This window comes from Oryctolagus cuniculus, chromosome 11, assembly GCF_964237555.1.
Source record: "Oryctolagus cuniculus chromosome 11, mOryCun1.1, whole genome shotgun sequence".
Classification (NCBI taxonomy): Eukaryota; Metazoa; Chordata; class Mammalia; order Lagomorpha; family Leporidae; genus Oryctolagus; species Oryctolagus cuniculus.
This window is the reverse complement of record NC_091442.1, coordinates 56044796-56271647: the sequence shown is the minus strand read 5'-3', so window position 1 is coordinate 56271647 and position 226852 is coordinate 56044796. Positions and strand designations below refer to the sequence as shown.

General features: G+C 56.5%; 11 protein-coding genes, 3 long non-coding RNA genes and 1 pseudogene across 32 annotated transcripts; 4 read left to right on the top strand and 11 right to left on the bottom strand.

Moving 5' to 3' along the window:
* Positions 1 to 6871: 6871 nt before the first annotated feature.
* On the bottom strand, positions 6872 to 7458 carry LOC127491183 (sperm mitochondrial-associated cysteine-rich protein). The gene has a single exon (XM_051846600.2). The coding sequence runs from the start codon at positions 7334 to 7336 to the stop codon at positions 6872 to 6874; it is 465 nt and encodes a 154-aa protein (XP_051702560.1). The 5' UTR covers positions 7337 to 7458.
* A 3728-nt stretch (positions 7459 to 11186) lies between these two features.
* Positions 11187 to 16551, bottom strand: LOC138844355 (uncharacterized). The gene is made up of 2 exons (XR_011380056.1): positions 13412 to 16551; positions 11187 to 11425 (listed from the first exon to the last, which is right to left on the bottom strand). It is a non-coding gene; the product is annotated as an uncharacterized lncRNA (long non-coding RNA).
* Positions 16552 to 16759: 208 nt separating this feature from the next.
* On the top strand, positions 16760 to 37667 carry RARG (retinoic acid receptor gamma). 5 transcript variants are annotated; one of them, XM_070052289.1, is made up of 10 exons: positions 16760 to 17012; positions 17687 to 17749; positions 20816 to 21141; positions 31245 to 31393; positions 31607 to 31748; positions 32308 to 32468; positions 32592 to 32768; positions 33116 to 33320; positions 33671 to 33829; positions 36396 to 37667. In XM_070052289.1, exons 3-10 carry the CDS (start codon positions 20958 to 20960, stop codon positions 36593 to 36595), a joined length of 1377 nt encoding a protein of 458 aa, XP_069908390.1. In that variant the 5' UTR covers positions 16760 to 17012; positions 17687 to 17749; positions 20816 to 20957; the 3' UTR covers positions 36596 to 37667. The 5 variants fall into 5 exon arrangements, with proteins under 5 accessions (XP_069908390.1, XP_069908387.1, XP_069908388.1 ...); XM_070052286.1 differs by having other exon boundaries at positions 17684 to 17749; XM_070052287.1 differs by having other exon boundaries at positions 16760 to 17069; positions 17684 to 17749.
* Positions 37668 to 37805: 138 nt separating this feature from the next.
* On the top strand, positions 37806 to 57321 carry ITGB7 (integrin subunit beta 7). Of its 4 annotated transcripts, none has more exons than XM_002711126.5 (15): positions 37808 to 39886; positions 46816 to 47019; positions 48295 to 48496; positions 48586 to 48756; positions 49978 to 50219; positions 50447 to 50605; positions 50888 to 50983; positions 51116 to 51205; positions 54180 to 54326; positions 54611 to 54804; positions 55074 to 55297; positions 55465 to 55684; positions 55798 to 56006; positions 56255 to 56415; positions 56583 to 57321. In XM_002711126.5, the coding sequence occupies exons 2-15, from the start codon at positions 46819 to 46821 to the stop codon at positions 56661 to 56663; spliced, it is 2397 nt and encodes a 798-aa protein (XP_002711172.2). In that variant the 5' UTR covers positions 37808 to 39886; positions 46816 to 46818; the 3' UTR covers positions 56664 to 57321. The 4 variants fall into 4 exon arrangements, with proteins under 4 accessions (XP_008254727.2, XP_002711172.2, XP_069908383.1 ...); XM_070052282.1 differs by lacking the exon at positions 37808 to 39886 and adding an exon at positions 47974 to 48087 and having other exon boundaries at positions 46897 to 47019; XM_008256505.4 differs by lacking the exon at positions 54180 to 54326 and having other exon boundaries at positions 37806 to 39886.
* A 179-nt stretch (positions 57322 to 57500) lies between these two features.
* Positions 57501 to 64858, bottom strand: ZNF740 (zinc finger protein 740). Its single transcript, XM_051845548.2, has 6 exons — positions 64720 to 64858; positions 62512 to 62661; positions 62162 to 62251; positions 61636 to 61759; positions 61242 to 61360; positions 57501 to 60406 (listed from the first exon to the last, which is right to left on the bottom strand). The coding sequence occupies exons 1-6, from the start codon at positions 64726 to 64728 to the stop codon at positions 60317 to 60319; spliced, it is 582 nt and encodes a 193-aa protein (XP_051701508.2). The 5' UTR covers positions 64729 to 64858; the 3' UTR covers positions 57501 to 60316.
* A 464-nt stretch (positions 64859 to 65322) lies between these two features.
* Positions 65323 to 92163, top strand: CSAD (cysteine sulfinic acid decarboxylase). 4 transcript variants are annotated; one of them, XM_051845546.2, is made up of 16 exons: positions 65341 to 65461; positions 65879 to 65932; positions 80807 to 80943; positions 81135 to 81261; positions 81353 to 81443; positions 81659 to 81765; positions 82145 to 82260; positions 82594 to 82673; positions 82839 to 82893; positions 89579 to 89695; positions 89785 to 89849; positions 90073 to 90154; positions 90568 to 90767; positions 90890 to 90941; positions 91062 to 91151; positions 91664 to 92163. In XM_051845546.2, exons 3-16 carry the CDS (start codon positions 80818 to 80820, stop codon positions 91835 to 91837), a joined length of 1482 nt encoding a protein of 493 aa, XP_051701506.2. In that variant the 5' UTR covers positions 65341 to 65461; positions 65879 to 65932; positions 80807 to 80817; the 3' UTR covers positions 91838 to 92163. The 4 variants fall into 4 exon arrangements, with proteins under 4 accessions (XP_051701505.2, XP_069908386.1, XP_051701506.2 ...); XM_051845545.2 differs by lacking the exon at positions 65879 to 65932 and having other exon boundaries at positions 65323 to 65461; XM_070052285.1 differs by lacking the exon at positions 65879 to 65932 and having other exon boundaries at positions 65334 to 65461; positions 80642 to 80943.
* LOC100349653 (multifunctional methyltransferase subunit TRM112-like protein) lies at positions 77864 to 78190 on the bottom strand. Its single transcript, XM_051845549.2, has one exon. It carries the CDS (start codon positions 78130 to 78132, stop codon positions 77887 to 77889), a length of 246 nt encoding a protein of 81 aa, XP_051701509.1. The 5' UTR covers positions 78133 to 78190; the 3' UTR covers positions 77864 to 77886.
* Positions 92164 to 97757: 5594 nt separating the features above from the next.
* Positions 97758 to 99008, bottom strand: LOC127491017 (small ribosomal subunit protein uS8-like; annotated as a pseudogene).
* Positions 99009 to 99885: 877 nt separating this feature from the next.
* SOAT2 (sterol O-acyltransferase 2) lies at positions 99886 to 111319 on the bottom strand. 2 transcript variants are annotated; one of them, XM_008256501.4, is made up of 15 exons: positions 111109 to 111319; positions 110305 to 110360; positions 108806 to 108942; positions 108538 to 108597; positions 108147 to 108254; positions 105171 to 105447; positions 104868 to 104937; positions 104055 to 104139; positions 103572 to 103617; positions 103259 to 103388; positions 102314 to 102411; positions 101870 to 101968; positions 101343 to 101478; positions 100803 to 100948; positions 99886 to 100693 (listed from the first exon to the last, which is right to left on the bottom strand). In XM_008256501.4, the coding sequence occupies exons 1-15, from the start codon at positions 111182 to 111184 to the stop codon at positions 100643 to 100645; spliced, it is 1575 nt and encodes a 524-aa protein (XP_008254723.1). In that variant the 5' UTR covers positions 111185 to 111319; the 3' UTR covers positions 99886 to 100642. The 2 variants fall into 2 exon arrangements, with proteins under 2 accessions (XP_008254723.1, XP_051701503.2); XM_051845543.2 differs by lacking the exons at positions 110305 to 110360; positions 111109 to 111319 and adding an exon at positions 109109 to 109282.
* An 831-nt stretch (positions 111320 to 112150) lies between these two features.
* Positions 112151 to 116029, bottom strand: IGFBP6 (insulin like growth factor binding protein 6). The gene is made up of 4 exons (XM_002711012.5): positions 115351 to 116029; positions 113224 to 113324; positions 112884 to 113003; positions 112151 to 112465 (listed from the first exon to the last, which is right to left on the bottom strand). The coding sequence occupies exons 1-4, from the start codon at positions 115676 to 115678 to the stop codon at positions 112343 to 112345; spliced, it is 672 nt and encodes a 223-aa protein (XP_002711058.1). The 5' UTR covers positions 115679 to 116029; the 3' UTR covers positions 112151 to 112342.
* A 2784-nt stretch (positions 116030 to 118813) lies between these two features.
* On the bottom strand, positions 118814 to 120632 carry LOC138844354 (uncharacterized). The gene is made up of 2 exons (XR_011380055.1): positions 120446 to 120632; positions 118814 to 120243 (listed from the first exon to the last, which is right to left on the bottom strand). It is a non-coding gene; the product is annotated as an uncharacterized lncRNA (long non-coding RNA).
* A 6431-nt stretch (positions 120633 to 127063) lies between these two features.
* LOC108176645 (uncharacterized) lies at positions 127064 to 130339 on the bottom strand. Its single transcript, XR_001793330.3, has 3 exons — positions 130206 to 130339; positions 127509 to 127573; positions 127064 to 127198 (listed from the first exon to the last, which is right to left on the bottom strand). It is a non-coding gene; the product is annotated as an uncharacterized lncRNA (long non-coding RNA).
* Positions 130340 to 130553: 214 nt separating this feature from the next.
* Positions 130554 to 145166, top strand: SPRYD3 (SPRY domain containing 3). Of its 3 annotated transcripts, none has more exons than XM_051845540.2 (12): positions 130554 to 130687; positions 132098 to 132244; positions 133400 to 133475; positions 133888 to 134012; positions 134311 to 134446; positions 136265 to 136450; positions 142259 to 142408; positions 142767 to 142824; positions 143306 to 143425; positions 143513 to 143685; positions 143942 to 144049; positions 144633 to 145166. In XM_051845540.2, the coding sequence occupies exons 1-12, from the start codon at positions 130665 to 130667 to the stop codon at positions 144831 to 144833; spliced, it is 1503 nt and encodes a 500-aa protein (XP_051701500.2). In that variant the 5' UTR covers positions 130554 to 130664; the 3' UTR covers positions 144834 to 145166. The 3 variants fall into 3 exon arrangements, with proteins under 3 accessions (XP_051701500.2, XP_002711055.1, XP_051701501.2); XM_051845541.2 differs by lacking the exon at positions 130554 to 130687 and adding an exon at positions 131781 to 131923; XM_002711009.5 differs by having other exon boundaries at positions 143942 to 145166.
* A 193-nt stretch (positions 145167 to 145359) lies between these two features.
* Positions 145360 to 161932, bottom strand: TNS2 (tensin 2). 3 transcript variants are annotated; one of them, XM_051845536.2, is made up of 29 exons: positions 161781 to 161932; positions 156015 to 156123; positions 155555 to 155592; positions 154646 to 154684; positions 154332 to 154370; positions 154170 to 154219; positions 153868 to 154039; positions 153388 to 153438; positions 153012 to 153134; positions 152850 to 152914; positions 152080 to 152163; positions 151627 to 151739; positions 151478 to 151538; positions 151153 to 151228; positions 150850 to 150979; positions 150698 to 150763; positions 150478 to 150591; positions 149112 to 150329; positions 148852 to 149002; positions 148193 to 148776; positions 148011 to 148100; positions 147556 to 147681; positions 147289 to 147381; positions 147118 to 147195; positions 146908 to 146985; positions 146385 to 146553; positions 146237 to 146305; positions 146104 to 146133; positions 145360 to 145958 (listed from the first exon to the last, which is right to left on the bottom strand). In XM_051845536.2, the coding sequence occupies exons 1-29, from the start codon at positions 161859 to 161861 to the stop codon at positions 145820 to 145822; spliced, it is 4236 nt and encodes a 1411-aa protein (XP_051701496.2). In that variant the 5' UTR covers positions 161862 to 161932; the 3' UTR covers positions 145360 to 145819. The 3 variants fall into 3 exon arrangements, with proteins under 3 accessions (XP_051701496.2, XP_069908380.1, XP_051701497.2); XM_070052279.1 differs by lacking the exon at positions 161781 to 161932 and adding an exon at positions 159962 to 160567; XM_051845537.2 differs by lacking the exon at positions 161781 to 161932 and adding an exon at positions 157527 to 157742.
* A 1173-nt stretch (positions 161933 to 163105) lies between these two features.
* Positions 163106 to 191154, bottom strand: EIF4B (eukaryotic translation initiation factor 4B). 4 transcript variants are annotated; one of them, XM_002711008.5, is made up of 15 exons: positions 190829 to 191154; positions 183296 to 183433; positions 181954 to 182162; positions 181479 to 181595; positions 179948 to 180002; positions 178359 to 178493; positions 175565 to 175702; positions 175299 to 175472; positions 171341 to 171569; positions 169062 to 169159; positions 167420 to 167633; positions 166847 to 166902; positions 166319 to 166406; positions 165322 to 165394; positions 163106 to 165047 (listed from the first exon to the last, which is right to left on the bottom strand). In XM_002711008.5, the coding sequence occupies exons 1-15, from the start codon at positions 190839 to 190841 to the stop codon at positions 164967 to 164969; spliced, it is 1818 nt and encodes a 605-aa protein (XP_002711054.2). In that variant the 5' UTR covers positions 190842 to 191154; the 3' UTR covers positions 163106 to 164966. The 4 variants fall into 4 exon arrangements, with proteins under 4 accessions (XP_002711054.2, XP_008254721.2, XP_051701498.2 ...); XM_008256499.4 differs by having other exon boundaries at positions 169047 to 169159; positions 190829 to 191131; XM_051845538.2 differs by lacking the exon at positions 166319 to 166406 and having other exon boundaries at positions 169047 to 169159; positions 190829 to 191124.
* Between the last annotated feature and the right edge of the window lie 35698 nt (positions 191155 to 226852).

The window sequence follows — 226852 nt, the reverse complement described above, 5'->3', positions numbered from 1 at the left end:
TCCAAGGGACAGCGCTGTCCCGGGTAGAGACGGAATCCTCGGCTTGCCTCCTCTCGCAATGTAGCGACCTCCAGGCAAGAAGTCAGTACTCTTCAGACACCTGAGGGAGGCGGTGCGCTGTAAAGAACTTGGCTGCTGACAGGCCTAAGGCTCCCTGTCCCACTGCTGCCACCGGCTGCGTGGCCTCGGGCAAGCCACCCAACTTCTCAGGGTCCCAGTTTCTTTGTCTGAAGACATAGGACGGCAGTGCCCAAATAAAGAAGGCTAAAGTTTAGTGGTGGCAGAGGGTCAGGAACTTGGGCTGAACGCCCACCTCGTCCCCTTAGGAGCCGTTCCGTGTGTCCAGCCTCAGGACCCTGCACTAGCCTCCCATCTCACTAAGAGTAAAAGCCAAAACCTGTGGGTGCATGCGTTGTGGCGCAGCGGGTTAAGCTGCCACCTGCGACGCCGGCATCCCACATGAGTCCCAGCTGCTCCGCTTCTGATCCCGCTCCCTACTGATGCTCCTGGGAAGGCAGCAGAAGATGGCCCGAGTCCTTTGGCCCCTGGTGCCCACGTGGGAGAGGAGACTAGGATGGTGTTCCAGGCTCTGGGCTGCTGGCTTCCACCTGACCCAGAACCTGGTCATTACAGCCACTTTGTGGAGTGAACCAGTGGTTGGACAGTCTCTCTGTGTGCCCCTCTCTAATTCTGCTTTTCAAATACATAAAAAAAAAATTTTTTTTTTCAAGCAGGCCAAAATCTGTATAGTGACCTACAAGCCGCTAATTCTGTGCCCCATCCCCTACTTCCCTCCTACAGGCTAACACCAGAGGCTTTGCACACAGTCCCCTGCAAGGTTCTTCTCCAAGATATTGCCACCATGCTCTCCCTCACCTCCTCCGGTTCTCTGTTCAAATGTCACCTTATCAGAGACTCACCTTATCGGAGATGCCTTCTTTGACCATGCTGTTTACAATAGCAACGGGACCCCCTCCACCACAACAATGCACCTGCTTTCCTTTCAACTCTGCCTTCTCCCTTGGTGCTTTTGTGGTGCAGCACTTGACACCATCTGAAACACTATATATTTTACTTGTGAGTTTATTTACTATCTCTTCTCCTTAACAGATTTTTATCTGTTTTGTTCACCTGTGTCCCCAATTTTTAAAACTGACTGTCATTGGTATGTAGCAAACATGCCATAAGTATTCTACATATAAATGAACAGTTCATGTAAATCGCTGTGAAAAAAAATACTGGCCCATATTATCGGTCAGCACTCATCATATCGCTATTTATCGAGGCTCTGTTTTGTTTTTAATCCAACAGGCAAAAAGAGAAGGGGAGAGAGAGAGAGAGAGAGAGAGATCTCCTATTGTCTGGTTTACTCCCCAGATGCCTGCAGTGGTTGGGGCTGGACTGGTTGGAAGCTGGGTGCTGGGAACTCAATCTAGCTCTCCCACAGAGAGAGTGGGGACTCAATTACTTGAGCCATCGCTTGTTGCCTCCAATGGTCTGCATTAGCAGAAAGTGTAATATGGTACCAGGAATTTAACCTGATGTGGGATGCGGATCCTAACCTGAACCTTTAAAAAAATACATATTTGGGGCAGGCGCCATGGTTCAGTAGGTTAATCCTCGGCCTGCAGCACCAGCATCCCATATGGGCACTGGTTCGAGACCCAGCTGCTCCACTTTTGATCCAGCTCTCTGCTGTGGCCTGGGAGAGCAGTGCAAGATGGCCCAAGTCCTTGGGCCCCTGCACCCACGTGGGAGACCAGGAAATTCCTGACTCCTGGCTTTGGATCAGCGCAGCTCTGGCCATTGCAGCCATTTGGGGAGTGAACCAATGGAAGGAAGACCTCTCTCTATATCTCTCCCTCTCACTGTCTGTAACTCTAGCTCTCAAATAAATAAATAAAATCATAAAATATATATATATATATATTCATTTGTTTGAAAGGCAGAGTGACAGAGAGAGGTATATCTTCCATCTGCTGGTTCACTCCTCAAATGGCCACCATAGCCAGGCCTGGGCTAGGCTGAATCCAGGAATTCCATTTGGGTCCTCACTTGGGTGTCAGGGGCCCAAGTACTTGAGGCATCATCTACTACCTTCCCAGGTACATTAGCAGGAAGCTGGATTGGAAGCAGAGTAGTGAGGACTCGAACTGGGACTCCAATATGGGATGCTGACATCACAGTGGTAGCTTAACCCACTGTGCAGCAACGCCAACCCTCCATTCAGAATCTTTTTAAAAAAGATTTATTTATTTAATTGAAAGGCAGAGGCAGAGAGAGAGAGAGAGAGGTTTTCCATCTGCTGGTTCACTCCCCAAATGACTGCAACAGCCGGAGCTGGGCTGATCCGAAGCCAGGAGCCAGGAGCTCCTACCAGGTCTCCCACACGGGTGCAAGGACCCAAGGACTTGGGCCATCTTCTGCTTTCCCAGGCCATAGCAGAGAGCTGGATTGGAAGTAGAGCAGCTGGGGCTCGAACAATATGGGATGCTGGCACTGCAGGCGTGAAAAAGATTTATTTATTTGTTTGAAAGGTAGAGTTACATGGCCGGCACCACGGCTCACTTGGTTAATCCTCCACCTGTGGCGCCGGCACCCGGGGGTCTAGTCCCAGTTGGGGCGCTGGATTCTGTCCCGGTTGCTCCTCTTCCACAGCTCTCTGCTGTGGCCTGAAAAGGCAGTGGAGGATGGCCCAAGTGCTTGGGCCCTGCACCCGCATGGGAGACCAGGAGGAAGCACCTGGCTCCTGGCTTCGGACCAGCACAGTGAGCCAGCCGTAGTGGCCATTTGTGGGGTGAACCAATGGAAGGAAGACCTTTCTCTCCGTCTCTGTCTCTCTCACTGTCTAACTCTGCCTGTCAAAAAAAAAAAAAAAAAGGTAGAGTTACAGAGAGAGGGAGGGACAGAGAGGTCTTCCATCCTCTGGTTTACTCCCCAAATGGCCACATCAGCCAGCACTGGGCCAGGCTGAAGCCAGGAACCAAGAGCTCCATCCAGATCTACTACATGGGTACAGGGCCCAAGTACTTGGGCCATCTTCTGCTCTGTTCCCAGGGGCATTAGCAGGGAGCTGAATCGGAAGTAGAGCAGCCAGGACTCCCATCGGTACCCATATGGGACGCCGGCAGGCAGGCAGTGGTTTAGCTTCCGTAATTGGAATCTTAACCCAAATGCCTGCCCCCCTAGGCTCATCTGCTGTAGATGAATTACCTCATTTAACCTCGTAGCCACCACCAAGCAGGTACTGTGACTCCTCGAGCTGGAGAGGCCAAGCACCATGTCCAGAGTCAATGGTAAGAGACAGAAGCAGATCTTTCCACTTTCATGCTCATGTGTTTGCTGAGATACGGGTGCACCTGCCTGCACAGATGACTAGTGAATGTGACTTCTGTATCCTACAGCTTGGAAAGTATAGGATAGGAATGTCTGGGGAGCCAGCGCTGTGGTATAGTGGGTTAAGCCACCGCCTGCAGTGCTGGCATTCCAAACCATTCAAGACCCGGCTGCCTCCACTTCCAATCCAGCTCTCTGCTGTGGCCTGGGAAAGCAGTGGAAGATGGCCCAAGTCCTTGGGCCCCAGCACCCATGTGGGAGACCCAGAAGAAGCTCCTGGCTCCTGCCTTTGGAATGGTGTCGCTCTGGCCATTGCAGCCATCTGGGGAGTGAACCAGCCGATGGAAGACCTCTCTCTCTCTCTCTCTCTCTCTCTCTGTATAACTCTGCCTTTCAAATAAATAAACATATCTTTTTTTTTTTTAAAGGAATGTCTGGGGTTACATTTTAGGATAAAGCCAACAGCTGATTTATATCCTATGAGTTCCAGAGCGCCTTCATCCCTACCTCACAAACTACTGGAGAGTAGGAAGCAGTAATGATTCCTATATTTTCATCCAGAAACACTGAGATTCAAAAACCACGATTTCCTCGAGGTCGCTTAGTGTGTGAGGGGCGTGGAGATCCTGAGTGCCCTCCACCCCAGGCCTGGACTTCAGCCCCTTGAACTCAGAACAGTGAGTCTGTGAGATCGTGAGAGTCTTATCTTTGGGCATGGAGATCTTCCTGGATGATGGCAGCGGGTGGGACTGGATGATCTAACATTGCTTGCCTTCTTTCTCAGAGGTGGAGACCAGCTGTCTGTCATCAGAGTGTTACACATTGCTAAGAATCACCTGACAGAAGCCAAAAGTAAGCTTACAAAAAAAAAGGTAGGCTTACAATATTTTGTATTGTCTTTGTTGATTGAGGGACCTCTTCAGAAATGGGTGCTTTTTCCCTGAAGGTGGGACATTAGCCAGCAGAGGATGGGAGGGGGATCAAGGGTGGTGGGGTCAGAAGCTGTCCCTAGGCCAGGCTGTTGCACGCGCATTTCTTGGAAATAAGGACTTTCTTATATATCATCTCAGAGCCCTCTGGACATCTAACAAAATTAGCACTGCTTGCTTGGCATTGTAAATATCCAACCCCAAATAAAATGTCCCCACTGTCTTGAGATGTCTTGTTACGGTTGGGTTGTGCGGAGGAGGAACCCAGCGCACTATGGGTTCCAGGCAGTGACTGTCTTTTTAAAGATCCCTTTCACTTTTACCTCCTAGCCATTGACTAGTTGAAGCAATGAGTCGGTTTCCTGTGCCCTGTCCCAGAGTCTGGATGTGTCTGCTTAGGGCCTTATTCTGTCATGTAGTGTGTTCCTCTGCCCGCTGTCTGTTCCTTTAAGTGGAAGCTAGCACTCGAAGTTTGATTAGATTCAGTCTTGTTTGGTTGTTTTTGGTTAGTTTCATTGGTGGAGCTGCTGCTCTGGGTTGCACCGGGAGGGAGAGTGTCTGGTTGTGTCACTCCTGGTGATGGCAGGATTTGTCAACCATCTTCCTTGCCTTCCACGCATTGGTGATTCTTGCTTTGATCACTTATTTCATCAGGAGTTGCAAAATGGTTATTTTTTGACTCCATAATCCTTCCACATATGTTGGTATTCTTTTGTAAATACGAACTAGTCTCCACCACTTAGAGCAACTTGGCTATCCTGAAACGCAGTCTATCTCTGAGATAGGAGGAGAGGTTAGCTTAAATGATTAATTATTTTTAACTACCAACTTTCAGAATATGAAGTTGGGAGAAGCATCATTTAAAAAAAAAAAAAGATTTGGGGGCCGGTGTCGTATGGCAGTTGGTTTAGTTGCTGCCAATGACACCAGCATCCCATATTAGAGATCTGAGCCCTGGCTGCTCCACTTCTGATCTAGCTCCCTGCTAATGTGCCTGGGAAGGCAGTGCAAGATGGCCCCAGTGCTTGTGGGAGACCAGGATGGAGTTACTGGCTCCTTGGCTGTGGCCTGCCCCAGCCCTGGTTGTTGCAGCCATTTGGGGAGTGAACCAGAGGATGGAAGACCTTTTTCTATATATGTTTCTCTCTCTCTCTGCCTTTCAAATAAATAGATATTTAAAAAAAAAAAGTTGAGGCTTAGAGCTGAACAAGAATGGATGGCCTGGAAAGGGGAGGCTGTTCCAGTAGCCATCTCTCCCCCTCATTGGTGCCAAGACTGTAGTCGTACAGACACTGGAGAGCTCAGTGTCCCAGCCCTTCACACCAGTGGGACAGGCCTGTGTATAGCTGTGGTGTGCAGACAGCTGCAGAACCCAGAGAACACACCAAGGGGAGATAGACATGGGGAGACAGGGGGCGGGGAGAGAGCCAGCCAGATACAGGGAGGCAGAGTGAGAGGTAGGAAGTCAAAAAGCACCTAGCTATAGAAGACAGGAAGAGAAACAGAAACAGAAAAGGAAATCGAAAAGGAAGGGAACAGAATGGGAAAGCCCAGAAGTAGAATGGGACAAAAGCAGAGGAATGTGGACTGGATGAGAAGGCGAGGGTTGAGACTAGGCAGGGGGAGACAGAAAGACATTTGTGCTAAGCTGGCTTTCAATTAGATGACGCGGAGGAAGAGAGGAGTTGAGGACTGGAGAGTGGGGACACAGATGTATTGTGACACAAGCAAGGTAAAGGCAGAAAGTCCCAGCGACAGAGGGAGGGAATGAGATAGAGAAACGAGGACAAGAAATAGGCATGGGAAGAAAACAAACAAAGGGTCTTAGAAAAGGAGGCTAAGGAAAAGATGGAAGCAGGTTAGCAGAAGAGCCGAAGAGAGAACCAGTGACAGGTGGAGGGGAGCATAGGGACTGAGCAGAGGAGCAGGTCCCGACAGACACCTGGGTGTCTGTCACTTCCCATCCTGATGGCTTTTCCTGTCTCCCAGTCCTACCCACAGGGGCGGGACACCTCCTCCTAGCTACGTAGGGAATGGGCTCATTGGGAACCCACACTAAGGGCTCCCAGCTTCCCTCATCCCCATGCCAGATAAGCATGAATGTCTCAGATGGGATTATTGCTGCGAGATTGAGGTCATGAGGCTGAGTGAGCTCTCGGAGATTTGCAAGGTACCTGGCTAGAGGGCTCCTGGCTAGGAGCAAAGGACCACGAAAGATGACCAGGATAGTCCAAGGTGGGAGGAGCCTCTGCCTCCCCTGGAGGAAGACCCCATCTTAACCCACTCAAACTGGGGTAGGGGGGAGGTGAGCAAAGCAGGGTCTCCCGCGGAGGCTTAGGGGGTGGGGGAAGGGATGGCCAGTTGCTCACCTTCAGCCACTGTCAAGGAGGCTCTGAGAAGAACACTTCCTGTTGCAGAAGTTGCAAAGAGGAGGTTCTGGAACCAGCAGGAGCATGCTCAGAAATGCACTTCAAAACAGATGCCAGGGTGGGGCCGCTCGGAGTGGTCTGCCCACCTCTACCTGCCTGCTGATTCCCGTCTCAGCTCCCCGGCTGCGGAAGTGCTCCCGGAGTCCGAGGGACAATCTCTCCAGGGTGGCCGTCTGTCTAGATTATGAGACAGCACCCCTGAGAAGTGCGCGGGCCCCTGCAGCAGCCGCTGGAGCCTGGAGGCCCCCAGGCAGGCACTTGGCCTCCACTGCAGCCCAAGCGGGGGTTCCGCCAGGCAGCTGGGCCCTGGGAACAAGGATAAAGGGGACATGGGGAGACGTGGCAGCAAGTCAGGGGTGGGCCCGAGCACGGGATGCAGGCGGTGTGGGGGCACGCGGGAGGACAGGCAGGGCAGGGAGGGCAAGAGCAGGTGCAGGGTGGGCCAGGGATGCCAGGACAGGGACAGGCGGTGCAGGAGCAGGTGGGAGGGGGGCAGCCGGGACAAGGGCCAGCATAGGCAGAAGGGGCACAGGGCAGACAAGGAGAGGCAGCCGGTGGGCCATGCCCAGGGGGTGTAGGGGGCTGTTGGTGTGCAGCCTTCTTGTTCCGAGGCCCCAAGCGCAGGCCCAGAGAGAAGTCCATTCAGCTGCAGGAGTGCCAGGCTGGGGGCTGGGTGAAGGGGAGGGCAGGGTGGAGTAGGACGCCACAGGCAGACAGCTTGGAGAGGGGGTGGGGGTGGGGGGGCAGGATTAAACCTAAGACTCGCTGAGCCTTGCTGAGCCTTTTGGAGCTCAGATCTCATCCAGCCCTCCCCTTGCAGGCCTGCCCAGCGACACTCCCCTGCGTCGACCCCTCCCCTGAAAACTCTCCGGCCAAGCCAGACCTGAGGGCTCTCTTCCGACAGGGCTGTGTGCACATGCCTTCTGCTCTTTGCTCCTGCTATTCCTTTACTTGGAGTGCCCTCCTCTCTTCTCTGCCTGTTCAGCATCCAGCATCTCTGAAGTCTTCCCATGATTCCTCCACAAAGCATTTCTTGCGCTGTAGGCCCTGGCACCTCCCCTAAATCCTTCCAACCTGGTCGCCAAAGCTGCAGCTCAGGCCCCTGAAGGGCTCCCGAAGGACTCAGAGGCAGAAGACACTGAGTGACGGGTGTAGCCGGGAGCTGGCAGGGGAATTAGGATCCTTGGGTGCTGCGAACTTTTCAGCAGTGGGGGTGGGGTACTTCAAAGAATTCGTGGAAAACAGAATTAAAAGGTAAGTCTATTCCGTGCAAAAATTTTTGAGATGCATATTTCCAAGGGGTCTTCAAAAAACTCATGGAAATGTGTATGACAAAGAAGTAAATTTTCAAAAAAATTTTTTTGCATCAAAATAAGACTTACCTTTTCATTTCATTTCCTGATAAGCCTTCTGAGGTACCCTCATGGTCTGTCCAGTCCTGGCGGAGGAGGCAGCACTGCCTGATACTGAATGGAATCCACACAACTGGGTTATGGAGACAGCAAGGCCAAGAAAAGGATAAGAAATGCTGGCAATTGAGATCTAAAATGTGGTGAACACAGCGCAGGTGTTTAGCTTAGCAGATAAGACACCAGTTAAGACACCCATGCCCCACATCAGCAGGTACCTGGGTTCAATGCCTGCCTCTGGGCTCCTGCTCATGCACACTCCAGGAGGCAGTGGCTTAAATGATTGGGTTCCTGTCACTCAGCGAGAGACATGGATTGAGCCCTGGCCCAGCCCTGGCTCCATCATGCATTTGGGAAGGGAACTGGCCAGTGGGAGTGCTCTCTCTGTGTCTCTCAAGGTGTTTTAAAAATGTGGTGAACAGAGAAGGAAGTAAGAAAGTGAGGGAGCAAGCTGTGGGAATGTTGTGTGGAAGAACATTCCAGAGAGCAGGAACAAAAAGTGTCATGAGCAGGAGAGTCACAGCATGAGAGCAGTTCAGCGAGCGAAGCAGAGTCGCACACACAGTGTCTCCTTTGCCGAGGGACTGGATCTTTTTTGTCGTGGTTTTTTTTTTTTTTTTTTTTTTTTGGAAAGGCAGAGTGACAGAGAGAGAGAGAGAGAGAGAGAGAGAGAGAGAGATCTTCCATACACTGGTTTATTCCCCAAATGGCCACAACAGCCAGGTCTGGACCAAGCTGAAGCCAAGAACCAGGAACTCTCTCTGGGTGGCAGGGATCCAAGCACTTGGGCTATCATCTTCTGCTGCTTTCCCAGGTGCATCAGCAGGTGCTGCATCCCAGGTGCTGTTTGGAAATGGAGCAGCTGGGACTTGAACCTGTGCTCCAATATGAAATGCCAGTGTCAGAAGCAACAGCTTAACCCACTGTACCACAATGTTGGTGGCCCCAGGGACTTGGATCTTATTCTGAGTTTAAAAAAAAAAAAAAAAGGGAAATCATTGAGGGATTCAGGCAAGAAAATATGAGTTTCTGTACCCACGCCTGTTCCTAGTTACCTGTGTAATTGGTACAACCATTTTGGAAAACAGTTTGACATTATCTGATAAAGCTAAGCCTGCATTTACAGTTTGACCCTTAGCTCTAGATCATACAAAAACTCTTGCTTGGGGGTAGGCGTTGTGGTGCAGTGGGTTAAGCTGCCACTTGGGACAGCCCTATCCCATATCAGAGTGCCACTTGGAGTCCTGGCTGCTCTGCTTCTAATCCAGCTTCCTACTAATGCACACCCAGTTCTTGGGCCCCTACCACCCACATGGGAGGCCAGGGTGGAAGATCTTTGTGTGTGTGTGTGTGTGTGTCTGTCTCGCCTTACCTTTTTTTTTTTTTTTAAAGATTTATTTATTTATTTATTTGACAGTAGTTACAGACAGTGAGAAAGAGACAGAGAAAAAGGTCTTCCTTCTGTTGGTTCACCCCCCAAATGACTGCCAGGGCCAGCATGCTGCGCTGATCCGAAGCCAGAAGCCAGGCACTTCCTCCTGGTCTCCCATGCCGGTGCAGGAGCCCAAGCACTTGGGCCATCCTCCACTGCACTCCTGGGCCACAGCAGAGAGCTGGACTGGAAGAAGAGCAACCGGGACTAGAACCCGGTGCTCATATGGGATGCTGGCGCCGCAGGCGGAGAATTAGCCAAGTGAGCAACGGCGCCAGGCCCTCGCCTTACCTTTTAATTAATTAAAACAGATGAAAATAAATAAATTTTTTTTATAAAGAAATAACTCTTTGGTGGTATGTGTTGGGAAACGTGTACGTTTGTAGCCACATCATTTATGTTAATTCAAAACAACTCAAATGTCTACCAAAAGTAGATATTAAAAACGTGATTTAATCATACAATGAAAACTATGTAACAAGAAAAAGATAGCTAGTATTGGAGTAGGTATTTGGCCTTAAGACGCTGGTTAAGACCCCTACATCATATACTGGAGTGCCCCGGGTTCAATTCCCGGCTCCAGCTCCTGACTCCTGCTAATGCAGACCCTGGGAGGCAGCAGTGATGGCCCAAGTGATGGGGTCCCTGCCACCCACATGGGGGGCCTGGGTTGAGTTCCTGGCTCCCAGCTTTGGCCTTCACCCAGCCCTGGCCACTGCAGGCATTTGGGAAGAGAGCCAGTGGATAGAAGCTCTCTCTCCTGCTCTAACTCTAAAACAAACAAACACACAACAGGTAGGTGCAGTAACAACTTGGATATGTCAGATTTGTCTCCCAAATAGGAAGCTGAGCAAAATCAATGAGACACAAACGAGTAATACAGAATCATTCCATTTATATAAACCTCAAAAACTGGCAAAATTGAGCAATATTGCTTAGGGGATACACACATAGATGCTAAAACTGTAAAGAAAAATATGGAGTGGCAGGCATTGGATGTAGCCCTTAAGATACCACTTGAAACATTCATATCCCATATCAGAGTACCTGGGTTCAAGTCCTGGCTCCACTTCTTTTTTTTTCTTAATGACTTATTTATTATTTGAAAGGCAGCGTTACAGACAGAAGGAGAGACAGAAATATCTTCCACCTGCTGGTTCATTCCCCAAATGGCTACAGTGACCAGGGCTGGGCCAGGCTGAAGCCAGGATCCAGGAGCTTCTTCTGGGTCTCCCACATGGGTGCAAGGGCTCAAGTACCTGAGCCAGTCTTCCACTTCTTTTCCCAGGAGCATTAGCAAGGAGCTGGATTGGAAATGGCACAGTGGGGACTGCACTGATGCCCTTTCGGGATGGTGACATTGCAGGCAGCGACTTAATGCGCTGTGCCACAACACCAGCCCCCTGGCTCCACTTCTGATTCCACCTTCCTATTAATGTGTGTCTTGGAAGACGGCAGGTGATAGGTCAAGTGGTTGGGTCCGTCCCACCCAGACCTGGATTGAATTCCAGACTCCTTGCTTGGCCAGGCCCAGCCCCAGCCATTGAAGGTATTTGGAAGCTCTCTCTCTCTCTTTCTGCCTCTCTACCTGTCAAATAAATGTAAATAAATAAACAAACAAAACCTACTAGAGAAAACCAAGGCGTTGCCTTGTTTTTTTATTTTTTATTTTTTATTTATTTGTTTGAGAGGTAGAGTTACAGACAGTGAGGGGGAGAGACAGAAAGAAAGGTCTTCCATCCACTGGTTCACTCCCCAAATGGCCGCAACAGCTAGAGCTGTGTCAATCTGAAGCCAGGAGCCAGGAGCTTCTTCCAGGTCTCCCACGTGGGTGCAGGTGCCCAAGGACTTGGGCCATCTTCTATTGCTTTCCCAGGCCATAGCAGAAAGCTGGATTGGAAGAGGAACAGCCAGGACTTGAACCAGTGCCCATATGGGATGCTGGCACTGCAGTCCAAAGCTTTAACCCACTGCGCCATAGAGCCAGTCCCTGTTTATAGTATCTTTTTTTTAAGATTTATTTATTTGTTTATTTGAAAGTCAGAGTTACACACAGAGAGAGAGAGAGAGAGAGAGAGAGAGAGAGGTCTTCCATCTGCTGATTCACTCCCCAGTTGGCCATCAGAACTGTGCCAATCTGAAGCCATGAGCCAGGAGCTTCTGGGTCTCCCATGCGAGTGCAGGGCCCAAGGACTTGGGCCATCTTCTACTGCTTTCCCAGGCCACAGCAGAGAGCTGGATTGGAAGTGGAGCAGCTGGGACACAAACCAGTGTCCATATGGGATGCCAGCACTGCAGGCGGCGGCTTTACCCACTACACCACAGTGCCGGCCCCTATAGTATCTTTATACACGCTGTAAAGAAGGAAGTCAAAGTACCTCTTCTTTCTCTGCTTCTTTCTCTGCTCCAGGCCCCCTGTTCAGACCCCTACGCTGATGTCCAAACACCCATGTTTCTCATCACACCTTGAAGACAGTGCCTGGCACCTGTCAGATGCCGAGTTCTGGGTTGGCTTGAGCTGAGTTTCCCAAGTCTCTCATCCCATGGAGAGGTGGGCAGCTACTGCAGAAGGGGAGGATGGCTGTTGTACTGAAGAAAGCTCAGGACCACCAAAACCTGAGTTCCCATCTGCTGCTTCCTAGCTGTGTGGTAGTGGGTGGGTCCCTCAACCTCTCTGGTTCCCAGCTCCCTCCTCTGTAAAGGGGGTTGGCGAGTGCCAGCTCTCTGGACTTCCCCATGGTGTGAGTTGAATGAGGTAAGGTGCATACCTAGCAGAATGCCTGCCATACGGTAGGTACTCAATAAAGCTCTCCCAGAACCCCCTACCCCGGCCCCTTATTTTATTTTTCAAAGGAGTCTACCAGAGGGGGCAGCCAGTCATCAAGGATGGCCTAAAAGGGTGGGCCCACATCCTTGGGGCCCCTCTGGGCCTGGGGCAGAGGTATACTTTGGTCAAAGTCTGGCAGATGGGAAGACCCAACTGAAACTGAACAGAACCTAGGCAGCTGGTGAGAGTTGGCAGTGGAGGCAGGACACCCGGGTTCTGGGAGTTTCCACCTGGGGGAAGTCCCAGGTGTGGGGGTGGGGGTGCCAGGCTGGCCCCAGGGGATGTGGGCACAGGGAGAAAAGTGGGTCAGAGCAGGGCTGGAACTTAACCCCACTGGTCCCATGACCTCCTTGGCAGCTCCAGGGAAGGTACAGCCACAAAGAAGCCTGCTTCCTTCTCCAAAGGGCCCTCAATTTCTTTTCTTCAGAAAGGAAAAATCTTGGAACTTTGTGTCTGGGCAGGAGGAAGGTCCCCCAGGGTGGGGAGAAAAAGTCCCCAGCCCATGGAAGGAGGTTCATGCAAAACAGACAGCTAACCCCACACCCCCACAGTGGCTGGCACACACCTGGAGCCGGCAGCCAGTGCACACTCCAGGTAACCGTGGAGGCAGGCGGGCTTGCTCCAGGGAGTGGGACAGGTCAGGGCTGGATCGGGGCAGGGGGAGGGGAGGGCATGAGGCAGAGCAGGCGCAGAGCAGAGGGCTTTTCTGTCTGGTGAGGCCCCAACTCTGGGCCAACTCAGAAATCCCTCGCTCCCGAGGATTTGCCGAGCCAGGCTTTGCTTTCTGGGAGTATAATCTCAAGCCTGAGCCTGTGACGCCTCTTTGCTCTCTGTCTGGAGGAGGTGACGACGAGGGAATGGGTGAAATCACTCCAAGGTAGCCAGCAGGGATCCCGGTGTCTGCTCTGGCCATTAGGAAGTGTGCACATCGCTCCCTCCCTGTGGCACACTGGAGTCCAGCTGGGGTGCAGCAATGGAGGCCCCTCTTCTTTCTGGAGGAGCAGGGCGGCTCAGAGCCAGGACCACAATCCCAGGGCCTTTGCACATACCTTTCTGGGCCTTCCCTTCTCTCCACTTTCCGCATCCACCAAGCTGGGGAAATTCCTTTTCACCTTCCGTCCTCACAGTACCTGGTGCTCCTCCGCACAGATAATCCTCCTTGCAGTGTTGTGAGTTGTCTGGTGCACATCTGACCGCTTCATCAGACCATGAGCCTGCAAGGACAGAGCATTTCCTGGGCATAGCAGACTGCTGGGCACACAGTGGGTGCTTTATAAAAAATGTGTTGAATTAATGGATCGCGCATCTATCCAAGGAAGAGATTCCTAGAGCTAGTTGGGGCTAGTCCTCAAATCCAGTGTCTCCAAAACCAAGGCCTTATTCTCTTTGGAGATCTGGGCAGCACTCGGGCGGGCTGGTGAAGACCTTCCACACACAAACTCACTTACCAGGGGCCAACAGGCTGGCAAGCAGCAGAGGAGGCCCTGTTCAAGGGGTGGCATTGAGCAAGCAGGGCTGGCACCAGCCTTGGCACACGGCGGGGCCGAGGGGGAGGAGGGGGGGAGCAGGAGAAGAGGGGAAGGGAGAGGACACGTGCTGAACAAAACATGTTTTCATCGCACTCTCCCTGGATGCCCCTGGTCTCCAAGCCCCGACAGCACTTCCATGCCTTAATGATGTCCTTGGGGGTTATACCATAGCTTCCCCCACCCCCCCACAGACATCTGCCAGCTACCTCCGAGCTCGCTCAGCACAGGACACCCTTGGCAGCAGGAGACTGGGCACGGGAAAATGATGATGAATTCGGTGCCCCGATGATGCCAGTGGGGAGGGGGCAAGGGTGCAAAATTAGGGGTGGAGCAACATAGTCAAGTCCAAGTTGGGGCAGGTGGGCTAGAAGTCTGTATGCATCGTTTCCCTCGCCTTCTCAGCTCTCTGTTTGCCCCTGCTCTGCAATGAGGGGAGCAAAGGAAGCCTGGTCTTAGGGCCCCCAAGATACAGTTTCTCTAAGTTGCCAGGGCGACAGAGTGGAGCAGCCACAAACAGTAAAGCCTGGAAACCAGGCTGACCCAAGGGAAAGAGAAAGCAGGAGGGTGCCCGCCACCAGTTTCCAGAGTAGGAAGCCCTCTTCCCAAACCCCCTCCTGGAATCCCGCCAGATAGCTGGCTCCACTGCAAGATGAGGCGTGGGGGTGGGAGGAGGGCCAAGTCCTGGGCCACCCCCACCCCCATCTGCTGCAGTGAGCTGATCTTAGGGTTTGGGTCCTGGGGAGAGGCAGAGGCAGTGCCCAGGAGTAAGGCCTGCGTCGGGTGAGTCTTCTTGGGCACTGCCCCGGCTTCAGTCCTTGGATGGGGACGTGGAGGCCTCCAGATGGGAGGAGCTCCAGCTAGTTCGACGGATGGATGGACAAATGCCTGCCAGAGACAAAGACAGAGGCAGACAGACAGAGCAACCAAGACAAAGCAGGGGGCAGAGACGGATGGGATTCTGCACCCTTGGAGGCCACCCTGAGTGTCTTGTCCCCTGTTCTAGCTTCCCAGTGCTCATCTGCTCCTCCAGCGGTCCCGGGACCAGTCCTTCCAAAGAAGGAGAGGGAAGAGCTGAGAGAGGTGAGCGTCACGGGGTGGTGGCTGGGTCTGTGTCAGAACGCTCTGCCAGGGAGGGAGCCGTGCCCTCCCTGGTTCAGGAGGACAGGAGACTCATTCAGTGTAAACCAACTACAGATGTGCCGGGAGGGAGGAGGAGGAGGGGAGAATTAGGGCCACATTCCCAAACCGCAGCTGGGCCCGCCCTCTTTCCGCCAGCAGCCACCAGGGCAGGGCAAGAGGGGTTAACTTCGAAGCTTCTTGGCAGGAGCCCTGCCACCCCAGCCCGGGACGCCTGGGTCCAGCTCCCCAACAGACACCCCTCCCACATGGCTGAGAGCTGCTCTCCTGGGAACCGGGCAGAGTCAACAGCAGCCAGGCCACCAGGGGACAGGACCCTGGGGGTAGCTTTCCCAGCTCTTCTCACCCCTGCAGTGAGAGGGAAGGCTTGTCTGCACCCCTGCTGACACCCCTTCTCCTCCTCTCCCCTTCTCCTTCATCTGACTCTGGTTACCCAAAGTGCCCTTTCTGGGGTGGGGGGGGGCACCTGGGCCCCAGTGTGGCAGCGAGGACAGTCATTCCAGTACGGAAAATGTGACGCCACCCGGGAGCCTGTGCTCCAGGTGCTGGCCACCCTGGGAGTGTTACTGGGTAAGGTCCTCCGGAGTGTGTGTCTCCAGGCTAGCAGCCTGGACATGCCTCTCTCTAAAGCTTCCCTTCTCCCCCTCCTCACTTCCAAGCCCAATCCCCCCCCCGGGGGGGGGCATGTTTGGAGGTCCCATTCACAGAGCTCGGACTAAAGACCCTCCTGTCTCTTGCTGTGTTTGCGACATCGCTGGGGGCTCGCACACTAGGGCTGAGGGTCTGTGTCAGTCGTGTTGCAGTCAGACAATGTCCCTAGCAGACACCACACACACACACACATACACACACGCGCACACACACGTCGACATTCGTGGCGTATCTAACAGCCGGGCAGGCAGCAGGCAGGCCAGTGCTGGCTAAGGCAGACACACACCCTCTGCCTGGGCTTTCTCCCTCACACCCAGCCCAAGGCTCCTCCCACTCCCAGCCACAGTTCCTCCCACCCTCCTCCCCGCCCTCACCCCCTCCACATCCAATCTTAAAGGTGGGGATGGCGCCGGTGGCCTGGGACCCAGCGTCCGAACTCCTGGAGCTTACTCTGGGGAGGGTGGGAGGGAGGTGCTCTGAGATCCTAGGCCTCAGCACCCCCTACAACCCCCGCTGCTTCAGCCAGTTTGCTCCTGGGGCTGCAGGGGGCTGTCTGGGGTAGGCTAGGGAAGGGCCAGGCTTCTCTGATCTCGGGGGAAGGCTAGGCTGAGGGTAAGGACAGTGACATCTGCCCTGGCACACTGCTGCCCCATCACCCCACCCGTGGGAGGACCTCATCCAACCTCATCTGGGAGGTACCAGACTCTGGCCTGGGACAACCACAGCCTGACGGGAGACAACTCCACCAGTTCCCCCAAAATGGCAGGAAAGGGGAAAGTGCCAGAGAGAAAGGGCTGGCATCACGGCTCCGGGACGCTGACCTCCTCTGCCAGCCTTGCCCGGCCTCCCCGGGGATGGAGCCACCGAAGCTGAGCAAATGGGAGGGGCAGAGACCCAGGCGTCCGGGCCGCCCCGCCCAGCCCTCCCTCCCCCCCAGCCTCCCGCCCCCCCAGCCCCAGGGCACCGAGGAGGGAGCCGGGCAGGGGCAGGCGGCAGGGGAGGGAGGAGCGAGGGCGGGAGGGGGAGGAGGGAGCTGGGCAGGGAGGGAGGTGGGGGGGTGGGGAGGGAGAAAAAGAAAGAAAATATTTTCCGTGTCCCCGCCTGCAGAGTCAGTGTGCGGTTTGGGAGAAAATGTGTCGGATATTTTGGGGCGGTCACGTGGGCGGGCGGGCTCTGAGAGGCCCCGAGACAGTCCCAGCCTAGAGCCGTGCCCCCCCACCCCGGAGCCCCCCATTGCCGCGAGCCCCTGACACTGCGACGCGCCATCCCCGAGACCGCCCGACGCCGGGACCTCGGGGCTCCGCGGCCTCCCTTCCCCTCCCTCCTCCTCCAGGTGAGTCAGGCGGGGAAGCAGGCTCACCGCCCGCGGACGCCCGGGTCCTCCGGCGAGGTACGCTGGGGAGGGTGCGCTGGGGAGCGGCGCGGGGCTGTTCCCTCCCCCCGGGGCCGGGCAGGCCGTCCGCGGGGCTTGTGGGGGTCAGCCCTGATGTGGGAAGATTCTAAACCGGCTGGGCACGGGCTGGGTGCCTGCGCTTGGTTGCAGTGCGTAGTGGGGAGAGCTTCGGGGGACTCTTTTGCTACGGGGCATCTGTTCTACTTTTGTGCCCGGAGCCCGAGGCAGAACGGCTCCCTTCTGCGGGGAGACATCTCCCACCCCAATCTCCCCTGCCGCCTGGGGGCTCTGAGGGGCTGAGGATTCGCTGGTCTCAGCAGGTCCAACTTTCTTCTGCTCAGTAGAAGGGCAAGAAAAGGGTCCCCAGGCCAGTGCCCGGGTCCAGCATCGCAGAGGGGCAGGGCAGGGATGTGAAGTCTTGCTCTGCCAGCTCAGGGTCCCTCTCTGAGATGCCCCACCCCTCACCATGTCTTCCTCCAGCCCAAGTGGGGGGCTCTCCGGGAGTGTTTTTGAGGGGAGCCCAGATGGAACAAAGGAAGAGCAGGAAGACCCGGTTGGGGACCCCAGAGTCCTAGTCTGGAGTCCCACTGACACTGCCTCTCTATCCTCAGCAGTTACAGCCTGGCCCCCTCAACCTGACCCAGTATGTAGCAGGGCATCTCTGCAGGTGGCCAGAGGTAAGACTCTACCCGGGATGGTGCTGGTGGAGGGGAGGGGAGGAGGGGTCCCTGGGGCTAGAAGGTTGGATGAGGACTGTCCTCCCCACCCCCACCCCTTTAAGGGCTCATGCCCTGGGCTGCTGGGGTCCAAGTCCTCAAGCCTGAGGTGTGAACCCTTTGAGGTCACTCCTCAGATGTGGGGTTGGGGACCACAGCCAGTGTCCCATATCCTCGAGGCAAGTGGAGGGGGAGATGGGGAGGGGAGTGCAGGCAGGGTGCCCGGCGCTCCAGAAACCCAAAGAGAGTCCCATGTAGAAGCACACACTGTGGCTTAGCACCGCGTAGGTAGCACAGGGCACGCCCCCCCACCCGGCACACCCCCACCCCTGGCTCAGAAAGCCACCTAACTGGCACCTCCAGTTCCCCCTCTGCCCCACCCTGCCCGTGCCCTCCGATGCCCACACACATTCCACTGGCATTGCCTGCCTGCCTCCTGGGCACTGCCCCTCCCTGGGGCCAGTGGGGTGGAGGGAGGGCACCTGGGGGATGAGAGGTGGAGACTGTGGGGTCTGGACTCCCCCAAGGGGGGGGGAGGGGGGGCACGAAGCCAGGGAGACCCAGCCCACTGCTGTTCCCTTCTGAGGAGCAGGCTGGGGGCCCAGGCAGGAGAGCAGGGGATGCCTGGGTTCCCCGCCCAGGCTGGCGCTGGGGTCATGGAAAAAGGTGGTCGTGTTTATACAGAGGGGAGGGGGGCAGCGGGCGGAGAGCGGCCGACAAGAGCAGCTTTGTTCCAGGCTGTGGAGCGGGCAGGGCAGCGGGGAGACGCCCCCTTCATCCGGCAGCCCCCTTCATCCGTGCCCTCTCCTCCACTCTACCTTGGCTCTAAGAGAGGCAGCTTTGTCAGAGCCCCTTCCCCACCTCCACCGCAGGCTCGGGCCGGCATCCCTGGGGTGGTGCTGGGAGGAGAGATGCCTTCCGGAGAACTTCTCTGAGGCATCTGGGGGTCTAGTTGGGGATTCCCTTGGATTCTGCTCTGTCTTCAGTTCTTGGTGCCTCCCTCTATCCTGGATTTAAGACCCTCCCCTTCTCTTCCCAGCCAAGGAAGAGAAACCGGGGCTCAGCACTGGGAAGAATCCCTGTTCTCTTTGTCCCAACAGTGGGGGAGGGCCAGGGGGGGCTTTGGCTGTCCCTTCTTCTGTCACAGCATCATTCCTTGTTGAGGACCAAGAATCTGGGCATCCCTCCCTGGGGCTGCCTCTCCCTTGAAGCCCTCCTGACTGCCCTCAGGTCTCCCAGCTGCAGGTGAGAAGCAAGACAAGGAGCCCAAGAGTCCAGTTCCCATCTGAGCAGAGTCTGAGAAGACCAGGGGGTCCTCTACTAGCTTCTCACCCTTGGCATTGGAGGGGTTAATCCACCTGGAATGTGGCCCAGCCTGTTGAGCTATGGCCCAGGGGCCCAAGGGGCCCAGGACTCCTGGCTCCACCTGGGCTTAACCAGGGATGAGGGCTTCATGGAATAGGGGAAGCAAAGGGAGAGGGCCTCTGGGGACTGAGAGCTGAGACTTTTAGGGCCTGGGCAGACACTGGGCTGGAGTTTGAGGGTGCTGGGGCCTGGGTGGTGCCTGGTGAGAGGCAGGGGCTGCTTCTTGCATCAGGCCTAAGGGAAGGGGGGTGGCACTGGGGTCTGAGTTCCTGTGCCCTCCACGACCACAATTTCTCATAACTGACCCTCAGGGGGCTTGAAGGCCAAGGTAGAAAGTTAGAGAGGCAGCAACACCAACACCACCACCACCACCACCAACAAAAGGCAGAGGCACACAGAGAGGACCGAGGCTGGGAGTATGTACTGCTGGAAAGAGGGGCAGGTGTAAACCCCTACCTACCGACCTCTGGGCCCCCCTGCCCAGGGAGCCCTCTGCCCTTCTTCCCGGCGGAGGTACCCAGGTCACAGACTCCCTACTCAGGTGGGTGGGTCTGGGGCTTGGCTTCATCAGAGCTCCAGGAGAGAAACCACCTGCCTGCCCTGCCGTGCCCGTCCCCTCTCCCTCCCTTTTCTCCCCTGGGCTCAGGCTAAACATGTCTGGGAGAAGCCTACTTTTGAGGGAGGAGAGGAAGCAAGAGAGAGCTTCCCATAAGCGGGGGATCCAGAGGTGAGGCACAAAGCAAGTGGAGGAGTAAAGGAGCTCCCTGATACCAGACCTGGGAGGGGAGCAGGGGGCCAGGGCGTCCTCAGATTCAAAGAGGCTGCCAGCGATGTTGGGACAGGGTGAGGAATAATTGCAGGCAGAAAGAACTGGGAGGGGAGACAGGAAGCCAGAGAACTGAGAAAGATAGTGAAGGAAATGCTAATTAAAAGAGAGGTGTGGAGGATGAGCAGGTACAGAGGCAAGGGAGACCTGCACATAGCATTAGGATGTGCTGTGTATCATCCTGAACACCTTACATATGTGAAACCAATACTCATGACAACCTTGTGAGCAGAGAGAGAGAGAGAGAGAGAGAGAGAGAGAGAGCTTAAGAGACACACCCGACACACCCAGGTCCCATCAGCAGCAAGTGGCAGGGGGGATATCGATTCAGGAGTTTGGCTCCAGGTCTGTGCCCATCATCACTGCACACTTGGGGCACTGCTCCACAGATCTGTTAACTTTCTCCAGGGTGGCAGAGAGTTCGAATCTTGGCTCTCCACCACCTAAGGCCATGTGACCTTAAGGCAGTTACTTAGCCTTAGTTTTCTCATCTGTGAAATGGGGTTATAACTCCTTCTTCATAGGACTAAAGGTTAAAGCAAACGTCTAGCCTGGCTATGGTGGTTTATAGTTACTTTTCAGTCTAAAAGACCTCTCATGAAGGAGGGAGAGGGGAGACAGAGAGATCCTTAGCACATCATTCAGCAGTTTAACTTTCCCTGGAGCCAGTCTGGAGTCTCTCAGAGCTTGTGTAAGCACCTGCCTTGCTCTGTCTTCCACACCACCAGCGCCCTGCACCTGGGGAGTGTTAACCCGCGCAGCACAGAGGGCCATGGGCTCGGGACCTCAGAGTGGTCATTCACTCAAATCTCCTTTCCCTCTCTCTCTCTCTCTAGGACCCTTGGAGACCCAGTGGGCAGGCCAGGCAGGGCGGGCACGGAGCCTCCCAGGCCGGGGCAGTGGGCATGGGCAGGGGCTGTGGCTGAAGACCTCCCCCGCCCACTGCAGACCCCAGGGGACTCCCACACCGCAGCTGCCATGGCCACCAATAAGGAGCGACTCTTTACAGCTGGTGCCCTGGGGCCTGGATCTGGCTACCCGGGGGCAGGCTTCCCCTTCGCCTTTCCAGGGGCACTCAGGGGGTCTCCGCCATTCGAGATGCTGAGCCCTAGCTACCGGGGCCTGGGCCAGCCTGACCTTCCCAAGGAGATGGCCTCTCTGTGTGAGTCTCAGGGACCTTGGGGGATAAGGGCAAATGGAAACAGGAGGGCATTTGGAGGGTGGACGAGTTGCAAGATTGGTCCTCCAGTGAGGCAGAGGGTTTGGGGGGCTTGGGGCAGGGGGAGGTTTGGAGGTGGGCTAACTGGAAGTGTTTGCAAAAGGAGCATCTTGCCCCTACAAGATGGAGAAGTAGCAGGCCCCTCACTGAGAAGGCTGCACCTGCCTCCCACATCAGCCAGCTAGCAGAGGGGGACCAGCCTTGGGTGTACAGCTCCGCAGTGGGAGGGTGGGGGGAGCCAGGCTGGACAGGAGAGGTGTCTGGGAGACCAGTCAGCTGCTCTGTGAGCAAGAGGTGAGATCGTTCTGAATTAGGGGGAATCTGTAAAAGAGGAAATAAATTGGGTACCAGGTACCCAAGGGATGCGTTGGGGTCAGGAGACTCTCGGCCTTGGTTCTGGGTCAGGCGGAAACAGACACAGAGAAGGTGGCTCTTGTACCATAAGTAATCGGGGGTGGGTGGGGTGTGTTTCCAGAAACATCCTCTCCTCCAGCCACGTGTGCGCTGGCCTCCTCCCCCACCTCCAGGCCTGGCATTGTGCCTATGTGCTGTGCAGATCCCTACTTGTCCCCCAGGCCTGCTGTCTTTGGGTTAAGCCTCTGGGTGCTGACAGCAGGCAAGGCTTGGGCCTCTCCTGCTCCCTCAGGACTCCCCTCATCCCATCTGGTAGTTTGTCCCTCCTGGCTGGGCTGTGACTGGTGGGCGTGCCTGGCACCCACAAGCTTCGGGGTGGGGTGGGGTGGGGTGGTGGGTGGGCAGGGCACCGGGCTCTGTGAGGTGAAGGCTCAGCAGTGTATGCTGGTGAAGAAATGGCCTCAAGTGGAGAGAAGGGAAAAATGGTTGAAAGGGAGAGAGATGGAGGTGGGAGAAAGGCGACAGGGCCATCAGGAGGGGGTACTTGGATGTGAAAGTGAAAGGAGTGACTAGACTGTGCTGGCAGTTCCCCTGAGCTCCTGTGGAGAAAGGGTGTGTGTGTGTGTGTGTGTGTGTGTGTGTACAGACCTTATGCACTGTGTCCCTGGGACTCCACTGGTCTCAGGATTCCAGTGTGTGCAGCAACAAAGAATCAGTGTGAGGAGGTACTTAAGGGGCTGCCGAAGGTGTGCCGGCGGCGCGGCTCGTCTGGACTCCAACCGGGGTTATTTGAGTGGCGTGCAGGTGAACGAGAGCACAAAGCCCCCTTTCTGGAAACTCCAGCTGGGCTGCCTCCCTACCTCATTTTCACCCCATGAATCTGTCCCAGGGCCCTGGAGACGTGGGAAGGAACCACCCCTCCCCGCATGAATGTCTTCTGTGCAGCCGTGCCCTTCAGTTCTTGGGACTTGATTTCCCCAGGAGCTGGAAGAGGGAGAGGTTGGGAGTAGGGAGAATGCTGAGAGCCAGGAGCCAGTCCCCAGTGCCCTGGCCGCACTTGAGATCAAGGTCAGGGTTCAAAGGGAGGTCAAGGTAGGGAAAGGGTCAGGCTGGGCTCCCAACCCCAAAGGCTGCCCTGGAGGAGGGCTGGACAGGGAGAAATCTGAGGGAGGGGCCAGACCCAGGGCTGGTAGCTGGGGAGGGTGTGGCTAACAGCAGGGGACAGGCCTGGGCAGGGAGGTGGCAGGCAGGTTGGGGGAGGAAGGGAAGGCTGGGTGCAGACAGCTTGCATGGGTGTGGGGCGTGCAGCACCTGGTGGTCCTTGAGGGGAGAGGAAGGGACCCTGGAGTGAAGGGAGAGAGGGTCTCCCATTTCTCTGGCCTGCTCTCGCTCTTTGGCCCATGTAACAGAGCAGGATTAGTGGCCTGCACGTGATGGCATAGCCACGGTCACCTTGAGTCTGTCGCTCTCCTCTCCCTCTCTCTCCTATACTGCACACCACCCCTCTCATAGAATAAGAGCGAGACAGTGGTCTGTATGGGACTCTGCAGCTTCTCCCTGGGGCGGGGCCCCCAGCACCTTGGGGACACCCTTGCTTCGGCTCTTGAGGCTCTCTCCAGGCCTCACTGGGCGAGGCAGGCACCTCAGAACCTCGCAGTGGAGGAGGGGCGGGGTGAGGGGAGCATTAGCTGCAGAGGCAAGCTCAGGCCTGTGTGTATGGAAATCAGAGGGGTGTATGTGTGAGGGTGTGCGCTCACACGCACCCTGCATGCGTGTGCTCGAACCCCCGGCGTCTGCGTCCCTGTGGAGCAAACGCTCGTACGTTTGGTTTATATTCGCTTGATCAAGTCTGCAGGGAACAGGGTGTTATGGGAAGGAAGGGAAGCCTTGCCCTCTTCCTCCTCTGGAAGAGAGATTGCTGTATCCCAACACCTGGCTCAGTTTGTCCTCTGAACCTGGCGACAGCTGCCCTGGCCCTGGGTAAGGCCTGTGTCCTCCAGGAGGAGGCAAGGAGCTCCAGCTCGACCACGCGAAGTCACTTGGAGAAACTGAGAGCAGGCTGGCATAGGGAGAAAGGGTCCCACTTGACAGACACGGAACAAGAGGGACGCAGGGCCCTGACACAGCATGAGTGCAGCTAGACAGGCTGAGAGGTGCAGACTGAGACGCTGGGAGTCGCAGGGGAGAAGGAGCGGGCGGGCAAGGTGTCGGGCAGGCGGGCGGCAAGGCCTCCTCCAGGAAAAAAAACCCAGTCGACTGCCTCCTTCCCCTCCCCTCCCCGGTCTCTCCTCCTCCGGCTCCGGCTCCAGCTCCAGGCCGACACAAATGGGGCTTTGATTGCAACAGGAAACCTCTCCGGCGGGGGGAGCCGGGCGAGCCGCCGCCGCTGGGGCCCAGCCTGCACCCCCCTCTCCTGGCCCCCTACCCGGTCCCAGCCCCCAACCTACCCAGTGCTCCTCACATCCCTGCTTTGGGCCCCTGTCCCGCCTTCACACCTCCTGGTCCCCCCTCCCACCCCCACAGCTCTTTGGCTGCCCCCTCCTCCGGAGACCCCTCCCCTGGCCCTTCAGGTGGGACCCTTCTGGGCGGGGCCTGCCCTGCTTTGAAATGCCCCCTCTTTGGGGGTTTTTGGAGGGAGGGTTTTGGAAGAAAAGGAGAATTTAGCATGAGGAATTCAGAGCTGGTTATCCCGCAGCCCTGTCCAGAAGGTGGCAGGAGGGGGAAAGAAAGGATGTATAAGGAGTTAGCTGCCCCCCACCCCCCCACCCAGTCCTGGCTGGCTGAAGTCACTCTTGCCAGGCTGGTAGGGGCCCTGAGGGGGGAACCATGCAAGAATTTGGGTGCCAGTAGCCTCCTTGCTAGGGGAAAGGGGACATTCCACCGCCTCTAGGACCCGGCCGTAGTGGGGCCGTAGTGGGGCTCTCGCTGGGAGGGGGTGCGCCCTGGTGGTGGGGATCACAGGCAGCAGCCCCTGTCCTGCTCCCACAAGGCTGGCTGGCGGGGGAACATCTGGTTCCCATGAAATGCTACAAGGCTAATGGGTCTAATTGTTGCAATAAGGGCTGGGGGGAATTTGGGGGAAAAAGAGGGGGCATTAGAGCCCCCCAATCCCGGACCCTCTCCCCAAAGGCTACTGTATCTGTCTAGAATCGGATGGGGTGTGGATGGAAAGGGTGGGTCTGACACCCTGAGGCCCAGTCCTAAGCCACCCTCTCCCTGCAGTGAGTAGATACAGAAGAGGCCATGAGGAGTGGGGTGCATCTGGCAGAGAGAAGGGGGGCTCTGGAGGACTCGTGGCTTCCTGGAGCCCTCCCCCCACTCCTCCTGTGCCCTCCTCCCAACCCCCCTCTCCGTGGCCTGGCCACTTCTGGTTCTAATTACCAACCAGGCAGGCCTGACTTAATTGGGACCTTTCAGATTTCGGAGGGGGAGGGGGAGGGGGAGGCCTGACAGCCTCAAGTTGACTAATCAGGGCTCTTCCTCCTCGTTTTGGGGGTACTCCTCATTTTGCACTTCACTCATTCCCCCTCCCAGATTCCTTTTTTGGGGGGTGGTTGGATTCAGAAGTGGGGTTTGGGGCACGCGGGGGGCGGCTCGCATGGGGAGGGAGAGTACAGTTTGCCATCTCTGCTTCAAGCCCCCTAGTCAGCCCTGCCACCCCGAGCCTCCCATTCGCAGTTCAGCCCCCACTTCCCCCAGCTCTGCGCCCTCGGCCCCTGGCAGCCACCCGGGCCCCTCCCCTGCGCTCGCCCCCCTCGCTTGCCCTGGCACCCCCTTCCTTGCTCTTGACTCTCCAGTCAGGCGCCCCACTCCTGCGGCACTCCAGTGTGCCCCCCGCCCGCGACAGCGGATTCTTAGAAAAGCGCACCCCACCCTGGCTCAGCCGCAGCCGCCAGGCGGGGGAAGGGGTCGGGCCGGGCGCCGCTCCCGCTCCCCCGGCGCTCCCCGTGTGAGCCGCGCTGACAGAGCCGGCTGGGCCGGCCCGCCGGGCGGCCGGGCGGCCCGCGGGCGGGGCGCGGGGGAGGGGGCGGTTTCCGGGAGTCGCCGCCGCTGGCGCTGTCCCGGGGCCAGGGTCCCCGATTCGGCCAGGCCCGGCACAGGCAAACTCCTGACGTGGCCAAGCCCCCGCCCACCCCACCCCCCTTCTCCGCCGAGCGAGGGCGCCCAGGCCCGGAAGGGGCAACTGAGGGAACCAAGAGTGAGGCAGCCCTTGGAGAGCTGGGGACACCCAGTGTGGCACGGCCGGGGAAGGGGGGGCAGGTCGTGTCTGTGGCGGGGGGCATGTCACGAGCCTGAGGCCAGCTTTGAGAGGGGAGCACTTGGCACGCCGGGGAGTTTGGGGGAGGGGAGCTGTTCCTCGGGGGCAGCTCCGTCTGAGGCGCGGGTGGCACCGCAGGGCGACTTGGGGTCAGTTCTGCGTTCCGCGCCCGCAGCGGGGCCCAAGGAAAGCGCGCCGGGAAGAGGCAGGCGAGGCAGCAGGGAGTGTCAGTCGCGGGATGGGGCTTCGGGGACCCGAGGGAGTCGGCCGGGACGCGGCGGAGGAGGGACCGCTCGAGGCTAGGAGGGGCAGCCTCTCCGTTCGCTGGAACGGGCGGGGGGACTCCGCCGCGGCGCTGGCGACGGCCTGGGCGGGGTGGGGCGGGGCCGGGTCAGGAGGAGGTGAGCGCGCCCGGCCACCCGCCCCGAGGGGGGTTCCCGGAGAGTTCATGGCGGGAGCGCGCTCTGGCCCTCGGACCGGGGGTGGGGAGAACGGGAAGGAAGGAGGAGGCAGCGCGCGCCGAGCCGCAGGAATGCACTGTTCGGCCCCCAAAGCGCGAGCGCGGGTGCGCGCGCGCAGAGCCGGGGCGGAGCCAGGCCTGGGAATGAGGGGGTGGAGGTGGCGCAGGTTCCCCGGCTCTGAAGCGCTGCCGCGCGCGGGGGACCTCCGCGTTCCCCTCTCCCCCAGTCATCCTTGACGCCCCTGCCTGTACCGACTTGCGTGAGAAAGGCAGAGTCGAAAGGGAGGGAGAAAACTCCGAAAGGAAATGCGTGTGCTTGGTTCCTCCACTCCTTCCCCCAACCCCGACTTGGGGACGCGCCTAAGTGCAAATGCGTGCCGAGCCTCCGGGGCTGCGGGGAGAGAGCGCTTGCTAGCATTCTCCAGAACCAGGTGTGTTTGCACCAGCGTGTGTGCACCCATGAATTTCTGCGCGTGCGGACACGCATGTGCACTGTTGCATATTTGCAATGCGTGGTGCCTGCCAAGATAAATGCATGCACGGATGTGTGTCTAAGCAAGCGCGCGCGCCGCGAAGCGAGTGTGTGTGTATTTGTGTGCGCTCCACTCCCAGCTCTGCTCATCTTGGTGCCCGGCCCCCTTTGCTCTCCAAGCCCCACCCCCCACCCCAGGCTTTGCTTTTACAAAAGGTCTCCCCAGTGCTAGCTGCCCAGGCGCCCAGAGTGAGCCGGACCGAGGCTGAAGCGGCAACCCCGGCTTCGCGCCCCGCCCAGTCCCTTTCCCCTGCTGGGGTTCCCCCTCTTCCCCGCCCACCCCTTACCCCCCATGCAGCCCAGCGCCCTATGCTAGCCCTCCCCCTCCCCCCCTCCAGGAGCGGGGCGCCGCCGGGGGAGGAGGGGGAATCGGCTGCGGGTCCTTGGTGTTCTGGCACCCAGCTGCCCTCCAAGCCGGGTCGCGATGTACGACTGCATGGAAGCGTTTGCCCCGGGTCCGCGACGGCTGTACGGGGCGGCCGGGCCCGGGGCCGGCTTGCTGCGCAGAGCCACCGGCAGCTCCTGTTTCGCCGGACTTGAGTCTTTTGCCTGGCCACAACCCGCCAGTCTGCAATGTAGGTACCCGAGCCCGGGGGTGGGGGTGGGGAGGAGGGTGGGGGCAGGGGAGTAGGAAGGCTTGGGGCTCAGTTTTTCGGTGTGTGGACGGTGGAAACGGGTTGCAAACGGAGATTCTGGCCCCCCCTCTATGTGAGGTTGCTGGCCCTTTAAACGTGGGGGCCTCCGCGTCTCCTTTGCGTGTGTGTGTGCGCGCGCGTGCAGTAGTGTTTGGAGCGTGTGTGGTTTTTATGGTGGGTGTTTAGGCGGAACGTGCAGTTGATACCACTGCAGGATATCTGGGGTGTGCCCCGAGGTCCCCAGCCTTGGAAGGATATGGCACCCGGGACCGTGGGTGGTGTTTGTGAAGTCCATGTGGGAAGCTGGGCGAGGGGGAAAAAATAGCATTTGCAGAACGGGTGACTCGGCGGAGTGTGCAGCGCCTTGCTTAGGTGGCGGGGCCGTGGGAGCAGGGGTCTGTCCAGGCAGCCTTGGCAGGTCCTCCTGGCTCCGTGTGGGGATGTTTGTGGCGTGTGAGTCTGGGAGGGCGTGTGCCCCTGCGTGGCTGCGGGGGCGGCTTTGGAAAGTGCTCTGTCCCACAGTGCATCCTGTGTATTCTCTTTCAGGGGTGCCAGGGGGGGTTGTGTGCCCAGAAGGGAGGAGGCTGGACTCTCCCTCCCTTCCCCCTACCCCATTTAAAGACTAATTTAGAAACGCGGCTAGGGTTGTACTGGGAAGTCAACTTTCTCTATGGCTCCAGCATACAACTTGAGCAGGAAGGGAAAAGTTTGACACAGTCTGTGTGTGTAGTGGGGGGGGGGGGGTAGCCTAGAGTTGACAGCGGCGGGGACAGGCAGAGTACTGGGTTCCCAAAGAGCCATCTTCCCCATCTGAAATGGGAGATGCCAGGCCTGGGGCCCGGGAACCCCTCTCCAGAGCGGTAATAAAAAACTGAGGACTGAGAGGCAGTAAAAATGAAGTCCAGATGAGAGGCGGCTTTGAAGCCTGGGCCGCGGAGCCTGGCGGGGGTGGGGTGTGCGCAGGGGCGGGGGTGGGATGTGGGGTGTGGGAGCCTGGAGCGCCCCTGAAACTTACCCGGGGCTGGGACTGCTCGCAACCCCGGGCACAGACGGTTGGAGTCCGGGGGCTCGGGAGCTCGCTGGGAAGGGGCGGGCGGCGGGCCCTGGGGGAGTGCGCGCCGCGGGTCACCGGGCCCCCGCCAACGCGCCTCGCTCCTTGGCACTCGGCAGAGCTGTTTACAAGTTGAGATTTTTTTTTTTCCTTTTCGGTCTTTTGGTTCTAGGGCAGAGCTGCTCAGATTTAACAACTGGGAAACTGGAAGGGGGAGGGGGCAGACTGGAGACGGCACTTTGGGGTGGGGTGAGGCGAGAATTAAAGTGTGCCATTTAAACGGCAGAGAAAGCAGGGAGGGATTGCTTTGAACCAAATTCCTGTGAATTCTTAGCCTTCCTCTTATTGCCCAAGAGGATGGGGAACTGGGCTATGTTGGGAGGGGTGTGTGCTGAGGTGGAATCTTCCAAGAAGACTTTTGGGGGGCGGGGCAGGGACCCTGAGCCTTCTCAGGTCCCATGGATCTGGGTGGCAGGATGTTTGGGCCTCCACAGTTCTGCTGAACGCCCCCAAGCCAGCCCAAGCCCGGCCCCGCACACTGCCCCCCGGGATGAGTGGGTAGGGAGGCGATCCAGGCCATGTCTGCATGCTGGCGGCCGTGGGTCCCGGTGCTGGGCTGTTTGGCAGGAGAGGTGTTCTGATGTAGACGCGTAGCCTGGTGCTGAGTGGTGCGTGCCGGCTTTGTGTCACCTCCATGGTGCGTCCCAGCCTGGCCCCGGGAGTTGTTGACTTGTGTGTGAGTGTGTGGGTTTCCAAGGAGGTGCGTGTGCTAGGTTGTGAGTCCAGGCTGCTGCGCTCTGGGCCTCGCAGCTGGGAGCGTTTACAGCCGGTTATAAAGAGTTTGTTTGAAGCTCCGCTCAGCCTGGCCAGGAATTTCCTCAATTTCAGCAATTTGGGCTTTAAAAGGAGAAAAACCCCGAGTCCACCCCCTCCTCCCCAGCAGGGGCCCTTGTCTGGCCCGGGAGCAGCACCTTGGTGGCGGGGATGGGCTGCCTTGTAGACCCGGCCTCCGAGCCGCTGGGCTGTGCGGGTTCAGGGGTGCGGGTGCGCCCGAGGGGTGTTGAGTGGGTGACGGGAAGAGCTGCCTTCGGGCCGGTCTCCCTGCAACCCCCAGTCTTATAATTGGCTGGCACTGCCCCGTGCCAGTCTGACCGCACCCAGGCGCTTGCGCAAGAGAGGAAATGAGGCGGCTCTCTGCGGGCAGGGAGGGCGTCGGCGCGGGAGCGAGCACCACCCCACGCACAGGCCCGCGGGCAGCGGCACGCCGGGGTGGACCTGAGGTGCCCTCAGAGGTCCTGGAAGGCATTCGGGCCCTCCCCACATGCCCCCTGCCCCCAGTCTTGAATAGACTTCAGGCATCCCTCTTTTCTCTCTCCCTGTTCCGTAGGGAGTCTCTCCAGCAGGATTCTTATGCTAATGGAGTGTGTGTGTGTATGTGGGTGTGTGTGTGTGTCAGTATTGGGGGCTGGGGAGGGCTTCCCTCCTGTGGGTGGGTGGAGCCAGCTTGGAACCCCAGCATCCTATCCCGGGCTCTCCTTCGAGCTCCCCAGGCACCAGGCGGGGGGGGGGGGGGGGGGGGCGCAGACTTCAGGTCACGTGGGCTGCGGAAGGTTATTAGGAAGAAGGTGTTGCTGAGGTTGGTTTGGGGGCTGCTGCCTAGCGAAGGGCTTGAGCTTGCCAGGTTTGAGGAGGTCCGGCAGATTGAATACTGGCAGATTTTTCTTGGCTCTGAGGACCGCCCCCCCACACCCACTCCCCCACAAGATTCAGTCAGCCACATCAGGGCAGCCGAGTGGGTGGACACCATGTCTGAGCTGCTGCAGGGTGGGCATTTTCCCAGAGAGTTCAGAAGCAAAGACAGAGGCTCTGAGAGGGTCCCGAGCCCCTCCCCCACCAGCCCTGTTTACCTAGTAACGCCTGACTTTTCCAGCTTGTACTACACCCCCAGCGGCTTCTAGACCTGGGAATTCGCGCAAACACCTCCGCCTCCCCTTCCTCAGCACCCTCAGTGGGCAGGGTGGCCCTGGGCCGGTCACACGGGGTGCTCACTAGGTCTCAGCATCCCTGGATGGGAAGTAAAACTGGTGCAAGTCCTCTGTCTGACCGTCCCAAGTCCCTGTGCCCCTTGGCTGTGCTGTCTAAGGGGATTTCTGGGGAGAGGACTTTGGTCATTAATGGGGGGAGCAGGTTTGGCATGAGAGGAAAAAGCTTGAAAAATGATCTACCGTGTGCTACTGGAGAGAAAGTGAGGTCCTGTTCTAGCTCCTGACTGTCCCAGCAGGTCATCCAGCCAGGCGCCAGCTACAGGTGGGTGACCTGTAATTGCCTGCCCGCCCCGCATCTGGGGGAAGGGTGGGTCAGGGACACTGCCTGACAGGGAGTGACTTCAAGAGGCCAGAGCTGCAGGGCCTGAACCCTTGCGCCCACCCACTTGGTAGTTAGGGGAAACTGAGGCCCAAGGGGAACTTGGCCTGGAATTTGGGGAACTGAGCAGAGCTGGCATTCTTGCGGATGAGCCGGCCTGAGTGGGGGGGTTGTGGGCCAGGGTCACAAGAAGCTGCGCTCTTGGTGGCTGCTTGGGGGGTTTCTGTAAGTGTTGATGGGGTGGGAGGGGGTCGTGCATGGTCCTTGGGACCAGCGTGCTGTGGTGGTAGCAGGTGGCTGTGAGCGTGAGCCAGAGGCGGGTCCGTGGGAGTCCTTCTGTCTGACACTCACATCGCTGCTCCCCCCCCCGCCCTGCCCCCCCCCCCCCGCAGCGGTGGAAACGCAAAGCACCAGCTCAGAGGAGATGGTGCCCAGCTCACCCTCGCCCCCTCCGCCCCCTCGGGTCTACAAGCCCTGCTTTGTGTGCAGCGACAAGTCCTCTGGCTACCACTACGGGGTCAGCTCTTGTGAGGGCTGCAAGGTACGTGCACTTGGTGGGGATGGGTGGGCTTTGAAGGGTGGGGGGGGCGGTCCAGAGCTACCACCTGGGGGGTGGGGGGATCAGAGACCAGGGACACAGATGCTGTGTGTGAATGGTTGCCAGGGCGGCGCTCTTGCACATGGGTGCTTGATAGGTGGTGTGGGGCCTGGGGCTTGCTGCCAGGGTGACACTCCCCACTTCCCCCAACTCCAGGGCTTCTTCCGCCGTAGCATCCAGAAAAACATGGTGTACACGTGTCACCGTGACAAGAACTGCATCATCAACAAGGTGACCCGGAACCGCTGCCAGTACTGCCGGCTGCAGAAGTGCTTCGAAGTGGGCATGTCCAAGGAAGGTGGGCGCAGCTCCCTGGCCTGCTCCTGCGCTGTGGTGACCACCCTCTCGCGCTGGTCTATTTCATTTAGTTGCATTTACCCAGGAGACACCGCCTGGCCCTTTCTCCCTTTCCTGTGAATGGGGATTAAGGTTCCCCATTCCCCCTGTTCCTTGTGTGGGGAAGGGGGCTTTCCTCTCCCTTCTCCTGCTCCCAGGACTGAGCCTAAGGATGGATCTAGGGTGGCCCCTCCTCTCCATCCCCCCACCCCCATTGTGCTGCCAAGGCTATAAGTGGATATCCTGCCGCCTGCATATCCTGCCCCCCCCTTTCCCAGCTCACACAGGGTGACAGGAAGGGCAGGATGGAGCCGAAATGCCTAGGGAGAGAGCAGGGGCTGTGGGCCCTGGGTGGGGCTGGGGACAGGCAGCCCGGGAGTAGGAGCTAAAGGAAGAGAGAGAGGGAAACTGAGGTACTCACGGGGGCCAGGGAATCGGATACTCACATGAGAGTGACAGGGAACAGCATCCCGAGGCAGGCACCGAGGGTCCTCACCCTTTCCTCTTCCTCCACCCCCAAGCTGTGCGCAATGACCGGAACAAGAAAAAGAAAGAGGTGAAGGAAGAAGGCTCACCCGACAGCTATGAGCTGAGCCCCCAGTTAGAGGAACTCATCAGCAAGGTCAGCAAAGCCCACCAGGAGACCTTCCCCTCGCTCTGCCAGCTGGGCAAGTACACCACGGTGAGGATGGGCACGCGCCTGGGGCCGGCCGCCGGATAAGGCCGCTGCTGTCAGAGACCCCACAGCCCCCAGGGGCGGGCCTTAGCTTGCATCCTAACCTCCCCCCGCCCCCCCGCCCCCCAGAACTCCAGCGCAGACCACCGGGTGCAGCTGGACCTGGGGCTGTGGGACAAGTTCAGTGAGTTGGCCACCAAGTGCATCATCAAGATCGTGGAGTTTGCCAAGCGGCTGCCCGGCTTCACTGGGCTCAGCATCGCCGACCAGATCACTCTGCTCAAGGCCGCCTGCCTGGACATCCTGGTAGGTCAGGCCCTGGGGGTCCTGTCCCCGCCTCGCTCTCCTAGGAGGCCTTCAGCAATTTTTGGTCCATGAAAAGGTTCCCTTACTCCCCTTCCAGGCCTCCCAGGCTTTCCCCGCATCTTTATCCAAGCTCTTTTTGTCCCAGCCCGTGCCCCTGTGACCTAGTCCTAGACTCCTGGGCGCCCCATGTCCTCCTGACTTGCCAGGATGGTCCTTACCCAGGCCTCTGCTCCTCCTGGCTTCCTGCCTGTGCCAACTTCGGGACGCTCTTTCCCTCTGTTCCTGACCCTTGTACCAGCCCCTTTCTGGAGCCGGCCATCACCCTGCCTCCCCACCAACCCCTGCAGATGCTGCGGATCTGCACGAGGTACACTCCGGAGCAGGACACCATGACCTTCTCCGACGGGCTCACCCTGAACCGCACCCAGATGCACAACGCAGGCTTCGGGCCCCTCACAGACCTCGTGTTTGCCTTTGCCGGGCAGCTCCTGCCGCTGGAGATGGACGACACGGAGACGGGGCTGCTCAGTGCCATCTGCCTCATCTGTGGAGGTGCGAGGGCGCCCCCTGGCGTCCACTCGGGCTGCTTTTTCTTTCCACTCCGCACGCCGGCATCCTCAGACCTGCGCTGCATGGGCTTCCTAGCGGGTTTAGAACCTAGGACAAAAACAGAGGAGCAGAGCCTGGGGAAGCTGAGAAGACCCTAGATAGATGCTGGTGCTGGGGTGGGTATCTGACTGCAGTGATTTTCCGCTTGCTGGTGGGGACTTACAGGGCTTAGAGCAGGGCAGATGGGTTCAGAGACAACAGGGCAGGATGAGCTGGGGGTCGGGCGGCTGTCACTGTGTCTTCCTTGCCTCTCGCCTCCTCCCCTCTTCACTCCCCGGTGCCTGTCCCCACAGATCGCATGGACCTGGAGGAGCCTGAAAAAGTGGACAAGCTGCAGGAGCCGCTGCTGGAGGCCCTGAGGCTGTACGCCCGGCGCCGGCGGCCCAGCCAGCCCTACATGTTCCCGAGGATGCTCATGAAAATCACCGACCTGCGGGGCATCAGCACCAAGGGTTAGTCACGAGGGAGCTTCCTCCTCCGTCTTCCCAGAGCCGCTGGCCTCCCAGGTCAGACCTGCAGGCAGGCAGCAGCAAGAACCTGGTGACTAAGAACCTGTGCTGGGATCCTGTCTCTGCTACATAAAACCAAGGAGACGTGGAGGGGGGGCCGATTCCTTGGCTTTTTCTGTCTGGTGGTTCTGTTTGTGAACTAGGCTGCGCTCACCCTATCTCACAGAGTTACTGTGAGGCTGAATCCACAGGGTGCGTACAACTGTGCTGAGTTTAGAGGCCGGCGCCGTGGCTCACTTGGTTAATCCTCCGTCTGAGGCGCCGGCATCCCATATGGGTGCCGGGTTCTAGTCCCGGTTGCTCCTCTTCCAGTCCAGCTCTCTGCTGTGACCCGGGAAGGCAGTGGAGGCAAGTGCTTGGGCCCCTGCACCCACATGGGAGACCAGGAAGAAGCACCTGGCTCCTGGCTTTGGATTGGTGTAGCTCCAGCCATAACGGCCATTTGGGGAATGAACCAACGGAAGGAAGACCTTTCTCTGTCTCTTTCCCTCACTGTCTAACTCTGCCTGTCAAATTAAAAAAAAAAAAAAACAAAAAACTGTGCTGAGTTTAACACCCAGTTCTGCAACTGGTAGCCACATTTTAAAAAACTATTTACTTACTTATCTGTTTGAAAGGCAGAGTTAGAGCTTCCATCCACTGCTTCACACCCCAAATGCCCACAGTAGCCAGGGCTGGGGGCCAGGAGCTGGGAACTCCTTTTTTTTTTTTTTAACATTTATTTATTTATTTGAAATTCAGAGTTACAGAGAGAGAGAGAGGCAGAGGCAGAGAGAGAGAGGTCTTCCATCCTATGGTTCACTCCCCAAATGGCCACAACGGCTGGAGCTGTGCTGATCCGAAGCCAAGAGCTTTCTCCCGGTCTCCTACGTGGGTGCAGGGGCCCAAGGACTTAGGCCATCTTCTACTGCTTTCCCAGGTCATAGCAGAGAGCTGGATCAGAAATGGAGCAGCCGGGACTCTAACTGTTGCCCATATAGGATGCCAGCGCCTCAGGCCAGGTGTTAACCTGCTGCGCCACAGCGCCAACCCCCCCCCCTTTTTTTTAAGATTTATTTGAGGCCGGCGCTGCGGCTCAATAGGCTAATCCTCTGCCTGCGGCACCAGCACACCGGGTTCTAGTCCCGGTTGGGGCGCCAGATTCTGTCCCGGTTGCCCCTCTTCCAGGCCAGCTCTCTGCTATGGCCTGGGAGTGCAGTGGAGGATGACCCAAGTCCTTGGGCTCTGCACCCGCAGGGGAGACCAGGAGAAGCACCTGGCTCCTGCCTTCGGATCAGCGCGGTGTGCCAGCCGCAGCAGCCATTGGAGGGTGAACCAATGGTAAAAGGAAGACCTTTCTCTCTGTCTCTTTCTCACTGTCCACTCTGCCTGTCAAAAAAAAAAAAAAAAAAAAGATTTATTTGAAAGATAGAATTACAGAGAAAGAGAGGCAGAGAGAGAGAGAGAGAGAGAGAGAGAGAGGTCTTCCATCCGCTGCTTCACTTCCCAAATGGCCACAATGGCTGGGGCTGAGCTGAGCCGAAGCCAGGAGCCAGGAGCTTCTTCAGGTCTCCCACGTGGGTTCAGGGGTCCAAGGACTTGGGCCATCTTCTACTGCTTTCCCAGGCCATAGCAGAGAGCTGGATGGGAAGTGGAGCAGCCGGTGCCCATGTAGGATGCCGGCACTGCAGACTGGGGCTTTAACCTACTGTGCCACAGTGCTGGCCCCAGGCACTGTGCGGGATAGAGCAGATGTCGCCACGTGTGCTGATCTAGAAGTCAGCCCCAGAACACAGGAAGTCTATCAGCTGCTGTTGGGAATGTTACTAAGAACAGGCCCAGAAGCGCTTGGCAGGCTGTGCACCCGAGAGTGGGGTGCCTGGGGAGCGGGAGGAAGGCACACACGGTAGCATCTTTGAGAGACCAGCCTGGGTCCACGGGATCAATGGACAGCAGGCTGGGCAGCAGGCCACGTGGGGGTTCCTGGCAGAGTAGTGGCATCCAAGAGCCCTCAAGCTGGGTCAGAGAGGTAGCCGGGCGGGAGCCGCACGGGGGATTCAGACAGTGGTTCAGAAAGGCTGGGGAGTTCGCTTCAGGGGCCAGAGGGCTTTGTCCCCCGAGCTGCTGCTGCTGCTGCTGCTGCTGCTTTTTTTTTTTTTTTTCTTAAGATTTATTTATTTAGTTGAAAGGCAGAGTTACAGAGAGAGAGAGAGGGAAGGAGAGAGAGAGAAAGAAGAGAGGTCTTCCATCTGCTGGTTCACTCCCCAGATGGCCACAATGGCTGGAGCTGGTCCGATCCAAAGCCAGGAGCCAGGAGCTTCTTCTGGGTCTCCCACATGGGTGCAGGGGCCCAAGGACTTGGGCCATCTTCTACTGCTTTCCCAGGCCATAGCAGAGAGCTGGATCGGAAGTGGAGCAGCCAGGACTCGAACCGGCGCCCATGTGGGATGCCGGCACTGCAGGTGGAGGCTTGGCTTTCTATGCCACAGCACCGGGCCCACCCCTGAGCCTCTTTGTCTCTCCATTGTAGGAGCAGAAAGGGCCATTACCCTGAAGATGGAGATTCCAGGCCCGATGCCCCCCCTGATCCGAGAGATGCTGGAGAACCCCGAAATGTTTGAGGACGACTCCTCGCAGCCTGACTCCCACCCGAAGGCCTCGAGCGAGGATGAGGCTCCTGGGGGCCAGGGCAAGCGGGGTCGAAGTCCCCAGCCGGACCAGGGCCCCTGACCTCCCCAACCATGGGGTTGGGCTCCAGGCAGCGGCCTGACCATCTCCCAGGCACCACCAGTGACCGGGGGAGGACCTGCTCTGCCCTTTTCCACCCCTTCCAAAGAGCTCCTTGTTTTTGCCAAAGTTTCCAGGGGTGCCTCTGTTCACCCCTTCCCGCTCGAAGCGGCTCCGTCTCCAGCCCTGGGGGGCCTGCCCTGCTCCCACCAGGAGAGAGGCCGGAGGGGTGAGCCTGGGTATGGACTCTAACGGTCTCAGCACTGCCCCTCTGATACCAGGGTCCCAGGCTATCCAGGCAGGAGGAGGATTCTCTCCTTCCACAACCCTTCTACTGCCAGGTGCTCGGGCCTCTGGGAGCAAACAGGAACACTAGAGACCAAAAGCGAAAGGGCTGAACCCGCCCTCTTGCTCCTACCCTTGGTGCCTCATGCTGGCTGACGCACCTGCCGGGTGCACGCCGCCCTCTGTGCCCAGGTCCAGGTGTGTGGAGGGGCAGGCTGGCCCTGCATTTCGGGGGCTGGGCCAGCAGGTGAAAGGGACAGATTCCGGTGCCTTCTGCACCTCTGCTGGGTGCAGCGTTGACCGGGTACCCTCCGTTACAAGCCCCTCTCGTGGCCCTGTCATGTGCCTTGGGCTCCTCCTGCCTGCCATCTCAGCTCTCAGGCAGGGACCCTCCTACACTACACAGGGGCCAGGGGATCCCTCTCCCCAGTGCCTTTTACCCTTGATCCCCAGGGCAGCTTGGCCCAGGGAGGGGGGATGCTGCTTAGCTGACCCCGCCCTGTCCCAGAGGAAGCCTCTATTTATTTATTAGCTTTTGTTTACACCCTGGAATCGACCCCTTCCTCCAGGGGTCTTGGGAGGGGGAGCCCAGGGCCTCTGAGATCCCTCCCTTCTTCCTCCAAGCCCCAGTTTGTATTTAGCTGCCAAGTAAGATTCCCACGGGCTCCCCCTTTTTCTCTGGGGGGTCAGGGTGCTGTCCCCTCCCTTCTGTTTACATCTCCCCTCCACCCTGCTCTACTGCATATCGCTGAGTTTTCTATTTTTGCAAAATAAAGTGATGGAAACTCAAGGATGTGGCTAACCTCGGAGGCAGGCGGAAGGCTGGAGCGACCTGGGGAGGCTGAGCTGCTCAGATGTTGGGCCCAGCAGAGAAAAGAGGATGAGACTGGGGGGCTGGGGGTAGGGTGGGGTGGGAGGACCTCCTGCGGCCACCAGGTGTGGGCTCTTCAGCTGCATCCTGGGGACCCCTGTCGAGGGCATGAATGGGCTTCCAGTCTGCCCACCTCCTGGATTTGTAAATGTGCATGTTGGCCCTTTAAGTTTCCTTTGGCTCTCTTGGGGGTCCCTGGCCCCTGAAGACCAGCCCAGCTTGCATCTGAGCTGCAGTGTTTCTGAGTTATTCCAACCTCCCTGACCCGCAGTGGCCCTTCTGCAAGGTGTTGGGCACCTGCCCCTTGTGCTTTGGGGTCCCCTCGGGGCCTGTGACTCCCTCGCAGCCCAACCTGCTGTCCCTGGCCTTCCTCACCTGTGCCTGTAAGGAAAGAGGTTGAGGATGTGGGATGTGGGAGGAGAGAAGAGGAGAAGCGGAAGAAGAAAGTGAAAGAAGACCTGGGGGAAACCACAGAGCCCCTGGGAGGGGAGGAGGTCACTGTCACGGCAACTGCAGGGTGGGGGAGGGGCCTCTCTGTCCCATGGCCAGGGGCCAGCTGAAGCCCCCTCACCCCACCCCGCCAGGGAGGGAGCTCCACCTGATGTTTGTGGAGCACCTGCTATGAAACACACACCTCGCTGGAATGGGGGCATCTTGGTAAGGAGAAAATGCAAACACAGACTGTCCCCATCCAGACCCCTCTCAAAACCGCTCGTGGTCAGTGTGGGCTGTCTGCAGGCCTCACCGTGCTTGGGCTCCTCCCCCTGTCCCCAGCCCCCGAGCCTGGCCCTGTGCCTCTCCAAGCCGTTAGCTGTCTGACCTGTGAGCTTCCCAAGGCCTCTCCAGTACTTATCCCTACTGATGTCTTGTTTCGAACTCATTTATTGGCAGGGTATGTATATAGGGATAGTGCTGCTATCTGCCTGCCCGATCTCCAAACATTCGAGGGCTGGGACTGGGCCAGGCCCAAGCCAAGAACCAGGAATTCAGGTCTCCCGTGTGGGTGGCAGAGACTTGGAGCCATCCCCGCTGCCCCCCGGGGTCTGCATTGGCAGGAGCCACCGTCAGGAATCCGGTATTGAACCCATATACTGATATGAGATGAGGGCATCTTACATCTTAAGCACTGGGCTGAACGCCCGTCCCCCACCCCCAGCCCAAGTCCTCAGTGTGTGAATGCCAGGTTCCCTTGTAAGTGATTGCCGTGAATTATCTCACTTAACTGTCTCGGCAGCCCTATGGGTCCTACCTGGCTGGTGTGAGAGCAGCCCAGGAAGGTTAAGGACCTAAGCTCACCTCCTTGTTACTTTGTTACTTCCTAGTAAGTAGAGCCAGCAAGTTGTTGTTGTTGTTGTTGTTGTTGTTTTTAATATTTATTTATTTGAAAGCCAGAGGGAGAGCACGTCCAGCAGCTGATTCACTCCCCAGATGGCCCGGGGACAGGAACTGCATGAGGGTGGGCAGGGACCCAAACAGTTGGGCCACAGGTGTATTGGCAGGGAGCTGGATCGGAAGCGGAGCAGTGGGGACTTGAAGCGGCCCCCCCCCACTGCACCACAACGTCAGCCCCTGGAGTCAGGACTGAAACGCTGGTTGGCTCCAGGGTCCGTGGAGCTAAGCGCACTGTGATATAGTGGGCCCTGGGACTTCACAACAAACAATAGGCTCCTGCTTCCCCTCTGGGAGGTACCTAACTGCTTCCCCGCTCCTCCTGTTCCTGTGTGAGCAAGTGTGGAGGGCAGCTTTGGAGGCAGGGGCTGACCACCACTTGCCTGCCAGCGGTGTGATCTTGGGTAGAGGTCTTCACTGCTTGCCTCTAAGCCTCCCTCTCTTGCATCAGAGTGCTGTCACCTCTCTCATGAGGTGGCCGGAAGGATTGGTTGCAGCCTGAGCTGTGGGCACACGACAGGTGCTCAGCAGATGAGCTTCCGACTGGGCCCCTTTGTCATCCACGCTCCAGCCCTCCCCCCATCTTCTCCACTTTGCAGATCTGTCACCCCCACCACCCCCAAGTTTCCCCCACCCCAGGGCGTGTCACTTCCTCCTCTGAAGCCTCCCTGCTCAGTACACAAAGGCTGTCACTGCGGCCAGAGGAAGCCCTGCTCTTGAACGCACTCCACCCCGTGAAGCAAGCACCTGTGAGTACCAGGGCACCCACCCGCCTGCCTCCTCTAAGGAGCCCAGGCCTGCCTGGGGGGAAGGCTTGGGCCTGGGTGCTCAGGATCCTGTCTAGACTTGAAACTGGCTCACGCCTCCTTTCTGCACTGCTAATGTTCCCTGTCCCTGTTCCCTGTCGTTTCGCAACCCTCCCGGCCAGTCTATCTTGCTTCAGTTTCCCTGGGCAGGGAGGGGGTGCTGGGGGGAGGGAAAGGAGGCGGTGATGTATGAGGCTTGCCCTTGACTGTGCCATGTTCCAAGGGTTCTGCCAGGTTAGGCCTTCCCAGCCTCAGCCTTTGCTGCCGCCTGGCTGCCTCATGCCATGTCCATGTCCTCCCGATCAGTCCGGTGGGGGGCGGGGCATGGAGTCCTTACTCCCAGGAGACAGTGGCCCAGGGTCTCAGCTCCATGCTGAGACCTGGAGTGGGCAGCAGAGCCTCCTGGTTTCTCAGCTGCTAGGCACAAATACGGTGCGTCTTGGGGTGGAATTGAATCCGCGAGAATGGGCCAACCGTTTGGTCCCAGGGATCAAGATTCCTAAGAAGAGAGAGAGATGAGATTTGGTAGAGCCCATTGGGGTCGCTGGGGAGGAGACAAAAAATTTTTTTTAATTATTTATTTGAGAGAGAGAGAGAGAGAGCGAGCTCCCATCTGCAGCTTCACTCCCCAAATGTCTGCAATGGCCAAGGCTGGTCTGGAGTGTAACTGAGGGCTGGGAGCTCCTTCTAGGTCTCCGCTGTGGGTGCCAGGAATCCAGTCACTCGAGTCATCACTGCTGCCTCCCAGAGGCTGCACTGGCAGGAAGCTGGAGTCCCCCATTTGGGACACAACATTTTCACTGGTGTCTTAGCCACCAGGCTAACAGCCCAGCCAGGAGGAGACACAACTTCTGTTGTCGACGGAGTCTGGAATGGAGCAGAGGAAAGCATCCATGAACCCGGAGGCCTCAGCCGTCTCCAACCCTTCTCTTGCCTCCAGTTCACTGTGTGTGACCTTGGGTTTACCGCTCTGGGATTTAGGGGTTCCATTTGTAAAAAGAGGGTCGGGGTAGATGACGCTGCCATTCTATAGTTAGGGTTCGGGGGAAAAGGGAAGTAAAACAAAGAACTGAACAAGTGGAGAGGAGAAAAAGAGCAGAGAGATACAAGGGAAGGGATGAGGGGGCTGAGAAGAAGCAGGTGGCGCGGGTGTGTCCCCAGGGCAGGGTGGGGGCAAGTTGGGAGGAGGGTGGGAAGGGGCTGACCAGGAAGTCCCAGGGCCCCCTTTACGGGATATATATGGGGCAGCAGGGAACCCACCGCAAGAGGTGAGTCAGAACCAGACTCTGAGCAGCAGCAACCGTATCTTCAGTCTCCCTGGCCACAAGCACGCAGAGCAGGGCTGTGGTTACGCTAAGGCTGAGCCCCGAGCCAGCCCCGAGCCCAGGGGCGGAGGCTCTGCTATATGCTGTGCCTGAGTCTCGCAGGTGGTGGGGAGACTCGGCGCCCCACCCGTTCCCGGTGCAGAGCATCTGGCGCTGAGGCTAGGCTCAGGCTGCGGAGGGTGCTGAGCGAGCCGGCCTTGCTTCTACCCTGTTGGCGGGAGTGGGTAGGGGTACATTCTGAAGGGGTGTGTGTTGGCCGTGCCCACCGCTCTCACACGTGGCTCCCACCTCTTGACCCTGCACATCCCCTTCCAGGGACTCACCCTACAGAGACACTTGTGCAGGTGTGAAAAGTCAGCACACTGACTTTTCCATGCAGGTGTATTCATAATAGCACATGGTTAGTTAGGAGCAATTACATGCTCAGGCTGCAGTGGCTGGAACTGGGCCAGGCTGAAACCAGGAACCTGGAATGGCATCTGGGTCTCCCACATCGGTGGCAGCAGCCAAAGCACCTGGGGCAGCATCTGCAGCTTCCCCAGGCGCCTTAGCAGGGACCTGGGTTGGAAGCGGAGCAGCTGGGACCCAGCTGGCGCTAGTGTAGGATGCCAGCACCATAGGCGGTAGCTCAACCTGCAACGCTGGCTCCTTATTTAACTCTCTGATTTTTTTTTTTTAAGATTTATTTATTTTACTTGAAAGTCACAGTTACACAGAGAGAAGGAGAGGGAGAGAGAGAGAGAGAGAGAGGTCATCCATCTGCTGGTTCACTCCCCAGATGGCCACAACAGCCAGAGCTGTGCCGATCTGGAGCCAGGAGCCAGGAGCTTCTTCCAGGTCTCCCACGTGGGTGCAGGGGCCCAAGGACTTGGACCATCTTCCACTGCTTTTCCAGGCCATAGCAGAGAGCTGGATCGGAAGTGGAGCAGCTGGGTCTCTAACTGGCGCCCACATGGGATGCCAGCACTGCAGGCGGCAGCTCTACCAGCTCGCCACAGCGCAGTCCTCGACTTCATTGCTTTTTATGGCCAAATAATGTTCCGTTGCTGGAGAGACCACCTTTTGTTTACTCACTGATCTGTTGACAGGCAATGGATTGTTTCCCACCTTTTAGCTAATATGAACAGTGTTGCCGTGAGCATTTGTGGATGACTTTGCATTTGAACACCTGTCTGAAATTCTTTATGGGATGCACCAGGTGTGGAATGGCCAGCATATAGCGGGGATTCTATGTCTAATTTAGGGAGGAGCCAAGCTGTTTTCTACAGTGGTTCTATCAGCCAGGGCTGGGCCAGTCCTGCATCCCCACCTGTAACGGAATGAGGATCCTAACTTCTCTCCATCTTCCTCCACGCTTGTTACTTTTCTTTCTTTTCTTTCTTTCTTTCTTTCTTTCTTTCTTTCTTTCTTTCTTTCTTTCTTTCTTTCTTTCTTTCTTTGATAGTCAATCTAGTGGGCGTGAACCCATGTCTCCTTGTGGTTTTGATTTGCATTTCCCCGATGACTATTGATGTAGAGCATCTTTCTGCCCTTTTTTTTTTTTTTTTTTGACAGGTAGAGTTATACACAGTGAAAGACAGAGAGAAAGGTCTTCCTTCCGTTGGTTTACTCCCCTAATGGCCGCTACGGCCGGCACTGCGCCGATCCAAAGCCAGGAGCCAGGTGCTTCCTCCCGGTCTCCCATGTGGGTGCAGGGACCCAAGCACCTGGACCATCCTCCACTGGGCCACAGCAGAGAGCTGGACTGGAAAAGGAGCAACCGGGACTAGTACCCGGTTCCCCAATTGGGACTAGAATCCGAGGTGCTGGCACCGCAGGCGGAGGATTAGCCAGGTGAGCCACGGCGCTGGCCATCTTTCTGCTTTTTAAAGCTTTATTTATTTATTTGAAAGGCAGAGTCACAGGGAGACAGGGAGAGACTGAGAGACACAGAGGGGGAGGTGTCTTCCATCCATTGGTTCACTCTCCTAATGGCTACAACAGCCAGGGCTGGGCCAGTCCAAAGACAGGAGCCAGGAGTTTCCTCTGGGTCTCCCATTTGGGTGGCAGGGACCTAATTACTTGAGCCATCACTGCTGCCTCCCAGAACCTGCGTGAGCAGGAAGCTGGAATCAGAAGCGGAGCTAGGACTCAAACACAGGCACTCATATAAGACACCAGTGTCCCAAGAGGCTTCACGGCCACTGCACCGAATGTCCACCCTTGAGCATTTTTTACCTGCTGCTTGGACATCTCTGCATCTTCTTCAAAGAAATGTCTACTTGGGTGTTTTGCTCATTTTTGGATTGGGTTGTCTTTTTTATATTTTTTTTTCTAAAGGCATTGATTTTCCATGAACTACTGTTTTCATTCACAGTCATTCATGTAAGTTGAGGATATAGAAATGTCCTTTTTTTTTTTTTAAGATTCATTTTGTTTATTTGAAAGACAGAGTTACAGAAAGAGGTAGAGACAGACAGAGAGAGAGGTCTTCCATCCGCTGGTTCACACCTCAATTGGCCGCAATGGCTGGAGCTGTGTCAATCCGAAGCCAGGAGCCAGGAGCTTCTTCCGGGTTTCCTAAGTGGGTGCTGAGGCCCAAGGACTTGGGCCATTTTCTACTGCTTTCCCAGGCCACAGCAGAGCGCTTTAGGCCAGGGCTTTAACCTGTTGCGCCACAGTGCCGGCCCCGTCTTTTGTATATTTTATGGGTACTTACCAGATAGATGATTCGCAAATATTTTCTCCCACTCTGCGGGCTGTTTCTTCACCATCTTGGTAGCATTCCTTGATTCACAAAAGTATCAACTTGTCTGGGCCGATGTTGTGACTCAGCAGGTTAAGCCGCCACCTGCAGTGCCGGCATCTCATATGGGCACTGGTTCGAGTCCCAGCTGCTCCACTTCCGATCCAGCTTCCTGCTAATGGACCTAGGAAAGCAGCAAAGGATGGCCCCCTGTTGCCCGCATGGGAGAGCTGGATAGAGCTCCTGGTTTTGACCTGGTCCAGCCTCAGTACCTGTAGTCATTTGGGGGAGTGAACTAGTGGATAGAAGATCTATCTTCCCCCATCTCCCTGTAACTCTGCCTTTCAAATAATATACACTAAATTTTTAAAAAGTATCACATTTTCATAAAGATCCAATTCACTTATTTTTGCTTTTGTTGCCCATGCCTTTGGCGTTATAACTAAGAATCCACTGCCAATTCCAACATCATCAAGATATACTTTAATTTTTTCGAAGAGTTTATAGTTTCAATGGTTATATTTGGCTCTTTGATGATCCCTATTCAGTTCATTTTTGTATGCAGTGGGATCTGCAGTGGGATCCAGCATTCTTGTTTTGCAAGTGGATAGCCAGTCATCCCAGCACCATTTGTTGAAGACTTTTCTTTTCACATTGATTAGTTCGGCACTTCTGTTGAAAATCAATTAACTGGGGCAGGTGCTATGGCTGCGCCACCTGCGCTGCCGGCATCCCATGTGGGCAATGGGTTCTAGTCCCGGTTGCTCCTCTTCTAGTCCAGCTCTCTGCTGTGGCTCAGGAGGGTGGTGGAGGATGGTCTGGGTGCTTGGGCCCCTGCACCCATATGGGAGACCAGGAGGAGGCACCTGGCTCCTGGCTTTGGATTGGCGCAGTGCCGGCCGCGGCAGCCATTTGGGGGGTGAACCAACGGAGGGAAGACCTCTCTCTCTCTGTCTGTAACTCTACCTGTCAAATAAAAAAAAATCAATTGACCATAGATAGATGGCCTCTGAATTCTGCTTCATTGATCTACATGTCCATTCTTATGCCAGTGTCACACTGTCTCAATTACTATAGCTCTGTCATAAGTTTCGAATCTGGAAAGTGTGAGTCCTCCAACTTTGTTCTTTTTCAAGATTTTTGGGCTATTTGGGGGCCCCGTGTAATTTTATAATTTTAAGATCACCTTGATTTCTGCAAAAAGCATCCATTAAGATTTAATTTCAGTGGGGTGGGTGTTTATCCTGGCAGTGAGACGCCTGCATCCGACATCGTGGTGCGTGAATTCTATGCCTGGGATTGGCTCCTGAGTCCAACTTCCTGCTAATGCAGACCCCAGGAAAGCAGCGGTGATGGCTCAAGTAATATGGGGACCTGGAGCGCTCCCAGATCCTGGCTCCTGGCTCCAGTTGTGTCCCAGCCCTGTCAGGTGTTGCAGGTATTTGGGGTGTGAAGCAGCAGGTGGGAGTGCGCTCTCTCTCTAGCTCCCTCTCTCTCTTGCTCTCTGTTGCTCACATAAATAAATAAAAATACCTAACTTTTGATTTTTGAAGCACGGTCATATATTACCTTTTCAATTTTAATTAATATGTTTTTTCTTTAAAGATTTATTTATTTGAAAGGTAGAGTTAGAGAGATAAAGGAGAGACTGAGACAGAGAGAGAGAGCTCTTCCATCCGCTGGTTCACTCAATGGCTGGGGCTGGCCTAGGCTGAAGCCAGGAGCCAGGAGTCTCTTCCAGGTCTCCCACATGGGTGTAGGGGCCCAAGGACTTGGGCCGTCCTCTACTGCTTTCCCAGGCCACAGCAGAGAGCTGGACTGGAAGTGCAGCAGCCAGGACTAGAACAGGGCATATGGGATGCTGGTGCTGCAGGTGGCGATTTAACTTGCTATGCCACAGCACCGACCCCAATTAATATGATTTTTTTTTTAAAAAAAAGGCTTTATTTTATTTTTATTTATTTGAAAGGCAGGGAGAGAGAGAGAGAGAGATCTTCCACCTGCTGGTTCCTGGCTGGGCCAGGACGAAGCCAGGAGCCAGGAACTCCCTCAGGGGTTCCCATGTCGGTGGCAGGGACCCAAGTAGTTGCCTCCTGGGGCGTGCCTCAGCAGGAATCTGGACTGGAAGCAGAGGTGGGCCTGGATCCCAGACACAGAAGCGTGGACATGGTTGCCCCCAGCAGCAGAGCCCGCCGCGAAGCTTTGAAAACCCAGGAATCTGCCTCGTTTTCCTCGAGCTCATTTCCTTCGTCCAAAGTACAGGGAAGAAAATCGATGCCAACCCTGGCCTACCTTCCTGCCCTTTCCTAGACTTTCAGGAAGTTCTTGGTGTGGTCTATTCTTCATGGTCACCCAAATGCAGTGGCGACTCGCACCCCTTGTCCACCCCGCCCACTGACCCTCCACCTTGATCCTGAACTTGGGACTATGAAAGCTGCAGGGGCTACCGGATTCCTTACTCAGCTCTTTCACTTGACTCGCCCCACTGTCAGTGAGTGACTGAGCTAGGACCAGAATCCCCTGAGCTTTGTCTATGGTTGTGCCCCCACTGCGGCGAGCAGATGTGGGTGCAGCCCTCCATGGCTCCAGGGCCCAGCTCCACTGTGCACACACAGGTCTCCTCTGGGGCCTCTGCCTTAGCCCGCCTGCCACTGTGAAGAAACTGCTGGATACATGGGGAAGCACGGGAAGTGAAACCATGAGAGGAGCTACAAATTTGGGGCAGCCTTTGGAGAGTTACAACCAGAAGCTAAGTTTAGAAGCCTGAGGGCTTGGGGTCCTCCCTGAGGTCCCACGCGTGCCCTTTTCCTATCCGATTGCAGGCCATGGTGGCTTTGCCAATGGTCCTTGTCTGCCTGCTGGCCCTGGGCAGGGGTGAGAGTGAGCTGGACGCCAAGATCCCATCCGCAGGGGAAGCCTCAGAATGGGGAGACCCTGACTCGGCCGCGCCGGGCTCCTGCCAGCCAGCCCCCTCCTGCCAGAAGTGCATCGTCTCCCACCCCAGCTGTGCGTGGTGCAAGCAACTGGTAAATATAGGCCGGCAGCCTTTGAAACCTGTGTGTGTGCTGTGTTCCCCACTGTGGGGATGCTGGGGCAGTTCTCCCCTGTCTCTTCTTCTTCTTCTTTTTTATTTATTTATTTGAGAGATAGAGTTACAGAGAGTGATAGGGAGACACAGATCTTCCATTTCTGGTTCCCTCCCCAAATGGCCACAACAGGTGATCCGAAGGAGCCAGGAGCTTCTTCCAGGTCTCCCAGGGCCCAAGCACTTGGGCCATCTTCCACTGTTTTCCCAGGTGCATTAGCATTGGAAGTGGAGCAGCCGGGACTCGAACTGGCACCCATATGGGATGCTGGCACTGCAGGCGGCAGCTTAACCCAGTGCTGATCTCATCACAAAGGCCACTCGTGATCTCATCTAAACCTAATGCTAATGCCCCTGACCCTTGGGCCCCATCTTAGACACCATCACAGGGAGGGGGGGAAAGGTTTCATTCATCGCGCCGGCGGCGGGGGGGGGGGGGGGGCTGGTGGGGCCCGGGTCAGGGCCAGAGTTCAGGGCAGAGGAGAAACTGCATGGAGGAGGAGGTCCTGCTGTCCCAGCACCTGTGGGGGGTGGGAAGGGGCTGCAGGCCCGGGGGGTGGGGGGGTGGGGGCTTGAGCTGCCCCTGGAGGATCACAGGAGGCTGCTCTTTGCCTTGAAGAGGCAGAGCTGGGAGACGGACTGGGGACGGGGGCAGAAATGGCTGTCTCCCAGAAAGATGGCGAGTTAGATCAGCTCAGTTCCTGACGGCAAAGCTCCAGCAGCGTTACTCCAGGCGGAATGGAAGAACAGACTCCAACCTGCGCCAGGCGGGAGGCAGAGGGTCCAGGCTCCTGGGACAGGCCGGCCTATTCCCGGGGAACAGGGGCTGGCGCCACATCGCCTGCCCTCAGCTGAAAAGCCACTTTAACCATTTCCTTCCCCTGCGGCCTCCCAGCCCGTCCCAAGGTAGCAGACGCAGTGGTGGGGAGAGGCGTCTCCTCTTCCGTCCCCATCCTCCCTGGACCCCCCATCTCAGCACACAGGGCCGGCTCCCCGCCCCCCACCCCTTGTAAGTGGTAGTGAGCTCACGTCCCGAGTTCGAACAGGAAGTGTGTGGCTCTAGCGGGTGGAGAAAGGGGGAGGGGAGATAAAGGCAGGGGCGGGCGGGCGGGGGGCTGCTATAGGAAGTGGGGTTCCGATAAGGAAGAAAGGACGGGAGTTCAAGGGTAGCTGTGGAGACCGGCAGGGGCCCCCACGCACCTCCCTTGCCGCGCAGAACTTCACCGCCTCGGGGGAAGCAGACGCACGGCGCTGCGCGCGGCGGGAGGAGCTGCTGGCGCGGGGCTGCCCGCCGCACGAGCTGGAGGAGCCCCGCGGCCGGCAGGAGGTGCTGCAGGACCGGCCGCTCAACCAGGGCGCCCGCGGCGAGGGGGCCACGCAGCTGGCGCCGCAACGGGTGCGGCTCACGCTGCGGCTGGGTGAGTGAGGGCCGGGCTCTGGGGCAGAGGCCTGCGCCGGGCCTCGGTGCGCTCCGCTGACCTGCGCACCGCCCTGTCCCTGTCCCCAGGGGAGCCCCAGAAGCTCCACGTCCGCTTCCTCCGTGCCAAGGGCTACCCGGTGGACCTGTACTACCTTATGGACCTGAGCTACTCCATGAAAGACGACCTGGAGCGCGTGCGCCAGCTTGGCCACCATCTGCTGGTCCAGCTGCAGAACGTCACTCAGTCGGTGCGCATTGGTAAGCGGAGCCTTGCACCTGCCAACATCCCTAGGCTCCCCAGGGCTCCATCCGACCCTCTCCCAAAGTTTATTTATTTTTTTTAAATTAAGATTTACTTATTTATTTGAGAGGGAGAGAGAGAGAGGGAGACAGAGAGAGTCTTCCTACCCGCTGTATCACTCCCCCAAATGCCCACAACAGCTGGGGCTAGGCCAGGTGGAAGCCAGGAGCCAGGCACTCCATCAAGGTCTCCAGCATCCAGAGACTCCTGCACTTGGTCGTTCCTCGCTGCCTCCCAGGGAGCTGGGCTGAAAGTGGGGCAGCAGGGATGCCATACCAGACACTCTGATAAGGGATGCCAGCTCCCAGGCAGCTGGCCTTAGTCCACTGCGCCAAAATGCCTGCCCCCTCCTAGTTTTTTTTTTTTTTTTTAAGTTTTATTAATTCATTTGAAAGGCAGAGTTACAAAGAGGTGGCGGGTGTGTGTGTGTGTGTGTGTGTGTGTGTGTGTGGTTTACTTCCCAAATGGCCCCAGTGGCCAGGTCTGAGCTGATCTGAAGTCAGGAGCCAGGAGCTTCTTCCTGGTCTCCCATGTGGGTGCAGGGGCCCAAGGACTCGGGCCATCTTCTACTGCTTTCCCAGGCTGTAGCAGAGAGCTGGATGAGAAGTGGGGCAGCTGGCGCCCCATATGGGATGCTGGCACTGCAGGCGGCGGCTTTACCCACTATGCCAGGCCACAGATTCTGAACATCTCTCCCCCAAAGACACCACACCTCTAGGCCCAGAGCTGGAAGGGCTGTAGGAGACTCCCCCATTGTACAGGAGGGCTAACTGAGGGCCAGAGCACGGAGCCACCGTGTGCAGACGGCTGCCGGGACCCCCAACTTGCGCACTGGGCTAGATGTCATTGTCCCTGGCTGAGTGGACCCAGCTCCTCTGTGTTCAACAGCCCGTCCTTTGCCTCGTGCTGCTACTGCACCCACATCCTGGCCCTCTCCCCCATGCCCCAGGAAGTCCCTGTCTGCTCCATGGGGTCCTTGCAATCCCCTTCATGCCCCCCCCAACTTTCTGGGCCCGTGGTGGCCTCATCCCTCTGCCCTCCCAGGTACTCCTCTGGGAGTACCTGTCACCCCACCATACAGCCCTTGCCCCAAGGGCCTCCGCAGTGGGCCCTCCGTCCCTCTGCTGCACAGGGGCTGTGGGCTCAGCCACCCACCCCCTCCCCGCCTCTCCTCCCAGGCTTTGGTTCCTTTGTGGACAAGACGGTGCTGCCCTTTGTGAGCACGGTGCCTGCCAAGCTGCGCCACCCCTGCCCCAGCCGGCTCGAGCGCTGCCAGCCGCCTTTCAGCTTTCACCACGTGCTGTCCCTGACCGGGGACGCTCAGGCCTTCGAGCGGGAGGTCGGGCGCCAGAGCGTGTCAGGCAACCTGGACTCGCCCGAAGGCGGCTTCGACGCCATTCTACAGGCTGCGCTCTGCCAGGTGAGGAGGCGGGGCCCAGCCTGCCTGCCGCTGTGGGTTGTGAGGCACTGCACTTTGCATGTTGATTTTAACAGTTACCTGGTGGGCGGGAGAGAAGGATTTCCGGGCAGCAGCGGCCCTGTGATGGGGGCTGGGGAGAGCAGGGAGGAGCAGGCAGCTGGAGGATAAACCCTGGGGTGGCCCAAGGACCACGCACAGGGCCCAGTGTCACCTCCGCCACACCCCAGGAGCAGATTGGCTGGAGAAATGTGTCCCGGCTGCTGGTGTTCACTTCTGACGACACATTCCACACAGCCGGGGACGGGAAGCTGGGCGGCATCTTCATGCCCAGTGACGGGCACTGCCACTTGGACAGCGATGGCCTGTACAGGCGCAGCCCGGAGTTTGTGAGTCCCTGCTGCCACCTCGCCTGTCCCATCAGAGCCATACCTCCTTGTCCTCCACCCCCACCCCGGGGTGGGGGGCAGGGCACTCACTGGTGACCTCCTGTCCCTGTGACCCCCGCTTCTTAGACAGCAGACTTGTGTGTCCCCACTCCCTCCCTGCCCCTTACTCTTTGCCAAGCTTCTGAGGCGCCCCCAGCAGATGGCCCCCTGGGTTGCTGGGTTCCCTGGGTGGAGGGCACCTTGCATGTGATGGTGCTCACCTTGCACCTGTCCCTGCCCCAGGACTACCCCTCAGTGGGTCAGGTGGCCCAAGCCCTGTCTGCAGCCAACATCCAGCCTATTTTTGCCGTCACCAGTGCCACACTGCCCGTCTACAAGGTGAGCGCTGTCTGGAGGCCAACCTGTTTTCTGCCTGATGGTGCCCTCCTTCCAGACCCCTCCCCCCCAGGAGCCTATTTTCCTATAGCAGTGACCCCTCTCCCCCGTTTCCTTCACCTTCTTGTAACCCAGGAGCTGAGTAAGCTGATCCCCAAGTCGGCGGTGGGGGAGCTGAGTGAGGATTCCAGCAATGTGGTGCAGCTCATCATGGATGCTTACAACGTGAGTGTGTGAAGCTTGAGGGTGGGCTCAGGGCACAGGGGTGCCCCCCGGGATGGGGGGCAGCGGCGCTAAGAGGGGACAGACACCTCATGGTCTGACATGCCGCAGCGCGTGCCTACAGTTTGCTGCCGATGGGTCACCCCCTTGATCTCACATTCGTGACCTTTCAGGGTCTGACTTGTAGGAGCATGGCGCCCTGCGCTGGCCAAGGCAGCAAAGCAACATTCATGGAGCTTTTATTTCGTGCTAACCACTGTCCCGGGTGCACTCACTGTTTGCTATCTCGTTGAAGCCATCCAAACTCCTGCTTTGTAACGGTCATCATCTCTGTGTTACGGACAAGGAAACAGGCTCAGTCCCTCACCCCCTCACCCCTCACAGAGAGATGAAATGGAAGGGCTGGCATTGGTCTCTAGTGTTTGTGCTTGAAAAAAATGTGACATCAAAAGCCTGATGTTGCTAAGTTTACAAACAATTCAAGTAGAAGGAACTGTGAACTTTTTTTTTTTTTTTTAGAGATTTATTTATTTATCCAAAAGGGAGAAAGGCAGAGCTACAGACAGAGCAAGAGAAAAATGGAGAGAGAGATCTGTCTTCCATCTGCTGGTTCACCCCCCACCCCAAACTGGCTACAATGGCCAGTGGTGAGCCAGGTTGAAGCCACGAGCCAGGAGCTTCTTCTGGGTCTCCCACGTGGGTGCAGGGGCCCAAGCCCTTGGGCCATCTTCTGCTGCTTTCCCAGGCACACTTGCAGGGAGCTGGATCGGAAATGGAGCAACTGGGACTCAAACTGGTGCCCGGATGGGATGCCAGCACCATAGATAGTGGCTTTACCCGCTGAGTCACAGTTCTGTCCCCCCCCCATAAAAACTCTTAAGTGTTTTATTGAGTTTAAGACTTGTGGCACAGCGGGTTAGAGCCCTGGCCTGCAGTGCTGGCACCCCATATGGGCACCGGTTCAAGTCCTGGCTGTTCCACTTCTGATCCAGCTCCCTGCTAATGTGCCTGGGAAAGCAGTGGGAGATGGCCAAAGTCCTTGAGCACCTGCACCCATATGGGAGACCTGGAAGTATCTTCTGGCTCCTGGCTTTGGATCAGCTCAGTTCCTGCCTTTGCAGCCATTTGAGAGTAAGCCAGCAGATGGAAGAACTCTCTGTTTCTGTTTCTCTCTCTGTAACTCTTTCAAATAAATAAATAAATCTTTTTTTTTTTTTTTTTTTTGACAGGCAGAGTGGACAGTGAGAGAGAGAGACAGAGAGAGAAAGGTCTTCCTTTGCCGTTGGATCACCCTCCAATGGCCGCCGCTGCAGCCGGCGCACCGTGCTGATCCGATGGCAGGAGCCAGGAGCCAGGTGCTTTTCCTGGTCTCCCATGGGGTGCAGGGCCCAAGCACCTGGGCCATCCTCCACTGCACTCCCTGGCCATAGCAGAGAGCTGGCCTGGAAGAGGGGCAACCGGGACAGAATCCGGCGCCCCAACCGGGACTAGAACCCGGTGTGCCGGCGCCGCAAGGTGGAGGATTAGCCTATTGAGCCACGGCGCCGGCCCAATAAATAAATCTTAAAAAAAAAAAAAAGACTTACCTCTCCAACTAGACTGTAAGCTGCTTTTGCTTTTAAGATTTCTTTATTTGAAAGAAGAATGATACAGAGAGAGAAAGAGAGAGGGAGAGAATCTTTCATCTACTCGTTCACTTTTTTTTTTTTTTAAGATTTTTTTATTTATTTGAGAGGTAGAGTTACAGAGAGGAGAGACAAAGGTCTTCCATCTGCTGGTTCACTCCCCAAATGGCCAGAATGGCTGGACCTGGGCCAATCTGAAGCCAGGAGGCAGGAGCTTCTTTTGGGTCTCCCATGTGGGTGCAGGGGCCCAAGGACTTGGGTCATCTTCTACTGCTTTCCCAGGACACAGCAGACAGCTGGATTGAAGAGAAGCAGCTGGGACATGAACCGGTGCCCACATGGAATGCTGGCACCACAGGAGGAGGCTTTACCTGCTATACCACAGTGCCAGCCCCTGGTTCACTTCTTAAACGGCCTCAATGCCCTGGGCTATTTCAGGCCAAAGCCAGGAGCCCACATGGATGGCAGGGCCCCAAGTATGTGTGCCATCTTCTGCTACCTTCCCAGAGAGCTGGTTGAAAGTGGAGCAGTTGGGGCCAGCGCCGTGGCTCAATAGGCTAATCCTCCGCCTTATGGCACCGGCACACCAGGTTCTGGTCCCGGTTGCCCCTCTTCCAGGCCAGCTCTCTGCTGTGGTCCTGGAGTGCAGTGGAGGATGGCCCAAGTCCTTGGGCGCTGCACCCACATGGGAGACCAGGAAAAGCACCTGGCTCCTGGCTTTGGATCAGCGTGATGCGCCGGCCGCAGCCCACCGGCCGCGGCGGCCATTGGAGGGTGAACCAATGGCAAAAGGAAGACCTTTGTCTCTCTATTCTCTCTCTCTCTCACTGTCCACTCTGCCTGTCAAAAATAAAAAAATAAAAATAAAAAAAGAAAGTGGAGCAGCCGGGACTCAAAGTGGTGCTCTGATATGGGATGCCGGTGTTGCAGGTAGCAGCTCCACTCACTGCGTCACAAAACTAACCCCAAGTTTCTTGAGGACAAGGACCACACCCCAAACATGGCAAGGAAACCTGAGACACGGTCAGATTCCCTAGGACAGAACTCATGCAATGAACCTGCCCTGTAGACCTGTGCACGCACATGGATCTGGGGTTCGACAGATAACTGCTTGCACTGTTGGTTACAACACCGGGGCGGCCCCTGCCCTGCACACGTCTGCTGGCAGGTGCATTGTGGTGTGTTAGAGGCCTGGTGAGCACTGCCTCCACAAACACCTATGGACTAGGTGGAATGGAAGAGGCGCTGGAACACGGCAGGCAGCGCTATGGCAGAATTGGGACCAGCGGGGCAGGGCGTTAGGTTGGGGCTGGGGTCCCCACTTCAAGCTGTTGCTCCCTCTCTTCTGGCAGAGCCTGTCATCCACTGTGACCCTGGAGCACTCGTCCCTCCCTCCTGGAGTCCACATCTCTTATGAATCCCAGTGTGGGGGTTCCAAGGAGAGGGAGGGCGAGGCTGGGCACCGAGGGCAGTGCAACAAAGTCCAAATCAACCAGACGGTGAGAGCCAGCCAGGCTGGGCACCGGGGAGGTGTGGGGAGTGGGCGTGGAATGCAGGCAGGAAAAGACGGGGAGCAGGCACTGAGAACAGGGTGGGAGCGTGGGGTCGCCAGCCCCCCATCCGTCCTGAGCTTTAATGCATGGCTCCTTCAAAGTGGGTATCCAGGGCATGGTGTTAGCAGACTAGTCCTTGGCCTACAAAGGGGTTGGGTTCTGGGCGGTTAGTGGGCCTGGGGTGAGTGCGTGTGTGACGTGGCCTGAACTCCTGCCCACTCTGCCTTCAGGTGAATTTCTGGGTTACCTTGCAAGCTACTGCCTGCCTCCAGGAGCCCCACCTGCTGAGGCTCCGGGCCCTCGGCTTCTCGGAGGAGCTGACTGTGGAGCTGCACACGCTGTGTGACTGTAACTGCAGCGACACCCAGCCCCAGGCTCCACACTGCAGCCATGGCCAGGGGGACCTGCAATGCGGGGTGTGCCGGTGAGGGCCTCCTCTTCCCTTCACCACCCGGCTCTCCACCCCCAACCTCCAGGGACCAACCCTGGCTCCCATCCTCCCCCTGGAGTCATATGTCACGCCCTGGAGCTGTGCAGATCCGCCCAGGCATCTCTTTCTTGCCCCTTGGCGCTCACTGTACTAACTCCTCTCCCGCACTCTCTTGAGAACTTGGGTTTGGAAGATCGCGCAAGAGATGGGCAGGGACGGTTAAGCCCTCTAAGCCGCCTCTTTCCTCCACCTTCGCCTCCCAGGTGCGCAGCCGGCCGCCTGGGCCGGCTCTGTGAGTGCTCGGAGGCTGAGCTCTCGTCTCTTGATCTGGAAGCTGGGTGCCGGGCCCCCAATGGGACAGGGCCCCTGTGCAGCGGGAAGGGACAGTGCCAGTGTGGGCGCTGCAGCTGCAGTGGACAGAGCTCCGGGCGTCTGTGCGAGTGTGACGATGCCAGCTGTGAGCGGCATGAGGGCATCCTCTGTGGAGGTAACTGGAGCCTTGAGATGGGCAGGGGCAGCGTGGTCTCCCCCAGGGGCATTCAGACTCTGGGTGTCACACCACTGAGCCAAGCAAGTTTGGAGGCTGGAGAGGGACGGGGTGCATGGCCTGCGTGGGGGAGTGCATCTGCCACCCTGCCTGTGCCTCTACCCCAGGTTTTGGCCGCTGTCAGTGTGGCGTGTGTTACTGCCATGCCAACCGCACGGGCAGAGCGTGTGAGTGCAGCAGGGACACGGACAACTGTGTTGGTCCTGAGGGAGGACTCTGCAGTGGGCACGGTCACTGCAAATGCAACCGTTGCCAGTGCTTGGACGGCTACTACGGCGCTCTGTGTGACCAATGCCCAGGCTGCAAGACACCGTGTGAGAGACACAGGTGAGGCCCAGGGGCTTGCATCTTGGGAGTGGAAGGGGGGCTGACAGAGCCTGCTGAACCCCTCCTGCCTGCCCGCCCGCGGTGAACGTTAATGCATTGGCCTCCACGGACAGGGACTGTGCGGAGTGCGGGGCCTTCGGGACTGGTCCCCTGGCCTCCAACTGCAGCACGGCTTGTGCCCATGCCAATGTGACGCTGGCTTTGGCTCCCATCTTGGACGATGGCTGGTGCAAAGACAGGACCCTGGACAACCAGTTGTTCTTCTTCCTGGTGGAGCACGAGGCTGGGGGCAGCGTCGTGCTTCGAGTTAGCCCCCTAGAGGGTAAGTGGGCAAAGGGGTTGTGCACCTGGCAAGTGGAGCCCCGCGTTCATCAGGTGGGGTCTCGTTCATCAGGTGGGGGCTCAGGCTTCTGGCCGCAAGTGCAAGGGCAGGGCGGGATGGGGGAAGCCAGTGGAGCAGGCCCAGGCCCTGGGCAGTGAGGACAAGCTCAGGCCCTGCTGTTTCCTCTGCTTTCAGTGGGACATGGCCCGGCCAGGGAGGCTGGTTCATCTGTCCTGTTTTTCTCACAGGGGGCGCGGACCACACAAAGACCATCGTGCTGGGCTGCGTAGGGGGCATCGTGGCGGTGGGACTGGTGCTGGTCCTGGCTTATCGGCTGTCGGTGGAGATCTATGACCGCCGGGAGTTCAATCGCTTCGAGAAGGAGCGGCAGCAACTCAACTGGAATCAGGTGAGGCGGTGGCCCGCTACCTGGGCTGCAGTGCCCGGGTGGGTCCTTCTCCCTCTCCACCCCCACGAGCTCCTAGGATCCTGCTCCTGTTCCAGGGTGGCCTCCTAGGACTAGGTGAGGGGCAAGGGCACCTGGACTTGCCCTCACCCCTGGGCCTCTCCCCTCAGGACAACAACCCTCTCTACAGAAGTGCCGTCACGACCACCATCAACCCGCGCTTCCAGGAGCCCGAGAGGCCTCTTCTCTGAGGCAGCAGCCAGGTAGGGGCCAACGCGCCCCGTCAGCGGCTGCCGCCTGGATTCCCTGCCTCGCACTCTACAGTACAGAGACTCATCTCACACCACAGCCGTCACCTGCCCTCTGCGCCAGAGGCCAAAGTGGGCCACTCCTCTTGCCACCTGAGGGCAGGCTGGTTCTCAAACTGGACCCTGGGGGGAACACCGGGTACACTGCCTGGCAAACAGCCGAGCGCCAACTCAGCCCAGGGGCAGGCTCCGAGCGCTCAGGTGGTGCAGGCCCGTGGAGGCCACAGACCACACTGGGGAGCTGGTGGCTCACCCGGTTCTGTCCTGCTGTGAACGCTACCTTGGCCGGCTTTCCCTTCCACACGGTCCTCTGCAGAGCGGGGAATCTTACCGGTGGCTTATACGGGCTGCTGTTGTGGTGCGAAGGGTCAGCTGTTGCTTGCCCCACTGCTCCACTTCCAATCCAGTGCCCTGCTGATACCTGGGAAAGCAGCAGCGAATGGCCCGAGTCCTTGGGCCCCCGCCACCCACGTGGGAGACCTGGAAGACGCTCCTGGCTTTGGTCTGGCCCAGTCCTGGCTGTGTGGCCATTTGATAGTGAAGATCCCATTCTGTCTCCCTTGTCACCCTACCTTTCAAAGTAAAATCGTTTACAAAAATGGTTTATAGAGTGCTGGAAGTTGTGGGGCAGTTACCTTCAGGTGGGGAGGGGGACATTCAAACCACTCTGCCTCCAGGGAAGAACACTGCCCACAGGATACTAAGTCTTCCCGAGCAGGAGATAGGACGTAGAAAAGCCTCACTTCCTTTTTATTTAAATACCCTAAATATATCACAACGGAACATACACTGCACTTTAATGGTAAAAAGATACAAGTTTATAACATCTTATAAAAACTACCATTTAAAAGTGATCTTGTTCATCTGATATTTCCCTCCCCAATAGCAAAATAAGTATATTAAAAAAAAAGGGGGGGGTAGGAGGGGCTATGGAAGGGGGACGCCCCCGGGCGGCAGCAGAGGCAGAGCATCTGGGGAGGGGGACAGTCAAGGTGGGCTCTGCTCACCTATCCTCCAGTGTCAAGCCATGGGGCACAGTCAGTAGCTAAGTGATGACGAGAGGCTGCGGGGGTGGCTGGAGGGGAGGGGTGCTGGCAGGGCGTGGGGCAGTAGCCCACCCAGGGACTGGCACCACTTTCTCCCAGGTCCCATTCCACATCCTGGTGTGAGAGCTGCCCTGCCTCCACCTACCCTCACCCCAAACATACCTGAGGCATCTTTCCAGTGCTAGGCTCACCCCAGCCAAGGGGCAAGGGGAGGCACTGGGCCCAGGAGCCTGTGCTGCCATCTTGGTCTGGGTTTCCTGGGGTGTGAGTGGGGCTCCTGGGCCCCAGGCACTCCTCTGCTCCTCTCTCCCATGTTTGCTGCCCCAGGACATTTGCATGCCAGCAACCAAACTGCCCTCCTGCTGTGAGGCTCCCCCACTCCCAAGCCAGGGCGGAGGAGCTCTGGCACAGCCATGTGCAGGCACAAGTCCCCTCCCTCCTACCCACCCAGTTGGGCAGGGAGCCAAGGCCTGCAGGGGCCAGGGCACATTCTGATCGAGCACACCTATGCACACATGGGGTCATAGGTCACCCCCATGTTGCTCCTCACACCCCTCCCCCCCAAACAGTGGCACTCCAAGTGGCAGGGAGTGAGACCTCCTATTTTCAAAAGCACTTTTGGAGGGCAATTTCTAAATGCAGCCTTCCTAGGAGTGGCAGAAAAACCTAACAGGGAGAGAGAGATGCCCTGGGTGCAGGGCCCACAACGCAGGCCTGAGCTGGGCCCAGAACACACTGCCCAGCGCCTCCCCAAGGAGGAAGTCTAAAGGGCGCCTCATCTCCTTTTCCCCTGACACTCGCACCTCAGAGGGTGCAGCCCTCCTGGAATAGGTAGCAGCCAGGTGTCGGGGCCACTGCGCCCTTGCCCCCCATGCATGCAGGAGGCTGCTGCACATGGCCTACGCCCCCAGCCTGCGTGCAGCTTCTCTCAGTCTCCACGATTCTGTCTAAGACAGCCCTCCCCACACAGGTCAGGGCAGGCCACAGTGGTCAACCAAACTCCAGAACCTCCCGTAAGGATCCTTTCTTTAGCAGGAACAAAGAGGGTTTTTAATTTCACCTTAAAAATGTCACGTTCGCAAGCCGTGGTTTGGGTGAGGACCACCCTACCACCAGCCTGCGCAATCAACCTTAATAAACCCCTCCAAAACAAAGTCCCTCAGCTCCTGCTGGGACATCAAGCACCCTTCAGATGTGGAGGGGGGGAGGGGGCTCAGTCAGCCCCTAAGCTGAGGGCCAGAAAGGGTCTGGCTCAGTAGCAGGCCTTCTCCTCCAAGCACACAAACACAAGCACTCACAAAACTACACACTGACGCACACCTGATCGCTTTTTTCCGGGGTGCACAGCATGCTGGTGCTGGGGCAGAGGAGCCGAGCACAGCTGAGAAGGCGGCCCCCATGAGGCTCCACGCCCAGCACTCCTTGGCCCACTCGCCGTCCAGAGGGAAGCCCCATCCTGCTCTTTGGGACCGAAGGCCAGACCCCTCTCTCCTACCTGAACACAGTGATGGGACTTGGGCATTCAACCGTCACATCGGGGGACACCGAACTCCTCTGTTTCTCCGACAGCTGTTAGCCGATGCGGGACCGGGCTCAGGTCTCCCCCAGGAGGGCCCAAGGACAGAGAACCCACTCTGACATCCTGCTCAACCTGTCTGGCTGCAGGACTCAACGGCAGCGAGGTAGCCACATATTTTCTCCAAGACCACTTGCCCAAAGAGAGAGGGGAAGGGCATCCCGGGCCTTTCTCTCCCAAGTTTCCTCCAAAAGGCACTTGAGCTGACCCCTGGGGTACTCCCAGTGTGGCACGGGCTGTCACAGCACCCACGGGCACAGCTCCAGCTCTTCCCTGGAGGACGGAAGAGGTGCCATACATGGTTTTTGGATCCGGCCTGAGTCTGCTCCTCCTACTGTTCTTCCTCTCACCTCTACAGTGTATAAGAAGGCCAAAGTGAGCTCAGTTGCCATCCCTGAACCTATTCCCCCTCACCAAGGTGAGGCGCGGGGCCGCGGACACCGAGGAGCTACTGCAGCTAACTGAAGACTGAATTCTGGGGAGGGCTGCACCAGCCACAGTCCCTGCCCTGGGCTAGGACTCCACGCCTCCAGGCTGCCTGCACACACAGTTCACCTGCTGAAACTGCTTTGAGATCAACAGAAACAAGAACAGAACACACACACACACACACACACCCTCCCCCAGTCTTTTCCACGCCAGCTGCCAGCTGCAGTCCACGGCTGTGGGAGCCACGCTTCATTCTTGGTCCTGTACCTCGAGTCCCCACTGCTGACTGCAGTCAAGGGTCCAGGGACTGGCTCTGCCACCCAGGAATGCTGCAGGAACTTCCCCGAGATACGCGGAGTCTCAGATTAGTTACAGAGCTGACGCTCTGGGGCCACTGTGCCCTGATCCACGCTTCTGGTCTCCTGGGTCCACGTCTTCAGGAGGGGACAGGTTCAGATCGGGTGGTGGTGGGACCATCAGACCAGAGGGGGTGCACTCGTCAGCAGATTCTTCTGCTCACTCCCACCACCCAGGGCCCCTTGCGCCTAGAGAGAGAACTGCCCGTCGGAAGTCTTGGACTGGCACCCTTGGCACATCCGTTTGTGTCTGAGTAATCGATCTGTCCGAGAAAAACACTGAGAAGAAAGCGAGGGTTAAGCATCTGAGAAGAGAAACTGGACTCCCCGTGAGCTGGCTCCTCCCCGACGGGGGCACAGGTCAGAGTCCACGTCCCCCAGTACGTGCACAGATGGCACGAATGCACTGCGGTTGAGCGCGGGCTCTGGAGCCAGAGTGCCGGCTCAGTATGACCTTTGGCAAGTTACCCAGCCTCTACACTTCTCCGCACGAGACTACAGGCAGCTCCTCAGCCTGGCTGGAATCTGATGAGTCCCTATCCCCAGGCAGGTACAGGGCCTGGGGCTGAGGACGGCGCAGCATCAGAGGGTGAAGCTTCAGCCCTCTGGGAGCTCTCGTCCGGGGTTTGCAGAGTTAACGCCAGTGTGGAGCAATGCCTGGGATCCAGCACAGCACCAGGAAGTGTTTGCTTTTATCGTTCCCCATCTCTTGCTCTCGTCTGGTCCTGGCACTTACATTCTCAGCAGAGCAGATTCAGACCCCAGGGCAACGATTTTATCTCTTCCTGCAGAGTCCACGACTCTGAAGCTGGACCGGATCCTGGCTCTGCCTCTGACCTGCTCTGTCCTTGGGAGACAAGGACAACACAGTGTCCGCACGGAGCTAGTGCAATGGGCCCATCAAGCATCTGTCAAACACGTTCTCACTGCGCCTGGCAGTCAGTGCTCGAGAAACGCGACTATGACTATTTTTATAATCCTCTAGGGGTCCTCTCCTGTGAGCAGCTGCCTGGAGCCGGGGCTGGACCTTCCCCCCGGGGCTAACACTGTGAGGAACGCCTGGTGGTCCGGAGAGCAGGCAGCAGGCAGGCCCTGGTGCACGTGCGAGCCTTACCTGGTGACACCGCTCACACTGGTACGGCTTCTCGCCACTGTGCACGCGCTTGTGGCGCTCCAGATGGTACTTCTGGATGAAGCGCATATCACAGACGTCACACTCGAACGGCTTCTCACCTGGCCCCGGTGGGGAGAGAAGTGGACATCAGGCGTCACACACGCAGCAACTGCGCTCCAGGGACTTTTACTCGTAGCCATGTGCAGACCCCGAGGCTACCATAAACGGGGAGGGGACTCCCAAGCTGCTGGTCTCAGCGACCCCAGGCCCTGAGCCACGCGATTCTCTTCCTCATCCCTCCATCTCCAGCATCTCCCCTTCACGAAATGCCACCGAGCTCCCCAGACACAGAGCGCGCGCTCCCCCACTCCCCGTGCCCGCAGCAGGAACGCACCAGTGTGAATGAGGATGTGCCTCTTGAGGTGGTAACTGCTCCGGAAGGCGCCAAAGCAGTGTTCGCAAGTGAAATTCTTGGGAATCTTTACTTGGAAAGAACCATTCTGCTCCACTACCACCACCTGCGGGCACCAGAGCCAGGTCAGCAGGTTCTCCCTCTGTCCCCCTCTAGCCAATGGACAAAGCAGCTTTCTAATGCTGTCTAGAGCTGCCACCATCTTCCACACTCCTGATAGTTAAGGGAGCCTCTGGGAAGGAAATGGAGTGGGTAAGCTCTGCTTTGGGGTGGGCACTGTGGCGTGGCAGGCTAAGCCATGGGGGCAGCGTGGGTGGGGTCTACACTCTCACACTCAGCTCTCGGGTCTGGCCTGAGCCGAAGTCTCTCCAACCTACGCCAAGGGTGCTTCGGTGAGGGCAGAGGTGGCCGCGAGACGAGACTGGGGGGAGCAGCAGTGAGGGGCCACGGCATCCTCGGGGGCCTCTGGGCAATCGGTGCCAGTCCAGGGGACAACCCCATTACCTGCCTTTTTAACAGTCTTTTTCGAATGGGAGGCCTCAGCCAAGCTGTCGTCGTCTTTGCGGTTCCGGGACTTCTCGCTGTCTTTCCGATGGCCCTTCAAAGACAAATCAAACCCAAACTCACAGTCCACACAGGCCACCCGACGGGAGCCCACGCTTGCTGAGGGCTTGTCAATGAGGGCAAGGCGCAGGCCCCAAAGGTTTGGGGAAAGCAGCACCCACGTCCTCTCCCTGCACCTGAATCTTGAGAGGTCTCAGGTACAGCAGCGTCTCCCTCAGCTTTCTAAAGCACCCCCACGCGCTCGGCCCCCTCTCCCCGCTTCCCCGGCTTGCTGGCACACGGCCTGCACTGTACCTGACTGGAGCACCTCAGCACGTCGGGGCTGCCTGCGCGCTCGCCGTTCTCGGCCTGCTTGCTGGCAATCTGGCTCAGCAGCATCTTCTTGCTGGCCGCGGTGGGAACCAGACTCACGCCTGCCAAGCCTTCACAAGCCAGGAGACTCGCCTGGGTGGAAAGGAGAGGAGGTGTCAGATTGCCTGGCAGGGGCCGCCACCCTCTCCAGATCCCCCTCGCTCGCCCGGCCACAAACTGCTTCTCTGGGGGCTGGTCCTCCATGCTGCCCAGCCTTGCGTCCTACAGGGTCCCCTCCCCTGCCTCACTGGCAACTACGCACTCATTCCGCTGTCCTTCGGCATCTGAACACACATCAAGTGACTAACCGAGCACCACTGCCACGGCTGTCAGAAGCAGAGCCCAGGGCCAGGCTGCGTGCGGGGCTTGCTGTCACCTTCAAGGTCTCTCTGCGCCTTGCAGTGAGTGGGTATGGGGGCTCTGTCCAGCTGACACAGTGACCTGGGAGAGCCCCAGGGGATCCCTGTCTGTCCTCACTCAACAGCCCTCAGCCTCAGAGCCCTCTTCTGATGGGCAGATCCTGCTGCTGCCGGCTGTGCATTCTATCGTGATTCCACTGATCAACATGAGACCATTTTTCTCCTTAGATCTTAAATTCCCCAAGTGTCCTCAGTTATAGCAGATACAGAAACTAAACCACCTAGAAGGATCCCAGTGTTGGATATATGATTTCTCCTGATCCCTAACCCCCAGACCACTGACACCTGTGCATCTATGTCCACATTTCTCTGTATTCCCTAACTCGGGCAAGTAAGGTTTAAACAAATAACCTGGTTTCGCTGTTGAATTTTCCAAATTGTTTAGCCGGCCTTAGAGAACACACTTTTCTTTACCGAAGAGAAGCCTGTTACAAACAGCTGCTCAGTAACCCCCCAAATTTATGAAGAAATTCCTTCTGGATGCTCGGCACACCTGGGCCGCTTCTGCCCCTTGCAGGGACTCCGTGGGGTCCAAGGTGCAGAGCGATGCGCCTCGGCTCTGCTGTGAGCCCTGAGCAGCCTCGGGCGGGGGTCTCCACCTTCCATAGCCTCAGCTTCCCTGAGAAGCCACCTGTCCTGGTGACCGTCCTTGCAGGGTTACCAGGCATGACTGCTCGGCGGTGCCCACCCCGGTAAGCGCTCTGACAGGGCATGAGCGCGCAGCACACTGTGAGGTGGGCACGGGAGGGAGCGGAGGCAGTGGAAGGCTCCTCTGTGCACGCCGGAGCAGCTGGAGGAAAGCCTGCTTTAACTGCGATCCTGGCTCCTGTTCCATCCTGGAACACTTCCGCGGGCCGACCCCTGGGAGGAAGCTGGGGAGAGCCTTGGAGCCTCTCTGCCCAGACACCTGAAGCAGCCTGTCTGGTCCCTCTCTCTCCACCTCCACACCCATAGGCGCTCTGCTGCCTGGCACTCTTCAGGGAGTCCCCAATCCCTGTGGAGTGAAGTCTACTTCCTTTGCAAGGCCTAAGATGCTCTTGGGTCACACTCGGCTTAGTTCTCCAGGAAGCAGCCCCTCCACACTCCCATTCTCCAATCTCCCCAGCTAGCCCCACCTAATCCTTCTACTGCTAACCCCCAAACTGAGCACCCCGGCCTCACAGGCCTCGTACACTCCCGCCCACCGTCTCCCTCATCTAGGCGCCCTTCTCCGCTCGCTTCACTGGCAAAACCCCGCACCTCCTTCAAGCTTCCTCTGTGATGCGTCTGCCTAGGCCGGCCGGCTAGGCCCTACGCATGGTGCTGTCACCACACAAACACAAACCAGCCTGTCTCTGCGTCCCTTTCCCCCACCCCAGCTAGCCTGGAAGCTTGCTGGGGACAAGGACTGTTGTATTCCTAGCACAATGCCTTGCGTGTCACAGCAGCCTCAACAGATTCCTGCTAGAAAAACAACACACGGCATCCACTAGACCACTCACTCCCTTACGCCCCTGGGCACTTCATGTACCAAGCGTCAAGGGAGTGTGGCTTCAGGAAGGTTCCTGTGATGCAACAAAGCCGACCTCCTCCATCTGACTGGAAGCCCCCTGCAGGCAGGGGCTGTGGCCTGTCTCCTCTCCTTCCTCTAGGTCTCCCCCGGGGGTGTTTAATACAGAGCTTGGCTCACTGGGGTTGGCCACTACATGGACTAAGGCAGCCTTCAAGAGTAAAACTGTGGGGGAGATTTTACCTGAGCCATGCTGAATTCTCACTTAACACAACCACAGTCCGGGCGCTCCTCGGGACCCTGCCGGCTGCAGAACTGTCACCAAATCCGCGTGACAGCTCCCTCGGGCCCCTTCAGCCCTGCTGCCATATTGAACTGCCAGCGTCTTCAAACCGAACTCCGGGTGTCCGCCCAAGCAGGGAGCAGAGGTGTTCCAAGAACCCCTGGTCTATTGTGTGCAGAGACAGAGGGTCTGCCAGCCCTGGTCTGCCAGTTGAGTTCTCCCGCTGAACTTCTCCCAACTGCTCCGGAAACCTGAAACCAGACAGGGAGATGGGGCCCGTTGAGTGCGACAATCCTCCGGCCCCGGAACGTGTGAAACAAACGCTCAGCTTCTCCGCCGGGCGCTTCCTGGGAAGCTCGCACAGAGGACAAGAGGGTTCAACTTTTCTAGGTCAGAAGGAGACGCTGGTCTCTGGGGCGAGGAGGGGCGGTCACGGCACCCAAAGTGACTGGGGCCTCCTAACAGAGGGACTCTGCCAACAGGGCAACTGCCTGGATGTACCAACTTAGGAATGGAAGGAGGGGGCGGAGGCCCTTCGGGGCCTTTTTGCCAAGTGGGCACGCCCGCAAACCTTGCACTCTGCAGAGGCGGCCGGACTGGGCTGGAGGAAGGCTCGGCGGGGGCCCTCGCCGGGGCGCTGGACGACGGGCGGAAACCCACGGCAGTGCCTACACGTGCGCCTTCCCCGCGTCTTGCCCTAAGGTACGGAGGGGGCCGCGGACGTGGAGGGCGGCCCGGCAGAGCCCGGCAGAGCCCGGCGGAGCCCGGCGCGACGCGACGCGCGCTCACCCTCCCGCCAGCCCGCCCGCCGCACACCCCGGGAGCCCAGGGCCCCGGGAGCGCCGACGGCGCGCGTGCTCGCGCCCGCGTCCCCCTCCGAGCGAGCCCCTTCTCCCGGGCCGGGCGCGCGCGCGCGCGCGCGAGGGCCCTTCCCTTCCCCCGGGAGCCCCCTCCCTCCGCCACGCGCCCCTCCTCCCTTCCCCTCCCCCTTCCCGCGCGGCGCCCCACGGCCTGCGAGCTGCCGAAGCGCTGCCGTCTGTCTTGGCGACGCGGCGCCCCCCGACGCGCGCTCCTACCTGCCGGGCGCGGGGCTCCCGCCGCCTCCCGCGCCTCCGCCAGGCCCCAGCACACCCTGCCAAGCCCGCGGCCGCCGCTGCCCCCGCCGGGACCGAGGCAAGTTTACAAACACCAACCCGGGGCGCGTTTCCCCGGAAGCACTTCCCCCTCCCCCTCGCCCTCGCCGCCGAGCGGCCACATCCACTTCCGGGCTCCGGAGCCCGGACAGGCGGGGTGGGGGATGGCCTCGGAGGGGGTGAGGCTGGGGACGTACGGAGGGGTGCAGCTGGCGAGGGGGCGGGGCCGGCGCGCGGGAGGATGGGAGGAGGCAGGCCCGGGCGGCGCGTGCGCCGTGGCGCGGGGGCGATGCCTCAGCCGCCATCTTGACTGAGGGCAGGGACGTTGGGAGATAAGTAGAACCCGGAATAGTTCGAACCCGATCTTTCCGTCGGGCTGGTATTGGGGTCAGCTGGGGGAGGAGCGATTTTCTTTGCTCACTTCTGCCCTGTTAGCGCCGACCGTAACCTGAAAACGGGTGTCTTCTCAGAGGCCTGCCTTGCAACACTGGCCCGAGGCGCTGCTTGCCGAAGGCACGGCCCGGTGGCCTGGATGAGGCCCTGGGACTCCCCTCAGGGAGGGAGACCTGGTCTCGCAGGCTGGCCCCGGGGCCGGGCTGCAGTAGGAGATGGAACCTTGGGCCGGTCTTTACATTCCGCCCCCAGCCTGAGCCACTGGGCAGGGCTCTGCTGTCGGTGGGAGAGGAAGCCTCGGTTCCCGTTTAGGCCGGGTTTCTGCGGTCGGTGCATCAGGGACTTAGTGGCGATGCCAAAGGGAAAACGGCGAGGATTCCTAGCCTCGTCCTGGGCACACATTTCATTTCCTTCCGCTCTTCGATTTTACTCGTGGGAAGCAAGTTCCCTGTGAGCTTAGGATCATCAAAACACCGACATAAAATGGAAACAAAGTCACCAGAAATAAGCTTTCATTTTTCTTTTTTAAGATTGATTGATTTTGAAAGTTACAGAGAGAGGAAGAGACACAGAGAGGTCTTCCATCCGCTGATTCACTCCCCAGATGGCCACAGCGCCGAGAGCTGCGCCCAACCGAAGCCAGGAGCCAGGAGCTGCTTCCGTGTCTCCCCCGCGGTTGCAGGGGCCTAATTGGGTCAACCTCTGCTGCTTTCCCAGGCCATAGCAGAGAGCTGGATGGGAAGAGGAGCAGTCAGGAGTCAAACCGGCACCCACATGGGATGCCAGCGGTGCAGGCGGAGGCCTTACCCGCCACGCCACAACGCCAGTCCCAGGTTTTTAATTCTTAAAAAAAAAAATAGTTCATACTTACTTTTACAAATCCACACAATACAAAAATACAGAAGGAAGAAAATGGTTAGTCTCCCTGTCTGCTGTCCTCTGGTACTTCTCAAAGGAAGCGTTCTTGTCAGTTTGGTGTAACAGATACCTCCAGAATTTGCCCTGTGTCCCACACAAGTGTTTCTTCCCTTTAGTATGTATTTATTGAGCTCGTACAACATGTCTCCCAGTATATGTTCGACATCTGAGACAGTTCCTGTTTTAAGAACTGCTGTGGCCGGCGCCGCGGCTCACTAGGCTAATCCTCTGCCTAGCGGCTCCGGCACACCGGGTTCTAGTCCTGGTCGGGGCGCTGTATTCTGTCCCAGTTGCCCCTCTTCCAGGCCAGCTCTCTGCTGTGGCCAGGGAGTGCAGTGGAGGATGGCCCAAGTGCTTGGGCCCTGCACCCCATGAGAGACCAGGAGAAGCACCTGGCTCCTGGCTTCGGATCAGTGCGGTGCGCCGGCCGCAGCGGCCATTGAGGGGTGAACCAACGCCAAAGGAAGACCTTTCTCTCTGTCTTTCTCTCTCACTGTCCACTCTGCCTGTCCAAAAAAAAAAAAAAAAAAAAAAAGAACTGCTGTATAGTATTCCACCTTGGGTTTGTGCTTTGCTTTGTCCAGTTCCGTCGTGGTAAATATTTAAGTTCCAGTCTTTTTGCCTCGTGAGTGTTACCCCTTTGCACTTGTAGATAGATTTGTAGATAGGATGGGTGGCTTTAAAATTTTAATAGATTCTGTGAAATTGAGTTCCAAAGTTTGTAACAACTCAGAGGCTCATTCAAAACCACATGTGAGTCTCTCTTTTTTTTTTTTTTTTTTTTTTTGACAGGCAGAGTGGACAGTGAGAGAGGAGAGAGACAGAGAGAAAGGTCTTCCTTTGCTGTTGGTTCACCCTCTAATGGCCGCAACGGCCTGCGCACCGCGCTGATCTGAAGCCAGGAGCCAGGTGCTTCTCCTGGTCTCCCATGGGGTGCAGGGCCCAAGCACTTGGGCCATCCTCCACTGCACTCCCTGGCCACAGCAGAGAGCTGGCCTGGAAGAGGGGCAACCGGGACAGAATCTGGCACCCCAACCGGGACTAGAACCCGGTGTGCCGGTGCCACAGGCAGAGGATTAGCCTAGTGAGCCGCAACGCTGGCCCACATGTGAGTCTTCCCATTTTTTACATCCTTGGCAATACTGGGTACCATGAATTTTCTTACATAGTTACTGGTGAAAAATAGTATTTCCTTGTTTTAACTTGCATGGTATTCATACTGAAGTTAAGCCTGTCATTGCTTTTTTTTTTTTTTTAATATTTTTTTATTTATTTGAAAGACAGAGTTAGAGAAAAAGAGAGAGAGAAGTCTTCCATTTGCTTGGTTCACTCCCCAAGTAGCTGCAATGGCCGGAGCTGAGCCAATCCGAAGCCAGGAGCTTCTTCTTGGTGTCCCACACAGGTGCAGGAGCCCAAGGACTTGGGCCATCTTCTACTGCTTTCCCAGGCCATAGCAGAGAGCTGGATCGGAAGTGGAGCAGCTGGAACTTGAACCAGTGCCCATACTGGATGTTGGCACTGCAGGCCAGGTCTTTAACCCACTGTGCCACAGCGCCGGCCCTCTCATTGCTTTTTAACCATTTAAGTTGCTTTTGTAAATTGTCCGCTCATAGCATTTACTCATTGAAAAAGTAGATCATTTGTCATTTTTGATTGTTAGAAATCTTCTTTATTTTTTGTCATCAGTCATTTAAGATATTTTCTCTTTGTTTACATTTGTTTTTCAACCTTTTTTGAGAGCAAAAATCATACTGTCTTGGAAAATAGTTAAAACATTCCCATCAAAGGTAGGAACAAGTCAGGAATGTTTACCATTAAAACTAATGTTCTTTTCTATGTCAGTTAAAAATAAAATAAAGCTTATAAAAATGCTAGTATCCCACTAGAGTTCTTGGCCATTCAAAACTGTCATCATTTTCATATGATTTATTCATTTACAAAGATAAATGATTACAACATATTAAAACTGGAAAGTTTGCCAACATGACCAATGTAAAATTAATGAGCGAGGGGCCGGCGCTGTGACGTAGCAGGTAAAGCCACCGCCTGCAGTGCCGACATCCCATATGGGTGCTGGTTTGAGTCCCGGCTGCTCCACTTCCAATCCAGCTCTCTGCTGTGGCCTGGGAAAGCAGTGGAAGATGGCCCAAGTCCTTGGGCCCCTGCACCCATGTGGGAGACCCAGAAGAAGCTCCTGGTTCCTGGCTTTGGATGGGCCCAGCTTTGGCTGTTGTGGCCATTTGGGTAGTGAACCAGTAATTAGAAGATCTCTCTCCCTTTCTGTCTCTGAAACTTTGCCTTTCAAATAAATAAATCTTTAAAAAGCACAAATTATATAAAGTATAAAGACGATATGAATAATACTCATTCACAATAGAAATATTACATTTCTAGATAAAAAATTAGTGGAAAACTGCTATATATTCAGAAAACCATAGTATTTTAGTGAAAGACAAAAAGGTCTTTTTTTTTTTTTTTTTTTTGACAGGCAGAGTGGACAGTGAGAGAGAAAGACAGAGAGAAAGGTCTTCCTTTGCTGTTGGTTCACCCTCTAATGGCCGCAACAGCCTGCACACCGCGCTGATCCAAAGCCAGGAGCCAGGTGCTTCTCCTGGTCTCCCATGGGGTGCAGGGCCCAAGCACTTGGGCCATCCTCCACTGCACTCCCTGGCCACAGCAGAGAGCTGGCCTGGAAGAGGGGCAACCGGGACAGAATCCGGTGCCCCGACTGGGACTAGAACCCGGTGTGCCGGCGCCACTAGGTGGAGGATTAGCCTAGTGAGCTGCGGTGCCGGCCAAAAAGGTCTTGATTAAATAGTGAGCTCTATCATGTCCAGGCACAGGAAGACTTGATACGGTAGAGACAACCAAGTTTTCTATAGATTAAGTTAAATTCTTTTTTTAAAAAAGATTTATTTATATATATTTGAAAGTCAGAGTTACACAGAGAGGAGAGGCAGAGAGAGAGAGAGAGAGAGAGAGAGAGAGGTCTTCATCTGGTGGTACTCCCCAATTGGCCCCAAAGGCCGGGACTGCACCGATCCGAAGCCAGGAGCCAGAAGCCTCTTCCAGGTCTCCCACGCGGGTGCAGGGACCCAAGGACTTGGGCCATCTTCCACTGCTTTCCCAGGCCATAGCAGAGAGCTGGATTGAAGTGGAGCAGCTGGGACTTGAACCAGCGTCCATATGGGATGCCAGCACTGCAGGCGGCAGCTGTACCTGCTACACCACAGTGCTGGCCCCAGTTTAGTCTTTATCTTAGCTTGTTTGTGTATATGGTGGGTGGTGAGAAATGCCCAACTCAAATGGCAGTCCTGATTGTGGGGGAGGTACTACTAGCCTAGGAGTTAAAAATCAGCACACAAGCTGCTCCCAGTCACCTCGTCGTCCTGGACAGGTGAGTTCACCGGGACCAGCTGGAGCCTGTGTTGGAAGGGAGAATGCATAGGTACAGTTCAGGCTGAGAGGGGTGGAAAGGGGTGCGGGGTGGGCAAGCTTGGGGAACAGCAGGTTCTCGGTGCCTAGACATGCAGTGAGTGGAATGCGTGTCATTTTTCAGTACTGCAAACGCTTGATGGAATCGGCACTTTTTTTTTAAATGCCTTTGTGCAGGGTGGTGAAGTAGAGTGCGAAAGTGAGAAACTAATGATTTTTCGGGTGGGCAGGGGTGCCTGTTTGGTGTGTGGCACTTCACTCACTCAGTGGGGGTGAGCTTTGGGTCTCTGCACGGCGTGGAAGCCCAGAGAACCCTGCGTGTGCATAAGGAGGGGGTGAAGTCCCTGGGGGTTGTAGGCAGGTGGATAACAGGCCAGTGTCCGTGTCCCCCCAGGCCCCCCACCCTAACTGCCTCTTGCGTCGGGCCCACCCCAGCACCTGGTAAAATAGTAAAGTCGCAGTGTTCCGCCCTTGCTGGCCGCCCTGGGCCTGCTGAGCGGGGGTTACACCGTCTGGCCATCCTGCCTCTGCCTTTCCCCGCTCCAGGTGGCTGTCGTGGGGCTGGTCAGCATGCCAGGCTCCCCTGTAGGCCGCAGCCTGCAGAGCAGCTGCCGCAGCTGGGGCCGTGCCAGCCCGGCTACAAGGAGAAGCCGCTCAGGCAACGTTTTGCTGAACAAGCTGAACTCGTTCCCCTCTCGGGGAACCGGTGGGGGTTGCGTAATGGAGGCGAGCAGCGCGGGGGCCGGCTCCCTTGTCTGCTGGCCGCCTGGTTAGACCTTTGATGAGAGCGGACAGAGGAGTTGGGAAATTGCACAATGTGTGAGGGACATTCCTGGAGCCCAGTGATTTCTGGATTTTGGAATCCTTGTGGTCCCTTAATTCCTCTTCTGTCATTTTTTTGGGGAGGGTTGTTATTTAAAAATAACTTTTATTTTATTTTAAAGATTTATTTATCTATTTAAGAGTTATACAGAGAGAGGAGAGACAGAGGGAAGGAGGGAGAGAGAGAGAGAGAGAGAGAGGTCTTCTGGGTCTCCCACATGGGTGCAGGAGCCCAAGGAATTGGGCCATCTTCCACTGCTTTCCCAGGCCATAGCAGAGAACTGGATCGGAAGTGGAGCAGCCGGGACTTGAACTGGTGCCCATATGGGATGGCGGCACTGCAGGTGGTGTTTTCAACCACTATGTCACAGCAGCAACCCCAGCAGGCTAATTTTTAGGTTGGTCATTTTGTATGGTCCATGAATGATGTTATAAGTGCCCAGATAGCCCTTGACAGAAAAAAAGATTCCCCACCCCTGCTTTAAAGTATGAACTTTATAGTATGCAAGTGTTCTCTCCAAAAACTGTCAGTTTTAAACAATGCCTATAGATACACACACATGGTGTCATCTTTCTGAACTGTCTCAAAAGTTATAGACACCTTGTTGCTTTACATTCAGCATTTTCCCCTCAAAATTAGAACAATTATCAAATTTAACACTGAAAGAATACTAACATTTATGATACCATTTGTAGTCAGGTAATATAGTATTTCTTTCCTTCTTTCTTGATATTTATTTATTTGAAAGGCAGAGTTTCAGACAGAGAGAGGAAAAGAAAGAGAAAGAGAGCGCGTATTTGGCGGTTCACTACCCAAGTGGCTGCAACTGCTGGGGCTGGGCAAGCCAGAAGCCAGGAGCCTGCAACTCCATCCAGGTCTCCCACATGGATGGTAGGGGTCCAAGCACTTGGGCCATCCTCTGCTGCTTCCCCAGACCATATTATTGGCAGGGAGCTGGATCAGAAGTGGAACAGCTGGGACTCGAACTGGTGTCCGGATGGGATGCTGGCGCTGCAGGTGCTGGCTTTCCCCTCTGCACCACAGCGCCGGCCCCAGATGACGTTCTCCATAGCTGGTTTTTCCTTCCCTGTCCAAGAGCCCATCTCAGACCACATGGTCCTTCTGCTTCCTTCAGTCTGCAGCAGACCGCCGGCCTTTCTCTGATTTCCCACAAACAGAAATGGCCGAGTACAGGCTCGGCATTCCGTGCAGCGACCTCAGTTCACGTGTGCGGCTCGCCTCACGGTTAGATTTGGGTTATGCGCGCTTTTGGCAGACATCACCTACGTGACGCTGTTTCTCAGGACCTGGCATCAGGAGGCTCCTGATTTCATTCTGCCCCCTGCTTCCCTGTGACGCTACCTTTGCTCACCTGGATCAGGTGGTATCTCACAGGTCCCTCCACTGGAAACTTATCATTTGCCTTTTAAAGTATCTTTTTTTTTTTTTTTTATTTGACAGGCAGAGTTAGACAGAGAAAGAGAGACAGAGAGAAAGGTCTTCCTTCCATTGGTTCACCCCCCAAATGGCCGCCACGGCCGGCGCGCTGCGCAGATCTGAAGCCAGGAGCCAGGTGTTTCTTCCTGTTCTCCCATGCGGGTGCAGGGCCCAAGCACTTGGGCCATCCTCTACTGCCTTCCTGGACCACAGCAGAGAGCTGGACTGCAAGAGGAACAAATGGGACAGAATCCGGCACCCCAACCGGGACTAGAGCCGGGGTGCCGGTGCCACAGGTGGAGGATTAGCCAAGTGAGCCATGGCACCGGCCCTTAAGTATCTTTTTTTTTTGAAAAAAAAAATTTATTTATTTATTTGAAAGAGTTATACACATAGAGAAGGAGAGGCAGAGAGAGAGAGAGAGAGAGAGAGAGAGAGAGAGAGAGAGAGAAAGAGAGGTCTTCCATTCGCTGGTTCACTCCCCAATTGGCCACAATGACTGGAACTGTGCTGATCTGAAGCCAGGAGCCAGGAGCTTCTTCCGGGTCTCCCATGTGGGTGTAGGGACCAAGGACTTGGGCCATCTTCCACTGCTTTCCCAGGCCACAGCAGACAGCTGGATTGGAAGAGGAGCAGCTGGGACTCGAACAGGTGTCCATATGGGATGCTGGCACTGCAGGCAGCGGCTTTACCCATTGTGCCACAGCGCCGGCCCCTTAAAGTATCTTAACAGTTATTTATTTATTTATTTATTGGCAAGGGAGATAGAGAGAGAGACACACAGAGAGAAAGAGCTCCCATTCGCTGGTTCACCACCCAGATGCCCACAACAGCTGGGGCTGGGCTGGGCTGAAACTGGGAGGTGGGAGTTCAGTGTAGGTCTCCCCAAGTGGGTGGCAGGGACCCAACTACTTGAGCCACCACCTGCTGCTCCCCAGGGTGCACATGAGCAGGAAGCTGGAATGGAACTGGGAGCAGAGCTGGGACTCAGACCCAGGCTCTCCAGGTTGGAATGTGGGAGTCCAGAGTGGCAGCTTAACCCACTGTGCCGTAGGCCCACCCCCTTAAAGTGTGTATTCATCTAATTTAAACATCTGTTTATTTACTTGAGAGTCAGAGTGACAGAGGGTGAGAAAGGGTGAGAGACAGAGACGGAGACATAGATTTTCTGTCCACTGGTTCATTCCCCCGGTGCTGCAGCTGCTGGGGCTGGTGCAGGCAGAAGCCAGGAGACAGGAACTCCATCGGGGTCTCCCATGTGGGTGCAGGGACCCAAGTCCTTGGGCCATCACCTTCTGCTTCCCAGGTACATTGACAGGAAGCTGGACCAGAGTGGAGTAGCCGGACTCAAATCGGCAGTCTGATACGGATGCTGGCATTGCAAGGGGCGGCCTGACCCACTGCACCACAATGCCAGTCCCTTAAAGCATTTTTTAGGAATAGATTTATTTTTATTTATTTATTTGAAAGGCAGAGTGACAGAGAGAGAAGGAGACAGACAGATAGCAGACAACGACACACCCCTATCTTCCTTTCTCTGGTTCACTCCTCAAATGTCCGCACAGCCAGGAAGCGGGAACGCCATCTGGGGAGCAGGGACTTGGGCCTTGATTTGCTACTTTCCCAGGTGCGGTAGCAGGAAGTGGGATGGGATGTGGGGGAGCTGGACATGAGCCAGCGTTTTGATGGGGTGGCTTAACCCACGGAGTCACAGCACATTCATCCCAGTAGTTTTATAAAGAAAAGCATTACATCATAGTCCAGGCCAAAAAAAAAAAAAGTTTTATCCAGGTTTTAGTGTTGTGTTGAAGGAGAGAGAAATAGGTAACAGCCTTTGCAAGTTAAATTAAAAGTTAAAAATACTGGGCCAGCGCTGTGGCTCACTTGGCTAATCCTCTGCCTGCGGTGCTGGCACCCTGGGTTCTAGTCCCGATTGGGGTGCTGGATTCTGTCCCCATTGCTCCTCTTCCAGGCCAGCTCTCTGCTGTGGCCCAGGAGGGCAGTGGAGGATGGCCCAAGTGCTTGGGCCCTGCAACCGCATGGGAGACCAGGAGAAGCACCTGGCTCCTGGCTTCAGATCGGCGTGGTGCGCTGGCCGTAGCGGCCATTTGGGGGATGAACCAACGGAAGGAAGACCTTTCTCTCTGTCTCTGAAAAAGAAAAAAGAAAGTTAAAAAATTGAATCAAAGGCAAAAAGGGGCAGGCCTTGCGCACAGTGGGTTAAGTGCCTCTTAGGGACATCTGCGTGGCATAGGACAGGGCCTGGCCTGGAGTCCTGGTACCGTACCAGCTTCCTGGTACGGAGCACCCCGGGAGGCAGTAGGTGATGCCCGTCCACGTGGGAGACCTGGAGCGGGCTTGTGGCTCTTGGCTTCAACCTGGCCCAGCACTGGCTATTGCAGGCATCTGGGGGAGTGAACTAGCAGACTTCTCTTTCTCTCCATCACTTTGCCTTTTGAATAAATAAATTGAAAAAAAAATTAAAAATGAAAAGGCCCTGGAACGCTGAAGAATTGTAGCTCTTCAAGGAGGGTGAGGGAGGAGGGGGTTGGGCATAGCAGGTGCACACGTGTCCCTCATAGGAGTCCCTGGTGCCAATACCCACCTCCAGATTCCAGCTTGCTGCTAATGCACACCCTGGGAGGCTGTGGGGATGGTTCAAGTCTTTGGGTTCCCACCACCCACGTGGGAGGCTTGGATTGAGTCCCAAGCTCCTGGCTCCAGCCTGGCCCAGCGCTGGCAGTTTTGGGCATTTGTAGAGTAAACCAGTAGATAGGAGATCTGTGTCTGTTTCTGTCTCTCTGCCTCATATTCAAAGTAAATAAATAAGAAGGTGCAAGGAGGAGAGAGGGAACCTTTAGACCCGTGGTTCAGAGTGGGGGCGAGGCTGGTACTGTAAGTGAGTGGGGTGGGCCAGTGCAGAACGAGGGGCAACCGAAGCCACCCGGCTTCGGGAGCCTGCACCTAGTGTCTATTAAGGGGTGTTCAGGCGCTCACCTGTTGCTCTGCGCCCCGCAGTGCCCTCTAGTGGGAGGAGTGCGCAGCGTCCCTCGCCGCCGCCCCAGGGCTTGGCTGTGCCACTTGCCAGGGCGGAGCAGCTGTTTGAAGAGTCCCTGTGTGGTTTTTTCTGCTTTTTTGTTCTTTTTGCTACGTGATGAGAACATCGTGTCCCAGATAGGGACTGTGCTTTCGGCCTGGGACTCGGAGTAAGAGCGCACAAATCAGAGCTGCAGCCACGCTGCCACTGTAAATCCTGGAGAGTTAAAGCTCTGGTGGTGGTGTAAGCCAGTACGGCTTTCATTTGAAAGGCAGAGAGACAGAGACAGGCAGAGGTCTCCCACCTGCTGGTTTACTCTGCAAATGCCTGCAACAGCTGGGGCCAGGCCAGGCTGAAGCCAGGAGCCTGGAGCTCCATCTGAGTCTCCCATGTGGGTGGCAGGGACCCAGGTGCTTGGGCCATTGTTGCTGCCTCCCACGGTGCACATGGGCAGGGATCTGGAGCCAGAAGCGGAGCCAGAACTCTAACCCACACAGTCTGATATGATAATCACAGGCATCCCAGCTGGTGCTTTAACCACCATGCCAAATCTCTGCCAGCCCCCGTGGGATTTTGAAGCTGTTTATCACCACAAATACCTAACTACTACAGGTGTCCAACTAAATTAAGAGGAGAGTGAGATACTTTTTCTAAAAATTAATTAATTAATTTGAAAGGCAGAGTTATAGAGGGGATGGGGGAGAGAGAGAGAGGTCTTCCATCCACTGGTTCACTCCCCAAATGGCTACCATGGCTGGAGCTGCACCGATCCAAAACCAGGAGCCAGGAGCTTCTTCTGGGTCTCCCACGCAAGTGCGGAGGCCCAAGGGCTTGGGCCATCTTCTGCTGCTTTCCCAGGCCACAGCAGAGAGCTGGATTGAAAGTGGAGCAGCCGGGACTTGAACTGGTGCCCATATGGGATGCTGGCACTGCAGGCGGCAGCTTTACCCGCTGTGCCACAGTGCCGGCCCCTCCTCTTGTTTTTTTGAGGCTTGTTTCTGGCTCCCTGCTTTTCTGTGCTGCCACCAAATGTCTGTTTCAGGTTGTCTGTTCTTACCTCTCTGGTTCATATCAGGGGCTCTCATCAAGTTTCTGGTCATTTTTGGCCATCTGCTCACATTTACGAGAGAGGCACTAAGGTGTGTTGCAGGGTCCATGCTCCTGGACCAGCGGGCATCCCCGACGGGTGTTGGGCAAGGAATGGCCCCAGAGCGTCAGAGCCTCGCTCGGGACTCCACAGTTCAGATTCTGCAGCGAGGAATCCCAGGCTCCCGGCCATGGCCAGCCTACCCCAGTCACTAACTGTGAGTGCCGACTGGGGAAAGGGGCTGCTTGGAGCCAGGGACTTCTTCTAATTCACCCCAAGGGTGGCAGGGCCCAAGTACTGGTCCATCTTCTGCTTTTCCAGGTGCATCAGCAGGGAGCCGGGTTGGACGCGGTGCAGCCGGGATTCGAGCTGGCCCTCAGCTGGGATGCCAGCGTTGCAGGGGGTGGCTTAACCTACTGCACTGCAACACTGACCCCGACGGATGTAATTTTCGTGGGGGTTTCAGGAAAGACGGGTGGTAAGCGTCGGTGTTGAATCTGCTGTGTGAGACTGACATGTGTGTGAAGATCACGGAGTTGGAAGGTTTTACCGTTTGCACTGGCAGAATCCAGTGGGTCTGGTGGCTTTGATGGAGCGACAGAGGGCAGGGGCGCAGACATGCTGGCAGGAGAGTGGTTAAAACACGGGACCATGCAGCCTGGGTCGGATAACTGAAGGCAGTGTAGGTCCGAGGGAGTTGATGGCTAGAGGGGTTTAGGGACTAGACGTCAAAAAAAAAAAATATATATATATACACACTACGGAGCGCAAACCACCGCATGTGCAGTGTGTCACTGGGGGAGGGGGCCGTATCTACCCAGAGGATGGCGGCGAAGCCACGCGCGGTCGGGGCGGGGGCGGCAGTCAGCTCTCGGTCTCCTCGTCGCTCAGCAGCATGTTGGGGATCCCGCGGCTGATGGGGAACAGCCGTCCGGATTCCGGGCACTGCAGCGTGCCCTCCAACACCTCCACCTCCAGCAGCACATGGTGCATCTTGTGCAGAAATGCCTCGTCGCACTCGTAGCCCTCAACCTGCTCCTTGGGCACCTCCGCCTGGTGCAGGGTGTTGGCCGCCTCCAGGAGCGCCGCCCACTCCACTTTGGGGATCATCCACGCCACGAAGGGGGGTTTAACTCCACAGGGTTGATGTGCACCTCGGTGGCCTGCGGGGCAGAGAGCATCAGTCGGGCAGGGGCGGGAGCCGCGCACAGGGGCCGGAGGCCGCCCCTGCCCATACCTGCAGGCGCAAGGGGAAGCCGTGGGGACCCCAAGTTGTGCCATTTTTAAACAAGCCCTACTTGGTCATACCGGCATCTTCTCAGCCAGGGGCTAGTGCACTGGCTATGCACGTTTCTTTGCTTATCGTTCTAAAGATTTATTTATTTAATAGGCAGAGAGATGGACAGAGCTCCTATGCACTGGTTCACTCCCCAGATGCCTACAACAGCCGGGGCTGGGCCAGGGTTTAAACCAGCACCTGGAAAGTCAATCCAGGTCCCCCAGGACTCAGTCACTTGAGCTGCCTCCCAGGGTCTGCAGGAAGCTGGAGGCAGGAGCTAGAGCCCGGTAGAGAAACCGGACACTCTTATGTAGGACGTAGGCTTTTTTTTTTTTTTTTTTTTTGACAGGCAGAGTGGACAGTGAGAGAGAGACAGAGAGAAAGGTCTTCCTTTTCCATTGGTTCACCCTCCAATGGCCGCTGCGGCCTGCGCACTGCACTGATCTGAAGCCAGGAGCCAGGTGTTTCTCCTGGTCTTCAGGTGCAGGGCCTAAGCACCTGGGCCATCCTCTACTGCACTCCCAGGCCACAGCAGAGAGCTGGCCTGGAAGAGGGGCAACCGGGAGAGAATCCGGTGCCCTGACCGGGACTAGAACCCTGGGGTGCCCAGTGCCGCAGGCAGAGGATTAGCCTATTGAGCCTTAGCGCAGGCCAGGATGTGGGCATTTTAACCACCCGGCTAAACACTCACTCCCTGCTGGCAGCCTTTTTTTTTTTTTTTTAATTTATTTATCTATTTATTTGAAAGTAAGTTACACTTGGAGAGGCAGAAAGAAAGAGAGGGGGGGGGTCTTCCATCCTCTGGTTTGCTCCCCAGTTGGCAGCAACAGGCGGAGCTGCGCCGATCTGAAGCCAGGAGACAGGAGCTTCTTCCGGGTCTCTCACATGGGTGCAGGGTCCCAAGGACTTGGGCCATCTTCTACTGCTTTCCCAGGCCACAGCAGAGAGCTGGATGGGAAGTGGAGCATCCAGGACTTGAACTGACACCCACATGGATGCTGGCACTGCAGGCGGCAGCCTCACCTACTACGCTACAGTGCTGGCCCCACTGCTTGCTTTATAAAGAGAAGAAGTGCAGTGAGGGCTCCTCCCAAGAGACTCCTGTGTGGGGAGCAGGGCAGAGAGCCTCCCCCAGAGTGCTCACCTCCAGAGACCCCAGGGAGTCAGGCGTACTGAGCAAGGGCTTCTCCCGGGGGGCTCTGGGGAGTGCGTCTCTAGCCGGAGTCTCCCCCTTTCATCCCTTGTCCCTCCCCTACCCCCAGGAGAAGGTCCCCAGGCTTCCTTGCTCAGGTCTTCTCCGGGAAGACCTCTCTCTGTCCCAGTGCGGGCCTCACCCTCCTCTCTTGAATTCTGAGGACACTCAGAGTCAGACCCACGTGGGTCTATGTCCTCCCCGTCGGGTCCCAGGCTCCTCCATCCCCGGCACCAGGTGGCCCACAGATGTCTCTGGCCGGGGAGGCGCAGGGTGACACCCGCCTTACCAGGTGCCTTGCTGATTCTGCCTCCTCCCTGCAGCTCTCACAGGGGCCTTGGGACATCAGGCCTGTTCTGGAAGGACTCTGGGGGTCGGACCTGGCCTCCCAGGTGCACATAAGCCACTTGGTCTCTGCAGGTCTCTGGACATCTCCAGGGTCATCTGCATCCGTTCCCTGAGTCTCCCCTCCGGACATCCCTGCACCCCACTCTGGGCCCCGGTGTGTTCAGGGGGAGTCCCCACCTCCGTGCTGGCTGTGTGCCCCCTTCAGACCCCGAGGTTCAAGTGCTGTGGGCTTTTGCCTCTCTTCCTATTCCCCCCTTCTTCCATCAGCTAACGATTGTTTGGGGAATGGAACCCGCTATCCCTCTCCTAGACCTGTGCCGGGTCTCTTTAGGGCAAGGGTCAGGGGAGTCATGTCACGGCCACGTGACTGCTGCTGGCACCTCACTCCCCCTGCCCCCCTGCTGTTCTGGAAACTCGTTGCAGACCTTGCCTCCCGCTCACTTGAACAGAGAGACCTAGGCAGCAAGGTACCAGGCTCATCTCTGCCGTGGTGGACAGCGGCCACTGATGGCGGCATTCACCACTTTGTTCTCACCCGCCTGTTCCCACCAGCTTCCTCCCTGGATGCATTTCTTTGCCTTTATTAACAAAATATTAATTTTGTTTATTTGAAAGGTAGAATTAGAGAGAAAGGAAGGGAAGGAGTGAGAGAGAGAGAGGGAGGGAATTTTCCATCTGCTGGTTTACTCCCCGGTTGGCTGCAGAAGCCAGGAGCCAGGAGCTTCCCCTGGGTCTCCCACATGGGTGCAGGGACCCAAGGACTTGGGCCATCTTCCACTCTTTCCCATGCACATTGGCAGGGAGCTGGATCGGAATCGGAGCACCCGGGATTTGAACCTGCGCCTACTTCCTCCTCCTTACCTGTGCCCTGGAAGCTGGGACTGAGCTGGGGTGGAGCCTCCAGCTGGTCCGGACCAGGTTGAGTGCGCTGGCCAAGCAGAGAATGACCGCCGCTCTGCTCACAGATTTTATCCTGATGGCTGACTCGAAGCCGCTGCCCTGCGCGGATGGGGACCCCGTGGCCATGGAGGCCCTGCTCCGGGAGGTGTTCTCGATTGTGGTGGATGAGGCCGTCCTGAAAGGGACCAGCGCCTCTGAGAAGGTGGGTGCTTCTGTCTCCCTTCCCAAACCTGGCTCAGCACTTCCCTTTTTAAATGAGGCTCCTCCTCAAAGTTCTCACGGTCTCCTGTGTGCCCCCGGGGGTCTCCATCCTGGGCTGTGTCTGCCTGGCATGAGGTGGGTGTCAGTGCACTTGTGTCCGGGGCTTCCGTCGTCCCTGGCTTCTCCTCCCAGGTCTGCGAGTGGAAGGAGCCTGAGGAGCTGAAGCAGCTGCTGGATTTGGAGCTCCGGGGCCAGGGGGAGCGGCGGGAGCAGCTGCTGGAGCGCTGCCGCGCGGTGATCCGCTACAGCGTGAAGACCGGTGGGCCCTGGCTCCCGGCGGGAGGGCACGCGGGGAAGGGATCAGCACCCATGCCGCAGCCACGCTGAGCTGCTGCTTCCCGCTCCCCCAGGTCACCCTCGGTTCTTCAACCAGCTCTTCTCAGGCTTGGATCCGCACGCTCTGGCCGGGCGTATCATCACCGAGAGCCTCAATACCAGCCAGTGAGCCACCCCTCCCACCTGGCGAGGACTTGGGCTTGCTGGAGAGGTGCCCGGCTTTTGCCTCCCCCTCCCACCCCTCCCCAGCCCGGGCCCCTGTTCTGCAGGCTTTCACCTGCTTCCTTGCTGTGCGGCATCCACTCATTCCTCTCTTTGGAGCCCACCACCTGCTTTCCTGACTCCGCGGTGGCTTGACTCAGCGTTTGCTCTGCTGCCAGGTACACGTATGAAATCGCCCCCGTGTTTGTGCTGATGGAAGAGGAGGTGCTGAGCAAGCTGCGGGCCCTGGTGGGCTGGACTTCCGGGGACGGGGTCTTCTGCCCCGGTATGTGAGAGGGGGGCAGGGCTCCTTAAGCGCACCCCCTCCCCGCCCCGCCTTCTCCTGTAGGAAGTAGCTGGTGGAGAGGGTGGGGGTGGTCCCTCTGTGTTTTCTCTCCAGCTGGGCGCTGGCCAGGCGGGGGAGGAGGCCATCCAGTGCCCCTGTTTGCCCACAGGGGTCACTGCGAGGCTGCTTGATGGGGGGTGGGGGTGGCCCAGGGTGTGTATGTGCTGGGGGAGAGTTGGGGAGAGCTGTTGATCCTGGGGCTGGAGTCTTGTGCCGCTCGTGGAACCCTGGGCCCACTTCTTTGACAAGTTCCTCTAGGGGCAAAAGGTCAGGGGAGGCGGGCACCTTTCTTGACCCACTCCCTCCGCCCCCGCGGCAGGTGGCTCCATCTCCAACATGTACGCCCTGAACCTGGCCCGCTATCACCGCTACCCGGAGTGCAAACAGAGGGGCCTCCGGGCGCTGCCGCCCCTGGCCCTCTTCGCGTCGGAGGAGGTGGGGAAGAGGCGCGCCCAACGCTGGGCTCTGGGTCCAGGGCCCCTCCTGCCCCACCTCATCCCCAGGCCCCTGTTTTCTTCTAATCAAGGGCCTCGGGCCTTCTGCGTGTGGGTGGGGAGCGCGTGGGTGGGGCGCACACCTATGCTGCCTAGCAGCCTGGGCAGCACCCGGGAGCTTGGCCCCGCCGAGCCAGACCCAGCGCCCAGCCAACAGCTGTGTGCGCAGACATTGGAGACACTGGAGAGGCCCCAGGCTTTCCCACACCGGAGACTCTCGCCCACTGGCCGCCCGCCCACGCCGTGCTAACCTGCCCTCTGCCGCTCTCTGCAGTGCCACTACTCCATCAAGAAAGGAGCCGCTTTCCTGGGACTTGGCACCGACAGCGTCCGAGTGGTCAAGGCTGATGAGAGGTGAAGGTCCCTCTGCCCACAGGACTGCCGGGCCGCGCCGCCCCCGCAGAACCATTGCCGCCGCCGGCCCGCCCAGGGCCCCCTGTCCGGGGAAGACCAGCCGTCTGCCCTCTGCCTGCCTGAGCCCCTCACCCTGCTCTCTGCCCGCTGCCTTTTCTTTTTCAGAGGGAAGATGGTCCCCGAGGATCTGGAGAGGCAGATCCGCCTGGCCGAGGCCGAGGTGAGCCGAGAGGGGCGCGGGGTCCGCAGGACGGCCCCTCTGCCCCTGCCACGGGCACCTTCACCCTCCTTTTATGTCCCCACGCCCGTCAGCCACGGGGCAACGCTAGGCTGCTCTCAAGGACCCTGCCGAGGCGGGTGGGGTTCTGGGAGGCAGGACTCCGGGGAGGGTGCAGGGGGGACCCCCAAGGGCAGTGTGGACGCGCCTTGTGTGGGTGGGGTGGAGGATGTGGGCTGGGAGTGGGGAAGAGGGTGGCTACCTTCCTCCACTTGGGGGGGGGGGTGTGTGTGCAAGCTGCTGCCGCTGCCGTGGAGCTCCAGCCTTGCATAGCCGTACAGTTTCAGTTTTTAAAAAGATGTATTTATTTATTTGAAAGCGTTACACAGAGAGAGGAAGAGAGAGAGAGAGAGGTCTTCCATCTGCTGGTGCAGTCCCCAAGTGGCTGCAGGTGCAGGGGCTGGGCTAGGCAGAAGCCAGGAGCCAGGAGCTTCTCCCACATGAGTGCAGGGGCCCAAGCACTTGGGCCAGCCTCAGCTGCTTTCCCAGGTGCATCGGCAGGGAGCTGGATTGGAAGTGGAGCGGCGGGACTTAAACTGGTGCTCCGATCAGGATGTGGGCGTTGCAAGCAGAGGCTTAATCGCTGCACTGCAACACCCATCCCCCAACTCCAGTGCAGTTTTTAATGTATCTAGTCACGGATTCAGCCTTCCAGTGCTCAGAGTTTATGCTATAAATCAGCACCACCAGTGTGTAAAATTCTGTGCCAGAGAATTCTGTTTCCTGGAGCCAAGTGTAACTTTTTTCCCCCCAATGTTCTTAAGTAGACAAAAGAAATTATCATCTGTATGTCTCAGTTTCTTCCTCTGCAAAACGGGCATGCTATAGAACCAACCACAGGGCTGTTTGAAAGATTACGCGAATTAGTTTATGTAAAGCACTTCACAGCGCCAGGCTGGTGGATGCACCGTGTAAATATTAGCTGCCCTTGTTATTTACTATAACTGAGTACCCTGTAGCCACTTGAAACAAGGTAGGAATACACACACACACACACACACACACACAAGCCAATGTGAAAATACTTACGGGGGCGGGGCAAAAAATAAGCTACTTGTGTATTAAAGGTGTATTGCAGCCGGCGCTGCGGCTCACTAGGCTAATCCTCCGCCTTGTAGCGCCGGCACACCGGGTTCTAGTCCCGGTCGGGGCGCCGGATTCTGTCCCAGTTGCCCCTCTTCCAGGCCAGCTCTCTGCTGTGGCCCGGGAGTGCAGTGGAGGATGGCCCAAGTCCTTGGGCCCTGTACCCCATGGGAGACCAGGATAGGTACCTGGCTCCTGCCATCGTATCAGCGCGGTGCACCGGCCGCGGCGGCCATTGGAGGGTGAACCAACGGCAAAGGAAGACCTTTCTCTCTCTCTCTCTCTCACTGTCCACTCTGCCTGTAAAAAAAAAAAAAAAAAAAAAAGGTGTATTGCAAGTTGTAGTATAGACTGGGCACTGTGATGCATTTTTATTATGTAGCACACTGATTACTTTTATATATTTATATATACATATGTAAATGTATAAATCTGGGTAGCAGTATGGACTGCGATTAGAACAGCAGGGTTTCACTCTCTAATTTTGTAAACTTTGTGTTTTGGTAATAGCTTTATTGAGGTATAACTCACATGACACGTGGCCCACCCACGTAGAGCATACGGTTTTTAGCATCTTCATGGAGTCGGGCAGCTGCGTGTGCAGTCAGTGTTGGAATATCGTCATCAGCCCCAAAGCGACCTCATCCTCTTGAGCCCCCACTCTCCAGTTCTCCCAGAAGCGCCCCGTTCCAGGCAGCCCGCCTTCTGCTCTGGGCCCCATGGGTTGGCCCGTCCTGCACTCTGGAATCACGCTGTAGGTGACGAGCTGCCCTTGTGTCTCGTTGTGGCTTCAAGGCTCAGCTGTGCAGCAAGGGCCAGTGCTTTGTTCCTTGATGTGCAACATGCAGGCTTGTGTTCCATGGAACGGGTGCACTGCATTTGACGCCTCCATTCATCATGTTGATGGACATCTGGGTGGTTTGCGTCTTTCGGCTGTTAGGAGTAACGCTGCTTAAGCACGCTTGCCTACGGGCTGTTGTGCGGGCTGTGTTGTTCATTCCTCTGTGTTGTTAAGTGTGAGTAAGATTGCTGGCTCAAATGATAACTCCTGTTTATTTGAAAGTCAGAGTTACAGAGAGGTCTTCCATCCACTGGTTCACTCCCCAGGTAACCCCAGCGGCCAGGGCTGGGCCAGGCCAAAGCTGGAGCTGGGAACTCCATCTGGGTCTTGCATGTGGGTGGCAGGGGCCCAAGCACTTGAGCCATCTTTCCGCTGCTTTCCCAGGCACATCAGCAGGGAGCTGGATCGGAAGTGGAGCAGCCAGGACTAGAACCGGCACCCATATGGGATGCCGGCGTCCCAGGCAGTGGCGTAACCCGCTGCACCCCAGTGTCAGACAACTCTAATCTTTGGGAGAACTGCTGCCTGGCTGTTTCCTAAAGGGGCTGCACCTGTTTAATCCCACCAACAGCTTCGGAGGGCTCCAGCTGCTGCACACTTGCTTTGGTCTCCCTTTGATTGCAGCCACTTAATGGGCGCCCGCTGTAGCTGTGGCTGTGGCTGTGGCTGTGGCTGTGGCTGACGGCCTTGAGGATCTGATCACGTGTTTCCCGGGCCTCTGTGTGTCTTCCTTGAAGGCAGATCCGTTCAGATCCTTCGCCCAGTGCGGGGAGACACATTCATTAGTGTGGCAGCTGCAGCGGGGCCTGAGGATGGGGTACTGGTGCTCTCTGGGGGCACAGCACGGGAGAACTGACCTAGCTGGGAGGTGCAGCAGTCGGGGATGGCTTCCCTCAGGAGTGACAGTTGAGCTGGGACTGAAAGGGAAAATGGATTTAGCCAGGTGGCGGGTGGGTGGGGGGAGAAGGACTTGCTAAGCCTGCCGAGCGGCCCTGGGATTGAGGCCTGGGAGCCTTTGCCTGGAGTGGGCCCACTCCCCACCTGCTCCTCCCGGGGTCCTTGCTTCCGAGGCTACTGCTGCCTCCCCCCTTTGACTCCCCATCACCCAGGGCTGGGTGCAGGGATGTGGAGCTGTTCTGCAGCACTTTGCTTTGTGACAATGACCAGAGGGCATTACTGCAGCTATCGAGAGGGGACCAAGGATTCTAAACGTTTTGCAGTGGGCAGGCATAGCTGCACACTGTCCCGCCCAGAGTGCTGTTAGGGTCCCTGTTGAGAGGCTCCTGCCCATTCTTCTTCTTTGTGTGTGTGTGCGTGTGTGTGTGTAACATGACATTTTACCATCTTAGCCGCGTTTACACATACAGGTCAGCAGTGCCAAGTTTTTTCATAGTGTTTGTGCCGCTGGTCCCAGAACTCTTTTCATGTTGCAAAATTGAAACTCTGCACCCACTGAACCAAGCTGTCCGCTATCCCAGCCCCAGCCCCTGGCCACTGCCATTCTCCTTGGTGTCTATGAATTTGACTCCCCTACATATCCCGAGTAACTGGAATCCTGCAGTGTCTGTCCGTCTGTGACTGGCTTATTTCACGTTTCCGCTGTATGCATAGACTGCATTTTGCTTATACATCCACCCATCAGGAGATACTGTGAATGGAGCTGTTGGGAGCAGGTGTGTATCAGTGTCTCTTTGAGACCCTGTATTGATCCATTCTTCATCACTCTAACCAAATACCTGAAGCTGTGTAACCTTATGAAGAAAAGAGGTTTATTCTGGTTCACCGTTCTGAGGGACAGGGAGTGCATGTGCGTCTCTTCTTGCCTCTCCCACTTCAGTCACGGTGGTTCTGTTCCAGGCCCTTACCTGAATCACCTCACAAAGACCCCGCCTCCAAACACCCAAGTGGGGTGAAGCTTCTGCCCTCCTATTACCTGGCAGTGGGATGAACTTTGAACCCCTGAGCCCTGGGGTGGGGTGGGGGACTCACTCAAATGATATGCAAAGATATGCAAGCCATAGCACCTTCCCTGCTTTCAGATTCTGGGGAGAGTTTATAAGCAGAGGTGGAATCGCTGGAGCAGGGATAACTCTGCTTTTGACTGTGTGGGCACTGTCGCTTCCTTTCTCCGGCAGTGCGGGACGATTCTAACTTCCCTCCATCCTCACCCAGATCCTCTGCATCTCTACCTCCTCCATCGTTTGAGTGTTTGAGAGTCACCACAGCTTTTATTTCCTTTTCCCTGCATCCGGTCAGGTGCTCATCAGCCACTTGTGTGTGGTCTTTGGAGAAATGTCTACTCAGATCCTCGGCTCATGTCTTTTTTTTTTTTTTAAATTGGGTTGTCTTTTCGGTGAGTTCTTCATATATTCTAGATCCAAGTCCCTTATCGGATATATGATTTGTAAATATCTTCTTCCATTTTGTAGACTGTCTTTCCATTTTATTGGCGGTGCCCTTGGAAGAGCAAATGTTTTAGATTTTGATGAAATCCAATTTATATATTTGTCTCGGGTTGCTTGTATGTTTGGTGTCTCCTCTAATGTAACGCAAGCTCACAGAGGCCCTCCTCCATTTTCTTCCAGGAGTTTTACAGATTTGTGGTTCGTTGAGTTCACTCTGGGGTATGGTGTTGCGTCATTCTTTTGCGTGTGCATATCCAGTTGGCCCAGGACCATTTGTTGAAAATGCTGTTCTTCCTCCGATGCGCTGACTTGGTGTCCTTGTTGAGAGTCAGCTGAGTGTGAGGATTTATTTCTGCATCCTGAGTTGTGTCCTGTTCACCTACACGTCTGTCCTAGAACATTGTCTTCACGGCTGTAGCCTTGTAGCAAGTTTTGGGCTTGGCATGTGTAAGACCTCCGTTGCTATTATTTATTTTAAGGATTTATTTGAAAGGCAGAGTGACGGGGTGGGGGGGGGAGGGAGAGAGAGAGAGAATCTTCTATCTACTGGTTCACCCCCCAAGTGGCTACAACAGCTGAGGCTGGCCCAGGTCAAAGTCAGGAACCAGGACCCCCACCCGGGTTCCCTGCGAGGGTTGCAGGTGCCCATCCTCCGCCGCCTTCCCACGCACATCAGCAGGGAGCTGGGCTGGAAGTAGAGCAGCGGGGACTGGCGCTTTTATGGGATGCTGGCATATCAGGGGCAGCTTAGCCCACTGTACCACAACACTAGCCCCAAACCTCCATTAAAAAAAAAATCTGTATTTAGTTTTAAAGGCAGAATGACAGCGAGTAGGAGACACGGAAGCCAAGGACTCCATCCAGGTCTCTCATGTGGGTGGCGGAATCCAAGATTCTCTGACCTCCCAGGCATGTAAGCAGGAAGCTGAGTCAGAGCCAGGACCCAGCTGGCTCCTGACATGGGGTGCAGGCGTCCCAAGTGGCAGCTCACCCTGTTGTGCTCCAGGCCTTGCCCAAGGCCTCCAGGGTTGCCCTTTCCAGGATGGTTTTGCCTCAGCTGGGTCTCAGGAATTTCCATGTGGATTCAGGATCAGCTGGTCAGTTTCTCCCAGGATGGTGGCTGGGATTTTGCTAGGGACTGAGTTCCACCCCAGGCAGTGTCTCTCCCTTCATTTAGGGCTTCTTGAATTCCTTTCCAGTGTTTTTGTAGTTTTCAGAGTATATGTTGCACTTCTTTTGTTAAACTCATTCCTGAGTGGGTTTTTTTTTTATGTTCTCAAAAGTGAAACTATTTTCTTCATTTCAGTTTGATTGTTCATTGCTCATATACAGAAATATAGTTGTTTTGTTGTATATTCTGGTTTTTGGAAGTCAGTGAACTAGTTTCAGGTTTTTTTTTTTAATTTATGTATTTATTTGAAAGACAGAGGGAGAGAGAGAGAGAAAGGTTTTCCATCTGCTGGTTCACTCCCCAAATGGCTGCAATGGCTGGAGTGGTGCCAATCCAAAGCCAGGAGCCAGGCGCTTCCTCTAGATCTCCCATGCAAGCCAACTTGGGCCAACCTCTACTGCTTTCCCAGGCCATAGCAGAGAGCTGGATTGGAAGTGGAACAGCTGGGACTCAAACCAGCGCCCATATGGGATGTTGGCATTGCAGGCGGCGGCTTTGCCTGCTGCGCCAAAACACTTGCCCCTTAAAAGCGTTTTTATTCATTTAGTTCATTTATTTGAGAGACAGAGAGGAGCCGATAGAGCTCTCATCTGCTGGTTCACTTTCTGAGTGCTGCAACAGCTTGGGCTGGGCCAGGCTGAAATGAGTTGGGAACTCAGTACTGGTGTCCCATGTGGGTGGCAGGGACCCAGACACTGAGGCCATCACCTGCTGCCCCCCGCCCCCGCATTAGCAGGAGTCTGGGACTGGCACCCAGGCACTCCCGTCTGGGAGGCTGGCATCCCAAGGGCAACTTGACCACTCGGGCAAACGCCTGCCCCTCCAGGTAGGGTTTTTTTTTTTCTTTTAAAGAGATTTATCTATTTTGAAAGAGAAAGAACTTCCATCCACTGGTTCACTCCCCAAAATGGCCACAACAGCCAGAGCTGGACCAGGCCAAAGCAGGAGCTTCATACACATGGATTCAGGGGCCCATAGGCTTGGGCCGTCTTCCACTGCTTTCCCAGGTCATCAGCAGGGAGCTGGACCGGAAATGGAGCAGCCGGGACAGGAAACAGCATTGTCACGGGTGGCGGGAGTTTCTGGAATGACTCTGTGGCCTTTTCTCCCTCTACATTCTCACAACAGGGAGCGGTGCCATTCCTGGTCAGCGCCACGTCTGGCACGACCGTGCTGGGGGCCTTCGACCCGCTGGAGGCCATCGCTGACGTGTGCCAGCGTCACGCGCTGTGGCTGCACGTGGATGTGAGCGGGACACGGGCCTGGGGCTGGGGCTGGGGCTGGGGCTGGGCCGAATCCAGGCCGAGGCCCATGTTGTACCTCCTGCTGCACAGGCCGCCTGGGGCGGGAGCATGCTGCTGTCACAGACACACAAGCATCTCCTGGATGGGATCAGCAGGTGCGCGGGGGGGCCCCCTCTCCCCGGACCCCACCCTTCAGAGAACAGGATGAGGCTGGGGGGCAGGGGGAAGAGGGCTGGGGGGAGGGGTCTAGAGCCATGGCGCCTTAGAGCTGGGAGGTCAGACATGGAATTCTGGGGCTGGGAGCCTGGCAAGAGAGGAGAGGCTCCGACCGCACCTCAAGGGGGCGCCACTGACCCAGATTTGCTCTGCATCGCCCAGGGCTGACTCCGTGACCTGGAACCCCCACAAGCTCCTGGGAGCCGGCCTGCAGTGCAGTGCCCTCCTGCTCCGGGACACCTCGGTGGGTGGGCCCCAGCCCCCAGCCCCCAGCCCCCAGCCCTGGCCCACCTCTCTCTGCAGCTGCCTTCCTCCCTGTCCCACCATAGAGGGCTCCAGGTCTTACTTCTTATTACCCTCTGCCTCGCAATCTGTGCAGCCACCCCAGCCCCCTCTGCTGGGCCCCTAGCTACCCCCCCAACCCTTCCTGTCTTCCCATCTTCATGCAAAGGGCAAGACTTCTGGCTTGAAGCTGCAGACAGATCTCGGGCAGAGTTTGACCAGCAGTCTAGGTGCTGGGGGGTGGGGTGGGGGTGGGATGGGTGGGGAGCCAGAGAAGGGCTGGGGCAGCAGGCAGCTGTGGCCGCGGTGCTGCCTGGTCCCAGGGCCCAGTGGCCGGGGCGGGCTCTAACCAGGTACCTGACCGCCCCCACACAGAACCTGCTCAAGCGCTGCCACGGCTCCCAGGCCAGCTACCTTTTCCAGCAGGACAAGTTCTACGACGTGGCCCTGGACACGGGGGACAAAGTGGTGCAGTGCGGCCGCCACGTGGACTGCCTGAAGCTGTGGCTCATGTGGAAAGCACAGGGTGGGCAGGGCCTGGAGCTGCGAGTGGACCGTGCCTTCGCCCTGGCCCGGTAGGTGGGGGTGGTCCCTGGCTCCCCTCTGCCCGCCCCATCTGCGGCTCTCGGGTTGGCTACCTGTGTCTCTGCCTTTCCCCCTCCCTGGCCAGTGGGTCATTCTCGCCCTCTGTCCGCAGGTACCTGTTGGAGGAGGTGAAGAAGCGGGAAGGGTTTGAGCTGGTCATGGAGGTACGAGCTGGGTGCAGGGGCCTCTGCGCACCCCAAACCCCGCTGGGGAAGCCGGGCAGCGAAAGGAAAGACGTCCCCATGCCCTCCTCGCCCACACCTTCCCCTTCCTTGTTCCCGCAGCCTGAGTTCCTCAACGTCTGTTTCTGGTTCGTGCCACCCAGCCTGCGGGGCCAGCAGAGGAGCCCAGATTACAGCCAGAGGCTGGCCCAGGTGCGTGCTCACCTGCCGGCCGCGCCCTGCGCCGGTGCCCGCTCACGCTGCTGCGCCCAGGGGAGCAGTGCGACCCCTGGGCTGGGCGCGCAAGCCCGGGACGGGGCAGGGAGGCAGAGAGATCACGCCAAAGCTTTGTCACGGGCGCTGGGGACAAGACAACCAGGGGAGGCCCCCGATGCAGGGATCTCCGGGTAGATGGGTGCGCGCTGCCGCAGGCGGTGTGGAAGGATGAGGAGTGGGTTTTCATCCTCACAGAGTTGCAGCGACCAACTGTTCAAAACCAGCGGCCGCCCGGGGTGGGGGTGGGGGTGGGGGTGGGAGAGGTGAGGGAGTCTGGCCCCGAGTGCCGCCCAGGGTGGGGTTGGGGGGTTGGGAAGAGGTGAGGAGTCCAGGCCCCAAGCGCCGCTGGCGAGGGGGGGAGTTGGGGTGGGGAAGGTGAGGGGTCCGGCCCCAAGCGCTTCCCCGGGGTTGGGGGTGCGCCCCTCACCTGGCCCGCGCCGCCCCTGCAGGTGGCGCCCGCACTCAAGGAGCGCATGGTGAAAGAGGGCTCCATGATGATCGGCTACCAGCCGCATGGGGCCCGGGTCAACTTCTTCCGCGTGGTGGTAGCCAACCCCGCGCTCACCCGCGCCGACGTGGACTTCCTGCTGGACGAGCTGGAGCGGCTGGGCCGGGACCTGTGAGCCTCCAGGATGCCCCTGGGATGCAGTGCCACTCTTTCATTAAGATTACGTTTAAAGAGAGATTTTTATTAATATGAAAAAGTAACTTTAACATAATATGTCAGGAAAGCTGGCTGTAAGACTTTCTAGTAAATTCTGAGCTCTATTGAAGAATGCATAGGAAAAGAAAAGATGATGAGTGAGATGTGCCAAAATGATAGCGGTTTTCCATAGGAAGTACAAATAGGAAATTTAAAAATCTATTCCTTTGTTGTCTCCCCTTTTATTATGTAACTAATATAAATCACCTTGGTAGTAGGAAAATAATAAAGTTAAAATTACAATTACATTTTGGTATGTTTTGAAGTTTGTTACTTTTAGACCAGTGATGCAGGATTTTTTTCTTTCTTTCTTTCTAAAAGGCTGTGGTGCAGTGGGTTGAGCTGGCACGGGGCACGCATCCCTTGCTGGAGGGCCGGTTCAAATCCCGGCTCCTCCGCTTCTGATCCAACTCTCTGCCCATGTGCTGGGAAGGCGGTGGGTTGGGTTCCTGGGAAGGCAAAGTGCTCGGGCCCCTGCCGCCCCCGTGGGAGATCCAGATGAGCTCCAAGCCTGGCCCAGATGTGGCTTTGTGGTCATTTGGAGAATGAACCTTTCTCTCTGTCTCTCGCTGTAGCTCTCAAATAAATAAATCTTTCTTTAAAAAGGTAGGTGTAAGACTAAATTCAAGAATAATTTTTTTTCACCAAAGGAATCTTTTGTGGGGAAGAAAAAACCAAACATGGACTCATTGTAAAATCAACTGTACTTTCATGATAATGAAAACAAAATGAGCACGAACTGCGCCTGGGTGCACCCACACTGTTGGGAAAAACCTCACACACACACAGATTGCTCCCTGTCACTTAAACAACCAATAACCGACAACAGATCTAAAAAGACTGCCAGCAAGGACAAGCTGGCATCAGCCCCTGCTGGGCCCTGCTGTGTCTGCGCCCCTTCTGTCTCTGGCAGGCAGAAGCATCCACTCACCACTAAGAACCCTGGCTCTGGTGCCTCCCGGTCACTCTCTGGGAAGGAGGGATTTAGCCACCAGAATTGCCAAGGACAATCAGCATGGCTACAAGAACCTTTTGGGTTTTTATTTTTGTTTTTTAAATTATTTATTTGAGAGGTAGAGTTAGAGACATGAAGAGAGGTCTTCCATCCAATGGTTCACTCCCAAGATGGTCACAATGGCTGGAGCTGGGCTGATCTGAAGCCAGGAGCCAGGAGCTTCATCCGGGTCTCCCACGTGGGTGCAGGGACCCAGGGACTTGGGCATCTTTTACTACTTTCCAGGCCATAGCAGGGAGTTGGATCAGAGGTGGAGCAGCCGGGACTTGAACCAGCGCCCACATGGGATGCCGGTGCCATAGGCAGAGGCTTAACCCACTACACCACAGCGCCGGCCCCCCTTTTGTTATTTCCAGCTCCTCAAGATGTGTATTAAAACAGTATGGTGGGCCGGCGCCGCGGCTCACTAGGCTAATCCTCCGCCTTGCGGCGCCAGCACACCGGGTTCTAGTCCCAGTCAGGGGGCCGGATTCTGTCCTGGTTGCCCCTCTTCCAGGCCAGCTCTCTGCTGTGGCCCGGGAGGGCAGTGGAGGATGGCCCAAGTGCTTGGGCCCTGCACCCACATGGGAGACCAGGATAAGTACCTGGCTCCTGCCATTGGATCAGTGCGGTGTGCCGGCCGCAGCGCACTGGCTGCGGCGGCCATTGGAGGGTGAACCAACGGCAAAGGAAGACCTTTCTCTCTGTCTCTCTCTCTCACTGTCCACTCTGCTTGTCAAAAACAAAACAAAACAAAATAAAACAAACAAACAAAAAAACACAGTATGGTGGTCATGTGAAAGTCAGCCCAAGGGGCTGTCGCTCTAAGTGGGAAAAGCCACCACCTGCAGTGCCAGCATCCCATATGGACGCTGGTTCGAGTCCTGGCTGCTCCTCTTCCAATCCAGCTCTCTGCTGTGGCCTGGGAAAGCAGTAGAAGATGGCCCAAGTCCTTGGGCTCCTGCACCCATGTGGGAGACCTGGAAGAAGCTCCTGGCTCCTGGCTCCTGGCTTTGGATCAGTGCAGCTCCAGCTGGTGCAGCCATCTGGGGAGTGAACCAGTAGATGGAAGATCTCTCTTCTCTCTCTCTCTCTGCCTCTCTGGAATTCTGCCTTTCAAACAAATAAATAAATCTTGAAAAAAAAGAAAAAGCCCAAGTTGTTTGAAGAGGCAAATGCAGAGCTGCAGACAGGGGCAGGGGAGTGGCCGGTGCACAGGCCCTGGGTTCTGGACGGTTTGGCGGAGCAGAGGCCCTGTCTTCACAAATTCCTCCCAAGTCTCTAAGCTTTGTTATTCTCCATATAAATCACCCGCCCGCTTGAAAGTAGTGCATCTGCAAGTGCCGCCCTCAGATTGACGGCATCAGCCCGCCCTGGAAACTTGTTCAAAGTGAACATTCAGGCCGCCTCGGGCTGTGGGGGCTGGCAGTCTAGGGGAACAAACTGGAGATGGCGCCTGGGCACGGTCAGGTTCACTAACTGCCCCTTTAAGCCATTTCTGTTCCTTTCCACTTCCGTCTCTGAACACCTGCCTCTCCTCGGCTGTGTGGCTGCTGGGGCCGGTGCACGGGGGGCCTCAGCTTCAGGCTTGGATTTAGGGCTAGCTGGAAGAAGGCCCGGGCTGGAGGCCCGGACGAGAGTGAGTCAGTGCCTCCTGGGCCGAGGTTATTAGAGCTGTTTGCCCACTGGAAGGCTCGGGAACCCCTTTGAAAGAGATACGCGGCGAAACCAACGACCAGGACCACCTACGGAGGTTCAGGTGAGGAACGAGAAGCAAAGCCAAACTAAAACACCAAGACCCCTTACCACTTGCTGAAACTTAAACAGTCCCGCCCCCCCCCCGCCCCCATCAGCGTACTGCATTGAAAGAGACAAGGGCCCCGCCAAGACTCACTGCAGTGGCTTGGAAGGACAAGCGGAAAATTATTTCAAAGCGCAGCACAAATCACATGAAGGGATGGAAATAATGAGACTTGGAGAACAGAGCCAGTCGTCCCAACGTTAAAATATCGTGGTTGCAAAAGGGGGCAAGGGACCAGACGGAGGAGAAGCAGCAATCGAGGAAGAGAAGGAGGAGGTTTGCCTGAGTTGCAGGCAGATCTGAGCTTGCACACGGACAGGGCATAGAAAGCCCCAAGAGCAGGTGTACCTGGAGGTGCAGAACTCCCGGATGCCAAGGTGACGGAAAAACATTTTCGAGGTTCAGACAGAAAGAGCGAGTCATTCACAAGGGAAATTGCATCAGCCCGGCACGGGGCTCGTCGGGGGCAACGCTGGGAGCTACACGTGGGGAACACACAGGAAGGGGTGGCTGCACCAGGGTCTCGTACCCGGCTCCCAGAGCACTCCGTGTTGGGGTAGAAAGCACCATGTGAGGGGCTGAAGGACTCAGAGGGTCACCGTCCCCTTCCTCGCCTGAGGGAAATCCTGAGGGTGCAGAGGGAGGAAGGCGAACAGAACAAAGAGCAAGTGCTGAGTGGCAAACCTGGCGCCCATGTTTCTGCAGCCTGCGAAACCTCTGCTGCAGCCGTCTCTGAACCCTGGGGTCCCTGTGGGCCCCACAGATGCTCAAGTCCCTGATGGCAAATGCCATGTCCATTTCACATAAGCTAGGCACATGCTCCATTGTACTTTATTTTTTTTTATTTAAAAATTTATTTTATTTATTTGAAAGGCAGAGTTACAGAAAGAGGGAGAGAGAGAGAGAGAGAGAGAGAGAGAGAGAGAGAGAGAGGTCTTCCATCCACTGGTTCACTCCCCAAATAGCCACAACAGCCGGAGCTGTGCTGATCCAAAGCCAGGAGCCAGGAGCTTCCTCCAAGTCTCCCACATGAGTGCAGGGGCCCAAGGACTTGGGCCATCTTCTACTGCTTTCCCAGGCCATAGCAGAGAGCTGGATTGGAAGTGGAGCAGCCGGGACTCGAACCAGTGCCCATATGGGATGCTGGCACTGCAGGCGGTGGGTGGCTTTACCAGCTACGCCACAGCACTGGCCCCTAGATTACTTCTGATACCCAACACAATGTAACTGTCACATAAAGAGCTTTTCTATTGTTTAAATAGGGAATAGTGAAAAGAAAGAAAATTTGTACAGCTTAAGCACAGGCACAATTTTTTTCCCTAAATATTTTCCGTCTGTACTTTGTTGAATTCTTGGTAGAGAACCCGCAGATTTGGGGGGGAATGATTGTACTATCTGAGCAAAACCTAGGAGCTGGAAGCAGAGTGAGAAAGGCAAGTAAAGATATTCTAAAGGTCTCTCTTACTGATAGGAGGAGCAGGAAGCGAAACATCCGAAGGGAAGACATGGTTGTCATTCTTTCAGACAATGGAGATGACACAATCTTACTATTAGTGCCAGGAACAGTACGGTAGAACCTTCTGGAACACCGAGGGGCTAGGGGAAGTGAAACAAGCAGCAGCTTGACCAGAACAGACAAAGAACATACAGAGAGTATAAGAAAGGGAATCGAATGTACCGCTCGCTCCACGTGTGTGTGGACCGTAATGAACCCAAAAGAAAACGTCAAAGGAGGAAGAAGCGGTGGGCATTTGGCTCAGAAGGCCAAGCCGCTGCTCGGGACAAGAGCACCCCGCATGGGAGCACTGGTTTGAGTCCCAGCTACTCTGCTTCTGATCCGGCTCCCTGTACCAGGGAAAGCAGCAGGTATTTGGGTCCCTGCCACTCAACCCACACGGGTGACCAGGGTGGAGCTCCTGGCTTCTGGCTCCCGGTTTCCAGCTGTGGTTGCTGCAGCCATCTGGGGAGTGAACCAGCGGATTGAAGGTCCCCCCCCCCCCGGCTCTCCTCCCTCTCTCTGTCTCTCCTCTCTCTCTCCCTCTCTCTCTCCCTCTCTCTGGCTCTCCCTCTCTCTTTGTAACCCTGCCTTTCACATAAATAAATAAATCTTTAAAAGAAAAAGCAATTTGCCTCTGAGTTTTCTAAAATAATAATAAATTAAAAATATTTGCCAAAGCTTTCTTTCTAAAAAAAAAAAAAACTCAAATAAGTTGGCTTTATTAAGCTCCTCCCTGTACACATTTATCTGCTAATGAAAATTGAAACAGCACGTCAAGATTTCATTATCTTGCAGCTCAAACATTTGGAAGCCAGAATATCTAACTATCTGCTCTAATTATTGTGCTGCAGCTGAAATACCCGATGTTTTCTTTACACCCTTCCCCACGAGTCACTCTGTGCATCAGTTCCTGGGCTGGGCTTCATGTCATTGAAAACACACAGGTCTTCTAAGGCACGTGAGAATACTTGAAACTTATGGTGCTTCTTTGGGTCAAATAAAAAAGAACTGAGGTATATTGGAAGTCGTTTAAATACACTCCAACCACAATTCTTTTTTTTTTTTTTATTTTTTTTTTTTTTTTATTTTTTGACAGGCAGAGTGGACAGTGAGAGAGAGAGACAGAGAGAAAGGTCTTCCTTTGCCGTTGGTTCACCCTCCAATGGCCGCCGCGGCCGGCGCGCTGCGGCCGGCGCACCGCGCTGATCCGATGGCAGGAGCCAGGAGCCAGGTGCTTTTCCTGGTCTCCCATGGGGTGCAGGGCCCAAGCACCTGGGCCATCCTCCACTGCACTCCCTGGCCACAGCAGAGGGCTGGCCTGGAAGAGGGGCAACCGGGACAGAATCCGGCGCCCCGACCGGGACTAGAACCCGGTGTGCCGGCGCCGCTAGGCGGAGGATTAGCCTAGTGAGCCGCGGCGCCGGCCCTCCAACCACAATTCTATATATTATGGGGATCAAGGTAGGAAGAGGGGGGCCGGCGCTGTGGCTCAGCGGGTTAACGCCCTGGTTCTAGTCCAGGCTGCTCCTCTTCCAATCCAGCTCTCTGCTATGGCCTGGGAAAGCAGTAGAAGATGGCTCAAGTCCTTGGGCCCCTGCAATCTATGTGAGAGACCAGGAAGAAGCTCCTGGCTCCTGGCTTTTGATCGGCGCAGCTCCGGCCTTTGTGGCCAATTGGGGAATGAACCAGCAGATGGAAGACCTCTCTTTCTCTCTCTCTCTCTCTCTCTCTCTCTCTCTCTGCCTCTCCTTCTCTCTGTGTAACTCTGACTTTCAAGTAAAATAAAATTAATCTTAAAAAAAAGTTCCCTCAGGAAAACCCACAAAGACATAAATATATTTGAATATATGAGGATGATCATCTTAGAATTATCTATAAGAAAGTGCTGGAAATAATTAATACACATGAATGTATCATGTAATTAATTAAATTACATATCCATGCAATTTGATACCATGCCATCATTAAAAAGATGAAATTATTTATTTATTCATACAATGTTTATTGACCTGAAAAAATGTTTTACGCATATTATTCAAATGCAAACAAGTAGGGGCTGGCATTGTTAGGCAGTGGTGCATTGGGCTGCTGGCATCCTATGCTGGAGTGCTGGTTTGAGTCCCGGTTGCTCCACTTCTTACTTTTTCCATATTTTTTTTTCTCTAGAGGCTTTCATTTGTACGCATATATTACATCCCTAGAAAAAAATCCCAGGATTTTTCTCCTGTGTGTTTTCGTCTTACCTCTTCTTGGTCCATGACGCCTGCTGGGGTTGTCAGTACAGTAAGAAACCAACCTGGTAGAATGGAAGCCAGTTGTTCTGCATTTTTCTAGATCTTTCTGTTGCACACCAGATCTGGAGCTGATCACCCCATGCTTGCTTTACCTGCCTGTGAAGTTCACAACAATTTTCCCCACTCTGTGATCATCAGTGATCTCGAATTGGCCAATGTGGGCTTCGTCATCGCAGTTAGGAACTTGACCATGACGTTGGAGCATGGCCTAATGAGACCTGGCGGCTACCTCTCTTTTAGCCACTGTCAATGCTCTTGAGGGCTTCGGCCAGCACATTCATGCACCCCGGTACGGCTCAGCCAATGAGGGAAAGTCCAGGGGCCGCAAACTCAGCCAGGGCCACTGTCTCTCCCAGCAGTCATAGCTCCGGCTCGCCAGCAGTGTGGCCTACACCCCATGTGCCAGAGTCGCCAAGTGCAGACTGTGGAGTGCCTGGGGCATGGCTCTCCGGGCTACTCCATTTCCAATCCAGTTCTCTGCTAATGTGCCACCAGGGAAGGCAGCAAAAGATGGTCAAATAATATTTTTCTAAAATGCAAAAAAAAAAAAAAAAAAAAGTGCCCCCTGTTTCTCTTAGGGCACTTGATTTTTTTTTTTTTTTGGTCCTCAGTCCTCCAGGGGCTAATGCCCACCTCCCCCTACCCAGACGTCTCCCCAGAATTGGGTCAGGTAGAGGATCTGTGGGGAGCAGAGCCCACACAGACTGGCTTCTGGAATGGCTATAAACCTAATTATTTTGGTCTCTTGTCCTTTTACACTCAGGGCACTCCTAATTTTTTATTTTTAGTTTTTTTTTGCAAGGCAGAGAGAGACAGATGGGGGGGGGAGAGAGAGAGAGAGAATCTCCCATCTGCTGATTCACTCCCAAGTGCCCACAATAGCCAGGGCCAGGCTGGGCTGAAAGCAGGAGTGGGGAATTCAGTCCAGGTCTCCCACGTGGGTGGTAGGAACTTGACTGCCTGAGCCATCCCCCATGACCTCCCCGGGTGTGTGTGTGTGTGTGTGTGTGTGCATCAGCAGGAAGCTGGAATCGGAGGCAGAGCTGGGACTGGAAAACAGGCACTCCGATGTGCAATGTGGGCTTAGCAGATGTACCAAATGCCCACGCAGGAGTCTCCTAACTTTAGTGTCCATTCTATAGCCCTGGCAACTGTGAACTTCCCAGAGTTGCCTCGAATCTGTGCAGGAGGATCCTCTCCTGGGGGTGCGAGGCGGGGAGCCGGGAAGGAGTTCAAGTGGGAAAGAGGTGTGGGCAGGTTCCAGGGAGCGGCAGTGGCACAGAGAAGGTGACACCGGATGTTGGCCCAGATTCTCAGCCCCTCCCACCGCAGAGTCTTGCCTCTTGCAAACACAGCTACCAACAGCGCCCATCACAGAGTGTTTATTTTTTTTTTAGATTTATTTATTTATTTATTTGAAAAGTAGAGTTACAGAGAGGCAGAGGCAGGCAGAGAGAGAGAGGTCTTCCATCTGCTGGTTCACTCCCCAGATGGCCACAACAGCCAGAGCTATACCAATCAGAGGCCAGGAGCCAGGAACTTCTTCCGAGTCTCCCATGTGGGTGCAGGGGCCTAAGGACTTGGGTCATCTTCCCCTGCTTTCCCAGGCCATATCAGAGAGCTGGATCGGAAGTGGAGGAGCCAGGACTAGAACCAGCGCCCATATGGGATGCCAGCACTACAGGCTGGGGCTTTAACCTGCTGCGCCGCAGCACCGGCCCCAGAGCGGGTCTTAACAAATGAGCGCATAAAAAGGAAGAGGGTGAGTTTATTGTTGCACTGGGAGATGTACAAACTGAAGCTCTGAGCCCTTCTCAGACTTTGGGGGCCTGGTCTCTCTGGGTGACCCCCACCCTCCCTAAATCTGTAAGGCCCCTCAAGCCTCCCACTAATGGGGTTCCTGTGAGCAGCCCATGGGGATGCGGGCCCGGGGGTCACCCCCATGCCGAGTCTGTGCTCAGGCCCACAGGGGTGCACAGACTCCCAAAACCTGAAGTTCCTGGCTGGGGTCTTGCATGCAGGCCCCCCCTACCCTGATTCAAAGCCAAGTTTACAAGTGCAGAGAGGAGCCCTGGTCCCCGGCGTGGCAGGCCGGGACGAGCTTGGTGGTATCATCTGTGGTAAGGGCATCCTGATCTTCACGCGTGGCAGGACCAAGAGCGAGGCGTCACCAGCCCCCAGAAGCTTGTCTGGACCAGAGGAGGGGGGAATGGGGAATGACCCACCGTGTGGATCTAAGACGTGGAGCCCATCGCCCCCCAGCCGGGGCCTGGCTGCTGGGAGGGGGCGGGGTCTCACCTGGGGCAGGGGGCAGTGCCGCTGTGCGTACCACTCCTGGCAGTACAGGCTGACCTGGATTCCCTGGCCCAGGAACAGCAGAGTCCACATCAGCACGTTCCACGCTGGGCCCGTGTGCTGGTCATTCATTGTGAAGTTCAGCAGCCCTGGCATGGGGCGGGGCGGGGGGGGCGTCACCCTAGCTCCAGGTAGCCAGGTCCGACTCCCCTCCCACCGCGGGGTTGCTGGGAAGGGCTAAACTGGAAGCCCCCTGCTGGGGACGACCTTGAACCCTGATGCAGAAACCCATGGAGGCCTTAAGTGGCTCTCGTGGAATCTAGACCCCCGGAGTCCACGGGTCAGGACCCAGGTCCCCTGCTGAAGCCCCCAGCCTCCCTTCATCTTCCTCTCTCTGAGCGGCTGCCCACATGCTCCGCCCCTACTTGCAACCCTCCCCCGCCTCCCCGCCTCCCTGAAGGTCCTGGCTGTGCAGGACCAGGACGGAGGCCTCCCCGCCCCCTCTAGCTGGCTCCCCTTGGGCGGCACAGAGAGCAAGCTCACCTCCAATGACGAGGAAGAGCATGAACATCACAGGGTAGAAGAACCCCAGGACGAAGCAGAAGATGTATTCGTGGACCATGGCAGAGACCAGGAACACGCCCAGCATGGCTGCGCCTCGGGCCCGGCCACCAAGGAGCTGGCGGGACGAGGGGCAGAGTGAGGAGTGAGCCACTGCACTGAGACCCTCCATGAGAAGCCCCTGGCTTAAGGATGCCAAGAGGGAGCATGGTGCAGCGGGGCCGGAAGAGCAGACATCCGTCTTAACTTGAGTGCGCCTGCTGGCCCACGGGGCCACGGCTGCAATGGTTGAGTGCGGGCATCATAATACTTACTTGTCCAAGTTTTACTGTGAGGAGCAAGCGGAAGTCCTGGGCAAGGGAAAAGTGCTATAGGCATGCTCCTTGGAAGGTTAAGGACCAATGGAATCAGAGATACAGCCGCAAGGGAGGCAGAAGCCGAGGGAGGGAGGGAGGGAGGGAGAGAGGGAGGGGAGGGCCCAGGGAGAGCTGTCCCGAGGGGAGCCGTACCCACAGCCCGTCCTGGTACACGTAGCCGTACAGCCAGTCGTGCACCACCACGTTCCAGGTGCGGTAGTAGTTGGAGAAAGACGTGGAGTTCCACCAGTCCTGGGAAAGGAGCAGGGGAGCGTCCCCCACCAGCTCCACCCCGCACCCTGCCCCAGGGTCTTTCCTCCCCTGACAGCAGGCACTCGCCCACCCAGTGCCCCTCCCGGACCCGGGGGACCCTGCCCTCCCTGCGCGGCCCCTCTCAGGAGAAGGACACAGAAGCACTTGGCCCTGGCTTCAGGGGGCGGCGGCGTAGCCACGCCTAGACACCGGCACCTCTCACCGTGGGAGGTCAGCAGCCGTGGAGGTGACACCCAACACAGCCCCCATCTTCCCTCTCCCCCCTCCCCTACCCCGGGGGCCCTCCCTGCCTCCAGCTCCAATTGGCCCAGGCCCAGGCCCCACCCGGTAGAACATCCTGTCTCCAAATCGCAGCATCTCAGCGAAGGCGTTGAGCCAGCAGTGGAGGAAGGCAAAGAAAATGAGGAACAGCATGAAGATGCCTGGCAGGCGGGGAGAAGGGGCTGCGGTCAGAGTGGCCGGGCCTGGGCCTCCGCCCCGCCCCAGCAGCCCTGGTCTGGGCTCTCAGGGGGCCCCTGCAGAGCAACCAGGGGCCCAGCTCTCACCAATTTGTCATTGAGAAATTCACTAACTCATCTGTTTGCTCATGCACATTTACTTGGCTGGATGTTGGGAACACAGCAGTTCACAGAGTGGCCGAAGCCAGAGACACACACCCACAGAAACGGAGACAGAGCCACGGCCAAGCAGGTGTCCAGGTCAAAGGTCACGGGAGTTAAGCATGGTGGCCACGCGTGTGGACGGAGCAAGGGAGGGGTGAGTCATCCTAACTGGCTGAACAAGGAAGGCTTCTCAGAGGAGGGAGCGCTTCACCACGGGGCCACCAAGAAGGAACACGGCTGGAGCATGGAGAAATGGCATTTCGAGCTGTGGGGCCAGTGTGAGCACAGGCCTGGGGTCATGGAAGCACACGTCTTTCAGGGGACGGCTGGGTGTGTGGACAGACGAGAAATAGACTGGTGCTGCGTGGGAAGGGGCCTTGAGCGCCGGACTCAGGGCTCAGATCTCCAGACGCCCCAGCAATGGGGACTCCCTGGAGCTTCTGAAACAGGGTAGGGAATGGTGAAGTCAGCCAGGGCAGCGGTGTCTGGGGACAGACGGCAGAGGAGGGACGAGGGTGGCAGAGACAGTGGTGAAGAGGCTGAACTGAGACCACGGCAGTTAGCCCGGAGGCGGAGACAGCAGAAGGCATTGTTGAGACCCCTGCAAGGTGCCCAGGGGGGATCTAGCCAGGGCCCAGGTGGCTGCAGCGCCCCCTGGTGGGCTCACCTGGCAACGTGGCGTGCAGGATGGAGAGCACCAGTGTCCGGGTGCTGAAGGGCTCTCGGCTCATGTTGGCAAAAACGGGGACACAGAGACGGCTCAGGATGAAGCAGGCATAGAGGACGCAGCCCAGAGCCTGCAGAGCGAGGTGGGGGTGCGCGGTGGTGAGAGCCCCCACCCCCCACCCCTGGCAGCTGCCTCTTCACTCTGCAGTTGGACCTCCGACCCAGCACCTGCCTCTTCCCTGAGCCGCCAGCCCTCGCCTCCCTCACTCCCGCGGGCGCCCCTGCTCCGCCACCCTTCTCCCGCATCATCTGACCTGCGCCAAGTTCTTGGCCACATAATTCCACCTGATGCTGGGTGTCCTGCAGCAGCAAGGAGAAGGGTATGTTTCTCAACCCTGCTCAGGAGGGACCCCAACTTCGGGGAACTTCTCCCTGCAGCTTGCTCAAGTGGCTGGGGCCTGGGAGGATGATCTGGGGAGCCCGGGGTCTCCAGCACCTTGGGCTGCTCCACAGCCGAAGTGGCAGGTCCGTTTCTACTTGAGTATCTACCAAGGCAACCAACTGGGGTGCACAGGACTTTCAGTACTAACTCGGGACAATCCCAGGGGAATAAGGACCACCAGTGGCCTTAGTCACTGGAGTGTCATCATGGACTGGGCAAGGAGAAGGGGTAGCCTGCCTGCCATGTATCCCCCAGCCCCGGGCAAGTGGCTGGTGCCTGGGCTCCATGGAAAGCAGAGTGGGAGGCGAGGCCCTTGTGGGGCCCTGGCATTTGGGGAAGGGGTACAGGGTCTCACCTGGGGTACGTGTCCCTGTAGATGAGTGTGGGACAGAAGAGGAAGTAGAGGTAGCTGGAGAAACTGGGGGCCTGGGTCCCCTCACCTGGGGAGGAAGCAGGAGGTGGATCAGTGAGGGGCAGGGCAGAGGGCACAGGTGAGCAGGCTGTAGGGGGTAGAGATGGACTGTGGCACGGGTGGTTAAAGTCCCAGCCTGAGGCGCCAGCATCCCATGTGGGCACCAGTTCGAATCCCGGCTGCTCCACTTCCAATCTAGCTCTCTGCTATGGCCTGGGAAAGCAGAAAAAGATGGCCCAAGTCCTTGGAACCCTGCACCTATGTGGGAGACCCAGAAGAAGCTCCTGGCTCCTGGCTTCAGATTGGCTCAGCTCTGGCCATTGTGGCCATCTAGGGAGTGAACCAGCAGATGGAATACTTCTCTCTCTCTGTCTCTAACTCTCTCTGTAACTCTCTTTCAAATAAAGAAGTTACTAAATAAAGAAAAACAAGGGTTGAATGGTGGGGGAGGTGGGGCAGGAGTTGAAGCTGCTCTCTGGCGCCCCCTGTTGGCTTCCAGGCATCCCGTTTTCTGGCCCAGGAGGTGTGTGGCCAAGCTGCGTTTGACACCGGGAATTCCAGGTCCCCTTCTCCTTTCCCTTCTCTCCTGACTTCCTGGGTCTTTCCAGGCTGAGTGGGAAACAGGAAAGCATGGGAAGCGAGGCTGGGCAAGGTGGGCCCAGGCAGGCAGTGCTATGCCACGGCCACTGCACCTGCTGGCTTCCTTCCGCTAGCCTGGAGGGCCGAGTTCACTACAGGGCCGGATAAGGGCCTCACCTCCTCTGGATGAAAGGATTCCAGGCACAGACTCTCGCAGGAAGGAGTAGGTTTTCATCAGGAACCGGACCTGAGGTGGCAGGGAACGGGGCCAGGTCGCTGTGTGGCTCTGCGCAAAGCACTCAACCTCTCTGCTCTCTCTGGTTGGCTGCCCTCAACAGCCTAACACCGAGGGGCCAGGCGAGGCCAGGGTGGAATCCTCATGCGACCCACCCCTGGGGGTGCTCTTTTTCCTGGCAGGAGGAGCCCCCCCCTAGCCCCGCGCCCTTGGAATGAGCACCCCCTCTTCCCGGGCCGCCTCACCTGCTCAAAGACCAGGATGCAGCGGGAGGCGGGCGGCAGCTGGTGCTGCACAGCCACGTGCACTGGGAGTGCGCACAGCAAGGTGGCGTGGGCGGCCAGCATCGCGCAGCCCAGGCCGGCCCCCAGCGCCCATGCGCGGCTGGAACTTGGCCATGCCCACAGCCGCAGGGCCTGGTAGGGCACCAGCAGGGTGGACAGGAACATGGGGACCCATGTCACCAGCGCCAGGGGCAGCTGCCCAAAGCTGAAGATCAGTAGGTCCAATTCCAGCACCAGCCTGGGGTGGGGGGAAAGAGATAAAGTTGACAAAGGCGCGCGGGCCCTGGACCCCTTCCTATTCTCACGGGAGGGGTTGGAATGTGATGACCTTCAGAGTCCTCTGAGGAGGACTCAGCACCCTGGACGCCACAAGTGGTGTGGGTTTTGTTGGTTTAAGATTTATTTATTTGAAAGGCCGAGCCACAGAGAGAGGGGAGAGGGAGGGAGAGATCTTCTGTCTGCTGGTTCACTCCCCACGTGGCCTCAACAGCCAAGTCTGGGCCAGGCCAAAGCCAGGAGCCAGGAACTCCATCCACTTGCCCACACGGATGGCAGGGACCCACGTACTTGGGCTAGCACCTGCTGTTGTCCCAGGCATGGGAGCAGAGAGCTGGATCCTCAGACATGGAGCATCAGGGACTGGAACTGGCCCTCTGCTATGTGATACAGTGTTGCATGCGGCGCCTCCCCTGCCTTGCTACAGGCCAATGCCTGCCCCCTGGGAGTGTTCAGCTAGGAGGTGTGTAGAGTGTAACTTCCATTTCCTTTAGCATTGATCCTTTAGAGTACTGCTACTTGTAGACTTGAGCTACTAGAGTGCAGGTTGTTCAGTGTCTTGTTTGCCAAGGTGAAAACGTGGGAACAAGAAGTTAGCTTAAGATGGCATCCCACATCAGCGTGCCCAGGTTCTGCTCCAGGCTCCGACTCCAGCTTCCTGCTAATGCGTACCAGGAGGCAGCAGTGACCGCTCAAGTACCTGAGTCCCTGCCACCAGGTAGGAGACTTGGGTTGCCTTTCTGGCTCCCAGCTTGGGCTTTGCCCCAGCGCCAGCCATTGCAAGCATTTGTGAAACTAGCAAATGGAATCTCTCTCTCTCTCTCTCTCTCAAATAAATCAAGTTATTTTTTTAATCCCTTAAGATGAACAAAAAAGGACAAAACGAAGAGAATCTGGCACTTCTGTCCTCTGCAGTCATTAACATGAATGGGCTGACGTGGAAAGATCCCAAGGTAGACGCTTAGGGAGTAGAAACCCATTGTGTGGCCGGTGCCGTGGTGCAGTAGGTTAATCCTCCGCCTGAAGCATTGGTATCCCATATGGGCGCTGGTTTGAGACCCAGCTACTCCACTTCTGATCCAGCTCTCTGCTATGGCCTGGGAAGGCAGAAGATGGCCCAAGTCCTTGGGCCCCTGCACCTGCGTGGGAGACCTGGAAGAAGCTCTTGGCTCCTGGCTTTGAATTGGTGCAGCTCCAGTCACTGCAGCCATCTGGGGAGTGAACCACCGGATGGAAGACCTCTCTCTCTCTCTCTCTTTCTCTCCTTCTCTTTCTGTGTAACTCTGACTTTCAAATAAATAAATAAATCTTTTTTAAAAAGTGTATTTGGACATTTTACTGAGATCTTGTCCTTGTAATCCTTGTGCAATTAACAATAAAAATTTTGCCAAGAGGAAATGCTATTTATTGCTGTGCCTGTAGCTCTAAGCCCCGGTTGGGGTGAAGTGGGGAGACCTACAGAACACCCCCCAGGGTGCACAGCCCTCTGAGGCTCAGCCTCGCAGTGGGGGGTGCTCTGTGCAGATCAGATCCTGTGTGTCTTCCCCACAAGGCTTGGGAGGGTGTCTGCCTCCTCGGATCTCTGGTCCCGGGCCCCCAGGGCTGGTATTCAGCTGGCGCCCAATGCATGCTTCTCAGGGAGTGTGTGCAGTTGTGCCTGTGCACATACACTCCAACGTCTGCCTCAGGACTAGGTCCCCAGTGAGAAGTGTTTGAGAGGGGGCGTGGTATCCACAGAAAGGCTGGCCCTGGGAAGACAGGCCTTGGAGCCTTTTTTTTTTTTTTGACAGGCAGAGTGGACAGTGAGAGAGAGAGACAGAGAGAAAGGTCTTCCTTTGCCGTTGGTTCACCCTCCAATGGCCGCCGTGGCCAGCGCGCTGCGGCTGGCGCACCGCGCTGATCCGATGGCAGGAGCCAGGAGCCAAGTGCTTTTCCTGGTCTCCCATGGGGTGCAGGGCCCAAGCACTTGGGCCATCCTCCACTGCACTCCCTGGCCACAGCAGAGAGCTGGCCTGGAAGAGGGGCAACCGGGACAGAATCCGGCGCCCCAACCGGGACTAGAACCCAGTGTGCCGGCGCCGCTAGGCGGAGGATTAGCCTAGTGAGCCGCGGCGCCGGCCAAGGCCTTGGAGCCTTCTAAGGCTGGGGAGGGGAGAGTGCCCAGGGATGCTTTAGGAGGGAAGATCGCTGAGGGCAATGTTCAATAATGAAAGGGGCAGGGCTGGCACTGTGGCACAGTGGGTTAAAGCCCTGGCCTATGGCACTGGCATGCCATATGGGTACCGGTTTGAATTGCAGCTGCTCCACTTCCAATCCAGCTCCCTGCTAATGCACCTGGGAAAGCAGTAGAAGATGGCCCAAGTGCTTAGGCCCCTGTACCCATGTGGCAGAGCTGGAAGAAGCTCCTGGCTCCTGGCTTTGGATCAGCTCAGCTCCGGCCATTGAGGCCATTTGGGGAGTGAACCAGCAGATGAAAGACCTCTCCCCACCCCCGTAACTCTTTCAAATAAATAAGATAAATATTTTTAAAATAATAATGATGATGATGAAAGGGGCAACCTGTGCCCTCTTGAGTCAAGGGTGGGTAGAACACTAAGAACCCAGCGGCTCCGATCTGATCCGTGCACCTGCCCCAGGTTGGGGAGGAGGGGGCGGGGCTACCTGTCATCATCGGTGAAGTCGATGGCCAGGGCGCTGATGATGAAGACACACAGGCCGGCGATGAACATGTGGTAGATGGTGCGGAAGTGCTGCACCTCCATCAGCTCGCTGGAGAGACAGCGTGGGAGGGGCCTCAGGCACTGTGTACGTGCACGCAGGCAGGGGGCGCTGTGGTCCAGAACTGTCTGCTCAGTGCTGTGATGTAGCTGAGGCTTCTCACCCCAGAGTCTCCCTCAACCTCGCTCGTGGCAAATGGGGGAATCTGGACCATAGCAGCTCTCTCACGTCCTCCCCACAAACCACCAGAGCTGGGGGGTGCGGTAGGAAGCCAGGTATCCTGGATCCCACCCCTCTGCATCCCTCTCGTCCCCCGTGCGTGCCCCTGACTTACTCAAGCAAGGACTTGCGGGTGATGAAAACTTTCCTTTTGCCTGGCGGTGGCTCCCGTGCCCTGAATTGAGATGGTTGTTCAGGGTCAAGGGCCCCAAGGAAGACGGCAGTGGGCAGAGGACAGGAGGGTTAGGAGGACCAGATGAGGACGACGGACGGGGGAAGACGGAAGCCATGGTCATTGCCAAGACCGGTGAAGGATGCAGGTTCACGGCTCGCACTGAGGAGCCGACTGCAGCCGTCCCAGCCCCCCCACGCCTCAGACTCACCTGCTCAAGGAGTGTGGGGGAGCCGAGGGCAGAGGTTTGCCTTGCAGCGGGTGCGACTGTACAGCCTCCCACATGGCCCGATCCAGCAGTTCCCGCAGCTGTCCCTCTGCTTGTTCCAGTAATCGCCTCTTCACAGCCTACAGGACAGAGCCAGGGCGCGACCTCGGTCCCTCCAGCCACTCAGCCATCATTCCACTTATCAAGCACTCACTGAGCCTCACCCTGGGCCAAGCACAGTGCTGACAGAGGTAGCGACAGGAAGAATACACGTGGCTGCTGCCCAGAGGGGCCCCACGCACTGACCCCTTCCTGGCTCCGTGGGCAGCAGTGAGGATCAAGAATGACAGCAGGGGAGCCGGCGCTGTGGTGCAGTGCGTTAAGCTGCTGCCTGTGATGCTGGCATCCCATATGGGCGCTGGTTCGAGTCCTGGCTGCTCCACCTCTGATCCAGCTCCCTGCTAAAGTGCCTGGGAAAGCAGCAGAAGATGGCCCAAGTGCTTGGGCCCCCCACCACTCATTTAGGGGACCAGGGTGGAGTTCCAGGCTTCTGGTTTAGGCTTGGCCCATCTGCTGGCCATGGCAGGCATTTGGGGAGATTGACGATCTCCCCTTTCCCGGCTGCCCTGATCTCTCCCTGTCTCTCTACAGAGACAGAAGGAGAAATAAATTTTCCATATGCTGGTTCGTTCCCCCAAATAGCTGCAATGGCCGGGGTTGGGCTAGGTGGAAGCCAGGAGCCAGGAGCATCACCTGGGTCTCCCACATGGGTGCAGAGGCCCAGGCACTTGGGCCATCCTCCGCTGTTTCCCCAGGCACATACGCAGGGAGCTGGATTGGAAGTGGAGCAGCCGGTACTTGAACTGGCGCCCATATGGGATGCCAGTGCTGCAGGCTGTGGCTTCACTCACTGCACCACAGCACTGGCCCCAAGATATAAATATCTTTAAAAAAAAAAAAAAAAAAGACAGCAAGCAGGGGGCAGGTGTTTGGCCCAGCAGGGAAGATACGAGAGCCCATTTCAGAGGGGCTGATTCCTGCCTCAAGCTCCTGACTGGTTTCCTGCTAATGCAGACCCTAGGGGGCAGTGGTGACTGAAAGTGTGGGGTCCCTGCCACCCATGAGCAGGACCTGGCTATGGCCCAGCCCTGTCCCAGCCACTGCGGACATTTGGGGTGTGAACCAGTGGATGAGCACTGTTTCTCTCTCTCTCTCTCTCTCTCTCTCTCTCAAATTAATTAAAAAAATTTTTTTAAAGAAAAAGAATGGCAGCAGGAGCAGCACTCTGGCTCCCTGAATTCCCGATCGCTCAATCCTCTCGCTCCTACCCCTGACCGCTAACCCCGCTAACAGGAGTCTCTCTCCCATCCTCACCCTGGGCACCTGCACTTGGAGCCCCGCATTCCCCGACCTTTGAACTCAGGGACCAGTCGTCTGTATCACCAAGCCAGTCCTCACCCCACCTCCCGCCACCCCAGGACCTGGCCTCCGACGTCCCCCACCTCCATATGTTGCATCCATTGCGCCAAGTCTGGGGCTCTGTGCGTCTCAGTGTCTCCTAGAGGGAGGGGTCGAAGGGCACACTCAAAGGGGAGGAGTCAGCATCCTGTGCCTGCTGCAGGCCTAGGAGCATCTTTTTTTTTTTTTTTTTTTTTTTTTTTTTGACAAGCAGAGTGGACAGTGAGAGAGAGACAGAGAGAAAGGTCTTCCTTTGCCGTTGGTTCACCCTCCAATGGCCCCCGCGGCCGGCTGATCCCATGGCAGGAGCCAGGTACTTATCCTGATCTCCCATGGGGTGCAGGGCCCAAGCACTTGGGCCATCCTCCACTGCACTCCCTGGCCACAGCAGAGAGCTGGCCTGGAAGAGAGGGAACCGGGACAGAATCTGGCGCCCCGACCGGGACTAGAACCCGGTGTGCCGGCGCCGCAAGGCGGAGGATTAGCCTAGTGAGCCACGGCGCCAGCCTGGAGCATCTTCTATCCAGGAAGTGCTTCTGCCCCCAGCCACCCACATCTGGTAACACGGGTGGGGCAGGTGGGAAGCGAAGATATTTTTGCAGTGGTTGACAGGCCTGTGGCAAGCAGGGGGCTGGTGCCATTTCTGTCACCAGGACGCTCAGGGCATGGGAAGTTGCTGACCTCGCTCTGCGGTTAAGGGGTCGGCAGGAGAAGGCAAGGCCGTAGCTTGGGGGATCCCATTTTCTCCTCCAAACCCCAGCTCGGTGGTGTGGGGAGAGGACAGCAGGAGGGGCGGAAGCCAGGCTACACGGCATCCCTACCCCAGCGCACCAGAACTTTCTGCTCACCTTGCCCAGGGGGGTGCTCCTCCTGCTCCCCGCACAGGCCTCCCCTTCTCCGCACGTGGGCTCCACCTGGCTCCATGGTGTGGCTCTCCAGTCTTGAGGGGACAGCCGGCTGCTGTGCCCGCTGCTCCCTGGCTCAGCACGCCCTGCTCCGTGCTTGTCCCCGCTCGGCTCCCGGCTGTCAGCTCCAAGGACTAAAGTCCTTTTAGGAGGAGGGGGCCTCTGGGAACGTGATAGGTTATCTAAGAGCAGCGCTTCTGCAGGGCCAGCCTCATCCCTCCAGCTCCCCAACCACCAGCTGGCCGGCCGCCGCCCGGCTTCAAGCCGGGAGGGGGACTTTGCCTCTCCCAGGGCTTATCGCCTGTGGCACTGCTGGCCTTCCAGGCTGTCAACCGGCAGGCTGAAGGTCGGGCAGGACTCAGAGACATCCTTGTGGCCCAGGCATTCAGCTGCCTTGGAGCACGGGATCAGGTGTGCGACTGTGGATGCTGGGTGCCAGGGCTCGGCCACATCTGCTGGGGTCAGCGGGCAGGCAGAGAGGAGCGAAAAACAGAGCAGAACTGGGCACACAGGCCGCGCCTGGCATTGTCACACCCACACAACGGCCATTGTCACGTACTGGCCGAGTGATTTCCAGGCGAGTGACTCAATGTCTTTAAGGCACGGTTTTCCTCCTCTGAGACACGGGGAGAGAAAAGAATCCTCCGACCTCACAAGGTGGGTGTACGCACACCATGAGGTGGAGGCCACATAACAGTACGAGCGCTGAGAGCGCCCCTTTGCTGGGTTCCTGCGGGGGGTTAACTATTAATCCTTCTCATCTTCTAGTGTCCAAAGTTCAGTGCTGGGAACAAGGTCACCACCTCTGGCGGAGGCCTCCCTTCCCCCCAACTCCCAGTGGAGAGCTGGCTGAGGCTTGAGAGCTGGAAGCACCTGCCAATGGCTACATCCAGCCTTCCAAGTCCAGAGGGAAGGGCAAGACGAAAGGCCCGGAAGAGGGCCCAGGGGCTCCAGAGCTGTGAGAGGTGCACACAGAGACACAGGCTAGAGACCCCACACACAGCTTTATTGATACCCCAGGCCAATACCGGGAGGGCCCCCAAGTTGGGCTGGGGGAGGGGCGGGGCAACATGGCAGGACCTGAAGCTGAGCCCCAGTGGCTCATCACTCCACAAACAACCCAAGACTGACAGCCCCGTGCTCCTGCCACAGGCCTTGCAGCTCCCCCACCCCAGCCTCAGCCACTGCTCCCAGAGGGGCAGGAGATGCTTCCATTGCCATCTGGAGTTCCAGGCAGGGGCTGGCCCATCCGGTCCACACACCAGCAGGGACCTCGGCGCTGTCCCTGGGAGGAGCGGCACTAGAGAGAGAAGAGGCACACAGGTCAGGGAGCAAGGCTTCCAGCAGGGCGGCTGCTGGGCCTGACTCGGGAACACCTGGGAGGTGCCCCCTGCTGGCCCACTGAGTTGAGCCCCTTCTGCTAGGCAGGTGCACAGGAGTGCTCAAAACGCCACTCCCAAACTGTCAGCACCAGCGTTACCAGGGGCTGTGCTGGCAAATGTGAGTTTGCAGGCTCAAAGCACATCCAAGTCCCCCTAAGAGCCGCAGAGCTGAGCCACCGAGCTGGGCCACGCCCTAGGGACTTCACAGCCTCTGCTGTAATGCCTGGCTTATGTTTGTGCGGGTCCCCAAGGTGGGAGATCCGTAAAGGCAGAGGCAGGGGCTACTTTGTCAGTCCCCGGCCCTCCCTCCCTGGTGGGAATCTTGTGTTGGCTCACCTGCCGCCGGCGGTAGAAGCCTCGGTGGTCACAATTAGGCACGTAGAGGGGCTGAGTCCCGCGGAAAATCTCTGTCTGGAGTTGCTGCAGCACCGTGTCCAGGTGTCGGCGGCAGGGGCCCTGCGGGGGGGGGGGGGGGAGGCGGGCAGGCAGGTGGACAGTGGGTCAGAGCAGTCCTGGCCCAGCCTCACAGCACGGCTGGACTCCCAGGAGTGATGCTGGACGCTTCTCTAAGCCCAGAGCCGGGAGGGGGGAAGGGAGGGGGACGCTGTCACATGGAAGTCTCCAGGGGTCCCCCAGTCTTGCTGCTCCCCCCCTCCATCCCCAGCCCCAAACGTACCATCTCGGTGTCTTGGGCGCCTCCAGAATTGGTCCCTGGATGGCGCTGTTGGTCTCTGCGGTTCATATCCTGCTTGGGCTTACTCTCTTTGGGATGTTCCTCTACAGCCACGGGAGGAAGGAGAGAAGAGAGCCCAGGTCAGAGAAGAGCTTGCCCACCTCCACCGGCTCACATGGGAGGAGAAGGCTTAGCAGCAGGAGCAAAAGCGAGGGGGCTAGAACCTGCCTCCCCCTTCCCCTTGGCCTGGATCTGGTCTCTCTGCCTGGCAAACAGTCACATTACCATTTCTGCCAATATTCCCCCAGAGTGATTCTAAGGCTTTCACTAACGGGGGCCGGTGCTGTGGCTTAGCAGGTAAAGCTGCCACTTGCACTGCCAGCATCCCATATGGGGGTCAGTTCAAGTCCTGGCTGCTCCACTTCCCATCCAGCTCTCTGCTATGGCCTGGGAAAGCAGTGGAAGATGGCCCAAGTCCTTGGGCCCCTGCACGCCTGTGGGAGACCCAGAAGAAGCTCCTGGCTCCTGGCTTCAGATCAGCACAGCTACAGCCTTTGGCGGCCATTTGGGGAGAGAACCAGCAGATGGAAGACCTCTCTCTCTCTTTCTGCCTCTCTGTACCTCTGCCTTTCAAATAAATAAATGTAAAAACAAAAACAAAAAAACCTTTCACTGAGGCAAGAAGATGATTATTCCACCCATAGCCAGAAGGGGGTGCCCCAAGTCAGGGAGATGGGGCAGAGAAGCAAATGGCATAGAAGGGGTCATCAGGGACCCAAGTGGAATGTGTGGCCCGGCTCTGAACTCCGTGACTCAACCCACCCCTCCCAGTGCTGAGACGTGGTTCCTTTTGGGGACCTCTCCCTGCTGGGCCCCTGTGGCTCAGCCCTGCTCCACCCCAGGGGTCCCAGGAGCATTTGTTTGCCAGGATGAGCTGAGCATGGGTTGCAAAGGTGCAGGGGGTGAGGCGGCTCCTGGCTCCTGGCTCCTGGCCCCTGGAGAAAGCTTCTAGGGGTGCTGGGGTGAGCTGAGCACTGGGGAGGAGTGAGGGAAAAGTTGGAGCCAGGAAAAGGCAGGGAGGGGAGTGGGCGCTGCTTAGAACTTGCCCCAGTCGTAAAATGAAAGATCGTATCTCCTGAAGGGACTCTGGCTCCCTCTCCAAGCCAGAGGCAAACTCCCATCTGCCCACAGCTTGCAACCCAGGAGCCGTTTCCCCAGAGACCCCCATCTGATACTTCTTGCTCGGGGTACCCCTCCCTCTGAGGACCATGCCCCCCCACCCCACCCCGTGCCCTCCACTGATCAGCCTTCTCCCGCCCGACCCAACCATGCCTTCCGGGAGGCCCCTAGACGCCTGGTCTCAAGCATTTGGGAGGGAAAGAAACTCCCAAGTGAATTTCCCATCCCTTGCCATGGAAGAAACCCGAGGAACTCTGCTGCTTCTGGGCGGGGGTGGGAGGTGGTTTGCATTTCCTGCCATTCCCACCTCCCTGCTGCCCCCACCTTTGAGGTGCTGACTCACTCCTGTCCCAGCTCCCAAAGAGCCCACCTTCTATTCTTTTGGGGGCAGGTGGGCAGGCGGATGGGAGCAGTTTTAAGTCATAACCCTGATCCGACAGACTCACTCTTTCCCTATCTCTTTGTCCATCTCCCAGGCCCTCCAGGGCTGCCTCCCTGTCTCTAGTCCGGTTTATTGCAACTCTGGACCGGGCATCTTCCGTTTTAGACCTCAAGTTCCTGTGCTTCCAACAGTGGCATTAAAAGAGGAGTCACCGTCACCGTGTGCAGAATGTAGGAGTCTGCGGATCGCGTCCCTCCTACTTGGGCATCTTGGGATGGGGGAGCTAGGCCAGCAGGGGTGCAGGGGACGACCCTGAAACCCTACATGCCCCAAGGAAAAATAGGAGGAGCAAAAACAAAACCCAAAAAACTCCAAACGTTGCGAGCCCAGATATCTCCCAGCTCTTCCCCGGGTTCCCTGGCCACACCCAGGCTTCCAGCGGCTCCCCACGCTTGCCCCGTCCTCTCCCCGAAATGTGTAGGACCGGAGTGGAGGAGGCGACCCCCGGCTGGGACCGCACTTCCCCAGGACCCCCGCGGGGGCGGGGCGGGGGCGGGGCGCGCACTCACCCGAGGGCGCGCGGGCTTCGCGGCAGCTGCCCCGGCCCAGCAGCAGCGCCCGCAGAGGCGCCTCGTCGTCCTTGGGCGGCAGGCACTGCAGTCCGGGGGCGCAGTAAGGAGTGTAGACCCCGCAGTGCTGCCCCTCTTTCCTGAGACAGCCTCGGGCTTCCGTACAGCGCTCCGCAGGCGGGGCCCCATCCTCCTCCACGCAGCCCTCCGGACAAGCCGCCTGCGCCCCCTGCCCGCAACCCCGGCACCTCGCCAAGGCCCCTCCTGGGCGGGCGGCGAGCTGTAGAGTTAGCAACAGCAGCAGCGGCAGCAGCCCGGGGGCGGTCATGGTCAGGATTTTTGCCCCGTCCACTCCTCCCAGAGCGGTCGCAAAGCGGCTGCTGGCCGCTGCCACCCCTCCGCCTTAAGTAGCCGCCGGCCGGGGGCCGGGCCCTTTAAGAGCCAGGTGAAGGAGGGGGGAGGCAGAGGCATTCCCTAAACTGGGAGGGACCCGAGAGGCTCCCCCCGACCTGGGTCCTCCTCTCCGCCCCCCCCCCCCCCCCAGTTTCCGTTTACTTCCCGAATTGCTCTGATTTTTCTTGCTCTGTTCCTGGGAACCTCGCCCAGAATTTGGGAGCTGAACAGCTGGCAGGAGGGGCTGGAGGGCGGAGAGGGTGGGAGAAGGGGAGGCCGGGTGTGGGATGAGGGCAGAGCCTGAAGTCGAATTAGCGAGCCGGTAGGCAGATGCGGGCGTGATGCGGGGCGAGGGGAGCACGAGAGGGTGCGGCAGATGCGGGGCGCAAGGAGAGACGGATGCGGTGGGCGGTGGGGTTTTGGGATAGCCCGCTGTGGATGCCAGATAGCAGGCTGGGGCTTGCGGAGGAAGTGGGGGGGGGGGGGTGAAGGCAGCCGGGACACCCTGGGGTAAGGTGATCGGAGTTGTAGGGGGAGAAGAGGTGACCCAGGCAGGGTAGGGATAGCGTGGGGGGAGGAATCCACCTGGCACAGGCTGTGGAAACCCGGAGCAGTGGGCTGGGTAAAGTGGGGTCTGGTAGCGTGGGAGGGGGCTGCAGTGCAAAGGTGAGGCTTGGCCAATACCTGGGAGAGGGGAAGGGGGGAGTTGTGGGGGGCAAAAGCTAGAGGAACTGACATTCCTGATGTTCCTGGGGTCTGCCTGCCCCTCTGTTCCTCTTCTTTCCCAGAGACTTCTCCCCCCCACCCCGCCCCTGCAGCCATTTCTGGGGTCTGTCCTGCTGTGCTGTGTGGGGCCAGAGGGGGCTCCGCAGAGGCACGGAACTGGGCACTTCTGCCTGATGTCACCCCTTGCTGCCCAAGGCAGGGCCGCCCCGGTCCCCAGCTCTAGCAGCTCCGTGCATTGCTACAGGGAGGCAAACGGACATTTCTTTTGCATACCGCCCCCCCCCCCCGCCCGCCCACACCCGCCAGCTATGGCCAGTTATGTAACGGCCATCTCATTCTTTCCTAAAACAAGGGCTTGGGGTAGTGACTAAGTTTAACTTCTGGGCCCCCGAGCAGTGTTTCTCTGTCACCCAGAGATACTGGCTCAGTTCAGACAGACAGGAAAAGGAGGTGGCAGCTGACCCCAGGGTGGGGAGCTTGGTGCTGTTCCTCAAAGCTTGGTTCCCTGTCAGCGGAGCCCAATCAAAATGATGAGGACAAGGTTTGAGGGTAAGGGAAAGGAGAAGGTGCACTCTGTGGACAGATGAGGGGGCAGCAGGCGTCCACCTCAAGAACTAGCCCCTGCTGCTGAATGAGGGTGGTCTGGGGCTTTTTTTCCCCCTCAGATTTCTTTATTTGAAAGTCGCAGTTACAGAGAGAGAGAAAGAGAGTGAGAGAGATCCTCCATTCGTTGGTTCACGCAGATGCCCGCAAAGGTCATGGCTGGGCCAGGCTGAGGCCAGGAGCCAGGAGCTCCCTCGCACGCGGGTGGCAGGGGTCCAAGCACGTGGGCCATCTTCGCTGCTTCTCTCAGGCGGTTAGCAGGGAGCTGCATGGGAAGGGGAGCGGCCAGCACAAGAACTGGGGCTGTGCCCACTCTACCACGATGCTGGCCCCAGCCTTGAGGCTATTAGGGAGGCTTCAAGTGATGTGGGAGAACTAGGAGGGACGATTAGACAGGGAGAGGTAAGCTGGAAGTTCTGCCAGCCCTGCACTGTATCTCTGTCTACCCCTTCTCTGTCAAGGCCCACTTTCCATCAGACACCTGTTTCTTACCTGGGACCAGGAAGGAGAGACACCATGATGGCCACGTGGAAGTTAGGTGTGCCTGGCTCCCTGCTCCGGGCATGTGGGTGTGGCTACTGATAGCCTGCTGGGGCTTCCTATTTCCTATGACCCTGCTCTGGCTCCCTCCCAGCAGGAGTCCCCTTTGAGATCAGGATGAACTTTGAATGCTGGTTGCCTAGCTCCAACACTGAAATCTGATATTGCTCTGGTTAAGAAACTCCAATCATGAGCCAAATATCTCCTGGGGCTCACAGGGAGCCTTAGGCTTGGTGATGAGCCCTAGGCGTGGTGGCAGAACCCCCCCCCCCGGAAAGTAATCAGGGTGCTGGGGCAGTTGTATCTCAGACATGGGAGGAGACCTCAGGTCCGGGGGCTGAGGTGGAGACCTACAGGGGGTACAGAAAGAAGACCTCGGGTCACCAGATCTCACCTAATGCTGGGGTTCAGCAGGAGTGCCTGAATGTGCTTCGTCTCCTCAGGCTACAGAGAGACTTTCTGCACCCATTCCCTGGACCCTTTTTTTCTTTCTTCTTCTTCTTTTTTTTTTTTTTTTTTTTTTTTTTGACAGGCAAAGTGGACAGTGAGAGAGACAGAGAGAAAGGTCTTCCTTTTCCGTTGGTTCACCCCCCAATGGCCGCTGCGGGCGGCACACTGCGCTGATCTGAAGCCAGGAGCCAGGTGCTTCTCCTGGTCTCCCATGCGAATGCAGGGCCCAAGTACTTGGACCATCCTCCACTGCCTTCCCGGGCCACAGCAGAGATGTGGACTGGAAGAGGAGCAACCTGGACAGAATCCAGCGCCCTGAACAGGACTAGAACCCAGGTGCCGGTGCCGCAGGCGGAGGATTAGCCTATTGAGCCATGGTGCCAGCATTTTTTTTTTTTTGAAAGATTTATTTTATTTATTTGAAAGACAGAGTTACAGAGAGAGGTAGAGACAGAGAGAGAGGTCTTCCATCCGTTGGTTCACCCCCAGATGGCCACAACGGCCTGAGCTGCACCGATCCGAAACCGGGAGCCAGGAGCTTCTTCCAGGTCTCCCATGCAGGTGCAGGGGCCCAAGGACTTGGGCCATCTTCCACTGCTATCCCAGGCCACAGCAGAGAGCTGGATTGGAAGAGGAGCAGCCGAGACTAGAACCGGCGCCCATATGGGATGCCAGTGCTTCAGGCCAGGGCGTTGACCTGCTGCGCCACAGCACCGGCTCCCCCTGGACTCTTAATAATTGGGAAACTGTGTTTTTAAAAGATTTATTTATTTATTTGAAAGTCAAAGTTACACACAGAGAGAAGGAGAGGCAGAAAGAGAGAGAGGTCTTCCATCCGTTAGTTCACTCCCCAATTGGCTGCAACAGCCAGAGCTGAGCTGATCTGAAGCCAGGAGCCAGGAGCTTCTCCAGGTCTCCCATGCATGTGCAGAGGCCCAAGGACTTGGACCATCTTCCACTGCTTTCCCAGTAGAGCTGGATCAGAAGTGCAGCAGCTGAGACTCAAACTGTCGCCCATATGGGATGCTGGCACTGCAGGCAGTGGCTTTACCCACTATGCCACAGTGCTGGCCCCTTTGGAAAATCTTAAAACTAGATGGTTATAACTAAGAATCTTGCTGTCCTTTGCAACACTGTCTGGCCAAAATAAAAACTGGAGAATGCAGAAACCTGGTTGTTCAATGGGCCTTTCAACTTGAATACTTTCTCACAACTCAGTGTCTGCAGGAGGCAGCAGAAAGGGTCAGGGATTTCTTACGTACAGCCTTTAAGGTGCTGTATCAACACTTCACTCACAAAAGGAGCTGCAGGCTCTGTCTTGGCCCTGCTGTCTTGAAGACAAGGGAGCAGCAGATAGATACAGTGGATGAGCCACTACTGGGTGGTCCTGTACCACCCCAAGCTCGGCATGTCCCGATACTGGGAGTGTCTCCAGGGGGTACCAGATCCTCCCCTGCACTCTTAGAATGTGATTCTTCTGTCCCTCCAATTATCCCATGACACTCACCCTTTAAACCTCCGGTCCCCCTGGAGGACAGCCCAATTGGAGTCACAGTGGGGGCCCCCTAGTGGCCAAATGTGAGCATGCTCTGTTCTCTGAGAGGCATGGTAACCGAGATATTGAGCCAAAGTACATGTCCCTTTCTCCACACCTTAATTAAGTCATTGTAAGCAAAAGCTAGTGAGGTTTATCAGAGGATCCTGCCAAATTCTCTGGGAAGTTTCAGGCCCTAATTCTGATCTTTGACCTGACCCGGGCCGGCCTCCACATTGTTATATACTTGTTGAATGGCACATCTGGGCTAAAACTGGACTGATTCAGTGCTGATTCTCTGGTGGTTCAGCAGCCTGAGCACTGTAGGGGCTTCAGCAGTTCTCACAGCTGCACTCGACTGGCATTCTCAGAGGGGTCAGCCCTGCATGGTGGCACAGATGAGAAAATACAAGGTGAAACCCACAAACGGCGGTTACATCGGGGAGGTGGCACAGGATAAGGATGAGAACGCAAGACTGAATTTGTTATTAGGGAGTTTCAGAAACGGACCCCGGGCTCCCACAAGCCAGATGGTAGCGATGGTATCCTGCTCCGGTGTAAAGGCCCATGGGAAAATGTTTCAGATGCGGGAACCTGGGATGCTGGTGCAAGCAGCATCCTACCCAAAGGACCCAGCTGGTCCATGCCTGCAGTGAAACAGAGACGGTCATTGGAAACGGGACCATGCTCAGCTCTGAAGGGAGGAGACTCCCAGTTCTCTCGTGGCTTTGTTTGAAGACTGTTGGGACTTGGGGACCCAGGGAGCTCCCACAACCCAAATGAGCATCTCGTGCCGGGAGCCCTGGGTGATGACGGACACTATAGGTGATTAATAGGGGGGCCACTTACTCAGGAGTGAACTCCCGTGGAGAAGATCTGTCCTCAAAGGGTTGTGCTGTCATGGGAGTTGATGGTAGGACTTGTTCTCAGAAACTTCCTTTGCCTTCCGTCTGTCAATAGAAGTTGTTCTTGTCTCCCACCCCTTTTTTTCCTGAATGCCCAACTCCTTTGCTTGGCAGGGGTTTGCTGTGATCCCTGGGTGCTTCTCTCAGGTTAATGTCTCTCAAGCCTGGATGGCCTTCCTGCTGAAATAAAAAAATCGTGTCGATCTTCAAGTCTGGGCTCAGGGATTATCTGTACAGGCCACAAATGCTGACCCCATCACAGTCCACTTAAGGGACAAGACAACATTTCCTCACTGACATCAGTACCCTCCTGAAAGCCAGAAGCTAGGTGGGGACTCCGACCCTTGATTGATAAATTTCTCTATCATGGAGTCCCAGGTCCATGTCAGTCTCCCTGAAATGCCCCCAGTCTAACTGTTTTAAAGCCAAATGAGAAATCCAGAATGTCAGGCAGGCGCTGTGACACAGTGGGTAAAGCCACTGCCTGCAGTGCTGGTACCTCATATGACTACTGATTCAAGTACCGGCTGTTCCTTGATCCAGCTCTCTGCTATGGCCTGGGAAAGCAGTGGAAGATGGTCCAACTCCTTGGGCCCCTGCCCCTGCGTGGGAGACCTGGAAGAAGCTCCTGGCTCCTGGCTTCAGATCAGCTCAGCTCTGGCCGTTGCGGCCATTTGGGGAGTGAATCAGCGAATGGAAGATTTCTCTTTCTCTCTCTGCCTCTGCCTCTCTGTAACTCTGCCTTTCACATAAAATAAGTAAATCTTTTTAAAAAATAAATATAGAACGTTTCAGGACCTCAGGGCTATTAATGAGGCAGTTATTGCACTTCACCCTACTCTGCCAAATCCTTACACCATATTAACAATATACCTGAGGGCACTACATGATACACCATCCTAGACCTAAAGGTTGCCACCCTCTGCATCTGTTAAGCATCTGTAATCCCAGTACCAGTTTGCCTTTGAATGGACTGATGCATCCTCAAATGGAATCCATCAGTATCCTTAGACAGCCCTTCCTCAGGCTTGCATGGAGAGTCCTCATATGTTTGGCAGTGCTCTTGCAAAGGAATTCAGAGCACTGCAATTAAAGACTGGGGCCATTATATAATGTGTGGTGATATTCTCATTCTCAGTCCCTCCAAGGAAGCCTCAGATGGAAATTCCATCCAGGTCTTAAACTTTTTAGAGAAACAGGAGCCAAAGTTTTCCCCACCAGAGCTCAGATTTCTAAACACGAGGTAACCTTCCTGGGACATGTTGTGATCCAAAGAACGTGTGCTCCTTAAGTGAAAAGAGACCATATTACGTATGGGGCCACCACAGACAAAGGAACAGCTATGGACAAGCCTGGGAGTGGCAGATTTTTGTAGGATTTGGATTCCAGGATGTGGGTTAATAGCCAAACTGTTATATGAGGCTTTAAAAGGTCCTGGCACAGACCCGCTTAATTGGATAGGAGAACAACAGGAGGCTTTCCAAAGGATTAAAGAGATATTAACAGAGGCTCTGATACTAGGAATCCCTAATTTAGACAGACCATTTACTCTGATTGTAGCAGAGAAACAGGGAGGAGCTCTGGGTCTGCTCACTAAGAAACCGAGTCCACTTTTATGATTACTGGCCTACTTTTCTTTTTTAACTTTTTTTTTTTTTTTTTTTGAAAGGCAGAGTTATAGAGCCAGAGCCAGAGACAGTAAGGGATTTTCTATCCACTAGTTCACTCCTCAAATGGCTGCAACAGCTGGGGCTGGGCCAGGCCAAATCCAGGAGCCTAGAACTCCATCTGGTCTCCCATGTAGGTAGCAGGGTCCCAAAAGCTTGGGCCAACTTCTGATTTTCCAGGTGCATTATCAGGGAGCTGGATAGGAAGTAGAGCAGCTGAGACCTGAGTTGGTGCCCATATGGGGTGCTGGCGTCACAGGCAGCAGCTTAACTCACTGCAAGTGGCCCATTTTTCTAAGCAACTAGATTTAAGCAAGCTGACTTTAGGCCAACCCACGAAGTTCAAACTCCACACCAGATGCCAGGTGCTCTAGAGGTTAAAGGACACCAGTGACTAATAGATGACTTACTGAGTTTCAGGCTCTTTCTTTTTGAAGTCCTCAATCCAGCTGCTCTCCTGACATTTGAAGTTACTTAAAAGTTTAGCTCACAGGGCTGGCACTGTGGTGCAGTGGGTGAAGCCACCAGCTGCAGGGCCGGCATCCTGTGCTAGCCTTGGGCATTGGTTCGAGTCCTGGCTCCTCCACTTCTGATCCAGCTCCCTGCTAATGCACCTGGGAAGGCAGATGGCCCCTGCACTCGTATGGGAGACTCAGTTGAAGCTCCTGGCTCCTGACTTCAGATCAGCCCAGCTCTGGCCATTGCAGCCATTTGGGAAGTGAACTGGCAGATGGAAATGCGCTCTCTCTCTCTCTCTCTCTCTCTCTCTCTCTGTGGGTGTGGCTGTCTACCACTTCCTCTCTGAAACTCTGCCTTTCAAATAATTAAGTAAATCTTAAAAAAATTAGCTCACTTTTATATAGAGACCACAGGACAAGTCTGTGCCAGCAGGCCTCATCTATGAGCTGAATCTCTGGAGAACGCAGGTGTTGAATGGTTCACTGACTACAACTGCAGTAGGTTCACGAGGGAAGGAGTTAGAAGGCAGGACGTGCCCCACTCGATCTTACTCAGATGATGGCAGCTCAGGCATCGCCGTCTAACACTTCCACTCGAAAGGCTGAACTTATGGCATTAACCAGATGCTTACATCAGGAAAAGGCTAAAATTCCTATTTACACAGACCCCACATATGCTTTCCTTGTGTTACATGCACACACACCAATTTGGAAAGAAGGAGGCCCACTGACTGCAAAGGACTCCCCCATTAACCACGGGGAAGAGATTTCAGCTCTCCTCCAGGGAATTCTGGAGCCCCGGAAGTGACTGTTGCCCACTGCAGGAGACAAAATACCCGTACAGCCACACAGCCAAGGGATACGCTAACAGGACAGCAGAGAAGGCTGCTGCTCAGAGGTTTTGGACGCCTCTAAGATCTCAGCCTATAAAGACAACTAGAGATTCCCCCCTGTGCAATGCTGAAAGATCATAAGGTCATCCTCCCAGCGACAAATGATTAAGGAAACACATAACCCACCTTGGAAGATTAACTCTAATGCAGGCAGTTTCGCAGGTGTTTGGAGGGGAAGGACTACATAATTTTTTTTTTTTTTTTTTTTTTTTTTTTTTGGGCAGGCAGAGTGGATAGTGAGAGAGAGAGACAGAGAGAAAGGTCTTCCTTTGCTGTTGGTTCACCCTCCAATGGCCGCCGCGGCTGGCGCACTGAGGCCGGCGCATCACGCCTATCTGAAGGCAGGAGCCAGGTGTTTCTCCTGGTCTCCCATGGGGTGCAGGGCCCAAGGACTTGGGCCATCCTCCACTGCACTCCCTGGCCACAGCAGAGAGCTGGCCTGGAAGAGGGGCAACCGGGACAGAATCCGGTGCCCTGGACTACATAATGTTACAAGGGAAGTAACTCAGTCCTGGGTGCTTTGTTTACAAAATAATCCTAGAGAGTAGACCACCCGCCTTACTCAGTCCCATCCAAAGGAGAGGAAACGGAAGACTTTACTAACACGCTCACGGCAATGGGCACGGATATCTATTAGTCTTTACTGATACTTCCATGGGATGGCTAGAGGCTTTCCCCACTGGAACAGAAAAGGCACAAGAAGTGTCTAAAACCCTGCTACAGGAAATCATTCCTCACCGTGGCCTCCCAAAGTCACTCTGAGGTGACAACAGACCCCCATCGCTTGTCACTTCCATGCTTCTTGGAGACCCTTGGGTCGTCTCAAAAAGGCTAACCATAGCCTGACAAGGACTGCAGCTAAGCTTTGCCGAGAGACCCCAGTGTCACGGCTGAAGTTATGGCCATTGCCCTCTGCAGTGAGGATGGCACCCGTGGCTACTCTAAGGCTTAGCCCTCTTGAAGTGTTATATGGAAGACACTGTCTCACCACTGAAATCCTCTTGATTCAGACTCAAGGTCAGGTAAAGTGTATTTTCAATCTAGGCCTGGCTCAAGAGTCTCTAATAGAATATGGTGAAAAATCCTCCCAGTGCGGGATTTCAAAAGTTGCTAACAGCTGATCTCCCCATGCGATCTAGTTTTGTTAACAACTTGGAAGGTGGGGCCGGCGCTGTGGTGTAGCAGATAAAGCTGCCGCCTGCAGTGCTGGCATCCCATATGGGCGCCGGTTCGAGACCCAGCTGCTCCACTTCCGATCCAGCTCTCTGCTATGGCCTGGGAAAGCAGTAGAGGATGGGCCGAGAGCTTGGGCCCCTGGTACCCAAGTGGGAGACCAGGAAGAAGCTCCTGGCTCCCGCCTGGTCCAGCCTTTGCCATTGCGGCCATTTGGAGAGTGAACCAGTGGATAGAAGAGTGATCTCTCTCTCTCTCTCTCTCTCTCTCTCTCTCTGTAGCTCTGCCTTTCAAATAAAATTTTTTTTTTTGACAGGCAGAGTGGACAGTGAGAGAGAGAGACAGAGAGAAAGGTCTTCCTTTGCCGTTGGTTCACCCTCCAATGGCCGCCGCGGCCGGCGCGCTGCGGCCGGCGCACCGCGCTGATCCGATGGCAGGAGCCAGGAGCCAGGTGCTTTTCCTGGTCTCCCATGGGGTGCAGGGCCCAAGCACCTGGGCCATCCTCCACTGCACTCCCTGGCCACAGCAGAGAGCTGGCCTGGAAGAGGGGCAACCGGGACAGAATCCGGCGCCCCGACCGGGACTAGAACCCGGTGTGCCGGCGCCGCTAGGCGGAGGATTAGCCTAGTGAGCCGCGGCGCCGGCCCTCAAATAAATTTTTAAAAAGTCTAAATCAATCAATCGTCAATTAATCAAGGTTTTTCATTAAAGCCAGCAAAGAAACAAAAACAACGCTCAACACATCTAAATCCAAACTCATGCTCTCGACCCACAAACCATTCCTCAGTCGTCCTGGGTTTGGCAGAGCTCTCATCACTCCCCAAATCTCCCACTTACCCCCCACTTTTTCCTCTTTGCTCATGAAGTGACTCAGTCCTGTTGGGTAACCCCTCCTAGTGGCTCCCCAAGTGGGCTTAGTATTTTTTTTTCTTTTAATTTCTAAGCCCATCCTGACGATGTCTGTTATTGTCGCCTACCAGGACCGTGGGGATCTTTTCCCACGCACTGCCTGGTGTTCAGGTACTGTCCACCCAGGCTGTTCTTTCTGAAATGAAAACACAGCACAGAAATCCACTGCTCAGAAATCTTCAGACTCCAATGTCAAGTCCAAATCCTCGGTTTGGAAGCCACTACTTCTACAACCCCTATTTTTTTTTTTTTTTTAAGATTTATTTATTTATTTGAAACAGTTACAGAGAGAGAGAGAGAGAGGCAGAGAGAAAGAGGTCTTCCATCTGCTGGGTCACTCCCCAATTGACTGCAACAGCTGAAGCTGCACCGATCTGAAGCCAGGAGCTTCTTTCAGGTCTCCCACGTGGGTGCAGGGGCCCAAGGACTTAGACCATTCTTTTCCTGCTTTCCCAGGCCACAGTAGAGAGCTGGATTGGAAGTGGAGCAGCTGGGACTTGAACCAGTGCCCACAGGGGATGTTGGCACTGCAGGCGGTGGCTTTACCTGCTACGCCACAGCGCCGGCCCCTCTACAACACTTATTATTACTTTATGAGAGCCACCCTCCCTGCTTGATCAAATACGTTCTTTGAGGTCACACTTGTGAACTTTTACTCAGAACCAACCCCTCAGCTTCCTCTTCTTTTCTAACCACTTATTCTCTGTTTTTTCTGTCTGATTTTTTATTTAAAAAAAATGTTAAAACAAAAGTGCAATACTCATTCCATAAGCGTGATGGGATCCTTCTGCAATTTTGTTGTAGGAAGCGAAGTCACTGATTTCAGAATGCTGATGGCCATCTATCAGCGAAACAATCAGTTCTCACACACTTTCAGTAGCTGCAGCCATTGCCTGGACTGTCTGTAGAAATTCTGAAACCGTGGAGCAGTCACTTCAAAGGACCTGTTCTCTACTCAGTCCGAATGATTTGCTGCCGGTGGCTTTCCTACAACATAAGGACACTCTAGAGATCTGCAGCTGTGAGCTCACAGCTCTGCCAAGTTTCCACTGAAAATCTATAAGCCAGTGGGTGAGCATGGCTCACCAGCCGCCTCTTTGGGAAGTGTCCCAGGCTCGCCTTATTCTCTATTTTCTATTATCAGGCTCTGGGTGAAATTGAGTATCTACGCATCTGGATCCCCAGGAACACACAGTCTGTGGTGAAAACAGACAGGTAAATCAGCACCGGCACTATAAAGGAGAAGAGGGGTCAGGGCCAGATGAACACGGAGGAGAGACTTTGCCTGGAAGATTCACAGAAGGCTTCGGGAGGAGCAGGCATTTTCAGTGGAGGGGATTTGGGGGATGGCTTCTGGAGAACACAGCGGATCTCTAAGTTACGTGGCTGTTCCTCACGACCGTCTTCACACCTTGTACAGTTCCTCTTGTAGTTCGAGCAGCTTTTTGCATACTATGTCTTGTCAGGACAGGGACCACGTCCACTGGTTCCCCTCTGCAAAATGCAGGTAGCAACGCCAACTTCACAGGTTGCCAGGGCTATGTGTATTGGGAATTCTTCGTGTGACGTATGCAGCCGTCACTCAATGGTCGTTTTCCTGAAATGAATGAATGAGCGAAGTGCCTTGCTCAGTTTCTAGCTCACACTAAAGTACTCGGTTATTTGGTGAATGAAAACTGTGCTATCCACAGCTGGAGCCCTCTGTCTTGGGAGGTCTCAGTGCGCAGGACCAGAGAAAGGCAGCGGGGTGGGTGGGATATGGTGTGGGAGAGCGAACCAGGCAGACGAGGGCTCACCAATCCCAGGCAGGGGCATTCAGATGCAGCCAAATTCAGTGGATGCATATTTATTTTTTGCATAATTCTCATGATGCTCCATAACCATCTCCCCTCCACAGGGAGACTTACCCAGATGGATTGACTTGCTACAGGCCACGTAGCTGGATGATGGGATCCAGTGTCTCCAAAGTTCTCTGCAACACAAAACATTCATGATGTAGAAAAACACCCAAAGGTTCGCATAAAGCTAAATGCAGATTTATTTGCTAAATGCTCAAGTCATATACAGTTTCTAGAGTCAGAGAGAAGTTGTTTTAATGTACTAAGAGGAAAGGTTGCCTTGTGTTGGGGGTGAGGTAGGGATTATATTATTCTACTTTTAAAGATTTATTTGTTAATTCTAAAGGCAAAGAATGAGAGAGAGAGAGAGAGAGAGAGAGAGAGAGAGAGAGAGAGAGAGATCGTCCATCTGCTGGTTCATTCCCCCAGTGGCTGCAATAGCCAGGGAGGACCCTTTGTCCACTCAGTGTAGTAAAAAAGCAAATAATGAAACAGAACCTGAGCATCAGCCCTAGAAACTTTATTCAGATGTCAAAGAATGGAGACATGGGAGCCTAACTTCTCAGACTGCTGACAGTTAAGGAGTCTTAGATACAAGGAGAGAAAGAATTGGAGTGTAACATGCTAAAGAATGGGAGGAGTATTCATTTTGGGGGAAGGTAGGTGGAGATGTCATGGAATAGGAGTGCATGGCTTCTTAAACTATTTTATGGACTCTTCTGGCTATTGGCAGGACAGCTGTCACCCATCACAGCCCTGGTGGGTGTGTCAGCCTGGGAATGAATTACCCTGAAGGCAGCCATGTTGGGTCTGGCTGGCCCTGGCTGGTTTAGCCCCAGGAGGAGCCTCTGATCCCAAGGCATCTTGTTCTCAAAGAGAAACAATGTTAGGGAGGGGCAGAAGCTCAGCTGCACAAAGCAGGCGGTGCTCTAGCTAACAGTTTCTCAGCAAGTTAAGCATGGGTCTACCCCATGATCCAGCCATTCACTCCCAGGGGCATAGCCAGGAGAAAATGGAATCTATGTCCTTACAAAGATCCACACATGGAAACAACCACCTGTCCAGCAACAGATGGCGGGATAAACAAACTGTGATTTATCTAAACAATAATAGTCAGCAATAACAAGGAATAAACTACTGACACAAGCAACAGCATGGAAGAATCTCAAGATGAGGGAATCAGACATGCTCTCTCCAAAAGAAGAGCATTTACGGTGTAACTTCTCTTACAGGAAATTTCAGAAGACACAAACTAAGCTAGTGACAAGCAGCAGGTTAGCGATTTCCTGGGGTGGCAGAGAGGGAGGGAGGGACTGATGACAAAGGAACAGAAGGAGACCTTTGTGACTGATGATATGGTCGCTATCTTGATGATGTGGGATAAGGGAGCTAGCTGGGCTGGACGTCACAGACCACAGGCCCTGCCCCGGGTAATTCTATCCTACTTGTCTGTGAGAACATCCCCTTTTCCTAGGGTGCTTAGTTTCATCCGGTACTTGAGGGAAAGTCTCCGTGTAAACAGGTATATTAAAGGGCAGGCACTGTGGTATAGCAGGTAAAGCCGCCACCTGCAGTGCCAGCATCCCACCGGTTCGAGTCCCGGCTATTCCACTTCCAATCCAGCTCTCTGCTATGGCCTAGGAAAGCAGTGGAAGATGGTCCAGGTGCTTGGGCCTCTGCACCTGCATGGGAGACCCAGAAGAAGCCCCTGGCTCCTGGTTTTGGATCAGCACAGCTCTGGCCATTGAGGCCAACTGGGGAGTGAACCAGCGGATGGAAGACCTCTCTCCCTCTCTCTCTCTCTGCTTCTCCTTCTCTCTCTGCGTAACTCTGACTTTCAAGTAAATAAAAAAAAAAAAAAAAGACTAAAGGAGGTGCTGAGCTGCCCCCTCAGCTTCCCTTCCCCCACCCCCTTTTCTCTCTGGCCCACTCCACTCCTCAATTACGCCCACACGCATGTGTGCATTGTCTCACCTTTTTCTTCTTCTTCTTCTTTTTTTTTTTTTTACAGAGTGGACAGTGAGAGAGACAGAGAGAAAGGTCTTCCTTTGCCGTTGGTTCACCCTCCAATGGCTGCCATATGCCATCTATGTGCCTGTGCCTAGAATGCTTCTTTAGGTAACAGGCAAGGACCTGGAACCGGAATCCAGACCCCACCTGCCCCCACATCACAGGTGGTGGTCAGGTCATATTTTCAGGGGTGTATATATAACTTATCAGCCGGTGCACCTCAAACGCGCAGGCCCTGAGGAAGCCAGGGAAGGCGCTTTCAGCAAAGGCCAGCCCCGTACCTAGCACTGGACGAGGAGAAAACCCTGCGGGAGACCCCTTCCTCTGCCCACTCCATCCCAGGCCCAAGCTAGCCGCTGAGTTTCTAGAAAGGAGACGGGGCGTGGGTTGTAGCACTGGGAGCCGCCCAGGCCGGTCCCTCCCGGGCTGATTTGGGGGTGAGCTGCAGAGTTGAGGCCGGAGGTATTTTTATAGCCCAGGAAGAGGGGGTGGAACGCCCAGGAGGGGTGCGGGATGAGCTGGTGACCATCCAGGGGCTGGCAGGGAGACGCAGGCTGCAGTAGGTCACAACACCAAGCCTTTGCCCTCTGGGTCACAGAATCGGGGCTCTCAGAGGTCCAGCTGTTTCCCATTGACTCCCATCCCGCACCGTTTATGGTATCGCTCCCTAGTCCCCCTTTCCCACCAAAGCCGTGGTGCGCCCCTCCTGGAATGGAATGTCCTTCCCAGAACGAACGAACGGTGAGGCAGGCGCACCTCCGGCTCCTCCGCTGCAAAAAGCATCGTGTGTATTCCACAAGGCGAAGTGGGCTCAAAGGGAATAAAGCTTTTGGCATCACATCGGGCACGGAACGAGCGCTCAAGAAACACTCGCAACGCCCGCGCGAGCGTGGCCGCCGCCCCGCCACCGCCTCCCGGACGCCCAGAGCACCCGGCGCGACGTTCGCGCCGCCACGTCGCCTCCTCCCACCCTCCACACACCCGGGTTTACCAGGCGAGACCCAGCGCTAGGTACCCGGCTCACCGGGCCGCGCCCCACCCCCGGCCTGAGCCCTACGATTGGCTGCTGCAGGTGCTCGTCTTGAGAGGCCGCTGCAGATTGGCTGAAGTCAGTGAGGGGGGGCGGGCCTCGGGAGAGCGTAGGAAGGGCGGGGACCCGGATGTGTGTGGTGGCGGCGGCCGAAGAGCTTGTGTGCGGAGCTGAGAGGCCTATGGATGAGGAGGACGCGGCGGCCCCGGTAGGCGGGGACCGGGGGGCGGGGTCCCGGAGGCCTCGGGTCTCCCCCCCCCCGCCCCGAGTCCGAGGCAGGGGGCGGGGGTCCTGGGCGGGGGTTCCGGGATCAGGGGCGGGGCCTTGAGCTCTGGTTCCTGGGTGTCTTCCCACGGGCGGTGGCCAGCCTTGGCTCGGTGCAGGGCCTGAGGAGACTGGGCGTAGTCACCGGGACGCCCGGGGACCCCCTTGTCCCCCCACCCACCCCGGGCTTGTCTGAATGACCAGGCCGGCCTAGCGCGGCTGTCAGTCGTCGGTGCCAGAGCTATGGCGTTCTGGGCCGCCCCCACCCACCTGGGCTGGACTCCCGGCTGAGTGCCCAGGGTGGCACAGGAGTCTCAGGGCTGCCCCATGGGTGCCTGCCCGTGGGCTACGTGGTGGCTTGTAGCTACTGCATTAGAGTCCTCATATGTGCCTTGGGATGGAACAGAATGCAGCCCAGTGGAAGCTTACGAAGCACCTACTGTGTGCAGGGTCTGGGTGGACCCCTTGTCCCAGCGTTTGGGGGGTGAGGAGGGCAGAGTGCTTCACGTTTTTCTCACGTTTGGCTGCCAGGATAAATGTCCGCATTCACTCCTGTGTTGGCGCTGCTGGTTGTGTGGACATGGGGATGGGTCATCCCGCTCCTGTCCGCCTGGCAGAGGCCATCTTAGTGCACGAGGCCATCTTAGGGGACGCCACCTGATTGGCCACTACCGGCCTTGGTCCTGCTGGGATGGGTTCTCTTAGGATGTGGTCAGCTTAAGGTCATGTCATTTCCTTGTTTTGAATCTTCCAGAGACGTCTCATTCCCCTTGGAATAGAATCCAGACTGCTTACCGTTGTCTGCAGGGCCTTGGCTAGGCTCCAGGCTCCTGTCTCATCTCATACACTTCTCCCTCCCGTTCCTGACGGCCGGCTGCCCTGACCCTCTGTTCCTTTGACCTGTGCCCTGGCTGGCTGTCTTCCTGGAAGGCTGTTGCTTAGGCTTGTCACGCGCCTGCCTCTTTTCCCACTCGGATGTCCCCTCTTCGGAGAGCCCAGCTTTGCACTCTGTCCACTCCCTCCATGATCACAACACACTGGGTTTTGTTCCTCCGCTGTCAGAATCGTGATAACTGGTGTCTGTCTGTCGGGCCTCCCGCCTACACGTACTAGAATGGAAGCCCCATGGGCGTGAGAATCCCATTCATCTGTTGGCAGCTCTACTCATAGCACCTGCCTGGTAGGAGCTCCCTGCGTGTTTTAGGAACAGAAGGATGAGGATGGGGATTGTTGAGAATGTGAGCAGATGGCTTCAATTCCTGCACCAAATGAGCCACATTCTGGGTCAAGCAGGCTAAGTAAAGGCTTTGCTCAGGGCCCTGTTTCTCCCTTACTCTCTTCCTCGCCCTGCCAGGTTTGTTCTCATGAACAAGATGGATGACCTGAACCTGCACTACCGGTTTCTGAATTGGCGCCGGCGGATCCGGGAGATTCGAGAGGTCCGGGCTTTCCGGTACCAGGAGAGGTTCAAACACATTCTTGTGGATGGAGACACGCTGAGGTGCGCCTAGGGGAACTGTTCCAGGTGTTAGAGATGAGCGGGGCTTTGGTGGAGGGAGGGAGTCGTCTACTGTAGTGTCTACACTGCAGTGGGAGGGGAGGGTGTGCCTGGTTCTAGAAGCTGTGAAGTCATGTGGGCCACTTCATTCTGCATCCCCCTCTGCCTCCCCACAGGGGTGCTGTGTCCTGCACTGCAAGGGTCTGTCCTGGCTGGGCTTTGGGACTGGTCATGTCTGCTTTAGGGGGCTGCCAGGGTCTCAGCCCCCACCTCCCTTGTCTTTGGTCTCTGTGTGTTCGCTTTCGCTTTCCTGGCTTGAGCCCCTTCCCCAACTCCTTCTGTGCCTGATTCTGTCACAAGCGGGAAGGACGAAGTGTTCTTTAGCCTGGTGGCAAGAGAGCTGAGGAGGACTCTGGGGACTACAAAGTGTCTTCCAGCCTGCAAAGACTTTGGCACAGAGGACCAGCTGTTCTCTGTTTCGCTGAGAACAGAGCCAGAGAAAAAAGGCAGAGGCTGCAGGGTGAGGGATTGAGATGGTTTGTTTATTTGATAAGCTGGCGGGGTGGGGGGGAGACAGACAGACAGATAGAGATCTCCCATCTGCTCCCCACAATGTCTTGGACTAAGCCAGGCTGAAGCTGGGAGCCAGGAATTCAGTCCAGTCTCCCATGTGGGTGGCAGGAAGCTAACTATCTAAGCCTTCACTTTCGCCTCCCAGCGTGCGCATCAGCAGGGAACTGGAATCGGGAGCAGAGCCGGGACTCAAATGCAGATAGGTCTGATCTGGGATGCAGGTGCGCAACCTGTGGCTTAACTTCTAGACCAGATAGCTGCTGCGGGATTGTGGTTGGACAGGGTGATGAGAACCCTAAAAGGCAACTAAGTGGAGCTGCACATTCTTTTCCCTATGAAAATGGAGAAACCAGGCTTGTGTGGGCCTGGTGTGGGTTGGACCCTGGCTGGAGGCAGTGGAAGCAGAGGGGTTACCTTAAGTGTTTTGTTACAGTGTCGGCACAGATGTCCTGAAGTGAGGCCTAATGGATTCTCCTCTGTGCTGGTCCTCGTGGGGGGTTGGGGTGGTGGTTGGGGGGGGCTGAGGTCCCCTCCCTCACTCCTGCATTGGGCTGCTAATGGAAATCCCCCTCATTCTTCCTTCAGTTACCATGGAAACTCTGGTGAAGTTGGCTGCTATGTGGCTTCCCGACCCTTGACCAAGGACAGCAATTATTTTGAGGTGATGAGGGCGGGGGGTGGGCAGAGCAAGGCATGCGATCAGGGTGAGATCACTAAGTGGCAAGGAGGTTCTCCACGAGATTCATGACCTTGACCTGGTTCTCCCGGGCCGCCTTCCTGGCTAGGAGAAGGGTCCTGGCCCTCTGCCCTCTTTCCCGTCACCAAGTGGACTTCACAGGAGCCCAGATTTTGACCCAAGTCCTTCTCCACCTCCTAACCTGAACCCAGCTCCTGTTTGCTGTCCTTGGAAACGGGTTCCTGAGTAGCGTGATGACGCAGGCTCCCGCGCTGCGCCGTCACAGCTCTGTGTCAGTGGTTCCCACGTCATTTGTCTGTTTGAGCTCAGTCCCTTCTGATCTCTAACATCCCTCCCCACCCCCGCCAGCTGAGTGTGCCCCATGGGTTTCCTGCAGGTATCTATTGTGGACAGCGGCGTCCGGGGCACCATTGCTGTGGGGCTGGTCCCTCAGTACTACAGCCTGGATCACCAGCCTGGCTGGCTGCCGGACTCTGTGGCCTACCACGCTGATGACGGCAAGTGAGTCTCCTCCTGCTGAGCCTGCGGATTTGGGTGTCTAAGGATCACGTTGGGGAAGCTTTGGCTGCTCCTTCCCCTGCGTTGGGGTGTTCTCATGGGCTTTTCTGACCAAGTCATGGGGGTTGTCGGGCAGCTGCGCGTCCAGATTTTCAAGCTTAAAGGGGAACGGGGACTCTCCCAGGGCTTAAGCGGAGTGGCTACTGTCACAGGGTGACCAGGAGCAGGGAGACAAGGCCGCAGCTGCCAATGTGGGGGAGGAGAGGGAGGCCAGGCCGTGTCTCTGCACCTCTGTCCACAGGCTGTACAATGGCCGGGCCAAGGGCCGCCAGTTTGGGTCAAAGTGCAACTCCGGGGACCGGATTGGCTGCGGCATTGAGCCTGTGTCCTTTGACGTGCAGACTGCCCAGATCTTCTTCACCAAAAACGGGAAGCGGGTGAGTGGGCTCAAGGGGCCTTGAAGCCGCCCAAGGGCCTGCTGGCTGGGCCTTGCCCGGGGACCCGTGTGCTTAATCCCCATCTCCTGCACGCCCACCTCAGACCCTCCTGAAGTGCCCTGTGTGCAGAAGATACTTCCCTTTCCTGGGGCAAGATGGGATGTTACCCAGGTGGCTGGCGTGGAGGTGCAGGGAGGGTGAGCAGGCGTTGTGGGCGCCGGAATTGGGTGATCTGGGGAAAGATTCTGAGCAGGAAGAAAAGTAGACCAGATGGCCTGACTGCAAACGCTGGGGTCCCCTTTGGGTTTTTGACTTGAATACTTCTGGGACTATGGCATTTCTTCCTTTCTCTCTGTTTCTCGCTGTTTGTTTATTTGAAAGGCAGAGACACAGAGAAAGAGACAGACAGTCTAGAGAGAAAAATCTTCCATCCCCTGGCTCACTTCCCAAATGCCACAACAGCCAGGGCTGGGTCAGGCCGAAGCCAGGAGCCTGGAGCTCGTCCTGACCTCCGTGTGGGTGCAGGGGCCTCCTAGGGTGTGCGTTGGCAAGAGGCGGAGCTCAGGTTCAGACCCCGGCGCTCTGCGGGGTGCGGTATCCCAAGTGGTCTCACCCTCTGTGCCAAACATCCACCCCTTCTGTGTTTTGCTTTGCTTGTTGTACTTCTTCCCTGTTGAGAGAGGCTGGTAGGGGTGAAGGACGTGTCAAGAGCAAGTAGACGAGAGGGACCCAGCCCTCTTCCTCTTGTCCAACTCTGTCTCAGACAGTTTCTCTCTGCGGCCTTGGCTGAGACGTCCTACCCCGAGTGTCTGCCGCAGCGCTCTCCTGCTTCAGTCCACGCTCCGAGGCCCGAGAGGATTTGGCAGCAAGTCGACAGACACTTCTGCTTGGCCAGGAGTACCTGGCATGTTTTTAGACTTTTTTGTACCTTTGGTTTTTATTTTATTTTTTATTATTTATTTTTTGACAAGCAGAGTTAGACAGTGAGAGAGAGACAGAGAGAAAGGTCTTCCTTTCCATTGGTTCACCCCCCAAATGGCTGCTACGGCCAGTGCTGCGCCAATCCGAAGCCAGGAGCCTGGTGCTTCCTCCTGGTCTCCCATGCGGGTATAGGGCCCGAGGACTTGGGCCATCCTCCACTGCACTCCCTGGCCACAGCAGAGAGCTGGCCTGGAAGAGGAGCAACCAGGACAGAATCCAGCACCCCAACCAGGACTAGAACCCGGGGTGCCGGTGCCGCAGGTGGAGGATTAGCCAAGTGAGCCGTGGCGCCGGCCCCTTTGGTTTTAACATCTTATCACTCTATATGATTCTTTATTGGTTGTACCATCTTAAAAAAAATACCCTTGTGGAGAGTTGACATGGTGGCACAGTGGGTGAAGCCACTGCTTGCGACACCTGCATCCCGTATCAGAGCACAGATTCGAATCCCGGCTGCTCCACTTCCCATCCAGCTCCCTGCTAATGTGCTTGGCAAAGCAGCGGAAGATGGTCCTAGTGCTTGGGCTCCTCCCGGCCATGTGAGGGGTCTAGATGGAGCTCCAGGCTCTTGGCTTAGAGCTTGGCCCAGTCCTAGCCCTTGCGGCCATTTGGGGAGTGAACCAGCAGGTGGGAGAGCCTGCCTTCTCTCTCTCTCTCTCTCTCTCTCTCTCTCCCTCTCTCTCTCTCCCTCTCTCTCTCCCTCCCTCCCTCCCTCCCTCCCTCTGACACTCTTTCAAATACATAAATAAATCTTCAAAAACCCAAACACCCTGGTGAGAGTCAGATGAGCCGTGGAGAAGTGAGCCAGGTGGCAGCTGTCTCCTTCCTCCGCTGCAGGTGGGGTCCACCATCATGCCCATGTCTCCGGATGGGCTGTTCCCAGCAGTGGGCATGCACTCCTTGGGAGAGGAGGTGCGGCTGCACCTCAACGTCGAGCTGGGCCGCGAGGACGATGGCGTCATGGTGGTGGACAGCTACGAGGATGAGTGGGGCCGGCTACATGATGTGCGAGTCTGCGGAACCGTAAGTGTGGCTGGGGCGGGCACTGGGGAAGGGGCTAGGTGGGTGCTGGGGGCGGGGCAGGCGCTAGCCCTACCTTTGGCATCCCACGCCCTCTGTCACCCTGCACACCTGCCTTCAAGGGGCTGAGGTGTGACTGGCCCAGGCTTCCTGTTCACACGGTGCATGGGGTGGGTGTGGTCTCAAGTCCCACACACGTGGGGAGAGCTCTGTAAGATCTTGCTTGAGCATCGTTGTCAGCCCCTCCGTCTGCCCTCTGCATCTTCCAGAGGTTGAGAATGGAGGCTGGTGGAGGGTCTCTGAGATTCCCGGAGCCTCCAAGCTCGCTTCCTGCGCCTTCTCCATGCACCTGCTCTGGTCTCTCCTGGAGTTGAAGAAGCCTTGGGACGCGCTTGGACCCAGAGAGAGGGGAATTCCTCCTAGCTTCCTCCTGCGTCTCCTGCTGTGTGGGGAGAGACTGGGCATTGAGTCCGGGGTCTGGGCCACTCAGGCCTCCCACCTTGAATTGTCCCCCTGCTGCCCCTTCGCCCAGGCCTGGCCTTTTGTTCCACCCTCTGGCCTAAGCACCCCAACCCAGGCTGCTTTGTCACCTCAGCAGGACAGGAGCAGTCGGGGGCGGGAGTGGATTCTGAGCAAGGTCTCCCCCTTGTGGAGTTCAGGGTAGTCCAACCCTGGAGGAGTGGCCCTGGGCTGAGCCAGGAGGCCTCGGGCGCCCGGCCCTCCACTCTCCCCTCTCTTCTCTCTTTCCCCCTCCACCATCATTTTGATGACATCCACAGAGTCGAAGTTGGGACTGAGCCAGGACTGTGGTCCGGCTCTCATCCCTGACCTCTCCACAACAGGGTTTTCTTGGCATCTTTCCCGTCCTGGACCTGTCTGCACTCCGCTCCTGGCTCCTCCCAGGCAGTCTTTTCTGAGTGACGCGGAATCCCACAGATATTTATAAATAGCCTTCCTTCCTCCCCACCCTCCCCCAGCGGCCTTAGGCCACTCACTCCAGGATTTTTTTCTGAGGCCTAAGCTGAACTGTTGCATTTGGCTCTTCTCTCAGCTCCTCAGCCCAGCCCGGGATAGCTGGCAGGGTGGGCACACTGCTCCCTGGGTCCTTGCTGCCCCGGGGAGCAGAGGCAGACGTGGGCAGGAGCCTCCTGAGGACGTGTGCCTTCTCGCCTTCCAGACAGGGGTGACTTACCAGTTTCCTCCATTATCCCTGCTTGTCTCCTGGCTGCCTCCCTCCCGGCTCTTCTTCCCGTTACTGTGTTTCTGACTCAACCGCTGAGAGCCGTGTTGTCCCAGAGGAACCTGGGAGAGATTTGGGCCACGCTCATGGCTGCCTCTTCTGAAGGCGTCTGGTGTAGCCGTTCCCCCTTGCCCTTTTCTGCCTGTGTGTCTGGGGCATGTGATCTCTGCTGCCCTCAGAGCTGGGTTCTCCCGTGCTCTCCGTCCTGTGCCCTTTGGAGCGAGGAGCTCTGGGCGAGGCTTTGATGCCCCCTTGCCCAGAATCCCTCACTGGGAGACTTGGCATGGCAGTTGGGGTGGTTTTTTGATGTGCAACTCCTAGACACAAGGTGCTCCTGGCCCCTGTCCTGGGCGCGTGACAGCCCCACAGATGCCCACACATTCCCAAATATCCTCTCGTTTGGCTGTGCGTGAGAAAACAGCCCCAGAGATGAGAGGAGAGGCTTGTTCAGATGTCAGATGGTGAGTCAGTAGCACAAGCAGGCCCAGCTGCTCATTATATGACCCCTGAACCCTGCCTTTCCCAGTGTAATTGAGATGGTTCCCAACTTGTAATGTTTTGACTTAGAAATTTTTTTTTTTTAGCTTTATGGTGGCGCAGAAGCGACTTGCTGTTGGTAGAAGCTGTGCTTTGATCTTTCCCTGGGCTGGCGCCGTGCAGGACACCCCTGCCCTGCAATGCCGAGCATGGTGGCTCACAGCCAGCCCAGCCCCGTGACCGCAGGGCCAAGCAAGCCGCTCTCACGGGGCTCTGTGCAGCGTGGCTAGGGCGCTAGGGAGGTTAGGTGGAGTCCGTCCATGCTCAGCTAATGGGCGTTTGCAACTTCCTGGGAGTTGTTCGGTAGGTAACCCTGTCGTACGTGCAGGAGCGGCTGTGCCTGCTGTGGAGGGTGGGGGCAGCCAGTACAGTGGGCTAGACTGGTTCTGTCTATTCCCTGCTCTTCTGCGGGAAGTCAGCTCCCTTCCCATGCGTCCTCGCGGTGGACTGGAGTTCTCAGTGAGAGCCCACTGCCCCGGGAGACTGCTTTCTCAGCTCTCTAGCCAAGGCCCTTCTGTGAGGGCTCCCTTGGCCGCCTTGGCGTGCTCCACGCTCTGAGTCCTTTCTCTCAGTGTTGGGGTCTCAAGGGTCCTCTTCTCCCTTTTCATTGGTTCTCACAAACAAGAGCGATTCACTTCCTGGCTCTTTTTTTTTTTTTTTTCTGCCACTGTTTCATTATGAAAAATTTCAAATATACAGAAAATAAAATAAAGCAAAAATAGTGCAGTGAACACTTGTATGCCCATTCCCCAGATTCAACAATTGTTTATACTTAGTGGCGTTGTTTGATCTGAGTATCTGTACACAGACAGATGTGGCTCTTTTAAAAAAAAAATATTTATTTTATTTATTTGAAAGAGGGAGAGAGAGAGAGAGAGAGAGAGAGAGAGTTCTTCCATCCGCTGGTTCACTGCCCAAATGGCCACAATGGCCAGAGCTGTGCTGATTCAAAGTCAGGAGCCAGGAGCTTCTTCCAGGTCTCCCACGGGGCTGCAGGAGCCCAAGGACTTGAGCCATCTTCTACTGCTCTCCCAGGCCATAGCAGAGAGCTGGATCGGAAGAGGAGCAGCCAGGTCCTGAACTGGCGCCCATATGGGATGCCTGTGCTTCTGGCCAGGGCTTTAACCCCCTGTGCCACAGCGCCAGCCTCAGATGTGGCTCTTTCTTGAGTGAAATTCTTTGTCTCTTGTGGCCTCCGTTTCCCCCCTAAAGCGTGCCCCCACAGGCCCCTGTGGGAGTTGGAGCATTGCTGTGGCATGTACTCAGGGATGGGAGTGCGGCCCCTCGCCCACCCCTGCCTGCGGGCCTCACGCTGTGAGGTAACGTGTAGAGGGTGGGGGGCAGCTGGTACAGTGGGATTAGACTTGTTCTCTCTTTGTTCCCTGTTCCTAGCTCTCTGACAACTCCTTGGTGACGGGACAACAGCTCCGTACACAGAGGGGGTGAATGAGGCCCTACCCCCCCAGGGGTCCTCCCAGACCCAGCCCAGAGGGAGGCCGTGTTGGGGCCTGAGCTGGCTGGTGGCGAGTGAGTGCTAGGTTCCTGTTTCAGCTGCTTCTGGGCCCCGTGGGCTCTGGCCCCTCCCTGGGTCTCTGCTGGGAAGGGGAGGCGAGGCTGTGAGGTGGCTGCTGCTAGGAGGCAGGTGTGGAGTGCAGGCGGCCTCGTGGGACCAGCAGCCTCCAGCCCGTGTCGTGCCCACTCGCTCGGCCTTTCCAGCACGGGTGGTGTGTACGTGTGTTTCAGAGGCTGCAGAGGATGTGAGGCCCCCAAGGAGAGGGTTCTCACCAAAGATGCAAAAGAACATTCCTGATGATTGGGTGGTGGTCAGCGGGGAGGTGGCCTGGGGTGCGGTCACCTGTCCTTTGTGGCCTGAGTGGCTGTTCTGGTTGGAGGGAAGAGTAGAGGTGAGAGGTCACTTTCTTCTTGGTGGTTGGGGTTTCCAGTGTGCCCGCCTACTGGGTGTCCAGCTCCCTGCTAAGCACTTGATCTTCACGGAGTCTCTCACCGCGTTGTGGAAATGCAGGTGGTGTTAGCCCCATTCTATTGATGACAAAACCGGAGCTTGAAGAGGTGACTGTGTCTTGCCGAAGATTCGTGGCTACTGAGTAATGGAGTTAGGATTGAAACCCAGTGTGTTGAATTCTCGTTCTCACTAAGGCATCTGAGCACAGACACGGACCAGCACCAGGATCACAGCAGTCCAAGTCCTAGGTTCCTAGGGACTAGCTGGGGTCTGTTAGGGAGCCCCACTTTCCCACCTCCGCCCCTCTGCCCTGAAAAGGCTCGTCAGATGACGTCGGGTGGCTTCCACCATGAGGGGTGGCGCTTCCTGTCTCAGGGAGGGCACACCATGCAGGGACCTGGCCATCCGGGATGTCAGCCGGCCGTCTGACCGCTGCAGGTGGGAGTGGGAGTGGGCCTCGAGGCCCATGCCAGTGCCAGTGGTCCTGGTTGTGACCTCAGGACGCACCCCATGTCCCCCGAAGCTTAGTCAAGCTGCAGCATCTGCTCTCTTCAGGGCCGGGGCCGAGGGAATCATTGGGCGGATTTTTCCCAAGGATCAGGATCTGGACTGGCCGGCTTTTGGCTCTGGAGCTGGAGAACACTGTGTTTCCTACGTGGAGGCCAGTTGGATAGAGTGGGTCAAGGGCAGCTGTGGGGTCCCCCACCCAGTTCTGCAATACTGGGTGGAGAGGGTGGGCTGGGGGCTGCTTTGGCTGGGTGGAGTATAGACCAGTTCCTGTGTGTTGAGCCACACCCCTCCCAGCTTGCTGGGGAAGGAAGCCAGGCTAAGAATGCACAGGGGCTGGGAGCAGGATTCACAGGGGGCTGGGTGTGCAGTTAGGTGGTCTCCCCGCGTCTCTGGCTGTTCCCTGGTCTGCCCACATTCTCTTGGGAGAAGAGGGGTGGATAGACTTCAGGGATCCAGGGCGGGAGAGGGCACCAGGTCCCTGTGCTCCGCTCAGAAGAGGGGGAGAGGTACGGGGCCGGTCTCTGCTAAGACCCGCGCGGGCTTCTGTGCTGGCACAGGCAGGAATCCTTGTGGGTGAGAGGGCAGGGCCAGGGCTTGTCAGGGTGGAGGAGGCCCCCAGGGAGCAATTTTTTTTAGGGTTGCCAGGGTGGAAGGATAGATGAGGGGTGGTTTTTAGGTAATTAAAAGGGGATTAAGGGCTCCCAGGTGATGATGAGGGTGGAAGAAAGAGGGGATAGGGTTGAGTCATAGCCCCACTGTTACCATGACAACTGATAAATAAATCCTCCCAGACTGGGGGTTGCTACTTCGTCATGCCCAGGCAGGGCCGGTGTGGGACATGTGCCCTGTCCCAGCTGCACGCAGCTACTGTGTCTGGGGACACGGAGCCTGCCTCTGTCCTCACTTTGGCCTTCTGTCCATTTGGCACTTGAAGGAGCAGAGTTGACCATCTCGGTTCCTGGGCTCCCTGCAGCACCTCTCCAACCCAACACCGAAGCAGTCTCTTCAAAGTCAAGTCAAACAAAGACCTTGAGAAATTCACTCAGTCCCATCCCAAGCAGAACTGGCTTCTCAGCTCGCCCCTTTCCCCAAACATCCGGGGTCGGCCCCCACCCTGTGCCTCCTCCCTCTCCCCAGTAGGCCCCCTGAGAAAGTCACCCCGTTTCCTCTCAGCCCCTTCTCCACTCCTTTCCCTACAAGGCCAGCCAGGTGATTCGAGGAAGTGCATTTCACATGGGGTCCCGCTGGCCTGGTTCCCAGCCAGGAAGCCCTGCTGTCCAGCTGCCACTCGGCTCTCCACTGACTCCCAGCAAGCGGGGTGGATCTCAGGCCCAGGAGGAGTGCAGGAGGGCGTTCAGTGAGGGACTCCTCGTGCCATGCTGTCCCCTGCGCCCCCACACCCCGTCCCTGTTCTTCCACACCTGCCTGGAACTTGGAGGCCACATTGTGCCTCTAGGGTCCTTTCTGTTGTTGTTAGACCTGGGAACCAGTACCCACACTGCCTTGGGACCAGGTTTCCAGGTGGGTGTTAGCCTGACCCCACCCGGCTCTTTCCCCACAGCTGCTGGAGTACTTGGGGAAGGGCAAGAGCATCGTGGATGTGGGGCTGGCCCAGGCCCGGCACCCCCTGAGCACCCGCAGCCACTACTTTGAGGTGGAGATCGTGGACCCTGGAGAGAAATGCTACATCGCCTTGGGGCTGGCCCGGAAGGTGGGCACAAGTGCTGGGTGACTGGGCACGTGGGGCTATTGGCACAGGCCCAAGAAGCTCTGGGGGAGTCCGGGGGGACCTTAGGCTGAGACAGAACATGGCTATGTGCATCTGCTGTGTCAGACTAGAGCCCACGTGAGCGAGGATCTGAGAGAGCATCACCACGTGCACAGAGGCCTGGCTCAGGGTGGGCGCCCCGAGCCCTCTCCTTACCTCCCCAGGATGCGAGAGGCTGGGGGCCGGGGAGCAGCTGTCTGGGTGGGCGTCTATTCCAAAAACATGGGTGATCCGGCTGCCGCCCTGTCCTGTCCTTTGTTGTGCGTGATTCCATGGGTTTCCTCCTCTCTGCTCACTGCAGGACTACCCCAAGAACAGGCACCCCGGCTGGAGCCGAGGCTCTGTGGCTTATCATGCAGGTGAGTGGAGGACATGCAGCTGAGGGAGTGGACTGGAGGGGCTCCCAGTGGCCTGGCCCTGGCTGCCAGTGCTTTCTCCTCATCTGTGTTTCCTCTCCCAGCCCGGAAAGCCGGGGTAGCAGATCGTGGTGGGAGATTGGGCCGAGCTGGACATTTCAGGCCCCCCTGGGCCCCTCCTGCAGATCTGCAGGGTCCTGGTTTCCTTTTCTTTCTCCTTTTTGGCCTGTTGGGTGCCTTCAGGGCTTCCGCCTCTCCCTCCCCTCTCTGCCAGCAGCTCCCCAGCAGGTTTCCCCTTGTGCTGAGGGACCTCGTGTCCCTGCTCTTGTCACTGGGCGCCCCCTCCCCACGTCTGTCTCCATCCTCGTTTCCTGTTGGGTGCTCCCTTCCACTGAGCCCGCACCGTGGGTGGGGAGGTGACCGCTGCCAGTCGGGGTGGCTCTGGGCTCCCTCAAGCACAGGTCTTGTCCTCTCCCTGTGACAGATGACGGGAAGATCTTCCATGGCAGTGGCATGGGGGACCCCTTCGGGCCACGCTGTTACAAGGGGGACATCATGGGCTGTGGCATCATGTTCCCCCGGGACTACATCCTGGACAGTGAAGGTCAGTGGGGTGCGGCGGGGCGGGGTGGCCAGTGGCTGCCAGTGGCTGCCCAGCATGAACGGGAGCTGAGGTTTCCTGGTTTCCCAGGGGACAGTGATGACAGCTGTGACACAGTGATTCTGTCTCCAACTGCCCGGGCTGTCCGGAACGTCCGGAACGTCATGTACCTGCACCAGGAAGGGGAGGAGGAAGAGGAGGAAGAGGAAGAGGAAGACGATGGGGAAGAGATAGAGCAAGAGCATGAGGGCAAGAAGGTGGTGGTGAGTGGGGGAGGCTGTGGCGCGGGGCTGGGCAGGGTGGGAGAAGGAGGGTCTGCGTGCTCCATCTGCTGAGGTGGGGGGGCCGAGGTTTTCCAGCCCTGGACGCCCTCTTGTGGCCTCTGCTCTTACTACCCTCTGTGCCTCGGCAAGGCCGTGCTGGGTTGTAGGAAGTGGTTGGAGCTCAGGACTGTGTAGCTCCAACACCAGAAGAGGCCATAGCCCGCCTCCTCCATTCTTCCCCCACCTCCACCCCCAGGTCTTCTTCACCCGGAATGGCAAGATCATTGGCAAGAAGGATGCTGTGGTGCCGTCGGGAGGCTTCTTCCCCACAATTGGGATGCTAAGCTGTGGGGAGAAGGTCAAGGTAGACCTGCACCCCTTGAGCGGCTAGGCCCTCTCCCTCTACTCACTCTGCGGGGCCGGGCACCTAAGGGTTTGCTCGCCCACCAGGCCCCGGGCCGCTGCAGGGTCTGTCTGCCCTTACCAGTGCAGGCCCCTGTCCAGCTCCTCTGCCCACGTTTCTGACCTGGTGCCTCCCTTATTGTCAGTCCCTGTCCTGAGTCCCTGGTTGGCCAGGAATGGGCCCAAAGAATGGTGTTGCTGTAGGAGGGGTCCCACCTGCTTGGGTCCCCTTTCCCTCACTGGCCCCATGGGAATGAGCGGGCGGGTGCCCAGTCTCAGCTGCTATGTGGGCGTGGCACTTTGCAGCGGGTGGAGCAGAAGCCCCGCCCCCGACTCGCCATGGTGTTTCTCGAAGAATTCTCTGTTCTGTTTTCTGTCCTCATCATGTGGACCAGCTGCTGCTGTCACCCCCCTGGCTGGGCTGGGGGGGGGCCTCTTGGGCCACCTTGCTCCTTTCATTGGCTACTGCCCTGAGACTCCCCTTGGGTCTCCTCCGTTCTTTCCCCCAGAGAGCTGGCTTTCTCTCCCTTCCTCTTCCCGTTCAGGCACCGTGGGCCCGCACAGAGCCCGAGTCTCTGCCCCCCCACCTGCATACACACAGATGGTCACCCATCCCACATCTCAGAGGGAGGGGCCAGGGGGCCCTCAACATCTTCTCCTCACCCGGGGCACCCTCGGCCCCAGCTCCCTGGATGGTGCCTGAGGCTCTGGGCTCATCTCTCCGCGGGGTCAGGAGGAGACCCTAGGGCCCCTCAGCCCCATCCGCACCCGGCTCTGTCCCCATGCCCGCTTGCTGCTTGTGCCAGTTGCCTGTCTGCTTCAGTGTTTGATTCTAGCACTCACTTGTGTCCCCCAGCCTCAGAGCTCCTTCTGCCCCCTGGGCCCCTCCCTGTAACGTGACTTCTCCCTGGAGGAGGGCCTTGGGAGCCTCGGGCCTCGGTTTGCACAGAGTGGGTCGGGCTGTGGGGTGGTGGGGGAGCTGCCCCCTTGGCCCTGGTTTCAGGCCCTGCACTATGATGTGTGAAATGTATGTACAGACCAGAGATGTTTACACAGCCAGTAAAGATGGAGTTTCCATAGTCGTCCTTCACAGTGTGCAGGCCTAGAATGGCTGGAGGGAGGGGCAGCTGGGGCAGTGTGTCCGCAGGGCGGACGGGAACCCGTGGTAGCCAGGGCTAAGGAGCCTGTAGGAGGATGTTGCTGGGACTGGCCGTGGACGCACAGGCATGTCCCTGAGAGACCCTGGGAATAAGGCACGACTCCAGCTCCAACCAAAGTATATAGAAATTCTGTATTCTTAGACAAAAATAGACTCTCTTTTTCCCCGTTCCTGTGATCCCACTGTGGTGTCTGCTCAGAGGGGGCAGAGCGGGGAATGACTTGCCCCCACACTCCACCCTCTCCCTGCCGCGCTGGGCCCTGCAGCTGGGTGGAGCCGGCAGGGCCCGAGTCCCCTCCGGGGCTGGTGTCCTCCTGCAGCCGGGGCTGTCCTGCTCCCCGTCACACGCCCGTCTCTGCCATCTGCTCACGTGCAAGGTCATCTCGTGGGCCCATCCACTTAGCTTAGCAGGCTGGGGGGAGGGGGAGAGCAGGGTCCCAGGTGAAGGCCCACTCCCGGTTCCCAGGGGAGGGTGCTGGTTCCTGGGCCCCCTGGTCCAGGCCGGGGGAAGTGAGGGCTGCAGGATGCTGGGAGGGCGCAGTGTGCACGTGGGCGGGGCACGCGTGGCCTTCTTCACTTCCTCTGGCCCAGTAGAACTTTGGTGATGAAGGTGACGATGGCGCCTGCGGGCTGGTCTGGGTCCAGCTCTGCGAAGACGTGACACACATTCTCCCAGGGGCTTCCTGGCTTCTTGGCCACAAAACCAAAGATCCTGGTGGGGGAGGGGGCGAAGCCATGGTGGGAGGGGCATCAGCTTGCCCTCCATGAGGGAATGTAGCTGGCGGGGGTAGGGGTGGGGTCGTCTGGCTCCACTGCCAGCCTTGGGAAGGAGGGGACGGCGCCCAAGGAAGGCTTACTTGGAGGTGGTCCCGTCGGGGTTGGTCCATCTGCAAAGGAGGAGAACCATGAAGGAGCAGCGGGAGGGGGAGCTGGGGGTGGGGCCTGTGGGAGCACAAGGCAGTGGGGGGTTGGGTGTGGAGCGAGGGTCACCTCCGGTCCTGAGGGTCAGTGCTGGAGAACGTGATGCTATTCACCGGGTAATGGCGGCGAAAGAAGAGCCTGCAAGGGGGAGGGGCGCTAGTCACACAGGGACGCCAGGGCCCCCAGAGCCCCCAGGGGCACGGGCACATGGACTCACTTCCTCTGGTTGTCCGTCAGTGTGATGCCCTGGGCTGAAACCTTGAAGTGGACCACGGCTGGCGTTGGGCGTGGGCTGCAGCTCAGAGCTGCCGAGCTGGCCCGGGCCACAGCTTGGGGGCCCGTCAGTGACTCGGTGCCCACCGAGGTCAGGTAGAGCACGCTGCAGGCTGCAGGGGCACAGGCTGTGTCAGGGAGGGAGCGCTGACGCTGCCAGCCCCCAGCCAGCCCTGGCATTCTCCCCAGCTAGTGCTGTCAGGTCGCATTGTGATCACTTAGGCGACTTGTCAGAACGATTGCATGAAACCCTCAGATGTACAGGTCAGAAATGCTGAAAAGCGGCCTGGGGTTCTGTATGCTAACCAGGCCCCTCCCCTTGGTCTCCCCTGAGACTGGAGAGCCTTGACCCAGGCCCCCTTCACGGGTGAAGTGCACCTGCCACAGCTCATCTGCCTCAAAGCCTACCAGGCCCTGTACCTGCAGCAGCCCAGCGGTGCTCAGGGGGAGGGAACGGGGGTCTCTACCTGCGCCCTGACGCAGGAGGTCTGCCGCCGTGCTCATGTTGGTGGGCACTGGGACCTCTGGGGTCTCTTCTAGAGGATCTGGGAGGAAACGAGGGCCAACAGGGGAGGTGAGCAGGCAAACGTGTTCCCCGGGAACAGAGGGCTCTAGCAGCTTCCCCAGGGGAGGCTTCAGGGTGGGGGGCACCGGGGAGGGGGTCCGCAGACACCCACCTTTGCTGGGGATGCGCAGGCAGCAGGGCAGGGAGATGGGGGAGATGGAGTGCTGGGAGACCAGGGCGGAGAGGCTGCCTGTGGGCAGGAGGCGAGAAGAGTCCCCAAGGGCCCGGCACCCTCTTGCCAGCCCTTGGCCTCCCTAAGCCAGCCCTGGCCCCTGCATCTCACCGAAGTAGGGCTCAGTGGGACAGCCCTTGATCTTCACCCCTTTGGGCCCAGTCTCGATGAGGAAATGGCGGACCAGCTGTTCCAAGGGGTCCCCTGGGAGGAGAGACGAGAGGAAAGTGAGGCTGTAGCCACACATTCAGCATCCCCCACTTCTCCTGAGCAGCACAGCCCCATCTTCCTGTCCACCCACCACTCCCCGCCATTGCCTTGCCTCGGGCACAGCCCCTCCCCCCAAGCCCCCCCCCCCCCAGCTTCGGGCTTGTGTACCTTTCCAGGGCTGAGCGCTGGGTGGGGGGGTGGCCACCTTAAGGGCCAGCCCGTAAGCTCCTTGGAATGAATGACTGTCCCTGATCAGGAAGGCCCCAGGGTCCTTGTCCTTTAGCAGGGCGATGGCTGCAGGCAGGAGGAGAGGCAGGGCTGGGTTTCCACAGCGGCTGGCTCAGCCCTGCGCCGGCCGCCAAACTCCTCTGCTAGCGGGCGGGCACCCAGGCCTATCTTGCCCGGACTGCAGCCCAGTGGGCTGCCGGGAGTCTGGGGATGGAACTTGAGAGTGTTTGCAGGGTTTTGGATGATGTTGAGTCTTAACTTCCTTGGGTCCAAATCCCAGAATCACCGGCTCTGGAGCCAGGAGCAGGAGCCCAGGCATGGCCAGCTAGAATGGTTCTGAGAACCCAAGACAGAAACCCCGGCGGTGGGGTGGGAGGGGCAGGCTGGCGGCTCACCTTGGTCACGGGACAGGTGTGGCTTGTACCAGAACTTGGATGTGTCCTGGACGAACTTGACGTTGCTTTGGCTCTCCTGCATTGGTGGCTCTAGACCAGGGAGGCACTGGAGTTAGACCCCAGGGCTCCCTTCTCTGGGGGAAAGTTCTGGAGGAGGCCCCACCCTCTGGAGGCCTTGGTACCTGGGGGTTGAGGGGCACTGTCCGGGAGCAGGGGTGCGAAAGTGACATGGTGACTGGTGCCCCTGGCTGGCGGCGACGCCTGCTCTAGGCCCCAGGGTCCTGGCTGCTGCCCAGGCCCTGGCACATGGCGTTTCTCAGGAAGCGGGGGCTGGGTGGAGCTGCTGGTGTCATAGGATGCAGCCAGGGGGAAGGCAGGCGTGGGTGAGCTCTGGGGTGGCTCTGGGCTGGCCACAAGCCAGGGCATCTGGGTAGGCACAGGGGTGAGGGGGGACCCATCTGGGCTGTCTGGGGGACCTCGAGGGCCCTGCCAGGTGGCGTGGCGGAGGCCGGGCAGCGTAGTGGGCACAGGGCCCCGAGGACTGGCACCGGCCGCATGGCTCCCTGGGCTCCTCTCCTGAGGCCAGTTGCTGGGTGAGCTGGGCGGGGAGGCCGCTGTGAAGGGGCTTGGGGCCAGAGGCTCAGGCCCACTTCTCGCTGGCATCTCAGCAGCCTTGTCAGCACCTCCCTGGGAAACGGGGGGCTCGCCAGGACTCAGTCTCTGCGCGGGTGCCGAGGTGGGGGACCTGGCGTCCTGTCGCCGGGTGCTGTGGGGAGAAAGGCAGCCGGTGAGCTGAGCGCCCTCCAAGCCTGTCTGGGCAGCCCCGGCCCCCGCTGCCTACCTCTCCTTGCCCTGCACCGGGCTGCTGGTATGCAGGGGCGTGGAGGGACCAGATAGCTCTGAAGACGCGCTGCACTGGGGATCCTGGGGGGACGGCGGCAGTGTGCTGTGCCCGCTGGGGCCCTCCCTCCAGGACGTGGGCTCAGGCGACTCTGCCAAGGGCATTGGGTGGCCGTGAGCAGGAAGGGCATTCTAGTCTGGCATAGTATTTTTCTCACTGCCTTCCCAGACCCCAGCACTACCCACCCCAGCGCCCCTCACCTGCAGATGCCAAGGGTCCTGTTGAAGCCAAGTGTCCAGGCAGTGGGTACTTGTCCCCTCCCTCCTCTACGGGGATCTCATAGCTCAGCTTCCTGGACTGTGGGTAGGGTGGGCTGCCCGGTGAAATGGAGCCGGCCCTTGGGGAGTGGGTACCCGGGCTGGAATACCCTCTGGCCTCTCCTGGAGGCTCACAGCTGTGAGGCACCCGCCCGTAGGCTGGGCAGTAGCTGGGAACTGCGCCTCCGTAGCCGTAGGTCACCAGGGCGGGGTACCCGGGATGGCCGTAGCGACCCTCGGGGCACACAGCGTAGGAGCAGCCCTCATGTCCTTCCTCACTTGCCTTGGGTGGCTTCAGGCAGCTGTAGTCGGGCATCAGGGCATGGTGGTGGTGGCCGCATGCGGGTACCAGCAGGGGCAGCGGGTGCCCGGGCCGCACTGGGTGCAGGAGGGGCTTCCCTGCCTCGCTCGCCCACCCCTCGCCAGCTTCCCTCTCCAGCCGCAGTCCGTACAGGGCCGCCGTGGGCAGCGCCACCTTCTCCTCACAGGCCGGGCAGGTGCAGAGGGCGGGCAGCCCGGGGTCCTCCAGGATGACCACTTCCCGGTAGCCTGGGGCGCGGTAGCCGAATTCACCGGGGGCCGCTTTCCCCAGCTCGGCGGTGGCGTAGGGGTACGGACCCTCGGACAGCGAGCGGCACAGGCGCCGCTTCTCCACTGCGGCTTCCGCGTAGCCCTGGGCCGGCCCCTCGCATCCCCCGTAGGGCAGCCGCCGCCTCTCCAGGGTGCCCTCTGGCCGGTAGAAGCCCCCGTTGGGGACCCCGCAGGGCTCCCGGTAGCCCTGGCGACAGGAGCAATGGCGGCTGAGGCCAGGCCTCGGGCCTGGGTACATCCCCAGGTGGGGGCCGCCGCCCCCGGGGGGCTGCTCTTCATCGTCCAGGATAGCCGTCTCCCGCCCCGCGCCCCGGCCCGCACTGGCCATGCCACAGCCTCCCAGGAGGCGATCCAGCTCCTGCCGCTCGGCAGCCGTCGGGGGTGGCCGGCCAGGGGACTCGGCCGCGGGCTCGGTGGTCAGCGTTGAGGAATGGCCTGAGTCACTGCTGACCGAGAGCAGGGGGGGTGCGGGTGGCTCTGGGGAGGGTGCAGGCGGCGTCTGGCGGGGGGCCCGCTGCACCTGGGCGTAAGGACTGCCGTCCACGGGGCCCCGGGTGTGGACCAGGGAGCCTGAGTGGGAAGAGGATCGGGGTGGGGGGGAAGGGAGGGGAAGGAGAGAGTTAGTGCAGGCGACTCCAGCTGAGTGTCTCCTAGGAGGGGGGAGGAAGGCTTGCGCCTGCGCGGGGCCCTCGCACCACCCGCAGGCCTGCGCACTCACCATCTACGCTATCCTCATGGTGCTGGTTGAAGTTCTCGTAGGAGTCCCAGCGCACGGCGGGCTCAGCCGTGTTGTAGTCCACAGAGACCGAGGGGTCGTTCCGTGGGGTGCTGCCTGTGGAAAGGCCCGCCTGGATGTCTGGGAGCCCGGGAGAGCCAGGCCCCCGCCTCCCGCACGCCCCCCACTCCCATCCCCACCCCGCACTCCCCTCCCCCTTTACCTTTGATCTTCTCGGGGCTGGAGGAGAAGACAAACTCCACGGAGGCTTGGAAGGGGAACCTCTCGTCTGTGGGGAGCAGGGGGTGAGGATCCAGGCCCTGGCCCGCTCCACCCTCTCGCACCTGCCGCGGCTCTGGCCGCCCCTTCACTCACCCGCCCAGGCCTCGTCCAGCTGGTCCTTGGGGAAGCTGAGCCGCGGGCCGTGGATGGTGCAGGTGTGGAACTGGACTCGGAAGACCAGGCTGCGGTCGGTGCCCCGGCCGCTCCTGTGATAGCAAGTGACCTGGGGGAGGGGAGGCCAGGGGTCAGGCGCCCTCTGGCGGCCAGACCGCGGCTTCTGCCCTTCTGCCACCTCCAGGGGACCCGCGCAGCTGGCAGGACTCGCCCCCACCCCCACCCCACCCCCATCCTCAACCGGGGATCCCGGGGGTCTCTGCTTGCTGCTGGGACCCTCACCATGACGTCGCCTTTGAGAAGGAGGGCTGGCTCCAGGCTGATGCAGATCTGCGGAGGCCCAGGGCCTGCAATGTGGCTGCGGACAAGGGAGAAGGCAGAGCCGAGTCAGAGGCAGCAGGGAGCTGGGGAGCTCAGATTCTACCCCGGGCCTCAGCTTTCCCCATCTGTGAAATGGATTCCACGGGGGTATTGCCTTCCAAGTGCAGTGGCTGGAGCTGGAAGCCCAGGTGTCTGGAGAGGCTCTTGGAGCAGGAACCCACTGACAGGGGGCAGCAGAGGCGCTGGCCGTGTAGGAGGCAGGGGGCCTGGGGGGCGGAGCACTCACTAGACTCCCGACGTGTAGACGAGCTGCATGGACTGGTAGATCTTGAGGAAGGGCTGGAAGCCTGGGGGCACACAGGAGGAGGCATGTAAGAGGTCCTGAGTGGAGGGGGTGGGGACTCTTCTCCAGGGGTCCCTCGCGGGCGGACTCACCTGTGCCGGGTTCGAAGGCTGGCAGCATGGGCACCAGCACGTGGTGCAGGAATAGGGGGCTGCTGTTCATCCGGATGGAGCCGGACAGCAGCCCGCTGAAGTAGCTGATATACCTGGGGGGGAGGGTGGGGGACAAAGACCACCTAAGCCCTTCCTCCGGAGGTCCCTGCTGCCACCCCCCCCCCCACCAGGCTCGCCTTTCTCCTTAGCGCATCCCTCCCAGCTTCCAGGGCCCCAGGAAGTTCTGTATCGCCAGCCTGGGTCCCTGTTGCTGGCCTAAAAGTGGTGCACCTGCCTGGCAAGCTGTTAACCAGATCTCTGCCTCTCGCTCCCGCGCCCCTGCCTCCTACCCCACTAGGGTGTAAGCAGCTGCTTGTCCGTGCCGAGCTCCCGTGGCCTTGGCGGCCGTGGTAGGGGCTGCCCCGCCGGCCCATCCCCACCCAGGCTGCTCACCGGCGCTGGGAGGGCTGCAGCTCTGTGGTCACCTTGTCCTCACAGAATTTCCGCATGGTGAGAGTAGCCAGTGCCTGGTCTGCCCTGGGGACAGCGGGGTCGGTGTGGGCTTTTAGGGGCTGCCCTGCATCCTGGCCTCAAGCCCCAGGGGACAGAGGAGAGCTGGGGATGCCCCCACCCAAAGTCTAGAGGCAGCCCAGTGTGGTGGGCAATAGAGCCAGGAGCCCCATGCAACAGTCACTCCGCTGCGCCTCAGGCAGTTGTACCCAGCACTTCAGTCTCCTTGTCTGTAAAATGGGCTGATGAGACCACACCATGGGTTGCATTGTATCCCCCCTCCCCGCCAGAAGATAGGTACCTCAGGATGTGACTTTATTTGGAAATGGGATCATTGCAGACGTAATTAGTTAAGAGGAGATCATTGGAGTCCTTATAAGAAGAGAAGAAACAGAGAGACAGACACACAGGGAGGGGGAGTAGCCTTTGACGGATGCAGGAAGGGTTTCTACCCAGAGTCCCAGAGGGAGCATACCCCTGCAGGCACCTCGGGCTGGGCGCCCAGCCTTGGGCACCGCGAGCCCATCCATCTCTATTGGTCTAAGCTGGCCGGTTGGTGGCCAGCACAGGGCATCTGCTGGGGCCTGGGGTCCCGCACAGGCAAGAAAAGGAAGGTGGAAATGACGCGTTTTGAGTAGTAGGCTCTCCGGATAGAGGTGGGCTCCCGGGCAGAGGCGTTCAGAAGACAGGGCTGGTAGGAGAGGGGAGCTCACCCTGCCGAGATCTTGCTGTAGTGCATGTAGGCAGACACGATGACCCCGAGCTTGCCCTTGCTCCCCTGGGAGAGAGGGACAGGAAGGCTGGGCTGGAGGGCCTGCTGGGGCTCCAGGTGGGGGCAGGGCACCCATCCCTGGGAGCCCCAGGTGGCCGCCCACCTTGCAGTACAGCACGACCACGTGCTGTGCGTCAGCGCTGAGCCAGGTCTCCATGGCTTTGCAGATGGAGCAGAGCTTGTCCAGGGGTGGGGCGTGCAGCTCGGGCCAGCCGAAGTCCTGGACCTGGGGGTGGGGTGGGGTGCAGTGTGTGTGCACACAGAGACGGGGTGGGGTGTGGGGGTACAGTGTGTGCACACGGAGATGGGCGGGTAGGGGTGTGGGAAGGGACCAGGTCGGAGGCTCTTGTGCAGTGCAGCCACCCCTACACTGGTCTGATGGCTGCCGCACCACGTTGTGGGGGTGTGTCCAGTAACAAGCCCAGCGCTGCCCTGGGGCTGGCAGGCCCATGGGGGCGGTGCAGGACGTTTCCGCCTACCTTGGGGTTCAGGCGGGTTAGATCATGCCTTTTCTCTGAGAGGTTGAAGAGCTGAAACAAAAGGGGACACTTTAGACAGCCAGCAGGGCATAGAGCACGGGGGCCTGGGAGCCCGTCCTGGGAGGCAGCAGAGGTGGCCCAAGTCCCTGGGATCCCAGCCACCCACAAGGGAGATGGGGGGGAGGCGGGGGGAGAAGGAGCTACTGGCTCCTGGCTTTAGGGGAGTGAGCAGGTGGATGGAAGATCTCTCTGTCATTCTGCTTTTCAAATAAATAACTAAAATCCTCAAAATAAATTAGTAAATAAATAAATAAAATAAGGTTTTGAAGTCCTGGCCTGGGTGGGTGGGTGTCGGCCCTCCAGGCCCCGCCCCTACCACTTTGGCTCCGCCCTCCGGAGGCCTCGCCTCCGCTGGTTGGACGTCGGTGAGCAGCCTCCTAGCCCTCTCATTGGCTGACCCCGGAAGGCCCCGCCCCTCACCAGGTACTTGTCGCGGTGCTTGGATTGCAGCACGTGGGCCAGCTCGCGCAGGTGGCCCCGGTGTCGCTGCTCGTCCGGCCGCGCAGGAAAGGCGGCGGCCAGTATGCGCTCCGTCACATAGGTGAGGTCCAGGTCCCAGCGCCGCTCCATGAGAGGGTCCAGGCTGAAGCTCCTGGGGGGGAGGGGCGGGGCAGGCGGAGGTGACTGACGTGCTGAGAGGGTGCCTAGGGGGGACTGGGTGCAGAGGGTGGACAACTCCGTGGGGGTCATTGCCCCGGGCCACCTCGGGGGTCCTCACCCACCTGGGCAGAGTGTTGCGCTGCTTCGAGTGGTTCAGAGATTTGGTGGATCCCTGCAGGACGAGAAGCTGTGACTGGACACCTCGCTGGGCGACCCCCACTCCGGAGTTCCCGCCTGACCCCCAGGGCTGCTGGCTTCCAGCCCCCTCCTCCTGCGTCCCTTACCAGGTGTTCGATGCGCCGGACGGGGGCCGTGTTTCGCCGCTAGAGGGAGACAGGGAGCGGTTAGCACCGAGGCAAGGACTAGTCTGGGCCTGGGGACAGTGGGCGGGCTGGGCTGTACTGGGCCAGGGGAATCCCAGCAAGAGCACGCGAACAGAAGAGGGCTCGGACATTTTCCCCCTCGCCTCCACCATGACCAACAGCCCACAGCACTGGGTTGGAGGCAAAGCCCTGGGGGCTGGTGGGCCTCTGGACAACACAGCCAGGTCTCTTGCCACACCACCCCCCTCCCCAGAACCCCGCCCCAGAGCACTCACCAGCTCCGCGGGAGGCAAGGCCTGGCAAGATGAAGTCACCTGGGATGTGGGAGCGGATAGTGAGATTCTGGAGAGATGGGCTCCCGGTCTGACTACGGCCGGGCCCGGGGCTCCCGCAGGAAGGTTGGAGGGCCGGGAGCTCCGGCTGAGGTGCCTCTATTTAAGCGCGCCTCCCCTCTGCTCTCTCAGTCCCTCACCCCGGGCCCCCCACTTGTTACTCTTGGCTCCCAGCCCCTCGCCCACACAGACCCCCATTCATCCAGTGGCAGGGCGGGAGTTCTATATAGAGCCACGCAGGCAGGCCACGGCCAGGGGGTGGACACTGGCCTCTTTCACCGGGAGACCCCGCCCCTGGGCACATGGCTTCCCCGACCAGCAACCAGCTCCAAGGCTGGCAGCCAGGACCCTCACCCCCACCCCTGCACCTCAGCAGGAGGACCAGGAAAGCGGCTCAGAGCTGTCTTGGGGCCCTGGTGGACAGTGGGTGCTTTCCAAAGCTTGTACCTAGAAGGCCCAGTGTCTTCAGGGCCACGGGACAAGACCCACCCAGCCATCCTGAGGCCCCTGCCCAATGTCCGCTGCCCAGTCTCTGAAACTCTGCCCCTCCCCGGTACCCCCCCCCCCACCTTCCTCCTCCTCATTCTCCTCTTCCCCACCCCCATCCTCTCGCCAGCTGCAGCCTGGGCACAGCACCAAGACAAACGCAGTCTTGCTGTCCACCCGCCTGGGCCAGGCCCCTGGGGGGTGTGTGGGGGGGTGGAGTACGGTGGTTCTTAAAGGGCCCAGTGCAGCACCCCTCCCATCCAGGAGGGAGTCCCCAGGGATGGGGGGTGCAGCTGGCAAAGCCTGTTTGGGAGGAGGAAAGGATCCCAGTCCCCCAGCGCCTGTCAGGTGGAGCCAGGCACCTACCTTTGGTTCACATTTCCTGTGTGTTGCCACTTTGCAGACTATAGAGGGGTGGGAGAAGTTGGGTTAGCAGCGGCCTATTAGGGCAGAGGGAGGGTGGCCCTCCTCCCTGTCCCCGACCCTGTGGCTCCCCAGAATCCAGCTGGAGTTGGGGAGCAGGCTCAGAGTTCCAGGGAAGAGCCTCACGCTGGGGCTCCACTGCGCAGGCCAGGGTTGGGGCCGCCAGGGGGCAGTGTTCTGGGATGTGTGGGATGGGGAGGACCGGAGCCCCCCGCCCCAGCCCCCCACCCAGTCCCAGCCAGGATGGGAAGATGGTAGAGTACTGGGCTTCCAGGGCTGGGGTTGGAGGGGCATGTGTCGGGAGGAGCCGGCTGTCAGAAGGGGAGTGGTGTGTGCGGGGCGTGGGGGATTGGGAGACCTGCACCCTGTAGCTGGGCCCCATGTTCAGGGTTCAGTGCCTCACCTCTGCACGAGACGCCCGTCCCATCGATGGTCACCTTACACACGGCACACACTGGAGGTTTCTTCCGGAAAACCTTCTCCCGGAAGCTGTGTGGCTCGGCTTTCCTAGGCTGGGGGTGGAGGGGCAGGCAGACTGAGGCCTGAGTACCCGGCGGGCCCATGCCTAGGACTGGCCGAGTGATACGATGAGAGCCACACTGGCTCCCGCCTTCCTCCCTTCCAGGCTCTGATGCCCTTGCCCGCTAGTGGGGCCTGCGTCCCACAGGGCTTGGAATCCGACCCCTTGCGTCACCTTTGCTGGGTCAGCTCCTCCCCACTCAGGTCCCTCACGTGGCCCTTGTGTGTGACGCCCTGGTGGCCGCTGCCACTCGGAACCCCGGGGCTCCCCTCCGGGTGTGGCAGGCACATTCCCTGACTGTCCCTTCCACCTTGCCCCCCCGCAGCTGGAGGCCTGTGTGCGGCAAGCAGGCGTCCAGGCACGCATTCAGCAGGCCAATCATGCGACCCCGGCAGGAGTGGCCCCGGCCAGGCCTCCTGCCCTGGCTCCTGCTGTCCCCACGCTTTGGGCAGCTGACAAGCCTCCCTCCCCAAGGAAGGCAGAACAACATGTTTACTCATTGTGCACTGAGGCGGCAGACAGCAATTGTGGAAGGGGGGGTAGCGCTGGAGGGAGGCGTGACCCCGGGGAAACGGCTGGCTGCCTCCTCCCTCTGCAGTGAGCCCTGCGTCACTCGGAGGTTCAAGTGTAAGAGGAGGGGGTGGCCCAGATGCCCTGGCCGGCCCCACCCTGCCAGCAGCACAGGAGCAGGGACCCTGGGACGCCCCTTAGGGCCCAGGCCTGGCCCAGTCCCGTGTCCTCCCATCCTGTGTCTGCGGACAGTTTGTCTCCCGCCTCCTCCCCCACTCCCCGCACCAGGTCGGAGTATTATCTCCTGTTCTGAGCGACCACTTTTGGGGGAAGGAGGTGACGGGGCCCCAGGCAGCGATCTGGACTCTTGCCTGTCCATGAACGCTCCTGACCTGGACCCCTGGGAGCCGTGGGTGCTCTCTGGCATCAGCAGCAAATACAGTGATGCTGAGAAACATGCAGCCAGTTCCCAAAGCCCTCCTGAGCCCCGGCGTCTCTTCCCTCCCTCCCTTTGCCACTACCGTAGCTCCCCCGTCCCTGGCCACCTCCCTGGGGCCCAGTCCTGGGCTGACCACTTAGCTCTGCCCCCAGAGCTCCGGGCCAGCGCCCCGTGAGGTCCTACGCTGAAGTATACCTGGGGCTCAGGTCTGGGGGCCCGGGCCGGCCAGGGCTAGAGCAGAGAGCGGGAAGAGAGGAGCCAAAGCGGACAGCGGGATCCAGTCTACTGCAGCTGACACTGCAAAGGGCAGTGTGAGGAGGGGCACGCGGGGCAGGGCCAGGGGGCTGAGAAATCAGGGAGAGAGCTTCGAGGGGCACGAATCCCAGCCCCTTCCCCCTCCGCCCACACCTCCACCCACCCACGGCCCAGCCCGCGGGCCCTCCTACCCTGCTGGTGGCCCGGCTGCTATCCCTCCTCCCGAGGGCTCTGAGCAGCCTCTCCACAGGGCCGCTGGGCTTCATGCTGTCCCACTAGCTGGGGTGCTGGCTGGCCGGCCTGGGGGGCCCTGAACAATGCTGGGGCCTGGCCTGGGGCTTCCGCAGCTTCCCCTGGGCGGCGGGCAGGCTGTGTGGCGGTGTGAGGAGAAGCCCAGCCCTGGAAGTGGAGGGAAGTGCCGGCGGGAAGGGGGCAGGTCGCAGCTCCAGGAAGTGGGGGGGGGGAGGATGTGGGGGAGGCCAGGAGATCAGATTCCCAGGATCTGTCCCGCTGGGAGCGTCAGCCCAGGACCTGGTGCTCCCCTGCTTGGGCTCAGGGCTGGGGAGCTGGCCCCGGGATCCCCCGGCCCAGGCACCCTGATCTGGGAAGGGAGCCCGCCCTCAGGGATCGGCCCCCCGCTGGGGCAGGGCGGGGTGGGAATTTAGGTCTCTGGGCAGGGCTCAAGGGCCAGTGGGGAACAGTGTGTCCTGGCCAGCCTCCCAGCCTGCACTCTCCTGGGACTTCCGGTGGGGAGGGAGGGCAGCTGGGAGCCAGCACCCTGCTGGCTGAGGATCCTGAGTGGATGCCGCCCGGCTCCCTCCTGGTCTCAGCTGTGCTGGTTAGGATGTGAGAAAGAGAAGCAAGGGCCGGCTGCCCTCACTCTCCACCCCCCCCACCCCCCACATTGGCCAGGCCCACCTGAGCCAGCTGCTCACCAGCCCCCCATCCACACCGTCTCCCCGCTCCAGCCCAACCGCAACTCCCAAGCCCCTGCAAGCCAGGCCTTCAGCCCAGGGACCCTGCCCCATCCCCACGGGGCATCCTGAGGACTGGGCAGGGCGCCCCCTCCCAATACAGTCCAGCCTGCTCCAGGGCCTCCTGCCTCCCTGCTGGGAACATGGCCAACTTCCTGCCCCAGAAGTCTAGAGGAGGAGGTGGTGATGCGGGCTCGGAGTGGAGGGAGTCATCTTCCTAGCACACAAGGGGTTAATGCCCCCCCAGAGTGGGGGGCGGTCCTCAGCCCTGGATGAAGCCCCAAGCCCCTTGGACTTGTGGGTAGCTGTCACCCGAAAGAAGGGGCGACTGGGCCCCCTCCTCGGCATTTGCACACCCTGGCATCTCCCATGGGGGCCCTGGCCTGGCCTCCTCCTCCCTCATGCCCGTCCAGATGGAAGGCTCTGGATACTTTGCGGGACACTTCTGAGGACCTGCCCGGGCCTGGGTCCGGCCCGGGCCTCTACCTGGGAGCTCTAACCTTCCAGGACAGACTATCCATTCCCCCATGCCCACCGTGGCCCCCTGGAGGTACCTGGCCAGAAGGTGGCACCTGTGTGGCCAGGCCTGGGCCCCTCCCCCTGGCTGTACCACAAGCCATTCCAAGGTCCTGGCCCTGTGGGCACTTGGGCCTGGTCTGGCATCCAAGCCGTTAGGGGCAGAAGGTGCCCTGAGCAGGGCGGGGTGGGGTACAGTGGGTGGGATTTCTGCCTGTCCTTTGCTCCTGTGGCCTGTGGCCCTGGCCCGGCCCCCTCCACAGGCCCCCAAGTCCCTCACTTGGAACAGGGCCTCTGATACCAGTGGTCTGTCTCTGCACCCAGGCCCTGCAAGACACTCCACCAGGGGCACTGCCAGCATCTGCCCTGAGCAGGGCCCCCAGGGGAGCCGGGCCAAGGTCCCTAGGAGCCACAGCTTGTTGCGGGGAGGGGGGAGGTGGGGGGGCCGGCCCTCGCCCACCTCCTGCCTGGTACAGTCCGAAGCTTGTCTGCCTCTCCCCGGCCGGGCCCCCAGCTCCCTCCCAAACCCAGGGTTTGTTTGGAGAAACCCCTCCACCCACACCCCCCTTCCTGGAAATAGCTGTGGTTGGATGCGAGACTGGGAGCCCGCCCGCCCCGGGTGCAGGCGTGAGGCCCAGGCAAGGAGCGCCGGAGCAGGCGGCGTGGCCGGGTGTGCCCGGAGCATCTGGTGGAGTGAGGGCAGAGGCGCGCGTTGGCCGACGAGCGGGCCACTCCTGGGCCCGCTCTCGGCCTGTGTCCCAGAGCAGGCAAGGGGGGACGCGCGCGCACACACGCGCAGCCAAGCCGGCCCGAGCGCGGCTGCTGCTCGCCCCCGCCCAGCTCGCGGGCCTGTGTGTGCCGGGACCACGGCGCCTCGTGCGGCGGGCGCGCCACAGAGTGCGGGCCGCGTGTGCGCCAGGACGCGGGAAGGCGTGGCGGCGAGGGCCCGCGGCGGCCTGCCCCGCCCCCTGGTCACCTTCACGGCCTCCGAGCGTCCCCTCCGCGGTCCGGGGCGCGGGGCCCAGCCCGCCGCGCGCCCCGCACCCCCTCGCCCCCTGGCGCCCGCCCTCGGCACTGCCCGCACGGCTGTGACGCAGACGCCGCCGCCGCCCGCCCCGCGCGCCGCGGCCACTCACCTGCGGGGGGCGCCCGGCGGCGCGGGGGCGCGGCGGGGCGGGGCAGCAGCAGGGGGAGCCCCCGGGCCAGCCCATCGCGGCCGGGTCCGCGCCGAGCGGGATGCGGAGGCGGCGGCGGCGGGCGCGCCGCGCTCGGCTGGGCTCCCTCCGGCTCCCGCCGCGCCCCGCGCCCGCGGCCGCTCTCTCCTCCCCCGCTCCCGCCCGCCCCGGCTCCAATCCCCACGTCCCGCCCGCTCCCCGCCCCTCGTCCTCCTCCTCTCTCCCTCTTCTCCTCCCCATCTTCTCCCGCGAACCCACACTCACAAAGAGCTGAGAGGCGAGGACGCAGGGCCCGGCGGAGAGGCCGGGTCAGGGAGCGAGTCGGGGACAGGAGGAGCCGAGCGGTGGGGAGAGGGGTTGGGAGAAGCCCGGGGACGGGGAGTCCAGCGGCGCGACCCGGGCAGGCAGGCAGATGCCGAAGGAAGGGTGCACGTGGGTCCAGCAGGCACTGGAAGCGAGGGCTCACAGCCTGTCGGCCCCGCCACGCCACAGCAGTGCGTGGGATTGGGCCTGGCCCTGAGGGTCGGCACCAGCATCGTTGAAGACCCCTGATGCTGCTGGTGTCCCGAGTCCCTGGACACCTTGCCCCGAGTGAGCTAGTCTCCCTAAGAGGCTCCCAGCCCAGGATGTCCGCATGGGGTTCAAGCCCCTCCCATCCCTTGCCCCGCTCTCTGGGGGCAATCCCACCCCCCAGGTATGGCTGCGAAGGGCTTCACGTGTCCGTCACTGTCTTCAGTGTCTGGATGCTACCTAGTACGGGCTAGGAGCTTCCTGGAAGGGAGCTAAGGGACCCCCGAGGACTGGAGGGGAAGGTGGGGGGAGGGGGCTCCGTCCTAGAGCCCTGAGCCGGTTGTCACTCCAAGGCCCCAGTTCTTTAGCAGTGAGCACTCCCGGACACACGCTGGCCCTCCCTCACCTCACCGCCCCCCCCCCCCCGCGCCCCAGATTTTCCATGATGAAAACAGGGGGGCGGGGAGAGGATTCTGAGAAGCCGGTGCCCAGGGCGGAAGGCCCAGTGCCTGCCCACTACTGACTCTTGGGGCCCCTCTGGGCTCATCCTGTCTTTGGCCAAGGCCGGGGAGCCTGGTTCTGATTAGGAGGGGCGGGGCACTGCTTTCTACTCTGGCAGCGGGAAGAGGCCCCAGGAGACAGGCAGAGCCGGCTGGGGGCTGGGGAGCCTCCATCTTGCTCCTGGCAGAGGTTAGGGCAGTGCTGGGTGCCACGGGGGTCTGGAAGGGCGGAGTGGAGGCTGGGGGTGGGGGAGGACCTGAGAGAAGCTGGCCTTAGGGAAGGCTCCGGGAGCGCAGAGGCTGCTGAGTCAAGGAAAGGGCCTGCGGTCATTCTGTGACCTCCAGCGAGGCACCTGAACTAGGAGATTGGTCATTTCTTTGGAGCCTGCAGCTCCTTGCGGTCACTGGCCAGGTGCTGGGCTGCATGCAGTGGGGCCGGCTCTCTTCCCTAAAGGTAGGAAGTGGCCTGGCTCCCGAGGGGGGTGGGGCCACAGCCTCCCATTCAGCTGCTGCCGGTGGGTGGGGGGTGGTGGCGGTGGTGGCAGGGCAAAGAGGAACTTGTGAGGGTCCCAGGATTTGGGAGAGGCTCAGGGGATGGGCAGCTGAGCTCTGTGCTCACACGGGGGTCTGCCTGCCCGAGCCAGCCAGGCGTCCTGAGAAGCAGCCAGAGCCTCGGGGAGCCCAGCAGAGCGAGGGGAGGGGAGGAGGAAGGGAAAGCCTGGCAGAGGCTGAGAGGCGGAGCGGACCTCCCTCCACGCAAGCCGGCTTACCTTGAGCAGGCAGAGGGCGGCCCATCTTGCCGCTGACGGGGGCACCTCCTCCTCCTTCTCCGTGGTCTGGGGCGACCCCATAGCCGTAACAGTGCACTCAGATCTCAGGGGTGGAAGACCACCCGGAGGGCTCCGGTGCTGGGAACCAGGCAGAGCAGGGAGAAAGGCGGCTCTCCTGGCTGAGGACAGAGGGTGCTTTGTCCGTCCCAGAGGTCGCTACAGCTGGGCGGGGAGCAGTGGTCTCTTCCAAACTTTTTTGGGGGGAGGTGGAGGGAGGGCAAGTCCGCGGCTCTGGTGGCCCTGGGGGCTATGGCGGTTGCTGAGAAACGATCTGACAAATAATGCTTCCCAGGAGCAGATGTGCAGCCCCCCCACTTCCTGAGAAACCAGATGCGGAGCTCTGGGGGGTGCCGCCCTCAGCTCCAGCTGGAACCCTCAGGGGCCTGAGACCCGAGCGTAGCCCTGTTCCGGGAATAGACAGCGTGGACCAGGACACCCAGGCCAAGCAGCCCAAGGCAGACCCAAGTGGCTGGCAGAGAGGGCTGGGGGTCCGGGCCCCATCCCTGCAGCCGGGCTCCTGGGAGGGGCCCCGCATCTCTGAGGCCGGGCCAGAGCTGAGCTTTTCCTTGAGAGTATACTTACACAGGGAGTTCCTCTCTCAGCATAGCTTTCTCCACTTCCCATCTGCAGGAGTGGCTTTGGGCAAAGGCCTGGAGGGGACAGAGGGGGAGCCTATGGCCGCTGCGGGCAGCCTGGGCAGCTCTCCCCCACATGAAGGCTTTCCTGTCATCTTGGCAGATGAAACTCTAGCTACCCAGAGTTCAGCTGGGAAAGCAGCTGCTGCAGCTGACCCAGAACGTGACCTTGCTAACAGCTCCCAGTCCCCAACAGTGCAGACTGAAGTCCCCTGGGCTTCCTTGTGCTCCACCTCCGCATGACCTTAGGGCTCATCCACCACTGTCCTAACCCCCTGCCTGCCTTCCAACAATGCCCAGCTTGTCTTTGGCCATTTGGAAAATCCCCACGGCTCCAGGTCCTCCATCAGCACTCTCAAGGAGCTGCGGGCAGGAGGCAAGGCCTCAGGGCCCAGGGCCCTCTCCTCCCAGTGCTGGGCAAATTACAGAGGGCTTCTGAGCCCCATGAGCGATGCAAGTTAACACCAGGGGGAGCTGGGATGCAAATTCCCAGACCTTGTAGGCAGTGGAACCCCAGCCTCGGATCTTGCACTTGGGAGGGGGGAGGGGGAGGGGGGAAAGGCCACCCCGCCCATCTGTGGGGGAGGCAGGCGCGAAGCACTGTGTGTCAAATCAATCTCACCATTAAAATGAACTTTAAAGATCAGATTTATTTGGAGAAAACAAAAACCCCACAACCCAAAGGATGGGATTTTACATCTCAAGACATCTCCCAGGTATTAAGTCTACAGATTACAAATCATTTTCATAGAAGATATTTTTGTACAAATTTTACATGTATTCAGGGGCGGGACATAAATCAATCCCTGTTCCGATCTTAACAGGAGGGCAAGGCAGGGGCGTGGGAAAGAACAGCTTTTTTGGATCCGACTATCTGGAAGGAGCAGACACGAAGGGGGCGACTGTCTTTCCATTACCTACGAGCAGTGGGTCCAAGACCCTTTCAGCTTTGGGCATCTCATGAAAAGCCCACTTCCCAGCTACTAGCCTGCCCACGCCAATTATTTGAAGGTAATTCACTTCGCTTGGTCATCTTTAGTCCACTGAGCAAATGACCCATCGCGCCCCCTGCTGCAGCGCGCTTCAACCAGCAGCCCTGCCCAGCCGGCTCGCACCAGGACTGATGGGGGAAGGGCTTGCCAATGACACACCAAGACACCAGTTCTCTGTGGGTACCATCTACTGAGCGGACCCTACACAAAGGCGCACATACAAGCAGACAAGCTACTTTGTTGCCAGAGAAACCAAGACCTTGCTAAAGAGTTCTCTCCATTATTCATTCTTTTAAGGGAAGCTTAAAAAGAAACAAACAAAAAAACCCAAAGCAAAACTCCCCACACGTTAATCTCGGCCACATTATAAACCCAAGCGCGTGGGACTCAGCAGAGAAGGAAACTGGTTACAGAAACCAAAAACCCCAATCAAGGCTGCAAGAAAGGCTCCTCATTTCCCGGTCCCTACCCATCCGTCCTTCCTGCTCTGCAGCCAGCACCGCCAGTCCCGGGACACTGATCTGCCGGGCTCGGAGCAGCAGGAGCAGGCGTGGCCGAGGGAGGAGTGAGTCCCGAGCTTCGGGCCTCAGAGACTGGGCGGGGGGGGGGGCAAAGCAGTGATTCTCGTTCCCCAGCCCCAGAGGCCGGGTGCGCAGGTGCCTGACTGCGACAGAGACTGCTTTTTCGGGAGGTCTAAGTAGCGCAAAGAACCTAAGACCAGACTCTGAATTTAAAGCTTTTGGGTTAACAGAACGTGGCTGTATCTCAGCGTTCAGAGAGCACAGTGTTTGGAAAGAGTAGCCCGGGACTTCCCGCCACCCCCAGCGCTTCCTGCGCCAGGAAGTCGCCACTCTCACTGGAGGCCACACCAGGCCCCTCAGCACCTCCCAAAACTCTGCCTCAAACCACGATTCTCCTACTGATTTGGTCCCCAAGCAGTCCTGCTCTCTAGTGGCCTGTAGACTCTCAGCTACCCCCCTGGGGGGTAAAAATAAAGATAATCCTCCTAGGCTGGCCCCAGGAACTCAGAATTCAAGAGGAGGAGGGGCGGGCAGCCTCCTGGAGACTAAATCTACCTTTGCCAGGTGAACAATCTACTCCGGTAATGTCTGTGTATTCATATATGCCACAACAGGAAAGGAAAGGCAGAAATCTCACGCGCTTCCCTGACCCTCCCCTAGCGCCCAGTCGCTGCCATTGCCATTTTTGCTAAGTGGAGGCCCCCGGGCACCAGTCACGCAGGCAACCGCATAGCCTCATAAAAACCCAGCCCAACTTCTGTTCAAGCGTGCTCGCGCTCCGGCCACAGTGGCGCTCCTCCGGCCACGTCAACACGTTAAAGGCTGCAGCAGCATGCAAAAGAATTTCATCTCGTTAAAAAAAAAGTTAAGAAAGGTCTCCAGGAGATGGTGAGTTTTATTGTGTCTTGCTGGATAGAGGTTTGATTTGCTCTTGAGTGTCCCGGGGTGGAGGTGAGGAGCGCGCGGGGCATGAGGGGGCTACTCAGCGTCGTCCTCCCCCTCGTTCTCATCTTCACCGTCCACGGAGAGAGCAGCGTACTTGCTTGCAGAACTGAACTTCTGTAACGGACGAGTGACAAGGCAATGAAGGCGCTGCACGTGCAGAACAAAAACCCACGGCACGGGACACTGCCACTTTCCCGGGCGGGGCGGCCATCCGGACCGCATCTGCGTGCTCACTGGAGCACGCGGGTGGAGAGATGGCAACAGGGCAGGAGCTCTTTTATCTCCACCGGCGCCGCAGTGCCTCGTTTCCGGCACCTGCAGCCCACACGTACGGGAGTTCAAGGGCAAAAGCAGCTAAGAGCGGCTGAAGGCCACGTCTGACACTTACGGAGGCTGGACTTTCTTCACGTTTCTTTGGCTCAGGTGCAGATCTGGCATCTTGTTCCTTTTTGCCATCTTTCCTGTGGAGATGGAGGGGTAGAAGCACGTGTCCAGGAGCTGACCCCTACTTTACACCTTCCCTCACCCCCGTGCTCACACACAGGGTGGGGCACCCACAGGCGCTGCCAGTTAGCAGTCCTTGCAACTTGTCTGACATGTCTGCTGAGTGACTTCAGCGCGCCACAGTGACAGCTCTGGCAGTTTTCAGAACACCAAAACTCCTCTCTCTAACTTTCACCACGTTTGGGGCCGGCACTGTGACATAATGGGTTAAGCCGCCACCTGCAGTGCCAGAATTCCCGTATGTGTGGTTCGAGTTTGGGCTGCACCACTTCTGATCCAGCTCCCTGCTAATGCACCTGGGAAATCAGTGCAGGATGGCCCAAATGCTAGGGCCCCTGCACCCATGTGGGAGACCCGGAAGAAGCTCCTGGCTCCTGGTTTTAGACTGGCTCAGCTCCAGCCATTGCAGCCAAATGGGGAGAGAACCAGTAGATGGAAAATCTAACTCTGCCTTTCAAATAAACAAATCTTAAAATAAAAAAACCTTTTATCTTTTTTTTCCTCTACCAAGTATTTATCTACATTTTATTGGAAATGAAGAGAGAGACGGAGACTGATAAACAGATTTATCTTCCATCTGCTGGTTTGCTTCCTAAACGCCTGAAACAGCTGAGGCGAGGCCAGGCCAGGCCAAAGCCCCGAGGCCAGCACTCAACCCGGACCCCCAACGTGGGTGGCACAAATCCAAGCATTTGAGCCATTACTGCCGCCTCCCAGGGTGCACATTAGCAGGATGCTGGACCAGAAGCAGAGCCTGGACTTGAACCCAGGCCCTCTGACATGGTCTGATGCGACATCTGAACCAGCGTCCAGCATCCGCCCCGACAAGCAGAGCCTCGCTCACAGGACGCGCGCTCTAGCCGGGGAGAGAGCAGGCTTACCTGTCCGACTCCTTCCAGTGCTCTCTGCTCCCGCCCTCTCCTGGACCGCGGCCTCTGGGTCCACTCATCCCATCTACTTTGCTCTCATCTGCTTGGGCAGGAACACAAAACCAGTCAGAGCAGCCCAAGAGCCACCCCTCCCAGGAAAGCTGTGCTCTACACCCCAGGGCGTCGTCCTGCGCCCTGCACATCACTCACCCCCCAGCCAAGGTCCGCTAGACGGCTCCCCACTGTCAACACAAGCTGGACTTAGGGCTCTGACGCCCCGTGGTGACCTTGACTCTGCTAGCGGTGACGTTTCTAATCTGGACTGAACACACGCATTTCCTTCCGATGACTCCCCCTCCTTTCCAGTGCTCTACCGGGAAACGGCAGGGCTTCGCGAGCTCTACAGAGGGGCCGCTCCTGCCCTCTAGAGGCGAGCCAGAGTAGGGATCAAAGGAGCTTTCACCCTGGCAGCGGGAGTCTGAGGCCCAGCTTTCCTGACGCCCCGCCCCGTAGATCCACCTCTGCCGAGGACGGGCTCACCTTTCCTTCCTGGTCCCTCCTCGGCTGGCTGGGCGGGGGCTGCTTTCCCGCCACCACTGGAAGGGAAACACGCAGCTGTGTAAGTTATTTCAGAGTGGGAACGCCTCAGACATTCAGAACCATTTCTAAAATGTAGTAAGCGCTACCAGAAACAGGCTACATTAACATACGGGTGTTAGAATTCAGGAAAGACAGAGACGGAAGCAATCATTTGAACGTAAGTGCTGTGTGCTTTAGAATCATGGCAGCCGTGCCAGGGCAGTGCGAGGCTTGGAGGTTCGAGCCTCAGAAGCGAGGTGGCTCCAGGTACATGCTGCCATGCGGCAGAGCTGGGCAGAGCCTGGTTTACAGTGCCCGCCACGCCCATCGTAGCTAACGTCAAGTCATCCAAGGGATGCCAACCAGCTACCCAAAAGCAGAAAACCGAGCACTGGCTCTCCGAGCCAGCTCCAGCACACAACTAACTGTAACGGAGAGAGTGAGGCCGGCGCGTCGCGACACCGGCCGCACCCCGCAGGCATTTTCCATCACGAGATCCCATATTCAGACTCTGCGGCTTGCGAGCTGACTCACCTGGTCGGGGACTGCTGCTCTGTGTCTGAGCTCTGGGACCGAGCAGGAGGGTTAGAACTTCGCTTCACCCAAGCATTCTCCTTTGGTGGAGGGGCTGGCATTACCTTTAGAGGCTGATCGGGTTTGGGAGGCTTAGAAGTTGGAGAGTGACAGTCCTCCTCCTTACTGAGGGTCTCGTTGTCTAGAGACTTCTCACTCTCTCTCCTCCGCGCATCTGTGGGGGCAGAGTGGAGGTCAGCGTGGAGGCTGTGGGGGTGGCACAACCTGCACAAGCCCCTGTCCCCCATGTCAGCGGCATGGAAAACGCTCCACAGCTGAGTTTAGCAGCTCCCGTCGTCATGAAAGACACCAACCGGGTGCCCGGTGGATGGATCCCTGCAGCAGTGTCAAACAGCGTCTTCACCAAAGCGCCTACCGGTGTGCAGAGAACACGGGAAAACACCCGGGGGCAGCGCGCAGCCATGTGCCAGGGCGTTGGCGGCTCCCAACTCCAGTTCTCACTGCTCGGCCCACTCGGGCTCAGCACTCTCACACACACACTAGGACGTGGCCACGCGCACACACTCATGAAAACCGATGTGCACTTATTTTTTTAAAAGGGCACCAAAAGTTTCCTTAAAGCCCAGAACCTGTTTGTCATGATCTTTCCACGTTTGTAAGCGCCAGCTCTACAGACGTAGTTACAGGATCAGCTCAACACTCTCGAACACTTTCCCTTTGCTACAAAGTCCCTAGGTACCACATGCAGTTCTGTGTTTTGTTTTTTTTTTTTGACAGGCAGAGTTAGACAGAGAGAGAGAGAGACAGAGAGAAAAGTCTTCCTCCCGTTGGTTCACCCTCCAATGGCCGCTAAAGCTGGCGCGCTGCGGCCGGCACACCACGCTGATCCGAAGCCAGGAGCCAGGTGCTTCTCCTGGTCTCTCATGCGGGTGCAGGGCCCAAGGACCTGAGCCGTCCTCCACTGCACTCCCGGGCCACAGCAGAGAGCTGGCCTGGAAGAGGGGCAACCGGGACAGAATCTGGCGCCCCGACTGGGACTAGAACCTGGGGTGCCGGCACCGCAGGCGGGGGATTAGCCTAGTGAGCCGCAGCGCCGGCTCCACATGCAGTACCTGCAAACTCCAGCAAACTACAATACCTGGAGGAATCTCCAAATTGCTTCAGCCTTGAGCTGTGTTTTGAAACGCTTAAGTACCAAACAGTTCAGAGACAGGAAAGGAGGGTTAAAGACTGGATCTTGGTAAGGGAAGGGGGAGCAGCACTGAACCAGCCAGGTCTCCAACACTACAGGTACACGTGACCCACCAGACACCAGTGAGGAAGGAAGACACACACACCATGACCAAAGGCTGGTCCAGGGGCAGCTCACCCAGCACTCCAGGCCCAGGGACTGCTCAGGGTCACAAAACTGCTGACACAAAGACCGACGATGACGGGACAAGGTAAACGGTCAAGTAGGCTCCAAACCCATCGTTTACCTCTATCCTGGTGCCCATTCCTCAGATTTCCCAGCAGGAGATGCTAAACTCCCATCAGTCCATGCTAACCCAAACAGAGTGCCCGCCGATCTAGCACTGCCAGACCGCTGTGTGACTTGGGGACAGGCAGTGGCAGTGACGATACCCACCCTGGTCTGACTTACTTCTGCCAGAAGCGGCTGCAGTCCCAGTCTGCGATGACTCACTTCCTGTCCTTGACCGCTCGCGTTCCTGAGTTTCTTCACTTCGCCAGCTTGGGTGTCTGCACAGAAGTGACGGCACAAAACACATCATTATGTCCTGTCAAACAAGGTCACCCTGGACCCGTGCTGAGCCTCGAGAACCATCACCCATCATCATCAGACGATACTTGCTCTATCCATGGGTGCGTGTGTGTGCATGCAGGCACGGGTTCTGTTCCCTCACATGATTTGAGAGTCACAGATACTCAGACACAGCTTGGGCTCTAAATCCCGCAAGAATCAGTTATTTTTATTTATTTATTTATTTTGACAGGCAGAGTTAGACAGTGAGAGAGAGACAGAGAGAAAGGACTTCCTTCCGTTGGTTCACCCCCCAAATGGCTGTTATGGCTGGCGTGCAGCGCTGATCCGAAGCCAGGAGCCAGGTGCTTCTCCTGGTCTCCCATGGGGTGCAGGGCCCAAGCACTTGGGCCATCCTCCACTGTACTCCCAAGCCACAGCAGAGAGCTGGACTGGAAGAGGAACGACTGGGACAGAATCCAGTGCCCCAACCGGGACTAGAACCCGGTGTGCCGGCGCCGCAGGCGGAGGGTTAGCCTATTGAGCCACGGCGCCGGCCAAGAATCAGTTATTAAAGAGCATCCTCCTCCAGGGCTGGCGCTTGGTGGAGTGCTTCCGACGCAGCCTGGGAGGCCTGCGTTCTGTACTGGAAGCCTGTGCTGGAGTCCTGGCTCCGCTTGATTCCAGCTTCCTCCTACGTCTACCCGGGGGGGGGGGGGGGGGGGGCGGGGCGGGGGAAGACGTGGTGGCTCAAGTGGCTGGGTCTCTGCATTAATGCAGGAGGCTTGATCAATGTCCCCGCTCCCAGCTTTGATCAACTGATGGGAGATCTCTCTGCCTTTCAAATACATTTAAGAAAATATTCTCTCACACAATCTATGCTGCACTTCTCTACTGTTAATCCTGTAAGCCATTTGTAACTAGCCTGGTTCTTCAGAACCATCAACTTACTTCTTAAAACTTATTTATTTACTTTGAAAGGCAGAGGACAGAGACAGAGAAGCAATGATGTTCCATCTGCCAGTCCACTTCCTGGATGCTGTGACGGCTGGGGCGCAACAGGTGCCAAACCACGAGCTAGGAATCCAGTCTGGGTCTCCCACGTGGGTGGCAGGAGCCTAATCCTTGAGCCACTTAACTCAGGCACTTTCACGTGGCGTGGCACCCCAAATGGCACCTTCATCACTATGCCAGATGTCCAGCCCCAGAACATTAGAATTTTTTTTTTTTTTGGCCAGGCAGAGTGGACAGTGAGAGAAACAGAGAGAAAGGTCTTCCTTTTGCCGTTGGTTCACCCTCCAATGGCTGCCGCAGCCGGCGCACCACGCTGATCCGATGGCAGGATCCAGGTACTTCTCCTGGTCTCCCATGGGGTGCAGGGCCCAAGCACCTGGGCCATCCTCCACTGCACTCCCTGGCCACAGAAGAGAGCTGGCCTGGAAGAGGGGCAACCAGGACAGAATCCGGCGCCCCGACTGGGACTAGAACCCGGTGTGCCGGCGCCGCAAGGCGGAGGATTAGCCTAGTGAGCCGCGGCGCCGGCCACATTAGAATTTTTTAAAGAGTCTTTATGCTAGTAAATACGTGACTTTTTAATACTAAGTAAATAAAAATAAATGATGATTTATTTGAAAGGCAGAAGAGAGGGAGAGAGAAAAAGATCTTTCATTTGCTGGTTCACTCCCCAAATAGCAGCAACAGCCAGGTATGGGCCAGGCTGAATGCAAGGGCAGGAACTTCACCGGTGGTGGCAGGGGCCCAGGTCCTTGGCCCCCCCACCCCCACTGCTTTCTGAGACCCATCAACAGGGAGCTGGACTGGAAGCGGAGTGGCCGTGTTTGAACGGGCACTGCTGATCTGGGATGCGGGCACTGCCAACGGCAACGGCCAGCCACACAGTGCCCGCTCCAACACTCTCCGTAGGGGCCCCCGCAGCACACACACAGTAATGCTGCGGAAGTATAAGTCGCGAGAAGCAGCGCGCCCATGACTTGCACACTCCTGTCTGGGGTAGTTATCTAGCCCAGCAGGAGGCCTTCTGAAAGCTGTGAGGGATAAGGGAACCGCTCCACTGCTCAACTGCCCCTCCCTTCAGACTGCCCCAGCCCCAGCCCCAGCCGCAGCCCCAGCCCCACGACACCCCCCAGTGCCGCGGGGGGAAGCCTGGACTGAAGACTCGCCTCTCCCGGGGCCGCCGCTCCAGCTTGGGCTCGTCCAGCTGGCGCTGCAGTTTCTCCTGCTCCTTCTGCAGCCGCTCCTCGACTTCTCTCTCTCTAGCAGCTGTGTCGACAGGCTTTGCCCCTCCAAAGATAGAAGCTGCCCGACTGGACTGCGAGGTGCCAGCAGAGGAGTCGTCTTCCTTAGGTGTACTCCGAGGCTTCAGGTTCAGTTTGGGTCTCTGGGGAGGACCTGTGTTAAATGAAACTCTAGGTAACGGTTCTCCTCATCAGCAGGGTCCCAGATGCAGCTCCATGACATGCTACACGGGATCCAGGTGAGAGGCCCAGCCAATCAGCAAGCAGGGGAGGCACCAGGTAGCGTAGGACAGGCAGCTGGCCCAGACTGCCACTGGAGACACCTGCATCCCCCAGCCATCCTACTTCCTGCGAATGTGCGCTCTGGGAGGCACAGGTGATGGCCCAAGGACTTGGTCCCTGCACCCATGTGGGAGACCTGGATGGAGCTCCTGGCTCTTGGCTTTGGCCTGCCCCAGCCTGACTACTGCGGGCATTTGGGGATAGAAGCACTTTTGTTCTCTCTCCCTTTCAAATAAAAATGTAAATAAATTAATCTTAAAAATACCTGGTTGGAAGGTGGGTACCTTCAGTACACTAACAACCTGCAAGGAAAGACTAGTTCCTACACTCCTGTCTGTGTGTAATGCTCATATAAATCTGACAGGTGATTAACAGGTCAAAGCCTCCAACACTAAACACATGAACGTAAACCTAAGGGAGCCTAATACTTCTTCCTTGATCTGACATGTCAGAAAACTCTGAAGATACAGCCAGGTGTTCCAAGGAAACTGTACTTGAAAGCCATTGTAAAAAAACAAAGCCTTGTTTCTCCTAAGTATCTCAGACGTACAGAACACAGAGGGAGCAGAGCAGGCCGACATGCTCCGTAAAATGACTCTGGAAAGAGCCAGGCTCTCCTGACAGGGCGCTGAGTGTGCTCACGACATCCATGTGACCTGCAGCACACTGCTTAGCAAGACACGTGCTTCATGTACAGACTCTAAACTGACAACTTATACAGCTTCTGAGACACACGGCTAATATGCTTAACTTTGTGAAGCGACACTATCTTCACTTAAAAAAAAAAAAAGTTTGAATTTACTTGAAAGGCAGAATGAGAGAGATCAAGTTTCTACCTGCTGGTTCATGCCTCAAAATGCCTGCAACAGCCAGGGGCAAGGAACTCACCCAGGTCTCCCACGTGGGTGTCAGAGGCCAAGCACTCAAGTCACCATCTGCTGCCCTCCAGGACACATGGAACTAGGAAGCTGCATCGATGCCAAGGCAAGACCTGATCCCAGAACTCTGCAACTGGATGCAGGCAGCAAGTGGCAGCTTGACTCACTGCCCAACACCTGCCTGCACCTATTTCTACTTTTAAAAATAAAGCTGGGGCTCACCAGGAGTCGTTGCCTTGAGGTTCATAGCTGATCTTCGCTAGACCAAAGAATAAAGTCTGTATTACTGCAGCTCCACTGCTTCCTTCCGGACAGAACACCACATCCCCTTCTTCAGTCAATACCCTTTCACCCAACAAATAATTTAAGCACCCACATGTCAGATACTGTGCAAAGGCCAGATACATGATGCCAGGCTTCCCCCCGCTGACAGGGAGTTCAATTAGTCAGAGGGCCCAAGTGACAAGAACATGGGATGCCGGGACTGCGGGGGAGCCCATGAAGGCGCTGAGTGCTAACACCAGGGTATCCGAGGAAAGAGCAGGAGACAACGCTGAAGGAGCCAACTGCAGACCAACAGTGAAAGCTGGGCCGCGCACACGAGCAAGACTGACAGGAGGGCTAATGGAATTCCATCTTGTCCAGAAAGACATCTGTGACCGCTGTGAAGACTGGCGCAGGGCAGGGAAAGCCCGTGGAGAAAACTGCGAGTCATGTGGGTGCAGCAATGGGGCCTAATCAGAGGGGCGGCACGGGCCGGGGCAAAGACAGACACTGCTTGGGTTGCCTGTATCCCATATCGGAAGGCCTGGGTTTCTTCCCAGCTCTGCTTCCTGCTACTGGGAATCCTGGAGGCAGCAGAGACGGTTCTAGTAGTTAGATCCCGCCCCAGCACCAGCCCCAGCCCTGATGTCGTAGGAATCTGATGAGTTCACCAGTGGACGGAAGAACAATCCAGATGGCATCACACCAGACAGTGGCAGTGACTTGAGATGAGGGGACAGATCTTGGAGCAGGACCAACAGCAGGACAAAGCTGGGTGTAAGGCTACTGGGGAGCAAGGATCTGATGAAGAGAAGGTCAGGAGTCACATGTCTCCTCCTGCTGAAGCAGCTCACACAGATTCACACAACGGAACAATCCATGCATGGGCATGCAGTGTGGTGTCAGTGCAGAGTACATGTTCACTAAGTGTCAGCTAGTATTTGTATTTTTAGGCCTCCAGCTTGAAGAAATACATTAACAGCTGTGTTTTTAAGAATTAATTTAGGGGCCGGCATAATGGTGTAGTAGGTTAAGCCTCCGCCTGCGGCCCCAACATCCCATCTGGGCACCAGTTGGGAATTCCAGCTGCTCCACTTCCGATCCACCTCCTGCTGATGGCCCAAGAGCCTGGGCTCCTGCACCCTTGTGAAGACCCGGAAGAAGCTCCTGGCTCCAGATTGGCCCAGCTTCAGCCGTTTCGGCCATTTGGGGAGTGAACCGGGAGATGGAAGACCTCTGTCTCTCCCTCTCTGTAACTCTGCCTCTGAAATAAATTAACAAATCTAAAAAAAAAATGTTTTAAGAATGAATTTAAAACAAAAAAAACAAACGGGAGCTCTTGTGGTTTGTGTTTTGTCAGATGGGGAATTAGACGACTCCATGCAGTGGATTTCCACCTGGCTCTGACGAACTCTGTCCTCGCCTGTACTTCCTGCCTGGCCGTCCAGGTCTACTTTCCCTCTTCCAGAAAAGTCCCAGGAGAGGACGGATGGAGAGCCCTCGGCACGAAAGCTGAGACGGGATGGTGAACACGGAAGGCAGAAAAATGTGGGGCCAAATACCCTAACTTTTTTGACGCCATGACCTCAGTTAGGATGACACGATGGTCATTCATTCACAACCTGCGACAAGTCAGACTGGCAACACAACACATCTTGTAGGCTGTATTTTAGAACAGACGCACCAAAGTCTCCCCTGTACTGTGGTGTAATGGCAGTGGAAATCAGTAATGCTTGTTTTTTTTTTTTTTTTTTTTTTTTTTTTTTTTTTTTTAATTTTTTGACAGGCAGAGTAGAGTGGGCAGTGAGAGAGAGAGACAGAGAGAAAGGTCTTCCGTTGCCGTTGGTTCACCCTCCAATGGCTGCCATGGCCGGCGCGCTGCGGCCGGCACACCGCGCTGATCCGATGGCAGGAGCCAGGTGCTTCTCCTGGTCTCCCATGGGGTGCAGGGCCCAAGCACTTGGGCCATCCTCCACTGCACTCCCTGGCCACAGCAGAGAGCTGGCCTGGAAGAGGGGCAACTGGGAAAGAATCTGGCGCCCCGACCGGGACTAGAACCTGGTGTGCCGGCGCCGCTAGACGGAGGATTAGCCTAGTGAGCTGCGGCGCCGGCCAGTAATGCTTGCTTTTTAACCTCTCAGTGTCCATCGCTGGTCACAAGATTATGGTAATCTGAATGTGAATTCTTTTTTGAAAAAATGGGGCGCTAAGCCACCAATGCGAAGGGTCATTCTAAGTGGGATCATAACGACCCTTTGAGTGGAGGCCTCCATGCTGCGGCAGGTGAGTGGGACAGAACTGGATGTGGTTCATCTCCATGAGGCTGTCCATACCCCTGCTGCCCACTTCACAGCGTGGACCCTCGACCCGTGCCCACTCCAGGAGCCAGAAGCAGGCTGCAAAGCTCCCAGTGTGTCCCCAGCGTCTGCTCCATCAGGAAAGCAAGAGAACATGTTTACCTCTGTCCTCCCGCCTGTAGTCGTCCCGGGAGTAATCGTCTCTGGAGCCCCACGGCCGGTCGTCCCGTCTGTCATAGCGGTCTTCGTAGCGGTCCCCGCCTCCCCTGTAGTCGTCATCCCTGCGGTACCCACTACCAAACGCTCTTCTGCCACTGCCTAGCCTGGAGTCATAGCCTGCAAACACACCCCAAGTGGCAACCGTCACACTGGAAGGTAAAAGGGCAACACAGTAATGCTTCAAAGACAGCAATGTGCTTTTTACTCACCCCGATCGTAGTCTCGGCTGCCCCGGTCGTCATAGCGATCCCGACCCCCGTACCGATCCATGTCCCGGCGTGGGCCGTCCCGGTACCCATCCCGGTACCCATCCCGATACCGGTCTGAATCGTAACGATCCCGATACTCTAGAGGAGAGAGACAGGTAACATTGTCCCCTTTTCTCTGACCCCATTAAGAGAAACAAACATGCTCGTGTCTTAGTTTCCACAAAGACAAATCACAGTATTTCCCCAAGGGGAAGAATCTGTGCAGTATGGAATTTTTCTCAGTATTGGACTTCTTCAAAAAATGTCTTGAGTGAAACCAACTTTGCTGGCCAATGACTGGGGATGAGGGATACGAGCGGAAAGAACGTCTACATCCCATAATGGACTTCAGGGGGACAAGAGGCTGTAGGTCAGAAGCAGCCAGCACAGAACCAATCAGGTTACAGCTGGCGCCTCGTCTGCTGGAAGCCAGAAGACCAGTCACCACACTGTGACAGGGACAGAGAAACAGCCAGCCAGCACGTGCCTCCAGACTCCGGAACTGAGCATTTCAGCTCTGACTACCCAAATGGCAGAGATGAAACAAGCATCTAATGATGCCAATGTTTAAGGGCTTCAGTCAACTCTTGTACTGCTGATCATAATTTAAAATAATACAAACGCTCTCAAAGCCATTTCAGAACTATGCACTACAAGGTTTAGCATCATGCAAACCCTTGGATGGGCACCTCGAATTTTAGGCCTTTATTCTGAGGAAATGATGACACTGGTTCGAGGACACTCACGGTGATGTCGTCTCTAATAGTAACACTGTGGAGCACGCAAGCTAACAAAGCTGACTTAGAAACACGTGTTCTTAGCATGCGCAAGACATATGTGCAAAAAGCATGCTGTAAACTGTGTTTCTCTCCCTCACCGCCCCCCATCACAGGTCCCTAAACTCAGGGGCAAGCTGGAGACTGCCCCCTAGGAAATGGGCAGCTGCTACTCAGCTCCAGCTCACTGCTGCCACACCGTCCGGTTCTCTGAGAAGCACCCGAACTTTTAATTCCGCAGCCTTTTTCTCTCTACAACATAGACCCCGGCACTGTGCACAGCAGAGTCTATAACGGAACACGAACAACCAGCGAGACTCAGTCACGTGTTTCCTATACAGTGTTTCTAGCCTTGTACTTGCTTTCATGCAGAGAATATGGAAACTAAGCAGTGCGCCCTCCCTGAAAAAGCAGATCCGCACGGGCACGCACTTGCTGGGACTTCACAGCAACACCCGGAGGACAGCCCACCCCCAGCCTCCATGCTGTCCCCTCTCTGGGCCTGAACTTGGGACCGGAGTCTCCGCCTGCCGCACGCAGCCTGGCATCTCCAGTTCAGCTCAACCACGAGCTGACTCTGGGCCGCTGTGGATAACGACAACACTCACTCGCTCATTCTTGTTAGCCATGCTGCTTGCTCTAAATTCGAGGTGGCGGGTGAGAAAATAGTCATGTCCCTCGACTCAACAGGACCCCTGGGCTGCCTTTTCTTCCTGGTAACAATAGAATCTCGGCATCAATGCTGCAGGGCAGTGGCTCTGCCAGTCAAAGACTGGGTCGCAAGGTCAGACAGAACCCTGTGAGGCCGCTCTTCCTCCTGCCCTCTGCCCCAGCTCCTCAAGCTTCACTTTCTTAGGTGAAGGGGGGCGCCTACCGCAGAGGGGCTTCATTCATTTTTACTGTTCCCCAACTGCATCTGTACAGCGCTCAAGGGGTCTCCCAAAACCAGAGCGCCTGTGAATTTAAGCTGTCCTTTTTTTCTTACAATTTTTCAAATATACTGACATGTAAATTAGCAATTATAGCAAACCCATCGCTTATGTTTAGTTTATGTCAGTATTTTGCTCTATGTCAGTACTGAGAAGTATGAACGTTACTGATATTTAGAACAGAACCTCCAGCTACAGCCCGGAGGGTTGCACTGCCACACGTATCTTGATGGATGTTATGACCCGCATATCATCCAACATTTTGGTACAATTTTCAAATATCCACATTTATTTACTTGTGGTACCTGCCTCAACTAACAGGTTTTGAATTTTATCGTTGCTGTTGCATGTATGTTATGCTAAGAAGTATTCCATTATATTGGCAAACGACTACTTAAACATTTCTTTGATGAAAACTATCAGGTTTTTCCATTTTTAAAATGATTAGCGTTAAGCTTTTCACGTATTTTTAAGGAAGTTGCATAATTTTCCCCATGGAGGCCTTAGGAACTTTCGCTGGACTTAAGTGTGATGCACCCTCTGTAACGCATCCCCACCCCACCCTCACTGCCCTCTCCTTTTCCTTCTTTTCTCACCTACACGTATCCTGCTTCTTCTCTTCTCGTCTTCCAGCCCCGGCCCCGCCCAGTGCAGTGTCTGGCCCATGGTTGGATAACTTTGTTATTTAAAATAAATTATGTTTTGATTATTCATATATAACAATGTAACTGATGTCTGCATAATGCTCTGCATGCAGCAATCCTGCTAAGCTTACTTAATTTAAGTAGTTTACTTGGTACAACCTTGTGGGTTTCTTTATAAACAACTGTCTACAACACTGGACAACTGCCTGTCCCTTTAAATCTTTGCTAATAAGTTAAAAAACAGGGAAGAACCAGCGAGTTTATCAAACTCCTGCTCTGCACCCATGAACTCCTATGGATGCTGTGTGACCTGCTAACGTGACCATCCAACTACCACATTTATGCCGGGACTGCACAGGCCGGCCCCGGAACACACAGGAAACTCACCCCAGAGAAGCAAACTTACTGTCTCCGAAGCTGTCGTCCCCTCTCCGAGGAGGGTAGTCATCAAAGCTGTCCGTGGCGGGACGGGCCCTCCAGTCCGTGTCTGTTTTGTCAGAGTCCCGATTTCTGTCTCGGCCAAAGGAACGATCGTCCCTGTCTAGAGACAGATTCAAACAAAGAGCAAGTCAGCGTGTGACAGCCACCAAATGTGGCCCACACACACACAGAGCCCCTATACCACACGGCATTTCCCTCCTCATTCCCCAAGAGGCCCCAACAGCCAGGGCTGGGGCAGGCTGCAGGCAGGAGCTGGGAGCTCAGTTCCGGTCTTCCAGAGCCAGGAATCGAACTCCGATCTCCAATACGGGACGTGGGCATCTTCAGCCACGTCTTAACCGTCAAGCTGAACCCCTGCCCTGTGTAATTTCTCTTTTATGTCACACTGTCATTAGGAAGTTGTCCCAGGCCTGTGAGTGCACGCTCCAGTTCAACTGGGAGACTCTCCCATGCTTACTGTTACATTAGTCTCACACTGTGCAGGCCACAAGTCCCTCTTGTGCCCAATGACACTGCGAGGCAGCTAATCTGTTTATCATCTACTTCCGGTTCATTATGTCAATCAGTGCCTATCAGTCCTGACATTACTGCCACCTTGAGCTGGAAACTCTTTGCTGTAGGGGGCTATTCTATTCATTACAGGTTTTTTTTTTCAAAAGTTCTTTTTTAAAAAAATGATCTATTTATTTTTATTTGAAAGTCAGAGTTACACAGAGGGAGGAGAGACAGAGAGAAAGATCTTCCATCTGTTGGTTCATTCCCTACTTGGTCGCAACGGCCAGAGCTACACCGATCCGATCCGAAGCCAGGAACCATGAGCTTCCCCCGGGTCTCCCACGCAGGTGCAGGGGCCCAAGGACTTGGGCCATCTTCTACTGCTTTCCCAGGCCACAGCAGAGAGCTGGACCAGAAGTGGATCAGCTGGGACTTGAACCGGTGCCCATATGGGATGCCGGTGCCTCAGGCCAGGGTGTTAACCTGCTGTGCCAGTGCCGGCCCCCATTACAGGATTAACATCTGGATCCTTCTATCTTTTACACGTCAGTACCACCCTCTTCCAGCTGACAACGTGAAAAACTTTCTACCCCTATCACAAGTTGTGTGAGGCAAAACTGGCTGTAGAACTGCTTCTGTAGATTCAAGAAGAGCCGTACTGTCTGCTAACATGTTCTGGAAGGGGTGGCACTGCAGCACAGCACCATATGCCAGGCCTGTGATGCTGGCACCCTATACCAGAGTGTGAGAGTCGCAGCTGTTCTGCTTCTGATCCAGTTCCCTGCTCATGCACCTGGGAAAGCAGTACGGGACGGCCCAAGTATTGGAGCCCTGCTCCCCCTGTGGGAGACCCGGATGGAGTTCCTTGCTCCTGGCTTTGATCTGGCCAGCTGCAGCTGTTGCACCATTTGGGGAGTGAACCAGCAGATGGAAGATTACCCCCCACCACTCTGCTTTTCAAATAAACCAATCTTTAAATAAAAATTTCCAGGGAAGGACACCCCCACCTCGTTATTCCAGGACTATTTATTCCCAAAGAAGAAATTTCTGTTTCCTTACCTTTATCCTGTGCTTGGTCAGCAACATCCACTCGAATTCTCCTGTTACCTAAAGACTGAGAGCACAGGACCATATTAACCAACCTTTTGCCCTAGTATGCACAAATCCCATGAATGACCTTGAACATCTGGGCATAGCAGAAGCACTAGGGAAGGAAGGTAAGGAAGAACACTGTAATCTAGCTAACGTTCCAACTTGTCAGCTAAAGAATTTTTTTTTTTTTTTTTTTTAATAGGCAGAGGGGACAGTGAGAGAGAGAGACAGAGAGAAAGGTCTTCCTTTGCCGTTGGTTCACCCTCCAATGGCTGCCGCGGCTGGCGCGCTGCAGCCGGCGCACCGTGCTGATCCGATGGCAGGAGCCAGGAGCCAGGTGCTTTTCCTGGTCTCCCATGGGGTGCAGGGCCCAAGGACTTGGGCCATCCTCCACTGCACTCCCTGGCCACAGCAGAGAGCTGGCCTGGAAGAGGGGCAACCGGGACAGAATCCAGCGCCCCGACCGGGACTAGAACCCGGTGTGCCGGCACCGCTAGGCGGAGGATTAGCCTAGTGAGCCGCGGTGCCGGCCTAGCTAAAGAATTCTTAATAAAGGCTTGAAAATGGACATAATCCCTCAGGATGAACAAACTTAAGTTGTCCTTAAATGGACAGCAGGTCAATTACCTTACTCATTGTTTTGGTCAAGTGTAATAAATTAACAGCAACCCCCAGACAATCAGCTGTTTGGTGCTATAGCAATCGTTTACAGAGCCCTTAAACTTCTGCATCAGCAAAGTTGCATGAAGCATGCTCTCAGTCTGTAACCTCAGGTTTCTTCACTCGATATAACCTCTGGATAAATCAGTTGCTCCAGGGACACACCGATTTCCATTTCCCCACAGCATTATTGACCTACTGCAAACCCCGGTAAGTCTGCTGGTGATTCTCCTCACTTCACAATACATCCTATAGCTGAAGAACACCCCAAAGTCTAATCAGTCCGTTAACCCAGCAAACACCACGCAACAGCTGCGAGGTATTCCTTTATCATCCAGACTATGTTAACTTATTATCTTAGTGTCTGCACCAGCTACGCGTGATTCAGGGAGACAAAACTTCAGAAACCGCACTGTCAATCTCCTCTAAGCCACGCCCAGGACCACAACAGTAAATGAGCCTCAATGGAGAAATGTTTCCAAACCCTCATAAATTATCAAAGGGCACCATCACAACACCTCCCCGAAAATGAGGTGATACTCTTTAATATCAGATGATTTTTAAAAAGGAGCCGTAAAGCCCAGGCAAAGCTGGAGTGAACGGACGTGACTGTACTTAAACCTGGTGTGTGGTGGGTTTCTTCCAGTGTTCCAGCTAAGCACCTCCCTGCGTTACTGGAGCCTAGTGAACTTGCTGGAGTTGAGTGACTTGCTACATGTAGAGTGTTACTGATACTGTTAAATGACACAGGCTTTTCTCTGTGGATATTATGGAATCTCTGGAATAGCTACTGAGTCAAGGTGGATGATCAGCGTACTCCCACCCGTAGTCTGTTTACCTCTTCATTGAGACTCAGGGCACTGAGCAGGGAATCCAGGTCTTCAAACTCAGCATAACCAAAACCTTTCAGCCTCTCTGGATTGCTGGGTTCACGTGGTAAACGCACGGCACTAATCTGGAGGAGTGAAGAAATCAACAAGTTTCCCCATGTTTTCATCATTCCTTTTAAAAAACCACCTAAGCCATCACTGTCTGAGTTTCTCTGCAGAACACAAGGCCGGAGGTGTCCAGGAGGACCTCCAGCTCAGACCGAGACTTCACTATACACCTGACACACCCTCTGCACCTTCAACCAGGAGAATTTAACCTTTCAAAAAAGGCCAATGTGAACTCAGTGCATTCCTCGTGTTACTGACTTGGCTTCATTCTACAGTACATTTCTGACTTTTCATTTCCCAATGAAGAGCAGCTGCCAAGTCCAGTTAGTCACTACTCTTCATGTCTAGTTGGCTGCCTCAAAGTCCTACACTTACATTTAATCCCCTAAAGAATTCCTTAATGGAGTCTTCTGTTACATCATAGGGCAGGTTCCCTAGAAAAGCAGTGTAGGGTGGCGATTTGGGAAGACGGCTCCGGTCGATATTGGGTTCCCGAGCAGCCCGTGGAGCAGTGGGAAGGATGGAACGGTCAATTGGGGGCGCCCTGTAGACGTCGTCATCGTTGCTGTGCCAAGTGGTGGAAACTAGAAGAGCAGACACAAGTTAGAGGAAGCCTCCCTTAGTATCACCAGAGTAAGAGGGCCCCTCAAACACCCTACCTCGGGACAGACACCCCATGTGGGAGGTTCAGTAGTAAGGGTGGCTTTACAAAGAGAAAATGCTTCTGAGATGTTACAACTGGAATAGCAACAAAAGAAGAGTACTCAGTATCGTCTGCCTGCATGTCAAGGTCTGTAACAGCCTGACCTTTAACAAGATCCTGACACAGGTTCACTCCTCAAGCAGCAAGGAAACAGTGGCTAGTTAGGAACAGTCACCCCGAGCAGGCACTTCATACAATACGCCCCATCTCATCTTTTTAACAATGCTGTGAGGTTGTTCCCCACGCTGCAGAGCAGCGGAGCCATGATTCAAACCTGGGCCCCTCTTACTACGAATGCATCCGATCAGCAGGGACAGCTCTCACCGTCCTGCTGGCTAGGCTGCAGTGTCTTCTTCATGGTTTATCTTCCTCTTTAAAACAAATCTTTCCCTACACTTATGGAAAATTTGACCTTCATGAAATTTCCCGTTTTCCTTATTAAGAGGTAACAAAAGTGTTCTTCCAGTCTGCAATGTTTCTTTTTTTGGGGGTGGGTGACTGGATCTATGTTATACCTGCTAATTAAAACAGCTCTGTCTGTCCCTGGTTGCTCCCCGAATGTAGAGCTTGTCCAATGACACTCCAGTGACGATTCTGCATTTCCCCACCGTCACCATCATTCCCATTCCTTTCCCTCAGGCCTTCTGCATTGGCCCAGGGATACCCAGACGCCATACTAGTAGCTTCTAGGGCTATCCCTCGGCTGAGCACAGTTTATAAATGGCACTGCAGTCACTTATGTGGAATTTAGAAAGATAATCTAGTCTTTACTTTTCTAGGGCAGTAAATGAGGCCTAGCAGGGTAGGATGCTGAGAGAAGCCTGTTAGTGCACAAGCCAGGAACAGCACGGAGCTCTCCTGAATGGCTACCTCGGCCTCTCACACAGAAGACTGCATGAGAGACGTCTGATCCCAGGTTTTATAAAACCAGTAAGTTCCTTTCAAATCAGAACCAGTACGTTGTCTAGAAGGTAATGGAAATTCAAGTTCGATGACAAACAGAAGGAAAATTACCATCTCCTTCCAGGTCGTCCGTTTCATCAGCCCAGCTGACTGGCTTGGGGACGTAGGTGCTTCCTCCACCAGTGCCCCCATCCTCAGCCAGAAAGTCCGTCAGGGAGATAGTCTTCCCCTTCTTATTCTTCTTTTTTGCTGTGTTAAAAAGGCAAGAGAAAAGATTATTCATCACTACTCAGGTAGCACAACAGAACAGTACGAAATACACCGATTTGTTCGCATTTACGTATTTGAGACAGAGCTCCTCTCTACTGGTTTGCCCCTCAAATGCCTGCAACTGCCGAGGTCTGGCTGCGGCCGAAGCCGGGGGCTGGGACTCGCTGCAGGCCTCCCACACGGGAAACAGGAACCCAGCTCAGCCAGCCACTCGAGCCGTCACTGCTGCCTCCCAGGGCCTGCAGTGGCAGGAAGCTGGAGTCAGACTGGTGTCTAATGCAGCATCCTGACCACCAGGCCAAAGGCTGGCGAAGGACTGGATTATGGCAGTTACATGAAGGAACACCTCACAGATATAAATAAGCAGAAAGCACTACGTGACGGCACAGAAGAATTCACCAGCAAACATTCAGAAATCGCAGGACACATGTGTGTAACCACGTGAATGTGTGGAGAAAGGACTAGAAAGATGTTCAACAGTCGTAATGGAGTACAACCGGGGTGGAGCAACCTTCTCCCTTCCGCTATATCTACTATTAATTAATTACTGGAGGTTCTTAATTTCAGAACGGGTCACTAAAATCTAGAAAAGACAAAACTTCTTACCCCATATAAGAGATTATATATGGCACATCTAAGAACTGTGTGACACTTGCAAAATAATCAGTTACAATAAAAACTGTTAACCACTAATTTACAGGAAAAAAACTAAGTCTTTCTCAGAAGAGAGGTTAAAGATCACGACTCCAAAGTTACAGTGAGATCAGATGGCAGAGCTGGTACTGAAACACAGAATTTTTATCCCAAGCCCAGAGCTCCTCCTGTCCCATCGCAGGGAGCCTGGCTTCACGGCCACGCCACAATCCTGGACTTGGCTATTTGGAAGGCACTTGAGTGACACTCACATATCCTAGACCTCTGTGCATTTTAGGAAAAGAATCACCCCCTTTCCCTACCTTAACGGTGCACGTGCAGATCACGACTTCTGAGAGAGCAGCAGCCAGGTAGTTCAGAAAAGGAAAAGGGAGCTACATGGTGTTCCAGAACCGGCCTGACAGCAACCACTACATGACCAAGGCAAAGTAAACAGCCTTGCTGTAACAGGATCAGCTGTGCGGAGTTTATAACGAATTCCTTCTCCACATTCTAATTCTCACCTCCTTTTTAATACATTAATCTGGCTGCAAAAGTACATATAATCACCAATCACATCTAAACTGTTCTACAGATGTCAAAGAGAGCACTTACAGGTCCCGCAGTACAGATGCTGTAGCTTGTATGCGTAGACGAGCAAATCTGGACATGAGGTAAAATATTCAACAGCACATAAGCTTATTTTAGTCTTTTTCATATATTTTAATTCAAAACAGTATCTGGGATTATCATGATGTTAGCTAGAGAGCCTTACCCCCATAGGGCTTAATCCATCATTAGTCAATATCCAAGTATTAACCTACCTTGCTACAGGGAGAACAAAATGGACTTCATGGCCAGGACAAACAGGGAGGTCAAGTTCAACGCAAGAACAATAAGAACGAGTAAAAGGCACCTCTTCCTCCCTTGTTCTATCAACATACACCAACCCAAACAGCAGATCTGGAAGGAACCTAGCCTTTGGTCTCTTTTGGATTAATTCAACTTTGTATATCAAAGTTTCTTAACTCTCAACCCCTTGACTCTTAAGACGCCTCATTTAGTGTCATTTCAAATTTATAAATTCACTTTAATGTTTAATCTCTTGATTGTTATTTAATGTTTTTAAATGTTATTTCAAATTTATAAATACACTAAACAGCATGCCGAAAAAAGAAATGTTAATTTTGTAGTATAATTAAAAAAAAAATTTGTCTCAAAGGCAGTTACAGAGAGGGGAGAGAGACAGAGGATAAAGGGTCTCCCATCTGCTGGTTCACTCTTCCCAATCGGACACCAAGGACCAGGCTGAAGCCAGGAGCCAGACGCCTCTTCCAGGTCTCCTATGTGGCTGCAGGAGCCAAGCACTTGAACAAGTGTCCATCCGTCCATATGGGATTTCTGTTGGTGCAGCAGTGGGGGTGGGGACGTGGGGGCATGTGGCATCTTAATAAGATCGCATTTATTTATTTTTAAAGGCATAGTTGCAGGAGAGAGAGGGAGAAAAGAGCGAGAAATCAAGAGATCGTCCACCTGCTGGTTCACTCCCCAAATGGCTGGAAGAAGAGCCAGGACAGGGCCAGGCCGAAGTCAGGAGCCAGGAGCTGCTTCTGGGTCTCCCACATGGGTGCAGGAGCCCAAGCACTTGGGCCATCTTCTGCTGTTTTCCCAGGTGCATTAACAGGGATCTGGATCGGTAGTGGAGCAGCTGGGACTTGAACTGGCACCGACATGGGATGCTAGCACTGCAGGCGGCGGCTTTACCCGCTGTGCCACAGCACTGACCCTGGTATCTTTCCTCTCCTGATTGTCACCACCCCCACACCCTCCCCAAGCTTCCTGGGTGAGAAATCAATGCTAGATGCGGCCTTCAATCTAACAGCAGCACCGAAGAAGTTGCAATGTGACCAACAGCTTTAGAGGAATTAGGAAGCAGATTATCAGTAGATCTGAAGGGTCAGGGTTTCCGCACTGCATCTTATTCTATTAGCCGAGAAACGATGTTGTCTCAATGTTCAGAACTGCAGTCAGCACGGTGGCATAGCGGTAAGCCACTGTTTGCAATGCTGGCATCCCATATGGATGCCAGTTCGGGACTCAGCTGCTCCATTTCTAATCCAGCTCCTTGCTAATGCGTCATTTGGGGACTGAACCAGGGGATGGAAGCTCTCCCTCTAGCTCTGCCTTTAAAAAAAAAATTCAGCATTTGCACAGCTTTTCTCTGGCACAGCTCAATGTTCCAGTGTATCACTCCTTTGCCACAATGATCGAACTGGTCCAATTTCTATATTTCCTTTACCTTACATGAGCTGTTAAATGTTAACAAAGCAAGCACCTCAAAACCAAAATGTGTTGTCATTATTTAAGGCCAAACCCACTGCAAATTCTTTATATACCCATGTGGGTTAAATAAAAGATCTTAGAGAGGGATTTGTTATAAAGGATACAAAAAGGAACACAACCAATCGCCGAATTCTCAAGTCAGGGTTTCTGACATCTGCGAACATTTCAGGCTGGATGACTTTCATTATAGGGGTGTCCTGTGCTCTGTGGGACATCTGGCAGTGTATATGCCCTCTACTTGTTAGGCAGTAGAACCCCTCCTTTCCCCACTGCATCCAGATAGCCAGAAAAGGCGTGTACACATTGCTAATTGGGGGTGGAGGTCTATAAAATTGCCCCTTGGTTGAAAACCCCTGTTTTAAGTGATGTTTTCACTTCAATAAACAGGACAAACGCAGAGGAAATGCTACCCCTACAGTACACTAGCAGAAAACTAGCTACAGTAAACTGAGTGTTTAGACTGCCAGGCTATAACATGCATATAGCTTCCTCAGGGCTGGCACTGTGGTCTCCAGGGTAACTACTTTTTTTATGGGAGCTGGTTCATGTCCTGGCTGCTACTCTCCCCATCCAGCTCCCTGCTAATAGCCTGGCAAGAGCAGCGGAGGATGGCCCAAGTGCTTGGACCCCAGCAGCCTCGTGGGAGACCTGGATGGAGCTCCTGGTTTGAGTATGGCCCAGTCCTGGCTGAGTCACTGGAGTGAACCAGTGGATGGATGAGCTCTTGCTGTCACTCTGCCTTTGAAAACAATGCTTCCACTTACTTTTCTCTTCAGAATGTTTCCCTTGCTACCAGTCCATTGCACTGGTAATGAAAGCACCAAACCAGTCACTGGGAATGATAAGAATCTGCAGGCTGACTGCTAGGTCTTTATTTCCAGAGAAAGGGTATCTTTAAGTACCAAAGCAACAAAACTTAACTTTGTTGCAAAATGCAGTCCCCCCTCTGCAACTGGTCAGTAAGTATCTCTCACTAAAAGCGGAAAGCCTGCAGCTCTTAACATGAACATGAACCTTTGTCAAAAATTAAGTTCCTGAATTTTAGGTCTTGCCAGCCCAATTTCCATTTGTCTCATGAGGTTGTTAACTCCTCTGAATATTTTAGTAACTAAGCAAGCGAAGAGTCACAAACACTTGAACAAGAATGTCCGGAGCAGTGTGATTTGTACCAGCCAAAAGGGAAATAATTCAAATGCCCCTCCAGGCCATGATGAATGGGTAATACAGAATGTAATGTATCCACTCAACGGAATATTACTTGACAATAAAAAATAAATGAGGGCTGATACATCTTACAACATGGATGTACCTTGAAGACATGCAAAAATGGAATTAATAGAACCCTCCTTCTCTGTGCCCAATTATTTCAACACATTTAGGATAATACCACAACACCTTTCCCCACTCTCCAGGGATACACAGTTTGATATTTACACACTACTACAAAATAAGTGCCCAATGCACATTCTGCTCACCTGCAAAATACTTGGAGCCTCAAAGAGAGGAGTTATAAACACATAACTAACTGCACTTTGGGAGTTTCCTTCCAGTAGGACTGCAGTAAAATCTATCACAAATCTAAGATGATTTTAGTGTGCGACCTCTTAAATGTACACACACATCCCTCATCGCTTTCTGTCCGTCATGCAAACAGTGAATTCTAGGCTACTCCTAGGTTAATGTAATGGAAAGCAGGAGGGGCAGGCATTTGGCCCATGTGCCTCTTTGGACTCCCATGTCCTACAGCTGAGCCCCAGCTTTGCTTTCCAACCCCGCTTCCAGCCACCACACCTCCCTGGAGGCAGCGCGGGATGAAGGGCTCAAGCAGCTGGCTCGCTGCCACCCATGTAGGAGACCCAGACTGAGTTCTCGCTCCTGGCCATGGTGGGGCACTTGGGCCATCTTCCATGGCATTCCCAGGTGCATTAGCAGGGAGCTGGATGAGAAATAGAGCAGCCGGGCACCTGTTTGTGTCTTCTTTCAAATAAACAAGCAAGTGAAAGGAAGGCAAATAAGTAAACAAGCTTGCAATTCCAGCCAGGATAACACAGGCCAAAGGGCAGTTCCTCTCTATAATCTAGTCACACCTGAGGAACAAATTAAAAAGAAAGTTATGGAAGACGTACGTGCTGAAAAGCCACAAAATTAATTCAAGTTCTCAAGAACTTTTTGATACACCACCTCATACACACACACACCTACTCACTGTGACACTACTCTGGATTTGAATTTTCAAGAGTTTAGTCTCAGCCCTCTGAATCTGAGCATCCCTACTCTCAGAAAGACAAACAGATGGCGGAGGACAGGATTGGAAGATGGGTTAATTTGCAAAGAATGAATAATGGCAATTCATGAGAGCCAGCACTGCACTCCATGAAGGAAACAGGATGCCAGAGATGGCATTTCCCAATATTCTGAAGATGGAAGGCCTGGGCACAGGCTTGCACGCCTATTTCCAGTTGTAAGACATCTTAAATATTAACCTGTATCAGACACTCCGGTTCCCTACGGGTAAAGGAAGAGCAGACAAACGGCACTTACAGAGGAAGAGACCGGAGGAGCTACTGGGCTCTAAGTCTAATTAAACAGTCACAGGAAAGTGAGCGCTTCGGGTCTCTAACGAGTATTCCTTTAAAGAGGACAACCACAGAATGAAGTGCTCAGGTTCACCGTGTCAAGTTTCCTAGGAATTCAAACTATCTTCACTCAGCAGTCCCCTTAGGCCGGGGCCCGGCACTGCTGCAAAGGACCTGATGGCCCTCAACAGGAGAGGCCCCCAGAGCCGGGCCAAGAACTCGCAGGGAAGGGCAAGGTCCATTTTCAACAACTGGGACATCAACCACTCAAGTCAACACGCTGTGAAAAGGCTCAAGGGGAAAGGAACCTGATGAATCCCTGACCCCGCAGGGTGGCAAATCTACTCCCAAGAGCACCCTACACAGCCACGTGGACGCGGCGCTGACGTTCCCCGCGAGCCTCGGGACCACACCTGGGCTCTCAGGTCGGCAGAGAAGACTCAGGAGTCTCCCAAGATCTTGACCTTGCCCTGCTATCTGCCAACACTGTGACCTTGAACACGTTCCTCAGCTGGGACACACTGCCGTCTCTCCGCATAACCTTACAGAGGATCAAATACGAACGTGGGTCATCTGTGGCGCACCACACCAAGGACAGGTGTTCCTTTCAAAGGCACGACTCAATCCCCTCCACATTTTCCAAAGAACCACAACCCTCAGCTCTCTGGTAGTAACAGAGCCGAACTGCTGGGCGAGAACCAGTGTCCAGGGGGGCAGCAGGCCAACTGTTTTTTTGCAGAATGCCGGGTTACGCCAAGGGGAAGAAACTACACCCCCAAAACAAAAATGAAGGCTCCACAATGTTAGGAAGCCCAGGGCTGCTTTTCTGAATCCCTTGGAAATCCACGCAGACTTGCATGGCCGTTAAGTCTAGACATACACCGACTGCAGCCATTAGCAAGCGTTACTTCTAGTAACACTTTCTAGGAGTTGTGCAGCTACCCTTCAAACAAACAAAAAACCAGGGCTAAACCCTAGCATTGGAGCTACGGAATGGAAGACCCGATTTCCCTGACATACAGCCCGTGAGGGCGTAAATTAACACAAGGCTGGAGGAAAAGCTACGTGCCCGTCCCGGCTTCCTCTCCTCGAACACGTGGGCGCACCACACGGCACTCCCCACCCCCAACCAACCCTAGCAGCTCCAACCGCCAATCCCGACACATGGACCCCTCGCAGGGGGCACAAAGGGGCCGTGGCCGCCCTCGAAAAGGATTCGAGCGTGCAAGTGGAAGCACTTCCCAGGAGCGCCAACACAGCCGCATCCAGGCTCCCCATCTGGGCTGCAGCGCGTGCTCTCCGGGCGCGCCGTCGCCCCTACCGCGCACGCGCGCCGGCGCCAGCCCCCGCCCCTCCGCCGACTCGCGCCGGGGTTCTAACTGCCCCCCCACGCCCCTGCCCCCACTCCCGTCCGCAACGGCCTCGTGCCCGTCGGAGATCTGGTCCGGCGTGCACCCGTCCGCGCGCCAACCGCCTCCACGCGAGCACGGTGCTCCTCGTCCATAGAAAGGCCTCGCGCCTCCCGCGGGCCTCTCTGCGCCGCCTCTTCACTCCAATTCAAGCCAGGGTCCACCATGACTGCCCACTCCAACCTCGCGCAAACAGGGTGAGAAGGGTGGGGGGGGGAGGGGACGGTGTCCTTCCCCTCCCCCCCCGACATCCCGAGGCCATAATCTAACGTGGCTACGCCGCCAGCCTGCCGCAGACCCCAGATCCGAAGGGGACGGGTGCCGCCCGCTCCCCGACATCACGGAATCAGTGGATCAGGCTCGGGGGGTGGTTCCGGAGCCCGGTCCTTAGCCGCGCTCGGCCGCTCACTCACCTGAGGCCGCCATGTTGGGAGAGGGAGAGAGAACGCAAAGGACCCGGATGAGGCAATCACGTGATTAGAGCGGGCGCGTCGGGCTAGGAGACGCGAAACTGGAGGGGGGGGCGGGGAGGTGAGGACGGAGGCAGGAGGCGGGGCGGCGCTGCTGTAGGTTCGTAAAGCAGCGCGAGGAGGTGGCGCGCCGTCCGACGGGAAGACCTGCGCGACATGTGGCCAAAGGGGTGGGGCCTGGGTTGTCGCGAAATCCTCCACGCTTTACGTAGGGCTACGTGCGCTCGCGGGGCAGGCTCGGAGCCCGGGGCGGGGTCTCGCGAGGCGCCGACTTCCGGCCTGCGCGGAAGGCGGGCGTTCGGGGCGGGGCTTCCGGGTGCCGCCCGTTCCGGCCGGAATCGTGGCGCGCTGGAACGCGGAATGGGTGTGCCGGGATGTGTTTTCTGGGAGGGAAGGTTCTGAGTATCTTTAAAAACAAAACAACAACAACAACAAAACTCTTTTTGTAAAGGCAAAGCCAACCGGACGTCCCTTGTGCGGATGATTTTAATTTAGGCTTGTTCGGAAGCTATAAGCAGGCGACAAGCAATTGTCTCCACCTAATCCTCCGATTTAGTGGCTGGGTTCAGACTCAGGCCGTTGAGCTTTCGCAGCCGTGCGAAATCTAAGTGATGCTCCGTTTTATCACGTACTGGAATTTCATCCCGTAAAAGGTTGCTTTGGGCACCAACCGTGAGCCCAGGCTGTGCACACTGGAAACCATGCGCACTCTGCAGGCAATTAAAATAGCTGACGCAAGAAGAGGTGGTCTGGTGCTATTCGGATTGCGCGGGGCAGGCGGGCTGGATTTTGTAAATGACAAGCAGCCCGCTCGGCGGAGACAGAGGAAAGCCGGCGGGGTCCAGGGCTCCAGCGCAGGGCACGTCTTGTGCAGGTGGAGCGATTTACAGACAGGCAGCTGGAGTGTGATAGGGGAGGCGGGGAGTGAAGTTTGGGATGGGGTTTGGGGGCGGGGGGCTTTGTGAACCGGGTTGGGTTGGGCTGGGAAAGCGTGGGCGATTTTCAGCAGGGCGAAAGGATCTTGGTGTAAGTGCTGGTTATATGAGCCTATAGCAGGTATCTGTGCTCTGAGTCAGACTCACACAGCTGTGAATTACCCGGCTGCGGTCATGGATGAGAAAGGCCAGTTGGAAGGTGAGGGCTGCTGCGGCCGCACGCCTTTGCATGGGCTCCAGGCACTCTTAGAAAGAGAACTCCCCAAGTGTTTGCCATAAATAGGGTTGACCTGGATAGCAAAGCCCCGGGTGCAGCTGGTTTGGAGAGGGTGTGTGGGCTCTGTCTTGGCCCCGCTGACGTTTGAGGTGTCTCCACCGTGCTCACGATCACCTGGAGTGTTTGTTAAACGTCGGATTCCGGTTCAGAAGGGCTGGGGGCGGGGGGGGGGGGGGGGGGAGGCTCGAGGTTCTGTGTAGCAATTTGGCTCAGTGATGTGGCGTGAAAGCCGAGAATTTTCATGAAGACTGTTGAATTCAAAATTAAGTTGGCCGGTGGAGGCAACAGATTTCGGAAATTTCAGAGAAAAGCCAAATAAAATAAGGATGTATGGGATTGGGAGAGACTTAAAGGTGCAGAGCACCAAAAATGTCCCCTGCTGTGCCAAACACTGGACAAACTAGCTAGTTCCCATAGAGGCCCTGCGAGGTTGGATTCACTAATCTCCTTTTTACATAATGGCCTTGCAACTCAGAAACAGCTGGTACCTGACCCAAGGGCACACAGCCAGCAGGGGCAGTGGCCAAGCCGCAGGTACCGAGCGTCTGTCAGTGAGGTCTGTGGATCAGGTCCACGTTCAATCCAGTTTCCAAGGGGCTTCTTGAAAATAGAACTCCTGGGGCCCGGCGCTGTGGTGTACCCAGTAAAGCCACCGCCTGCAGTGCCGGCATCCCATATGCGCCGGTTCTAGTCCCCACTGCTCCACTTCTGATCCAGCTCTCTGCTATGACCTGGGAAAGCAGTGGAGGATGGCCGAAGTCCTTGGGCACCTGCCCAGAAGCAGCTCCTGGCTTCGGATCAGCTCAGCTGTGGCCAATTGGGGAGTGAACCAGCCGATGGAAGACTTCTCTTTGTCTCTGCCTCTCTTCTCTGTTTAACTCTGAGCTTTAAATAAATCTTAAAAAAAAAAAAGAACTATTTTCCACCTCTCTCTCTCCTTCTCTCTGTCTGTAACTTTACCTCTCAAGTAGATAAAATCCTAAAACAAAACAAAACAAAACTGGGGCCGGCACTGTGGCATAGTTGGCTAAGCCTCTGCCTGCAGGGCAGGCATCCCATTTGGGCACTGGTTTGAGTCCGGCTGCTCTTCTTCCAATCCAGCTCTCTGCTATGCCTGGGAAAGCAGCAGATAGATAGCTCAAGTCCTTGGGCCTCTGCACCCACGTGGGAGATCCAGATGGAATTCCAGGCTCCTGGCTTCAGCCTGGTGCAACCCCAACATTGCGGCCATTTAGGGGAGTGAACCAGTGGGTGGAAGATTTCTGTCTCTGTCACTGTGTCTTTCAAATAAATATTTTAAAAAAAGTAGCACATACGTACAGTGGAATATTATCCAGCCTTAAAAAAGGAGATGCTGCCATTTGAGACAGCACAGGTGCAGGTGGAGGACACGGCACCAGATGTGGAAAGACATTTAACTGCAGGATCTCACTTACAACTGGAATCTTCACGTTGAACTCAGAGTAGAAGTGTGGTTGCCAGGGCCTGGAATGTGGGGGGAATAGGAAAGACGCTGGTGGAAGGGCACAGCTTTGAGCTCTGGCCTGGTCCCTGCAGCCCTGCAGTTACTAACGCTGTGTTGGGGGTGGGCGTTTAGAAGAGTGGTTAGGATGTTGGTTAAGACACCTGCGACCCATGTCAGTAGCTGGCTGCAGCCCTGATCCCAGCTTCCTGCCGGTGCACATCCTGGGAGGCAGTGGGAGTGGCTGCAGTGTTGGGGCCCTGCCACCCACGTGGGAGACCTGGATTGAGTTTCTTGCTCCCAGTTTTGGCTCAGCTCAACCCTGGTCATTGTGGGCGTTTGGGGAGTGAACCAACAGATGGGAGCTCTGTCCCTGTTCATCTCTCCCCCTCCCAAAAATACATAAATAAGCAGCAATTTTTAAAGATTTATTTGAAAGAGTTCCAGAGAGAGGTAGAGACAGAGAGAGAGGTCTTCCATGCGCTGATTCACTCCCCAGATGGCCTCAGTGGCCAGGCCGAGCTGATCCGAAGTCAGGAGACAGGAGCTTCTTCCAGGTCTCCCATGTGGGTGCAGGGGCCCAAACACTTGGGCCACCTGCTGCTGCTTTCCCAGGCCACAGCAGAGCTGGATCGGAAGTGGAGCAGCCGGGACTCGAACCGGCGCCCATATGGGATGATGGAAGCACTTCAAGTCAGGGCTTTAACCCGCTGTGCCACAGCACGGGCCCCATAAATAACAATTTAAAAAACCATGTTGTAAACTTGAGAGTACTAAGAGAGTAGATCTTAAGTATCCTCACTACATAGGTATAAACACACATGTGGTAATTATGTCGCTAATGGACATATTAGCTTGATTGTGGTCTTAATTTTATAATGTATAAATATATTATCAAAGCATCTGATGACATACTATAAATATATACAATTGTTAATTATATCTCAAAAAGTTGGAAGAACAAAACAAACCACTGGTGGCTTCTTTCTTTTTTTTTTTATGAACCTCTTTTTTTTTTTTTTTTTTTTTTTTTTTACAGGCAGAGTGGACAGTTAGAGAGACAGAGAGAAAGGTCTTCCTTTTGCCATTGGTTCACCCTCCAATGGCCGCCGCAGCCAGCGCGCTGTGGCCGGCGCACCGCACTGATCTGAAGGCTGGAGCCAGGTGCTTCTCCTGGTCTCCCATGGGGTGCAGGGCCCAAGCACTTGGGCCATCCTCCACTGCACTCCCTGGCCACAGCAGAGAGCTGGCCTGGAAGAGGGGCAACTGGGACTAGAACCCGGTGTGCCGGCGCTGCAAGGCAGAGGATTAGCCTAGTGAGCCGCGGTGCCGGCCAGCTTCTTTCATAATAAGACACAAAAGATTCCCTTCTTTGTTGTATTTGCAGCCAAGAGATGTTTGGAAACTAAGTTAAAGCAGACGCCAGGGGTGCTTGGCAGTGGTTGAAATGCCAGGAGTACCTGGGTTTGAGCCCTGGCTCTGCTCTTGATTCTAGCTTCCTGCTAATGCTCACCCTTGGGAGGCAGAGGATGATGGCCCCAGTGGTTGGGGCCCTGCCACCCAGGGACAACCTGATTTGAGTTGCTGGCTGCAGAGGGTTTGGAGAATAAACCTGTGGATGCCAGCTTTTTGTCTGTCCTTGTCTACTTCTTAAAAAGTTTGTTTTTTTTTTTTTAAAGATTTATTTATGTATTTGAAAGGGAGAGCTACAGAGAGGCAGAGGCAGAGAGAGAGAGAGAGAGAGAGAGAGAATTCCATCTGCTGGTTCACTCCCCAGATGGCCACAATGGCCGGAGCTGTGCCTATCCGAAGCCAGAAATCAGGAGCTTCTTCCAGGTCTCCCATGTGGGTGCAGAGGCCCAAGCACCTGGGCCATCTTCCACTGCTTTCTCAGGCCATAGCAGAGAGCTGGATCGGAAGTGGAGCAGCCAGGACTTGAACTGACACCCATGTGGGATGCCAGCACTGCAGGCAGCAGCTTTACCCACTATGCCACAGTGCCGCCCCCCCCTTCCACTTTGAAGAACCTCTGAGATACACTTGGGGTAACCAGTTATGCTCTCCCTATCATGAAGTCATCCGGTTAGCAACCTCAATTCCCTGCAGCCAGGTGAGAAACCATGTTGACAGGCTCCAGCGATCCTGACTGGAACATCTCTGGGGGACCATTCCTCTATTGAACATGGAGGGGCTGTGGCAGAATCTAGCATTTCCATGACATTCACAACATCCAAGATACGATAAACAGTGTTCCATGCATCAGGAACATGGACAGGACAACAGAGGCTCAGGTGTTGAAATGATTTGGCAAGGGCTTTAGTGCCATTATTTTAACTGTGCTCATTGAGATCAAGAACACAGGTGAATAGCGGGTGAAAAGGTAGGATGTCTCAGTGGGAACTGGAATCTATAAAAAGAAACTGACCAGAATTCTAGCATTCTAGAACTGGAAGTGCAGCGCAGGGGCTAGGATGCCCACACACCACATCAGAATGCCTGGGTTTGGTTTGTGCCTCTGGCTTGTGACTCCAGCTTCCTGCTACAGTGTAGTCCTTGGGAGACAGCAGGTGATGGCTTAAGAGTTTGGGTTCCTGCCACCAATTTGGGAGACCTGAATTAAGTTCTAAGTTCCTGGCTATGGCCTGGCCCAGTCCCAGCTGTTATGGACATTTGGGAGAATGAACCACAGGGCTGGCGCTGTGGTGTAGCGGGTAAAGGCACCGCCTCCAGTGCTGGCATCCAATATGGGTGTTGGTTCGAGACCTGGCTGCTCCACTTCTGATCCAGTTCTCTGCTATGGCCTGGGAAAGCAGTAGAGGATGGTCTAAGTCCTTGGGCCCCTGCACCCGCATGGGAGACCCAGAAGAAGCTCCTGGCTCCTGGCTTTGGATCTAGCTGTTGCAAGAGAAGGTGAACTTTCTGGAAGACATTTTGCCAAGGCGCCTTGTTGGCTCAGTTTCCTTTTCAGTGTGTTGCTTGTTTATTTTGTCCTCCTAATTAGAAGACAAACCCTAGGATGTGTGTGTGTGTGTGTGTGTGTGTGTGTTTAGATTTATTTTATTTATTTGAAAGACAGAGTTACAGAGAGAGAGAGAGAGAGAGATCTTCCATCTGCTGGTTCACTCCCCAGTTGGCCACAACAGCCAGGGCTGGGCCAATCTAAAGCCAGGAGCCAGGAGCTTCTTCCAGGTCTCCCACGCAGGTGCAGAGGCCCAAGCACTTGAGCCATCTTCCACTGCTTTCCCAGGCCAGAGCAGAGAGCTGGATCAGAAGTGGAGCAGCCGGGACTCAAACCAGTGCCCATTTGGGATGCTGGTGTTCCAGGTGGAGCCTTAACCCGCTGCACCATAACGCCAGCCTTAGGATATGTTTTAAGCTTTTTTTTTTTTTTCCTCCTTGTCCAGGGCCTGTGACCGCCAAGCGTTCTCTCTGATGAGGATTTCTGCGTGGTGAGGATGAATGAGGCCTTGTCTTGTGTAAACCTGCCCAGCGAAGGCTCAGCAGCTCCCACTTGCGGGGCTGGAGGAGCTGCCGAGGGCTTTGGCTGCTGATTTGCCATGCAGAACTTGGAAGTGAGGCCTGGCCCTGGTTTGCCCAGCGGGAGACGCTTGGCTGAGGGCAGCGTCCTAAAGTGCTGCCTGTTGGCCAGCGTGGTGGGGGAAGCCACCACGTGCGACATGGGCGTCCTGTACTGCAGTGCCAGAGCAACAAGTCCCAGCTGCTCTTGGGAAAGCCGCAAAAGATGGGCCTTAGTGCTTTGGCCCCTGCCACCACGTGGAAGACCCGGGAGAAGCTCCTGGCTCCTAAATTTGGCCAGGTTCAGCCTGGCTCTTGTGACCATTGAAGAATGAACAAGTGGATGGAAGATTCTCTTTCTCTCTCTCTTTCTCTCTCTCTCTCTAACTCTGGCTTTCACATATATCACATAAATCTTTTTAAAATTAGCTATTTGAGAGAGTGGTACCCGATTCCTTCCCAAAGGCCACCCTTCTGAGTACCCTCGCCTTGGCCATGAGCCTTCAGTAACTTTGAGGAGAGTGTGAACATTGGGCCTATAGCTTTTCACCTTGCCTGTCCCCTCCTCCTCTTGTCTTCTCCAAATCCTCGCCATCAAGAACCCGTCAGTTTATTTTATTTAAATATTTATTTACTTGAGAGGCAGAGTTATAGAGAGAGGTCTTCCATCTGCTGGTTCACTCCCCAGTTGGCCACAATGGTCGGAGCTGTGCCGATCTGAGGCCAGGAGCCAGGAGCTTCTCCAGGCCTCCCACACAGGTGCAGGGGCCCAAGGACTTGGGTCATCTTCTACTGCTTTCCCAGGCCATAGCAGAGAGCAGGATCAGAAGTGGAGCAACTGGGACTCTAAATGCTGCCCATATGGGATGCTGGCACTGCAGGCGGCAGCTTTACCTGCTACGCCACAGCACCGGCCCCTCAAATCACTTTCCACCTTGCCATCTGGTCTTGTCCTAAATGCTGGTTCCCTCTTTCAGAACCTGGAGCTTCTGGTACCCAGCTCTCTTAGCAAGCTTGGGAGAATTCACTTCACAGTCCTAGCACAGCACTTGGCACAGGTAGCAGCTCTGCATGAGACCATTGGTATTGGCGTGGGCATTTGGGCTAATGACTAAGATGCTTGCATCTCACAACAGTGCACAGGTTCGATTCCTGCCTCCGGCTGTCTGCTGTTGCAGACCCTGGGAAGCCTGGTGATGGCTCAGGTAAGTGGGTTCCTGCCACCTACATAGGCGACCTGGATTGGGCTCCTGGCTCCTAGCTTTTGGCCTTGGCTCAGCCCTGGCTACTGGGGACATTTAGGGAATGAATAAGCAGATGTGTCGCTCCCCCTCTTCGTGGAGGAACGACACTAAACCCTGCCTAGGTTTCCTATCCGAGTCACGGCACCATTATGTCGCTCCCCCTCTTCGCGGAGGAACGACACAGGACCCTGCCTAGGCTTCATATCCGAGTCACGGCACCATTATGTCGCTCCCCCTCTTTGTGGAGGAACGACACAGGACCCTGTGCTGTTCTTTTGTCTGCTCGGCCCTTCCCGGGTTTGCTGCTGGTTCTTCCTGGGTTGGCTACCGACCCTTCCACCTCCGTGGAAGGGCGGTTCCCCCTGCCACTTTCCCCACTTCCGCAGGGGAGCGGCACACCGCCGGCCGGCTCTCTCGGGGGCTGCACAGGTGTTCCTTCAGATAGATGTTCCTGGTGCATGTTGTCTCTCTCCTCCTTTATAGTCCTCTTCCACCAATCCCAACTCTGCTACCCACATGCCGAGTACGCTGCTCTCCTCCAATCAGGAGCAGGTCCTGCTGTTTATTGGTTGAACTGGAGGCAGCTGTGTAGAAGCTGTTTCCTCCTCTCCCAGCGCCATATTGTGGGAGAGCAGATGCATAAAATAAGTCTTAATTTGAGTAACAGTCTAGTCTCAGTTGCTCCCCACACAGATGGGCACTCTCTATTTCTCTCTCTCTCTCTCTCTCTCTCTCTCTCTCTCTCTCTCTCAAAAACAAATACATTAAAAATAAAGATGGAAGAGAAGCAAACACCTGGGTTAATATGGGGCTGGGATAGGCAGCAGGCAGGGTGCAGGTGACCTGGGGGCAGCCCTCGCAGGACATAGTGAGGAATCTGTTGCTTTCGGGGCTCCTGCACACAGATGCACAAGGGCTTAGTCTGGGCTGACCTGGAGGGCCCTGTCAGGTGAGCACGCTGGGGCGATACCTATTCCAGCCCAGCAAGCAGCTAAGCTAACCTCTGACCTCAGCAACATCCCTGTGGGTGTCTAGAACAAGCTGATGGGAACGTTGTGATCCAGTGCACAAAGTGTCCCTTCCCAGCAGCTCGCCCTGGGGACTGTCTCCTTTCCAAGTGAATGGTCTTACAAATCTAGGAAGGTTCCAGCAGTCAGGCCATCCATGTAATGTGGGAGGGGCACTTTTCTATTTAGTTTCCATCGCTCTGCATCCCTTGGTGGACAGAACTGTCAAAATCTTAGGAAGGCAGGACCAAGCTTTTAAGCAGCAGGTTCAGGTCCACTTTGTACATAGAATTTTGTTAATTTTGCTATGTTCGGGCCGGCGCCGCGGCTCAATAGGCTAATCCTCCGCCTAGCGGCGCCGGCACACCGGGTTCTAGTCCCGGTCGGGGCGCCGGATTCTGTCCCGGTTGCCCCTCTTCCAGGCCAGCCCTCTGCTGTGGCCAGGGAGTGCAGTGGAGGATGGCCCAGGTGCTTGGGCCCTGCACCCCATGGGAGACCAGGAAAAGCACCTGGCTCCTGGCTCCTGCCATCGGATCAGCGTGGTGCGCCGGCCGCAGCGCGCCGGCCGCGGCGGCCATTGGAGGGTGAACCAACGGCAAAGGAAGACCTTTCTCTCTGTCTCTCTCTCTCACTGTCCACTCTGCCTGTCAAAAAAAAAAATAAATAAAAAAAATAAAAAAATAAAAATAAAAAAATAAAAAAAAAATTTTTGCTATGTTCCATCAATCTGCTTATGAGGAAAAAAAAATAGCTGATAAACTGCAAAGCAATATACAAATGCTAGCTATTACTGTAAAGGAGGTAAACTCCAGGATAAAAGTACTACTTTGCTTAAAATTGTTTTTAAAAAGTTGAGAGGGAGGGGGAGAGAGAGAGAGCGAGCCCCTAGCTTCTAGGCCACTTGCCAAATGCCCGCAACAGCTGGGACTGGGCTGGAGCCAAAGCTGGGGTCCAAGAACCCCATGCAGGTCTCCCACGTGCGTGGCAGGGACCCAATGACTCGAGCCATCGCAGCTTCCCCTGGAGCCTGCATTAGCGGGAAGCTGGAGTCAGAAGCCGGAGCCAGGTGTTGAACCTGGTGTCTTAACTGCTAGGCTACACCTGTGCTCCGAGCACCTCACTGAAACGAATCCATGAATCCCAACATGTGCTAGGTAGGAAGCGTGAGATGCACTTACGAGCCTGGGGATGTGTGGTGAGGGCCTAGGCGGGTGAGCCGTGGGCGAGAAGTGAATGTGCGTGGGCCGTGCCTGCGGAGGAAGGGAAAAGATGAACTTCCGGGCCCCAGGAGGCAGGTGCAGCTCTGCCTGAGCACAGAGGCGTGGTGGGCGGTTCCCACGAGGTCCTCCCAGCTCACCTGCGACCCTCGGGCCCAGGTACAGTGCAAAAAGCCAAAGTGCTTGTTGTGGTTCAGTGTAAGACAGCAGAAAACCACAAGCAACGTGCATGTCTAACAACTCGGGGATGCATTAAATGAGCTGTGCTGTGTGCGTTCATGGAAGCAATCGTAGTCAGTGCTTAGAAGTGCTGTTATTAGGAGGTGGGTGTTGGGTGTAGTTTTTTTTTTTTTTTTAAAGATTTACTTGAAAGTCGGAGTTACACAGAGAGAGGAGAGGCAGAGAGAGAGAAAGAGAGATTTTCTATCCGCTGGTTCACTCCCCAATTGGCCTTAACTGCTGGAGCTGTGCCAATCCAAAACCAGGCAGGAGCTTCTTCCAGGTCTCCCAGGGGCCCAAGGACTTGGGCCATCTTCTACCGCTTTCCTAGGCCATAGCAGAGAGCTGGATTGGAAGTGGAGCAGCTGGGACTGGAACCAGCACCCACATGGGTGCCAGCATTGCAGGCGGTGGCTTTACCCGCTATGCCACCCAGCCGGCCCCAAGGCGTGGTGTTAAAATGCTGATTAAGACACCTGTGGCTCTTAGGGGAGGGTCTGGGTTTGTGCCCACCTCCAGCTCCTGATTGCAGCTGCCGGCTCATGCACACCTGGGAGGCGGCACGCCAGGAGCTGTGTCCCTGCCACCCATGTGGGAGACCTGGGTGGAGACCGTGGAGCCGTGGCTGGCATTGGGGGAGAGGAACTGGTGAACATGAGTGAGCACTCGCTCTTTCTCCCTCTCTTTGTCTCTGCTTCTCAAATAAACGTAAAGATCCTGGAATCTGTGCAGATGAATGTTTACAGGAACAGATGTTCCCATTCTGTACTTCGTGTGTGCAAAGATCACAAGATGGTGGGTACAGGCCAGTCTGTCTTTTGGGAAACCACACCCAGCATGTGTGTTAGCAGGCTTTGCAGGATGCCCACCGAAGCACGGCCAATGTTCTTCTCCGGCTGGTACTATTCTGGGGCTCTCAACGTTTTCTTGCTTCTGCTCATCTGTGCTTGCTAATTTTCTGCAACATGTCCTGCTCTGTAATAAGGAAAAACAGAGACCAAAGCCTGGTAATAGACTGAGCTGGCCCAAAGAAGCATCCAGCATGAGGGGGGACCATGCTCCCTGCAGCCTAAAGGTGTGCCAGAGGGGCGTCTGGGAAACCTGGGGTAGGGGGCTCAGCGCCTGAGATTCGCTCATGTGGCCAATGGCTCGCGGTCATTCCATGCCTCCAATGTGACCCCCGGCATGAACTTCTGGCACGGATGGGGGTTTGGGGTTGGCTGGGTGGGTTAGGAGGCTGCTTGCGCTCCAAGAAGCCCTGATTCTACCAACTCTGGGAAAGTTGAAGCGGTCGTGAATGGAGCAGCTGCTTATTAACAGATGTGGCCACAGGGCGGTGCTATAAGCCAGGAAATAAGCCAGACAATTGCAGCCCAGCACCGCGGCCCAGGTTTAGCTTGGAACAGTGGTATGTGCACCGCGAAGGCCGCCAGGGGGCAGGGGGCGGTCGGGACTGCTTTCACAGGGCCATCCATCCATCCCCTGTCATTCAAAGCAGCAGTTGGTTGTAAAAGCGTAGCGCCAGGATCAAAACAGAGCAATCCCAGCGGGTGAGGATCTTGGAAGCGGAAGCTCACGGGGAGCGTCCACGGCAGTCTCCAGCCTCACCCTCCAGCCTGTCCCTGCTCCCCCAAGCCTCGCCCTCTCCTTGCCTCGTTCCGTTCCCACGTCCTTGCCCTCACTCACAGAGTACCTCTGGGTACCAGAGCATTTGGCCAGAGCTAAAGGAGACCCCCCGAGGAAGAAGCGGGTGGGCTGGAGCTAAGCGAAGTCTGCGTGGCTTGCGAGTGGTGGGCAGGAGGGGATGGGCAGAGGCGGGGCTGAGAACCAGGCCACCAGCCCCGTGGTCTGGATGGCTCCCTGGCACTGGGGAAGATTGATGGTGTGATGAGATTGGTGTGTGGAGGAAGGCTGAGGGCTTGCTGGTGGCCCTAAGACCTTCTGTCCGGATGGTGCTGTAGCCGCACGGAGGGAGGGCAGGTGCTCTTAGCCTGTACAGGGCATGCGGTTGGGGATGAGGGACTAGTTTGGGACATACAAAGGGACTTCAGAAAGTCGGTGAAGGGGCGGGAGTTTGTGCCCAGCGGGTTCAAGCTCTGCTTGGGTCTAACAGAGTTCCAGGGTTAGAGTCCACCCAGCTTCCTGCCAGTGCGGGCCCTCAAGGCCTGGCAATGGCTCAAGAACTTGAGCCCCTGCCCCTATGTGGGAGGCCCACATAGAGCTCCTGGCTCCAGTCTGGTCCAGCCCTGGCTGTTGTGGCCATCTGGGGAGTGAACCAACAAGTAGAAGATCTGTCCCTCTCTCTCTGTCACACTGCCTTTCATATAAAATAAGTAATTTTTTCAATGCATTGGTGGAAGAAAAGGATTAAAATGTAAGCTTCCCTTGGTGTAAAAAGGCATAGTTTAATGTAATCTGCTGTTTGAGGACCCCTTGTATGCATGGACCTCACAATTTTCTTCCAACAAAATAAGATAATATTTTAATCCATCTTTCCATGGAATAAAAAATGATTTATTTGAAGGGCAGAGTTATATATAGAGAGAGGGAGTGACACAGATCTTTCATTGCTGGTTCATTCTCCAAATGGCCAGAGCAGCCAGGGCTGGCCCAGGCTGAAGTCAGAAGCTTCTTCCGGGTCTCCCATGTGGATGCAGGGACCCAAGCACTTGGACCATCCTCTTCTGCTTTCCCAGGTACATTAGCAGGGAGCTGGATCGGAAGTGGAGCAGCTGGGACTTGAACCGTTGCTCATATGGGATGCTAGCACTGCAGGCAACAGCTTACCCCACAACGCTAGCCCTTCCATGGACTTTTTCATAGTTTGGAATTAGACTTAACTCATTAGCTGCCTGAGGATGAGACAAGACAGAAGGAAGGGTCAAATCTGCTTCCTAGGTTTTGGGCACGGGCATCTGGATGGGTGGTTTGTCACTTAACTAGGATGAGCTGCGAGAGCCCGTGATTACTAATTCCCGGTCGGAGCAGGTTATCTTGGAGATGGAGCTAAAGGGGCGTTCTGAAGAAAGTTCTGGAAGACTTTGGAATGCAGAAGATGCAGTTCGAGCCATTGCAGTGGATGAGATGACTCAGTGACATGGCAGGTGGTAGGGACCCCCGCCCCCCAGCGACATCAGCCTTTCCTGCTCAGTTGAAGGGGGGTGAACTGGGACAAGAGACTGAGGGCCACACCTGGGTACCAGGGGAGGAGGGCATATTCGGGAGGAGGGAGGGGCGCAGCTGCCGGACTCAGGGAGCAGAAGGGACGTCAGGGGACCTCTGGCTGTGTCAGCGTGGCATCTCTGGGAACCCTGGCTTGTGCATCTTCCGTGGAATGCTGGGAGCTAAGGCCAGCCTGGCGTGGGCTGGGGAGGGAGTGGATGCAAGGAGAGAATTCTTGCCAGAAGCCGCCGAATGTGGGAAGGAGCTGAGGGCAAGAGGGCGGTGGGCAGACAGCTTGTTGTTTTCATCTGCATTTTATTTGGAAGGCATAGAGAGAGGGAAGGAAAGAGGGGGGGAAGAGAGATGGGTCTTTCATTTGCTGGTTCACTCTCCAGAGACCCTCAATGGCTGGGGCTATGCCAAACTGGAGCCAGGAACAACACCCGGCCTTCGATTGGCAGAACCAACTACAGCCATCACTGCCGCCTCTCAGGGTGCCGGTTAGCAAGAAGCTGGAACAGACGGTGGAGCTGGCACTGGTCCCAGGCACCCTGATATGGGATGCGGGCTTCCCAAGCGGCCCCAGAGAGCTTGCTTTGAGGCTGGAGCACGTTTGAGTGTTCGTGGAAGGCTCCAGCAGGGTGGGAGTGAGACCCCTGTGGGAGAGAGCCGAGATCTGTGCTGGAGTGTGGTGGAGACGGGGGTGCAGACTCTTCCCAGCTGTTCCTGCCTCATGCATCACCCCTGCCTGCCTTGGTTTACCTTTTAGAGGCCCTCGCGCAAACCTCGCTGCTTCCCCGAGACCTCAGCTAGGCCTCTGAGACTCATTGTGCTGGACGCCTGCGCCTGTTACCTGCTGCTGACCACGCCTGCATCTGCCCCCCCTCCCAGCCCCGAGTGTGTGTGTGTGTGTGTGTGTGTGTGTGTGTGTGTGTGTGTCTCATCTGTGGTGGTCTGTAGGATGGCCGGATGGGTGAGGGCCCCCGCAGAGGTGGGGCTGGAGGCCAGGGCGGGGTAAGCAGTTCCCGCAGGGGCCCACTTGGGGCTGTCACTGGGGGCTTCTGACTTTCTCCTGGGGCGGGGGATTCCTGACAACTGCCAGATCCCCTGCGTTATCTCTCGGGGAATCCAGCCGCAAGGTTTCAGTGTACACAGAACCAGAAAGCAGGAGCAGAGACCCTCCCCGCCCACCCCCTGCCCTGGGCTGAGTCACTCAGAGAGCCTGGAGGTCAGAGGGCAGGGGGGCAGGCCTGGGTGGGGGTGGGGAGGCGCCTGCCTTACTCCCAGCACGTCCAGGGCCGGCTGGAATGTCCACATCAGATAAGCCCAGGCCCCCTCGCCTGCTCGGCCAGGCTGATACCGCATTCTTTCCCAGCAATTAGCTTCACCAGGCCCCCTTCAGCCCTCAACCCCACGCCACCCTCCCGGCTTCGCTTCCATCCCCCCTTCCTTGGCCCCTGCCTCCATCTTTGGGTGTCTCTTTGCCCCCCACTATGGCTTCGTCCTCCTCTGCGAGGGACAGGACTTGGGCTCCCAAACTTGGAGAGCCCCCCCCCCCCCGTGGTCACCCGTGCGTGGACATCTCTCGGGTTTAGACTGGCAGGGCTCTTCTAGAAAACACTCAGCGGGGCCGGCACAGTGGTATCACGGGTGAGGCCGCTGTGCTGTGGACGCACATTCGAGTCCCGGCTGCTCGGCTTCCTATCCAGTGCCCTGTTGATGCACCTGGGAAAGCAGCCGAGGATGGCCCGACTGCTTGGGCCCCTGCACCCACGTGGGAGACCTGGGTGAAGCTCCTGGCTCCTGGTTTGGGCCTGGCCCAGCCCCAGTCATTGTGGCCATCTGGGAATGGAAGATCTCTCTCTCTCTGTGTCTCTCTCCCTCTCTCTCTATAACTCTGACTTTCAAATAAATAATCTTTTTTTAAAGATGTATTTATTTATTTGAAAGTCAGAGTGACACAGAGAGAGAGGAGAGGCAGAGAGAGAGAGAACTCTTCCATCCGATGGTTCACTCCCCAGATAGCTGCAACTGCTGGAGCTGCGCTGATCTGAAGCCCGGAGCCAGGAGCTTCTGGGACTCCTACGCGGGTGCAGGGGCCCAAGGACTTGGGTCATCTTCTACTGCTTTCCCAGGCCATAGCAGAGAGGTGGATTGGAAGAGGAGCAGCCGGGACTAGAACCGGTGCCCATATGGGATGCTGGCACCTCAGGCCAGGGCATTAACCCATTGTGCCACAGCGATGACCCCCAAATAAATAATCTTTTAAAAAATATATTTATTCAAGAGAGATGGCGGGTGGGCAGGAGCAAGGTATCTCTCATCTGCTGGTTTATTCCCCAAACACCTGTAAAACCTGGGGCTGGGCCAGAGCCTGAGCCAGGAGTGGGACACTCAATCCAGATTCCCCCATGTGCTGCCTCCAGGGACAGGGGGCCACATGCTCACCCCCAGGCTAGGGGAGCTTGACCCCTGCTATGGACTTTTCTCCTGAATCTTCTAGAAAGGTAGAGCAGGCACCATCATTGCACCAACACAGAGTTCATTCAGATAAGCAGCCCCAAGTACCCAAGGACTACAGGTACAGCCTGGCCCGGTGGTGCGAGCAGGGGTGGACGTCGGGGGAGGAGAAAGTTCGAGCAGTCCAGGGGGAGGTGTGACGCAGGTGCTCTGAGCCTGGAGGGACCTGTGGGACCCTAGGGGAGTCGGGGAGCTCCTGGCGAGAGGCGGTTGAGGAAACACTGTTTGGATGGGCGCAGGGCTCAGGAAGGGGGAGCAGGGAAGCAAACACATCTGGAGGGGGGAGAACTGGAATGCAGGGTGGGGGGGTCTCCTTTCCCAGGCAGTGGCCCCCACAGGTGTTTACCATGGGGGGAGGTGGCCCTAGGAGAACAATGTGGACTTAGAGGTAATCCTAGAAGCAAAGATAGCCTGGTGTGCAGGGCACAGAGGGGAAGGCCCCCCACCATGTCCCAAGTACCTTGAGGGACGATCCAGGACGCCTCCCCTCTGCCCCCACATCTCCCAGCCCTGGGATTCTCCTGGCCCGTCCAGGTCCACGCTTGGCCCGGTTCTGTCCACCCTGGGGCCGGGGCCGGGGCCTCCAAGCCCTCCTTGCCTCCCTCGCAGCATAGCTCACGATGAGCTGCTTGGCCCAGAGGGCCTGGTGCAGCGGGGTGTGGGGAAGAAGCCCACTGGCTGTGTCCATCCCCCCCCCCAACACCCGTCCTCCTCCCCTCAAGGCCCACGCTTCCCCAGGCCTGTGGGGCTCGGGGAAGGGCAGAACAGAGGAGACGGTTTGCCAAGTACGCACTGGGCCTGAGGGAACTTCCCAGAGGCTCCCAGAGTGATGCCCTTCTCTCCCGGTGACCCCCAAGACACAGGGGGCCCGGATCGCCGCCCCTCACCTCCTGTGAAGCAGAGAGCGCAGGAGTGTACGGCTCTGGTTCCTGGGGAGAACGAGAGGGGCACGGCGACTCCAATACTGTTCCTGGGGCTGGTTGGCTTCTGTCGGAGGAGCTGGGCCTGGGCCACTTGGAGCTGCTCTCCCAGGAAGGGAGACGGGAATTACAACGCATCCCTCATGGGGCTTATGCTGGGGGTGCTGGCGCTGTGGTATAGCAGGTTAAAGCCCTGGCCTGCAGTGCCTGCATCCCATATGGGCACCGGTTTGAGTCCTGGCTGCTCCAGTTCTGACCCAGCTCTCTGCTATGGCCTGGGAAAGCAGTAGAAGATGGCCCAAGTCCTTGGGCCCCTGCTCCCATATGGGAGACCTGGAAGAAGCTCCTGGCTCCTGGCTTCAGATTGGCCCAGCTCCGGCCGTTGCGGCCATCTGGGGAATGAACCAGTGGATGCAAGACCCCCCCCCCCCTTCTCCCTCTCTCTCTCTCTCTGCCTCTCTAATAAATAAAAATAAATCTTAAAAAAAAAAAAAAAAAAGCTGCCGCCTACGACGTGGATACATCCTCTGTGAACACCGATTCGAGTTCCAGCTGCTGCACTTCTGACCCAGCTCCCTGCTAATGTGCCTGGCAAAGCAGCAGAAGCTGGCCCAAGGGCGTGGGCCCCTGTACCCAGATGGAGTTCTATGTCCCTGGCCTTAGCCTGGTCCAGCCATGGCTGCTGTGTCCATTTGGGGAGTGAACCAGCAAATGGAAGATCTCTCTGTTTCTCTCTGTAACTCTGCTTTTCCAATAAACAAGATAAAATCTTTTTTTTAAAAAAATGACTCTTCTCTATCCCAGGGTGGCCACATGCCTTTCTCCGCACCCTGGGTCTTCCACCCCCTCCTTTCTCCTACAGGACAGGGCTGGAAATGGGGGTGGGAGGTTGGGGGATGGGAGCCCTCTGGCCTTGACTCTGGGCTTGCTGCCATCTGCATATCTTTGGGTCTTCCAGGTGGGCAGCTGGATGCTCAGTGGCCACAGAGGCCTGCTTTTACATAAAGAAATAAATAAACTTATATAGACTTATTTTTAAATATGTAGCTGATGGGGTTCCAAATGTGGGAGAGGAGATGTTTTTATATTTGGAAATCCAGGCCCCCAGCTTCAGGAACGCTGGGTCTCCTCAGAAAATCTCTGCTTTCCTGTGGGAGTTTTCCGTGCGCCCAAGCAGGTGACCCTGCCTCATTGTGGGAGCTCCATCAGCAGTCCCTCCCCACCCCAATCCCACACACCCTTATCTGTCAGCAGAGTGACACCACCTCCAGGAAGCTCTCCGCCCCCAGCTTGACAGCATCCTTTGTCTCTGGTGACAAAGCCGAGCAAACACTGCTAGAGCCCTGGGGCTCCCTGCGGGGCGGATCTGATCCTGTTTGCCCAGGCACAGCACAGCCTCCCAGGCTCCAGGAAGGGTCTCCTCCCAGCTGTAGCCACAGTTGGCCATGGTGCTGGTGGTGGTGGGGTGAGGGGGTGAGGCTGAGGGATGCTGGGAGGGATCAGAAGGAGTTTAGGGGCCGGCGACAGCAGCTCACTAGGCTAATCCTCCGCCTTGCGGCGCCGGCACACCAGGTTCTAGTCCCGGTCGGGGCGGCGCCGGATTCTGTCCCGGTTGCCCCTCTTCCAGGCCAGCTCTCTGCTGTGGCCAGGGAGTGCAGTGGAGGATGGCCCAAGTGCTTGGGCCCTGCACCCCATGGGAGACCAGAAGCACCTGGCTCCTGCCACAGATCAGCGCGGTGCGCCATTGGAGGGTGAACCAACGGCAAAGGAAGACCTTTCTCTCTGTCTCTCTCACTGTCCACTCTGCCTGTCAAAAAAAAAAAAAAAAAAAAGTTTAGGGAGGTGTGTGTGAGACAGAGACAGGGAGTTACAGAGACGGCGAAATGGGGAGAGACAGAGACCCAGGCAGAAATACCAAGCTGGAGAGTGGAGGGAAGTTAGGACGGGGCCTCCTCCCCAGTTCCCTGCCGGCCCTGTGGCCACTGACCCTGCCACAATGCTGTCCGCTCTTGGCTGTGTAACTGGCATTTGGGGCGTCCCAGGGGGCCTGAGGCCTCCTCAGCCTCATCTTTTCCCAGCGGAGACTCGCGTCTTACTTCCGCCTGCCCCAGCCAATTGCGCGGCCGTCCTGGAGCGTCCGCCTGCCCTGAGAGCAGGTTGCATTTATGCCATCTGCTTGCTTGCAGGGGCTGGCAGGGTACAGGGCAGTGCCTCCAGGCTTCAGTGCCTCTCACCCCCGACCTGGTGTCCCCAGGCCGGCCCTTTAAATGTGGGGCGGGAGGTGAGCCGGGATGCTGAGAGAGGTAGGTGCAGAAAGTTCATAGGAAAATGGAATTGTGGGGTCGGCGCCGGCATCCCATATGTCCCGGCTGCTCTTCTGATCCAGCTCCCGACTAGTGCACCTGGGAGAGCAGCGAGTGTTACCAGACACAGAGGGGAGGGCGGTGGCCGGAGCCAGTCTTGTGAGTTCTTTTCCTCAGCTAGGTATAGAAATAACAAGCCAGGAAACAATTTGCAAAGAGGCAGAAACTTTTATTCGGTTGGCAAGTGACAGAGACAGCGTCTGGTCAGAGAGGAGAGCAGGCAGAGCGCCCGAGCGAGCGGGACGCTGGCTTTGAGGAAGTGTCCCGGGTTTTAAGGCGTTACTGTTTTTTCCATTGGGTCATTCTGTGGGGGCGCCCATGGATGGGGTTTCACATAGGTGTGTTGATTGACTTGGGGCTCCAGGAGATAGTGGGGGGGAGTCTCCTGGAGACTGTCTCCCCAGGGGCTCAGCCCCTCCTCTGCTAGCTCTGGGTGGAAGATTGCCCCCACCCTGACGGTGTGATTTAAGGCCACAAGGTCACACATGCAGCACAAGGAGCTATTAGTGGGGGAGAGGCCAGCTGGCCTGGAGACAGGCTTTCTAGCCACCCTGGCAGCCTGCTTGTGAAAAGCCCCACTGGCTGGCCTCAAATCCCCCCTTCTTTAATTCACACCTTACCACTACAGGGACTTGGGGCGTCCACGTCACTCTGGCTACTTCCTGCTGACAGGGGGCATCTTCCTAGAGGCCCTGAAAGTATGGAATGTCTGCAGTGGGGGGGGGGGGCATCCAGGTTGCTCTGTTAGAATGCGGTCTCCATACGGGGTTCCATGTGAAGGAGCATTTGTATCTGATGGATTTTAACCTCTGAAAGACAGACTTGACAAGGCAGTCACAGATATATGGGCCAAACATTAGGGTAAGAAGTAGCAGACAGAATGGGCCCAGCAGAGAAAGTACCCAAGCTGGGGATGGTAACCAGGGTTTTAGTTGTTCCCAAACCTGACCTGTCAGGTGGGTTTTGACTGACGGGCTTTTTAATCACTCCACCTTTTGTAGGATGTGATCTGTGCGTGTGTCTGCAGCTCCTGAGGTGCTGATACAGAAGCAGCAAGAGATGTCTGCTACGGCGCATACTCCTCCCTGCTGGGCTAGCATCTAGTCTAAGATAGAACAATAGCTGGACATAAGGAATTTCTTCCCCCTTGCCTTTGCGCCCACAGAAGAGATCTAGTTGGAGTATGGTATTAGAATGGAGACTTCCCTGTGGAGGTCAGGTCTCTCCGTCATTAAGGGGGCATTTGGGCCAGGCCTCAGTGCAGAAGAAAGTCAGGCCCTTCTGTCTGAGGGCCTAGGGGCCAAAGTGACCCCAGCTCTTGAGGATACGGCGAGAGGTGTCCGTGAGGACCGAGAGCCCACCTGAGTAGAGGGAGAGAATGGGGGTTGTCTAGAGAGGTTGCCTCTTCTCTCTGTACAACCCTAACATGAGGACTGAGCCTGGCAGGCACTGGCGAGCCCAGTCCTACCCCTGGGGCACAGCCCTCCGTGAGTGGTCATCACAAGGGTGTCCTTGGTGTCCCTGGGGACGGGCCTTACGAGTGTGGGATTGCCACTGCTACCCCTGTCTCATTTATCCCGCCCCGGGTCTCCACTCCTTTGCCTCTCAGGATGAGGGCCTTGATGAAACGGCCTATCCCCCCCCCGCCCCCCAGTAATGCTGCCTCCAACTCCCCAGGCAGCCTAACTCTTGTACCAGCCTATCAGAAGGTCGCGCCAGTCCGGACTGGTGATGACTTGAAGACCTTCGAAGCCCGTGCCTGCTGGACTTCCTGTTCTGTCAGGACTTATGCAAGTGAAGAAAGGTTGCTGTATTCCGAGAGCAGCCTCATGTTTCCTCCCAGGCTCTTTACCAGCAACTGTGGGGACCCAGGGGGTGTGCACGGTGATCTGACAGAGTGGGTAAGGATCTTGGGGGACTTATCTGAGCATTTTATACATAGAGCCCAGCGGGCTCAGGGGGAAATTTTTCTTTCTTTTTTTCTTTTTTTTGACAGAACTCTGAGCCTAGGTGTCTTAAAATATCTATAGGTTCATTAGTATCATGCCTTAACCCTTACAGCATTGTGTCTAAATTGCAGCCTATGTGACTAAGGACCACACTTCCAGAGGCCAGTGGGTCTGGCTTGTGTACAAAGGAGATACCTGGGTCAGATTTAGAGGACAGATTTATGACCGAGTTACGAAGAGCAGGGCTTAGGACATTGTCCCTCCCCAGACAAGATAACTGCCTACGACTGCATTACCAGATAATTGGGAGCAGCCACTTTTTTAAAGTGTCATGGGTTTGTTTTCCTTCCTTTATCTCTGGTTGTGGCCTTATTGTTGCAAAAACCTCGTTACTTTAACAGAGGATCAGATTTAAATTCTATGTCAAAGAAAACTAAACTCATAGCTGTGTATCCAACAATTTCTTTCATAACCTTCTGTGACTTCCTCACGCCTCCTGCAACTTACTCAAACCTTTCTTTTCCATTCCAGTCTAAACGAGCCATTACAATAAAGCAATTCTTACAAACTATGTCCTTCCTCTATTCAAAAAAATCCCCTTCCTTTTAAACTTCCTTACCAAGAACATGTTTTTATACTTGTAGGGGATATGACCCGGCATCCCACCAAGAGAGAGACAAGGTCCTCGGGTAGCAGTCCGTCTGGCCACTAGGAAGCCAAAGCAAACTTGGGGGGTCTCCAGGCTCTCAGCCAACTGCCCCTCCTAGCCGCCTTCCCCCTATTACAATCCCTCTGGAGTTTTGGCCGTGGCTAAGCCGTGGCCAGGGGGAAACTCCTTGTTCTTGGAGAGCTGTGAGGTGCCGGGCGATCCACGGTCATTCCCACAGATCCGGTCCCACTTGAGGGAAGGAATACAGACCTTGATGAAGTCTTTTATTGAGCCCCATCTTGGGCGCCAAAGATGTTACCAGACACGGAGAGGAGGGTGGTGGCCGGAGTGAGTCTCGTGGGTTCTTTTCCTCAGCTAGGTGTAGAAATAACAAGCCAGGAAACAATTTGCAAAGAGGCAGAAACTTTTATTTGATTGGCAAGCGACAGAGACAGCGTCTGGTCAGAGAGGAGAGCAGGCAGAGTTCCCGAGCGGGACGCTGGCTTTGAGGAAGTGTCCCGGGTTTTAAGGCGTTACTGTTTTTTCCACTGGGTCATTCTGTGGGGGCGCCCATGGATGGGGGTTTCACATAGGTGTGTTGATTGGCTTAGGGCTCCAGGAGATAGTGGGGGGTTCTCCTGGAGACTGTCTGTCTCCCCAGGGGCTCAGCCCCTCCTCTGCTAGCTCTGGGTGGAAGATTGCCCCCACCCTGACGGTGTGATTTAAGGCCACAAGGTCACACATGCAGCACAAGGAGCTATTAGTGGGGGAGAGGCCGGCTGGCCTGGAGACAGGCTTTCCAGCCACCCTGGCAGCCTGCTTCTGAGGGACATTGTACCTACATCTGAAGGGGCCCGCAGACTCCCAGCCCCACTGGCCAGCCTCACAGAGGACGGTCCAAGTCCTTGGGCTCCTGCACTTATGTGGGAGACCCAGAGGAAGCTCCTGGATCCTGGTTTCAATTGGTCCAATTCTAGCCATTGTGGCCATTTGGGGAGTGAACCAGTGGATGGAAGACCCTTTTCTCTCTCTCTGTAGCTCTGCCTGTCAAATAAATAAATAAATAAATCTTAAAAACAAAAGTAGGGCACTTTTGGTGCAAACAAAATCAATGCATGCTCTTTTCGTAAAACACATTTTCACAAACTTTTCGGAAGACTCCTTGGATACATGAATTTCAATTTTTTTTTTTTTTTTTTTTTGCACCAAAGGAAAATCATCTTTTAGTCACTTTTCCCATGAACCGCTTGAAATCCCCGTGTCTGCCCCTGGACGGTCGTATGCTTGAAGAGCATGGAAACATTGAGCTCAGGTTCTGTAGGGTGAACGGCCCCCGTCCTGGGCTCTCCAAGTCCCCCCACCCTGTCTTGTCTTCCTGTGAACCCCAATCCCCACCAGATTTTTTTTTAAGATTTATTTATTTGAAAAGCAGAGTGACGGGGAGAGAGAGAGCAAGAGTGAGATCTTTCATCTGCTGGTTCACTCCCTAAATGGCTGCACAAGTCAGGGCTGGGCCAGGCCAAAGCCAAGAGCCAGGAACTCTATCTGGGTCTCCCACATGGATGGCCGAGTCCCAAGCACTTGGGCCATCCTCTGCTGCCTTCCCAGGTGCATTAGCAGGGAGCAGGATCCGAGGCGGAACAGCGATGGCTTGAACAGGTGCTCATATGGGATGCCAGCATCTCAGGCAGCGGCTTAACCCTCTGCACTAAAATACCGGGCCCCCATACTGCTTCTCAAAGATGATTTTGGGGTACTTGTGGGGAGTCTGGAGGAGCCAGAGGACTTGCTGGGAAGGGCTGGGCTGAAGTGACAGAGGCCGGCAGGGGAAGGCAGAGGAGAGACAGCTGCAGGGAACCCCAGGAATGCTCTGATTTGGCTAGCATTGTGACTGTCCCACAAAAGCCCAGGTCCAGTGCTACACAGGGCTCAAAGCAGAGCCAAAGTGGCCAGTGGGCCTCTGCGACCCTGGCTGGGCAGAGCCAAGTTCGTCTGGCAGGGTGTCACCCCCGTATCCACGTTGGAGGCCTGGGGCGGGGGTGCAGGACGGCTGGCATGTGTGATAACAGCCGCAGAGACAAGACCCTCTGGTTGGTGTTCATAGCTCGGCTCAGCCCACGGTGTGCCTGGCAGGTCTCGCCAGCTCAGGGTTATCGCCCTGGTGATGCAGTGCCCAAAGTTTGGCATTCGCTACCCATGCTCCCCCGCCACTGCCGCAGCCAAGAGCCAAGATTCAGAGTCTCCGACGCCCTGGTCATTGGAGGCAAAGAAAGCCAATCCGCTGTATCTACTGAGCACCTACTGTGTGCGGGGCGCACAGCTGAGCCTGGGGACTCTGTGCTCCTTATGCCTGTCACACCCCCCAGGGGCCACATCTGCCGTGAGCCGCCCTCATCACGGTCCTTCCCCCGAACACCCGTGGCGTCTGCTGCGCCAGTGTGCCTTGGCCCTGGATTCCCCGTGTGACCTCTCTTGCGTCCTTGTCTTAGGTCACGTTGCTCGCATTTTTAACCAAAGGCTCTGGGTTTCAGATCAGATTAGGGCTGAAACGGCCGGCGGTCTGGATCTGGGTCCAAGCCGTCCCATGCGTAGGCGCCTGGCCACGTGTGGAATGCAGGAGAGACGCCTGCGGAGGGTGGGAAAGCCCTTCCTCAAAGGCGAGGTGGGAAGCCGTGCCTGGTGGCTTCGCAACATTTGCACTGAACATTCCCGAAAAGACAGCAGGATTTACAGCTTCCGCACCTCTCCATTACAGGGGCTGCTAGACCCCAGAGGGAGGGAGGCAGGCAATTTCCAGACCTGGAGAATTTAAACAATGACAGTCACGACCTGCCCTGAGCTTGGTATTCATTCCACAGGCTGTAATGCCCATGCAATTGCTCTTGTAACACACAGAACTGTCCTCTGGCTGAGATGGCTTAGATTGAGGCTTGCCAGAAAGCCCTGGGCGTTTCTGGAGGCGGGGTGGTGGTGGTGGTGTTTGAAGAGGGCATAGCTTGAAGAAGTTGAACCGTTGGTCCGCTCAGTTCTGTGTCCTGGGTAGAGAGGAGCTGTAGAGGTAGAAGGAGATTTGTGCACATCTTCAGACACCTGCGTTCTCCCGGGTCCTGCTCTTGGAGTATTCCGCCCACAGAGCCCCATCGTGCAGGCAGGCATGCATTCAAAGCTAGTGAGAGAAGATGGTTACTTTGGAAACTGGAAAATGCTCTAGGACAGGGCTTTTTTTTTTTTTTTTTTTTTTTTTTTTGTCTTTAAAAAAGCAAGCAGCCATCCCGAGTTTGTTGATGACTTAACATGTGTTGGAATTGCGCTAAGTGCCTGGGGATACAACAGTAAATAAGATAGCCCAGGCTCAGCCCACAGGAATCCTACAGCTTGGAGCTGTCCAAGATAGTGGCCATGGCATCTCCCTATCTCTCTGCCTTTTAAATAAAGAAAGAAATGGATTAATTAAAAATGAAAATCCATAGTAATATATGTATACATGATATATGCAGAGGTCTTCAAAAAGATCATGGGAAATGTGTATCATCTATCATCTAGTTTCTAAAGTAAATTGTTTAAAAAATGTATTTGAGGGGCTGGCGCTGTGGCGCAGTGGGTTAAAGCCATGGCTTGAAGTGCCAGCATCCCGTATGGGCACCAATTTTAGTCCTGGCTGCTCCACTTCTGATCCAGCTCTCTGCTATGGCCTGAGAAAGCAGTGGAAGATGGCCCAAGTGCTTGGGCCCCCTGTACCCATGTGGGAGACCTGGAAGAAGCTCCTGGCCCCTGGCTTTGGATTGGTGCAGCTCTGGCCATTACAGCCATCTGGGGAGTGAACCAGCAGACGGAAGACCTCTCTCTCTCTGCCTCTCTCTGTAACTCTGTCCTTAAAATAAATAAAATAAATCTTTAAAAACATGTATTTGAAAGAGCAAGCAACAGAGAGAAAAATGGAGAGAGAGAGAGAGAGAGAGAGAGAGAGAGAGAGAGAGAGAGAGAGGTTACATCTGCTGGTTCACTCCCCAAATGCTTACAACACCTGAGGCTAGACCAGGCTGAAGCCAGAAGCCCAGAGCTCCATCTAGGGCTCCTACATGGGTAGCAGGGACCCAAGTACTTGAGCCATCAATTGCTGCCTCCCAGTGTGTGTGCTAGCAGGAGGTTGGCTCAGAAGCAGAGATGGGACTTGAACTCAGGTCCTTTGATGTAGGATGCAGATACCCCAAACAGTGATTTAAATACTCTGCCACACTGCTCACTTTTTTTTTTTTTTTTAATTTGAAAGACAGAGTTACAGAGAGATGTAGAGCCACAGAGAGGGAGAGGTCTTCCATTTGCTAGTTTACTCCCCAAATGACTGCAACAGCCAGAGCTACTCCCATCTGAAGCCAGGATCCATAAGCTTCTTCTGGAGCTCCCAGATGGGTGCAGGGGCGCAAGGACTTGGGCCATCTTCTGTTGTTTTCCCAGGCCATAGCAGAGAGCTGGATTGGAAGAGGAGCAGTTGGGACTACAACCGGCACTTATATGGGATACCGGCACTGCAGGCAGGGGCTTTAACCTGCTTACTGGCCCTGCTTACCTTTTTTTTTTTTTTAAGTTTAGGGTCCTGCATTGTGATGTAGAGCAACCTCTTGAGATGCCAGTTCAAGTCCCAGCTCCACTTCCCATCTAGCTCCCTGCTAATGCACCTGGGAAAAGCAGCAGAATATGTCCCAAGTGTTTGGGCCCCTGCACCCATGTGGGAGATCTGGATGAAGCTCCTGGCTTTGGCCTGGCCCAGTGGATGGAAGATATCTCTCTCTTGTTTATTTATTTTGAAAGTCAGAGTTGGGGCTGGCACTGTGGCCTAGTGGGTTAAAGCCCCAGCCTGCAGTGCCAGCATCCCATGTGGGTGCCAGTTCGAGTCCCGGATGCTCCACTTCCAATTGAGCTCTTTGCTGTGGTCTGGGAAAGCAGTAGAAGATGGCCCAAGTCCTTGGGCCTCTGCACCTGCATGGGAGACCCAGAAGAAGCTCCAGGCTCCTGGCTTCGGATTGGCCCAGCTCTCGCCATGTGGTCATTTGGGGAGTGAACCAGTGGATGCAAGACCTTACTCTCTGCCTCTCTGTAACTCTGCCCTCTAAATAAATTAATAAATCTAAAAAAAAAAAAAACACATCAGAGTTACAGAGAGAGGGAGAGCCAAGGGAGAGAGAGATCTTTCATCTACTGATTCTCTCTCCAAGAGGCCGAGATGGCTGGGGCTGAGCCAGGAGCTAAATCCGGGTCTCCTACATGGGTGCAGGGGCCCAAGCACTTGGGCCACCCTCTGCTGCCTTCCCAGGTGCACTAGCAGGGAGCTGGATTGAAAGTGGATCTGCTGGGACCCATACGGAATGTAGGTGTTGCAGGTGGCAGCTTTACCCACTGCGCCACACTGCCAGCCCTCTGCCAGGCTCTCTAGCTTGGGAAATTCTTCTTTAGACCTGGGGTGGGGCTCAGTGTCTAGAGAAGGCATCCCCCGAACAGTCACCTGGGTTCTGGGAGGTGCAGGAGACAGCCGAGGCTGGCAGAGGGAGCCGACTCGGGGTGGAGGGCCTGGGCCACGAGGAGCCAAAAATACAAGTCTCACATCTGGCAGCTGCCAAGCCTCTGCCTTTCCCCTCCCTCACCCCAGGCTCCCAGCCCTTCAGCCTGGCCGAGTGTCAATCATCAGCTCTGGCAGTGGACACAAAGCAGGAACACACACAGGCACAGGTGACAAGGGCCTGGAGAAAGCGCAACGACAGAAGCTAATGTCTTTGATCTTCAGAGGGGCTGGGTAAGGGGCAAGGACAGCCGACCTGGGGGGGGGGGTGGAGACAGGGCAACGACCCTGCTGCTCTTGGGGAGAGGTGAAGCCTCCCGGATCCCCTCCCGCTGCAGCGGGGCGCAGTCCCGCTACTTCCCTGGAGCGCATGCGCAGCTCGTGCAGGGGGTGTGGGGTATGAGGGGAGGGCTTCGGCCCCAGGCCAGGTGGGATCATCTTCACTCAGGGTATGGCTCCACTGCCCCTGGGCACTCTCACGGGAGAAGGGAATTCTGTGGGCACGGCGGGGTCAGGCAGGCTGGCAGAGACAAGAGTTCAGCTCAGTGGAAGGCATAAGAGAGTTCCATGGGGGCTGCTGCAAAATGATGTCTGTGGACCTATGGACCACACAGGGAGGATTCTCACCCAGAGAGGCCAACCTTGAGCTTTCCATTCATTCATTCATTCAAAACATATTGATAGGGCTGCCACTGTGGGTACCTGTGATGCCAGTATCCCAAGTGAGCGCTGGTTCCAGTCCCAGCTGCTCCTCTTCCCATCCAGCTCCCCGCTAATGCACCTGGGAAGGCAGCAGAAGATGTTTGGGCCCCTGCACCCATGTGGGAGACCCAGAAGAAATTCTTGGCTCCTGGCTTTGGACTGGCCCAGCCCTGGCCGTTTCGGTCATGTGGGGAGTGAACCAGTGGGTGGAAAATCTCTCTCTCTCTCTCTCCTTGCAAACAAATAAAGTAAAACTTTAAAACAAAACATTTGTTGACCATCTATTATGTGCCACGTGCAGAGGATAGACAAAATTCCCTACCCTCCTGGACTGACGTGGGCAGTGGGTGGGGGCAGCGGGAGGGCGGAGGCAACCCGGAGGGCTTCCTGGAGATCTGGCCGTGCAGAATGTGTAGAACTGTGCAGACCTCGTGACTCACTTCCTCCTGCATCACTGTGCGTGATCCTGACAACGAGCCTGCCTGTGGGGAGGGCAGGCCAGCATCTCTCCCGGCACACGTACATCGGCATGTCTCTGTTCCATGCCAGGGAGTCATGGCAGCCGGAGGGTGGCTGACTCAGGCTTGCGGAGACCCGGATTGAAGAATGAGCCAGTTCTGCTTACTCTGACGGGTGACATAAGCCAGGTGGTGATCCACATGTCCCTTCGCTAAGGACAGATAAGGCTTCCCCCGGGGTTGGGAGTGGGGAAGGGCTCTCGGCAGGGTGGGGGAGAGGGGGGGGCGGTGTGGTGTATCACCCTCCTCGTTCCTGAAGAACGGTGGGCATGACTGGGTGGGGACCGGCCTTCCAGGGAGTGGTGGGGGGAGAGGTAATCGTGGAACCTTGGAGGAGGACTCAGGGATTCCGGTGTCAATATCAGAGCTTAGAGGAGGGGACTCCAACACGTGCATGGGAAATGAAATGAAAATATGCATTCATTTTGCTGCAAAAAGTTTTTGAAACCTATGCCTAGTCATTCTACAATGTGCATTTTTCATGACTTTTTTTTTAAGATTTATTTAATTATTTATTTGAAAGTCAGAGTTACAGCATGAAAGAGAGAGACAGAGAGAAAGAGAGAGAGGGGAGAGATCTTCCATGTGCTGGTTCACTCCCCAGATGGCCGCAATGACCAGGGCTGGGCCAGGCTGAAGCCAGGAGCCGGGAACTCCCTCTGGGTCTCCCACATGGGTGGCAGGGACCCAAGTATTCACTTCTTAGGGTGCACATTAGCAGAAAGCAGAGGAGCCATGACTCAAACTCGGATATGGGATGCCTTAACCTCCACATCAAACACCGTCCCTCAAGATTTTTGCGCCAAAATAAACTTATCTTTTGATTCCACTTCCACGAGTTTCTGAAGTCACTTGGGATGTAGCATTTACTGTGGGCCAGACATAGCCCTAAAAGCATCATATATATGAATTCAATTAGGGTTTTCAACCACCATAAGGGGCTGGCATTGTGGTACAGTGCGTAAGCCGCCACCTGTGGTGCCAGCATCCCATATGGGTGCCGGTTCTAGTCCCGGCTGCTCCACTTCCGATCAGGTCTCTGCTATGGCCTGGGAAAGCAGCAGAAGATGGCCCAAGTCCTTGGGCCCCTGCACCTGCGTGGGAGACCCAGAAGAACTTCCTGGCTCCTGGCTTCGGCCTTGCCCAGCACTGGCCCTTGTGGGCATTTAGGGGAGTGAACCAGTGGTTGGAAGATGTTTCTCCCTCTGCTCTCTCTGTAACTCTGACTTTGAAATAAATAAAATAAATCTTTTTTTAAATCTTTTAAACCATATTTTAGGACCATAGAAACTAAGGAACAGAGAGGTTAAGCAACTTGCCCCAGGTCACCCAGCCAGGGAGTGGCTCCCCAGGGATTCCAGCGGGGGGCAGTCTAATTCGCGTCTGCCTCTCAGGTGTGCCCGCCAAGGCCACATCTGGGTCTGGAGCCTGCTTCCTTCTGGATCTCTCCGGCACCTGCTGCGCTGGCACCTGCGGCGGCTCTGCCAGTCCGGGCAGATCCTGGGCCTCTTGAAGGGCCTCGGTTCTCGCTGCGGCTGAGGGCCCAGAGAAAGCGGCTTTGTGTCGGGCTGGGATTCCCCTTACAGCCTCTGCCAAAGGAGGAACAGGATAAGACTGAGAGCAGGAACCTGAGCAGGCCCCGAAGCGGAGTGGGAGCTTGGGACGCTACGACCGGGTCCGGGTGAGGACAAGCAGTGAGGCAGTGGCACCCACCCTTCTTAGATCCCTGGCTCCGCGCCACCACCCCGGCCGGCTCCCACGCAGCAAGTGGCGGGGGCCAAGCTGCGTCCCTGCGCCCTGCAGCCCTCCCAAAGCTGCGATCCCCCCACCCCGCCCGACCAGGGCCCCTAGGACCCTGGGTGTCCCCAGCTCAGCAGCCGCAAGCCCAGCCCAGCTGGAGGAATGTCCGGGTTTCCAGTCTGCTCTGTACTCCTGGGAGACCCCAGGGTGGTCTTGGGCCACCCACAAACAACCGCCTCCCCAGGCTCCAATAAGGGTTGAGGGCTGAGGTGTGTGTGTGTGTGTGTGTGTGCACATGCGTACGCAGCGCGATGGCCTGGGAAAGCAGTAGAAGATGGCACAAGTGCTTGGGCCACTGCACCTGCGTGGGAGACCCAGAAGAAGCTCCTGGCTCCTGGCTTCCGATTGGCCCTGCTCCAGCTGTTGCAGCCATTTGGGGAGCGAACCAGTGGATGGAAGACTTTCTCTCTCTTTTTCTCTGCCTCTTTGTCTCTCTGACTTTCAGATGAATAAATAAATCTTAAAAAAAAAAAAAAAAGAAAAGTGAAAACACAATAACCCATACGCATGTGTTTGCGGCAGCTCTGTTATAAACACTCCTAGCGGGGCGCGTGGCACTGTTCTTCCCCTGGAAGGCAGCTGAACAGGTGGGGCAGCGCCTATCCGCGCCAATGTCAGCAACGGAAAACCGAGGGACTACTGTCATTCCAGTCCTGCCACGTGAGAAAGGCCGGCCTCGGGAAGACTGTGTGGGCCAGGACGGCACCATACAACAACACGGAGAAGGCGACTGCAGAGCGGGAGAACCAAATCAGCGCTCGGGCAGGAGCGGAGGCAGGGGTGGGCTGGACGGGCCAGCTCAGGGCCGCGAGCTCTAGTCTCTCCCGCCCGCGTCCGCAGCGGCGGTCGGGGCTCTGCACGGAACAAGAGCATGCCGGGACTCAGCCGAGCCTTGCCAAGAAAACCACCAGCCCGTTTCTCCGCATGTCGGCGAGGGGCGTGGCCTTGTGTCCTTTATTGATTTCAGGGAGGGGGACGGGGGTTGTCCTTGATCCTCTACTGCAACATTCCTCTGCCCTTAAGTCTTTGCATCCCCTCCCCCGAGTTAGGGAACGCAACTCTGTATCTGAACTTTGTCGCTGGTAAGCCATTACTCAGTCCAGGTTTTTAGCGAATTAGCTCAGGGAAGAGATAAAATCACTCCAGCTGCTGGAGGTAGCACGCTGTGCTCAGACTCTCTGAACCCATGTGAGTAAGTTCAGTTCATTCCAAAATGCTTCTCTTCTCTCCGGTTTAGCACCCTTGGGTCCAACCCCACCCGACTCCCCACGCGTCTGTCCATGTCATTGATCAGCTCTTTATGTTCCGTTGGCTGGGGCGTCTTCTCCTCTAGGGTTCCTTTCTGCACCTGTCTCTTGAGTTAGACATTAGAAGCAACTGGTGCTGCTGAACTCCCTCAGGTGTGGTCTGAGCAAGACAGAAGCCAGCCTGGGGACACAGAGAAGAAGGGGTTCTCTCTGCTCGCAGTGGGATTTAGTGGGGTCTGGCTGTCCAGCTGCCTGAGACACGCCCCAGAGCTCCACAGCCAGGCTTGCCATCGAGAGAACCAAAGCACCCAGGGTTTCGGCCTCACTTTCACCTGCTGATCTCATTGCTCTGCGTCTAATTACTGTAACAGGTTCATTTTTTAGCTGCAGAGGTGTCTCTGATGAATGTATGGCTGTGGAGTAGTGGGTAAAGCTGCCGCCTGCAGTGCTGGCATCCCACATGGGCGCCGGTTCGAGTCTCGGCTGCTCCACTTCTGATCCAGCTCTCTGTTGTGGCCTGGGAAAGCAGTAGAAGATGGCCCAAGTCCTTGGACCCCTGCACCCATGTGGGAGACAGCTCCGGCTGTTGCAGCCAACTGGGGAGTGAACCAGCAGATGGAAGACCTCTCCCTGTCTCTCTCTCTCTCTCTCTCTCTCTCTCTCTCTCTGCCTCTCCTTCTTGCTCTGACACCCAAATCTTCAAATGCTCAAGTGCATTCTGCAAAGCGCTTAGTGTTGACCAGTAACTGAATGACATCTCTCGGTGACTAATAATATCTTTTTTTTTTTTTTTTGACAGGCAGAGTGGACAGTGAGAGAGAGAGACAGAGAGAAAGGTCTTCCTTTTGCCGTTGGTTCACCCTCCAATGGCCGCTATGGCCGGCGTGCTGCGGCTGGCGCACCGCGCTGATCCGATGGCAGGAGCCAGGTGCTTCTCCTGGTCTCCCATGCGGATGCAGGGCCCAAGCACTTGGGCCATCCTCCACTGCCTTCCCGGGCCACAGCAGATAGCTGGCCTGGAAGAGGGGCACCCAGGAAAGAATCCGGTGCCCCGACCGGGACTAGAACCTGGTGTGCCGGCGCCCCTAGGTGGAGGATTAGCCTATTGAGCTGCGGCACCAGCTAGGTGACTAATAATATCAAAGCCAGTGGCCATGTGGTGTAAGTAGCCATGAGGCTGTACTGGGGAGGAAGCAAGGACAAGATAAAGGCGTCTATACACGTCCAGTGTAGATGCAGCTTATTTATCTATTTATTTTTAAGATTTTATTATTTATTTGAGAAGTAGAGTTACAGACAGTGAGAGGGAGAGACAGAGAGAAAGGTCTTCCTTCCATTGGTTCACTCCCCAGATGGCCGCAATGGCTGGAGCTGTAACAATCCGAAGCCAGGAGCCAGGTGGCTCTTCCCGGTCTCCCATGCGGGTGCAGAGGCCCAAGGACTTGGGCCATCTTCTACTGCTTCCCCAGGCCATAGCATAGAGCTGGATAGGAAGAGGACCAGCCGGGACTAGAACCGGTGACCACATGGGAAGCTGGTGCTGCAGGCGGAGGATTAACCCACTGTGCCATGGCGCTGGCCCCAACGCAGTTTATTTTGATCTACAGGTGATTGGATCCACAGACGGGGAATCTGCAGGTGTGGAGGCCTCACTGGGCAGGTAGAGAGCCTGGCACACGGGAAGTGCTCTAAGTGTGGTTATTAGGGTTATAACCATGGTTAAGATTTTGCCATTATTATCATCAATTTTGGGTGACCCAAAGATGAGTGAAACAGGTGCCTTTCTTCCAGGCACTGGCATAGACAGCTGAGTGTGCCACATGGCACAAGGAAACAACGGAAGTTGCAAACTAAGGTTCTAAAGGGTAAGAGAGACCAGGCAGGGCTGCACGTGAACATGGAGACAACAGCCCAGAGGTGATGCGAGAGTTAGGGGATGACAATGAGGTGGCCCCTGGAGAGGGAATGCTGAGGACAGTCCAGGCTTGAAGGGCTTCGGAGGAAGCAGAGCAGGCAGAGGTGGGAGGGTCCCAGGGGTGCAGTGGTGTGGGTGAGGCACTCTTTCCCAATGTCCTGGGGGTCCCAAGGGGACATGAAGCACACACAAGGAGAGATCGAAAGATAGGGGTGAGGCCGGCGCTGAGGTGCAGTGGGTTAATCCTCCACCTGCAGCGCTGGTATCCCGTGTGGGCGCCGGTTCGAGTTCCGGCAGCTCCTCTTCCAATCCAGCTCTCTACTGTGGCCTGGAAAAGCACTAGAAGATGGCCCAAGTGCTTGGTTCCCTGGACCCATGTGGGAGACCCAGAGGAGGCTCCCAGCTCCTGGCTTCAGATCCACTGAGCTCTGGCCGTTGCAGCCATTTGGGGAATGAAGCAACGGAAGGAAGACCTTTCTCTCTATCTCTGCCTCTCATCTCTCCCTCTCACTGTCTGTAACTCTACCTCTCAAATAAATAAATAAATATTAAAAAAAAAAAAAGAAAGGAGGTAGAGGCAGAGGCAGAGGGGTGCAGCTTCCGCACCCTGGGCAGGTTCCTTCCTAAACGTAGCTCCCCAGGGTGTGCCAGGCTGATGCCCTTGCCTCCTTCAGTCTCGTCTCAAATGTCACCTTGGTCCCAGAGAGCCCTACTTACAACTGCCCCCGGCCCCTCCCTTCCTCTGCAGATGGAACAATGCTCCCCGCCACCCTAGAGGTCCATTTCCTTATCCCAGAGCCTGAGAACATGTTACCCGATCTACAAAAGAGGCCGTGCTATGTGGCTTAGGGATCGGGAGATTGGGTGGATCCAAAGCAATCCAGGGGATCCTTATTGAGAAGGAGGTAGGAGGGTCAGAAGTCAGGGGAGGTGGGATGACCACACAAGCAGAAATCAGAGACAGAGAGGGGGACAGGGAGTGAGCAGAAAAAGGAGGAGGAGGAGGAGGAGGTGGAGGAGGAGGAGAAAGGGAGAGAGGGAGAGCTCGGAACTTGTGATGAGATGATGTTGGCTTTGAAGATGGGACCACAGCCAACAGAAGTTGTATGCCCCTAGAAGCTGAAAAAGATAAGGAAACCAATGCCCCCAAAACCTCAGCCCTGCCCACACCTTGATGGAACTTCCGGCATCGCAAACTCTAACATGGCAAATATGTGTTGCTTTAAGCTGCTAAATTTGTGATGGTTTATTATAGTGGTAACAAGAAACTCAAATGTCCTCAATTCCTGTTTCCCCAAATCTTGCTCTATTTTCCCCATAATATCCACGCTTTCTTTTTCTCCTGTTTTTTTTTTTTTAAAGATTTTTATTTATTTATTTATTTATTTATTTGAGAGGTAGAGTTACAGACAGTGAGAGAGAGGTCTTCCATTGCTGGTTCACTCCCCAAATGGCCGCAACGGCCAGAGCTGAGCTGATCTGAAGCCAGGAGCCAGGAGCTTCTTCCAGGTCTCCCATGCGGATGCAGAGGCCCAAGCACTTGGGCCATCTTCTACTGCTTTCTCAGGCCATATCAGAGAGCTGGATTGGAAGAGGAGTAACCGGGACTTGAACCAGCACCCATATGGGATGCCAGCACTGCAGGTGGAGGATTAACCTATTGCACCACAATGCGGGCCCCTCTTCTTTTTTTTTTTTTTTTTTTAAAGATTTATTTATTTATTTGAAAGGTGGAGTTACAGAGAGGGAGAGGAAGAGGCAGAGGGAGAGAGGTCTTCCCTCCACTGGTTCACTCCCCAGATGGCTGTAACAGCCGAAGCTGCGCAGATCCGAAGCCAGGAGCCAGGAGCTTCTTCCGGGTCTCCCACATGGGTGCAGGGGCCCAAGCACGTGGGCCATCTTCCGTTGATTTTCCCAGGCCAATAGCAGGGAGCTGGATGGAAAGTGGAGCAGCTGGGATAGGAACTGGTGCCAATATATGGGTCCAGCACCACTTATTAACTTTTCCGTGCTGGCCTGCATACAGACAGGGGCTGGATGAAAGGGGGCAGGTATGATGTGGGCCAAGTGACTGGGTTTATAATACAGGGATAACTAATTTCTTCCTTTGGCACTTGGGGGACAAAATGCCCCCCCTTAAGCGGTGGCCTCACTGCACTGGGGAACAAGGAGAATTTCCCCAGAGGCCTCAGGCACTGCCTAGCGTTGCTAAAACAGGCCCAGCCGTGACCTGCACCAGGAAGGAAGGCCACGGTGCTGACCCCAAGTACCCCGTGGGTCTTGCTCTCAGTTTCGGCTGCCTACGGGAATCGCCTAGAGGACTTTTGGAACGTTTGCCCTGTGTCCCCGTCCCCCAGCCCACCCCACCCCAGCACAGAGCCTTGGCCTCAGAACTCTGCAAGTTGTTCTACACCATTCAACACACAAAGGGAAACGCTGGGGACTGGGAACCCGAGCTGAGGTTTCCTGCTGTAACTTCCAGCTCCGTGACCTCAGACAAATCACATGTTCGCTGTGGATCTCAGTGTCGGAGCCAGTAATACCCACTGCCTCGCATACCTCCCGGGATTGTAGCCAGGTCAGTCGCCTAAGCGCCCTGGGAACTGGGAGCTGGCTGACAGCAGGGGTAATGACAGCAGGTGCAGCGTCTCGGGTTTCTTCCCAAGCCGGACTCTGCAGCCAGGACGCTCTGGCTCTGCCAGGGACTTCCTGTCCTACCTGCAGACGGGGCCTCATCCCAGGCCATTTGTGGGGTTGCTGTCTTCTCCCGCCTGTCCACCACCCATTCCAC

What these genes read in the sequence shown, in the direction of transcription:
- LOC127491183 (XM_051846600.2), bottom strand. Translation starts at nt 7,336, where the DNA reads ATGGACTTCTCTCTGGGCCTGCGCTTGGGGCCTCGGAACAAGAAGGCT.
- RARG (XM_070052289.1), top strand. Translation starts at nt 20,958, where the DNA reads ATGGCCACCAATAAGGAGCGACTCTTTACAGCTGGTGCCCTGGGGCCT. An exon ending in CCGCCTGCCTGGACATCCTG is followed by an intron (nt 32,769 to 33,115) that starts GTAGGTCAGGCC and finishes CAACCCCTGCAG; the next exon opens with ATGCTGCGGATCTGCACGAG. An exon ending in GCGGGGCATCAGCACCAAGG is followed by an intron (nt 33,830 to 36,395) that starts GTTAGTCACGAG and finishes TCTCCATTGTAG; the next exon opens with GAGCAGAAAGGGCCATTACC.
- ITGB7 (XM_002711126.5), top strand. Translation starts at nt 46,819, where the DNA reads ATGGTGGCTTTGCCAATGGTCCTTGTCTGCCTGCTGGCCCTGGGCAGG. An exon ending in ACAGGCGCAGCCCGGAGTTT is followed by an intron (nt 50,606 to 50,887) that starts GTGAGTCCCTGC and finishes TCCCTGCCCCAG; the next exon opens with GACTACCCCTCAGTGGGTCA. An exon ending in TCATCATGGATGCTTACAAC is followed by an intron (nt 51,206 to 54,179) that starts GTGAGTGTGTGA and finishes CTCTTCTGGCAG; the next exon opens with AGCCTGTCATCCACTGTGAC.
- ZNF740 (XM_051845548.2), bottom strand. An exon ending in TGCTGAGGTGCTCCAGTCAG is followed by an intron (nt 62,252 to 62,511) that starts GTACAGTGCAGG and finishes TTGTCTTTGAAG; the next exon opens with GGCCATCGGAAAGACAGCGA. An exon ending in AGTGTGAGCGGTGTCACCAG is followed by an intron (nt 60,407 to 61,241) that starts GTAAGGCTCGCA and finishes CTTTCTTCTCAG; the next exon opens with TGTTTTTCTCGGACAGATCG.
- LOC100349653 (XM_051845549.2), bottom strand. Translation starts at nt 78,132, where the DNA reads ATGATCCCCAAAGTGGAGTGGGCGGCGCTCCTGGAGGCGGCCAACACC.
- CSAD (XM_070052285.1), top strand. Translation starts at nt 80,785, where the DNA reads ATGACCGCCGCTCTGCTCACAGATTTTATCCTGATGGCTGACTCGAAG. An exon ending in GGACCAGCGCCTCTGAGAAG is followed by an intron (nt 80,944 to 81,134) that starts GTGGGTGCTTCT and finishes TTCTCCTCCCAG; the next exon opens with GTCTGCGAGTGGAAGGAGCC. An exon ending in GAGAGCCTCAATACCAGCCA is followed by an intron (nt 81,444 to 81,658) that starts GTGAGCCACCCC and finishes CTCTGCTGCCAG; the next exon opens with GTACACGTATGAAATCGCCC.
- SOAT2 (XM_008256501.4), bottom strand. Translation starts at nt 111,184, where the DNA reads ATGGAGCCAGGTGGAGCCCACGTGCGGAGAAGGGGAGGCCTGTGCGGG. An exon ending in ACCCGCAAGTCCTTGCTTGA is followed by an intron (nt 108,255 to 108,537) that starts GTAAGTCAGGGG and finishes CTGTCTCTCCAG; the next exon opens with CGAGCTGATGGAGGTGCAGC. An exon ending in GCTCTTCCTCGTCATTGGAG is followed by an intron (nt 100,949 to 101,342) that starts GTGAGCTTGCTC and finishes GCCCCATGCCAG; the next exon opens with GGCTGCTGAACTTCACAATG.
- IGFBP6 (XM_002711012.5), bottom strand. Translation starts at nt 115,678, where the DNA reads ATGACCGCCCCCGGGCTGCTGCCGCTGCTGCTGTTGCTAACTCTACAG. An exon ending in CGAAGCCCGCGCGCCCTCGG is followed by an intron (nt 113,325 to 115,350) that starts GTGAGTGCGCGC and finishes CCGTGGCTGTAG; the next exon opens with AGGAACATCCCAAAGAGAGT. An exon ending in GCTTCTACCGCCGGCGGCAG is followed by an intron (nt 112,466 to 112,883) that starts GTGAGCCAACAC and finishes TTCTCTCTCTAG; the next exon opens with TGCCGCTCCTCCCAGGGACA.
- SPRYD3 (XM_051845540.2), top strand. Translation starts at nt 130,665, where the DNA reads ATGAGGAGGACGCGGCGGCCCCG. An exon ending in AGGACAGCAATTATTTTGAG is followed by an intron (nt 133,476 to 133,887) that starts GTGATGAGGGCG and finishes GGTTTCCTGCAG; the next exon opens with GTATCTATTGTGGACAGCGG. An exon ending in GCTGTGGGGAGAAGGTCAAG is followed by an intron (nt 144,050 to 144,632) that starts GTAGACCTGCAC and finishes CTTCCCGTTCAG; the next exon opens with GCACCGTGGGCCCGCACAGA.
- TNS2 (XM_070052279.1), bottom strand. Translation starts at nt 160,240, where the DNA reads ATGGGGAGGAGAAGAGGGAGAGAGGAGGAGGACGAGGGGCGGGGAGCG. An exon ending in GCTGGACGAGGCCTGGGCGG is followed by an intron (nt 150,764 to 150,849) that starts GTGAGTGAAGGG and finishes TGCTCCCCACAG; the next exon opens with ACGAGAGGTTCCCCTTCCAA. An exon ending in CAGCGCTCAGCCCTGGAAAG is followed by an intron (nt 147,382 to 147,555) that starts GTACACAAGCCC and finishes CTCTCCTCCCAG; the next exon opens with GGGACCCCTTGGAACAGCTG.
- EIF4B (XM_051845538.2), bottom strand. An exon ending in CCCTGAGTCTCAATGAAGAG is followed by an intron (nt 180,003 to 181,478) that starts GTAAACAGACTA and finishes CTGTGCTCTCAG; the next exon opens with TCTTTAGGTAACAGGAGAAT. An exon ending in GAGCGGCGGCCCCGGGAGAG is followed by an intron (nt 169,160 to 171,340) that starts GCGAGTCTTCAG and finishes ACTTCTGTGCAG; the next exon opens with ACACCCAAGCTGGCGAAGTG.